Source organism: Phascolarctos cinereus, unplaced genomic scaffold (genome assembly GCF_003287225.1).
Source record: "Phascolarctos cinereus isolate Bilbo 61053 unplaced genomic scaffold, phaCin_HiC Scaffold_5;HRSCAF=322, whole genome shotgun sequence".
Lineage (NCBI taxonomy): Eukaryota > Metazoa > Chordata > Mammalia > Diprotodontia > Phascolarctidae > Phascolarctos > Phascolarctos cinereus.
In genome coordinates, this window is record NW_027555958.1 from 224,177,137 (window position 1) to 224,465,494 (window position 288,358).

General features: G+C 39.7%; 1 protein-coding gene and 2 long non-coding RNA genes across 3 annotated transcripts in view; all 3 read left to right on the forward strand.

Moving 5' to 3' along the window:
• The first annotated feature begins 33,045 nt into the window (after positions 1-33,045).
• Positions 33,046-142,738, forward strand: TNFRSF21 (TNF receptor superfamily member 21). The gene is given in 7 exon segments (XM_020993937.2): positions 33,046-33,604; positions 62,971-63,637; positions 66,281-66,468; positions 66,470-66,785; positions 102,864-103,129; positions 138,783-139,011; positions 141,352-142,738. Coding segments are annotated over 7 exon segments (2,016 nt in total). The 5' UTR covers positions 33,046-33,484; the 3' UTR covers positions 141,582-142,738.
• Positions 142,739-171,088: 28,350 nt separating this feature from the next.
• On the forward strand, positions 171,089-180,357 carry LOC144457922 (uncharacterized). The gene is made up of 2 exons (XR_013487528.1): positions 171,089-171,192; positions 179,955-180,357. It is a non-coding gene; the product is annotated as an uncharacterized LOC144457922 (long non-coding RNA).
• Positions 180,358-273,547: 93,190 nt separating this feature from the next.
• LOC110213600 (uncharacterized) overlaps positions 273,548-288,358 on the forward strand; it is a 23,632-nt gene continuing 8,821 nt past the window's right edge. The window contains exons 1-2 of the long non-coding RNA XR_002326046.2: positions 273,548-273,976; positions 286,245-286,366. This is a non-coding gene — a long non-coding RNA (uncharacterized LOC110213600). The remainder of the gene's footprint in view (positions 273,977-286,244; positions 286,367-288,358) is intronic.

The window sequence follows — 288,358 nt, forward strand, 5'->3', positions numbered from 1 at the left end:
TTGTTAAGTGCTTTGTTACCCTTAAAACAATCTAGAAATGCCAGCTGATTTGAACCAAGATTCAAAATTGGTCAAGATTTATACTCGGATCCCCTGATTCCAAGTCTGGTACACTCTTCACTACACCATGATGCCTTTACTGTAAGGTATGGGAAAAATGTCCTGAAAATATGTTTTATGGAGAGAAACTGGACCTGATGGGGGCGGGCCCCAAGCCAAGATCTTCGCCCTTTGCCCCAAAGGGAATCTGATTCACAGGCCCCAGACCCTCATCTCCCTTTGAAAGCCTTAGCCTTACCTTTTAATCTTATTCAGAAGCACTCTAAAAGAATCTGGCTCCCTTTTGTGTATAGGCCCCAGAAAGGCCTTCTCTGGTCTCAAACTGTTCCTTATCAACTCCCCTTATCTCCTTTTGATTTTGTGCAGATGCCTTTCAAACTTCTGCCTTCCTGTTCCCTCATTAGCTATTCCCATTGTCTATTCAATCTCTCAGACCTCCCCAATTAGAATTCTTACCTAGACCCTTTTCCCAACCCCCTTCTCTGGCCACCCAAAGTTACTTGAGTATTTAAGATCCACCTTGGTGCTGAGAATCTCAGGCCCACAAGGCTGAGAACCTCTTATGCCCCCTCGTCTTTACAGGTCTCACCTGGCTGAAAATCTCTCATGCCCGAAAGGCTGAGCCTTTCTCATGCCCACCTGTCCTTACAGATGTCACCTGGCCTCTGTGATTTATCACTAATAAACTTTTCCTCTAGCTGAAGAAGATTTGAGTTGAATTCATTCAGCAGGGCCCGGTACCGCGATTTTGGGTTTGCAGCACCCCAAAAGTCCTAGATCTCTTCAGACCTGTATAACCTTTAGACTCTGAGTCAATAATCTAGTGGGTGGGTATGTCCTCCCTTATGTTTTAATGATTATATTACCCTTGTAAAGTTGAAAGTTACCTAAGGACAAGTAAACATTTTCCATTTCTTGTATTTCCTTGCTCTGACCCATTTACAGTAGCACAAGGATAAACCCATTTGTTGTTATTATTGATTTTCAGTCATGTCCAACTCTTCATGACCTCATTTGGGGTTTTCTTGGGATACTGGAACGGTTTGCCATTTCCTTCTCCAGTTCATTTTATACATGAGGAAACGGAGGCCAACCAAGTGAAGTGACTTGTCCAGGGTCACATAGCTAGTTAGTGTCTGAAGCCAGATTTGAACTCAGAAAGATGAGTCTTCCTGACTCCAGGCCCAGCACTCTATCCACTGCACCACTTAGCTGCCTGAATAAACCCATATCCAGAACTAAATACATAGGATCATAGATTTAGAGATTGAAAGTTCCTTTGAGGTCACGTAGTCCAGCCTTCTCATTTTATAGATGAGGAAACTGAAGTCTCCAAATGGCTTGACTGAGGTCACATAGGCAGCAAATGATAGAGTTAGGATTTGAATTCAGATCCTCTGATTCCAAATGCAACACTCTTTTCCTCTTCATCACAGCCTCCAGATAGTGTTCATTGATTGATAACCAAATACCATCTTGTCTTACTCTTAACAAGGGACTTTCTCTGTTGTGCTCAGAGAGATGGTATAATATGGGAACCAGACCTTTTTTTTTCCTGAGTATTTTGCTTTCTAGCTTGGACCACTCATCTGACATTTTCAAGCTTCAGTTAAATGACCTTTAAAATGGAAACAATAATACTTGTCCTACCTAATTTTGCAGTATTGTTGTAATAAACAAGGCAAAGTAAGGCAGGAAGCCTTTATTAAGCACTTACTATATGCCAGGCACTAAGCTAAGTGTTTGGGGATACAAATGCAAGGAGAAAACAAAAAAGAGCTCCTGCCCTCAGGGAGCTGACATTCTGATGAAGGAGTGGTAAAGTAGTTCGTGGGAGTAGGGAAGGGAGGGTACCCCTTCCTCTCTCTAGAAATAGGATGAGGAAGTTCAGAGTCAGATGCATAGTCTGGAAGGGAATGAAATATAGTCAGCTTGGGCCTGTCCCCAAAATGGAGACCTTGGAATGAACTTGTCAAAGAGAAGAGGCTAGCATGGCAGAGGTGCTTTTCCAGGGTAAGAGAAAACCCCAAGCGCTGAAGAAAGTTCCAGGGCAAGAAACAAGATGAAGGTTTAAACACACTTTGAAGATGGTAAGCTTTTTCTTTTTTTCCTAGAATGAGGGAATGTGCTATTCCACATCCATTTAGTAACAACTGGCTCAGTGTGGAGCACTCTGCTAGGCGCTGGGGAAGATAAAAAAATTTGGTTAAAAACATAGTCCTTTGCCCTCCAGAAACTAACTATGGAGCAGTGAAACAGACACAGACAACTCTAACATCAAGTAAATGAGGGGCTACATTTGCTCTTATGTTTCTCTAGAAGAAAAAAAAAAGGAGGGTCAGTATTTTTGACTTTGAAACTTTGGTCAGAGGGAGAGAGAAAGAGAGAGGGTCATGATTTGTTTGAGAGAGAGAGAGAGAGAGAGAGAGAGAGAGAGAGAGAGAGAGAGACAGAGAGAGAGAGAGAGAGAGAGAGAGAGAGAGAGAGTGTGTGTGTGTGTGTGTGTGTGTGTGTGTGTGTGTGTGTGTGTGTGTGTGTGTGTGAAGGGCAGCTAGGTGACTCAGTGGATAGAACACCAGGCCTAACGTCAGGAAGGTTTCTCTTCCTGAGTTCAAAGCTGGCCTTAGACACTTACTAGTTGTGTGGCCCTGTGCAAGTCACTTAACCCTATTTGCCTCAGTTTCCTCACCAAGAAAACCCCAAATAGGGTCATGAAGAGTAGGACACGTCTGAACAACAAGAGTTGGCTTTGAATCCTGCCTTTGACACTTGTTAGCCATCTGTGACTCTGGACAAGTTCTCTATCATCTCTCTAAGCCTTAGTTTCCTGGTCTGAAAAATGAAGCTCATAATACCCATAACCTCACAGGGTACCCATAACCAGCTGTGTGACCCTGGGCAATCACTTAACCTCTTTTTTTGCCCCATTTTCCTAACTGTAAAATGGGGATAATAACAGCACCTAACTCTCAGGGTTGTTGGGAGGATCAAATGAGATATTTGTAAAAGCCCTTGGCACAGTGCCTGGCATGTAGTAGGCACCACACAAATGTTTATTCCCCTCCCTTTTTTTCCCCTTTTTTTGTTATGACGTTCAAATCAGATAATGTGCGTAAAGAACCTTGTCAACTTTAAAGATCTATAAAAAAGCTATAAATTCCACGTGAAGATTTACTGTCCTCGTTGCAATATTTGGATAGTGTCAAGGGTTTGGCTTTCAAAAAGTGAGAAACACATGCCTATTGAATAGTGTTGCTGTTATTTTTATGTAGACACACCCTGCTCCTGAAAACCCTTTTAAATCATGGAATAGAATCTCCAGTTTTTTGTTTTTTGTTTTTTCTTCAGCCAAAGAAAAGGTTTATTAGAACATCCATCATACTGGGCAAACTCTTAAGGAGTCTAAACATTAATAAGCTATTGGCTAGATTATAAGAATCTAAGCAGTGGCTAGATTTAGGAATCTAAGCAGTGGCTAGATTTTAGGAATCTGAGCCAGAATCTCTGGTTTTAATGAGGACTAGAGAATCTAGCATAGCACTTAAGTGTGAAAATGAAGCAGCTGATGGCCCAGTGGATAGAGCCATAGGCCTGGAGTCAAAAAGACCTAAGTTCAAAGTCCAAACACTAAATAGATGTATAACCCTTGGCAAGTCATTTAATCTCACTTTGCCTCAGTTTCCTCAGCATAAAATGGTGATAATAACACTTACCTCCCAGAACCGTTGTGAGGTTCAAATGAGATGTTTGTAAAGTGCTTTGCCTATAGTCTGGCAAGCATCTGGCTCATAGTAGATGCTTTCAGCATTTAGTAAGTTTCTTTCCTTCCTTTCTAAATGACTTTCTCTTCCTGGGCTGATTTCCTCATCTGGAAACCAAAGGTTCTAGCCTGAATGACCTCTAACATCTCTTCCAACCTAACATTCTAAGTTTGACTTTTTTTTTAAAACTAGACTCTGTGATTTCTATCAGTATAAGGAACTTCCAATGAAGATACTTTGCCAATGCAGGTAGGCACTTATTCTGCAACTTATGTTCTATAGGGAAAAGGAGAGGTTCAGTGACCTACCCAGGGTCTCACTGCTAGTGTCCAAGGCTGAATTTGAACCCTTATCTTCCTGATTTCAACTTCCATTCTGTGTTTTGTGATATTTAAGATCTCTTCTAATGATAAAATTTTAAGGTCTAGACATAAAAAAGAACTTCAATCAATCAGCAGTTACTTACTGAACAGCTACCATGTTTGGGATGCTGCGGGCACTCTAGGGAATGCCAAAAAGTGGGACAGGTAGAGTTTTTTCTCCTCATACAATCTACTTAATGAGCAGTTTTCCTGACTCAATCATGAATCATTTTTGAAGCAACCTCAGTCATGGAGACCTCGGGAGCAGTCAGCAAGAGTCCAGAGCATAAGCTCCCACAGAACCAACCAATCAATCATTAAACAATTTAATTAAACATCTATTGGGTACCAAAGCATGTGCTAAGCATTGTGGATACAAAAAAGAGACAAAAGGCAGTCCTGCTGTCCTCAAGGAGATTACAATCTAAATGGAGGAGTTTACCTAAGGGTCCAGAACTCTGCCTCTTGGGAAGGGATCTATCCTAAAAACAAAACAAAAAGGGGAAAAAAACCTTACCATCTGGTTGGGGAGATGACTGAGTAGTTGAACAACAACACAGAATAGTTTATACTCACTCAAGAGATAAAATCATAGATTGATCAGTGCCATTAGAGTTCATAGAAAAGAAGAAATCATTGAAGTCTGCTGTGGTCAGAAATCTTTAAAGAAAAGGAGGGGAAGGTACTTGAACTGGGTCCTGAAGAAAGAGTAGGATTTGGATGCCTAGAAGGATGGGTGAGAGCAAAGTGTTTAAAGGAAGTCAGATGCTTTAATAAAAAATGCAAAGAGTCAGAAATACTCATGACATACTGGAGTAAATATGAAATAAATTATAAACCTAAGATGGCAGCCAGATTGTGGAAGCTGTTGAGAATGGCAAAATTCTGAGTTTGAATTTTATGTTGTAGGCAATTGGGAGTCATTGAAAATCTTTTAATGAAGTATTTTTAGGGAAGTAACATGACAAAAGTATTGTTTTAGGAAAACTGAGTCTGGAGCAATGTGCAGGACAGGTTAGGGGTGAGATGTTCAAGGAGATTAGAGATCATGAGACAGATTTAGATGACCATAGATTCAGAACCATAAAGGATCTTAGAGATTTTCAGGTCTGAGAGTAAAAACAGTAGAGCCAGGACTTGAACCCAGATCTGACTTCAAATTCAAGGCTCTCTCCTTTGTACCACGATGCCTCCCTCCATTACTGCAATATCCCAGGCTTGAGATTAAGAGCCTAGATTACAGTAGTGGAGTAGGAATGGAAAGGAAGGCATGTAATTGAGAGGTATTTCATATGCATGTGAGACATGATGCTTCAGACACACTAAATTATTGGGGAGATCATGGAAAGGCTGGAAATTTAGGATTCAGAATGCTAGGCTTAAAAACAAAAGTTCCAGATATACTACCAGCATTTTCCTTAAGTATCAAATCCCTACTCCCTAGAAAGAAGAGATAGAATGTAGGATCCCTGAGGGCAGGGACTGTTTTATTTCCCAATGATTGGGAGTGATTTGGGGCTGGTGGAAAAGAGTCTTCTGGAGGGAAAATGTTAGGGTTTAAGGAAGCCATACTGGGTTTGGGCCTCCAATAGGCTTCAAACCTGGCAACAAGTTAGGGGGATGTCTTCCCTAAGCATGTGAAGACTTCCCCAGACAGAATGAGTAAATGAGAACATTTTGAAATATTCTAAGGTCATAGATATAATAGATGTTGGTCATTCCAGGCCTTTTCCATATCTAAACTGTTTGACTATGATCTGATAGAATTGAAAAGAAGTTTCAATTTTCTTTTCCATTGTTTAATATTGCTTAGATCTCATATTATTCCTTTGTTTCATTGATTGGCTCAGAGTTGTAGAGCTGTCAGGGTGCAATTTATAGTCTGAGAAAGTTACCTAGAATACAGAGAAGTTAAGTTGTTTGCCCGGTGTCATAGAACCAGTATAAAAGATGGGACTTGAATCAAGGTCTTATATTGTCTCTGAGGTTGGCTCTTTTTCCTGTTCATACCAGATGGGAAGAGCCAATTGTTAAATTTTCAATGTGAGCATTTACATGTTAAAAATTGACAAACACTACAAACCAGGGCTTGACTTATTGTTTTGTTTGTTGTCTAGTCTTAAGAAAGTAATGGAGAAAATGTTGATATTGCAGATTAATCTTAAAAATGTGTCTTAGGTATATTCTTTTGTCTGGTGAGCCAGTTGTTAAATATTTAACCCGCACATACCTGCTTTCTGTCCACTATATCATACCTCCTCTTATAATAATGATAACATATATTTGACTTTAGCCTTAGAGCATGGGTGGGGAGTTTATAATACTTTAATATTTCTATTAATTGTGATAATAATAATGATAGTTTTTGTATAGCACTTTAAGGCTTATGAAGCCCATTATAGATATCCAATTTTATCTTTACAATATCCTTGTGAGGTAGGTGTTATTATGATTCTCACTTTATGGTTCAGGAAACTGAGGCATACAGAGATTAAGTGACTTGCCCAGGGGTCACATAGCTAATAGGTGTTGGACGCCAGAATTAAACTCAGGTCTTCCTGACACCAGGCCCAGTGCTCTATCTGTTGTCAAGGTGGGTGAACACTCCAGCAGTGCAGATTATAAGCCATCTGTGCTTACCCGTCTTGTCCATGCTCTCCATCACTAAATCTACCAAAAGGGATCCACCCAACTTGCTGGGGTCCTTCCTCTCATTGTCTTGACATTGTATGGGTAACCAGTGGATCACATGGACCATTCATCAGATAGCCCTCGTTATTGCTATGTGACTGGCCTATCTCTTTTTTTTCTGGTCACACATTTCTCTGAATACCTCCTTTACACTGTATTTCTTGCATAATTCCTCATTTTGCAATGGGTTGCCACCTGTTCATACCCAGCCTGCTATTGTCCTTTCAATGATCCTCAACTTCAGTTCTTTGGAAACTTATATCACTGGGAGAATACTGTTGTTAAAAAGACGTACTTTGAGTATGTCTATATATGTTTATGATACTGGCGTGCAACTGAAACCCAAACTGCCTCTTCCCATCAACAGAAAAAGTCTTTGTAATCTTCACCTATTTTTTTTCCTCCAGGTTTTTAAAGGACAGAATGTCTTCCAAGTGTATCTTATGCCAACCATCTGTCTTCCAGAAAAAAGTCACTGTTTGCTCATTAAACTTTTTGAGGAAGTTTCTAATTGTTCCTTGTTCTCTTTGTTTGCTTAAAATTTCATATCTAAAGAGGGAGTGGTGGTGGTGGGTGGTGGCATGGGAGTGTGGTGGCAAGATAAAAAAATAGGAGGGGTGGTGTATCGAGAGTGGTTGGTTGGAGGCCTGTGACTGGTACAGGCAGCATATAGAGTGGATTTCAGTAACTGGGTTTAGTTACAATAAATTTTTTAAGTAGGAAAAAACCCAGTAGAAATGGAAGAAAAGGTTATTAAAAAGCATTGACGTGTTTTAAAACGTTTGCTAACGTGATATAAATTATTTTAGTATTAGAGAATACCTTTAAATTTACTCTTTCTTAATATAAAACTCCCTCTAAATGTTTTTCAGTATCAGGTATATTTAAAATGCCAAATGAGCGTGTGATCCTGTTATTTTGGACATTGTGCTTTCAGTCTGGCAAAAAAAAATGAACTCATTTCTTGGAAAAGCTAATAGCTCTTTAGTACCTTCCCCTCCCCACTCCATTTAGTCAGTTCTCCTTTTTAAGAAGTAATTACTCAGTAAGGTTTTGTACCTCTTTTACTATTTTGGCCAATTCTGTTTTTTAAGGTGTTATTTTCTTCAGTATTTTTTGTACCTATTTTACCAAGTTGTTAATTCTCTTTCTATGCTTTTCTTGCACTGCTCTCATTTCTTTCTATTTTCCTCTACCACTTTTATTTGATTCTTTTCACTTAATAGTATTTTTTCCAATTACACATAAAGGTAGTTTTCAACATTCATTTTTGTGAGATTTTGAGTTCCAAATTTTTCTCCCTCTTCTTCCTTTCCCCCTCCCCAAGATGGCAAGCAATCTGATATAGGTTATACATGTACAATCATATTAAACATATTTCCACATTAGTCATTTTGTGAAAGAAGAATCAGAACAAAAGGGAAAAACCACGAGGAAGAAAAAACAAAAAAAAGTAAAAATAATATGCTTCAATCTGCATTCAGACTCCATTGTTCTATCTCTGGATGTGGATATCATTTTCCATTACGAATCTTTTGGAATTGTCTTGGACTGTTATATTGCTGAAAATAGCTAAGTCATTCACAGTTCTTCATTGAACAATACTGCTGTTACTGTGTATAACATTCTTCTGGTTCTGTTCACTTCAGTATTCATCAGTTCACGTAAGTTTTTCCAGGTTTTTCTGAAATTCTACTGCTCATCATTTCCATTCCATTCCATTATATTCATATACCACAGCCTGTTCAGTCAATACCCAATTGGGCATCCCCTCAATTACCAATTCTTGGCCGCCACAAAGAGAGCTGCTATAAATATTTTTGTACAGGTGGGTCTTTTCCCCTTTTTTGTGATCTCTTCAGGACACAGGCCTAGTAGTGGTATTGCTGGATCAAAGAATATGCATAGTTTTACAGCCTTTGAGGCATAGTTCCAAGTTGCTCTCCAGAATGGTTGGATCAGTTCACAACTCCACCAACAATGTATTAGTGTTCCAATTTCCCACATCTCCAACATTTATCATTTTCCTTTTCTGTCATGTCACATTATCAATCTGATAGATTGAGATGGTATTTCAGAGCTGTTTTAATTTGCATTTCTCTAATCTGTAGTGATTCAGAGCGTTTTTCATATGAGTATAGATAGCTTTAATTTTTTCAGCTGAAAACTGCCTGTTCATGTCTTTGACCATTTATCAATTGGGGAATGACTTGTATTCTTATAAATTTGATTCAGTTATCTATATATTTGAGAAATGAGGCCTTCATCAAAGACACTTTCTGTGAAGATTGTTTCCCAGCTTTCTGCTTTCTTTCTAATCTTGGTTGCATTTGGTTTTGTTTGCGCAAAAGCCTTTTGATTTAATATAATCAAAATTATCCATTTTGCATTTCATGATCGTTCTCTATCACTTGTTTGGTCATAAATTCTTCCCTTCTCCATAGCTCTGACATGTAAACCATTCCTTGCTCTCATAATTTGCTTATGATATCATCCTTTATGTCTAAATCATGTAACCATTTTGACCTTATCTAATTATAGGGTGTGAGGTGTTGGTCTATGCCTAGTTTGTGCTACACTATTTTCCAGTTTTTCCAGCAGTTTTTGTCAAATAGTGAGTTCTTATCCCAGAAGCTGGAGTCTCTGGGTTTATCAAACCCTAGATTTCTATAGCCATTTACTACTGTTTCTTGAGTACCTAATCTATTCCACTGATCCACCAGTCTATTTCTTAGCCACTACCAAATAGTTTTGATTGCCACTTTATGATGTAGATTTAGATCTGGTAAGGCCTAGCCTTTGTTTGCATTTTTTTTATTAATTCCCTTGATATTGTTGACTTTTTGTTCTTCCAAATGAATTTTGTTATTATTTTGTCTATCTCTCAAATAATTTTATCTATCTCTCAAATAATTTTTGGTAGTTTGATTGGTATGGCACTGAATAAATAAATTAATTTAGGTAGAATTGTCATTTTTTTTTATATTAGCTCAGCCTCCATGAGCAACTGCTATTTTTCTAATTGTCTAGATCTGACTTCATTTTTGTGAAAAGTGTTTTGTAATTATGTTCCTATAGTTCCTGGGTTTGTCTTGGCAGATAGACTCCCAAATATTTTATATTGTCTACAGTTATTTAAAATGGAATTTCTCTTTCTGTCTCTTGCTGCTGGGCTTTGTTGGTAAAATGTGGAAATGCTGACGATTAAAGTGGGTTTATTTTATAGCCTGCAACTTTGCTCAAGTGGTTAATTGTTTCAAGTAGTTTTTTAATTGATTCTCTAGAATTCTCTAAGTATACTATCATATCATCTGCAAAAAGTGATAGTTTTGTTTTCTCATTGCCTATTCGAATTCCTTCAATTTTTTTTCTCTTATTGCTAAAGCTAACATTTTTAGTATAATGTTGAATAATAGTGGTGATAATGGGCATTTGTTTCACCCCTGATCTTATTGGGAATGCTTCTAGCTTATCCTCGTTACATATAATGCTTGCTGATGGTTTTAGACAGATTCATTTGACTTTTTAAATTGTTTTTGTTCTTTTTAAAAATCTATTTAGCTCATCTAGAGATTTTTGTTGGGCTTGTTTCTGATCTGCAGTTTTCTTTGAGGTTTTCCTAATAGATGTTTTCACATCATTTTCTTCTTTGAATCTCTCTTGAGCTTCCCTGTCATCATAGTAACTTTTTTATGGTCAGGTTCTTTTTTGTTGTTTATTGATTTTTCCAACCTATTTCTTGATTTTGAACTTATGTTAGAGTTGAGCTTTGCTCACCTCTGGGAGTTGGGTGTCACTGTCCCAAACTTCGGGCTTCTTCATCCTGCTGTTTTTGCAGCTATTGCTGTAAAATTACTATTATTATTATTACCACAATTAATCAAAATATTAAAGTATTATAAACTCTCTACCAATTGTCTAAGGCTAAAGTAAAAAAGTATGTTATCATCATTATAAGAGGAGGTATGATCAAGTGGATAGAAAGCAGGTATGTGCTAGCTAAATATTTAAGAACTGGCTCTCCAGAAAAAAGGAATAAAAGCAAGACACACTTTTAGGATTCATCTGCATTATCAACATTTTCTCCATTACTTTTTCAGTCTAGACAATAAACAAAACAATAAACCAAGCCCTAATTTGTAGTGTTTGCCAATTTTTGAGGTGTGAATGTTGACATTGGAAATTTAACAACTGGCTCTTCCCAGCTGGTATGAGAAGGCCCTGATACAGAGCCAACCTCAGAGACAGTTTAAGACCTTGGTTCAATTCCCACTTCTAATATACACTGGTCCTATATCCCTGGGCAAATAACGTCATAGATGGTCTGTAAATTCTTGGTGCTTCCAAGGTGGTATGATTCTGGGAGAAGTGTGGTTATTGCTCTCCTGGTCTGTGTCCTGGTCTTTACCCAGAAAGGGTTCCTGTTGGCTGACATCCACAAATGCTAGTGCTCCTCTCTGCCCTGAACTGTGACCCAGAACTAGGTAATGGGCAATGAAGGTGCCAGATGGCACTGTGCCCTTCCCCCAGTGCTTGCACAGGAGTCCTCTGTAATCACTTTCCGAACAGTTGTCCAATCCCCTTACCTTCTCTATGTGGTGAGAGCTCCTGAAACTGCTGCTGCCATAGCCAGTGCTCACAGATGGTGTTGCTACTGCTTGTGCTCCCAGCCAGCCCCCATCCCAGTGAGAGATCTCTTCTTCCAACCTTCTGAGTTGTCCTGGGCTGGAAAAATGTCTCACCTTTCCCTTTTGTTGGCTATGCTGCTACAGAATTTGATTTGACACATTATTTTGAAGTTGTTTGGTGGGTGATGTTGAGAGTTCACTTTGAATTTTTCTTCCATGCCACCATTTTGGTTTTCTTTAGTGAAAGTTAATCTCTGTTGAAATTTCACTGTGTGGGGAGAGAGGAGATTACTTTCCAACCATGTTTGATCCTAAGTCAACTTTGGGGAAAATGCTTGGATGACACAAGTACCCTCTGTATATAAAGCTTTTGAATTTAATAACCCTTATAATGAGACTCAAAGTCCATGGGATGAGAAATGGATTTGGAGTTAGAGAACCAGGATTGGAGTTCTGGACTTGGCACTTATTAGCTGTGTGACTTCAGTCAAGTCATCTGACCTCTCTTGGCTTCAGTTTTACCTTTTGTCATATAAAGAGATGAATCCAGATGTTCTTTAAGGTCCCTTCCAATGATCTATGTGTTCTATTCTAGACCATAGAAAATTCTGACCATAATATTTTTCAATGCGACAGTGTAATTAGCTACACTTGATTTAGAGTAATTCATTGAAATTTCCTTTTTAAGCATGGTTCTGGATCCCCAAGCCTCCTTGGAAGTTCTTGGGATAGGTCAACATAAGCAAATACTGCAGAAAATTCCCTCTCTGTAAGGTTTTTCTAATTCCCATGTAAAATATCTAGAGGTGTTCTACCATATTTAACCATTTGGAAAACATTTTAGCTGCCTAAACCTGGGGTCCAGACTTTAATGGAAAAGGATGCATTTGTCTCCCTTACCTATCTATTTTTTGAACGCTACTGCTCTATGCATTCCAATGATTCTCCTACAGTGGACATCTTATCCTTTTTCATATGTAGCTGAGAATATAAAATCATGTTTTTGTACTCCTTAATTGGCAAAGACTTAAAGAATGGTACCAATAGTGGAACTATGTCTACCTTTCTACCCAAACAAACCTTTATATCTTCAATTCAGTAAGCGTTTATTAAGTGCTTACTATATGCCAGGGTGAATACAGTATTAAGTGCTAGGAATACAAATACAAAATTAAACAATCCTTGCCTTCAAGGAGCCTACATTTCTACTTACACTTTTCAAAACAAAACAAAAATCCCTTTATTCTGACAGCCTTACTGTCCAAATGCTGTGTTTCTGCCTATTGTACATGTACAAAACTCATTATTGTCTGTACTCAGAGTAACTTACTCTGATATTCCAAGATCAGGAAACTCACCAAATTTGAGAATTGGGTTTTGTGCACTTTGTTAACACTAATAAAAGCTGAACAAACCTTAATATAATTTTTTTCTATAAGACATATCTATATATAGATAGAACTTATTATAATTAATCCAGTATCATAGGATGATAAATTTAGAGCTAGGAGGAAATTTAGAGGCCATCTAGTCCAATCTACTCAAGTCAGGTTAACAAGTATTTATTAAGCACCTACTACAGACCAGGCACTAGGCTAAGTGCTTAGGATACAAATACAAATTCCCTCATTTCAAAGATGAAGCCTAGAGAGGTTGAATGATTTGTCCAACATCACAAAGGCAGAAATAAGCAGAGCTAGGGTTTGAGCCTGGGTTCTTGGATTCTAAATCTGGCCTTCCAGAAAGGAAGGCCTCTATGGGAGAAGAAAATGCATACAGAGGAGTGGTCACCGATGATGAGTGGTTTAATCTAGGAAGTCACAAGGATGGTGATTGGAGTCAAAGGGCATCTGGAAGACTGGTTTCTTCCAGGAACGGCAGTGTTATTATTTTGATTACTCTAACCAGAGCTAGAGGTGGACATGCATACAGTGGCATAGCATGAGAATGTCATAGGAGCACTCTGGGTCTGGGTTGGGGAAGGTATGGCAAAATCTCACCATTTAGAAACTCTGGGTCTCAGATGAAGCCTGGAGTACAAGAACAGGATTTTGTAGCTTAATGTTGTATGGGCACTCAGAGAATATTCAAAGACATAGAGGAAGGCTCCAAAGTATAGATTCTTTATGTGTGGTTTATGGGAGAGCATGAGAAAAATCATGCAGGTTGATAAGGCAGGATCTGTACCTTGGAGGTAGTACATCAATGTGATTACAGATCCATCAACATTGATATGTTTGTATATGTGAAAGGTTTTCACTCAGTTATTCTTGTCTTTTTAGGAACACACTATATTCATCCCTGCCATTTCCTCATGGGCTTGGCTTCTCTTGCCAAATCCTATGGTCCAAAATGTTGCTAATTTCCTACCTCGTAGATGATTCCTTCCTTAATTACCCTAGCCCTTCTGACGCTTTTACACTGAGTTCCTAGACTGCTTGTGACCTGTTCCTTATAACTGACCACAACTGTAAATTGTTTTAGATGCAATAGCGTGTGGTTCACAGTGTTCAGCAATGAGTTTAACTCAGAAAACTAGATTAAAATCCTGCCAGTGTGACCCTAGACAAGTCAATCTCTAGTATCACAGACAGTTCCCTAGGATTTCTCTTCTAAGTCATAGTCAAGGATTGTAATCTATATTGATGGAAGGGACTTCCCACATTGGGATTTCTCAGGCTGATGAAACTATAGCTTCTTTGAATGTTTCCATAGAAGCTTTCTTGAATTGTTTTACCTGGATAAGTCTTGTGGCAACACAGTATAGTAGAAAGAGCCTTAATTCTGGAACCTGAGGACTTGGGCTCAAATTTGACTTCCAGTGTTTAATACCAATGTAAGCTTAGGTAAGTTACCTAAACTCCCTGGACCTCAGTTTCCTTATGTGTAAAATATGAGAGTTGGAATGGATGGCCTCTGAGGTCCCTACCAATTCTATTTGTGTGATCCTGTGATTCCTTAAGTCTGTTAACAATAGCTAATAGCACAGTTCTGGTCTTACAGTTTATTGACTATTTTGCTTCTATCAAAGTAGATGAAAGAGGGAAAAGATAAGAAGTGCTTAGATGACATACAAAGGGGATTGGAAAGAAGCCTTTGAGTAAGTTGATTACAATTTCTATGCTTCTTAATGCCTCCTTGTCCCTTCCCCATCTCAAAATATTTTTTTTTTGGTGAGTCAATTGGGGTTAAGTGACTTGCCCAGAGTCACACAGCTAGTGAGTGTTATGTGTCTGAGGTTAGATCTGAACTCAGGTCCTCCTGAATCCAGGGCCGGTGCTCTGTCCACTGCACCAGCTGGCTGCCCCTCAAAATATTTTTTATTCCTCAAATATACTAGTTTTCTCAACTCCAAAACTAATCAAACACTTACAACCATAGATTTAGCACTGGACTTTAAACTCTCTAGATTGTTTGGGAGACAGTGTAACCTAGTATAAAGAAGGCTGGACTTGGATGCAGGAAGACCTGGGGAGATGTCCACCTCCAATACTCGTTGTGGCTGTCGTTGGTGTTTGTCCTTTGTTCTCGAGGAGGCCTGTGACATCAGGAAGGTGATGCCATGACATAAAAGTAAGTTGGATTTGAGTGAGGGAGGGCTGTGCAGAGTCACCAGACTCACTATCACCTCTGGAGCCATCTGGATCCGGAGGCGAGATAGAGATCAGGATGACTGGAGGTGGTCCCACACCTTGAACACTTAGCAGTTAGCTGAGTAAGTGAATCATCTAACCTCTCAGTTTCTTCAACTGTGGATTGGAGAAGAACAGTATCTCACACAATGAGCTAATGTATATGGCGTGCTTTATAAACTTTAAAATGTCATGTAAAAGTCAATTATTATTACCATGTTTTAAACCACTTATTTTACAAGTGAAGAAATTGAGTTCAGGGTAGACCTAGGAACTTGCTCAAAGCCACATGGCCAGTTAGTGACAGAACTGGAACTACAATTCACTCCTCCCAATTTTTAATCTGGTATTCAAATTAATTTTTCTTCACTGAACAAAAATTTAATTTTCTTTTCCAGCCACCTCCCCCTGCCTATTGAGAAAAAAACAGGAGAAAAACAAAATCCTTTTAACAAGTATATATAGAATTGACCATGCCCAGCAAAATATGTGTCTTGTTTTGTACCTTGAATCCAACCCTTCTTTGTCAGGACAGAATCATCATTCCTCTGGAGGCATGATTGGTCATTATATTGATCAGAGTTTTTAAGCCTTTCCAAGTTGTGTTGTTGTTATTATATAAATTGTTATCTTTGTTCTGCTTACTTCCTGGTTTTTCTACTTCACTCTGCATCAGTTCATTTTCACTGAAACCACCTTTTTAATAATTTCTTGTGGAGCAATAACATCTAATTGCATTCATGTGCCATAATTTGTTCAGCCATTCCCCAACCAATGAGCACTCCCTTAGTTTCCGATTCTTTGCCACAAAAATATTTATAAATATTTTTATAAAATTCACAAGTATTATAATTATTTTGGTCTTTTTCTTCCTTTTTTTTTGGACATCATACATACTCTTTCTTAAACTCACACAAGTAATCCTCTTCCTAATATAATCTTTTCCCAGATCTCAAATTCAAATTGTAGTCTTTCAAATACAGCCTGATGACATAATTTCAAACCTTGTTGCTTTGACCATAAGCAAGAGCTTATGGTTTTAAGACTATATGAACACTGATTCAGGGAGGGAAAGAGAGGAGAGGGGAAATGTCTTTATCTTCCATGTTCCAGGAAGGATGGAAAAGGATGAAGAATACAATCCAGGTCTTATTTTGTCTTCCAACCTCCTCCCCTACCCTATGAGAAAAAAAATAAGAAAAAAGAAAAAAAAAGAAACCCCTTCTAACAAGTATGCATAGTCAATTAAACAAATTCACAAATTGGCCTTCCATTCTGGCCTTCACCTCCAAGTAAAATTAGCAATGATTTAGGGACTCAAATGGGCAAAGCTTATGACAACTTCTATAGAAACCCAGAAACTCTGAATTCTAGAATTAAAAGTGACCTTAAAGAGCATCTGGAAAAACTACCTCATTTTGGTTTTTTGTGGCTATCTTTTGTATTTATATCACCCTCATTTTTTTCCTAGACAATTGGGGTTAAGTGACTTGCCCAGGGTCACACAGCTAGTAGTGTTTGGTCTGAGGCCAGATTTGAACTCAGGTCCTCCTGACTTCAGGGCTGGTGTTCTATCCACTGCACCACCTAGCTGCCCTATCACCCTCGTTTTCCAAATGAATCTCACTCTCTTTACTTACTCAGAGGGTCATTCTTTGTTACAATGAATAAAAATGAGTAGAAAAAATACAGCTTTGCAAAACATCCATAAAAGGTACTAACTACAGTTTTGTAAAACTGACCGCCAAGTTTTACAGTATATACAATGTCCCACACCCATGGTCTCCTACATATGCAAAAAGGAAGGTGCTCATTTTTTCTTTAGGGCAAAACTTGGTCATTATAATTATAAAGTCTTTTGAGGGTTTTTTTGTTCTTTCTATTTATATTGCAATCATTGTGCTTGTAATTTTCCTGGTTCTACTTATTTCACTTTGCATCGGTTCATATAACAACTACAACATTTATTAAGCACCTACTATGTGTCTAGCACTGTGGTAGGCACTGAGGATATAAATAAAAAGCCACCCCCAAGGAGCTTACATACTAATAGGAGAGGCAACAAGTACGTATATAAGTACATGTAGAATAAATATATAGTGAAAAAATATGAATATATACAGAATGATTAAAAACAAAGTAGTTTGGGAAGGAAGGCACTAGCAGCTAGGGAGATCAGGAAAGGCTTCATGCAGAAGAAGGTGCTTGAGCTGCATCTTTTTTCATAGTCTTTTTTTTTTTTGGCTAGGCAATGGGGTTAAGTGACTTGCCCTGGGTCACACAGTTAGTAAGTGTTATGTGTCTGAGGCCAGACTTGAACTCAGGTCCTCCTGACTTCAGGGCCGGTGCTCTATCCACTGTGCCACCTGGCTGCCCCTTGAGCTGTATCTTAAAGGAAGAGAGGAACTCTGAGAGGTAGAAGTAAGGAGAGTATGTGTTCCACACTTGGGGTTCAACCAGTGCAAAGGCATAGAGATGCTTAATGGAGTGTCATGAGTGAAGAACAGAAAGAGTTCGGCTGGACTGAAGAATGTAGGAAGGGAAGTAATATCCAATGAGGCAGGAAATAAAGGTTGAGGCGAGGCTATGTAGGGCTTTAAAAGCTAAACAGAGAAGTTTATATTTTATCCTAGAGGCAATAGAAAGCCAATGAACTTAGTTGATGAGGGGAGTCAAATGGTAAGATAATAATAGCTAGCATATTTGTAGTGCTCTAAGGTTTACAAGATGCTTTGCAAATATTACAATCTATGCTTATGACAAATTACTTTGGTAGTAAAAATGTGGTATTTATCAGAGTGGTAAGATATTTGAGATAGGGGAACCAATTAGGAGCATGGCAATATTCTAGGTGGTGATAAGTACCTGAACTAAGGTGAGAGCTATTTGAATGGAGAGAATGGGTCCAATGTTAAAGATGTTATAAAAGTAGAAATGGCAAAATTGTGAATTGATTGCATATGTGGGGTGAGGAAGAATGAGGAAGGCAGGATAATGTAGAGATAATGAACCTGAGAATTAGAAAAAATGGTGATGTCTTTGACAGAAATAGGGAAATTTGGAAGAGAGGAGAATTTAGGGATCTAGATCATTATTTCATATATTTTCTCCAGGTATCCAGTTTGAAATATCCAATAAGCAATTGGTGATGCAGGACTGAAGCTCAGAGAAAAGCCTGGAATTAGATATATAGATATGGGAGTCATCTACATAGAGATGCTAAACCTGTATGAGTTAATATGAGAGAGAGAGAGAGAGAGAGAGAGAGAGAGAGAGAGAGAGAGGGAGAGAGAGAGAGAAAGAAAATGAACTCAAAACTACTGCAAGACTTTAGGACATCCTGTATAGTATGTAAGTCTTCCTGTGCTTCTTTTATTCATTTTTAGTTTATTTTTATTATCATATTTTTATTATTTTATTATATGTTAATATAATTATCATGTATTTTATTTGTTCAATAATATTCTTTTTTTAAACAAGGAAATAATATTCCTTGATATTAATGAACTACAACTGGTTTAAATATTTCCTAATCAGAGGTCATCTACCCCTAAATTCCCTCATTTTACAGACAAGCTGAGAATCAGAGAGGGGAAATAATTTGTTCAAATTCCCACAGCTAGTTAGTGAGAGATGGGAATAGACTAGTCAGCTTTGGCTTCTTGTCTAAAAAATGTTCCCATTATAATTGGACACTTTTAAGTACTTTCACTGCATCATTCCTTTATGGTGGCTTTTTTCTTTATGGGAAGGGAAGTGAATAAAATTGATCCTGCTCTTGAAAGTGGAAAAGTAAACTGTTGTATAGAAGCAGACTGTATGTGACATGAAAAGGGATTATGGGGTGTTTCATTTCTCACATCGCATGCCTCTCCCTCCCACCCCCAATCACCCAATAGAGGAGAAAACACCTGGCAATCCTATCCTCACTTTGATCCTATCTGATAGCACATCCCTGGGAGACAGTCACCATGGAAACTTGATTAGACTCATGTTCATGCACTTAATTTTGTGGTCTGTTTCTATGCTGATGATATTGCTACAGCAAGTTCTAAAACTTCTTTTCTTTATTTTAACTGCTTTTAAGGATCCAGAACCTTGGACAGATCCATTAGCCTCGCAAGGTAAGGTATGTTGATAGGTCACTTCACAATGCTGGTTCTCATTTGTGAGACTGAGATGAAATAGCCCTAAGCCATGGGGAATAACACTTGCTGCTGAACCTCTCTAAAGTGCATCACTCTCTCTAAGGCTTTTCTCCTATCTATAATAAGCAAATCCTGTTGTCACTGCTACTACTAGCCCACACTTGGTCTCCTGAAGTATTTCCTCTGACTCAGCTCTATGCCAGCTCTAGTTATAAATCCTTGGTATAGTGCAGAACAAGTTGCACTCAGAGTCAAGAAACAAGGTTCCTATCCTGGCTCTGATATTTGTTGTCTGTGTGATCTCAAAAAAGTTTCCTACCTTCTCTGAGCTTTAGTCTTCTTATCTAGAAAATGGAGTTAGTATAACTTGTCTACCTACCTCATAGGGTTGTTGTGAGAAAAGCCCTTTTTAAACATTAAAGTGGTGGTATAAATGGATTCTTATTATCCCTTCTCCTAAACCTCCAGGGAAAAATTTTTAAAGAATTTTTTTTGGCTTGGCTGTCATTTTATTTTTTTTTATTTTACTTTTTTTGTTTTTATAATCTTATTTAATATATCATTTTTCTTAATTACATGTAAAACTATTTTAACATTCTTTTTTTTTCAAATTTTGATCTCCAAATTCTCTCCCTCTCTTCCCTCCCCTCTCATTGAGAAGACAATCAATTTGATATAGGTTATACATGTGTAGTCATGCAAAATACATTTCCATATAAGTCATTCTGTGAAAGAAAACACAACCAAAAAAAACCCCAAGAAAAATAAAGTAAAGAAAAAGTATCTTTGATATGCATTCAGGCTCTACCAGTTCTTTTTCTGGAGATGGATAGCACCTTTCATCATAAGTCCTACAGAATGTCTTGGATCATTGTGTTGCTAAGAATAGCTAAGTTATTCATCATACAATATTACTGTTACTGTGTACAGTGTTCTCCTGGTTCTGCTCATTTTACTTCACATCAGTTCATATAAGTCTGTTTTTCTGAGAGCATCCTGCCCATCTTTTCTTTTTTTTTTTCTTTTTAAAACTAATCAATTAATTAATTAATTAATTCAACTTTCACTTCCATAAAAGTTTGGGTTCTAAATTTTCTTCCCCATCCCACCTTTTTCCCTATGATGGCATGCAATCTGATATAAGCTCTACAGATGCATTCGTATTAAACATATTTTCACATTAGCCTTGTTGTAAAGAAGAATTAGAACCAATGGGAGAAACCACAAGGAAGAAGAAACAAAAAAAAGAAGAAAAAAAGTGAGCAAAAAATATGCTTCAATCTGCATTCAGACTCCATAGTTCTTTTTCTGGATGTGGACAGCATTTTCTATCATGAGTGTTTTGGAATTGTCTTAGATCCTTGCATTATTAAGAAGAAATGTCTATCAAAGTTAGTCTTTGCACAATGCTGCTGTTACTGTGTACAATGTTCTCCTGGTTCTACTCACTTCACTCACCATCAGTTCATGAAGTAAGTCCAGATTTTTCTGAAGTCTTCCTGCTCATCATTTATTACAGAACAATAGTATTCCATTACATTCATATCCCACAGCTTGTTCAGTCATTCCCCAATTGATAGGCATCCCCTCAATCCCCTATTCTTGGCCACCCCAAAAAGAGCTGCTGTAAATATTTTTGTACACGTAAGTCCTTTTCTTTTTTGTTTTTTATCTCTTTGGGATACAGATCTAGCAGTGTATATTGCTTAGTCAAAGGGTATGCATTGTTTTATAGCCCTTTGGGTATAGTTCCAAACTGCTCTTCAGAATGGTTGAATCAGCATATAACTTCAGCAATAGTACATTAATGTTTTAATTTTCCCACATCCTCTCCAACATTCATCATTTTCCTTTTCTGCCATATTAGACCATACAACAGGTATGAGGTATTAGCTTAGAGCTGTTTTAATTTGCATTTCTCTCATCAATAGTGATTTAGAGCACTTTTTATATGACTATAGATAGCTTTGATTACTTTGTCTGAAAACTGCCTGTTTGTATCCTTTGACCATTTATCAATTGAGGAAAGGCTCTTATTTCTTTAAATTTGCCTCAGTTTTCTATACATTTGAGGAATGAAAAATTTATCAGAGAAGCTATAATTTTTTTCACAGTAATGATTACCAACTTTGTATTTCTCTCCATCCTATTTGCCTCCAGTTTATCCTCCTCTCTTTTTTACTGTCCATTCTCAAAAGTGTTTTGCTTCTGACTTTACCGCCCCCCCCATTGCCCTCCCTTCTATTAGCTTCCCTCCCCCCTTCTCTTAACTATCCTCTTCCCTTTCTACTTTCCTGTATGGTAAGATAGATTTCTACACCCAACTGAGTGTGCATATTATTCCCTCTTTGAGCCAATTCCAATTAGAGTAAAGTTTATGTGCTCCCCTCCCTACTTCCCCCATTTCCCCCTCCACTGTAAAATCTTTTTCAGGCCTCTTTTATGTCATATAATTTATACCATTCTATCTCTCCCTTTCCTCTTCTCCCAGTGCATTCTTCTTTCTCATCCCTTAATTTTACTTTTTTAGATAGTCATACCATCACATTTAGCTCACTTCTCTGCTTTCTGTTTATGTGTACTCTTTTCTAACTGCCCTAATACTAAGAGAGTTTTTAGGAGTTATAAATAAAATTTTACCAGGTAGTAATATGAACAGTTTAACCTTATTGAATCCCTTATGATTTCTTTTTCCTGTTTACCTTTTTAAGCTTCTTTTGCATCTTGCATTTGAAAGTCAAATTTTCTATTTGGCCCTGGTTTTTCATCAGGAATGCTTGAAAGTCCTCTATTTCATTGAATGTCCATTGTTCCCCCAAGGAATTATACTCTGTTTTGTTGGGTAGGTGATTCTTAGTTGTAATCCTAGCTCTTTTGCCCTCCAGAATATCATAGTCCAAGCCCTCCAATCCTTTAATGTAGAAGCTGCTAAATCTTGTGTTACTCTGACTCTGGCTCTACAATATTTGAATTGTTTCTTTTTGGCTGCTTGCAGTATTTTCTCCTTGATCTGGGAGGTCTGGAATTTCACTATAATATTCCTGGGAATTTTCATTTTAGGATCTCTTTCAGGAGGTTATGGTGAATTTTTTCAATTTCTATTTTACCCTCTAATTCTAGAATATCAGGGCAGTTTTTATTGATGATTTCTTGAAAGATGGTGTCTAGGCTCTTTTTTTTATCTTGACTTTCAAGTAGTTTAATAATTCTTAAATTATTTCTCCTGGATCTATTTTCCAGGTCTGTTATTTTTCCAATGAGATATTTCACATTTTCTTCTACTTTTTTCTTCTTTTGATTTTGTTTGATTGTTTTTTGATGTCTCATGAAGTCATTAGCTTTCACTTGCCCAATTATTTTCTTCAGTCTTTTTTTGAACCTCTTTCACCATTTGGCCAGTTCTGATTTTTAAGGAATTATTTTCTTCAGGCTTTTGGGAGGGGGGGAGAGTGTGAAGTGGTAGCTCTTCTGGCATTTGGCCAAATCTGAGTTTTAAGGAGTAATTTTCTTCAGTAATTTTTGTGCCTCTTTAACCAAGCTATTAATTCTCTTTCACAGTTTTTTAAAAATATAATTCTTACTCCTCCCCCCAATTTTCTTTTATTGCTCTTATTTGATTTAAAAAAAACCCCTTTTATTGCTCTTTTAAAACAATCTTCCCCAATTGATAAATGATCAAAGGATATGAACAGGCAGTTTTCAGATGAAAAAATCAAAGCTATCTATAGGCCTATGAAGAAGTGCTCTAAAGCGCTTTTGATTAGAGAAATGCAAATTAAAACAACTCTGAAATACCACCTCACACCAATCAGATTGGCTAATATGACAAAAAATGAAAATGATAAATATTGGAGAGGATGTGGAAAAATTGGGATACTAATGCACTGTTGCTGGAGTTGTGAACTGATCTAACCACTCTGGAGAGCAATTTGGAACTATGCCCAAAGGGCAACCAAACTGCATAACCTTTGATCCAGCAATACCACTGCTAGGTCTGTATCCCAAAGAGATAATAAAAAAGGGAAGAGGACCTAGAGGTGCAAAAATATTTATAGCAGCCTTTTTCATGGTGGCAAATCATTGGAAATTGAGGGGATACTCATCAATTGGGGAATGACTAAACAATCTGTGGAATATGAATGTAATGAGATACTATACTACTGTGCAATAAGAAATGATGAACAGGCAGCTCTCAGAAAAACCTGGAAAGACTTGTACAAAGTGATGCAAAGTGAAACGAGCAGAACCAGTAAAAACGTTGTACACAGTATCAGCAACATTGTGTGATGGTCAACTATGAATAACTCAGCTCTTCTCAGTAACACAGTGATCCAAGACAAATACAAAGGCCTTGTGAAGGAAAATGCTATCCATATCCAGATAGAGAACTGGTAGACTCAGAATGTAAATCAAAGCATATTTTTTCACTTATTTTATTCTTTCTCATAGTTTTATTTCCTTTTGATCTGGTTTTTCTTCCACAACTGTGATGAACATGGCAATATGTTTTACATGATAGCACATGTATAAACTATGTCAAACTGCTTACCACTTTGAGGAGCGGGGAGGGAAGGGAAAGAGAAAAGTTTGGACCTCAAAATCTTGTAAAAATGAAAGTTAAAAAATTTTCTTAATACACAATTGGGGAAAAAATAAAATACTATTTAAATAAAAATGAAATAAAATAAATCTTTAACCTCCTTCAGGAGTTCTTGGTGAGGTTGTGTCTAATCTGCAGTTTTCTTTGAGGCTCTGCTTATAGATGTTTTCAAGTCATTGTCTTTTTCTTTGCTTGCATCTTGAGCTTCCTTATAATCAGAAGTGGATTTTTTTGGCCAGGTTCTTTTTTGTTGTTGTTCACTCATTTTTCTAATCTGCTTCTTAACTTCAGACTTTGTGTTAGAGTTGGGCTTTCTTTACTTCTAGGGGTGGGACAGATATGACTTGTTTGAGCTTCTTTCTTTTATCTCCTTCTACTACTTTCATAGCTAAATCTGGAGGCCTTTAAGTTTTTAGTGATGTGATCTTGGAAGAGGTCTGTTTATTACCCTTCTGATCTGTGTTCTGCTCCCTCATGACACTCTTTGCTATGAAACTGTGACCTGGGTAATGGATGACAGACCTGCTAGGTGATACCTGTTCCTGCTCCCAGTACTAATATGATCATCCCCTGGGATCTCTTTCTGACTAGATGTTCAGTCTCCTTGCTATCCCTGGGTAATGGGCTGCTCCCTGCCAGTGCTACTGCTTCCACAGCAAACACTGCTTACACTGCTATTCTGTGGAAGCCTGGGCACACAAAGAAATCATTATGGTAAGCCCTTGTTCCTATATCCACAGCCCAGTCTATCTTTCTAAGCTGTCCTAATCTGGAAAAATGACTCCCTCTGATTTTTTTCTTGACTTTCTCACTTAGAATTTGTTTTGGTATGTTTTCTGTGGTCATTGTGGAAGAAGTTTTGGCAAAGTTGCTACTTTCACTTTACCATCTTGACTCTTTTTGTAAACACCATTGTCACTTCTCAGTGACTCCTTTCCCTCCCAACTTTACCTCAGAAAAAAGTGCAATAAAGTAAAAAAAAAATCAATACATTGGCCACAAAGTATGCCCCATTCCTTACCTGTAACCGACTACCTCCGTTATAGGAATACTTTATCATCAGTCCTTTGAAATCATGATTAGTCACTTCAAGTCCTTTCTCTGCATTGCCTGTTGTATTTAGAGGAATTAGTTATACTCTATGCTCAGCTATAGGCTTCTCAAACACTCAAAAATCCCTTTTCCAAATTAATAAAGCCCAAAATGTGATGAGGCTACTGTGACTAGCAAATTAGTATCAGTCTACAAATACTGAGACTACGAGAGTCCCTGTGCTAGATCCTGGGAGACAAAGAAATATAAGATATCGAAATAAAAGTCACCAAGCTTATATTCAGTCTAGGTGGGGAAGAAAAATTATTTATATGAAAATATAACTAGCAATTATCATCTGGTCAAGACCTATGATTACATTGGTATTGGGAATTCTGGCCAAGAACACTTCCTTTATCCCTGCAGCAATTTTAGATCAGACATTGTTCTGCAGCTTTTGGTTTTAGAAGGTTGTTTGAAGGCACTGAGAAGAGAAGTTCACTGATTTATTCTCAGCCCAATATGTATCAGAGACAGAATTTGAACCCAGATCTCCCTGATTCTGAGGCCAACACTCTATTCAGTACATTAAGCTGCCTCTCAACTAACAATGCCAAGGAGTATAAAATAAGTGCCAAATGAATGAAAGAGATAAAAGTGGTAGAAGATTTGAAAGTAGGGTAAAAATAAGGAAAAGGAAGGATTAAGTGAAGATGCAGGTCTTAAGTAGGTCCCTGAAACACAGGTAATTTTAGAGAAAAGCTAGGAAATCATTCCAGAGAGAGTGAATGGGGTAAGCAAGGGAAAGGAAGTAAAAATGCAAAATGTATTTGGGAGCTTGGGGAGAAAAAAGACAAGAGAAGATGCAGTTAATTTTGTCTTTGCTTTAGCTCCTTGAATTTTAGCTGTGCCATCAAATAACCAATATTCATATATTTTAATTTTCTCTCTACTTCAACAACAACAAAAAAGTCTCCGGTGGGCATCATTGCATCTTGATTGCTTCCCGCAGATACCAAGTTTAAGTATCTGGAAGGAAAGTAAGTTTGGGAAGATTAAGTGATTTTCTTAAACTGAGTTCTGATTCCTTGCAAGGTGAAATTATGTAGAGCCACGAGAACTGCTGGGTATTTTATTTTTAAATAACTTAAGTTTCTAAGCCCTTCTAGATTCAAGTTACCCTTCATGAGTGAAGAATAATGTACTGATCAATTCAGTGTGGAGACAAATTTATTGAAACCATGGGAGGAAATAGAATTGTGCATGCTTCTCTATCCTTCAAAATGGAGTTTTCATTTCTATAACATCTCCCTTGACCAAAATAATTGATGCAATTAGAAATTTAGAGAAGCCACAATTGCTGAATTAAATCTCTTTTGCTCATAGCTTCCTATTCTACTACAATAAATTAATGAATTATGAATGAACGTCTTCAAAATTTTACTGGATTGGTAAATTCTTTGATGTGGTTCCTCCAAATGTGCAATTCAATTCACCAAGTATTCATTTATTTTCTTTTTAACTCAACAAACACCGAATAAGACGAGCATTTCCATACACAAAGCACAGTAGAAAAAGAAGAATGAGTACTCAGATGTGAATCAGTTTCATGCACAGCTTTCATCACTGTCCAACTATGTACCGAATCAACATGTTATGTTCAAAGCTGTCCTGCTCATCTGTGTTTTCTACTGACCTTCCTATTTTGTATATTTTAAAGGTCTTACAATGACTCTCTTTTCCTATTTTTCCCTTTCTAAAAAATACTTTGGTAACCCTATTTCTACCCTCTTTCTCTCTCTCACTACTTTTTTTTTAAAGTTTTATGGTTTTTGTTTTTATATTACAAATATTTTTAGATTTCTCTCACTTCATGAGAGGTGAAAAGGAGTGGATGTGAGAGCGGTTATAGATGGACAGTCCACAAGACTCGACAACTGCTTGGATGTGGGGAATAAAAATGAAGAGTCAAGGATGGTTCTGAGGTTTTGAACAACTTGGCCATATGTTATTTTTGTGGATGTCTTCCACCAAGGATCCATTCCATGTCCTCAAGGTCTCTAAACATTTTATGGGTAACTGTAAGGAATAATAAAAATGAAAAATATGGGAAGACACATATGATGTGACGTAGAGCCAAGAAAGCACACCTGCCCCCTCAAAAAACAATATAACTGTTAACAGAGATATTGTTGAATTGAAAATGTTGAAGACTACAGCAACAAAACAGAGGCTAAACACAGGAGACAATTGTGGGTACTACCTTGTTAAAGTCAAAGCTCACAGCCTTTTTTTTTTAATATAAGCTCCTTTTGGGCTAGGACTATTTTACTTTTGTATTTATGTCCCCAGTGACTAGCACAGTGCCTGGCACAAAGGAGGCACTTAATAAAGGATTATTGATTGACCGATATATAGTACATTACAAAAAAGCATGACTACAAGTACTGTCAGTCTGAAACAATCTTTTGTCTTGTTTTCCTTAATTTTTTTTGGAGGGGTGAAGGGAGGAGATCATACTTGGTGATTTTTGCCAGCTGTGTTAAAATAATTTATCCATTTAAAAGGGCACCAGTGTAGCCCTCAAGCTAACCCTCACTTATGTCTCACACTCACTATGGGATCAGCCATCCTACTTTCTAGATTGTGTATTTCCTGAATATCTTTCAAGCTGTGGAGCAAGAGTTCTTGACCTCTCTGTGTCAGGAACCCCTTTGGCATCCTGGTAAGGCCAATGGACTCCTTTTCAGAATAATGTTTTTAAATGCATAAAATAAAACATACAGGGTTACAAAAGAAATAAATTATATTGGAATACAGCTTTTGGTAACTGTGAATGACTAAGCTATTCTGAGTAATATGACTATTCAAATCAGCTACAAAGGACCTATGAAAGAAGATGCTGTCCACTTCCAGAGAAAGAACCGATATATGGAAATATGTGTACTCTCACATGTGTATCTGTCAAATGTTGGCTTTCTCTAGTGCAGGGTTGGGAGAGAGGGAAATAGCTTAAAACTCAAAATGTAACAAAATATATATTTTTTACAAAAAGAATGTAATTATCAAAATATTAGTAATAGTTCCCAGGTTCAGTACCCTTGTTACAGAGACAATGTGATGTGCTCTAGTAGAGTCCTAGGCTTGGAGTCAGGAAGACCTATGTTCAAATCTTGTCTCTGTTCCTAGGTCTTTTCAATCTTAGGCAAATAATTTAACTTCTCTGCGCTTCATGTTGTTGTTCTCTAGGACTTGTTTACTTAGTTACAAAGGTGAAGTTGCCATTGGTGAAGGGAGTTCTTTCACTGGGAGTTCCCTACCTGATAAAATCACAGATTTTAAAATTCTACTTCTTGCATGCAAATGATTGTTGGCAGCATGTCATAGCAAACTTATATCTACCACATGTCTTTTTAAGCCACTCAAAACTTTGATTTGGAGATTGTGGTCTTTTATGATCCACAATAGTTTTCAAAATGTGGTATGGGGACCTCTCAGAGTCCCCAAAGCCAAAGCTATTTTTATAACAATACTAAGATATTTTAATTTCCATTACAGTAAACTTTGATAGATATTATTTGCATAAACAAAACCTCATTGAGGAGTCTTCAATAGTTTTTAAAAATGTAAAGGGACCCTGAAAACAAAAAGATTGAGAACCATTGACCTATAGAAATAATAATAGCATCACCAAAAGAGAATTGGTATTAAAAATATAGGGGGGGGGTGTGAATCTTGGGATTGAAAGTGTTGTATGGTTTCCTAAATATGATCCAGTTTTTACTCTTCTTCCCATTGAATTCTGGGTCCAATTCATTGTCCATCTGAAGACTCTATATGAGATATAGGTACTGATAATCTAATTCAATAGGCTTCTTGTCCAACTCCATGTCACAATCTAGACCAAGGGTTCCCAACCATTTTTTGGTTTCTGTATCTTTTGATTTTTTGCACATCTTTCCATGTTTCTTATTCAGTGTAGAAGGAAATAAATCCTAGAGTTTACCTATACATGAAAATAAAATAAAAAGAATAATTGATTTCATTAGGGTAGTATAGTTATATATCCAATATTACACCCTTGACAAGTTTCTTATACTCCATGGAAGTATGCGTACCCCAGGTTGGGAGCTCCTGATCTAGGCAATAGTTGTTTTTTATCTGTTGGATTTTTCCCTGTGTGGATTGTTGAATAAAATAAGTAAGCCAAACAGTCTAACTCCATAAGATAATTTTAGGAGGAGAGCAATTAAGAGTTAGAAATGATTGCCTTGCTCCCATTTCACACACAAGGCCAGATTGCCAAGAAACCTAGATGTGAAGCCTGATTCCCCAGTCTACTTTCAACCCTGTGTCTTTCCAGGGAAGCCTCAGAGTCCAGAATCACCAAATAGCAATTGTTGGAGCTCTCTTGCTTGATTGGGAGTGATTTTATTACCTTTTTAGTGTCAGATTTTGGCTCTTTGGATGGCTTCTGATTCTACCTACTTAATCTAAAGATTCATTTGTCATTTCTCCTTTTCACTTAGAGGGTGATCAGGAGCTTTGTGGAGGATTCCCTCCTCCACTGGAGTCTTGTTTGAGGGCAGAAAATTGCTTGGATCCTCCTCTGCATAACCTCTCAGAGCTGGAGTTGGAGGACAGCCCAACCTTAGTTTACCTCACTCTTCAAATAGTGAGCAGGTAATCCTTCCACGATTACAGACTGGATGGGATTTAATAGTGCTCCCTTTCTTTTATTTTTTAGCAGTTGGGGTTAAGTGACTTGCCCAAGGTCACACAGCTAGTGTCAAGTGTTTGGTCTGAGGCCAGATTTGAGCTCAGGTCCTCCTGACTTCAGGGCAGGTGCTCTATTCACTACACCACCTAACTGCCCCTACTTCTCCCTTTCTTCCAAGCGCTAAAGCAACTCATGGTCCGCATCATTGCCCAAACACTCCCAGCTGCAATTTTTCAGTGACCTCACCTAACTTTTTCTGGACCTTACATTTTAGATGATACTGGCCTAGCTCCCCTCGACAAAGCTTCAGATTAAATATGGAGGTGCAGTAAAGTCCTTTCTCAGTATCTAAAAGTTATCATCCAGAATTCAGTGCCTTTAGGAGTTGTTGGTATAGGCAGTCATGTATATTGGTAGTATTGGGGTTAGTCTCCTTAGATTTGGTGAAATTCTGTCTCTTGTATTGGTCTAGTGTTGTATGTCTAGGTTCTGAAAATCGAAGAGCCATAAAGTGAAATTCTCTGAGCTCATCTAGAGAAGAAGTCATAGTTTAAATTTATGTTTCAAATGTCATGGTTAGCTCTGCCTCTCATACCACCTGTGTGACCCTGGACAAGTCACTTCCTCTTCTTGGGACTCAGTTTCTTCCTTGGAATAGATAATTGCTAGCTCTAAAGCTGATGAAACAAGTGAATTATAGACCTCAGTTTGAGAAAAGATGTTTCTGACATGAAGTTGTATATTTTGACTAAACTGCTTAATCAGTTCAATCAGCCAGTCTATTCATTCTAAAAAACTGGAATGGGATGGGAGAGCTGACTAATTTGTTTTCACATTAACTGTATTTTTTTTTGATAGACTTGATCAGCCATTTCAATTTCAGTCAAAACTGTCAAATCAGCAGTGCATGTAGACATACTCTGAATCCTTTATTCATTACATTTTCTAGCTCACACTTAATGAGGCAAATTAAACTTGAAATCCCTTAACCTCTTCCCTCCTTCTTCACTAAAAAGACAATAAATACTATAGATTTTGACAATGTTTTTAGAAGCCTTTGTGACATTTGCTAGAGATTATGTTTGGGAGTCTTAAAGACACCAAATATGGCTCACTGACAAAACCAGTGACCTTCCCCCACCTCCATCTCAATATAAAGCCTTGATTTTTGAATCTTTGTGGATATTCCTGTCATGTATTGGTTGAGTCTTTTGAAAAAATGAGTTGGAGTTAATCTCTGAATTGAATTTCAGAATTTTCCAAAGGGAGCAACAGAGTGTAAGTCAGAACAGTATTTTAATTAACAAGTAAATTGAGCAGTTGGCTTCATGTGCCTTTATAGACAATCTCCAGGACTAGGATCCAGTCTGGTCTTCTGCCTTGAAGTTATATGAAAGACTACAGAAACCCAGGCCATCTGCAATCCTCCACATCAAAAGCTTTATCATAGCCTTGAGATATGAGCCCAAGTACACCGTCACAAGGTGACTAAGATGGATTCCAGAGTTATCTCTGACCAAGGTACAAAGAACTGGATTTAGAGTCTCAGAGGACCCTGTTCTGCCACTGTTCTACCTCTAATCTTGGACAAGTTCCTTCATCTCTCTCGGCCTCAATTTCGTCATTTATACAATGTAGGGATTGCAATAAATGGCCTCTAAGGTCCCTTTCACTTCTAAATCTATAGTACTATGAATAAGACTGTAGCATCAGAAACAGCTCTGTAGTATCAGAAAAGGCAGGGCATATTGCTCTATTTTGGGCTCCCATTAGAGATTACTTCCTGAAGTTGCCCCTATGTTTCTATGCCCTATACTCATTCCTGCGATGCCATTATTATAACATGTTTTGCATAGATATGGTCTCTAATGATCATAAGAATCTATGGAGACGTAAACAATATCCAAGATGATAGATTGTTTCCCATTCATTAGTCACAGAATATCTAAATGGTTGTGCTGCAAAGAATCTTGAGAGATCATTCAGTGCCATCTTCTCATTGAAGGAATATGGAAACTCAAGACCAGCAAAGAGAAGTGATCTGCTTAAGGTCACAAGGCTAGTCAGTTACTTCTCTTGCCATATTCCACATCCATTTAGTTTTACTAAGAACAGCTCCAAATTGAGCTCCACACACAGATACTGTTCTTTTCCCCAGAGCAAAGCTCTTTAAAGTATATGCATATGGAATATCTCTACTATGCTATAAGAAATGATGAGCTATTTGATTTTAAAAACACATGGAAAGACTTGCATGAAATAACGTAGAGTGAAATGAGCAGAACCAGGACAACATTGTATTATGGGTAACAGCGATATTGTTCTAAGAACAATTGTGAACGACTAAGTTATTCATCGTTTGAGAGTATTATAAATACTCAAGTGAACTGTTACTGTTTGCCCTTTCTCAAAGAAGACCATGACATCAGGGAAGTGATGCCATGACATGCAAGTGAATTGGATTTAAGTGAGAAAGGGCTGTGCCAAGTCACCAGCCCCACTTTCTCCTCTGGAGCCATCTGGGTCCAGTGGCAAGATATAGATCAGGATAACTGGAGATGGCCCTGGATGAAGTGGGAGACCCAAATGAACTACAAAGGACCTATGAAGGAAAATACTATCTCCAGAGAAAGAAGTAAATAAATATAAATATGCATAGTATGGTTTTACACACACATATGTATGCATATGTGTTAAATGGTGGCCTCAGGTTTCAGGGCAGGGAGGGAGAAAGAAAGTTTGGAACTTAAAATGTAACAAAGAAATTTAATCTAAAATTTAATTTTAAATTTAAAAAATAAAGTACATTCCTTTCAAAGCATAGTCCCTCCATTAAATACTTTGTATTAATAATAATAGCTAGCATTTATATAATGTTTTAAGGATTACAAAGCATTTTAGATGTGTTTCTTATTTAATCCTCAAAACAACTATGAGAGTTAGGTGATATTATTTTCCTCATTTTACAGATCAAACTGGTGCTCAGAAGGTGACTTCGCCCAGGTTCACACAGCTGGGACTTGTCTCTGGCAGGATTTGAATTGAGGTTTTCACGACTCCAGGTCTATCCTTTGGCCATTTCGCCACCTTGCTCCTCACTGCCATTGCATCCAGAATTCCAGTAGCCTGCACAAGACGTGTATTTTGTGAAATATTTACCGCCAAGTAACTGCAGGGGAAAACTACGAGGAAAATAGGGGCAGGAGTGGGTAGACACCATGAAATTAGCAAATCTATTCCACTAGTCAAGGAGAAAAGTCGGCTGTAATTCCCGAAGAGAACGCCAAGGGGCAACATTTCCCTCCCCCCTTTACACCTGGAACCCTCCTTCTTTCTAACTACACAAAGGGATTTATCTCCGCCTCTTTGTGACATCACAAAGGGCAGTACACCCGCCCCCTTCTCTTCCACCACGTGTGTATCTTTGCCCGGGCTGCCGCCCTAGCTCATTCCCTAGCCGGCTGGTTTGAGAGGAGGAGGAGGGGGTTGTTAGCCTTGGACTGAGGGTTCGCTATGGGAAGTTGTTCGTTCGTTCTCCTGCACCCAGCCCTTCTCCCTGGTTATTCGCAGCCGGTTTCGGAGGCGAGGAAAGGCAGGCAAGGGCTGCAGCGGCTGCCTCTCCTCCCCTTGGCTGCTGCGCCGCTGGGCAGGTGCTGAAAGCCACCCAACCCCAATTCTGCTGCTCTCTTTGCTCTTCTTCTTCTGCCGCAGTCTCTATGGAGCATCTGAGTTAGATGGGCTCCTGGCCCCAGAGGCAGCGGTGGATGTGGCGCTGGGCAGAGGCAGCTAGGGAGTGTAGCTGCCGCGGGGCAGCGGGCCACAGGCTCCTCTGCGAGCCCCCGGACCATCCATGGGGGCTTCTGCGAGCAGCACTGCCGCTGGCCGGCGCTGCTCCAACTTCGCCTCTTCCTCTTCCAGCTGGATCGCCAGCGGACCCAGAGCCGCAATGATCACCCGCTCCTTCTTCCTGGTGAGTGAAGCTCTTGGCGGGACTGGGGAGGCGGAGGCGGTAGAGGCATAGAACGCCTGGAGCTTGTGGGTGACCCGATGAGGGGTGGCTTCCTCCTTCATACGCCCCCTCCCAATCTCTCAGATCCCAAGCCCTGGCGCCTCTGGGCCAGCGGGGCGTGAGGCCCTAGGACACCTGCCCTGGAAGAGAGGATGCATTCATGAGGGTTGATGGAAGCCTGGAGTGGCGGGGGCTTGCAAAGGCGGAGAATAGGCTGGAGGGCCGCCCTTTGGGGAACTCTGCCAGGCCAGACTATAGGTACTAAGGCAAAAAAAAAAAAATCACGCAGTTTTAATGGGTGGAGGGGATGCTGAGCGGTGTAGGTTTAGGTAGCCATCGCCGGCTACCCATCCCTTGGGCGCCACTATTCCCTGCTGAGAAGCTTCAAGTCTGTCTCCTTCCGTTCCTGGTCCCCAGGTGTGCCCCGGGCCTTTGGGCCAGATTCTGCGGTACGGGAAGCCAGGGTTGGGAGCTAGCTCTTCTGTGGGCAGCGCGGCCGCCGCAGCTTTTGTTACAGCTGCAGTGTCATGTCGGGATGCTACCGCAGTAGGGGAAGAAGGAACGAGAGAGAGTGCCCATGTGCACAGGAGCCTTGCATTCCGGAGCAGGGCTCCAGTGTCAGCCGGTCTGCTTTCGAGTCCTGCCCTAGCCTTCTTCCCACTAGAGCACCCCCCCCCCAACCTCAGTCTGGTTCTCTGCTCCTGAAAACCTTAGACCCATCCCAAGGAACCGACAAAGTTCCAGCCACTGCATTAGAGCTCGGAATAGGGGGAGGGGGAAGGAGACACAAAAAGGAAGATGAGCTCTTCCTTCTCTCTCTCTCTACTCGGCTTTCCGCCCCTCCCCTCCTATTTACCGGCAACGGGCTGGGATTCTTTCAAGCTGGTGCAGTCCCTCGGTCTGCTGCACCTGCTTCTGGCGCGTGTCTAGATTTAGGATTTTAATTACCTTGGCCCTTTGCCCTCAGCCCCCCAAACTACCACCTACGAAAACGAATGCCTTTACCCTGTGAGTTCTGCATATTCCCCTCTCTCCGAGACCCTGGGGAAGGGGATGCTATGGGGGAGGATTAAGGGGGGTAGAACTGGAGGTCAAACCCATCAATCCCTTCTCTTTCTTAGTCATTAATCTCAACCTTTCTTAGTATTTCTTTATCTTTTGTTCCCTGCTGTACGGAAAGTGGGGAGCCCTGGGCAAGGGGCCAGGGTTTCTGAGAATTGTCGCTTTCCCCCCCACCTCCCCTCACTCCCCTTCCTCCACTGGCCTGGATTAGAAAACAAGAGTCAGGCTTCAAGGCAGTTTTTCCCTTGTGTATAACAGGGGCAGCCTTGCTGTCTCCTTTTCCTGAAAGGCTCAGAGCTGGGCCACCATGGGCTGCTTTGATCTCAGATCCTTGCAGTTGCTATGGCAGGATGCATTCGTGTGTGTGTGTGTGTGTGTGTGTGTGTGTGTGTGTGTGTGTGTGTGTGTGTGTTTGTGTAATTGGGGGTAGGGGAGAAGGAGAGAACTTTGTTTCAGTCAGTAGCCCTAATGAACCTTTTCTAATCCCATTCTGCATTGGGGTAGGTATACTCTAGATTCCCATTCTTGAAACCTGTATTGGTGCACAGGGTTAAAATTTGCATCAGAATTGTTTCAGAGTCAGTGAGGCTGGAAAAAATACTTGTCTATGGAAAGCAGCTGAATGACGGAGTTTAGTACTCTCAGACTTCTGCTTGACTTTTTCACAAGGTCTCTCATTCCATCTAATTATTCTGCTGGCCCTAGTTTATGCACCTGGTTGAATCTTTGTTTGCTAATGAAGAATCCAAGGAGGTGGTTTTGTGTTTCAGAACTAGGGAGGTGTTGATTTACCCAGAGCCTCATTTAACACTAGGGAGGTGTTAAATGAGGCTCTGGGTAAATCAAGTGAAAACCACTTGAAATACTTAAACTAAGAAAGAAAAGATAATGTAATTAATTCCCTTCCCCCATCCCATATTTCTCCTTTTCTTAAATTCTTATGGAATTTTTACTTGTCTTAACTGTACCATTTGTGAGCCTGGAGATTTTGAGAGTGAAAGATCAGCTGTATTTAAAATTCAAGGGAAGATGATGTGGAAAGAGCCATTGGATTGGGAGTCAAGAGACCTGGGTCTTAGTATCTGTTGCTCAATAGCTTCATGACCTTGGATGAGTCACTGGGCACCTCAGTTTCCTCCCCTGTAAATTAAAAGGTTTGGAATACAAGGTCCCCTAAGGTCTCTTCCAACTTTAACATTCTAAATTATAAAATAGTGTGGTGGGGGTGGGGAAGCAATCCCATGATTTGGGAATATTTGATTCTGAAATTGAGTATGATGGAAGAAGTTTCACATGTCACTGAAATGGTACTGGTGTGCCCTCTTAGACTTGAAATATCAGGAGGACTGAGCATGGGAGTTTTCAAGGAACTGCATTTAAATTCTCAGTGAAGTCTTTTCTGTTCCCCTCCTGACTTTCTTAGTTGTGGGCAAGACATTTCTGTCCTCCTAATTACCAGGACCTTGCTGGTCTGTAAAGAAATAACCTGCATCCTAAAATTTTTCTGTGGATAACTCACCACTTGAGGATACTTTGAAAATTTCAAAACATGCTGTGCATGAGACTTCTGAAACAAAAGCATTTTGAATTTCAGTTTTCCAGGCTCTAAGATGAGGATCATAAATCACATACTGCCTGTCTCCTCTGGATCATAGATTTAGAGTTGGAAGAGACCATAGCAGTCTAGTTCATACCCCTAAAGGGCACACAGATGGTAAGTGGCAGAGCTGGTGTTTGAACCCATATCTGTTGATTCTTAAATATCTTATGAATCATAAGACTATATAAATTTGAAGTAGGTAATATTCTTTTTTTCATTGTTATTGTTATATGACAGATCTATGAGTAAAATTATTGCACAGAGTAGCAGAGTAAGAATTTTGTAATTTAACATTGATTCATTGCAGTTTTAAGGAAATTTAAGCATTCACCAGCACAGTTTATATTTCATCAGTGGCGTAATAGAGGGGGAAAAAACCCAGCAAAGGACCAGGGTTTAGCAAATTTGGATTTTAATCTTAATTCTGCCACTCACTAGTTAAGCTACCATGGACAGATCATTTCCTCTGGCCTCGGTTGCTTTTTTTTTTTAATTTTAAAGATGAAAATTTTGAACTAGGTAGCCTTTAGGGTCACTTTATCTTGAGCATTCTAAAATTCATGTTGACCAGACTTTAATTAGATGCAGAGTTGGGAAGAATTTTGGCAATCTAGTTCAACCTCCTCATTTTACAGTTGAAGAAACTGAGGCCAGATAGGGGACATGACTGACCCAAGATCATTTGGTAGTAAGAAGTATCAGAGCTAGGTTAATTAGTTCAAAGTCAACTCTCTTAAGTCCAAATCCCATACTCTATTCACTATACCCTATTTTCAACTGCCTTTTTTTAAAATTAATTTTTGTTGTTGTTGTTGTTGTTGTTGTTTTGCTCAGTGTTGTTGTTCAGTTGTTTCAGTCATGTCTGATTCTTCCTGACCCCATTTGGGGTTTTCTTGGCAAATATACTGGAATGGTTTGTCATTTTATTCTCCAGCTCATTTTACAGATGAGGTAACTGAAGCAAACAGGGTTAAGTGACTTGTCCAGGGTCACTCAGCTAGTAAGTATCTGAGGCTGGATTTTCACTTGGGAAGATGAGTCGGCTTCTAGGTCTAGCACTCTACCCAGTGTGCCAACTAGCTGTTAAAAGGATGTTATTTTCATGTGTCTGACAAAGTGCCTTAACTTTTAAAAATGACAACATAAAAGCTAAAGGAGGAAGAGATTGCTTTAGACTATTTTTAAAAAGCAATTTTCTATTTACCAGGTGTTGAAGGTGGTAGAGACACCTTCTTAGGAGAGAAAGGGAGAGACCCTGGAGCACAAGTTAGCTTTTTGGATAACAAAAATGTGAATTTAACCAAGTATCTCAGTGGGAAGATCTGTCTGTCTTGCCACCTGTGTTTACATTGAATTGAAGTCTCTGTATGCTACTGAAGAAAAAAAATAAAACACCAACAAAGAGGCTGTGTGTTAAGTTTTGAGTAGGAGGAGTGACTGAGATCTTTCTATAATGCTTTCAATGCATAGAGTAATAACAGAAATGTAAATAGTTAATATGCAAGTTTATTTTTACAGTGATATTCAGTGCTAAGTTTCTGAGCTTATATTGCATTAAAAAAAGTTTTGAAGCTATAAGACATCCTTCTTAGAGCCTTCTGTCTCTTCCTTCTTCCTTCCCCTCCCCAAAGTGATGGTTCCATCCTCAACTGTCTTGTTTGTATGTACCTCTCTGCATTTATATGCTAGTATCTTATGATAAGCCAGAATATGGTAAATGCAGAAAGGACCCTAGCCTTTCATTATCTAGATGAGGAAACTGAGGCAGCTCAAGTGCCTTGCCCAGTATCACAAAAGTATTGGAACTCCCATCTCTTTGGGTCCAGAGTCTCATTTATTTCCATATATTTGCCTTTCCCATGAGCTACACTTCGATTGTAAGCTCCTGAGGGAAGAGGTTACATCACTGGACCTAGTATTGTGCCTTGCACACAGTAGTTGACTAATAACAACTGTTCAGATGAGTGAGTCTTTAATGCCTTTTCCACCATCATGCTTGTTTCTCCTGTAATTTGGGAGAAAAGTCAAACAAGACTTCTGAGTTTCTGTTGGTGTTAACATGTACAGTGTGACCTTTGTGCCAAGTATGACGCAACACAGACAGGACCTGTTTAGTGATCTCAGGAGCTTATCTAAAGCTAGAAGGGTGGCCATCCAGTCCCAGCTCCTTCACCTTAGAGATGAAGAAACTGGGGACAGCTAGGTGGCACAGGGGATAGAGCACTGGCCCTGAAGGCAGGAGGACCTGAGTTCAAATCCGGCCTCAGACCAAACACTTGACACTTATTAGCTGTGTGACCCTGGGCAAATCACTTAACCCCTATGGCCTAAAAATAAATAAATAAATAGATGAAGAAACTGAGGCCAAAGAACGTTAAGTGATTTGTTCAAAGTTATTCAGATAGTAAGCTTCAGAGGTGGAATTCAAACCCAAATGCTTTGACTCCAATATCTCTGTTCTTTCCCATATACCACACTGCTTCCAATAATGAAAAGGGTCAAGAAGTCTTAGAAACTTTTGTATGTGTGATCAATTTAAAATAGAGATGTTTTTACTTTACTATCAGTGGCTAACAAGCTTTGAACTTGGTAGAAAATAGCAAGTGTAATTATAAGATTGGATTAAAAGCATAAAACCTGAACTCCTCTTCCCCTCTCCCAGATGAGTTTGCTGTCTTTTATTGCGGTGATTACCTAGCATCTCCTTACCTAAGGAAGCCCATTTGTCAAGAGGGAGTACCTTCTTATACAGGGCTCAATGTCAGATTTGTCATAAGCTTGGAGGAGGGCATCATTAATGTCATGTCCAGGATCTGAATTATTAGAAGGCTAAGCATAGGTTGCCTCTTTTCTTTGTGTTCTAACCAGATAATCTTAGAATATCAGAGCTTAAAAGTCATCTAGGCCAGTTTGCTAAAGAAGTGATGTGATTACAAAACCTTTTTTTCTTTTATTATGGATTTAGCAATAACAAATTAACAAGCACTGAAATATGCAAAGCAAAAAAAATATGAAAAGGTGAACTTCTATCAAGTTTTTAAAAAGCCTATTAAATTTGACAGGATAGTAGCAGAATTGCCCTGTTTGTGTCTCTTTCTGAATTTTATTCTTAAATGTTTTATTGAAGTTTTTTCTTTATTTCTTGACATTTCTCTTTTTCATTTTCCTTTTCTTTGTCTTTTCTCTTCCTCTTTCTCTCCTTTCTCCTCTCCCTTCCCCCCTCTCTTTCTCTTCCTTTCCTGTTACTTCCCTCTCAATGGAAAGAATATTGGGGCTCTAAAGTAAGAAATCATTGTTTAGTTCTTTCAGTCATGTCTGACTCTTTGTGATTCCATTTGGGGTTTTCTTGGCAAAAATACTCAAGTGGCTTGCCATTTCCTTCTTCAACTCATTTTACAGATGAGGAAACTGAGGCAAAGTGGGTTAAGTGACTTGCCCAGGGTCACACAGCCAGTAAGTATCTGAGGCTGGATTTGAATTTAGGTTCTCCTGACTCCAAGCCTGATCCTCTATCTGCTGTGCCACACAGCTACTCAAAGTAAGAGGACTTGGATTCAAATCTCACCTGTTTTACTATTTATGACCTTAGGCAAGTCTTTGAACCTTCCTGGGCCTTAGTTTCCTTATCTGTAACATGAGGAGGTTGACCTAGAGGTTCTTTGAGGTCCTTTCCTTATATATAAACTTATGATCTCAGTAGAAGTTATTCTGTGAATCAAATAAATATAGTCTATCAAAGCACACTAACAGAATGTGTCTAAAAATGTATGTCTCATTCTGTATCTGTAGTCACCTGTCTTCCAGGAGGTGGGAGGCATGCTTCATCATCAGCCCTCTGAAGTCATAAATGACCACAATCTTTGGACTAGAGTTCCAGAATCTTTCAAAATTGTTTCTCTTTACATCATTGTGGTCACTTTGTAAATTGTTTCCCTAGTTCTTATTTCATACTGCATCAGTTCATACTGAACTTGTGAAGTGACTTCTTCAAGGTCGCATAGCTAGTGGTAGAGTCAAGACTCCAAACCGGGGTTCATTCCACCAACCCAACCAAAACATATGATAGCCTTGTGACTTCTCCAAGAAAACAATTATATAACAAAAAATTATAAAATAATACCACTCACACCTTAGGTGTGTGTAATATTTATTTCGTTTATGTAATAAGCATTTATTAAGCACCTACTGTGTGCCAAATACTGTTAGCCACTGGGGCTGTAAAGAAAAAAAAATGAAATGGACTTTGTCCTCACGGAAGTTAACATTCTGCTGGGGGCTAAAAGGGAAACAATTGGTGTTCAAGGAAATAAATATGAAATGTTTTATATTTTTCAAAGTACTTTAACTTCTCTGTCTTGTTCCTTGACAACTTGTGTCACCCAGAAATGACATGATATTCATACTGGAAAAAGTGCTGAACTTGGAAAACATATACCTGTCAGTCACTGGTGATCTTGGATAAGTCCCTGAACCTCTAAGCTTCAGTTTCCTCATCAGCAAAATGGCGATAATACTCATCCCACCTACTTCATAGTAGTATTATGAAGGTCATGTGAAAGAGAATATGTGAAAGCCCTTTATCAATTATAAAAATGTCATACAAAATAATTAGACAATGTAGTGCCTGGAAATGAATGCTGAACTTGGAATCACAGGTCCTAAGACTGAATCCCTTTTCTGTTACTTGTTACCTGTGTAACCTTGGGCAGGTTAAGTCATTTCACCTCTTAGGGACTCATTTTCCAAATATGAAACTGAGGGAGTTGGATTATTAAGGTCCCTTCTAGGTTTAGAATTATGAGCCTTTGCTTTATAATGTAAGATGGTTGGTTATCTATAAAACTTGGATAAGAAATGAGGTAACTTGGGGCTAGAGATGTGCATTGAGATAGCCAGGGTCACACTACTAAGCAGCAGTGCCTTGCCCTACATCATGCACTATGCAACAGATCTCATTATAATCAAGCAATTAACATATATGGCGCTTTAAAGTTTTCTAAGCATTTTACACATATCATTTCATTTGAGCCTCACAAAACTCTTGTGAGGGAAGTAATATAAGCATTATTATCCCCATTTTACTGATGAGGAAATTTAAGCAAAGAGATTAAGTCATGTGTATTATTCAGGTCTTACACATGAAAGATGGGATTTGAACCCAGGTCCCTGACTCCTAAGTCTTTCACTCTTTCCAATGTATGCCATGCTATCTTTTCAGTTGGGACAGCTAGATGGCACATTGGATAGAGCATTGGGCCTGTCTTGAGTTCAAATCTGACCTCAGATACTTACTGGCTTACAGACACTTAAGTGACGCTGGCTAAGTCACTTAACCCTGTGTGCCTCAGTTTCCTCATCTGTCAAATGCTCTGGAGAAGGAAATGGCAAGCTATCTTTGCCAAGTATCTTTGCCAAGAAAACCACAAATGGGGTCACGAAGAGTTGAACATAAATAAAAATGACTGAACAATCTTCTTAGTTGCATAAATAATTCACATTTATGTAGTGCTTTGCCATTTTCAAAGCCCTTTCTTACTTATGGACATACTTGTAAAGTTGGTAATGCAAATATTAATAACAATAACAATAATTCACATGTGCATATATACACATGTGTGCATGTGTGTAATCTCCTATGTGCCCATTTTTGATCCTTACAACAACCCTGGGATATAGGTGCTATTATTCTCATTTTGTAGATGAGGAATCTAAAACAAAGATTAAGTGACTTACCAAGAGTCGTACATCTTGTAAGTATCTGAGGCCAGATTTGAACTCAGAAAGATGAGCCTAGCACATTATCAACTGTGCCACCTAGCTGCCCATTAGTATTGGTGAGGAATTGATGAGGAAACTGGAGTTGAGAAAGTTGAAGTCTAAGCAAATGGCAGAACCAATATTCCAAGTCAGTGTCAGCTAGGTGGTGCGGTTGATAGAGCAATGGGCCTGGAAGTCAGGAAGAGCCAGACCCACGCATAAGTCTGGCTGCAGATGCTTGCTAGTTGTGTGACGCTGGGCAAGTCACTTAACCTCGGTTTCCTTATCTGGAAAATGTGAGTGATAACAGCACCCACCTCACAAGGTTGTTTTGAAGATCAAATGAGATATTTGTAAAGCACTTAGCACGGTGCCTAGCTCATGGGAAGCAAGATCTACATGCTTATTCCTTTCCCTTCCCCCCTCCCCAAGTATGATGCTATTTCCTCCACACCATCCTAGCTTCCCAGAAAGCACAGAAGGCATTAAGCTTAATAGCTTGGTAGCCAGTTCTTGTAAATCACTGTGCTAGAGGGCAGAGGTGGTAAATCCCTTTGACTTCTTAAGAAGTTTGGTGGTTTTGCATCCAAGTGGAACTTTGTAGGAACACATGCTATAATTGGCATAATCAAACTGATTTTTTTTAAGCCCATTAAACTAGATGACCAGATTCATCATCAGACTTTTCAACCACTATATGAAGTAAGTGAATTTTCTGAGTGATCACTGTAATGCTGATTCCTTTCCATTAGGCACTAATAAAGCTTTAGACTTTTACACAGGGAGACTGGGCAGGTTCCCAAGACGTTTATTCCCCATGCTGCTTTGTGGGCAAATAATGAAGCCCCCTCCCCCTTTTCTCTCTTCTTGACCCTTGGAAAGGGTCTCTTCTCTTGCCCTGGGAAAATGTCTGAATTTCTCAAGGCAAGTCTAACCTAAACTAATGGATGCAACATTTTACCCTGAGGGGAATGCAGGAACTAGAAGACTAGGAGGTCCTGGGTCCAAAGTGGGCTTGTATGGGGGCAGGGTTCTGTTGCTGCTGCTGCAGAACTTTTGGTTCTTTTTGGATAGAGGAATGAATCTCCTATTCATTTTTCACCCATGTGTAAGTACTGGCCTTGCGCTCAATGTTTGTGTTTGGCAAACACAGAAAAATAAACAGGGGTCTTAGGCTGCTCCAAAAGCTGTCACATGGTTCCCTTTACCTACTTCCTTCCCTTTCCCATCACGAGTCCATGACAACTGAGCTTGGGTAGAGTCTATGAAGGAAAGGAAACTCTGGCAAGAGACTTTAGTGCTGGCAGATACTAAATGATCTATCTTCTAGATCATTTATGACACCTTTTTACAGATGTAGAAACTATAGCTCGTGGAGGTCATATAAACTCCTTTTGTTGTTCAGTCATGTGTGATTCTTCATGACTCATTTTAGATTTCTCCTAGTTGTACAGTGGTTGGTATGTAGTGGGCCCTTAATAAACATCTGATCAGTTCAATCAAAAGGACTGACGAGCCTGGAAAGTGATGATTAGCTTTGGTACTAGAGAAAGGGAATTTGTGCTATAGTCTTGGGCAGTTTCTTTGAGAAGATTCATAGGCCCATAGAATGTTGGTGGTCTACTCAATACTTTTTACATATGAGTGAACTGAATCCAAGAGAGTCAAAATCAGTTGCCTGAAGTCACATACACAGTAAGTTTCCAAGCCTTGACTAGAACTACCAAGATCATGTGCTACCAAATCCAGTGTACTTTCCAATGTATCATGCTGCCTTAAAAACTAGAGTGCAGCATTCGGAATGGAAAAATGTGTGGTAGATGGACCGTTCTTGGAGTCTTTGTTTCTAGTCCTAGTATTACTTCTGACTATATGACCTTAGATTAGTCACTTTGTCTTTCTGAGCCTCAGTTTCCTCATGTTGGGGGAGAGGTGTTGGTGGGATTGATAGAGAAATAGGAACTCCTTTAGGTCCCTTTCTGCTCTAAGATTCTATGGATCTCTGAAATTATTTTATTCAGAAAGTGAAGGGAGTAGGGAACAGGAGTCTGGAGTAGTTATATCCTTTATCATACCTAGTTAGCTTTTGGGTTTTGTTTATGTTTCTCCTCCCTACCCTTGAAAGTAATTGTTGGGAGGAGCAACTAAGTGGCACAGTGGGTAGAGTACCAGCCCTGGATTAAGGAGGACCTGAGTTCAAATCCAGCCTCAGACACATAACACTTACTAGCTGTGTGACTCTGGGCAAGTCACTTAACCCTGATTGCCTAGCCAAAAAAAAAGAAAGCAATTGTTGGGCACCTAAGTGGCTACTGTACTTCTAGCCTGGGAAAGATAGGGTGATCCAGTCTCCAAAAAGAAAAAAGGAGGAAAAGAAAAGAATTGTTGGCACTAGGTGGGTATGAATGAATGGGTAGTTATTTATTGTTGGTAAGATGGAAATCTATAAGCAAATGCTCTCAGAATGAGGGAAATTATTTCACCTTGACATTCTTTTCAGTGCATTTAAAATTCTTAATTGAAAGATAATGAGGTTCTGCTTCTTGGAGCCAAGATGGTGGAGTAAGTCGCTCTCACCTTCCCTTATTGACCTCTGAAAGCCCAGAAAATATCACCCCAGGAAAAACAATGTAACAGCTGAGCCAGCAGAAAGATGGGGTGCAGCAGACTTGTGGCCCAAGAAGCTTGGGGGATTAATAAGAAAAGTCCCTCTCGCTCTGGGGGAGGGGGAGCAATATAAGACAGGAGACATCCCAGCAAGCCAGTGGCAAGCCCCACCTCAGCAAACCAGGGGGAGATCCTGAGCCCCAGGGTGGTAGAGTTGGCAAGCACCAACACCAGGACCCTTTGAGTGCCTCAGCACAGTAGGGGAAGTGGTAAACACCAGCTCAGAAAACCACTATGTGCACCAGCATTCTCCAGCAGCCAAATCTCCCAGTGCTTCAGCACAACTCCAGGAGGCAAAGCTCCAGACTGACAGACATCCTCTAGCAGTCAAACACAGGAGTGCAAGGCCTGGGTGAGCAGGAATCCCTCAAGGGCCAGACTCCCCACTCCCACCCCAAGAGCTCCAGTGCTGCTGACTCAAGCTCAGCACCAAGTAAGCTGCCAGAACCCTACAGCCTCTAGCTGCCAGCAACTGAGGCCCCGACACACAAAGCCAGTGGCTAGGTCCCAGGCACCCAGCACAATAAGCTTGGGTCAGTGCCCCCTGGACTACAACAGGAGAGCTCAACTTTTTTTAAAAAAGTCAGGAAATAGGCAAACACCATGAGCAAAAAGCAGAAATGGACAATGATCATAGATTCTTACGGGGACAGGGAAGATCAAGGCACAAATTCAGAAGAAGACAACATTGTCAATATACCCACGTCCAAAACCTCAAAGGGGAATATGAACTGGTCTCAAGCCCCAAAAGCCTTTTTGGAAGAGCTTCCAAAAGCTCTACCTTTTGGAAGAGGTAGAAGAAAAATAGGGAAAAGAAATGAGAGATATGCAAGACAGAGTCAATAGCTTGGAAAAAGAAGGACAAAAATTGACTGTAGAAAATAAGTCCTTGAAAAATACAATTGGCCAAATGGAAAAAAGTACACTGAAGAAAGCAACTCCCAAAGAATTAAAATTGGGCCAAATTGAAAAGGAGGCACAAAAGGGAAAGGGAAAAGAAAAGGGAGGGAGTGAATAGAAGAGAGGGAAGAAGTAGTAAGGGTATCTTACTACTCTACTCCACTCTAGCTTAGGACTCTGAGGACTTGGGATAAAATTCTGCTTGTCATTCATTACTTTTGTGGCCTTGGGCAAGTGACGGCCTCTCTAGCCTCATTTTCCTTATATGTAGATCCGAGCAGGTTGAATCAGAAGGACTAGCTGGACATGGTGGGACGTGCTTGTAGTCCCTGATACTGGGGAGGCTGAAGCTGGTGGATCACTTGATGTTGGAAGTTCTGAGCTGCAGTGTGGATAAAGCCAATCCCATAGTTTGGTCTAGAAAACCACTGCTGTGGTGAACCTCCAGGAAGGGAGAAGCCCCCAGGTAGCCTAAAACTCCAATCCACAAATGTTAAGTGGCTACTATGTGCCAGGCACTGTGCTAGGTGCTGAGAATACAAATATAAGCGGAAAGGCAGTCTCTCCCCTCAAAGAGCTTATATTCTAACAAGAGAACACTGCACATAAAAAAGCTAAAAAGGAGTAGAGTGGAGAATGAAGGGACCTGGCATAGGGCCATGATAGAGAAAGTCTGGAGTGTAGCCTGGAGAGGAGTGAGATATGCCTGATCTGCAATTAGGCTTTCTAAGGAGGTCCAGGTCAGAAAAATGAAGTAGTTTAAAGCTCTCATGCCATCCTACCCTGGAATTGGATCTGTGGTTGATGCACTTCTAATCTGGGTGAGACAGGGAACCGTAGTCTCACAAACAAATAAAGTCACTTCCAGCTTTATGATCTTGAACAGTGCTGTTGAAATGACTTGGTTGGGGATGGCTAGATGGTGCAGTGGATAGAATACTGGCCCTGGATTCAGGAGGACCTGAGTTCAAATCTGGCCTCAGACACATAACACTTACTAGCTGTGTGACCCTGGGCAAGTCACTTAACCACCATTGCCCAACCAAAAACAAACAAACAAAAAAAAAAAGAAATGACTTGGTTGACTGTCTTAAGACTCTGCCTTCAAACATGTGACAGAGGCTAAAGTATGAAATGGGGGTTGCGAAGAAGGTTGGGCATATATAAGAGGAATGAATGGCAATATCCTAGTGAAGGTAGATATGGAATCATCCTTCTTCACAACAGGCCCCCACAGTTGTGTCTCAAAAGTTAACATATTTTCCTTGCTGGTGGTCGTCCCCCCCCACTTTGGGGAATCATAGAGCCCTTGCAGAAGTAGAAAGATTATTTTCACAAGCCATATCCTCTTAAGATCATAATCTTAGAACCAGAAGAGGCCTGAGAGGCCATGTACTTCAGTCCCCTCATTTCACAAATGAGGAAACAGCTGCATTGCTTTGTGATATTAGTGGCAGGTTTTAGCCAAAACTCTTCTGTTCTAAACTAAAAAATGACCAGGGTATGTCCCTTTTGGGAGGGGAAAAGGCAGGAAAGATTTTGCATGTCAGCATTTTCCAATGGTATGTTTTCTGATGAGAGATGGGGCCACTGTAAGAAGTGGAAAGATACTCCTACAAATTAAAATGTTCTAAATGGGTATTAGATGGAGATGCTGTTTCCTGCATGTTGGGTCATTTTGAAAAATATTTGCTTAGTGAGTAATGGTGTGAATTGACTTCTGCTGAGCAATCTAGTTATAAAACACTTGTCTTTTGTCACTTAGCAGAGGAATTGGGGCCTTGGGAGGGATATGACGCTGGGTCATTTCTATCTATCTATCTCTCTGTTGCTTGTCTATCTCTTAACTATTTTTTTATTCCAGGCTCTATTGAAATGCTTAGAAACTGGTGTGACTCCAGCACTCACATGTGAGGTGTTTGTATGTGGTTTTAAGATGAGGCTAAGTTTAGCATCCACTTAACCAGTCTTAAAATGTAGCTCTTCCACCTGTCAACTACAAGACTAAAAGATCATAACAGGAGGTCTCTGAGCGTCTGGGGTGTGGGATGGAGGTTGGTGACAGGGATAGAAGAGGGTGAATATGTCAAGCATTATTGAAGTCACTGGCATTGGGGTATAGTAGCTTTGTGGTAGGATGACCTGGGTTGGAATTCTGGTTCTGCCACTGATTTCCTATGTGACTTTGTGCAAGTCAGGTTACCTCTCATAGCCTTAGTTTTCAGAGCTGTAAATAGAGGGGCTTGGGTTAGATGAATTCTTAAGATCCCTTTTAGCTCTAGTCCTGTGATGCTATGAATTATTTTCCCTGGGATATTGATAGACTTGACTTCTTACCCTAATAATGCTATATCCCCATATCCGTCATGTATGGTTTAGCTAGTGAATAGAAGGATGTAGGAGAGTTAGTAAAGTGAGTCAGGAGTTGAGGATAAGCCAGAGATCCAGTGATGACATGGGGGACAGATATAACAGGTGAATTAACAACAGGGCTGTACTGAATGGTACTCTCTAGCTTCAGCATGTAAAATCCTCATATATAAAATGATGGGGTTGGATTTGATGACCTTTGAAGGACCCTTCCACCTTGAAATCTATCAATCAACGTAAATAGAATTTCAGGTCCATGCTGAATGAATTTGTGCAAACTTTTATAATTTTTGATGGTATTTGCACTTTTAAAGTTGCCTGTGAAGTGATGGATGGGAAGATAAATTAAACTAACTTGGAAGAAATGGAAATGGGGTTTTGGTTATAGAGATAGAAGATCTTGCTAGTTATTAGGGGCTTGAAAAAACTTGGGAGTCAGGATACTGGGGTCCTGGTCCTGATCTTCCAACTAGGCCCTTTATGACTCATAGGCAAGTCACTTCTCTCTTGACCTCAGTTCCTGTATTTGTGAAATGCAGTATTTGGACTAGTAGGTGGTTTCTGAGATTTTTTCTTGTTTTAAAATCTTAAAGTTCTTTTCCATTTCTTTAGTTAAGGCAGGGCCAGCCTTACCACAGTGGTATCAATATATATTTAAAGTAAACATATATCCTAGAGACTAGGAATGGGGGAAGTGCCCATAAAATTTATGCACAGCTTATTCTCAGCTGGCATTGAATTAGGTTTGTGTTACTATGAGCAAATCACTTTCTCTCCCTGGGCCTCAGTTTCCACATCTGTAAAACAAAGGAGATCTCTAAGATCAGACCCTTAGCCCTCTATAATGCTCTGATTTTCAAGGCTTATAATACTTTGCCCTGTGGGTCTTGCTCAGCCACCACCTTCCCTCAGAATTCTACAACTTCTTTCTGTTGTACTTTGCACCACTTATGCTTGGACTCAGGGAAAAATTTTGAGATAGGCAAAGTATGTCCTAGGCTTCTTTCTCTTTCCTTCCCGTGTTTTTACTCTTCCCTCTTTTGACCTGCCCCTTCCCCTGCATGCTGTCTTTCCTGAAGGATGGGATTTTTTTGTTCATTCTCATCCAGTTAAGGTGATAGCTATCTTGAGGTGATAGCTCTATGTGCCACTAGCTCACCCCACTCCTAGCCCAATTTATTTGCATTTTAAGGGAGATCTCTTGGCCCTTAGAGACTGAAAGGAATGAGGTTGCGTATAATGGTAGAAAGATCCAGTCAGTAAGTCAGTAAGCATTCATTAAGCACCCACGATGTGCTTAAGTGCTGGGGGATAAAAAAAAGAGGCAAAAGGAGCTCACAACCTTATGAGAAAATTGTATCCACCCTGGTAGTAGTAGGACTCAAACCCAGTGCCTAAATCCAGTGCCATAGGGGCACTGAAATCCTCAGATTTCATCCATAATTCCTGCCTAGTCTGTAATCACCATCATCCTATCACCACCCCATCCCAGCTCTTGAACCCTCTGTGGGCCTCAGTTTCTTTATCTGTAAAATGACAGTGTTGCACTGGATTGGCCTTGAGGTCTATCTAGCTTTAAGTCTATATTTCTAATTTCACTGATACAGCCAAATTCTGATTAGTGCACGTGCACTGCATATTTCTATTGGGCCAGTTACCATATTTTATATAATTATAACTTCCAAATGGTGTGAATTCAAATAAATGAGACCACTTCTTGGGATTCATTATTAGGATCCTGTGAGATTGCATCTTCAACCACCAGTGCTAGAGAAACTTCCCTATTCATTCAGATGAGCAATTTTTTCACTTATTTTATAGTCTTAGAGAGTTGCTTGGGGCATTAAGAGTTGAGTGATTTGCTCAGGGTCATATATCAGAGGCACAACTTGAACCCAAGTCTTGCTGAGGCAGGCTTTCTATCCAGTATGCTGTGTACTCTAAATAGACTAGTCCAGTTTGAAAAAAGAATTATGATGATGAGGAAGGTAGGTGGCACAGTGGATAGAATGCTGACTCTGGAGTCTGAAAGAGCTGAGTTCAAATCCAGGTTCAGACACTTAATTAGTAACCCTGGGAAGGTCACTTAAACTCTGTTTACCTCAGTTTCCTCAACTGTAAAATGAGAATAATAACATCATCTACTTGGTAGGGTTCTTGTGAGGATGAAATGAGATCTGTAAAGTGCTTAGCACAGTGCATATAGTAGGTGCTATGTAAATTGCTCATTCTCTTTGTGTTATTGTCTAGTCATTTCAATCAGATCCAGCTCTTCATGACCCCATTTGAGGTTTTCTTGGCAAAGATACTGTAGTGGTTTGCCATTTCCTTCTCTAGCTTTTTTTTTTAACAGATGGGGAAACTGAGGCAAACAGGGTTAAGTGACTTGCTCAGGGTCACACAGCTAGTAAGTACTTAAGGCTGGTTTTGGACACTGGTCTTCCTGACTCCAGGCCTGGAGCTCTATTTAATATTTCTTTTATCTCCTTTCTTTTTATGTAGAAACAGAAGGTTTACAGAGAGTGCCTTCCCCAAAACTACCCTATGAAGTAGTGTGATTATGTAAGTAGAATGTAAAGTACTGTTTTCATTTAAGTGACCACTTATATACTACGGATTGAGAGAGATAGAAAAGATAACTGTGTGTCCTTGGCTTCTAGAAGTTTATTATCTAGGGAGAGATATGGAGAGCAAAAAGAACTATCTAGAAGAGAAAGTGGAATGTCATACACTGCCCCAGATGGTAGGGATCTTAAACGTTATGGAATCCAAGTACATCATTTCATAGCAAATAGGGGATCAGAGGGAGGAAATTACTTATCCAGGTTCACCAGGATGATTTGTGGTAGAGTTGGGGTTCAAACCCAGTTATTTTGATTCCTAGTGCAGTGTACTATGCTACCCCTTGCCTCCTCTTCCCCCAAAGGCATGGCACAATACTTTTCTCAAAGTAGACACTTCATAGATGTTTGTGGAATAAATAACCTACTCCTGAAATCAAGCAGGATTGGAGGATTTATTCTGAAACAACATCTTTTGCATATCACAGGTGCCCAGGTTTATGCTGAATTGACTCTCAATTCTCTGCAATTGCAGATTTAAGTGAGAGAAACAACAGCATACGCTTAAATTCCTTTGCTTTGCTCTCCCTCATGTTCTTCCCTCCCCCCCCCCCCACCACATTCCTTCAGGATTCTACAGTCAGCATGATCAAGCCTTGGCATCCTCTGCATCAGCCTTCACTAGACTAGGCACTGTTTTTTACCTAGCAACAGAAGGCATCTTCCTCCCCCTTTCTCCTTGTCTCCGCACCCCCAGCCTCCTGTCTCCTCCTGCCTCTCCCTCCTCACCCTCTCTCCCTTCTCTCCCTTCCTTTTCTCTCTCTCCCTTCTTCTGTCTCCTTCTTCCCCTTTCCAACTTCCCCCATCTCCCCTCCCCCATGTCCAATTCTCTGTCTTTCCACTCTCCTCTTCCCTCTCTTTCTCTCCCCTCTCTTTTTCTTCCCCTTCTCTCCTCACCTCCTCTCTTTTCCTCCCCTTCTCTCCTTACCCACTCTCCTTCCCCCTCTCTCTGTCTTCTCTCTCCTCCCTCCTCCCCCTCTTCTCCCTCTTCCTCCACTCATTCCGAGCCTCTCCCTTTCTCTATCCCTCCTTCTCTCCTCTTTTCCTTTCCTCTTTTTTCCTATCTCTTCCCCCTCTCTACCTCTTTTTTCATTTATCTCTCCCCTTTTCTTTTCCTCCTTCCATTATATCCTCCAGGATATGGCAGGAAATAGAAGAGGCAGAGTTGTCTGGGTTTATATAATATAGCTGCTAATCAACATGTGATCTGGAGCAACTTTTGTCATTGAACATTTTTTTCTCCATCTCTTCCAATTTTCCCAGTTTAAGGAAAGAAGCAAACAAAAAATATGTAACAAAAAATAAAACTCCAAACAGGCTACCCACATTTTTATCTTGGTTGAATTTGTCTTAGTAGAAAAAACAACTCATGGAAGCTCTAGAGATGCATAATTATGACACTGGCTTTATCCTTTAATGAAGGGTGATAGTAGGAGGGTCATGTAACAATTAAATGAACATTTTATTAAGCTGTTTATTTTTATTTATATTAATGTAAGCTATAATAATAGCTGACATTTGTAAAGCACTTTAAAGTGTGAAAAGCACTTTGCAAGTTAAATGCTGTCATTATCCCCACTGAATTGATGTAGAAACTGTGACTCATAGAACTTAAATGACATTTCAGAGAGTCACACAGCTAGTAAGTAACTCAGCTGCGATTTGAGCTCACATCTTTCTGACAAGTCCTGTACACTATGCTCACTCTACACCATGCTACTTCATGCAAAGCATTCACTGAATACTGAAGTACAAAGTATGTACTGAACTACAAAGATGACTTCACTCTAGTAGCTCACAGTTTAGTAGGAGATAGTATAGGAGATGACTGGAATATCTATATCTGTATGTATATCTATAGTCTAAGATAGAATGTGATAAATGCATAGAACCAATATAGCCGATGTATAATTTGAGATTCAAAGAGAGAGCTCACTTTTGACTGGAGATGGGGGATCTGGGAAGTCTTCATGGAGGAGCTGGCATTAGTCCTAGACCTGCTATATAATTTCAATAGCTAGAGAAAGGGTGGTGAGAGTAGGTTATTCTAGACCTTAGAAATAATGTAAGCAAAGATACTCTGTGTGTGTGTGTGTGTGTGTGTGTGTGTGTGTGTGTGTGTGTGAAGAGGTGATGAATTTGGAGAATGAAGAATAAGGAATTTGGCCAAAGCATAATAGTACCTGAAAGTGAAAAAATCTTGAAAGGAAAGTTGACACCTGATTGTAGAGGGATTTAAATGCCAGACTGAAAAATTGACTAAATAATGTGACTAGGGAGCCACTGAAGGTTGTTGGGGAAGAGAGTAACATGACATTTGTGTTTTGTGAAGACATGTTGGCAGTGGTCCATGGTTAAGATGATTGATGTAGGGAGAAGATGGGTTAGACTGTAGACTGACAGTAGTCTAGGCAGGAGGTAATTGGGTCCTGTTCTACTTTGGGAGAGCTAGATAGCAATGGGGGAATAGACTAGGCCAGATGATGATTTCTATTTGACATCCTTGCATTAACTTATTTTTGTTGCAATCTCAAAAGTAAACTCATCTTCTACGAGGAAGAATAAGTTAATATATCCTTTCTACTTTAAGTCTCAATGGTCAACTCCCAGATAATCTTTCCTTCTTGTATTAAAAAAAAATTACTTGCTGCAAATGGGTAAAATCACATCTTTAAAAAAAAACTTCTGTTCTTCCTTTTAAAAATTAGTTTATTCAACAGATGTTTATTAATCACTTGCTCTATGCTCAGCACTATGCTAGGGGATACAAGAGGGACCCTTATATAGTAGCTCCATAAATATCTAAAGTTGTTAGAGAAATGAATTTTCCAGTTAATTGGAGCTGATTCCTTTAGATTCCTCACCCTTTTTAAAGAAAGATTTGATGGGAATCTCTAAAGGACAAATTATGATTTCTTAATCAGAGTATCCCAATTAGGTTTTGCCCTTATCTTGAGGGATCAGTTGTAATTAGGGCCATCTATTGCTTTAGAATACCATGATGCCCTCACAGTCCATGCAAGTAGGTATGTGTCTGGGCTTAAAAGCCACCCTCCACGGTTTCAGGCTGCTTGGCTTTTTTGAGTTCGTGTGCTTGCTTTTTATAGCTTTTTCTGTTTCCTCTGCATCAGGCTCTCTATTGTCACTTCCTACTGTTGGAGTCTGTCTCTAGAAGCTCCCACCTGCTCACTTCCCTTCTCATTTGCTGCTTCCAGTTTTCTGTGTGCTGGGAAATCAGAGACCAAGCCTAGAGTCGTGGGTAAAATATGTGAACATACAGTGATCTCATCAGTTATCGTGGATTGAATTATCCCATTAAATTGATTCCCAAATGAAGTGTCTAGCCCTAAACCTTCTTCTGAGCTCCATTCCTGTTTTGCTAACCAACTGCCTGATGGACAGCTCAACCTGGATTCTCCAATAGCATTAACAATTTTTTTGCCTTTTTAAAAAAAATGTATTTAGTATTTCATTTTTCCCCAGTTGCATGTAAAAACAATTTTTAACATTCATTTTTAAAACTTTGAGTTCCAAATTCTCTCTCTTCCTCCCTCCCAACTCCTCTCCCCCATTGGGAAGGTAAACAATTCGATATAGGTTATACATGTGTAGTCACGCAAAACACTTCCATAATAGTCATGCTGTGAAAGAAAACATTAAAATTCTACATCTAAAAGAAAACATCTAAAATTCTTCTAAACCTACCTATTTTCCACACTTCCCTATTTCTTTTGAGGGTACCACTATCCTTTTAGTCCTCCAGTTTCACAACAATCATCCTTGACTCTGCCCTCTCCTTCATCCTCTATCTTACTTACCTTATTCTTTTTTTAAATTTTATTTTATTTTTAGGCAGTTGGGGTTAAGTGACTTGCCCAGGGTCACACAGCTAATAAGTATGAAGTGTTTGGTCTGAGGCCGGATTTGAACTCAGGTCCTCCTGACAGGGCCAGTGCTCTGTCCACTGCAACACCTACCTGCTCCACTTACCTTATTCTATATCCATTCAGTTGTCAAGTCTTGTAGTTTTCTATTGCCTCAATTATAGTAGCTTCCAAATCCATCTTATATTTGTAAGGCACTTAGCACAGTGCCTGATACATAGTAGGTGCTATTTAAATGCTTATTACTTCCCTCTGTTCTTCTGCTTCTTTTTTCTTTCCTCTTCAAGTTATCCTCCATATACCTAGCAAGTTAACATTCCTAAAATGCAGGTCTGACTGTGTCACATTCCTTGCTCAAAAATTTGCAGTGACTCCTTATTACCACCAGGATAAAATACACGCTTGTCAGCTTTTTGTTTAAATCCCTACACAGTCTGGTTCCCTGAACACTTTTCTGGACTTCTTTCATAGTGTTCTCCTTCACAGGGTCATAGATTTAGAACTAGAAGGAAATTTAAGAGAATATCAGAGGTTATTAACTTTTTTTGTGTCACGGACCCCTTTGGCAGTCTGGTGGAATTTGTGGACCCCTTCTCAGAATAATGTTTTTAAATGCACAAAATAAAATGCATAGAATTATCAAGGAAACAAGTTGCATTGAAGTATAGTTATCAAAATATCCCTTCAAAAAAATTCATGTAACCCAGGTTAAGAACCCCTCCTTCTGATTTGTTCACCTGCTTTTATAGATAAGGAAACTTGAGGCCCAGAGAGGTAGGTCAGGACTTGCCCAAGGCCATACAAATAGTGACAGAAGTGAAATTTGAACCCAGGTTCTCTGGCTCCAAATTCGGTGTTTATTCCACTCTACCCTAGCTACCAGACAGACCTACTAGGTATTCATCTTCCATCCCCATGCTATGCCTGGAAAGCATTCCCTCCTCCTTGCCTCAGAATCCTTATATGCTTTAGCTTGTATGCCAACTTTGACACAAAGCCTTTTCCAGACCCCTCCCCTTCCAGCTTATAATTGATTTCTCCATCTTCAAATTGCCTTTTATTCATTTTTTAAATGTTATATTTTTACATTAACAAGTATTTATTTTCTCTCCCCCTTGCTTCCCCGCCATGGAAAGAAAAAAGAAAATCAAATCCTTTGTAACAAATACGTGTAGCTATAAAGAGCAAATTCCTATGTTGACTGAGTCTTTAAGAATTGTTGTATTCTACATCGAGTCCATCATTTCTCTCATGAAACAGGTATCATGTTTCACCGTTGGTCCTCTGAAATCATGGTTGGCTGTTGAGTCGATCCAAGTTCCTAAGTCTTTCAAAGTTGTATGTCTTGACAATGTTGTCATTATTGGACATATCGTTCTCCTGGTTTTGCTAACTTTGCTTTTGCATCATTTTGTGCAAATCTACTAGGTTTTTCTCTCGTATTCCAGCCATCCTTGAGGGAAAGGGTTTGTTGCATTTTTGTATCCTCTTTGCCTAGGATAGTAGAGGCTCCATAAATATTTGCAGAGTTTAATTTAAGTAAGAGCAACTTAGCTCAAAAACTTGGAGTCACTTCTACACTATGATGAGAAATCAAAGAACTTAGGTGATTGTTTAACCAGTGGACTTTACTGATGAATTTCTCCATTTCTTCAATGATCCCTCTCAACATTTTTTAAAACTGCTCTCCTTGGCCACAGGAAGCTATAGGAAAGGGAGAAAACAAGGAGGTAGAGATCCTTTCTTATCCCATGGTGGGGACAATTCATTTTTAGGTTCCAGGAAGACTCCAGTCCCCTGATATTTCCTCTGCAGGACCTAAATTTGCTGCCTTGAATTCCACTGTTACAGCTCGATTCCTTTTGGGTTTCAATGTGGTTACCTATTAAATATTTTATAGAAGGGATAAGGTTTAATGTGTATCAACCATTGACCCATTGTGAAAATGAGTTTGTGGCTTTCCAGGTTTACCATTAGCTGAGAACAAAATCCTCTGTAAAGAGAGGCTCAGGAGGCAAGTTTTGATGGAGAGAAGGATGGAGAGAGGCAGTCCTGAGCTTGGGTGAGGTATTGGATTTGAGGTTTTTCCACAGCTGAGCAGTAACACAACAATACTCGGCACTGGTACAGGAGGTTGGCAAGAAAGGGGCACCAAGAATCACAACATCTAAAAGTTGGCAGAGACTTTTAGAGATTATTTAGTTCAGTGCGCTCGTATGGAAGAGGAAATTGAGGCCCAGAGAATGGAAGGGGCTTGCTTAAGATCACAAGGCTAATGAGTGGCACAGCTGAAGCTTGAATCCAAGGCTGAAGAGCCCTGAAAGAAGAGAGATTAGAAAATCATTTCTCTTATTTCATGATTACCCTTGGCCCTCATCACCATCTTTTTTTTTTTTTGAAGAATGTGGTTTATGGTATTTTGGACTTAGGGACTTAACACAACTATTCTTCCTCCTCTCTGTACCTCTCTGCTGCCACTCCCCACCCCATCTTAATCCACCAAAAGTCTTGTTTAAAGCTTAGTCGCTATTGGGGAAGGCCTTGATCCCTAGAGGAGTGTCTTTGCCTATTTCTTTCAAGATAAATGAAGTATCAGTGTGTGGTGTGTTGGAGAGACTGTGGGTCTGGGTGTTTGGATTCTAATCTAGGCTATGTCATAACTGTCTGTATGACTTTGCATAAGTCGATTAGTCAGTCTGTGTCATTGTTTCCTCTTTCCTCCCTCTCCCCTGGCCCCAGCCCTCTATGATAAAGGAGCCCATAATTCCAGTGATTTTTCCTTCTAAAATATTAAGTGTAAAATAGGTATGTATCAAAACTGCTTATTAGACAGGGCAGTTATTTAGTATGAAAATAGTCCAAAATGCAAATAAATCTAGGAGTTCATCATTCTGGATATGCCCTCCAATAATGCATTGTGCAGACCAGCCATGCCTGCCTGTCCTCTAGGACAGCACTTCTTAAACTGTGAGTTTAATACCCCCAAATAGGGTCACAGCCCACACTTTAAGAAGTGCTGAAAAGGTCACAAATGAAAAAAGTTTAAGAAGCCCTGCTCTAGGACATCCATTCCTGTCCTCCGATAGAATGTTGCAGTTTGAAAATAGACTGCACAATTTCCCCAACTTCTTTTTATTCCATGGATATTGCGGATTCATTGGATCACCATTTATAAGTTCTGGCCACATAGTTGGAAATGTTAGATGAATCCCAGCTCTAAACATTCTATGATCCTAGTTTCTGTCTCTGTGTCTGCAAAACTGCCATGTAACCAAAAACAGCCCCTCATATTTTCCCCACTAAGGATCTTGTGAGAAGGTGTGTATGTGTGTATGTCTATATGCCTGTATGTGTAGGAGTATGTGTATATCCATACATGTGTATACATACAACATGCACATACCTATGCATATGAATCTGCATATATGTAGCCTCAGGGCGTAGTGAAGTAGCGTGTTTCCTGGATTTGATGTCAAAGTACCTTAGCTCAAATCCAGGTTCTAATGCTTATTCCTTTGCGTGACCTTGGGCAACCTTCCCAGGCCTCAGTTTTCTCATTGGTAAAGTGAGAGGTTTGGCCCACATGACATCTAAGGTCCCTTTCATCCCTAAATTTACCATCCTGCTTTAGTTTTGTTGTTGTTTTTGAGTAAATGGGCTCTGCAAGATGAAGACATGTAAAGAAGTCCCCTATAGAAGCCCATTGTTCTCTGCTGTGCTTGGGCTTCCTTGTATCAGGCAACTTGAATAGCATTAGACTTATTTTAATTAGAAATGTGATCAGTTATCCCAAATGACTGAGAAGGGAGGACTCCACTTGATAGATGAGGAGGTGGAGTGGGGGTTGGAGGGTGGTTTGCTTACTGCCAGGACAGCCTTCTGAGATACAATAATCAGTGAGGCTCTGAAGCATCTGTCATCTCTGATGATTTCAATAATTGCTTCCTTACTCAGTATCTGGAAATGCTGGGCAGCCTCTTGTACCAAACAGATTACTTAGGGAAAATGCAAATCAGCTGGAGAAAGCCTTTTCCAGGGAACCAAAAGCACAGCACCCCCTAAACCTAGCACAGAACAATTTGTCAGTCTGTGCTTCTTCTGCAGAGTCATGTTGGGGGGAGGGTGTGTGTGTGTGTGTGTGTGTGTGTGTGTGTGTTTTATGTATTCAGTCTGGTATGGTCTGGCTGTTCTCCCAGATCAGGTAGTGAGCCAGGCTTGTAACATACTGTCCATCAGAATGATATATGTGTGCCCAGACTCCAGACTGAAGTGCCCAGGGCCAGCTCCCAGTACTCTCTTCTCTTCTTAATATAGTCTTAACTGATTTAATAACCTGTTTGAGATAAGGTTTTTTTATTTTTGGTAGGGGAGGAGAAGAGGAGAGTGTCATTTTGAGTATTCACGCCTCCTTTCAACTTTAATGCTGCAGCTTTTCTGACCCAGCCTTTTCATTTAGAAATGAGGTGCTAAATTACACCCAGTGGAACAAGGTGCCCTCCCTGCTCAGGTCCTTCAGCATTAGGCCCTTTGGATCTAATTTTCCCATTGGGGCACTCGGCAAGGGGAACTGCCATCCTGCACAATGGAGGCTTGGGGGCTTTCATCCTCAGTGTTACGTGGTGGTGGTGGTCAATGCAGAGAGACTAGGCATGAGCTTATGGGGAAAAGAAATGAGCAAGGAAAGGAAATTTGGCCATAAGTAGAAACTGGAAGATTTGTAGGACGATGTAATGAAAAGTAAGACTTTTTTCTTTTCTTAACATAAGGTGATGCTGAGCTTGTTAATTACAAAATCAGTAAGCCCCCCTCCTTCCCCTCACCCCACAAACCTTTAAAGAAAAGATGAATGAGGGAATTACACATCTCAGAAAAGTTCGTCTGCCTTTCAGCCCCTTTCAGTCTTTAGACAGGCTGAAGTACCTTTCCCTCCAAAGGGGAGAGGATTTGAAAGATGTGACTTGTTAGCAAGTTGGAGCTTCTGTTTTTGCTTTTGGAATCCTACCTCAGGCAAACCTCCAGGTATTTATTGGAATTTTAGGATCTGTAGATAAAAATGACCAGATATGGCAAAACTTTTAAAAAGATGATGAGGATGGTGATTACAATAACCAGTAAACATTTATTAAGTGCCTGTGGTGTGACAAGAGCTATGCTTTGTTCAGTCCTTTCAGTCCTGTCTAATTCTTTGTGACCCTGTTTGGGCTTTTCTTGGCAAAGATACTGGAGCAGTTTGCCATTTCCTTCTCCAGCTCATTTTACAAATGAGAAAACTGAGGCCACCAGGGCTAAATGAGCTGCCCAGGGTCACACAGCTAGTAAGTGTCTGAGGCCAGATTTGAACTCAAGTCTTCCTGACTCCAGGCCCAGCACTCTATCTACCATGCCACCTAGCTGCCTCGGGACTGTGCAAGGCCAAGACAAAAACCAGAGTCCCTGCTCTTATGGAGTTTTCATTCTATGATGCTGACAGCATATGTACATATAAACCTGTATAAAGTGTATAAAAAATAAATGCTAGATAACCTTGGGAGGGAGGTTACTAACACCTTGGGGAAGGGGGTCAGGAAAAGTTTCATGTAAAAGATGGTATTTGAACTGAGATGTTAAATAACTAGGTATTCTCAGTAAGGTAGAGGTAAAGAAGGAATATATTCTAGGCATGGGGAACAGCTACCCCAAAGGGACAGAGACCAGGTAAAGATCATTTACCAGAGAGGTCCATAGATATTTGTCTTGATACAGGGATGCCTTTTGTTAGCTAGCTACCATGTATCCAACCCAACCCCTTTATTAGATAGAAGAGGAAACTAAGGCTAAGAAGAGAGAAGAGACTTACCTAAGCTCACATAGCTAATTAGCAGCAGAACAAAACATGAATCAAGTGAGGAAGTAGTGCTGGTGGTTTCTTGTAGTCATTTTTTTTTCTAGATCCCAAATAATATTCCATTTTAGGGAGAACAGCTGGGCTTTGTTCTTTTAACTTTCACACTACCCTATTCAGAAAGTCATCTCTTCAGTTGACAATTTCGATGCTTAACTCTTTCTAGGCTTTTCCATGTCAGGGGGTTTCTGTCTGTAAAGTGGCATGAAATCTCACCCAGTCGTGAGACATGATATCTTTCCTCTCATAACTTCTAAGTAGCTGAGACCTTGGAAACTGGCTTCTAAGACTCTTAAATCAAGGCTGCTATAGGCAACGTGAACGTTCTGTGGACCTAATACTGTCACTTTAGTTGGCTAGAGGATAGGGTGGGTTACTAAGCAAGTTCATGAGCCTGATTCTGTGACACAAACAGCACATTATTTACCCAAGGGGCACTGCTGAGAAGTTCCCTTCCATGACCAGAGGGTAAGCACAGACTGAGAAAGCAGCACTTTTAAGGTCTCTGTAGAACTGACAAGAGAGAACAGGCTTAGAGAGTAACTTGCCCTAAGCCATTATGATCCATCTAGTAAATGGTAAAATTGGAATTTAGACCCTGGTTGCCTGGTTCAGATGTCTCTGGAATTTTGAGAAGACCATAGTTGGGGGTGAGGGGAGGTAGGTGGTATATCCATTTAAAGCTGCATGGTAGTAAGTGGGTTGTCCTCTGCAAGAATATTATAACACCATAACTAGACTTGGGATTGGCAATAAATAGTGATAGTGTTAATGTAGTTTTGAAGTCAAGGAGCTTTGTAATAATAATCATGGTCAAAGTATACAGCTCTTTAATGTTTGCAAAGCACTTTAACATGTATGTCATCGGATCCTCACAATGTGGGTATGTGATGTTGTTATCCCCATTTTACAGATGAGGAAACTGAGGCTCAGGGAGATTAAGTGACTTGCCCAGGGTCACACAGCCAAGTAAATGTCAGAAGAAGGATTTGAACTTAAGTCTTCTTGATTCCAAGCCTAGCACTGTTTTGCCTGCTAGCTGCCATAATCTTGATGGTAACACTCTGAAATGGAGAAAAAATCAATTGAGAGTAATAAAAATAGTAGTAGGGAACCAAAGACAATAGTGACAATCTATTAAAGTTATCCATAATAAGGGTTAGAAAGGTTGGGAAATTCCCAGGAGGCTCTGAATGTCTGAGAAATTGGTGGTGGTGATGGCATATAGAAGAGGATCCATGCCCTAGAAGCCCTGTTTTTCTGGGCAGTGCTCTCCAAAGCCTCATATATATCCCAAATGGCTCATACAGAATCTGGCACTTGGTTATTGTTTAGTCATGTCCAACTCTTTGTGACCCTGTTTGGGGTTTTCTTGGCTAAGATACTAGAGTCGTTTGTCATTTACTTCTCCAATTTATTTTACAGATGAAAAAACCAAGGTAGACAGGGCTAAGTGACTTGCCCAGGGTCACACAGCTAATAAATTTCTGAGGCCAGATTAACAAATACTTATTCACTGATTGATTTCTATTGTAGAGATGGTAGGTAACATGGATCTGGTCATGATCTTGTTGTATATAACTGCAAATCTCACTACTGCAAATCACTCCTTGTCCTGGGACTCAATTACTCCATATGTTAAAGTGGGATTGGATTACATGCTATCTAAGATCCCTTCTTAACTCCAAAGTGCTGAGGTACTTTGTTGACTGATAGACTGACCCTATATTGACTCAATACAAATAATGATAATAGACATAGATAGCAGATAATATCAGTATGATTAGTGATAGTAACTATATACAAATAAGTACACAAATTTTCGATGTTAGACTTCAAGATTTGGAGAAAGTGGGAAAGTTTATTCAGTAGGATGTTCTCTATACATGTCTATAAAAGAATTAACTAAAGGGCAGAAAGCTCTCTCCTCCCTGCCCCCTCCCCCAACTGGTTTCCTGTTTCTTCCATTTAGCATTTAAGGCCCTCCATGATCTGACCCCATCCTACCTCTTTCCAGCTGTATCTGCCACTGTTCAACTCCATGTGCTCATCCCTGAGCATGCCCCTCACTTTTCTGCACCGTCCCCCCTGCCTTTATTCATGCTGTTCCTTCCACCTTGAATACCCTCTTCCTCTGTTGCTGCCTTTTGAAATCCTCTCCAGACCAACCACTACCTTGTCCCTGAAGCCTTCCCTGGTTTTCTCCCACTCCCCGCCCCAAGTCACCTTTCTTTTCTTTGTGATCACAAAGTACTTTGTTCATCTCCCATAGTGATAGTATGTCCTTCCATGTATATAGTCATTTGTCATATGTCTGGCCTCCTCTCCTATATGATAAGCTTCTTGAGGACAGAGACCATGTCTTACTCATCTCTGTGTCTTCCCCACGGTGCCCTATATGTAGTGAGTGCTCAATAAATGTTTGACTGCCTCTTTACTGATTCATTTCAACCCTGTCTGTTGTAGATCTTTGGTCCTTTAAAAACTCAGAGGTGGTGGGAGTCAGTCCTCTATTCTGGTCTTTTCTGTTACTATCTAACACCTTCTTGGGTTTTTGTTCCTTCTTTCCCCACCTTTTCTTTCAGCTTATATTCCTTACCACCACTCCTGCTCAGCCCAAGCAGCTGACTTCTGAACAGGATGCCATGAATCTCTTTGGCACGTATCTCCATTTTGACTCTGCCACTGGCCACTGGCTTACCTGTGACAAGTGTCCAGCTGGAACCTTTGTGTCTGAGCACTGTACCAACACTACCCTGCGGGTATGCAGCCGCTGTCCCCCTGGAACTTTTACCAGGCATGAGAATGGCATCCAGAAATGCCATAACTGTAGTCAACCTTGCCAACAGCCAATGGTTGAGAAATTACCCTGTACTGCCTTGACTGACCGGGAATGCGCTTGCCCACCTGGCACATTTCAGTCTAATGGTACCTGTGTCCCCCACACGGTTTGTCCCGTGGGTTGGGGTGTACGGAAGAAAGGGACGGAGACTGAAGACGTGCGGTGCAAGCAGTGCCCTTCGGGTACCTTTTCTGATGTGCCTTCTAGTGTGAGGAAATGCAAAACTTACACCAACTGCCTGAGCCAGAACCTGATGGTGGTAAAGCTGGGGACAAAGGAGACAGACAACGTCTGTGGCCCGCTCCCGACTTACCCAGGCACGCTTCCGTCTTTCCCTGACACAGCCATCTTTGCCAGCCCTGAGCAGGTGGAATACCATGAAGTTCCTTCTCCCACTTACATTCCCAAAGGTAACTGCACCGTGACCTTGCTAAATGTGGGTTAGCAGGATGGGTCTGAGCATCAGGGATTTCTGGATAAAGTTGGACTGGCCCCCAAAGTGGTTTCTGTCTAATTCACTAGCCCTCCTGGTGAGGGTACTTGGTATGTACCCCAAACTCTTAACTTCCTTGTAAAGGTAGAGAACTATTCTTCACAATTATAAAAGTTGGCTTCTCTTGAGCCATCCATATAAAAGAGTGAGCCAGATTTTAAAAAGTATGTCCACAGATCTCATTTCAGTCATAACATTCAGGGTTACCTTCTAATAAACCTTTCATTGTGGCTGTTTATGGGAGCAAATTGAACTTAGGATCATAGTCTCATCAATTTAGAACTGAAGGGGATCTTGAAGGCCATTCTATTTCAGTCCCTTCATTTTACAGATATAGAAACTGAGGGGCATACAAGTAAAATGACTTTCCCAGGGCTATACAGCTAGTATGTGTCAGAGGCAGGATTTGAACACAGGTCTTCCTGGCTTCAAGTCCAGCCTTCTGTCCATCTCTTTTTTTTCCTGTACCTCAGTCATGCTCAACTATACACCTAATCATGGGAACTTTACCCCTTTCTGTTAAGTGCTAATAGACTTCAAAATTTCTCCCATAAGGGTATTATCTTGAAGTAGCTTCCACTCTAGTTTTATAAATCCTGACAATATAGCAAAGGTTAAGGCACTAAGAAATGTGGGGACTATGGGAGAGAGAGGAAAAGGGAACACAGGGGCTGAAGTACATCTGTGACCTCCGGTTAGAAATGAGAGAGGCAAGTAAGTCATGCAAGTGATGGGAAAGTCAGAAATCTTGGCAGTAAAGCAAACTGATGTGTCCTATTTGATTAACATAGAGTAACTTAACATGTCGTATGTGAAACGTATTATGTCTTCTGCTCAGGATTTTAATTTTTTTTTTTAAACTTAATCCTCAAGCATCTATCCTACAACAAGTGACTACATTGGAGTTGTGCCTTGATGTCTTTCAAAATTCTAGTAGGTAAAATAGGTATCATGGAGCTCTTTAGAACTATCCAAAATTGAGCAAACATTTTCAAATATGCTCTACAGATAGTTTTTTTTTAAAATTCCAATCAATTCAACTCAACAAATATTTATTAAAGCTGCTAGGAGAGGTTGTGCCCCAAATATCTTAACCCTACTCTCGGGTGCTGCCAAGCAGCGATGATGGTAGAGTCCAAAAGAAGAGAAGCAATACCCAACAGAACGAATAAGCCCCGACTTTGGACAATTCCATAAATAGCCAAGAGTTGATTGTAGAAAAAAAAATCTTAAGCAAAGGTTTGAAGAGTGGAAGAGAGTCAGAGGAGAAGTTTTCTGTGTTTAATATCACCTGTGGCATAACTACCCTCATTGTCTTGGTTAGGAAATTGGTTTGGCTCTGCTTTTCATCTCAGAGCTGAGATGCTGTGGTGATTGTCCTCCTCCAGCTCATTTTACAGATGAGGAAACTGAGGCAAAAAGGGTTAAGTGATTTGCCCAGGGTCTCACAGCTAGTTAATGTCTGAGGTCAGATTTGAACTCAGGAAGGCTGAGTTTTCCTGATTTCCACAGGCAGTACTCTATCCACCATACCACCTAGCCACCTAGCTGGCCAGCAAATTGTTTATGAAACTACAGAACATACCTACATAGAATCAGTGCTGAAAGGGAGCTCAGGTCCTATATATTAATCCTGATTTGAAGCCTGAATCCCTTCTTTAATGCCCTTAAGAAGTAGTCATCTAGTTTCTATTTGAAGATCTCTGGCAATGGGCAATTCACTAGTTTTCAGGGTTGCCCATTCCAGTTCCTTGTTGCTGGAGATAGAGCTGTTACTCATTTAGCCTTTTTGAAATATTTCATCCAATTAATCTGAGAGGTGACGTAGAGTAGAAAGAGCTCTAGGAGGTGGAGTCAGAGAGCTCAGGTTCCAATCCCAGCTCTTCTATTTAACTATCTGTGTGACCTTGGGAAAGTCATTTCATTTCTCTGGGCCACCTTATCTTTAAAGTGAGGTGTTTGGACTAAGTGGCTTCTGAGGTCCTTTTGGGCTCTAATGCTATGATCTTCTTCTGCCACATTAAGTCATGGCCAGACCTTCCTGCTTCTCCTTTTCAACTTAGTTTAAATACAACGTGTGACTGCATGGGGGTGCAACCAGACTGTGTTTCCTTATTTATTCGTACTCACTCCCCTCCCCAATCCCCCCAGTCTCTGTGGCAGTGATAGTTTAATTGTAAAGTCTTTTCTTGCCTCTCCCCAAAGCCCAGCTAATGAGGCATTTGGTTCAAATTCAATCATCTTTCCTTCTATCTGGGCCAAGCTGGGTGGGGGGCAGGAGAGAGGAGAGCAGAAAAGTCTTTCTGTCCTCCTCTCTCTCTCCCATGCCTTCTCACCCCTTCTCTATCTTCCTTTCTTTCTGTTTCTCTCCATCTCTCTCTTCCTGTTTCTCTTCCTCTCTGTCTCTCTCTTCTTCTTGGCTGTCTGCCTGTCTATTTCTCGATCTCCCTTTGTTTCCCTTCCCTTCTCTTCCATCCTTCTCTCTTTTGACATCTATGTGAACACATCCATATGCGTTTGTATAAATATGTATATGCCAGATTGCTTTCCTTTATTGCAGGTATGAACTCGACGGGATCCAACTCTTCTGCTTCTGCCAGACCAAAGGTACATAGCAGCAGCCAGGAATTGGCAGCCCCCAAAAATGCCACCTCGGTCAAGGAGAGGGGAGGTGTGAATAAGACCTTCCCAAACCTCCAGGTTGTGAACCACCAGCAAAGTCACCACCATCGGCATATCCAGTCGGTCCCAAAGCCGCTGCCCCCCCATGGAGGCCGCGGGAGGGGAGCGGTCCAGTACGCCCATCAAGGCCCCCAAAAGGGGGTCCCCCAGGCAGAACCTGCACAAACATTTTGATATCAATGAGCACTTGCCTTGGATGATCGTCCTCTTCCTCCTGCTGGTGCTCGTGGTGATTGTGGTGTGCAGCATTCGGAAGAGCTCGAGGACTCTAAAGAAAGGCCCCCGGCAGGATCCCAGTGCCATTGTGGAGAAGGCTGGCCTGAAGAAATCCTTAACCCCCACGCAGACCAGGGAGAAGTGGGTGTACTACTGCAATGGGCATGGTGAGTCCTCTCCATCTCTTTCTGGGTCCTTCCAAGGTTCTAGAGGGCTTTGAAGAAAGGGAAATGGGGGCGCTTGGGGTTATGTTCTTCAGGTATGTCTTTGGACATGCTGTCAGGGCCAGTTGTACTTTGTGAAAATGGTAAACACACCGCCTTAGCTGTATTAAAACAGAGGCTGTCTCATCTCACCCAAACTTCACTTCTTACAATTGATGATACTGAGTCCAAAGAAGTTACTTTAGAATAAATACAAAGCAGAGTAGGAGAACTCTCAGAGAGCATTTCCCGAGCAGGAATCCCCTCTAAAATACATGCTCATCCAGGCACTACTTGAAGACCTTGAGTGACGAGGAACTCAGTACCTTATAAGACAGTCCATTCCACTTTTGATTATATTCAATTTTAGAGAGTTATGTATCCTTTGGATCAGTCACATAATTAGTGACAGACTGGTCTTCTGATTCCTATTCCAGTGTCCTTTCTGAATTGAGTAAGGGGATGGGGAACCCCACTTCTACAACTCTTTAGTTCTATCAGAAACTGGGACATTAGTAGTTGGTCTAGTAGCCAATCCTGGTATATGTGGAACTGATTGAAGTTGGGTCTTTTGGATCTGAATTTCTAAGCCTAAGATTTGGATTATTTACTATAGGTACCCATTACCTTCTTCTCTACCTTCTAAAAATGCATGAACAGAAGTGAAAGTTCCCTTGCCTAGTTGGACTTTTTTGTTTGTTTGTTTGTTTTGCTTTGTTTTAGGCAATTGGGGTTAAGTGACTTGCCCAAGGTCACATAGCTAGTAAGTGTCAAGTGTTTGGTCTGAGGCCGCATTTGAACTCAAGTCCTCCTGACTTCAGGGCCAGTGCTCTGTCCACTGCACCATTTAGCTGCCCCTTAGTTGGACTTTTAAATACACAAAGCCTATCTACTTTGTGTTTATCTGATTGAGTATTGAAAGTCCAGAGAGGGGTTCAAATCCTTGATGTGCTATGTATTATTTTTATGACCTTGGGCAAGTCACTTATGGGATGGCATTAAGTGAGCTCTAAGGTCCCTTCCTGTTCTACCAGTCGTTCTGCAGAATGTTCTCCTACAACAGAATCCTAGAATGTTAAAACTTGAAGGTCTTTAGAAGTTGTAGGATTACAGATCTAGAGCTGAAGGGGCATTTGAAGTCATTTGGCCCAACCCCTTTATTTTATCAATGAGAAATCTGAAGCCCAAGGAGAGAGGGTAAGAGTCATTAGGGGGCACAGTGGATAGAGTGTTGGGCTTGCAATCAGGTAAGACTTCAGTTTAATTCCTGGCTCATATGCTTTGTTGTGTAACCCTGGGCAGGTCACCCAATCTCTCAGCTTCAGTTTCCTTATCTATAACATAGGGATAATGGGAGCACCTACCTCAGAATTATCGGGAGACTCAAATGAGATAACATATGAAAAGTGCTCTGCAAACTTTAAAGTGTATATAAATGGTGTAAGATATTGGTCTATGCCCAATTTCTGACATATTGCTTTCTAGTTTTCCAAACAATTTTTACCAAATAGCAGATTCTTATTCCAAAATCTTAAGTGTTTACACTTGTCAAATACAAGATTATTATATTTATTTGCTGCTGTAAATTGTATCTCTACTCTGTTCCATTGATCTACCTTTCTATTTTTCAGCCAGCACCAGATAGTTTTGATAATTACTGCCTTATAGTTTAATAAGAGCAATTGTTTTAAGAATAACTTTGAGCAAAGAAGTCATTCTGGCTATTATAAATACCCACACTAACTATAAAAGACATATGAAGAAAGACACTATCTGCATCCAGGGAAAGAACTAATAAATAAATATACATAACAAATTACATATAAAATAATTTTTCACATATATACACACACACATATATATATATGTACACACACAGGTATATATATATATATATATATATATATATATATACATATACATATATATATTTATATTTATATCATACATACACACACCTATTTGTGTCTAATGGTAGCCATCTCTAGGGTGGTGGGGAGAAAGAAGAAAAAAAAGGGGGGGGAAGTAATTTACATGATAACTTTATTATATATTTAAAAGGAAAACAAGTTATACATAATAGATTTACAGTTTCATGTGCAAAAATATTAATCAAGTGTATATAAATGTAAGCTAGCATTAAGAGACCTGTCTGAGGTTGCTTACTGCTTTAGTGACAAGGTCAGAACAAAGCTTTGGATCTCTTGACCTACTCCAGCCCAGTGTTAGCACCAGGTAACCTAGAAACCTTTGGTCTCATCTGAGAGAAATCACACCCAAGAGTCTGGAATAAGATGTCACAACCAGTGAGTAATCAGCTTTCTAGGACCTTGCTCATTTCTTTAGCTTCCTGGTATCTAGAACTGGAAAGGTTCTTAGAGGTCACCTAGTCCAGATCTCTCATTTTACAGCTGAGGAAACTGAGGTCCAAAGAGGTTGAGTGATTTGCCTTAGGTCACATAGGTATAAGTAGCTTAGCAGGGAGTCAAACTCGCTTGCTGAGGCTCAAAGATCAGCCCTTTTCCCACTGTACCACATTACCTTCTACGTGAAGATTTCAGTTTTCTCGTCCGAGAAACAACTGAACTACCCGTCTGGATCCCAGGACCCCTTTAAGAGGAAAGGTTAGCTTGTCCAGAGGTAGGGTAGGTCTCAATAGTGTTTCCTTTTGCTTGTTTCTTTTCTAAGCTGGGCTGAGAGGCAGATGAAAGTCTGGCCCAGGCACATTGGCTCCTGGCCCACTGCAGACCAGATGACTGTATACCTGAGTCAGGGAATCTCTCACCTGGAAATCTGGCCTGGCTGGATGGTTTTGATTGTCCTCCAATAGCCCCAGTTGCACACATTGTATCCTGCCCTGACTCATTGGTCTAAAGTCCTTGTCCACCCCCTCAGTGTTTCGATGGGGAAGTAAATTTTGAAGGTGCTTTTAGAATCTGCCAGTATTATCATCTTGAGTTACTTGAGTTACTCTAGAACCACTATTACCTCTTAGAAGTTGTGTTTACCCGAGTTCAAATCTGTCTTCAGATCTGACACTTACTAGCTGTGTGACCCTGGGCAAGTCACTTAACCCCAATTGCCTTAAAAAAAAATGGGGCAGCTAGGTGGTGCAGTGGATAGAGCACTGGCCCTGGATTCAGGAGGACCTGAGTTCAAATGCGGCCTCAGACACATAGCACTTACTAGCTGTGTGACCTTGGGCAAGTCACTTAATCCCATTGCCCAACCAAAAAACAAAAACAAAAACAAAAAAAGTTGTGTTTAACAGATCTGATACTATTAATGTTCTTTTGGTCTCTCTCCCTTTCAAGGTTCTCTCAAACAGTTGTCAGATCCCTGAAGAATACAGTAAGTTTTATAGCTAAAACTTAGTTCAGCACCAAGAAAATAATTTAATCTAATAATGATCCCACACATTGTTATCATACTTTATGCAGTAAGTGTACAAAACCTTTTGATGTTCACTGCCTCATTTGTTCCTCTGTTGAGGTAATCAGTTAATAAATCAATAAACATTTGTTAGGGACTTACTATGTGCCAGTCATTGTGCTAAGCACTGGTGATACAAAAAGAAGCAAATAGTTCCAACCCCCAAGCAGCTTACGATCTAATGGTATATTAGTAGTTGGCTTAGTGGAGTACATTAGTTACAATATACTAATGGAACTGTACTATGTAACGATACATATTTCTGGAGAAGGAAATGGCAAAGCACTCTAGTATCTTTGCCAAGAAAATATTATAGATAGTACTGGCATCCTATGGTCCACAGAGTCATAAAGAGTCAGACGTAACTGAATGTACAACAGCAACAATGTAACTGTGAAGTAGGTATGGCAAATAGTAGTATTCCCATTTTGCAGATGTGGAGACTAAGACTCAGAAATTAAGGGACTTGCTTGTAATTACGCAGCTAAATAAGAAACAGAACCCAAATCCTTTGATTTGAAGTCCACTTTTAGAAACCCACATAACTCAAGCAATTGGAAACAACTGCCTCTGTGCTTTTAAAATGATATTCATTGCTGGGCAGGTGGGAATCTTAGCTGCTGGGGAGGCTGAGGCTGGCTGGCATATCTCTTGAGTTTCAAAAGTTCTGAACTGAAGTGACCTACACTAATGATGTGTTTGCACTGAGTATAACATCCCTGGGATTAGGGAATGGATCAGGGATGCCTCGCCTAGGAAGTGATGAACTAGCCCAGGTCAGAAATGGAGCAAGTCAAAGCTCCCTTGCTGTTCTGTGGTGGGATCAAGCATGTGAATAGCCCCTCTGTTTGCAGCCTGTGAGAGACAGAGAGACCAAGTCTTTACAAACAAAAAACAACCAACCAGCCACAAAAACCCAACCCCAACCCTAAAAAACAAAACAAAACACCCCACTATCCCCAACAGTAATATGTATTGTTTGGAATTTGAAGGGGAAGGACCAAATTAGCCAAAGCACGATTCAGAATTGTGTGAATCTAGCTTTTTAGCAATCTTCTCTATGTGCTAATAATTAAGTCACATTGGCTTATTTGATGCCATCATTTCTTCAAATAGTTTATTAACGTCTTCCTTCCAGTATCCAATATTAGTTCTTTTGTACTTGTAGATTCTTCTAAAGATGTTTGTTTGTTTTCCAACTTCCCAATTTCCAGGGAGAAACAGAGAAAATCCTGTTGCAGAGATCTCTTCTCTGTGATGGCACTTTCACGTCAGAGACTGGCTGAAGTGACAAGAGCTAATTGATCTGATTGTAACATAACAATCCTGTTTAATAAGAGCCTTTTTCTTTCTAGCCCTCTGACAAAGGAACCCCGTTGTGAGGCAGCAATGATACAATAGAAAGAATCCATGATAAGTTGTTGGGACATAACTATTCTAGTCCAGGCTCTATCATTAAGTAGGTGGGAGAACTTGGGCAAATTATTGTTCCAGACTGGACTTCATTTTCTTCCTTTGTTAAAAAAAAAAAAGACAGTTGAGTTGTACCTTGAAGTTCTCTTCTAGCTCCCAAACATTTTTATTTGGCGAGGAGGTCTTTTTTTGCTGAGCTGTTCTTTTGGTATTTCAAAGATCGGTTAAACTTGAATCCATCTCACCCCTTCCTTTCCATCTTAAACATGCCAATTACCTAACCCTAGTTTAATCCTAATGATGAACTACTTAGTCACTCATCATCAATAAAGATCCTGGAAAAAAGAAGGAGTCAGGGGTATTTGGTGTGACACTGATTTCCTTCCCCTACACAGGTCAAAGTATTCTGTCTACTTCTTCATAATTAAGAAGCAAGACTAGTCCTGAACACTAGGAAAGTAGCAAACACGTTCAATGTAATGAAATTCCATTTCAAGAAAACAGTTTGAAGGTTCTCCTCAGATTTGTTGAAATTCAACAAATGGGTTCCAGAGACTACAGGGTAAATATTCCTGCCCTCAGGGAGCTTGTAGTCTATAGTAGGGATAAGCACCTTGCAGAAATCAATATAAAAGAAATAAAGGCATGTAAAAGATACAAATATGGCATTTTCAACACAATTATCTGTAGTAGTAAGAATAATAATAGCAATAATAATAACTTGCTAACATTTATATAGCATTTTCTATGTGCCAGGCATGATGCTAAGTGTTTTACAATTATTATCTCATTTGATCCTCAAAATAATCCTGGGAGGTGAGTATTATTATTATCCCTATTTTACAGAGGAAAAAAAAACTGAGACAGACAGTGGTTAAGTGACTTAACCAAGGTCACACAGCTAGTAGGTATCTTAGGCCGGATTGAATTCAGGTCTTCTTGACTTCAGGCCTACTGATATTATAGATGTATACATATAGAATACATGCATTACATATATACACACACACATACATATATGTACATGCATATATACATGTGTATGTTGTATTTGGATGTGGAACAGAGCCTCTGACCCCTGCTGGCTATGTGGCTTTGGACAAGTCTCTATCTTCATTCTGGGAGGAAGAAGCAAGGGAAAAAAGGACTCATGGCATCTTGGCCATTTGATAGGAACATGTAAGCAGATGGTATAAATAATAACTTGCATTTTATAGGACATTTAACTTTACAATAAGCGACCCTTAACAGTCTGCTTAGTAAGTAGCTCAAGTGATGTTATTCTGATTTCATAGACAAGAAAGCTGAACCTCTTCAGAAAAGTTTAGTAACTTCCCCAAAGCTGTGTGGCTGTTAGGTGTCAGAGAGTAGGATTTGAACCCAGGTCTTGTGATCCCAAATAAATCCAAGCCTCTTACCACTGTCTTCATGTGTAAAGAGAGAAACAGCTCAGCAGTTTTTAGGGAAACCATACACTCTCAATTTGGAAAGAGGCACAAATTCAACCCAGTGGTAAGGAGGAAGTTATTTTACGACCTATCTTGGCACTATTTCCTCTTTCTTATTTATTGGCTTCTGTCTTGCTCTGTTGGTCATTCAGAAATCATTCCCTAGTAACTGGGCTGAGGATATGAAGGTAAGGAGCGGGAAGTTTTCAGGCTTAGCACCCTTATCCCCCACTCTACTTTGACTTCAAAAAGTGTCTGAATTTAGCTACGTATTTTATGGAGGGAAGCACTTGGTTATCTCTGCTAGGCACATGGTAAGCGTGCAATATAGGCTTTTTCATTCATTCATTCATTTAATTCATTCATTCATTCATTCATTTAATTCATACATTCATTCGTGTACCTAAGAAGGCTTCTTCTGGAAAGCAAAGCTTCTAACTTTCCTGGACATTTCCCAATCAATTTATATGTGGTGTTTCTTTTCTTTTTTTTTTTTTTGGCTGGGCAATGGGGTTAAGTGACTTGCCCAGGGTCACACAGCTAGTAAGTGTTATGTGTCTGAGGGCCGGATTTGAACTCAGAATCTCCTGAATCCAGGGCTGGTGCTCTATCCACTGATCCACCTCGCTGCCCCCATAAGTGGCGTTTCAAAAAGGGTTGTTGAATTTCTTGTGTTGGGAGCCACCTTGGGGGAGACTTAGGAGAGAAATGAAGAAAAGAGAGAATGAGAAATGGGGAAAGGACTGAGACTTATTTTGCTAAATCTGTATAGAGCTGCAGATTGTCATTTTATTTAGTCTCTGGAGTTTCTGGTCAAGAATCAGGGTCAGATGACAGGGATAGTGAAAGATATCTTTTCCTATGTCCCCCCCTCCAAATGTTTAGGTTTTTAAGGGCAGCAAATTATGCTCTTCATGGTACGCAGGTATTTATGTTGTGATAAATCAAATTACATGTACTAAAGAGAGCCCAGAAAGTCTGTTGGGCAGTAACATATCTGGGGTACCTGGCGATTCCAAATGTTTCCCATGTTGCACCTTTCCATTGTCCCAGTTCTGGATTTAAGTGCCTCAAGACTCAGGGACCACTGGATGATAGATACAGAGCTAGAAGGGACCCCAGAGACCATCAATCCAACTGTCATTTTACAGATGAGTAAACTGAGGCCCAAGGTCATTTAGTGGCAGAAATCACCTTTGAACCTAGATCTTCAGATTGCAGACCTAAAATGATTCCTATGAATTGGTTGCCATGCAATGTCATTTTACTAATTCTCATTGTGAATTTGCCATGAAATAAATTCATTTCAATAAGACTCCAATTTTAGAAAAATTAAGGTAAATAGGAATCTCATTTCCAAGGATGTCTCAAATGGGAATCTCATTCCCTTTTTTTTTTTCTTTTATACTATATAACTCCCTGGGTTAAAATATTGTCTGGGTATACTGATACAGTTGCTATGCAGGCCATGTAGAGAATTGTATTCAATTGGCCTGGGTTTGTGAAGACATCTGTTGGAGAGTTGGTACCTCCCTGTGCAAGCTGGAAATAGGGCAGGAAAAGCGTTACCTTTTATAGAATCATGTGTTGTAATGACATTCGCTTGAATGGCAAGCCCAGAATGCCTGATAACCACTTTGATTGTCTAATTCACTTTGTTTTGGGGCATTTGATTATATATTGCTGCACAGTGACTTTCATTATACAATGAACTGCAGTAAATTCCATTGCAGGCACTGAACTGCAGTGATAGAGAAGAGTTTTCCCAACCAATAAAATCGTAGATCTAGTCTCCCAAAAAGTGCTTGTTAGATTAGGTTGGTTTAAATCAGTGGTGTCAAACTCAAGGAATAATGGGTACATAAAGGATTCCAGGAGCTGCACATTGACTTTGTTTTAAAATGCTATGTTAACTATTTTATTGTATTTTATTTGTCAAATATTTCCCAATTATATTTTAAACTGGCTTTGGTGGTACTCAATTGTTTGAAATGTTATCTAAATCCTGGCTTAAAAGAAAGAGCCAGTGTTTTCTACCACAGCCCTAGCACAGTACTATACAAATCATAGGTGTTTAATCAGTACTTAGAATTATAGGATTTAAGGCTCAAGGGGACCTTAACAATCATCTAATCAAGACACTTTTATTTTGCAAGTGAACAAAACTGACTCAGTTTAATGACTTACCTGAGGTCAAACTAGTACCAGGTAGAATAAATTAATTTATTTAAATGATCCCCGAGAGAGATTTCCTTCCCCCCTCCCCTCCCATGCAAATTTGCTTTATTAATCCAAAATAGGAGAAGAGGAAAGATTTTTATGTCAGCTTCCTAAAGCAAACTCATGATAACATTGCTGTTAATGATGATCCAAAGCAGGCTAGCTTATAAACTACTGATCTCTCTTTTGGGGCCCTGCAAATTATAAAAGATGGTCAAGGGTAGATCTCTGTTAGTAAAAGGTGCTAATGAGATCAACAGAGATTGTAAGAAGGTGAATAGACTGGCCTACAGTCTCCAGAGGTAGCTATCTGTTGTCGATGTTGAGTTGTTTTTCAGTCATGTTAGACTCTGTTTGGCCCCATTTGGGGTTTTCTTGGCAAAGACCCTGGAGTGGTTTGCCATTTCCTTCTCCAGTTCATCTTACAGATGAGGAAACTGAGGCAAATGGGCTTATGAGATTTACCCAAGGTCACACAGCTAATAAGTGTCTGAGGTCAAATTTGAACTCAGGTCTTCCTGAATCCAGGCCCTGTGCTCTGTCCACTGCACCACTTAGCTGCCCTCTACATATATTCAACTGTCTGCATTTCTTATACCTCTATGAACATTTCTTAAACCTATAACACCTATCATCAAAATTAATCTGCTTCACATTACTGAAAGGCCTCTAACCAGCAGACCTGATAAATCTCAAAACTTTCCTTGATAGATCTTGAAAACAGCTGCCTCTACTATATCTCTTCTCTGTTCCTTCTCTGGAGGAAGCAAGCATCTCCATTGGGAAGCACGAGTGTAATCACAGGAATGCTTTCCTGCTATTGGGATGTATTCAGATACCTCTAACTCCTGAGAGGTTAAAAAAAAATGAGATAAGAGACATTTCTCCTTTTTGTTAAAGTCAAGCTGTTTTTTTCTTCAGCACCACTCCCTGCCATTCTCATAGAGATATCATGAGGATAGAGCTAAATTATTCTGAGCTCAGCTCAAAAAATCAAGTAATTATTGATTGTCTAATGCCATTTTGGAGAATGGAAGTGGTGGTAGAGATAGAGGAGAGGTGTATTGGTTTCAAGTGAAAATCTTGATCCAGATTTGAGATCCATGTTTGGGACTCAAAAGTTAAGTCATATCTTTATTTCACCAGTCTGATATGTGTACTCAAGAGTTCAGAACATGGCTAAATCTCTAACATGGGTCAGCCATCTTGCAAAATCTGGACCTTGGAACCCTCTATATGGGACTAAATCCCACATTGCCATTAGGATAAATCACTGAGTGCTTGTTCTGCTGATGGAGAATGGGGACTACTAACCTTGTATCTCTGTATGGATTGCACGCTGAGCTAGCTGCCTATTCCTCCTAATCTAGTAAAGTAAATAGATTTAGCCTTTACTTTTGCTGAAATACTCTTTAACCTTAATGCATTCTGATTATTGCTCATTAGGGTGAACGTTACCCTCCTGGGATAAAGGGCCTTTTCAGTTTTATGCTTATTACTGGTCACTGGCACCTAAATAAGGCCCAATAAGTGTATGTGTTTTGGTAACAGTGTTAAATGCTCCCCTAGGATGGTTTCATTCAAAAGAAATCTGCATATAAGGTTGAGAAGGTTAGGCCAACAGGAATACTTTTCTTTAGGTGTATTAACTTAATGGGCAATTCTGATTTAGCTTACAGACACGTGTATGGCTAAGCAGCTTCTAAATTTAAAGGACTGAGGTAAGGTTGCCAGCTATAAAAGGGTTATCATTAACATCAAAAGCAGAAATTTTTCTTCTAGCAAGAAAAAAAAATCGCCTCTGATTTCTAAAGTCTTATTATGGAAGCTCTTATGATGGATCAGAGAGCACACTGGCTTGAAGGTCAGGAGGAAGGAAGATAATAAGTAAACAAGCATTTATCAAGTGCTTACTCTGTATTTTGCCAGCCCCTATGCTAACTGCTGGGGTTACAAATAGAAGCAAAAAGGAAGACTTTCCCTGCCCCCAAGGAGGTTACATTTTAATGGGGAAGACAGCACCACAAAGAGAAGTGAAAAGGAAGGAGAGGAGCAAAGATGAAGTTATCCAGTGCAGTGAATATGGTTTTGAAGTCAGGACAGTCAGAAATAGGGCTGGGATGGGCCTGAAGGCTGACCAGCTTGAGCCTCTTCACAAAATGGAAGCCCTTAGGAGAAACTCTCAAATGGGAGAAGGCAGGGTGGGGTGGTAGCTTGGTTGGGGGATATTCTAGGGGATATTCTAGATCTGGCAGAGTTTAATAGATGTTTCTAGTTGAAGAGGTGCCAAGTACTATAACTGAAGCATGATCTTGAAATCCAGAAATTAAGGATGTTTATTCTAGTTGTTCAAATTCTTCTAGTCTTGTCCCTACCAAACACAGTGGAGAAATTGAGTTTTTCTGGTCCAGGGGTGGGGAACCTGTGTCCTCGAGACCACATGTGGCCTTCTAGGTCCTTGAGTGCGGCCTGTTGACTGAGTCCAAGTTTTACAGACCAAATCTTTTTATTAAGGGAATTTGTTCTGTGAAGTTTGGATTCAGTCAAAGGGCTGCACTTGAGGACCTAGAGGGCCACATGTGGCCTCAAGGCTTCAGGTTTCCCATCTCTGCTCTGGGCCTTGGCCTCCCCACCTATGTAAAAGGATAGTGTTTGACTGGTAGCTAGTACCTGAATGGGATATTCCATGTGCCATCTCCATGCCCCTTTGCCTGGAATGTAAGCCCTTTTCCAGCCCTAGCCTTTAGAATAGCTCTAGTGCCACCTCCTCCATATGCCCCCTTTTAAAAGAAAAATTAATTAATTAATTTATATTTAGTTTTCAACATTCACTTCCATAAGATTTTGAGTTCCAAATTTTCTCCTCCCCAAGACAGCATGCAATCTGATATAGGCTCCACATATACATTCATATTAAAAATATTTTCACATTAGTCATGTTATACAGAAGAAGTAGAACCAACGGGAGAAACCATAAGAAAGGCGAAATGGGAAAAAAAGAGAAAGAGTGAGCAGATAGTATGCTTCCATCTGCATTCAGATTCCATAGTTTTTTCTCTGAATGTGGATAGTATTTTCCATCATGAGTCTTTTGGAGTCATCTTAGATCCTTGCATTGCTAAGAAGAGGTAAGTCTATCCAAGTCAGTCATCTCACAATGTTGCTGTTAACTGTACAATGTTCTCTTGGTTCTGCTCACTTCACTCAGTATCAGTTCACGTAAGCCTTTCCAGGTTTTTCTGAAGTCTGCCTGCTCATCATTTCTTTCCATAAGCCCTTCTTTACTAACTCCCTCCCTCCCCTTTGAAAGTGCTTTGTACATACCGTGTTTACTTATTAAGCTCCATGACGTCAGGAGCTGTTTTGTTTTGTCTTTGTATTCACAGCACCTACGGCAATACTAAGTAATTTTTTTTAAGAAATGAATTCAATCCCTAAAGTCCTTTATAGCTCTGCCATTTGATGGTTCTTTGGTTTATATGGACATGATGATGATAGCTGACATTTATTATAATTTCTTGAGGTTTGCAAAATGCTTTGCATGTGTCATAGAATTTGATCCTACATAACATGTAAGGTAGGTGCTATTATTATCCCCATTTTCTTGATGTGGAAACTGAGGCTGAGAGAGATTTATTGATTTGTCCCAGAGTCACACCGCTAGTATCTGAGGCAGCATTTGAACTCGCCCCATACCACTTAGCTGACACCTCAGTCTTGGTTTCTGTCTTGCTTAATTAATGCCCTGCTTAGTTCCATAGTATGTGTATATACATATGAAACATATATGTGTAATGTGAAATGTGAAGATGTGTGTGATCCCTGTCTTTAAAGCTGCAGATGGCCAAATACTGATCTTCTTCTAAAATGAAATCACAACATTACGGCTGACTCCTGGATTCCTGAGAAACTGGACATGTTATCTATCTTAGCCCAGAAGTCATAATCTAATCTGTGAAGCAAACATTTCCCTTGCACATGATAACACTTTAACCTGAAGCCCTGGAGGAAGTTTTGGGTTTGAAGTTAATAACCAAACATCCTCCTCCCACTTTCCGCCCCTCTTCCCCCTAAGGAATGAGCAGTCTCAGCCTGGGGCCTTTCTAAAAGTGTGTGACAGTTTTCTGTCTGTGCTTAGAATCTGGTTATTGTTTGTGCTGCTTCCTTGTTTTGAGATGGCTTACTGGAAAAATAGTGATAAGAGTTGATTTAAAGCTCGGAAGGCACCACAGAGGCATTCCAGGCTAAGGCCTTCTTTATCCAGATGAGGCATAGGTGTCAATGTCAGAGTCAGGATTTGAACCTGGGTTCTCTGAGTTTAAATCCAGCCCCTTTGTCACTGTACTGCACTGTACATTTGGTAATAGTTTACATTTAGAGATCATTTTACATTTACTCACCACATTTACATGACTCACTACAATCCTGTGGAGAAGGTCATCTAAGTATTATGACCTCTATCTTACAGACGAGCAAACAAACTCAGAGGAGTTCTGCCACTCAACAGCATTGGACTTGGCATTGGGAGACTTCAATTCTTTGACACTTCGCTAGATGGGTGACTGGGGGGATGTTAATTCCCTTTTTTTGGGAACTGACTTAGTTTCCTTATCTGTAAATTTAGGGGGGAGGAAAGGTTGGATTAAGTGATCTAAGATCTTTTCTAGCCTCTGATTGTCCTAACAAAAGGCATAGTCCTGTCTGACAGGGAAAATGGACTTCAATGTGACTTATGCTGTAGGGATGGTGGGAAGAGTCTGACTAACTGAGGGGTTTCTGTAGCCTTCAGCAGCTTTTGTTCATCACCCCAATTCCCACCCCATATCTCACATCACAAACTAATGTCCTTCTACCACTGCTTGGTTCTTTCTTTCTTTCTTTCTTTCTTTCTTTCTTTCTTTCTTTCTTTCTTTCTTTCTTTCTTTCTTTCTTTCTTTCCTTCCTTCCTTCCTTCCTTCCTTTCTTGCAAGGCATTTGGCGTTAAGTGACTTGCCCAAGGTCACATAGCTAGTAAGTGTCAAGTGTCTGAGGCCAGATTTGAACTCAGGTCCTCCTGAGTCCAGGGCCAGTGCTCTATCCAGTGTGCCACCTAGCTGCCCCACACTGCTTGATTCTCTTAAAAAATGTGATAAGCACACAACATGAGATGAGATGTGAGGGGGGAATATTGGCTGATTCAGAGGGCAGTTTAATCCCTAGGTTGTTTCAGGTCGGGAGCAAGCTTAACCCAAATTTCTTGAGAATAAAAATGGAGTGGGGCAACTAAGTGGCGGAGTGGATAGCTCACTGGCCCTGAAGACAGGAGGACCTGAGTTCAAATCCAGCCTCAGACCAAACACTTGACACTTACTAGCTGTGTGACCCTGGGCAAGTCACTTAACTCCAATTTCCTTAAAAAAAAGAGAGAGAGAGAGAGAGAGAATAAAAATGGAGAGGATGTTTGCTTGTTGACCTGTGCGGGGTTTTATCTTTTTCTTATTTATCTTCTTGAGGAGGCAGGGGAGTTGAGGGGGTTGGGAGGTTTTCTGATCGTTTCTGCAAGATCTTTTACTCAGCCAGCCCACTACTGATGATAGCTGTCCATGAGAGCTCTAGAGGGGTGGGAGACACCAGGGCCCCTAATTGGCAGGATGCCTTCACAGGGAGGGAGGGAAGGAGCGGCTTTGGGGAATTTGGGGGTAGTGGTGCTCAAGAGATCTGAAGCACATAGATATATATTCATTCATGCATTCATTCCTTCATTTGTTCATTTATTCGTTCAGTAAACATTTGGTAAATATGTACTATATTCCAGTCACTGTAGCACTGGAGATACAAAGAAATAAGCTTTGCTCTCAAACTCAAAATCTAATGGGCAGGGGTGGGGTGAGACTACATGCAAACAGCTATATAAAAACAAGATATAGACAGCATAAGTTGGAAATAATCAAAAGGAAGGCACTAGGATTAAGGGAAATCAGGAAAAGCTTCTTGTGGAAGGTGGGATTTTAGCTGAGACTTGAAGGAAGCCAGGGAATCCGTGAAGTAGAGATGAGGAAGAGAGCATTTCAGGCAATGGTGGGCAGCCAGAGAAAACATCACCGGAGGCAGCTAGGTGATGCAGTGGATAGAGCTCCAGCCTTAGAGTCAGGAGGACTTGAGTTCGAAACTGGCCTCAGACACTTACACTTACTAGCTGTGTGACCTTGGGCAAGTCACTTAACCCTGATTGCCTCACCAAAAAGAAAAAAAAGGAAAGAAAAGAAAAGAAAAAGAAAACATCACCAGCAGCACTGAGGCACAAGGGTAGGAATGCTACTCCCTCTCTTCCACTCCCTCCAATCCTACTTACCTTCTGGCTTCCCTCCTGCTCTTGCCTATGATTTCTCCCTCATAATAATGCTGGGAAGACTTGTATGTGTGTGATTTGCCCTGTCTATATCGGCAGCTAGATAGCACAGTGGATAAAGCACCAGACCTGCAGTCAGGAAAACCTGAGTTCAAATCCAACCTCAGATACTTACTAGCAGTATGTTACCCTAGACAAGTCACTTAACCCTGTTTGCCTTAGCTCTGTCATCTAAAATGAGCTAGAGAAGGAAATGACAAACCATTCCAATATCTTTGTGAAGAAAGCCCCAAATGGGGTCATGAAGAGTAGGACTTACCTAGGGGGAAAAAACAAAATAAAACACTAAACAACAACAGACAGAAAATGACCCAGACCCAGGATCATAACTTTAGATCTCGAAGAGACCTTGGAGGTCATCTTTTCTAAGCCTCTCATTTTACAGAAGAGGATACTGAGGCCCACAGAGGTTGTGTTGACTGCAAAGATAGTTTAGAAGCACAGCTGAATTTGAACTCAGAAATCCTTTGATTCTAAATCCAGTATTTCTAATATGCCCATTCTACTGCTGAAGCAGGCAATATCTGTACATTGAGATGATAAATGTAATAAGGATGAAGATGATGATGATGATGGTGATACTAGCACTTTCATAGCTCTTGAAATTTTTTGCAAAGCACTTCACAAATATTATTTCCATTCTATGTTCACAACCACCTTTGGGAGGTAGGTGCTATTATTATCCCTACTGTATAGATGAGGCTATGGAGGCAGGTGGAGGTTAAGTGACTGACCTAGGATCACACAGCTAGTGACCGAGGAAAGATTTGTATTCAAGTCTCTAAGGTCCAGTAAGGTAGGGGGAAGTAGCTGGAGGTGGGAACGATTAGGGAATGGATTGGTAAACTGTAAACTTTATTAATGCCCGGTTGGTGAAAAAGGAGACAAATACAGAGGGTTCAGTTTAAGGCATAATCACATTCAAATCCTTGTCAGGGAATGAATTTAAGATGTCCTGGCAAAGAATTTGCCTCATGGTACATGTTCAAGTGATATCAGGGACATCTGGTTCAGAGACAAAAAGGCATCCTTGGGGAAGAAGGTAGGGGGAAACAGCCCTTCGATTTTCTATATGGAAACATTTGGTGCAAGACAGAATGGTATTGTCTGCACGGTGCCAACTGTGAGTGGAACACTGGGGACTGTGGCAAACCGAATACTATGTAGAAGGGATTGAGAGAAGACACCAGGGTGCTCTAGTTTCACCTACATTGCCAACTAGCTGTGTGACTGGGGCCATAATGTGATCATGATAATAGCTAGCATTTATATAGGGATTTAGGGGCAGCTAGGTGGTGCGGTGGATGGAGTATCATGCCTCGAGTCAAGAAGACCTGAGGTCAAATGTGGCCTCAGATATTTTACTGGCTGTGTGGCCCTGGGCAAGTCATTTAACCCTGTTTGCCTCAGTTTCCTTATCCATAAAGTGAGCTAGAGAAGGAAATGGCAAGCCACTCAAACATCTTGCCAAGAAAAACCCCAAATGGGGTCACGAAGAGTCAGATATGACTGAAATGACCGAACAACAACATAGGGATATAAAGCTTGCAAAGCAAGCCTTACAAGTATTCCTCATTCAATCTTCACAATGATCCTATGAGGTCATTGCTTATTATCTCTACTTTAAAGCTGAGCAAACTCAACTTTAGAGATGTTGAGAATTTAAGTGACTTGTCCAGGGTTGCACAGCTAGTGTTTAAAGAAGGATTCGAATTCAGTTCTTCTTGATTTCAAAGTCCAGCACTCTAATCCTCTGAAACTTCTAGTTGGGACATATCACTCCCCCTCTCTGGGCCTTATTTTCCTCATTTGTAAAATGGGAGGATTGCTTGAAAAGATCTTTGAAGCTCTTTTTCTGGTTCTAAGATACTAAGGACCCTATGCTGTCATGTTAACTTGAGGAAGAATGGTCTGCCAGCTGCTACGTTAATTAAACTCTTGTGTGATGGGCTTGGAAGACAGACATCTAAGACTGCCTCACGGATGGCATGACTCACTAAATCAGCATTCTGAGAGTCTTGAGGGTGGCAATATTGCAGCTACCGTTGAATACTGTGTCTTATGGGTCCTCAGAAGTGAATTAGGAAAATGGATTTGGGACCTATAGGAATCACTGTCAGCTTTTCTAACTCTGAAAGCAGAGCTCTTCCCATCATACCATGCTAAAGATTAAGTCACCTAGTCAGAACCTTGGTTTCCCCATCTATTTTGTTGTTAAGTTTTTGGGTTTTTTCAGTCATGTCTGACTCTCTGTAGTCTATTTGGGATTTTCTTGGCAAAGATAGTGGAGTAGTTTGTTATTTCCTTCTATAACTCATTTTATAGATGAGGAAACTGAAACAAACAGTTAAATGACTTGCCCAGGGTCACATAGCTAGTAAGTGTCTGAGGCTGGATTTGAATTCACAAAGCTGAGTCTTCTTTATTCTAGGCCTGATGCTCTATCCACTGCACCACCACCTATAAAATGGCTAATGGCTTTAGTACCTGTTTGACACAGGTATTTTGAGGAAAGCACTTGTATGGCCCCCGGGTGCTATAGAAATGAGTGTTTGCTGATAAGGCTTAAATCATGTTATCATAAAAATTGCTGCTATTATTACTAGGCTCAGAACAAACTGAAACTTTTGATTGACTAGTCTCAGGACCTCAAATTTTGTAGGGATGGCTTGGGCTTTCAGTTGGCCAATGCCATGTTTTATGGAGTTGCAACATTCACAGGGAGTAGTTTCTGAAGATAGAGGCTTATTGCTCTGCCTATACAGATAGAAAATTGCTCTGGGAGTCTGGAGATCTGGGTTGGAGTCTTGACCATTCATTTTTCCCTTATCTTGATGTTGGACAAGGTACCTTTATCCTTCTGGGCCTCCGTTTTCTCATTTGTAAAAAGGAAGGGGCTGGATTCGATTATTTCTCTGATCTTTTATGAGCCCCATCATTCTATGATTTTATCAGTTAAATGGCAAGGCTTGTGAATAGCTCTGAGAGTACTCCTGCAGCTTTTGTACCTAAATATTAAGTTAAAGATGAAAACATCAGCTGGTATGAATAAAGATTTTCCATCAGCTCTTATTTGGAATAATAATTACGTCTTTTCATTTGAATGGTTGCAGTTCCCAAGGCTGCATGTAAATGACTGTCCTTGGCATGAAAATATTGTTTAAGGAACAGCGGTTAGTTTGAATAAGGCACTTTAAAAAAAGTCCAGACATTAATCTGGCTTGATGTGACCACTAATTTTAAATTTTAATTTAATTTAAAAATCTATTTTCTCTCTTCCCACCTCCCCAACTGTTGGAGAAAAAAAAACCCAGAAAACTACATATGCATAGTTAAGCAAAACAATTTCTCACATTGGTCATGCCCAAAAAAATCATATTATTCACTGAATCTATTACCTGTCTGTTAGGAGGTAGGAAGTATGCTTTGTTACCAGTGCATTCATTGAAATAATGGTTGGTCTTTGCATTGATCAGAGTTCTTAAGTTTTTTGAGGTTGTTTATTTGTCATTACAATGCTATTGTTGCTCTCTGTGCCTCAATAAACATTTATTATGCACCTACTACATGCTGATCACTATGCTAATCACTGGAGATACCAATGCAAAAAAATATATGATACCTGTCCTCTAGGAGCTTACAATCGAATGAGGGAATATAATATACTAAAGGAAGCTGGAAAGAGGGGAGGAGGAAAAGGACCCTGCAACTGGACGGGTGTGTGACAGAAGTCCAAAGGAGTGCAGTTGAATGGAAAATGAAGTCTTTATATTATTTGCTGTTGTTGTTATATAAATTATTATTTTTGTATCAGTTATGCAAATCTTCTCAGGTTTGTCTGAAAATAGCCTTTTCATCATTTCTTTTGTACAATAGAATTTCACTACATTCATAGACCATAATCTGTTCAACCGTTCTCCAACTGAACGGTCCTAGGGTTTTGATGAGTGACCTGCTAGTGGATTTCTCTACCACTAACCCCACCCCCCACCTCCCAACAAAAAAAAGAAAAAAAGAAAAGAGAAAGAAAGAAAATCCCTCATTTTTTCTGAGTTGTTAATTTGGCTTAAGAGTCTACTTTCAGAGAACAGAGGGCCTTTTTATCATTTCTTGGTCCCTACTAACCTTCATATGACAGGCTTTGCAAAAATGTTTCCTACGCCTGTGTGCTGTGGTTTCTGTTCAGGGTTGGTAAGCCAACCTGAATTAGTCTTTAGTCTCCTTTGAGGGCTGTGGAATGTTCAGGCATTTCCCCAATTCACTAACGGGTCAGTCTGATTCCTCTTTCCAGGTTAATAAGTGAGACACCTTGGATTTATGGGAGTAGATTTGGAACTGAAAGTATCACTTGTTTAAATATTTCCTTTGGTTGGTTTGCAGTTATTAGCAGCTGACAGATGTTAAACACAACCAGAGCTTGCATGCATACTATATTTTTATATGCCCTCCCCCACTCCACTTTTTCAGTAAGTTTCTCCACCTAGTAGTTAGTATAGGGTCATGCTCAGAGAATGAGCTCCACAAATGTTACTTGAATTGAATACCTTTTCTTAATTAAAAAAAAAAGTCTCTTCCATGAATTTTACATAGTGTTAAGAAATAGAAGAACATGGTTCTTTTAAGTGTTTGTTAGGAGAGAGTTCAATCTATATTTTTCTCCAGCTTTATTTAATGGTATGATAGGAGAGTCACTGTAAAAGAGATGACTTAGAATATGGTGCAAAGAAATCAAAAGTTGTGAACATTTTATAAGTCTTTATCTTTTCTAGGCATTTCCATTAAAATTAGAATGGTACGGAGAAGAGAGGGATGGATTTAGAGTCCGAGGACCTAGGTTCAAATCCAGTACTTATGGGCAGGTTGGTGGCGCAGTGGATAGAGCACCGGCCCTGGATTCAGGAGAACCTGAGTTCAAATCTGGCCTCAGACACATAATACTAGCTGTGTGACCCTGGGCAAGTCACTTAACCCCACTGCCTAGCCAAAACAAAAGCAAAAACAAATCCAGCACTTAGTGCAGCGCCTGGCACGTAGTAGGCACTCAATAAATGCTGGCTGACAGACTGGCTGATTTTTTTCTGCCATCAACTTATTATCTGTGTGATTTGGAGCAAGTCATTTAACCTCGCTGGGCCTCGGCGTCCTTACCTGTAAAATGAGAAGATTGGACTAGCTGACCTGTGGGAGGTCCCTTTAGTTACAGATCTGTAATTGTATGTGATTGTGTAATGTGAAGAGAGATGCTCAATCTTTGATTCCCCAGCCTGAATTTCCCAATTATATCCTTCGGTGGTAATACCTTTGCTTCTGTGGTTTATTCATCATGACCAACAAGGAAAAATGCTTCATTTTAGGGGAAAAAAACCCATTTTGTTGTTATATTAACAGTTACAAGATTATCACCATTATGGAAATTTGCCTATATCATAATTAATAACTAGCATTGCTATTAGGCTTTTTATTTTTATTTTTTTAATTTTTAGGCAACTGGGGTTAAGTGACTTGCCCAGGGTGACACAGCTAGTAAGTGTCAAGTGTGTGGTCTGAGACCGGATTTGAACTCAGGTCCTCTTGACTTCAGGGCAGGTGCTCTACCCACTGCGCCACCTAGCTGCCCGGATACCAACATTCTTTAAAAGTACTTGCCCTCTGGGGCAGCTAGGTGGCACAGTGGATAGAGCATGGGCCCTGAAGTCAAGAGGACCTGAGTTCAAATCCGGTCTCAGACCACACACTTGACACTTACTAGCTGTGTCACCCTGGGCAAGTCACTTAACCCCAGTTGCCTAAAAAAAAAAACAAATAAAGAATGTTGGCATCCTTGGTTTCTAGCACAGTGCCCAAAGTGTAGTAGGTAATTAATTATTGGGCAGCTAAGTGGTGAAACAGATGGAGTAGCCGGGCCTGGGGTCAGAAGATCTGAGTTCAAATATAACCTTAGACACTCACTAGCTGTGTGACCCTGGGCAAGTCACTTCACCCTGTTTACCTCAGTTTCCTCCTCTGTAAAATGAAGTGAGAAGGAAATGCCAAACCGCTCCAGTATCTTTGCCAAGAAAACTACAAATGGGTCACAAAGAGTTGGATATAACTGAACAACAAAAACAAAATTTTATTATTGCTTGTGAAATTAATTGAGGCTCAGAGGTAGGATTTGAACCTAGGTTCATCATTATCCACCATACCATACTGCCTCTCGATAGATAGCTATGCCTATGCTCAATTTCTGGTTTCTGATCTGAATTCAATAGTCACTGTGTGCTTACACACAGACCAGAGATCTTGGAGGACCTGCTATGAGGTCAAGGTGGGTGTCAAGTAAAGCAGAGAAAACTTGGTAACATTTTTTGAAATTTCTGATTTGCCACAGTGGAAAGGGGCTTTCATTTGCTGGGATGTACTCTTTGAACAAAAATCCCATGAAACAGTCCTCCTTTCTGTCAGCTCAGACTTCCTATGGGAGATAGACTCTAAGCGTAAACAGAAGTAAGCAGAGCTAAGGGGAAGCCAGACGATTTGATGGCAGAAGCTGCCTTGGCCCAGGCAACCGGCACCGATGTGCACTCTGCATTCCAGGCTCAGAGCCTACCCTCTGCCCTGGAGTCTGGAGTCTGTATTTTTGTCAAGGGCATATGGAAGAACTGTGTTTCCACTTTCATTTTTTAGCAGAGTGGAAGACCTCTTTTGGATGTCTTGAAGATTTGAAAAACTCAGCAGAAAAGCAGGGTATCTGAGGAGCATCTAATGTAAAACATAAAAGGGAAGTACCTTTGTGAGAACCCCAAATTACTCAGTCTGTTAACACTATGGGACAAGATGTTTAACCTCTCTGGGCTTCTGTGTCTTCAACTGTAAAGTGAGGAGGTTGCAGTGGTACCAGACAGAATCAGAACACCTGAGTTTGAATCTTGTCTCAGCCACTTCTGCCTAGGTGACCTTGAGTAATTAATTTACCAGAATATGTTTGCTTAGCTCCCACCAGATGGAGAACATTCAATCAAATAACAGGAAATTTATTATGTGTCCAGTACATGCCAGTGTTAGACCCTGGGGACATAATGTAATGAAATAATCCTTTCCTTTAAGAAGTTTAAATTCTGCCAGGGGAAACAATATTTACATATTTATATACAATACAGTATATACAATATTTCTGGTGCTGAGGCATTAGTACCTGGAAGCAGGGTGGGAATGAGGAAATGCTTCACTTGAGGATGGTGCTTAAATGGAAATGTGAAGAGATAGGGATTCTAAGAGGCAGAGATGAAGAGAGAATATATTCTAGGCACAGGGGGACAGCCAGTGCAAAGGATGTCATGTGTTAGGAGAGGCAAGAACAGTTTGGCTGGACTGTGAAAGGGAGTAAAGCATAAGAAGGCTGGAAAGGGAGATCAGAGAGAGGTTATAGATGGTTAAGACAGGAGAGGGGAACCTGAGGCCTCGAGGCTACATGTGGCCCTCTAGGTCCTCAAGTATGGCCCTTTGACTGAATCCAAACCTCACAGAATAAATCCCCTTAATGAGAGATTTGTTCTGTAAAACGTGGACTTGGTTAAAAGGCTAAGAGGCAACAGAATTCCTGAAGTGGAAAGAGATCAGTTCTTGGTCCGGCAGCTGGGTGGCACAGTGGATAGAGCACTGGGCCTGGGTTCAGGAAAACTCATCTTCCTAAGTTCAAATCTGGTTTTATATACTTATTAGCTGTGTGACCCTGGGCAAGTCACTTTTCCTTTACTAGATTTTGGGCAAGTTCTCTCACCATTCTGAGCCTTAGATTCCTTGCCTATAAAATGGGAATAATAATGGTTAGATTTCCAAAAAATTAATAAATAAAAGGGGCGGTTAGGTGGCATGTTAGATAAAGCACCGGCCCTCGAGTCAGGAGGACCTGAGTTCAAATGTGACCTCAGACACATAACACTCACTAACTGTGTGACTCTGGGCAAGTCACTTAACCCCAATTGCCTCCCCCTTCCCCCAAAAAAATAACGGTTACAATATGTATCTAGAGTTATTTTATGAATTATAAAGCAATGTAAATGTGCTACTTATATATGTGGGCATCTTAGAGACAAATAGTCTTTAAAAATACTATCACTTCTTTAGACTACCAAGTTTTGACCATTAGCTGCATCTTTAAATGTTATTTTATGATGTTATTTTATGGAGTATAGGTATAGGAAATTGTCTTTAAAAGTTTCTATTCTTGAATTCTTGTCTTGTCATATTTTTATTAGGCAAGTAATTAGTGGCAGTATTTAAGCTGTGGCTCACTGCTACTTTTGATCCTACCCTTGGAGAAGATTCAAACATTTGTCCAGGAGTGAGACTGGGTGTTAAGCTCCTTTGAGGAGGGTGAGGTCAGACATCAGGTCTGTTGCATTTGCTTATCCTCTCAATCTCCTCAGCAGCATGACGTAGTGGGAAGAAGAAGAAGAACCCTGGGCCTTAGAATCAGAAGATCTGGGTTTGAATTCCAGCTCTGCTGTTGGCTAGGCTTTGAGCCTAGCCAAATCCTCCCTTAGCCTCAATTTTCTCATCTGTAAAATGAGGCAATTGGATTAAATGACCTTTGCTCTACATCTCTAACCCTATGATAGTTTCATAAGGAGGCAGAAGATGTCACTGTTTAGCCTCTGTGGGCCTCAGTTTCCTCACCTGTAAAGACTTTGGAGTGGTACAGCAGGCAGAATCAGAACATCTGGGTTTGAATCTTATCTCAGCCATTTTTACCTAAGTGGCCTTGAGTAATGAATTTAATCCTGATGGGCTTTGGTTTCCTTTTTCTGAAAAATGAGGAAAATGAACCAGATAAACTTTAAGGTTTCTTCTATCCCTGACATTCTATGATGTCTGCTGATTTGCTTTTTTCTTGAAATTTTGCATGCCTCTTGGAGAGAATTTGTTATCTAAAAACATTCCACAAACTTCCGCAAGTTGGCAATGAATTTCTGCCTCAATTAACAGCTCACACTTCTATAGGTCTATCTATTGACAAAGCACTCTCACCAGTATGGGGTTTTTTGATCTTCATAAGAACTTTGTGGGATAGATTTGTTTATCCCCATTTTATAGATGAGGAGGCTTAGAATAATGTTTCCCAATATCACCTGGAAAAGTGATAGAGCCAGGTTCGACCCACATCTCATAATCACAGAACTTCAGAGTTTGAAGGAACTCAGAGATCATGGATCCCAAACTATATTGGACAAGAATCCTTTCTTCAGCATACTTGACATATAGTTGTCCACCCTTGGCTTAGAAACCCCCTAAGGAATTTTTCTTTTCTAAGTGCTTAATAAATGCTTGTTTCCTTCCCACCCCCCTCCTACAAATTGCCCTGTTTTTACTATATATACATTTTACAGAAAGGTCATGTGGGATAGTGGTTAGAGATCAGAGTAGGAAGATCTGGCTTTAAAGTTCAAAACAGGCAGCCTATCATATTGACTAGAGCACTGGCCTCATACATAGTCAATAAACATTAATTTTATTAACCTGTTTATCTTATCAAGTTATTTATTAATGTCTATATTGACAGTTAATACTTAAAAATATTCCAGAGGCTGTGCTAAGCACTGGATAAAAAAGGCAAACAACAGTTCTAAAACCCAGATTCAAGTCCTTTTTCTGGCACATACTGGCTATGTGACCCTGGGCCAATCATTTAACGTTTCAGTGCCCAAAGCAACTTTCTAAGACTTATTAAGTTGCAGATCGGGTGCTGATCTGCATTTTCCTCACCTGGAGCTCCCTGCTCAATGAAATCATAAATCTGCCCTACCCCCCTACTGTGCACACACACAGACACACACATATACATATATATATGTGTGTGTATATATGTATGTGATGTGTGTATGTATGAGTATATGTATATATATGTTTCTCTCTCTTAATAGAATGTAAGCTCCTTGAGGATAAGGACTTTTGTTGTCTTTGTATTTTACCTTCTAGTAAAGTTGTTACTGTTCAGTTGATTCAGTTGTATCTGACTCTTCATGACCCCATTTGGGGTTTTCTTGTCAAAGATACTGGAGTGGTTTGCCATTTCCTTCTCCAGCTCATTTTACAGATAAGGAAACTGAGGCAAAAAGAGTTAAGTGACTTGCCTAGGGTCATACATCTAGTAACTGTCTGAGGCCAGATTTGAACTCAGTTCTTCCTGACTCCAGGCCTGGTACTTTATCCACTGTGTTACCTAGCTGCCCTGGCCACATTTTTTTTTTCTTTTTAAAAATTTTTTATTCATTTTGAACTTAAAGACAAAAAAGAGAATATTTCCATGTATATAGTACAACATAAAAGGAGGACTCAATATGAAACCATAAATCTCCATTTCACACTGTTTTTTTAACTGTGTAATAAGCTACTCTGCTTTTCTGTGCTTTCTTCACGTAATAGGCATTTAATAAATTCTGCTTGATTGATTTATTTTAGAGACAGGCAGTAGACAGAGAACTAACATTACAATCCAGCAACTTGACTTCAGATCCTCTCTCTCACGCTGTAAAGTGAAGGGCTTGGATTAGATGGCCTTTGAGGTCCTTTCCAGTGCTAAGTGGATGGCAAAACCCCATGGAAAGAAGGATGATGGGACTAGTATGGGTTAGAACTGGAGCATATTAGAGCCAGGAAGGTCCTTAGAATCCTCTCAGTCAACTCCTTCTCTTCGCAGGGAAGGGAAATGCTTTGCTCAATTCCACACAGAGATGGTGGAACTGGAACCAGAACTTGCCTTCTATAGGACCCCTTTAACGCTATGTACTAGAGGATAAGTGGTTAGGGGAGAAATGGAGAAGAATCAATGAGTGACATCTGAAGGGGCTTTCATTTGCTGGGGTGTACTTTAATATACATTAATAACATACTTTAATATTATCAAGAGGCAGCATGGCCTTTTAACTAGAGAGATGGTCCGTAACTAGAGAGATAGTCTCAGAGTTAAGACCTGTGTTCAGATTCTTTCTCTAGCATACTGACTGTGTGAAGCTGGGCAAGTCACTTAACCCAGACAATTCTCTAAGTCCTCAAATTACAAAATAACTGTAGATCTACATCAGTAAAGGGAGTTTCTTTACTGAAAGCTCCTTACATGTGTGAAATTATAGGTCAGGACCAAACTGAATATTTTTAAAGTATATTCTTCATAACCCTCTGATGTAATACTATTTTAATGATAACCATAACTAACATTTATATGATACCTACTGTGTACCTGGAAGTGTGCTAAGCACTTTTAGCAAATATCTCATTTGATCCTTGCAATAACACTCCTAGGTATAGGTGCTGTTTTTATCCCCATTTTACAGTTGAGGAAAATGAGGCAGGCAGAGAGCTTAAGTCCCAGGATCATGTACTAAATGTTTGAAGCCAGATTTCAACTCTGACTCCACTATATCACGTAACTGCCCCTAATATGAGCATTGTTATCTCCATTTTGTAGATGAGGAATCTAAAAAAAAAGGAGACTACAGTGGCTTGTCCCATTTCACACAGCTTTATGAATCTGAAATAGGATTGTAACCTAGGTGTAGGTATCCTGGCTGTAGCTCAAGGGTTCTTTGCTCTAGGGCATACCACCTCTCCACAGATAGGCAGTCTCCAGACTTTGTTTCTCCCATCCAGGCTTAATCACTGGGTCATCAGTTCAGACTAGTCAGGTCATTAAAAGGTATATGTCTTCAATGTTTCTCTCTTCTATCTCCCAACCCTCAACTGCAGGAACTATTCAATTGCAAGGAATTCCCTACTGTCTAGCTTCAGGGTAGGGCTCTGATTAAGAGCTTGATTTTTTTTGAAAGGGGAAGAAATATCATCTTGGAAAAATGAAGTATTAAATTTTGTCATTTTTACTCTACATATTGCTTGGAGGCCCTTAATGCCTCACAAGAAATTAGTGCATAGAGAAAGAGGCAAAGTGGGGAGGAGACTTCTCTCTTTGTGGAGTTTCCCTAGGGGGAAGTCTTTGCATTAATTGACTCCATGGGACTTTTTAGCAGCCATTAATCCCTCTATCTCTCCTTTTCCAGAGAAGAAAAACAAAATCTTGCATCATATTTTACAAGTGTGATAGATATAAAAAAAACATTTATTTTAGTTGGATATTACTGAAGAAATCATCTAGAAAAAATCAATAGAATGTAAGTTCCTTGAGGATAGGGTCTGTTGCCTTTTTTCTTTTTATCCCCCAGAGTCTTGTACAGTTGGCACTTGTTATATTCATCAGGTTGAATTGGTTGTAAAACCATTCCAGAATTTCAGCTATTGGATGTAAAATCATTCTAGGATTTCGTCCATGTTCCCATAATTCATTCTCATGCGTTTCTTCAGTGCTTACTCCTTAGTGCAAGAGGCTTTTTTTTTCTCTGCTGGACACTCTGCATAACATAAAGGAAATCCGAAGCATGTGAAGTTTACCTCAGTACTTCCCTTCTTACCTCCAGCACCAGCCATTTCCCAAACATATCCTGTTCTTTTGCACTTTGGTTTTCACCATGCCCTCCTCCTTGGCATGTTGAAATCTTGTTCATACCTCAAGGCTCTACTCCAAGAATTCTAAGCCTATCCTAACCAGCCCCCACAAGCCCAGGTCAGAGCTGAGCTCTCTCCCCTCTAAATTACTATAGCCTTCTTTGCACCTCTTGTATACCTCTCAACACATTCTATCTTGTGTGAGAATCATTTAAATCTTGTCTTATCCATATCAACTAGACAGTGGCTCCTTAAACACGGTGATCGTGTTTTTCTTATGTAGATATCCTCTACAGAATTAATATAGTGTCCTGCACATAGTAGGAACTCAGTAAAGGGGGTGAAGGGGTAAGGGAGGAGGAGAAAGCGGCTGTGGTTTGTATGTACATATGGTCATAGAATCATAAATTTATGCAAGAGACTTCAGAGTCCATCTAGTACAGAGCTTCTTAACATTTTATGTTTCATAGACCCTTTTACAGTCTGGTGAAGCCTAAGGCCTCTTTTTCTGAATATTTTTAATGCATAATTAACATGCATATGATTTCAAAGGAAATAAATTACACTGAAATAGTGAACTATTAGAAAAATCAAGTCCATGGTCCCTGCATAAGGTAGTCCTAGTTTAGCCCAGCCTATCATGTTACAGTAGAGGAAACAGGCCCAGGGAGGGAGGATGAGTTGCCCAAGGTGACTACACAGGTAGTAAGTTAAGTTGTGAGTGAAATTTAACAAAAAGTGAAGTGAGGCACATTATCTGAGCAAGCTAATATTTTACTCACAGGATGTGGACCTGAGAACAAGATGGTTCAATGGCTGCCTCAGTTTCTAGCCAAAGATTTTGAGAAAAGGGTAGCTCTGCATTTGTAGGTTTTGGGGAGCACAGAACACAGGGTAGGTGATATCATGGGTTTAAGGATAACATGATTTGGATATATAACTGAGGCCCAGAGCGGATATTTGTGTCTCTGCTATAACTTGCTGAATCTTACATAGGCTTTTTGCAATTTCTATTGCCTAGTTAATGTAAAACTAACAAGATTGATTAATCATAGCATAAGCCATACTAAATATATCTAAAATCACAGACTGATTTTAGAGGGGAGATTTACATGTCTCAAAATAACTAAGAAAACTCAGCAAACATAGATAACATGAAGCAAAAAAGCCAAAACAATATAATAATTATTAACATTAATTAACATCAAGTCTCCTTATACCCTAGTAACCTTATCCTCATGTCCATTTGATTAACATATTTCATGTGGAATGTCTTGTGTCTTTTATCTGTCAGGTCCTTGGAAGCATCTTCTCTTGGACCTTCTGTAATACGTCTCATTCTCAAGGCAGCTCTGAAATGGGCTCCTTTTCAGCAGATTTCCATCTCTGGTTCCATATCAGTTACAGATTCTTAGATGTCCCTGCTAAAATCTTTTGCCAAACAGATTTCAATACAATTTAGTATAGCTTCTTAAATTTTACTTGCAATAGTCAGTTAAGCCATCTCAAACCTTGTGGTTTTAACCTTATTAATAGAGCTTTCAGAAGAATATCAAATTAGGAACTAATAATTTACTTGAAACTTCAGAGAATTTCAGTTCTTAAATACCCCTTGCGGTTTCTATCTTTATCTAAATCCTGTATCTTTTTTTTTATTAATTTATTCTGATTTACCAGCAATCACTTCCACATGCTTTTGAGTTTAAAATTTTTCTCCCCTTTCCTCCCCACCACCCTCCCCAAGACAGTGCACAATCTGGTATAGGCTATACATATACATTCCTATTAAACTAAATCCTGTATCTGACATAGACACTGCCAACAACTGGCTGAAGAATATAAAAAAAAATCTACGAGGATCTGACTTAAAATGAGCCTTTCTGGCAATGGCCTTTTTTGTCTCTCTGCCTCAAATCTCTCCTCACTCCAAGTTAGCCTCAGCATAGCTGCCAAATTGATTCCCCAAAAGTGTAAGTCTGACCATGTCACTCCCTTTACTCAGTAAGCTCCAGGGTCTCCCTATTAACTTCATCGTTGTCTCATCCTTTTAAAATATCTTTTTTTGGTTAAATGTCATAATGTACACCATTATTAATACAGCAATGCATGTATGATGTTTGGAAATAGTAAAATAAGCAATTTACTTCCAGTTAGAGTCAGGATTTGAACCCAGATCCTCTGACTCCAAATATAGAATATATATATGTGGTTTATGCTCAACTGGAGATAATGCCATTGAAAACATTTGGAGTTCCATAGGTAAGAAAGAAGTAATGATAGCCTGAGTTAAGGTGATGGTGGTAGGAATGAAAAGGAAAGGAAGACGATGGTAGAAAGAGTGACACTGAGGTAGGGCCAAGAAGATTTGGTAACTGGAAATGGAGGAAGTTGGAGTCAAAATGATCGGGAGATTTTGAGCATGGATACCTGGGAAGGAAGATTGTAAACTGAGCCAATCAACAAGTATTTGTCCTTGTTTTCAGTCTTGTCCAACTCTTTGTGGCTCTGTTTGGGGTTTCCTTGGCAGAGATACTGGAGTGGTTTGTCATTTCCTTCTGCAACTCATTTTACTGATGAGGAAACTGAGGCAAACAGGGTTAAGTGACTTGCCCAGGATCACACAGTTGGAAAGTGTCTGAGGCCAGATTTAAACTCAGGAAGATGAGTCTTCCTGACTCCAGGCCCAGTGCTCTATCCACTGTGCCACCTAACTCTCCTGAACAAGCATTTATCGAGGGCTTATTATGTATTAGGCATTGGACTATGGTCAGTATGCTAAGTTTGAGTTGCTGATAGGATATCTAGCTGACAATATGTAGTAGGCAGTTGGAAATGCAGATCTAGAGATAGATTTAGAAATCATCTGCACTGAGGTGATAGCTGCAGCTGTGAGGATGCATGAGATCATGGACAAGATTGCCAAAGTAATTACTGAGTGATATGAGGGAGAGGAAAGAGAAAAGAGCTGGAGGCAGAAGATAGAATTGTGAAGACACATACCTTTAGTGGACAAGAGGAGGAAGATGGACCAGCAAAGAAATAGAATTCATTTTGGGAAGATTTTATGAAATATTAAAAATTTTAAAACAAAAGCAAATTTTGGTGCTTAAAGAATTTAGGTTCAAAAAAATTTTTATGTGCAAGATTTTCACTGCATTTCTTTATGCATGCAATTTCTATATTTTGTTTCTTAAGTAAGTATTTCTCAGCTGCATGGTTATATCTAGTTTTTAAATAAATTTTCCTTGCTTTTCTCATTTCACCTGTTTTTGTGATATCAACAGTACAAGAATTTCCAGTGAGAAAATACCTCTTACCAAGGGGTACCTGTGGCAGATCAGGTGCCCATTCGTAGAGAGAGTTTCCTAGGCCTCAACCCAGGCCTTAAAGAGTTGTCTGAGGCACTGGGAAGTTAGTGGCTTGTCCTGGGTCACAGGTAGTATATATCTGAGGCAGAATTTGAACCCATGTCTTCCTGACTGTGAGTCTATCTGCCACATCACAACATCTTTGCAACTCCTCCTTATAGCTTTTATATGGCAGCAATCTCATCTTATGTTGAGTACCATAACAATATACATTTTAGCTATAGATGAGAAAATAATTTTGTGGAATACATGAGAGGACTGTAACTAAGCAGAGGTTGAGGATGGGGTAGATATTGACTCAAAGACATTCTAATGGGACCTATCTAAAAGAACTGTAAGACTAATAAATATATCATTGGCTTTCAAGCTAGAAGGGCCTTAGAGATCAATTTCCTTGTAAGACAGATCTTTGTCTTTGAAGAGTCCCTAGTCCAAGCTCCTCATTTTGCATATGAAGAAATGGAAGGCTAGAGAAAGTGAATTAATTTGCTTATGGTTACACAGGTCATAGATTTGAAACTGGAAGGGACTTTTGACATCATTTTGTCCTTCCTCATTTTAGAGAATGAGGATAGAGAGCCCCAAAGAGATTAAGTCAGTTGGCTAAGGTCCAAGTTAATCAGTTGCAGAGTCAGCATTTGAACCCAGATCTTCTTACTCCAAATCCAGGACACTTTTCATTGTACTATGCTGGTAAGACTAGTCTTTCTACTCTCTTTCTACTCTTTCTCAAGTCTTCCTGCTTTCTCCATTGAACCACACTGTTACAGAAATATCTAACTTCCCTATTCCCTATAAGGGCAAAGCAATCCTTATTGCCACTGATGGTAGCAACTTTGGGTTTAATGCAATGAATGTGGGATCTGGAGTTGGCATACTTCTGCTACTTATTATCTTTGTGACCTTGAGCAAATGACTTGACTTCTCTAGTCCTCAGTTTCTTCATTTTGAAGATGAGAATGTATTAAGGGATTTTATTATCTTGGAAGTTTCTTCCAGTTCTAGATCTGTGATCCTGATTCAGTTATGTCAGAAGTGACCACCAATGAAATGACATATAAACCATAACTTAAGTCTTTGTTGGTGCTGGAGTGGGCCAAGGCTTTGGTCAGAGATGATGTCCTTTCATTTACTGGTCTCGTGCCAACAATGGTCCCTCAGGTGCTGCTGGAGACTATGCTGAGCTACTGCTTTTTGTTATTGTATGGAAGACAGAGGAAATTAGATTTTTTCCAGTGGAAGTCAAGTCCCTTTACAGGAAATACCTTTACAATATAATCCCCAAGTTGTAGTCAATGGCTTTTGAATGAGCTCTTGATTCTGGCTGCTCTGGTTGGAGAAAAACAGCCCCTTAGAGTTTGCTGGTAATAGGATTTTTTTTTTAAACAAATAACTAATCACTTTGACTAAACCGTTCTCAGTGAATGTCAGAGACTATAGAGACCTTATGACTTCAAATCCCAGGTCTGCCAATTTCTACCTGCAAATCATTTAACTTCTGGGACTGTCTCCTCATTAGTAAAAATGAGGGGACTGATTGACTTCTAAGGTGTCTTACAGTAGGGGGCTTGGTGGCACAATGGATACATTGGGCCTGGAGTCATAAGGATTGGGGTTCAAATATAGCCTAAGATACTAACTAGCAATGTGACTGTGGAAAGTCATTTAACCTCTTGTATGCTTAGCTTCCTCTTCTACAAAATGGGCATAACAATAGCACTTACCACCCATGATAGTGTGTGGATCAAATAAGGTATTTGTAAATCACTTTGAAAACTTTATACACTATAAATACTAACTAATATTATTACTGTTGTTATTTTACAGGCTGAGAAACTCAGGTTTCAATAATTTAAGTGACTTGCCCAAGATCACTCAGCTACTAAGTTTGAAGCAGGATTTGAATTTCCTAACTCTAAAGCCCCTATGGTACCTACTTTGTTGATAAATCTGTGATATTACAGAATGATTGCTCTCTCTCTCCATTTTGCAAATGAAGAAACTATAAAAGGAAAGCAGTGTGTACAGTGTGGTGTGTGTGTGTGTGTGTGTGTGTGTGTGTGTGTGTGTGTGTGTGTGTAACTTGAAGCCCAACCAGATAGATTCAGTTGTGGTCATCTTACTTTTTATGTGCTAATCTTACTCTATCTTAAATTCATTCAACATCTATTCGATAAATATTAAGAGCTAGGAAGTACCTGGTCTAGGCAGTAGGTAATGAGGGTTTGAGTTAAGGTACAACAGAAATGGGAGAGAGATTAATATAGAAGTAGAAGCAACATAATTTAACAACTGGATATGGAGGAATCCGTCTTTTGCCTTTTTTTTGCATCCCCAGGGCTTAGCACAGTGCCTGGCACATAGTAGGTGCTTAAGAAATGTTTATTGAGTAACTAAATACTGTGGTATCATGAACAGAAGGAAGAGCTGGGTTTAGAAGGAAAGTAAATTGAGAAGTGGACGTGTTGAGTTTGAGATATGAGATGTAGGTGGTAGAGATACATAACAAACAAAAGGGAAATAGTCTATGCCCTCCTAGAGGGCATTTAGAATATAGATATTATAGAACATCCATATAGCATATCCATCCAGAATATTCCATAATAGAATAGCCAACATTCTATTATAAAAAATAAGCAAATGCAAATTATATGCAAAGTAATATGGTGGCACTATCCATGATGGAGGGGAGGGAACATGGAACAGGGATCAGGAAAGACATCATGTTAAGAGGCAGCACTTAAAAAAACATCAAATGCTTATCAAGCTAATTCTTAGTTAGCTTTGTGTGGTGAACTACATTAAGGTCAGGGTAGCTTCACTCCTGGTTTGTGCTAGTTCTGGTTTGTTGCCCCCTTTTTTTCTGTTCAAGGGATACTGTATACTCAGTTGAGAGCCCAGCATCCAGAAAGCTGACTGCCTTTGGCTGGGTGTCTATGGAATTTTTGGATTCAGCATCTTAGTGATGTGAGTCGGCACCCCATAAATAACATTGTTGAACCCAAACCAGCCAGTTCAGAGATGCTGAACATGAATGCTCCATAGTGGGACAAAACAAGTTGGCGTCGATTTTCCTGATGAAGCATGACTTCTATCTAGATCTTTAAATCGATATCGGGTGCAATTTCTGACTCAGGGAACTCTCCTTGTATTTCACTCATATGTTTTGCTCTGTTGTTTTTTTCGGGGGGGTGCTCATAAAAATAAATGCTGGGTTTTGAAAGAAGAGAATGTTGCTGAACTCTTTAGCCTTTTAAACTCTATAATTATCCTGTAAGGGCTGTGTCTTGGCATCGGGAACATCCTACTACTTTGAGCTTCAGTGTAGTCTCTTTGTAAGGACATCCACAATGAGCATGCTTTCTTCCAAAAAGAAAGACAGGATGCAAAGAATGTGAATTAATCAGCTTATCCATCCCCTGGGGAAAACCCTATAGTATCTTCATAGTACACATGTGGAAATGGTCACTGAATAGTTGGTTAGTGGTTTGTCCAAAGCCACACTGTCATTGATAGAATGCAGATCTGAGTTAAATTCCTGTGCTTTTGAAGGAGCAAACTCACTCATGCTTTCACATCAGATGTTTGGGGCCTCAGTCAAATGGAGCAAAATTAAGATTTAATCTTACTTAAAGACAGTTTTGAAATGCCAACCCCTAATAGCATCCTAAGTTCCTATAGTTACCTGCAAGCTTTAGGTAGGACATTCAGGTAATTCAGGAAGTTGATTTTCTTGAAACTAGAGGAATTTTTGCTTGGCTCAAAATTTGTGAAAGTGTTGAAATCAAAACTAAAAAAACAGTTTGAGTTTTAGGGACCTTAGGGAATATGAGGAAACTGGCCCAGAGGTTGAGTGATGATGATGATGATGATGATGATTAATAATAATAATAATAATAATAATAATAGCTAGAATTTAGTGCTTTATGGTTTTGCAAAACACCTTACAAATATCTTATTTGATTTTCACAACAACCCTCTGAAGTAGGGTCTGTTACCCCCATTTTTCAGATGAGAAAGCTGAGGCAGGAGGAGATGAAGTAATTTGTCCATAATTGCACAGCTAGTGTCTGAGGCTGGATTTGAACTGAGATCTTCCTGACTTTAGGTCCAGGGCTCTATCTGCTGCACCACCCAGCTGCCCATGGTCACACAGGTAGCAAATAACAGCACTACGATTTGGATCCAGGATTTTTGCTTCCAAATCTAATGTTCCTGTAGTTTATATAGTCAGATAATTGAGTTGGACAGGGAAGTATTTTAAAACCTTATTTAATTGGATTATTTTGGGCTTCTATTTTATCAGAAAAGCAAATAACATAATTAGCTCTTAAACAGCTCACTTTCAGGGGATGATCTGTGGTCAGTTTACATTCTGTTCAATCTCCTATCCTACTTACATCTGTATTACTGTACAGTGGAAATTTATGAGAAACACTGAAGCACTGAGATACTCTTTCACCAAATACTCAGTTACCTTTCATATGTTCTGTTCACTTGTCCCTACTTCAGAGTATAAAATATAGAAAGTTGGATATTTCAGGCTGGAGGTCTAAAGGAGTTTTTAGATTTATATCCAACACCCAATTTCAGGGGTATTTTTTTTCCACTGTCTACTCAGTAATAGCCCTAAAATCTTAGCTGTGCATCTCATACAAGCTTGTATTTAGGAATGAAAATAATTTAATTTTTGAAGTATATCTTCATTTTTGGGGGGTTATCATCTCCCATTGGTTCAGGTGCAGTCACTATTCAGACAACTCCCAGATCTATACATCCAGCACCAGTCTCTCTCCTGAGTTCCAGTCCTGAGTCACCAACTGTCTATAGAGCATCTCTACTTGGCTTGCCTGTAGACACCTCAAACCCAGAATGTTTAACCCATAGCTTACTATATTTTCCCCTAAACCATCCTCCTTCCCTAACTAACTTTCTGTTGAGGGCTCTGCTCTTTTGCATATATTTATATAGGTATGTGTCCTCTTTCAACGGAACAAAAATTCCTTGAGGAAGAGGGTTATTTTCAATTTTTTTGCCTTTGTAAATCCAAGCACTTAGCACAGTGCTTGGCACATAGTGGCTGCTTAATAAGTACAAGCTGAATGAGTTGAATGAAGACAGGCCATAGGATGATAAATTTAGAGCTGGAAGGGTTAGCGGTAATCTAGTCCAACTCTCTCATTTCCAGATACCAGAAACATTTTGTCCATAGATGCTGTGTGCAGTTTTTGGTTCAATCAGAGGAGCTTTATCCAGAGAACTTCCATTAAGTTCCCATTTTTATCCCCCCCTGGTCCAGGTATTGACATTTTGAAGCTGGTGGCAGCCCAAGTGGGAAGCCAGTGGAAGGACATCTATCAGTTTCTGTGCAATGCCAGTGAGCGGGAGGTGGCTGCATTTTCCAATGGATACACAGCAGATCATGAAAGGGCCTATGCAGCCCTGCAGCATTGGACCATACGGGGCCCAGAAGCCAGCCTTGCGCAGTTAATCAGTGCTCTGCGTCAGCACCGGCGGAATGACGTTGTGGAGAAAATTCGAGGTCTCATGGAAGACACAGCTCAGGTAACTTGACCTTGATCTGCCTTCTGTGATGATGTTATCAGTCTCTGCTTTCCTAAAGTTTGGTCCCTCAGTCCAGTTCATGGATAAGTTGGTTACAAAAGGAAGTCCTCACCATCCGAAAGTGGAAATTTTTCATGTGCTAGATTTATAAAAATGAATAAAACTGTGGAATGTAAGCATCCTAATTCCCTTTCCATAAAAATTTTGAAATGCATAGCCAGTTTTGCCTAATAACATTAATGTTGCCATTAATATTAAGTTTGCTAACTCTTAATTAGCCAGTTTTTTCCCCTGTAGCTTGCTATTATTGGACAATGGGGAAAAAAAGAAATTATTATTAGAGATTATGTAAAAATAGTATGTCCTGGGATCAGTATCTATATAGTGCAATCTCCATCCCTGACACTGGTTGGAATGTTGACTGTGAGAAACCTTATGATCCTTAAATATTAAAAGAATAATTGTGATTTTTACTAATAATAACTAATAGTTGTATCGTACTTTATGGTTTGCAAAGTATTTTTAGCTATATTATCTCAGTTGGTTTTCACAGTAATCCTAGCCAGTAGGAACTGTTATTATCCCCATTTTACACATGAGAAAACTGAAGCAGAGATAAGTGACTTGCCCATGATCACAGAGCTAATAAGTTTCAAAGGCAGGATTTAAATTCAGGTTTTTATGAGGCTGTTCTTGGAACATTTTTTTTTAATAAGTGCTACTTCAGTATGTGTACTATGTACTTCTTTAGTTATATGTATTATTTCTTGTCTTATTTCTTTAATGTATGCTACTAACTGAAACGAAAGATGGGTATTTTGAAAGGAAGTACTTTAATAGTGATACGCTGACATAGTGATAATAGACTGATGCCACTAAGTTAAATTACTTAGTGGCTGCTTACATTTAAATGAATTAATTTCAATACATAAAGCACCATAGTAACTTTTCAGCTATTCTCTCTAAGTCCCCATCAGGATTCTTTGTTCATTGTCAGTCCCTTTTCCTAGCAAGTGGTCATGATGAGCGTGTCTCCGTGTTTCTGGTTCTTCATTTTTTGCTTTGCATTATTTCACCAAAGTCTTTCCAGATTTCTTCATGCTTATCAGTTGTAATTATATTATTACCAAAATCATGTCAGTCAAAATTGCATTACGTTGATGGATGATTTGTTTGACCATACTGTTGGACATTTTGGTTGTTTTTTTTTATTTTTAAAATAATTCTATGTAATGCATCTATAAAAATCCCTGAACAGAAAGCCCTTTTTTAGTTTTGCTTTTGATGATACTTTCTGGATATAATCTGAACATTGGAATTAGATCAAAGGATATGATTTTTCAGTAATTTTTACTGGATACTGCCAGATGGCCCTCCAAGAAGATTTTTACAAGTTTGCAATCCCACTCTACATGGATGAGTATACCTGGTTCTCCACAATCCTACCAGCATTGCATTTTGCCATTTTTCATTATCTTTGCCAGTTTGATGAGTTGGAGGTGGCACCTCAAAGGTACCTTAATTTCCGTCTCTATGTGATGGACTAATACATTTTTGGAAGGTGGGGGCAGAAACCAAAAGGATTTCTAACTGAAACTCAGTTACCTAGAAAATTTATCCAATCTGAAAAACCCACTGTATTCTAGATTTGCTTGAACATTCTGCCCTTTTGCATGCACATATTATTTAAACAGGCTTTGCCACCAATGTTGAGAAAAGTTGGTCTCACCAATCATTCCTCAGCTTTTTACAAATTAATTAAAAGTATACTTTCCAAATGCATAACACAGTTTAGACTTCATTAGGAGCTCCAGTTAATTCCATGGCATTAAAATGTGTTAAGAGTCCTACTTGACTATACACTTATTCCAGGTATATCTGGTAGAACTTATTAGTAGCTGGAAGAACCAGACACATTTTTTTCCCCTTAGTGACAATTGTGTTTTTTATGCAAGGTATGTCTTTCCTACTTAGTAGATCTTTTATTTTTTTCCCCTATTTGGGAATCCTTACCTTCATCAGCTCTCAGAATTTAAGTGAGCATTATGTTGAATCACCATTGAACTAAGGAGCTTAGTTGATGAGGTTCTTTTAGATTTGAAATCAGAGGATTTAGGTTTGAATCCAAGATCTACTGTATGGCCTTTGGGCAAATTTCCTACTCTCTTTCTATGCCTCAGCTACTTTGCCTGTAAAAGAAATAGGTTGAATTAGGTAATAGTCTGTGGTCCTGGGAAACTCCCTCCTCTAAGTAGCTCCTTACTTTCATTGCTGTTTTGAAGTTGTTTAGGTTTTTAGGGAGAAAAGGCTTTCTTCAGAACATATTAAGTGATAAACAGAGGAAATATTGAAAGGGTGCTGATGTTACCAGCACTTCTTAACTTTAATTACATATGACTGTAAGACAAAAACTTTCGGGGCTTTTCAGAAGAGCAATGATTTTACTCTGCAGTTAAACTGTCATGTGGCCATCTCCAGTCATCCTGATCTATATCTTGCCACTAGACCCAGATGGCTGTGGAGGAGAAAGTGAGGCTGGTGACTTTGCACAGCCTTCCCTTACTTAAATCCAATTCACTTGCAAGTCATGGCATCACCTTCCTGAAATCATGGTCCTCTTTGAGAATGAAGGATAAATAACAAATTATCATACTCATACAAAAATTAAACTCACAGTTTTAGAGTGGAAAGGTGATAGGGAGGGAGAGAAAAAAATATTTTGCTTCTATGGAAAGCAACATTGGATTTTAGGAAAGAATTAGAGGGAGCAGTGCTAGGGTTTAAATTGGATTTTGATCATAGGGATCTTAGGTCACTGTAATGAAGCCTCTATGTGCTGATATAATATATTATATGATGTCATTCATAATATACAAGGGATAATAAGTAGCAACTCTAACAATAAGAGAGTAGAATGAGCCACTTCAGGAAATGTAAGCTCTGAATTCCTGGAGGTCTTCAGACAGAAGTTTATCAAAGGCATCGTTACCAGAATTCATGGGTCAGGTAATGGTTGGACTAGAAGAGCTGGCTTCTAGCAGGTAGGAGAGCTTAAGAGGAAAGATCGGTCTTTGTTTTATCAAAGTTGGATATGACTGTCAGCTGAATCTTCATCTTCTTCTAGAGGGCTAATCAGTCGGGGGAGGAGGAGAGAGTGATACCTCTCCTTAGTTGCTGACTTCTTTCCACAGGGTGACCAGGTGAAGTTCATTCAGGACAATGAAAGATGTGTGTTCACTAATGGTAGCTTTGTCCTCACATTTCTTCAATTATTTCCTTTTTTCTTTCTCTCTGTGAACCCATCTCAGAAATTAGCCTTGGACCCTATTAACTAAATACTAATTTGGGCTTACAAAACATTGTAGTGCATTACTTAATTTGCCCTTCTTAATAACCATGGGAAGTTGGCAGAGTGAGGAGTAGTTATCCCCATTTTACAGATGAGGAAACTGACCCTAAGAGGTGAAGGGACTGCTTGGATTCAATATTAGACTGTTTTGAAACTAAGTCCACTGTTCTTTCCATTGGATCATACTGTTGCACTGGTGTTGAGAGGCACCATGATGAATAGAGTGGTGTCAGGAAGACCTGAATTCGAATCTTGCCTCAAATCCGGTTCCCATCTGACACTTAATTAGCTTTGTGACCCAGGAAGTCATTTAACTTTCCAGAACTTCAGTTTCCTCATATGCACAATGGGAATGATATTACCTAATGGTACCTACACAATGGGGCCGTGGTGAGACTCCAGTGAGGTAACACACATAAGGCACTTCGCATACTTGTTATTTTACCATTGGAGCTGTGATTTATTGGTAGATTGTAAGATTTGGGGGAGGAACTTCCTTTGCTAGAGCATGTCTATCGGGTTTCCTGAGGCCCATGAGAGGTTAAGTGACTGGCCATGGATCACATAGCAAATATGTGATAAAGTACAGGCTCAGGGACTGTCTCTTGCTTTCCTTTGTATTCTCAGCACTTAGTTCATAGTGTCTTATACATTGTAGGCAATTAGGCTAATACTATGCACTATGCCAGGCTCTTTCTATTTCCGACTTTTAAATCCCTATAGTTTATTTTGTTTAGGCTTTTGTTATCTCCTTTCTCTTGTGGCACCAGCTGTGAAGGATCCCTTGGCCATACCTGGGTTATATCCATCTTATGGAAAGGGGAAAGAAGAGGATAAACCCCAGAAGGGCAAAGAAAGGGATTGTGTCAAGGGGAACGATTCATAGAATAAAGCCAGTGGAAAGGTCATATACTAGGAAGACAAAAAAAAACACCCCACATTCTGGACATGTTGAATGTTCTTTCCCCCATTCTTTTACTGCCCCCTCTTCATATTTTAAAAAAGAAATTAATAAAAGGAAAAAAGAAAATGGTGGGCAAAAGGGTGCACCATGGAGCTTTATACCCTCTTGTTCTGACTTCAAGCTACATCCATTATGATGTGAATAGTGTTAATCTTTCTGTTCCTTGTTTAAATAATGAACAATATTCTCTGGCAGCATAATCTGCAAAATGGTTCTTCCTCTCATTTAAATAGACAAGTTGCATGGACTTGTTTTTCAGCTGCCAGTTCTCATTAATGACACAGTATGTAACTGTCTGTCTGCAAACTAATCTCTGAGGCTTGGAGTCAAAGAAGAGAATACAGGAGCATGAGGTCTAATTGAGACTCATTCTCTTAACTGATCCTTTCCCTGAATACTAGGTGATAGTAGAGGTTTGTGTCTTTCCACTTCCCACCCCCTGTGGGTGAATAGCCTCCTTTTTGTGTTGAAAGAATGAGTAGAGACAAAGGGAAATCTCAGGATTTTTAGAAAATGGCCAATTTTTTTTCTTTTTTTTCTCTTTGAGATTTAGATGGCCAATCATGGGCCTGAAAGTTCCCATCTGATGTTCCTTCTCAAGGGATTAGTCATGGCAGGGCTCTAGTAACCTGTGTCAGGGAACAAAGCTAAGCCATTTTTTAGAACATTAAGTTGGAACACTGGTCATTAAGGAAAAAAAAGAAGCCTATGGTGTAGCTATGTAGAGTGGCACCTGGCCTACCAATGGGGACACCTGGATCCTGGCTTGACCACTGCCTGGCTGTGTGAGGATCTTGAGCTAATCCTTTAACTTCTGGCCTTCAGTTTCCTAATCAGAAATGAGGACGGAAGGAGATGCAGCTTAGAGTCATGGATAGAGATCTGGCCTTGGTATCAGGAAGAGCTGGGTTCATTTTCTGTCAGAGGCACTGACTGTGTGACTCTGGGCAAAGTCACTTAAGCTCTTCATGCTCTAGGCAATTTTCTTTTTTTTTCTTTTTTTTCTTTTATTAATTTGTTTTGATTTATCAACAATCACTTCCATATGCTTTTGAGTTTAAAATTTTTCTCCCCCTTCCTCCCCACCACCCTCCCCAAGATGGCGCACAATCTGATATAGGCTATACATTTGCATTCCTATTGAACATATTTTCACATTAGTGAAGTTATAAGTAAAAATTAAAACCATTAGGAGGAACCATCAGAAAGAGGAAACAAAACTCAACAGAAGAGAATTAAAAAAAAGCGCTTCAACTTTCACAGTTATTACTATCTGTGTCTTTTTCTCCATCCTTTCCCCCCCATTTATACTTTTCTTTCTCCTTCCCCCCCCACTAATTTTTTGCTTTTGACCACCACCTCCTTCAGTCTCTCCTCCCTTCTATTATCCTTTCCCTTTTCTTCCCCTTTGCCCTTACTGCTTCTTCCCTCCCTTCTATCCCCCTCCCTTTTCTTTCCCCTTTTCCCTCCTACTGCCTATAGGACAAGTTAGATTTCTATACCTAACTGATTATGTTATTCCCTTCTTGAGCCAAATCTGATGAGAGTAAGGTTCAAACAATGCTCACCCCCCCTTCTTTCCCTCTGCTGTAATAGGATTTTCTGTCTTTTCCTGTAATGTAATTTACCCTTGTCTGCCTCCTCCTTTCTCAGTACATTTTCTAAGATCAGATTAATCCACCACTTGGATCCATTTAACCCACTTGATTAGATTTTTTTTTATCATTACATCAAAGTCAACTAATATCCACCCCTTTATGTATACTCCTTTAACATGGTGTAATAACAATACAGTTCTCAAGAGTTGCAAGTGTCATCTTCCCTTGTAGGGATGTAAACAGTCCCCCTTATTCAACATTTTATATCTTTCTGTCCCATTTACCTTTTTATGTCTTTCTTGAATCTTGTACTTGAAGATCAAATTTTTTTTGAGCTCTGGTCTTTTTAGGAAGGTTTGGAAGTCCCTATTTCATTGAATATCCATCTCCTCCCTTGAAAAATCATGCTCATTTTTGCAGGGTAGTTGATCCTTGGCTGCAATCCAAGCTCCTTTGCCTTATGAATATCATGTTCCATGCCCTGCGTCTTTTAATGTAGAAGCTGCAAGTTCCTGTGTAATCCTGACTGTGGTTCCATGATATTTAAATTGTTTCTTTCTGGCTGCTTGCAGCACCTTCTCTTTCATCTGGTAATTTTGGAATTTTGCTATTATATTCCTTGGCATTGTCAATTTGGGATCTCTTTCAGGTGGTGAGTGGTGTATTCTTTCTATGGTTATTTTCCCTTCTGGTTCTAGGACTTCAGGGCAGTTTTCCTTTATGATTTCCTGAAAGATACTGTCCAGGCTCTTTTTTTCATCATGATTTTCAGGTAGTCCAATATTTTTAAATTGTCTCTCCTGGATTGATTTTCCAGGTCGGTTGTTTTACCGATGAGGTATTTTATGTTTTCATCTATTTTTTTATTTTTTTGTTTCTGTTTGATTCTTGCTCTCTCATAGAGTCATTAGTTTCCATTTGTCCAATTCTAGTTTTTAACAGATTGTTTTCTTCTGTTAGTTTTTGTACTTCCTTCTTCAATTGGCCAATTGTATTTTTTAAGGACTCTTCTACCTCTCTCATTAGACTTTTAAAATCCTTCTTGAGCTCTTCTAAGAAGGCTTTTTGGGCTTCAGACCAGTTCATATTCCCTTTTGATGTTGCAGATGTGGGTTTGTTGACAATGTTGTCCTCTTCAGAATTTCTGTCTTGATCTTCACTCTTCTCATAATATGAATCTATGGAGCATTTCTTTTTACTTGTGGTTTCTTTATTCCCTGGCCTTTAAAGAGATTGAGCTCTCCTGCTGGGGAACAGAGGGCACTGACCCAAGCTTCTTGTGTTGGGAGCCTAGGTCTTGGTCACTGGCTTTGTGTGCTGGGGCCTCTTATGTTGGCAATTGGAGGCTGTAGGGTTCTGGCAGCTTACCTGTGTTGGGCTGGAATCAGCAAGGCTGGAACTTTCAGGCAATTCTAGGTTGCCTGCTTTTCCTTTCCTTTAGCTTTCTTCAGCTCCTTTTAGATGGGTGCTGCAGGGTGTTTATCTGCCTGGGGCCCCTTGCAATGCTGCCTCTCTTGTTTCTGCTAATGCACTGGGAGATTCCTTTTCAGTAGAGTGCTGAGGCACCTGGTGGTTTTCTGAGCTGGTTTCCACCGTTCCCCCCTCACTGAGGCACTCAGAGGTCCAGGTGTTGGTGTTTGCCTGCTCTACCACCTGGGCTTCAGGATCTCCTCCTGGTTGACAGTTGGAGGCTGTAGGGTTCTGACAGCTTACCTGGTGTTGGGTTGGAATCAGCAAGGCTGGGACTTTAGGAAGGTTCTAGGTTGCTTTCTTTCAGATGAATGCTGCAGGGTGCTTATCTGCCTGGGGCCCTTTGTAGTGCTGCTTCCCTTATTTTTGCTGAGGCACTGGGAGACCTGTTTGCTGGGCTGCTGCACTGCTGTTCCCCGTCTTTCTTCTAGTTCAGCTGTTCCAGGTTTTTTTTTTTTTCTGGGGTGATATTTTCTGGGTTTTCAGAGGTTGATAGGGGAGGGTAAGAGCAACTACCTTTTTACTCTGACGTCTTGGCTCCCCTGTAGGCAATTTCCTAAGGCTACAAGATGCAAATCAAGTGATTGTGTGCTTTAGTGGAGGGAAGTTCCTTATTAGGAGTCTGCCAATGAAATCACAAGTTTGGTTTTAAAAAAGAATAAGAATAGGGGATGAGATAAGACCTGTGATTGTGTTGGTAGAGGGAACTCCCAAGTGAGATAATTTGCTATCAATGCAGGTTGGCACCTTCTTTGTCTTAGAGTGTCTTAGAGAGTTGCACTAAGAGGTTAAATGACTTGTCCAGAATCACATGGCCAGTATGTGGGAGAGGCAGGACTTATCAGGGGATCTAGGTGACATAGTGGAAAGAACACTGGGCTTGAAATCAGGAAGACTCTTGTTGGTGAGTTCAAATCTGGCCTCAGACACTTATTAGCATTGTGACCCTGGACAAGTCACTTAACCCAGTTTGCCTCAGTTTCCTTATCTGTAAAATGAGCTGGAGAAGGAGTTGGCAAACCACTCCAGTATCTCTGCCAAGGAAACCCCAAATAGGATCAAGAAGAGTCATACACAACTGAACAACAATAACTGGCTTCAAGGCCAGCTTTTTATCTTCTCTGCTAAGCTGCCTTAATTTTTGTTAAAGTGTCAAGGGTGTGATAATAATAACAACAACAACAGTACCTAGCATTTGTATATATTTGTGTTATGGTTTGCAAAGCACTTGACCTATTTTATCTCATTTGATCCTCCCAACAACTCTGTGAGTAGCTGCTATTATTATTCCCATTTTACAGATGAGGAAACTGAGGTAAAAGCAGGGAAGTGTCTCTTACTCAAGGTCACAGAGGTACTAAGAAGCAGAGCCAGGAATCTGATTTATTTCCTGGGATCATGAAATTTAGAGCTTGAAAGACGGACCTTAGAGGTCCTCTCATCAATCTGGTGATCTTACGATGAGGAAAATGAGGCCCAGAGGCATTCAGTGACCTGCCTGGGGCCATGCAGGTGTCAGAGTTGGGATTTGAATCCCTGGTGCTTTGACTCTAAATCCAACAGAGTTTCTGCTGTGTCATGCTGACTGACCTCAGGAAATCTTGACTTTAATCAGATATTAATTCTACTACAACATATAGACCCTAAGAATTAAGGGAGATATCAAATACTCTGTAACTAGAAAGTCCTGCAGCAATGAAAGGGATAGTTATGAAGGGGGATGGTGACTTTAGCCTAAGCTGTAAGAGATTTTTCAGTGCTTTTTTTATTCACGTTTAGCATCTAAAACTCCCTGAATTTCCCTTCTTGCTTCCCTTCTGTGGCCTGGGGATCTTGATAGAAGGAGGACTGTCACGTTATTTAGGAGGTCCAAGCCGTGGCACCAGGCTCCAGTTCCTGGTGGTGTGCTTTGGGCAATTTACCAGCACTGTTCCTTATTTTCATCAGAGGAATAAAACCTTTCCTGCTGGTTTTTATTGAATGAGGCTTATTGTTCTGGAGTCAATTTAGAATAATTGACAATTTCCCTATGCAAAAAGTAAGCCCATGCTTTATTTTCTTAATAAGAAGGCTGTTCTTGGCAGAGAGAAAAGAGCACTGGAGTTTTTAAAGTCATAAGACCAGAAATTTAATCCCAGTTCTGGTACTTATTACTTGTGTGACCTTGGCCAAGTCGCTTCCACCCTTGGGGCTTTGTTTCCTCATCTGTAAAATGAAGGGATTAGACTAGATGGTCCCTAAGGTCATCCCTTTTAGGTCTAAATCCTATGATTTTATGAAAGAGTTCTTGACATGGGATTAGGAGATCTGGGTTTGTATTCTTTTTGGTCGTGAGATCCTGGGCAAACTGTTTAACTTCTCGGGTCTCAGTTTCCTCCTTTGTGAAATGGAGATGATACTGGAGATAAAGTAATACAGCCTTGATTCTATTACCTACTTCAAAAAAAGTTCCTGGGGAGCAGTTAAGTGGTGAAGTGTATAGAACACCTGCCCTGGAATCAGGAGGACCTGAGTTCAAATTTGGCCTCTGATACTTACTAGCTGTGTGACCCTGGGCAAGTCACTTAACACCAATTGCCCCCCCCCCACACACAGAGGTTCCTGCAAGGATCTACAAACTTTTCCCACTGGTAGGGATAGGAAATTATTCTATAATTTAAAGTCTTAAAAAGTTGCTTGAAAAAAAAAAGTTGCTTGGAGCTGCTGTAAAGTTAAGTGACTTCCATAGCTAGTGTGTGTCAGAGGTGAGACTGAAGTCTGGCCTTCTATCCACTGCCTCTCATGTACCCTCTCGTTGTTTCTACTAATGTCTGTAATTCCCATAACCTCTAATATCTCAAGGTCATAGATTTAGTGCTGGGAAGCACCTTAGAGTTCATCTAATCCAACCTCCTTGTTTGATGAGGAGACTGAGTGATTTGCCCAAGGTTATACAAGTAGTAAGGGCTAGGGCTGGGATTGAACCTAGGTTCTCTTATTATAGATCTAGTGCCTATCCCACTGGACCAGTAGATGATATTCTAGACCAGTCCTGACCTAGGCCAGTCTGGAAGTTCAGACAGGGGATTCTAATGATGTTGTTGTTATTTGTCCTTCATCATCATCATCTTCTTCTTCTCCTTCCTTCCTTCTTGTTTTTCGGGATTTTCTTAGCAAAGATACTGGAGTGGTTTGCCATTTTCTTCTCCAGCTCATTTTACAGGTGAAGAAACTGAGGCAAATAGGGTTAAGTGACTTGCCCAGGGTCACACAGCTAGCAAGTGTCTGAGGCTGGAGTTGAACTTAGGTCTTCCTCACTCCAAGGCCCGTGCTCTATCCCCTTCACCCCCTAGCTGGCCCTTGTCCTTACTTTTTGAAGAGGACAAGTGACATCATGGGTAATGTCTTGACTTGTGCATGAATTGGATTTAAGTGAAGCAAAGAAGCACAAAGTCAACATTTGTAGGATATCCAACATTTTAAAAATATACTTAACAATACTGGTTCAGGTAGATAGCTCCTCTCATTTTAATATGGAAATATCTATGTTCAGAAGGCTACATTGACTGCTACCATAGTTCAATATCTATTAATTCTGAGCAGCACTGACACCTCCTGTCTTGCTCTTTTTATACCTTAGGCAACTGAAAAGCTGCCTTAATGGCTGGAGTCCTTGTCCCCTGGACTAATTAAGTCTCAAGGATCAGCTTCCTTTTCTTTTAGGGGGAAAAAAATAACCAAAAACTAGCTCAATCTATGTGGCAAAGTTCCTAATAAATATTGTTCCTACCACAAATGAGCATGTTCTTCCAAAACTTCGTAAACTAAATTGGGTTGGGGCAAATAACTGACTTTTAAACTAATTTTGAAAAGTCATTATCAAGGCAAAGAATTCACACATATTATGAATATATAGATAATATACCTTTTTATGGTCTCGTGAACGGGTTGGTCTAGTCCCTTAGAACATGCGTCAGCAAACTGGAGCCTAAGGGCCACATCTGGCTGCCTGTTTTCATACTGTTAGCCAGCTAAGAAGAAATAGTTTTGTTGTATGTACAATACAAAAGCCATTCTTAGCTCACCTGCCTTATAAAAACTGGCTGAGGGCTGGGTTTGGTTGACAGGCAAAGCTTTGGAGACCCCTGCCTTAGAGCAGGGGGATAACAAAGCTGACACCTTGAGTTGAATGCCTATGAACTAATCAACACGTGTTTATTAAGTGCATACTATGTGTTATACTGTGCACTGGGAGATAGAACAATAAAATAATCCCTGCCCTCCCTGAGTTTGTATTCTATCAGAATATATGACTTACTGACCGGGTGATTTTGTGCCAGGAGGCATTAGTAGCTGGTAGAGTCAGCAAAGGTCTCACCCAAATTATCTTTGCTATTCTGTAGTCACATAGACAAGAAAATGGTAGCTCCAAGCATAGTCCTCAGTTCTTGACCTCAACAGCTTTCTTATACTGTATGGTCTCAGTTGTGAAAATGATTTGGTGACAGTCTGGCTGGGTCAATTCAAAACCATTTCCACTACTAGAAACAGCGCTGGTGGACTAAAAGGGCTCTGAGATCCTTTTCAGCCCTAATTCTATAAACAGAATCCATATATTTTGTGAAAGTGTAAGGTTAAAGCTTGAGAGCTCTGAGCTGAACCAAAAAGACATTGTGCTCAAACTGTGATTCTCTGTATTCACTACCATCCCTATCATCATGTGTCTCCTCCTCCTAGTCCAAGAAATAATCTTTTGCGGAAATCTGACAAGAGAGAAGGACTATACCTATCTTTATCGCCTGGTTCGTAGCCTTGGGTTCGCAATGGCCGCAACAAGCGAGCCATTTTATTTTTGTCCTTGTATCTCCAGTGCCTTGCACATAGGCACTTATTAAGTACCTTCAGTAACTTTTCAGTTATATATGACTCTTTATGACCCCATTTGGGGTTTTCTTGGCAAAGATACTGGAGCGGTTTGCCATGTCCTTCTGCAGCTCATTTTATAGATGAGGAAACTTGAGGCAAATAAAGTTAAGTGACTTACCCATGGTCACACAGCTAGGAAGTGTCTGAGGCCAGATTTAAACTCAGGAAGATGAATCTTCCTGCCTCCAGGCCTGGTACTCTATCCACTAACCCACCTACCTACCCATTATTAAGTACCTACTGAATTGAACTGAAGAAGCCCTTACTTGCTGGGTGTCTTATAAACTGTGTGGTCAGTATACATATTGTAACTGGTATTCATGAGCTCATAACCCTTGTAAGTAGCTACTCATTATTAGAGTGATCTTAGGGAAGCCTCCTCTTTTTTCTGGGCCTCTGTTTCCCCATCTGTAAAACAAGGAGATTGGGCTCTAGTGGGTCTCTGAGAAACCTTCCCACTGTGATATTCTGTGACTTGAGGATTCTATGAAGTCACTAACATTATGGTTCACCCATTTAGCAGGGGAAGGGGAGAGGGCAGACTTGGCCCCAGAATTATGGGGAATAGAAAGGTCTCTATCTGGGTTAAATACCCAAGAACTGGAAATACCGGCTGGTTAAAAGAAATTTCTTCTGCCGTGGGCTATGTGTGTATGTGTGTTTCTGGGCTAGCAAGTTTCTGCAGCTGTAATTCTAAAGTGCTATTATGCTAACAACTTATGAAAAGGCCTACTTTGAAATGTTATCTTTGAGGAGGAATAATAAATTGAATTGATCTAGCACTTTCTAGCTTACAAAAGACGTTCTTTTACTTGATGGTGAGGCGGTAGGACAGGTGTTACAAATCTCATCTTATAGATGAGGCTAAAATGATGTTTAGGAAGCTTGCCATTTCCAAGTCAGTGGGGAAACTGGAACTTGAACCCTTGTCTTCAGGTACCGTATAAGGCCCCCTTGTCACACTGCTCACAGCATGTGTTCGGAGTAGAAAGGCACTGTTTCTATAAGTCATGCAATAATTGTTTCATCTTTTTATAGGATCACCTCATAGGTCTTGTGCTGCAAAGGACCTCAGAGGCCATCTGGTACAAAACCATCAGTTGACAGATAGATGAGGAAGCTGAACCACAGAGAAGCTAAGGGACATATCCAAGGTCCTCTGACTTTAGGCACAGCTAGGTGACGCAGTGGATAGAGAGCCAAACCTAGAGTCAGGAAACTTGAGTTCAAATCTGGCCTCAGATATTTACTAGTTGTATGATGCTGGGCAAGTCACTGAACCTTGTTTGCCTCAGTTTCCTCATCTATAAAATGAGCTGCAGAAGGACATGGCAAACCGCTCCAGTATCTTTGCCAAGAAAATCCCTACTGGGGGTCACGAAGAGTCAGACATGAGTAAACAACAACATCTGGCTTCAGAGTCTTTCTCTTTCTTTCCACTGTACCATACTGTTTCCCTGCCTTCCTTCTAGAGGGTTAAATTTAGAAATTCCTTTAATCTGGGCTTCTCAGTGACTATTTCATTTCTGATAGCACAGTGGAAAGGGCTCTGGGTCAGGAGGCAGGAAGATTTGAGTTCAAATATGGCTTCAGACATTTACTAGCTGTCTGACCCTTGAGAAAGTCACTTAACCTCTGTTTGCCTCAGTTTCCTCTTCTGTTAAGTGGGGCTAGTAACCTCTCAGGCTGGAATGATGAAATGAAATAATAATTATGAAGTGTTTAGCAGTGTCTGGCACATAATAAATGCTACATAAATGCTGTCATTATTATTATTATTCCTGTTTCTACAATAAAAATAGGTAGCTAGATGTGCTTCAGATTGTATGGAATTTACACTTACGATCACTTATTTCTCAACTGGATTGTAGTAGCTAGGATTTTGCATAGCAAAGAATAACACTGTGCTGGGGCAAAGAGAATTTGAGAACTATGGAACTCTTTGAGCTCCAACAGCCCTATGAACTATGGCCGTCACACAGGCAGAATATAGAAGAAAGGGAATTCGAAATAGGTTGTCCATTGCATTCATTTTCATTAAAAGGAAATTAACTTTCAAAGGGGAGAGAGGAGAAGGAAGGAAGAATAGATAAATAATTGCCACTCTGGACCCAAAGTTTTACAACTTTTCGCTGGTTGCCTGCCCCGACCTGTCTCATCTTTCATAGGGCTAAGCATGCTAACCCTATACAACTTCACCTAAGTCAGTTGATATAGTTGAATAGTGTTCTAGGTCATGGAATGTTTCCTGGTAGTAAGTAGCAAGAATCAATGGCAGAAGCAGTGATGAGGTCATGAAGAGAGATCTTTGTACATGGAGTCAGGAGATCTTGCATTCGTGTGCCAGTTCAGATACTTCCTTGATGCTTGGTTACAGGGTAGCCACCTAATCTATCTTGTTTTCAGTTGTTTTTCAGTTGCACCTGACTTCTTTCATGACCTGTTTGGGGTTTTCTTGGCAAAGATACTGGAGTGATTTTTCATTCCTTCTCCAGCTCATTTTACAGATGAGGAAACTGAGGCAAATAGGGTTAAGTGAATTGCCCAGGATCACACAGCTAGTAAGTGCCTGAGGCCAGATTTGAACTCAGGAAGATGAGTCTTCCAATCTCCAGGCCCAGCACTCATTCCACTGTGCCACCTAGCTGCCCAGTCTCCGTAAACCTTAGTTCCTTCTGTTCCTTCTGTAAATTCGGGGGACAGTAGAGAGACAGAGTGGTACACTGGAAATGTCACAATTCCTGGAGTCAGAGGACCTGCCTCTAGTTCTTACCTTTGTGACCCTGGGCAAGTCACTTAGCCTATCTTGGCCTCAGTTTCCTTATCTGTAAGAATAAGATAGAGTTGGACTAGATGGCCTCTGAAATTCCTTCCAGCTCAACTCTAGGTCTCTATGAGCTGTTAAAAAAAAAAAAAGACTTGCATTTTTAAAGAGCTGACTATGTGCTCCTGAGCTGGAGCTATAAGTGGGAGTGGTGACTTGTAGCTCTGCAGAGTGGTACTACTGAGTGAATTGACATTCTCCATCCATTAACAATGACAGTTGATTAAATGGTACAGATTTTAGTGGCTGGTTCTTTCCTGAAATACTGGTCTTTGAGAAGCAACCAACCTCCAAGTCTGAGAAGTGAGGTAAATATGGTGGATAGGGTGTAGCCCAGTACTTAGCAAAGTGGAGATGGCTGGAGGGTAAGAAGGACAGGCAGCTCCTGAGGCTGCTGTGAAGCTGAAAGCTCCGTATAAACATATGCATAACAGTCCATGAAGGTCCTCTCTTCAGGCCAGTAGAGGCTGTGATCTGCCTAGGTGAATGGGAGTAACTACACTGAGGAAAATTAGCTCTCTGTGTACTGCACCGCCTAGCTGCCTCTATCTATCATCTAACATCTATCCATTTCTTTGCTATCACCTAATAGAAGGAATTTCTTCCTTCCACTTACGCAGAATAACATTTTCTCAGCAATTCAGAGTCTTTGAGAGTTATCTAGGGAATTAAGAGAGATTCCGTGTCTTGCCAGATGGTATCATCGGTAACCCTTGAACCCAAGCCCTCCTGACTCTAAGGCTAGTTCCAGTTCTCTATCCTTATTTGTAAGGGCATCTTGATCCTTTCCAAAATCAGACTGGAATCTCTGTGACCAAGGTGCAAGAGTTTTTTTTTTTTTTGTGATGACAGTAGTTTCCCAGTCTTGTATCCCAGCTGACTCAGTGTCCCAAACTGAATGGTCCTAAGCAGTGTGAATTCTCATGTCTGCTATTTTGGTGAGTGTAGGGCTCCTAGGGCCACTGCCTAGCAGACTACAGTTCCTTATTTTTGCTTTACCAGCTGCATGATGCAGCTGTCTGGATCCACCAGTCTTACTGAGACTGGCTAGTTTCAGAAATTTAATATGGTAAGGATGAGTTGAAGCAAATTCCAGCTGCACTTTTAACTGTTTGTAGCTTTTTAGAGATAGAAATTAGTCTTGGTCTTTGAATTACCTGCTTAACTCTTTGCTAGGTCTGTAAGCGATGGTTTTAGGTAGAGCACACAACTAGGGTGCATTCTATTGTGAATTATCGCATAGTTTGGGGTCATTTAAGTTTAAAGTTATTTAATTTTCCAGATGTCTCTGTCTTTTGTGAGGGAACTTAAAGGATTGAAGAAAGGAGGAAATTATAGAGGAAGTTACAATAGTTTCCCTTTAAATCCTAGCTCTGTCACCTAAGGCATGTTTTAATTGGGTTACCCTATGACATCTATGGGGAAGCTAGGTGGCACAGTGGGTAGAGCATTGGGCCAGGAGTCAGGAAGACTCATCTTCTTGAGTTCAAATCCAGCCTCAGACACTTACTGTGTGACCTTGGGCAAGTCACTTAACCCTGCTTTCCTCAGTTTCCTCATCTATAAAATGAGCTGGAGAAGGAAATGGCAAACCACTTTAGTGTCTTTGCCAAGAAAACCCCAGATAGGGGTCACAAAGAGTCAGACATAACTGAAACAAATGAACAACTACAAAAATGACATCTATGAAGTGATGGGTATTCCAGTTAAATCCAACTAATACTGAAGCAATTACTCTGCATGGGACAATAACATAGGTGTTTGAGATATAGAGATTAAAAAAAAATTATCCCTTCCAGCAAGGGACTTACTTTCTACTGGGAGAGGTGGGTTGATATAAGGGACACATAGAAACATATAGTAGAAGACAAGGAGAGAGAGAGACAGCACCAAAAATTTGGGGGCTAGGGAAGGCTTTACAGTATTAGTGTCATCAGAACTACCCTGGAGGCAGATGAGGATTCCCAAGGATAGTGGTATTCCAGGCAGGGGGACAGCCAGTTCAAATGCATGTAGGTGGGAGGTAAAAACTCAAGGAGATGGAAAGTTGAGTCAATAGAGAATAATCTAACTTGGCTGTAGAGGACATTAATGGGAATGCTGTCAAACAAGGCTAGAAATTTAAACTAGAGCTAGATTCTGGAGGGCCTATTGTGAACCAGGGACCAGTTAGGGTGGCATTGCTATAGAGAAATTGGCCCATGAACAACAGTAGGATTCATTAACCTCTATTTAAAGTCTTACTCTCATGTATATTATCATTGCAAAGAGGTGCCCTGGGGTCTTGAAAACTATTTCAGATGGAAGTGCAAACTCTAGTGGGTCCTACAAAACTAGAAGACTTTGAGTATGGATACATTGTTGAGTTTATATACCTATCCTCCAAGGACCAGTCTGTCTAAGGGGAAAGAGGCTCATTGCCAGAGTACTCACAGATTTCAGTTAGAGGGTATCTCAAGCTATCTAATCCAACCCATACTTCTCTCTCCAATGTATTGAACAAATAATCACTCAGTCTTTGCATAAAGAAGATTAGCCATCAATTAGTAAGATTTTTTTATTGTGAAGCACCCATTGTGTTTAACTATGTTCTGGGCACTGAGCAAGGCACTGGGGATACAAATATAAAAGTGAGATCCTCCCTACCCTCAAGCTGTTTATATTCTTCAGGAGAAATACATTTTCAAATATAAGTAGATATATACAAAATAAAATGTATAGTAATGGGTGAGGTGGGACATAGCATTAACAGCTACGGAAATCAGGAACAGCCCCTTAAAAAGATGTGTGTAAGTCACATTCCACCACAGAGTTTGAGTTGAAAGAGACTTTATAAACCAGTTAGTGCAACCCTTATGTGAAAAGTATCCCCATTATAACATACCTAAGAAGTGATTTTCACAGTGATTTCACCTCTGTGGAAGATCCCTTATCTCCTGTTGGGGAAGCCCATTTTTCTTTTGGATAGCTCCAAGTTTTAAGAAGTTTTCCCTGACATTGAGCCCAAATATGACACTTGGCAACTTCAGCATTTAGCACAATGTCTAGTACAAAGTTAGTGCTTAATAAATGTTTCTTGACTTGATATTCACTCACTGCTCCTGGTTCTGACCTTTTGGGCCAAACAGAACACATCAGGTTTTTTGGGTTTGGTTTGGTTTTGGTTTGGGTCATGGCAAATGACCAAAATCTGTGTTGGTAGAGGAAATACCCACAATAGTGTTGTTATTGTTGTCGGAATGATTAAGGGACAGGAAAACCTGGATGCTTTATGGACTTGTAATAACTTGGTACTCTATCTCTGAGAGAGATGTGTTGCTTTCACCTCTGTTTTTCCATGTGGCAGAACTATGGCACAGAAAGATGGTTTGATTTATCCATATTTGTCCAGTGAGTCAGGAGCCAGACTGAAAGTTGTTAGAGACTTAATGACTTCCCAAGGAGTGATGGTACCAGAGCTCCCTAGGCCAGCTTCCTCTTCAATTCCCTGCCCCACCTGATTCTAAAACCCAATAATTTTGAGTTTTGCATAATGTCTTCCTTTGGATCAACTGAGTATTGATGCTTCTTTGGGAGGTGAAATCTTCACAAGTTTTGAATGCAAAAGGTGAAAGAGTTCTTTTGTGTAAAAAAAAAAAAGGTAAACTGAAGTCCAGTAGTCTTGAAAGTCATAGAAATTGAGAACTGGAAGGGCCATTAGAGATTGTAGAGGTCAGTTTTATCTTTAGAACAATGAGAAGACCGACTGAGAGGAAATGACTTGACCAAGTCCATGCAGTAGCTAACTGTGACTAAAAACCCAATTTCCTGACTCCAAATCCAGTATTCTTTCTACTATAAATAACAATACTGTTGTTTCTATTTGAAGATGTGTTGTACAGAGGAAAGATACCTCATTTGGAGTCCTCTGGACTTGGGTTTGAATATACTTTTTTTTTTTGTCAAACAAAAACAATTTTGTTAACAACTGCATTCTTCCAATGATGCTATATGGATATGAATATCGGAACAGGACAGTGTCTAAAGAATTAAAACTTCAGGTAAATTTAAACCCAGATTTTCTAATTCCACATCAAAAAAGTAACACTCAGAAGCCTGTATTCCAAATTTTGTACCTTAAGAATAAATAGGCTCACTTTTAGCTATGGCTTAGGTTAGAAGTCCTCAACCTCATTTCTTTAAGTCCCAACTAAAATTCTATCTTGAATACACTTCTTACCTTTGTGACCTTTATTGTAAGTAAATCTTTTAACCTCTCTGGCCTTCATTTCTTCATCTATAAAATAAAGGGGATCAGGTGGTCTCCAAGGCACCTTCCAGGAAGGAAGGAAAGAAAGAAGGGAGGGTATAGACTATTGCTTGTTTGTTAAAATTTTGTTTTTTAAATTTCAGTTTAGGTAAGAGATTGGGGGTGGCAGTGATAATGATACTGTGTGGGACAGTGACCCCAACCCAAATTAAACTCAAGAGACTTCTCAAAGTGGAAAGCAAATGTTACCTTTATTACAGTCTCGCGAGATGGCTGTCTGCTCCTCCGATACACGTGGGGAGAGGAGAGAGAGGAGAGAGAGAGAGAGAGAGAGAGAGAGAGAGAGAGAGAGAGAGAGAGAGAGAGAGAGAGAGAGAGAGAGAGAGAGAGAGAGAGAGAGACCGCCTAACAGGGGCTGCCTTATAAAAGCAAATCTCTGCCCACCATGAAAACAAGTCTCCACCCACCACTATCCCTTACCTCCTTAACCGGGAGGTGAGGCTTACATTCTAGGCACGAAATTCAAAGCCAAGGCCAAGGACAAACGGCTCAGGTTGGGGGTAGGGCAGGGCTTATTCTTTCTGTTAAGTGCTTAAAAACAGGGTCTGAGTGGGGGAGGATTTTGAAAGTAATAATCAAGAATTATTTGACCCCTTGAGGAGCCTTCACTTCTGAGAGTTCATTTCTCATACTACCTTCTGAACTCATTACCTTAATTACACTGAGAAGTCTTCACTGGGACATCCTATTCAATACCAAAAAATTTTTTTCAAGGGAGGAAGGAACAGACTCTTGTATCACATAAACACAGTCAAGCAAAACATAAATTTAAAGTTCTCATGTTATGGTATAAAACATTCCTCTGGTTCTGCTCAATTCACTCAGCATCAGTTCATACAAGTCTTTCCGTGGCTCTTTGAAACTGTATTTTCCCTCATTTCTTCTTCTTTGAGACTGTCAGGGTTAAGTGACTTGCCTAGGGTCACCAAGCTAGTAAGTGTCTTGAGGTCAAATTTGAACTCAGGCCTTCCTGCCTCCAGGGCTGGTTCTGTATTCACTGTGCCACCTACCTGCCCCTCATTTCTTACAGTTAAATAATACTACTTTGCATTCATATTCAGTTTGTTCAGCCATTTGTTATCTCATGTGGAAAATGAGGGGGCATGAGAGCAGGAGCCCTTCTAGCCCTAAGAGTCTGTGAGACTATGAGATGGGACTTAGATCGATCATAGATTTAAAACTAGAAGGGACCTTAGAAGGCATCTATTCAGCCCCTTTCCTTTTTGGGGAGTCATAGGAAATCAGGGTTAAATGACTTGCCCAGCGTTACACAGGTAGTGAGTGTTTGAGGTCACATTTGAACTCCTGGGTCTTCTTGACTCCAGGCCCTTGACTCTGGGCTCTCTGCTACACCACCTAGCTGCTTCCAGCCCATTTCCTTTTACATGAGGAACATGGGGTCAGTATAATTTGTGACCTGTCCCTGGATTAGTAAATGCCTGAGATAAGATTTGAACCCAGAAGCTCTGGACTCCAAATCCATTTGGAGCTTCATCCATTATTCCATACTGCCTCAAGAATGTGCCATCTGGTTATAGAACTCCCAAGTAATTTGTAATTGAGCAAATCCCGTGAATTTATCTTGGGTGCTCGGCAGTGCAGATAAATGGGCTTGTGTTCAGAGGCATCCTTCTATGATCAGGCTTAATCCTTGAAATAAGAGAGCGGACTTCCTCTCTGCAGTGGAGACTTCCCCATTTTCACCAGCTCTTCCGTGTGAGTCAGCTTGGCTGTAATAGCTTTACTGTTGATCTAAGCTGTCTGAACAGCCGGCTGACACACCAGCAGCTGGGAGGTATGCTCTGCTCTGGCCTGCCTCGGCTGGTTTGTACCGGATTCGGTGGCTTTGTCCAGGGCTATTTATGGTTGGTTCCCTAGTGAATCCTCTATCTGGAACTCCCCTCCTCAAGGCTGGAAAATTGGTCTACATCGTTTAGTCAGACAAATAGATTTGTAGCTGGAGGGTTGGGGAGGTATTGTTTTGGAAATACTGTTTGGCATTTTCCTTTTCTTTCTAGTAAGAGGATTATCAGCCCTCGAAGGCATTGACTACCTCTAGCTTAGTATAGATAAGAATTGGAGAAAATGTGCTAGGCCACTTGTTACTGTCTCCTGATAAAGCTGTAGGTTGTTTTGTCTTGAGTATAATTACTGTGGCTAGGAAATTCTTTTGAATAACCAGCTGACCAAAGGTGGGTTTAGGATTGGAGGGGGAAGAGGGTCTGTCTTTTCTCCAATCATTTTGCAAATTAGAGATCATTTCTCAGATTCTGTCTCCCTTCTGGTGGTCTTCTTGAACACAAGAGAAACAATGAATGCTGTATTGGTTTTTACTTGGGAAAAAGCCTGGTATTCACTTCAATAACATTATTTTGTTGAACTTGACACATTACTAGCAATCACAAAGACTTCCATATACTAGGAAGAATGGACAAGATTGTATTAAAAACATGTTTATTACATATGGTTTGTGTTTTTAAAAATACGTAGTAAATTCAACATTATAGGCAGCTGTATGGCTAAGTGGATAGTATTGGACTTGGGAGTCTGGAATTTCAAGCCTTGCCTTAGATGCTTACTAGTTGTGTGATCTTGGGCAAATCATTTACCCTCAGGCTGTTTTTTCATAATAAAAGCACCTACCTCAATGAGTTGTGAGAATTAATGAAATGTTGTAAGTAAAGTGTTTGCCAGACAAAGTTATATTAAATAGTCTTATTGTTATTTACTACTACTATGTTACTTTCAAAGCTGTTCTACTCTTCTGTGACTTCCTTTGAACTATTTTCTTTCCTTCTCTGCATTTAAACATTTAAAAATTTTTGTTATTTTGAATCTGACGCATTACCAACAAATGAGCTTTTCTGTATTCAAGGAAGAACAGAAATTTTTATAAGAAACCATGAACCTATTACATATAGCTGTTATTTTTAAAGGTATATAACATTCAAAATGTTAGTTTCAATGCTGTTCTGCTTCTCTGTGCTTCTTTTTAAACTTCTTTTTCTCTTCCCTGTATTTAAAAAATATTTTGATGACATTGTTTTCATTTTTGATATTACTACCGCTGCCATACCCAATCCTTTCCCCAAATTAAAAAAAAAAACCCTTCTGTTTTAAGAAACATGTACTAGTGTATCCAAATAAATTTACACATTGGCCATTATTAAAAATATATGTCGTGGGCGGCTAGGTGGCGCAGTGCATACAGCACTGGCCCCGGATTCAGGAGGACCTGAGTTCAAATCTGACCTCAGACACATAACACTCACTAGCTGTGTGACCCTGGGCAAGTCACTTAACCCCATTGCCCCAAAAAATAAATGAATAAATAAATGAATATATATATATATATATATATATATATATGTATACACACACACACACACACACACACACGTGTATGTCACACTAAAGTCAGGAGGACCTGAGTTCAAATCCAGCCTCAGATACTTGACACTAGCTGTGTGACCCTAGGCAAGTTACTTAACCCCAATTGCCTCACCAAAAAAAAAAATGTATGTCACATTCAGCACCTCTAGCTTATTATTCATCAGGAGATATGGGTAGTAGTATGCTTCATCCTTAGTCTTGAATTGAGTTGATTGATCAGAGTTCTTAAGTCTTTCAAAGTTGTTTTTCTTTATAGTGTTTTAGTAATTGCAAGAATTTTTTTCTTGGGTTCTGCTCACTTCAGTCTTCACCAGTTCATTGTTAGTCTTTCTGTTTCTCTGAATCCAAGCTTTTAGTGATTTCTTTTGGCACAATAATATTCCATTACATTTATATGCCACAATTTATTCAATCACTCCCCAGTTGATAGGCACCCACTTTGTTTCCACTTCTTTTCTACAACAAAAAGTGTTGCAACAAATATTTTTATAAATGTGGGTCTTTTTCAGCTTTTTTTAATCTCTTTGGGGGCATAGTGGTGCCCATCTAGCTCAGTCAGTAGAACATCAGACTCATACTCTCAGGCTTGTAGGTTTGAAGCCCATTTGGGTGCAGCTGTCTTTTAGAGGCAGTGTGGGATAGTTGATAGATTAGTTGATAGACTGTTGAATTTGAAGACTCCAGTTCAAATCCTGCCTCAAGACACTAGATGGTGATCATGGGAAATTCACGTAACCTCTCTGAATCTCAGTTGCCTCTTCTGTAAAATAAGGGAGTTTGACTATATAACTTCTATGATCTTTTCTTTTAAGCCTATCTACGTATACTATATAGAAGAAGCATTTGTTTTTACCTAGAAAAAAAACAGCAACTTTCACTCTGGCATTCTACATGTTGCAGGATTTGGTCCTCCAATAAGGTCAATTATATCATACTAGCCATTTCATTCTGTGAAGCAGGCGGTAGAATGAGCACTGTTGTTCGTGTTAGGAGACTGGGCTCAAATGAGGTTTCTGTGACTTCCTAGCCGAGTGGAACTGGGCAAGTCTGAGCTGCATCTCCCCATCTGAAAAATGTGGATACTGCAGTAGATGATCACCATAGTTCCTTGTAGTTCTAATGTTCTCTGAGTATATGAAGATCCTTCTCCTGTTCTCAGGACCCCACTGGGAAAAGGACAAAAGGCAGACTCTTTGTTAAATAAATAGAACACTAGGGAAAGTTTGGAAAGTTGCTGTCTTGGGAGAACTGCTTTTGAAAGTTTGAGGAACTGGCCTTTCTTCTACCACCCACTCCCCTTTCTGTTGTGTCTGTCTGTTTTATTTACTAAGTGAAGTAAGATTGCTCCTGCCAAGATCCTTAACCTTGGGTTGGTCTTGGAAAATAAGTGCCTAAGCCAAAGGTCAGAAAGAGACCCTAGTTTCCTGCAAATTTTATATGCAGTTGTGGGCATAGAGAATTTCAAAGAAATTGAATAGATTTTTTATTTTAAACTGGTGCATTTATGCTTGATTTTTTTTTTTTTACAGTCAAAGATAAAAAGAAAGTTATGTATCATGCCCTAGAACCCACACTGGCTGAAAGTATAACCTTGTCCTTAAAAAAAAAATCAAGGTCGACTGGCTTTTTTTCCCTAATGACTCTTAATTCACTGGCCTTTGAAGTTAGAAAAATGAATTTCTAGGTCATGATTAAAATATATGGAGCAGTCCAACTAAGTAGCTTTCAAGCATTGTATCCTCTGCTCAAGGGCTGTCCTCTACCCACTCTACAATTTGCCCACTGGGGAGAAGTGGCCAATGAGGCAGCTTCTATTGCGGGTGTGTGTCCTTTCTCCCATTCTGTTTACAAAATGTTCTAATTGTCAAACTGCTGAAGTTGCAAGAAGTTCGGTTGGCTAAGTCAACAAGTATTTATTAAGAGCTTGTTATGTGCCCAGCATGTCAGAAGTTGTGGAGTTCACAAAAGTTTATATCTTCTCTGAACTGCTCTTGGGTGAATGAGAGGCCAGGGCATGTGCCTTGATGCCATCAAGGTTACTGAGTGATGGACCTAAAATCATTGTACACTGATTTTATTGTTTGTTTGACTCAACCTATGATTTCATAAGTAGAAGGGAGCTCTTGGTGAGGAACTCCCACCACCAAAGAAGGCCAGAACCTCCTCTTCAATTGGGAGTCCCAAGAGAATCATCTCTTGATGCAGATGTTTTACTCAAGGTCACACCAGTATCATGCAGCAGAACTGGGGTTCAAACCTGGTTCCTCTATCACCAAATCCAATGAATGCTCTTTCTATTTGATAGCACCCTGTATACATCCAAGCCCCATTTTTATAGATTAGGAGACTGTGATCCAGTGAGTTTGTGATTTGCTCAAGGCCACACAGTAACAAGTGACAGAGGGGTAATTCAAACCCAGATTTCCAGATTTCTCCAATTCCAAACCCAGCTCTATTTCCTCTGTGCCTCAGGTACCTCAAGGGAAAGACCTAGTGAGTTTTAGTTGGGCAATGCCAGGGGCCATGGCTTTAAGTTGAAACTGTTGAGGCAAACTGACAAAGAACAGGTGATTCATGCTTCACTTCAAGGGGTCACCCAATGATGCATCAAAACCATTAATTGGTTTGTGGGAAAACAGATTGTGTATCCACAGGGAGATGGTAATTGTGTAGTAATTGAAAAATAACTATAGTAAACTTTAGTTGAATAGACCAGTTGGGGGTAGCTGGAGGAGAAGGGAGTGGGAAAGAAAGAAAAAGGGAGATAAAGTGAGGTAGGGGCAACGAGATGAGATTTTTGTATTTCTTGGAGTTGGACTCAGCAAGTAATGAAATGGATGGCTAGCCTCTGACCTATTCTTATTTTCATAATAAAGAGGGGTTGGGGGGGACCTTGATGATTAGAGAAAGAAAAACTGAAACACCATCCAGACCTTCCTTATCTACCAGAGCTGTAAGGAAAAATCAATGTTCACAGGACAGAATTTTCCTTTGCTCTTTGTTGTAGGATGGTTTGGGAAATGCTTAAACCAGCATTAAAACCAAAGTACCGTCACAGCAACTGATTTTTGCGTATGAGAAGGAGATGATCTGTGAAATCACTTTATAATCATATTATGTAACTCTAGGTTACTGCTAATATCATCCTCAATAAGAAATTGGAGAGTAACAATAGTTAGCAATTAATGTATAGCATTATAGGGTTTGCAAAGCGCTTTACATGTTATCTCACTTTATGCTTACAACTACCCTGGGAGGGGTGCCTTATTCCCCAAAGCAAACAGCAGATAAGATTTGCTCAAGGTTAAAGTCAATAAATGTCTGAGACTAACTCCAGGCCCAGTGCTGTATGGTATTACCTTGTTTTAGTAGTTTTCAGTCATGTCCAACTTTTTGTGACCCCTTTTTGATATATTCTTGGAAAGATATGGAAATAGTTTGCCATTTTCCTTCTCCAGCTCATTTTACAGATGAGAAAACTGAGGCAAACAGGGTTAAGTGACTTTCCCAAGTCACATAGCTAGTGTCTGAAGCCAGATTGGAACTCAGGTATTCCTGACTCCAAGCCCAGAACTCTATCCATCATACCACCTAGTTGCTATCATCCTGCACCTTACAAAATCATCCTGCAAATCAGTTCTGGAACTCACATCTCCTCAGATCATTTCGTACTCCAGCTATAGGATTTTCTCATGTTCCTACCTGGGTAACCTCCCCTCCTCCTGCCTTTTCAACTTCTATTTGTATATTGTCTCCTCCATTAGATGGTCAGCTTCTTGAGAGCAGGGACTGTCTTATACCTTTCTTTGTTTCCCTAGTCCTTTGCACAGTGCCTGGTACATGTTAGACTCGCAATAAATGTTTATTGACTGAATATGACTCTGAACTGAAGAATTGTATTTCCTTTTCCATTTCAAAATTTAATCAAATGGAATTTCAAAGAATTGTGGCACAGTGGCATAGTTCTAAACTTTGGAATTTTGAGACAAGAAGATTGAGTTCCATTCCTACGTTAGATATTTGCTAGCTCTATGATATTGGGCTAATTTCTTATTAGAATTCTTGAGTTTACCAGCCTCAGCTCTCCACCCGCTAGTAGTGGGGATTACAGGTAGGTGACATCATTCCAAGCTGAATCCTCATTTATAACAAAGAAAACAGTTAAGCAAAACTGACCAAGAAATTTTTGTGCTTTAACAATATATATGCATTCCATTCCCATAAGTACCCACTACTTCACCATAAAGAGTCAGGAAATATTTTTCATCTGTCATCTCTTCTCTGGGATCAAGTTTCAGTGCACATGGAATGGATAGAGTTGGGAAATATTACTGCACATTATTTAATGTATCACCCATAAGGTGGGTGGTAGTGCCTCAGAGTTTGTAGAGGCATTGACCTGTAGAAATCTAAAGGGAAAAGAAACTGGTCAACAGCTGTGCCTCTTGTGTGTGAATTTCCTGTCCAGTGACAGGAAGAATTTATCTTTCTTCCTGTATCAGTCTGGACTAGTATAATATCCTCAAGACACTAAATGTGCTTGCATTGAATCTAATCATGGAGGAAGGCTCTGGTTGGGTGGATGAGAAGGAAATGCAGAGTCTCGATCCTTGAGAGAACAAGGCATGATGGAAAGAGCATTGGCCTGGGATTCTGAGTTCCTGGCCTTTGACAAGTCTTTTCCCTTCTTTGGCCTTCAGTTTTCTCATTTGTAAAATGAGAAGATAGGACTACACTTTCTGAGGGCCTTCTAGCCCTAACAATCACCTTTCCCCTTTCTTCTTTTTTTAAATAAAAATTTTATTTTTTTCATCACCTACATTTCTCCCCTCCCTGAGAACCATCACTTTAAAAAATAGTATTAACAAAAAAGAGGAAAACACAAACAGTTTAGCAAAACTAATAGATTGGGATATGTGGAGAGAAAATATTATATGTGTAGCATTTCGTACCCATGGTCCCTCATCTCTGAAAAGTGGAAGTGAAGGTGCCTTCTTAAAGCTCTTCTTTGGGGCCGTTTGGTTGTTCTAATTTCATGGCATTCAGTTTTGCCTTTTTTGATTTTTTGGTAGTTCTTTCCACTTGCATTGTCATCCTCATTGTGTATATGGTCTTCCTGGTTCAGCTTGCTTTATTTGGTGTCAGTTCCTATAAGTCTTGCTGTACTTTTCTGTATCCATCACATACATTATTTCTTAAAGTACATAAATATTCTGTTCATACACCACCCAGCTTGTTTAGCCACTCCTCAGCTGATGTAGCCTAACGTTCTATTCTTTCTACTTCATGGATATACTACAGGCTTTATTCTTCTTAAATACAGTCTTATGGATACTCGAGGTAATGCCTTATTATCCTCTCCCTTGCTTTAATTCTTCTTTTCTTATTTATAACATCATTTCCCAAATGAACCTTGTAGATTAAGGCACTAAAACGTCAGAGACTGAATTTTTACTCCCCTCGCCAAAGTACCTTCAAATATCCAATGAGCACATCGCAGTAAGAGGCCAGATTTGATGTCAGTCTCTGCAGTTTGATCTGTCTCTTGCCTCTTGGCAGTAACCTTTTGAATCAGAGAGGAGGCAAGATAAATTCTGGTACAAACTGGCACTACTCTGAGACCTAACTTGCCAAAGCCATGGGCACATCTTTGAACCTCCTTGTTTCTTGGATACCAGTTTAAATAAACGCTGCAGCAGCTGCAACATTTTTAAGAGAACAGTAGTACGTATGCCATTACCGCCTAGCTCTTGGGAAGAGAGGAGCCTGTTGAGAATTAATCTGATTGCTTGCATAGTACGTCTGTATATTATCCTATCGTACCTAAATAATTCCCATATCTCATTTAAAACAATTTTTTGTTGAATATGTTGAATCTTAATATATAGCATTAATGGAATAGAGAGCTGTGAGGTGTGGGTATGTGGGTGTGTTGTGGCTGTGTGTCCAGACAGTGATTTCATAGGTGTAGGAAAATCCCAGTGTGTAACCTCCCTCCACTGTTACAGATCAGGCAAATTACTGCAACGACAGCCTTTTAAAAGTAGCCTAAAAGATTGAGAGGTTGAGTGATTTGGCTGCAATCACACAGCTAGTATGTCTCAAAGGCAGGATTCAAAGCCAGGTTTTTCTGTCTCTAAGACTGCCCTATTTACTAAATAATAGATAGCATTTTTATTGTACTTTAAAATTTTGCAAAGTGCTGTACATGTTATCCCATTTAATCTTCATAACAATCCTGACAAGTAGGTGCTCTTGTTACCCTTATTACCCTCATTTTGCAGAGGAGGAAACTGAGGCAGAGAGAGGTTAAGTAACTTTCCCAGGGTCACACAGTTAGTAGGTATCTAAGGTGGGATTTGAACTCATCTTCCTGACTCTAAGTCCAGTGCTCCTACTCACTCTACTATCTTGGATGCTCAAATGGCATTCTCCTGTTCTTACTCTCAGAAAGCTTAGGTATAAGATATAAGGTGATGGTGTCTCACACCTAATTATCTGCTTTCAATTTGTCTTAGTAGTTATGTTCACCACTAAGTAATTTCCTTCTCTGAGTACACCAGGAATTGGGCAGCAATACCTGTTAGGAAAGTATGGCATTGTAGCCCTGATTTTATCACATGTGAGAAATGCTCAGGAAGCTATGAACATGAACTGGAGTTTTGTTACTGCCATATATAATTTTAATATGCACTTTAAAATGAGCATAAGTTTGTGGTTTCATATTCAGTCCTCTCCTTTTCTGTGTATTGAAATGTTCATGTTTGTCAATGATTAAGTTTGTTAACTTTTTTTAGAAAAGGAGATATAGGGAATTCCCTTAGTATAAATGCAAGCAAACCCAGGCAAAAGGAATAAAAAAGATTTCTGGGAGCTGAGAAGGCTGCTGTGAGAATCCTGGTGATGGGAAAAATTTCTCACAAAGCTTAATCTAATGACTTTCTTTCCTCCACATGGGAAAAATAGTGGAAATCTAGCAGCAAATGTAATTTTCAGAAATTTGGTTTGCTACTAACTACTGGACCCAGGGCAGAAAGGGATCTTTGCCACCTAAGTCAGATTCTTGGAGGGCAGTCATTGTCAGGCCTCTCCTCACAAAAAACAAGGACCTTAACTTAAAATGTTGAGTATGTTGAAAGAATTCTTAGGGGGCCTTTTATAACTGCTTAGAGTTCTTTCAGTGACAAGGAGAAAGGGCAGCTGTGTATCCTGCTATGCATTCACCATCCTGGAGCATGTGGAAATTCAGCCAGTGCTCTGCTGTTGAAAGGGACTCATTGGCAAAAATGAAATAGAATGAAAAATGTAAGCTTGTGAATTAGCATGGGGCAGGGAGGGGGAGAATGAGGTGGGTGGATTCCACCCCCCTCACACATACACATACAATCTCTTGGTCTATGGGCATGTGAATTGTGGGTGGCAAATTCTTTGGTTTTGTGTTTTAAAAAGTCAAGAACAGTGCTCAATGTTGACTGTCTGAACCACATCTTCTAATGAGATAGATGTTCCTGAAAAACTAGTATGTGGACAAATATGGCTTTGTCCTATTGGATGAATAAGAAATGTGTCTTGTCATGAATGACCATGTACTTTTTCATGATAGGAGGGGAATGTGCCAGGGTCTGTTACAAAATAGCACATGCACAAAAGCAAGTGAAAAAGCCCAACTCTTCAGTGGATTGGGAGGGTGGCAGCTGGGAAGGATTCTGATCCAACCCTTTCAGATCAAGCTGGAAGAAAAGCAAGGTGTGGGTGGTGGAGAAAAGGCATTGCTGCAACAGAACTCATGGGCAACTGAGGCCATTTCAGAATCCGGAATCTGCAGCAGGGAAATTTTTTTTCACCCTCAGGCCTTAAAATGCTGTTAAAGCAGCAGCTGTGTTTGCTTTGTTCCTTCTACTACTGGCCGGCTATCAAGTGTAAATCAGCCTGGTGCCCAATGCCTCCAGCCCTAACTAGGGAGGAGAAAGCAGGTGCCATTTCAGACAGGGCTGGGCTTTCCAACATAATTAGGGATGGAAGAAGCTTTGAGGAAGCCAGCTTTCACATTGCTGGGGCACTGTCAATGTGAAAAGAAAGAAGAAAGTGTGGCTGTCATTTGCATCTTCTAAGCCTTTCCCTTTCTGCTGTTCCTCTGCCCCACATCTCTCATTGTAGTTAGCTGTGGAACCTGGGGTAAAATACATGTGTTAACTTTAGGTGTCCAGGGTAATTACCCTGATTGTTCACGGGAATGCCCAGGTGTCTGTGTCTATGCAACAGTGTTTCTGAGCTTGGAGCAAGGAAATTGCATTATCACAGCTTTTCTGCGTGGCTATGCATTTGTCACTTAAAACAGGGAGAGAAACTTGAACAGATGTCAGCCATGAGGTTGGTGAATCAATCAATCAACAGACATTTACTAAATGCCTACTATGTTTCAGGCAGTGTCTCAGACAAAAGTGAAATAATGCCTGTCCTCAAGGAGTTTGCATTCTTCTGAATAAAAGGACAAAGTTGGTTTAGGATTCAGAGAGCCGTGACTTTGGACATTAAGAAAAAAGAACCAGAATCATATAGGATGCAAAGTAAGGGAGAAGTTGAGGCAGCGACCTAAGTTGTATGTGTTGGGGGTGGGGGAGTTGTACTGAATCTGGAGTCACAAGCCCCGAGTTCAAATATGATTGTGTTACCTTACCTGTATGACCTTGAGCAAGTGACCTCATCTCTCACCCTCTGCTTCTATATCCATAAAATGGCGAGGGGTGAGGTTATACTAGGTTACCTCTAAATCCCTTCTAATCCTAAATCTATTATCCTGTGACTAGGTGACTAAGAAGAAAAGGAGGATTCTTTTTTTTTCTTTTGTGTAGTAGGAGAGATCCAAGTTCCCAAATAGAAAGAAAATGAAATAAGCCAATTCAACTATGTGACTAAACCATTTAGGAGTCAAGATTCCATATCTTACAGGTAGCAACTCACTCTGGATATGTAAAAAATTGTCATTAAAATAATAGGGGCTATAAGGGGAATTTGAGAACCAATTCTTGGGAGAATTTCAGGTCATACCCATGCCCTACACTGTGGAATCTGGACCTCCTGGGTCCCCAGCTTTTAGCAATTACGTGGGACTCTAAGAAAGCAAATAAATGGACCAAAGGATTAAACAGGTGTCATGCTGAGCTCTCTTTCCCACACATGGGTAAATTTCCTCAGAATTGTGTTACCTCAGGGTGTCCATGATCACCCAAAGGGGTGGGCAAGCTAGTAATGTTTGGGGTCCTGTTAGCTTCTGACAGCATGCCTTAGGTACTTTTAAGAGTTCTGACTGGAGGTATGAGTGTTCTGAAATATCATTTTCATCTTAAAAACAAACAAGCAATTCATATCCTTATTTACTTTTTTCTGAGACTGGTAGCAAAGGTGTAACCAACAAGCAGCACCTTCTATTTGTTTCCTTACTTGGAACAATGAGAGTATCGGATCATTGGTAAGGTCCATTCTAGCTCTTAACATTCTGTGATTCCTTCTACCCCACACACCTCCAATTCCTTGCTGTCTCTTGTCATGGTACAACTCTCCAATATGTTTCCTTTGCTCCACTCACACTGTTACTGTCCCAGTTCAGTCTTTACCACAACACCTGACTGGATTATTGTTAACAACCTCCTACTTGGTCTCCCTGCCTTGCTCTCCTCACTCCAATCCATGTGCTCTACCACTGCTATAGTGATTTTCCTAAAGTCCAGGTCTGACTGTGTCACTTTTGTACTTAGTAAACTTCAGTGGTGCCCTGTTACCTCTGTAATTAAAAATAAAGTCCTCTGTTTGGCATTCAAAGCCCTTCTTAACTTGTTCCCAACTTGCCCTTTCAGCATTATTACACTTTACTCCCCTTTATGAACTTTGTGGTCTAGCCAAACTGGCCTTATTACTATGTATCTCCAATTTACCCTGTATATGTCTTGTATGTAAGTAATTCTTTGCATGTTTTTTCCATGAGTTCCTTGAAGGTAGGGAGAGTGTTTTTGTATTCTTAGTGCTTAGCACAGTATCTGGCTCATATTAAGTACTTAACAAATGCTTGTTCCATCTCTACTCTCCATGCCTGGAAATGACCTCCCTCCTCCCTTGCACCTCCTAGAATACTTAGTTTAAGGATTCTTTACAATTTAGCCCAAGGGCCACCTTTACTGACCCCTGTAGCTTCCAGTACTTTCTACACTGAATTATCTGAGATTTGGGGGTTTTTTGTGTATTTTATAAATATCTGTCTCTATCCATAAAACATACAACACTGTCTCTACCCATAGGAGGTAAGCCTTCCAGTATATGGGAAGCAGAGTTAGAAAGAATGTTGGATTCTAAATTCAAAATCTGGCTCTGCCACTTACCACCTAGATGACTTAGGGCAATTTATGTAATCTCTCTGGGCATCAGTTTCCTCATCTGTAAAATGAAAGGTGTTGGATTAGATGGCCACTAACATTTTTTCCATCTCTAAATCTGTGATCTTACAGTCCTTAAGGACAAGGACTGTTTCCACTTTGGCTTTTTCTATAGTGAGCAAGGAAAACAATGTTTGACACGTGGCAGATGATAAATGAATGCTTTTTGATTGATTAATTGCTTTTCCACTTACTTCTTCTATCCCTGCAACTTGACTTCTAACCCCCACCACTTGTGGGGGTTAAACAGCTATCTTCAAGGTTACCAATGATCTCCTAATTGCCCAATCTTGATGGCATTTTCTTTTTAGCTTTTGACACTGGACCATCCCCATCTTCTGAATACTCTTTCTTCCATTGTCTTTCATGACACTGCCCTCTACTGGTTCTCCTATCTTTCTGCCCTCTTCTTCACCAGCTTCTTTGCAGACTATGTCACTATTCAAGTCCCACCCCCAACCATGGGTGACACTCGAGACATCAGCTTTGGCCCCCTTGTCTTCACTCTTTATGTTCTTTGGGATATCTCATCAGCTCCCATAGGTACTAATCTATGCTTAAATTCTCAAATCTGTTATTTCCAGAACTGATTTCTTTCCTAGCACTTAGCATGGTTCCTGGCACATCCTAGGCACTTGGTAAATGTTAATTGATTGATTCCTGAACATCATCTGCATTATCATTGCCTGCTAGCCATTTTTATCTGGATGTCTAGTCATCACTTCAGGTTCAATGTGTACAAAGTAGACCTCATTACTTTCCTACCAAAACCCATTCTTCCTCTCAATTTCCCTATTTCTCTTCACAGCCTCAGCATCCTTCCAGTCACCCAGGTTTGCAGTCTTAGAAGTCATACTTTTGAGGCAGCTAGGTGGTTCATTGGATGGAATACCAGGCATGGAATCAGGAAGTCCTGAGATCAAATGTGACCTCAGATACTCCCTTCTTGTGTGACCTTTGTTCAAGGCTTAGCTCATGTTCTACCTCTTATGGGAACCTTTTCCTGGTACCTCTCCCACTGTTATCTTGTTCCTCGGATCATTTTGCATTTACTTTTCTGTTTGCATGTTGTGTATGTCCAAGTAGTAGACTTGATACTTCTTGAGAGCAAGGGACCATTTGCCATTCTGTCTTTTTTTTCCCCTCTGGATTTAGCCCTATGCCTAGCACAGACACATGGTAAGTGCTTTTAAAAAAAATACTTGTTGAATTAGATAGTTCATGGGGATTGCACAGTGTGACAGCGTGGTCTTGATTATTCTCTCATTTCTAGCTTTGCCTTGGTAGTATATTCTCATATTCTCTCTCTCTCTCTCTCTCTCTCTCTCTCTCTCTCTCTCTCTCTCTCTCTCTCTCTCTCTCTCTTTCTCTGTCTCTCTCTCTCATTATTATTATTATTATTGTTGTTGTTGTTGTTGTTGTTTTGTTTCAAATACAATTCTAGTGTAGTTGAAAGAGAGCAGATCTGGAATCATAGGATGATATATTTATAACTGGAACTGACTTTGGAGGCAACTGAGTGACACAGTGGATAGAATGCTTAGCCTGGAGTCAGGAAGACCAGAGTTCAATCTGGCTTCAGATACTTACTAGCTGTGTAAACAAGGGCAAGTCACTTAACCTTCTGTCTGCCTCAGTTTCCTCAACTGTAAAATGGGGTAAATGATAGTCTCTACTTCACAGGGCTATTGTGAGAATTAAATGATGTAATATTTGTAAAAGTACTTAGCACAGTTCCTGGCACATAGTAGGCACATAATAAATGCTTATTTCCTTCCCCCACATCCATTTAGAGATTATCTAATCCAATCCCTTCATTTTAAACATTTCCGACTCCAAGTCCAGAACCCTTTCCAAAGTGCCTCTCCTAGGTTGAAATCTAGACTCTACTACTCACTATCTTTTGTGAACTTCAAAGTGATTTTCCCTTTGTGGGTTTACATTAGCTCATTTGTAAAAATGAGATAGAATGTAACATTTGTTTGCATAACTTCTACTGCAGAGACTATAGTTACTGTTATTGAAGCATTAAAAGGCTAGGCAACCTCATATAACTTTACTACAGGAGCAGCAGACTGGATCTTTTCAAGGTGTGCTGCTGCTTTAAATCCAATGTGAATACTGAATTATGTGGTACAGTGGAAAAAACACTCAAGAACCGGAGTCCCAGCATTACCACTAGCTAGCAAGTCTTTTTTTCACCTCTATGGGCCTTGATTTCATTATCTCTAAAGTGGAGGGATTGTTTTGCTCAAGTCTTTTCTAGGTTTAACTGTTTATGACCTAATTTTCTTATACAAAACAAGACATTGAAGGGGAAGGTGGGGAGAAGAGTTGAACGGTATGAAAAGTACAAGAAAAGGAAAATGAAGGTTATTTGCTGAAGAAAATGCTTTTTTTTTTCTTATTTGCAGCTGGAAGCTGACAAGCTTGCCCTTCCATCAAGTCCCACACCACTCAGTCCCAGCCCTATCCCTAGCCCCAACCCGAAGTCTGAGAATGCCACTGTCCTGACTGTGGAACCATCCCCCATGGATAAGAACAAGGGCTTCTTCGTGGATGAGTCAGAACCCCTTCTCCGTTGTGATTCTACATCCAGTGGCTCCTCTGCTCTGAGCAGGAATGGCTCCTTCATTACCAAAGGTATGGAGGTCAACAAGCCCAGGGTCAAAAACACATTCCCATTTCCATCTAAAACTAGTTGGAAGGAACGTAGGAAGAAAGACTAGGCAGCTAGGTGGTGCAGTGGATAGAATGCTGGGCCTGGAATCAAGAAACCCCTCTTCCTAACTAACCTCAGACACTTTCTAACTGTGTCACCTTGGGCACGTCACTTAGCCCTGTTTGCCTCAGTTTCCTCATCTGTAAAATGAGCTGGAGAAGGAAATGGCGAACCACTCCAGTATCTTTGTCAAAGAAAAAAAAACCAAATGGGCTCGCAAAGAGTCAGACATGACTGAAATGACTTAACAAAAAATGATCATACCCAGCATTCCCCTGATAGGCTCCTGAATCTGAAGTAGTCAGTAAGTAAAGTCAACAAAGTAGATCTTGAAAATACTTAGAAACACACACACACACACACACACACACACACACACACACACACACACACACACACACACGATGCCAAACTTCATATTGTAGAAATGAATATTTAATTCTAAGATTGCCTCTTCAATGATGTGTACATTATTGGTGATGCCTATATGAAAAATGATCACTTGTTTGACTCTCTGTTGTAGAAATTTCCTATGCTGCTTTAAATTATCCTATCATGTTGAAGGAGATTTGAAGCATGTCATAGTAGAATGAATGCTGGGTTTGGAGTTAGAGGTTCTGAGTTCGAATTCCTGGGACTTGTACTTACTACTTGTGTGACCTTGGGCAAACCCTTAAACCTCATCTATAAAATGAGGGTTGGACTAGATGGCCTCAGTTTCCTCTTTTATAAAATGAGGGGAGAGGCAGAATGGAGTAGTGGATAAAGAGCTGGTTTTTGAGTTGGGAAGATCTAGGTCCCATATAACTCTAGACAAATTGCTTACCTTCTCAGTACCCCAAGCCAACTATCTGAGACCACAAGTTATCATCTGAATTGGTAGAAATTCCTTAGCAGGAGCACGGATATATCACTGAAATCACAGATCTGGTCCATAAACAAACAAAGCCAGTCAGTGGACAAGATGACTTAGTTACCTCATCTAAATGGGGTGCTCAGAGTAGATAATCCCTGAGATCCCTTTCTGCCCTAAACCTATCATCCTAAGTTTGTTTGTATTAATAATAATGAATGTAACCTGGAAATCCAATGGCAAAGGCCATTGAATCCTTGAGATTGCTTCCTCAAATGTAAAGTGTGGCTGTGAAGCAAAAGAAATTCGTCACAGATTTCTGCTCACTTCACCTGGCCTGAAGTCTTGCCATCAGAGGAAAAGGTGAATGATCAGACTTCAAGAGTTTGGGATTTTTGATTATTTGGACAGGAACTCAGTCACCGCTCCCTCAATTTAGCCAAAAAATTGTCCGAGCATTTTAATCATCTTCTGTTAAGTCACTTTAGAGTATTTCAGAAGAACTTGTTTGTAGCAAACCAGTTTGTATATGTTAAATACAAACCATTTTTAGCTGTTCATTAAAAGAAGGGCTTGAGTAGCTTCCGTTAACATAGCTTTCTTTGGGCTAGTTTGAATTGCCTTCTGTACAACTGAAAGTGATCATTGGTTTTCTTTGAAGACATTCTATTTCCCCAGTCAAGACAGACCTTCCCCCTGTCTTCATTAATGATGTCTTACTGAGACTTTTCAAAACCAGAAGATGAGGAAACAGGGAAAGAGGGAAAGGTGAAAGAAAGACAGCCTCAGTCATCTCTACCTGCTGCCTTGGCCATTTCTGTCTGCTTTCCCAGCCACAGTGCTCTTTGTGTTGACTGTCTCCCATGCCTGGAATGCTGTCCTTCCTCACCTCTACCATGTAGTCTCAAATTCCAGCTTTTTCCAGAAGCCTTTCATGGTCTCCCCATCTGCTGGTACTACCCCTTTATTGATACCACCAGTAACACCACCACCAACAAACATTTATATAGAACTTTAAATTTTGCAAAGCACTTTATAAATAACACCTCATTTTATCTTCACAACAACTCTGGGAGGCAGGTGCTATTATTATCCTTATTTTACACATGAGGAAACTGAGGCAGACAGTGGTTAAGATGACAACCAAAATGTCTGAGGTGGGTTTTGAACGGATCTTTGTTACTTCAGGTCCAATACAGTGCCACTTATCTTATGTGTACTTAGTTATTTTTCTGTTTGTCTTCTCCAGTAAGATATAAAGTCCTTGAGATTGGGGTCTATTTTTTTTTCCATTGTTTGTTTTCACCTGTGTATGCCAAAGATACGGTATCCAGCACATAATAAATGCTTAATTAATTGCTTGTTGACTGATTCATTGATTACAGATGTGTTTTTCTTTCCCTTACAGAAAAGAAAGACACAGTGTTGCGGCAGGTACGCTTGGACCCTTGTGACTTGCAGCCAATCTTTGATGACATGCTTCATATCCTAAATCCAGAGGAACTGCATGTGATTGAGGAAATCCCTCAAGCTGAGGACAAGCTGGACAGGCTGTTTGAGATTATTGGAGTCAAGAGCCAGGAAGCCAGCCAGACACTCCTGGACTCTGTTTATAGCCATCTTCCTGATCTACTGTAGGACACTGGGGACACTGCACTCTGGATTATTGCTTAGGGCGCTTGGTAAAGATGATGGACAGCTAGGAGACAGGATCTTTTTTTTTTTCAACTGCAATACAGGGCCAGTGTTTTGAGTTTTTCTTTTTATTTCCCTTCTTGAGAAAGGACAGGTTCATACACCCTTTCCAGTTGTAACTGCCAGTGCAGTTTTTTTTTAAGTTTCATCTTTTCTCTATTCAACATTTTTATATTCCTTCCAATCATTCTGTGCACTTTAAATTCACTTAACTGACCATAAATATGGTGTGACCTTTCTCCTCTGCCCCTGCACACTGAATTTGGGATGTTGCTAAAGCCATTTGTTTGTTTGTTTGTTTGTTTTAAATTTAACGTCAAGTCTCTTGTTCTCAATTGGAAGTCTCATTGCCTCTCCTACTTCCCTTAAAGTTTTTCTTTTATAGCGATAATATTTTTCTCTGGGGTAAAGGAAATTAGAGGCTCAATACCGAGTCACACTCATGTGACCTGTTTTTACTTGAGTTAACTTTTTAATGTGTCCTGTTATATCATTTGTATACATGGCTGATATTTGACTAGCACTCTCATTGATTTACGGTATTTGCCTGGACAGTACATAGAATGTTCGGTTTACTTATACTCCTCTTAAGTGGAAGCTCTCACGGGAGGAGAGTCCTTCCTTTGGCCTTTAGGACTTGCAAATACAGTTGTGTGGCATTCCAGCCAAAAAGGGGAGAATTTTAACCTTGCCTGTTCTGGACTGAGCAGTCATGCAGTGTTGATGCTGCACTCCGGGAAGCAGCACTCCGGGAAGCAGGAACTGGAGCCCCATCAGGACCCTGCCCCTTTTCCATAGTCTGGGTTTGCCCAGTTATGCTTTACAAGATATCTTGGGTTTTGATACATGCATAGCCAATAGTTCCAGTTGGGCCTCACAACTTTGCTTGGTCCTGGTGGTATCTGCCATCATGCAATCACTTTTCTTAAAATGGCTGCAACTGTAAGAACTCTTGTCTGATATATTGCAACTCTTATGCTCCCATTATGAACACCCACACATGCACACATGCATACACACGCACACACAGAATCTGTTAATGCTCAGTTGCAAGAATTGAATGTGAAGGTGGCCTAGGCCACTTTGATGTGGAAGGAGTGGTGGTGTGGTGGTGTGGTGGTGGTGGTGGTGGTGGTGGTGGTGGTGGTGGTGGTGGTAAGGGTCTGATGTGGAAAATAAAATGCCTTCAAGTGTACTAATTTATTAATAAATATTAGGTGTTTGTTACTTAACTTGTTTGGGTGTGTTAATCCTTAATCCTAACAATTAGAGCTTTCTAGCCTTGGGAGGTAGTAGTGGTGTCTTCATTCTGGCAGCTAGGTGACACAGTGGAGAGAGCCCTGAGCCTGGAGTCAGAAGGACCTGAGTTCAAATGCAGCCTCATATGCTTAATAGTTGTATAACCCTGGGAAAGTCACTTAACCTCTGACTGCCTCAGTTTCCTTAATTTTAAAATGGAGATCATAATAATACCTACCTCTCAGGGCTATGGTGAGAGTCCAGTGATATAATATTTGTGAAGTGCTTAGCACAGCGCCTGGCACATGGTATGCTCTTAATAAATGCTTATTCCATTCTTCCTAGAGGTCTAAAAGCAAAGGCTGAATAGACATTGTGTTTGGGGATTGTCACATAAGAATAGTTGCTGAGTGTTTTCAAAGCTCCCAGTGCCCCTGAAGTTACTTCAGAGGATTACGCTTGGGAACAAAGGGAGATCGGATCTTGAGAAATATTGGCAAAATGAAGTACTTGTGCTTGAGTTATCATATCTGCTGATCCTTCTCTTGGAGAAAAATTGGCTTTTTATGTATCATTAGACACAGTGTGGTGCATTGAAATTGGCACTGGATTTGAAGTCAGAGGGCTCATTCGTGGCACATAGTAGGCACTTTATAGAAGCTTGTTAAATGATAGACCTGGGTTCAACCCCAGCTTTCCCACATATTGTTTCTTAACTTTGGGCAAGTTACTTAAACTCACTGGGCCTCAGTTTTCTCACCTGTAAATCGAGGGGGTTGGACTAAATGATCCCTAAGATCCTTTCTAGCAGTAGACTGATGATCTATATTGATGAACTTAGACTATACCACTCATGTGCATTTTTGGAAACCCATATGTACATGACCAGCAGTGAAAAAGCTCACAGTGCCTGTTGTAGAAACATTCACAAGCTCCCTAGGACTAATCTGGTTAGTTCCTTAAGTACCTGATTTGGAAGTCTTCAGGGCAACCAGATATTCATCCTTTAGCCCTTCTGTCTCTGAGAGATGTCATAAAAGCTAAAGAAAGGCCTGGGAAAGGTTGAAGGGAGAGAAAGGAGTATTTTGGTCTGTCTGATCTGTTTCTTACACAATCTCACTTGGTGACCTCATCACTTCCCACAGGTTTAGTCATTTTTATATTGATAACTATCAGATCTATATATCCAGCCAAAGAATCCTATAATCCAGTCCAACATTACCTATTGGATATTGTGAATTGTATACTGGAGACATCTCCAACTTGGCCTCCAAAACTGAACTCATTGTCTTTTATGCCCAAACACATCCTTTTTCTAAATCACCCTATAACTATCAAAGACACCACCAGATTTCCCAGACATCCAGAATACTAGCATCTTAACTATGATGTCATCTTTGACTCCTCACTCACCCTATATATGTAATAAGTTGCCAAATCTTGTTGATTTTCCCTCACAGTGTATTTTGTGTCCATCACCTTATTTTCACTTACATGTCTGGTTCAGGTATATATGACCTCTTACCTGGCCTGTTACAATGGCTCAAGTCTTTCCCTTTTCCAGTTGAAACTCTGCATAGTTGGCAAAGTGATTTTCCTAAAGCACAGGTGTGACCAAGTCTCTCCCTCACCCCTCACTCAATTCCAGTGACTCCCTCTAACCTTTAGGATTAAGTATGAACTTTGGCTCTTAAAGCTCTTCACAACCTGCTCCCAAACTACCTTTCCAGGCTTATTACGTATTACTCACCTCTACATATTTTACAGCCTGGTCAAACTGGACTCCTTGACCCATGACCTCTGTCTCCCATGTCTGTGCCTTTGCATTGGTTGCTTCCCATGCCTGAAATGTACTCCCTCTCCACCCTTAACTCTTGGAATTTCTGATTTCCTTCAAAACCCAGACCAAACCCCACCTTCTGCATGAAGCCTTTCCTGATTCTCCCAGCTGTGAGTGCCTTCCCCATCAAGGTTACCTTGTACCTGTTTTGTGCGTACTTATATATGTGCATGCTGTTTTCCTCCATTAGAATGTAAGCTTCTTTGAAGGCAGGCACTTCTATTTTTGTCATTGTATCTTCAGTGCCTAGCACAGTAGCTGGCATACACTGGGCACTTAATAAATGCTTGTGGATTGATTCATTGATTGAAATTAGTGGGGTGCTTCTACCACTCATGGGAGATTCTGTGATTGGAGGGCTCTATGCAGAAATGGTTTGAAAGCTTTTGTTGTAGGAGATATTCCTGGAGTTGATTTATCAGGGCTTTTCTCAGGAATGAAGAAGATGGGTGGTACAGCAAGTGAAATAGTCTGTCATGTGCTCCCTTGTACCAAAAGAACTGACCTCAGAACTCTACCCTCTAACGTCTCAGCACTTCTGAATTCCTCTTTCAGTGGGGGTGGGGGGAAGGGAAATGGAATGCCCCTGTCTGAACACTTCAGAGGTTCAACATGTGATTGAAGGACAGGTTCAAGACTCTTGACATTCTCATTCTTTCTATATTTGTATTCCTGATCCCTAAAATTAAATTACTTTTTGTTTTAGTGGTTATTGTATGAGGTTCAGGTCAGTAAAGTGAAACACCTTTTTCACAGAAGAAAGGCAAGACTTAAACATGGAGAAAAATTTCTCAGAGGGCCTTAACTTTGACACGTGATTTATGTGGGAATAGGAAGATGAGGTGTTGGTACAAGTAAGTAGCATGGGAAGCAAAGGGAAGGAGGCATAAGTTTATTTATGCCTTAATGTTTATGTTTTATGACTTGAAAACAATCAATGATTTAGATTAAGTCAAAGGTAGCATGCTTATCAAATTTGCAGGTTAAACAAAGCTGGGAGGGAGAGCTGAAGGGGGGGGAGCATCCTGATAGACTAGAAGATTGGCTCCAAATATAGTAAGGTTAAATTTAATGGGGACAAATGTAAAATCTTTCTCATGGGCTAAAAAAAAATCATCTTCATAAATGCAAAATAGAGAAAGGGACGTTGTAGCAGTTCATCAGAAAAAGACCTGAGGCATTTGGTGGATTACAAACTCAATACAATTCAATGGTGTAATATGACTGCCAAAAAAAAAAAAAACCAAAACCTGATGCAAACTTAAATCGCATTAAGAGAGGAATAGTATCCAGAGATGATAGTCCCACTGTATTCCACCTTGTCAGGCTACATCTGGAGTAGGGTTCAGATCTATATTCTACATTCTAGGAAGGATATTGATAAATTGGAGCATGGCCAGGATAGTGACATGCCTTGAGATGATGTCAAATGAGGTTACTTGAAAAAACTGGGGTGAATAGAAAATGTTTTTTGTGGGGGGAGAGTAGGGAGAGACATCTATCTTAAAGCATCTGAGAAGCTGTCATGTAGAAGATAGATTTGATTTGATCTGTTTGGGCTCAGGGGACATGACTAAGATCAGTATTTGATTACAGTTAGGCATATTTCAGGCCCAGAAAAAAACCAAACTTACTAATAATTAGACCTATCCAAAAATGTCACATCCAAATTGGCTACATGACCTCAGAAATCCCTTCAAACCCTGATTCAATAATATTATGTCCAATTTGGCAAATCTAGGACCTAGAAGAGACAGCTAAAACACTGGAAAAATAGAGTCAAGACAAAAAAAAATGATACAGTCAAACAATTGACTATGAGAAGTAATGGAAATTTAAGTATGTGATCAACATGAATGTAGAATAGTTTTCTGCAAACCTCTTCAACCAAAAACCTCAAAAGAAGGAAATACGAGCCAAATATAGAGAAATTAAAGCTGACTCAGTGTGATTCCTCTTGAGTTCAAGAAAAAAAAAGGTAGAAAATATTGATTCTTCTGAGCCCTCTGAAGGAAAGAGTGCAAGTGTGGGAAACGGGGGTGGAAGGCATGGCAGTGCAGTTAGCTGCAGGGGAAGGGGCTTACACGCCTGCAAGGAAGGGGACTACAAAACTAGTTTATTCCGTACAGGAAACTGGCTGTCCACCCATATCTCTCAGTCTCAAACCTCTGTGCTGTGGGGAGGGAATGGGGGATGGTGATGCAAACCACTTCACTAAAAGAGAAAAGAGGTGATAAAAAGAATCAATTTAAATAATGAGAATAAAATAAAAGGGCTAAAGTATGAAATGTGCAAGAGGGTTTAGATAGAAGATTAGCTAACAAGCAGATAAACAGAATGAGACTCATTTCAAAAGCAAAGAAAATGAAATAAAAATTTCTGATGACAAAGATAATTCCATGTACTCCTAAATGATCTAGAAAGATCATGGAACAATAGCAAGAAAGTGTAGGAATTGTTCAAAATAGAAATAAAACTTTTGCAAGAAGATATTATGATAGAAGTTATTTTGGAAATCAGAGCTCTTAAAGCAGAATTGACAAATTTAGAACATGAAGTGGAGAATCTCCCCAAAGGATAGGCTCTGAAAAAAATGATTTATAATTTGGAATTCAAAAATATAGAAGTGGAAGAAAATTTGGCAGAAAAAAAACAAAATAACTTTGAAAGATGTGAATTCAATAGAAGCCAAAGTAACTGATCTTGAAGATAAAATGCACAATGGTAACATGAGAATGACAAGTTTCCCATAAGGTCCCAGAAAAGCACAATAAATGCAAAACAAAAACAAAACCTAAATACCATATTTTAGGAAAGCATACAAGAAACCCTCCAAACCCTTTTGAATACAAACAATAGTACTAAATGATTGAATGCTCAGATTGCTACCAGAATAAAACCCCATGCATGAAAGCAGTGGTTAAGTCTCATAATTTAAATATTAAGCAAAATTTTCAGGTGATAAATATTCATCATTCATCATTACTGTTTGCAAAAGTTTTCAACTAAGAATGAACATCGATTTAAATCACCCAAGAGGCAGCATTGGGTAATGGAAAGAGCACTGGATTTGGATTTAGGGAACCTGCATTTGAATTACAGCTGTAATATTTACTCTGTGTGTGACCTTGGGAATGTTCCCTAACCTCTGTGTTCATCATCTTTTAAATGAAGGGATTGGGTTAATTGGAGTCTGCAATCCCCTTTGGCTCTAAATCTATGATCCCATGGATTACTTCTAAAACACAAAAAAATCTGAGAAAAGAATGGAATATAATCTTTCAAAAAAGCAAAGAAATTCAAATTGCAACCCCAAATAACATATCCTGTAAGGTCAAGGTTAACCATCAATTACAAAAAAAAAAAAGAAAAAGAAATGTACTTTAAATATCGGAGACGTTTCTGTAAAAACAATCACACACACACACACACACACACACACACACACACACACACACACACACAGAGTTGAGCATCACATTCAATTTACCATCACTCAAAACAAGAAAAATACAAGAAAGGTAAATAAATACAATAATCAAGAAATGACCAAGCAATGAAACTGATCCTCTTGTGTTGACATAGGCTATTGCTTAAAAAAAAAAAATTGGATTAAACGGTAAAAGAAAGAATAAAGAAAGATCATCAGTGGACAAAGAAAGATTTAAGGGGATCTTGAAGAATCAGAAGCAAAGAAGTAGAAAGAGCTAAATTAATATTTCTCAAAGTAAATCTTATCCTTCCTTGTAAATGAATTAATACATTTTATAAGGGGGATAACATAAAGGAAATTTGATTAAGTGGGTAAAGGAAAGGCAATATAAAGAGGGAACTAGAAATGTACCTTTACCTAATCCAGATATGAGCAGAGAAGAGATAGTAATTTTTTAGTTTCTAAATGAGAGGTGGGAGGATGAGGGACTGTGAAAGAACAGAGTGAAAAATAAATGGAAGATCAGGGACTGGGATGTGGGAATTAGAAGGTATGAGACTCATCCTACAAGGAAAATGAAAAGGGATTGTAAATAAAGAGTAATCTCATCAGGGAGATTGTTGTATATTTGTGATGAGAGATAGAGGCTTTATTTCTTCTCCTACCCCCAGGTGGAATGGACATAATAGAAGACCGACCACTTTGAGCAAGGGCTATGCTTCCTAAGAATTCTGCTTTGTCTAGGAGAGATGATATATGGGGCTTCAAGGTGATAGCGGGAACATAGATGCAGAGATTGAATAAGCTTACCTTAAGAGAAATAAGTGATCACGGTAAGGGCAGGGAGCAGGATTGGGCCGCATAACTCTGTGGAGACCAGGCTAACCTCAACTAGGTTTCTATTCCCTTTTCCCTCAAGCATGAAAAGCTTCAACAAAGCTTCTTCCTCCGCAGTGAGCTCTGTACCACCATTTCTTCCAACCCTTTCCCATAGTTACACTTCCTTTTTTTCATGTGGCTTGGCAAAATAAATGTTTTTGAACTTTTATGGATTCAGGGGAACTCAAATTGAGTCACTGCTATGGGGCTATCAGGAATGAGCCTCCACATAGAGACCCTGAGACACAACCTTTTGAGGTTCTTTGTACTGACTGTAGCTGGTATTTGGGATGGCCTAGGGATGGAACCACTGAGTGGAAACTCCAAGTATTTCAGTTGTATATGAAGTGATCCTCTCTACAGGATTGTAAACTTTATAAATGTCTTTTTCTAAAAGAGGTATAGCAGAAGGCCCCACCAAAAGCAAAACAAAGAATAAAATAAGTACACAAGGAAGAAGAGAGCATGGGATGGGATCTACAAATGCAATAACAGAAATGGGATAGATCAGGGAGCTCAAATTTAATACTCTAGAAGTTCTATTTTTTTTAAAGGCAATTGGGGTTAAGTGACTTGTCCAGGGTCACACAGCTAGTAAGTGTCAAGTGTTTGGTCTGAGACCGGATTTGAACTCAGGTCCTCCTGATGTCAGGGCTGGTGCTCTATCCACTGCACCACCTAGCTGCCACCTAGCTGCTCTCTAGAAGTTCTATTTTTCATGAGGGACATAGAGAAAATAAAGTAGGAACAAGTAAGGTTACAGGACCTGAATGGGGAGAATAGCATTTGGGAAAATACTAGAATGTATACAAATAAAGAAGAATACAAAGTAAACTTCTTGGGAAAAAAATGACATAAAATACCGAAACTTAAACTGAGAGGTTTTGATGGTGGGGGAGGGCAAAAGAAGGGAAGATTTTGAACCACATGCTTCTCTGGGTGAATAAAAGGAAGGATCAAAAGCGGGTAAAACAATTACAAAATGAGCATGTAAATCCCAGGAAACCGGGATGGCCAGGTAAATAGGAAAGGGGGGGGGGAACTGACCAACATCAAAGAAGAATAAGTAATGGAACAAAACATGTTTGTAATGGGTGTTGTTGGAGGTGGAAGGAAAAGAATGAAGACCTGAAAATGAAATTAAATTGAATTAAAACAAAAAGAAATATAAGGTACACTAAATGCAGGCACAAAGTGCTTTAAAATAAATAAATAATGATAAATGGAGAAAAATATGAACTTATTAATTTTAGCCTCAAATGGTGATTGGATTAAGCAATCCAATAAAGTGAAAGAATGGCAAACGATAGAAAACAAAGACCAATATTTTGGTGCATATAAGAAACATGGAGAGAGAGAGAGAGAGAGAGAGAGAGAGAGAGAGAGAGAGAGAGAGAGAGAGAGATTGAGAGAAAGTTTATTAAGCACTTATGTACCAAACACTAGAGACATAAATATAAGCATGTGTCAAAAGCACAAGGACAACTTGGATGCAGAGTTGGATGCATGTGTGGCTCAGATAGACCCTGAGACTAATGACTGAGGCTATTCCTTCTGTTGGAGATGCTTTTTGAAATTCACAGTATCTTTATATACTTCCAGCTATCAAATGAGACAACTACTGCTGGATGTACATACAAGGTTGTAGGTTTCATTCAACACCAGTTTATTGGTCCTTTGGTCCTTCCCAGATTGGACCTTAGCAAAAAGTTCTTTGGCTTTTTGCTACCGTGTTGGAAGAAATATTTGTTGCCTTAAAGAGCTTACATTATGATGAGGGAAGACCACACATAAAAGGGAGGCCAAAAGTTGGGGGTGAAGGCAAAGGAAGGGAAAAGATACCCTCATGAGGGCAAGGATGCTGGGGAAAAGGTAAAAAAGTTCAGATAATGAGGAGCAGAGCTGAGAGTGAAGTGAGCATGAAAGGAGAATGAATGGCAATGAGAGATTGGAATAGAATTTAGTATATATCAAATGATTCCACAGTAGGAGTTATAGTCATTTTAATAGACAAAGCTAAAATTAAAAAATCCCAATGTCAAGAAAGATAAACAAGAAACTACGTTATGTTTAAAAGGTGAAATAGACAATGAAACAATCTCCATATTAAATGTATATATATATTGAGTGGCATAGTATCTGTATTTTTTTAAAAAAAGGTAACTGAGTAGCAAAAAGAATTACATAATAGTAATAATAATTACAGAATATTTTAATGTTTCTCTTTCAGAGTTGAAAAAATAAAGAAAGAGAAACATATGGAACAGAACATGTGCATGTGCATGTATCTATATTCTTTATGTGTATGTATATATGTATATCTCTACATGTGTCTACATGCATGTATATATGTGTGTTTGTATCCACCAGGACCTTTACCGAAATAAACCAAGTGCCAGTACAAGGCAAGGGAAGAGAAATTACAAGGCAAGAGAAATTATAAATAAATGCAAAGAGCAGAAATATTAAACACATCCTGTACAGACTATAATGCAATAAGATATCAATTAAGACTGTGAAGAAAAGCAAAATAAATGGATCTAGAGACTTAATAATGACATCCTGAGCAATGAGTCAAAAAAAAAAATCCTAAAAGCAATGAACAACTAGGAGAAAAGAACAATAACTATGAATAAACATGCCAAAAGAAAAAAAATAGATGCAATTAAAGCAGTTTGTTAAAGGAAAAATTATGCCTCTGAAGATATACATTAACAAAATTGGAAAAAGATTATGAACAGAATATGTATGCAGTTAAAGTGGAGAATAAACACATTAACAAACCCAAACTAAGCATAAAATAGGAAATGTAAAAGGTGAGGTCTATGGATCTCTTCAAGCTTAAACATTCCAAAAAGCTATGAACTATTTCAAGGGCTATCACTTGCAAGAGAAATTTGACTAGTTTGTTGCTTCTCCAAAGGAAAAAACTAAAACCAACGACAATGGGTGGAAATAGAGGGGAGGCATTTTTTGGCTCCATATGAAGAAAAGTAACAGGTCAAATACTCTCATCATTCTGAACAAAAAGGTGAGAGGCATGAGTGAAAAAGAAAAAGGCTGCTCTTTAGTCAGGAGCATGCTGACAATAAATTATGTATGATATATTTCAATGACCAGGAGAACCCTAAGCCAGATTCTTTGGCAGTTTTTTCTATTCACCAAATTATGTCATTCTCTCTTCTTCTATAAAAATTGATGATTTAAAAAAAATCATAGCCATTTTTCTATAAACTCCCCTATTCGTTGGACCCTCCTTTTTAATAAAGAAAACTATTTAAGCATAATAGAATGACAAAACAACATCTTACATCTTAGTTTCTACTTCTCTACTGAGAAGAGATTCTGTTCTACAGAATCAATATTGTTCGTTGTAATTGTTCTGAGTTCAGCCCCCTTTCGATGCTGTTTTTATTTTTAGCTATCACAGTCATTGTGTATATTGTTCTCTTGGTCCTGTCTTTTTTTCCCCGCTCTATTATCTGTTTTTCCAGCACACAATGCAATGACCTTCGCTGCATTCATAGAACCACAAAGAAGAAAGGGGAGCAGTTCTTTCCCCTCAGGGTTTCAAGAGGGGTGAATGAAATCAACAGCAGCCTAGTTTTGTTATCACTTACTTATCTACTCCTTTGTCCCAGCAGTGAAAACTGCCAAGGAGAAGACCGAAAAGGGGCCAATTTCTTATCAGTTTGAGAAGGTAAGACTGTGCTCTTTGATGAGGACAAGGTTCTGAGTAGTCAACTTCATATCATTTTCTGTTACCTTGTATCTAAAAAAATAAAACAAACAGCAACAGAAACCTAAACTCAAAAGATAAGGCGTAGGTCAGATATCCAGGTGCAAAAATCATGGATTCACACAGAGATTCTCAGAGTTAGAAGGGACCTCTAGTCCTACCTATGCCTGAAAAAGAATGCCCTTCACCTCATCCTTAGTAGTTATTTATACCCTCAGTAGTGGTCCTCTTTGAGAATGAAGGACAAATAGCCATCTGTGAGTAGTAGTAGCTGCCTCACTGGGATCCCAACTGGCCAGTTCCAGATGAACAACACAGCTCCCTCCCTCCCTCCCTCCCTCCCTCCCTTCCTCCCTTCCTCCCTTCCTTCCTTCCTCTTTCCTCCCTCCCTTCCTCCTCTCCCTCTCTCTTCTTCCTCTGTTTACATAGAGAATCATACTGTTACCCGTGGGTACTCTGCCCAAAGGAATATAAATTTTGACCTCTGATGCACTCTGCCTTAAATCCAAATCACTCTGGCTCTCATTGATTGGCCAATGATAGGTCCCAGCCCAAGCCTCACTTGGTCATTGTTTAGGCTCCGATGGCTCAGAGTGAGTGTAAGTAGCACTTGTTCCTGTTTGGGCCAGAAACTCTGAGGGTCTTCCCCTCCTAGATTAATTTTTTTTTTTTTACTAGATAAGAGGCCTCATTTCCTACCTAGCCTTAAGCACTGATTGTGCATTGCCTCAGACAAACTAAGACCTGGGAAAGCCCTTATCTTAAAAAGGCCAAGGTCTCACACTGCATTGGGGCCATCTCCAGTTATCTTGATCTATATCTTGCTACTGGATCCAGATGGCTCTGGATGATAGAGTGAGGCTGATGACTTTGTATAGCCCTTCCTCACTTAAATCCAATTCACTTGAAAGTCATGACATCACCTTCCTGCTGTCGTGGTCCTCTTCCAGAATGAAGGATAAACAGCAAAGGGAAAGCCACTATCTCCTGAAGCAGCCCATACCATTCTTGGACAATTCCAATTTTTTAGGAAGTTTTTCCTTCCTTGAGGTTTTCCTTTTCAGGGGTTAATAACTTAAGGTCTTTAAATTGAAGAGTTTTTTCTTCATAATTTCAATATAACTGGCTTCTTTTGTAATCTGAAGTATTTTATTTTAGGCATTTAAAAATGTAATTCTGAGAAGGGCCAAACTCTGAAATGGCCGAAGGGCTCAGATAATAATAATAGCAATTATTATTATTGTTGACACAGAACATGATGCAAAAAAATTGAAGAACTTTTTTTTTAATAATCTTTTTTTCCTCCCAAAATCTGCTTCCCTCAAACCCAGGGGCTCTTAACCTTTTTCTGAACCTTAACCTTTTCTTAATCTTTTTTTTTTCATGGACCCTTGGGCAATTTCTTAAAGTCTATGACCTCTCCTCAGAATAATGGTTTGAAATAATTTGAAAAAAATGCTAAATTTTCAGTTAGAGCCTAATGAAAATAAACATGTAGCTATTTCCCCATCTGAAATCTAACTATAGACTCCAGGTTCAACTTCCCTGGTATAAACTCCCTCTTGCTCATAGTTCTGGCCTCCAAAGTCAAGCAAAACAAATTCAATTCCTCTTTCATGTGATGACTCTTCAGGTATTTGAAGATGACAATCACGTGTCTCCTCTCCTTTTCCCTCCTCTTACCTAAGTCTTTTTTTCAACTGAAATATCCCCAGGTTCCTTCAGTAGATTCTCCCTAACTTATCATTTTTGATCTCCCCATAAGCCAAGTGGCTTTCCCATATAGGTGTTCTACCTTGTCAATTTCCTTTATAAAAATGTGGCACCCGTAACTAGATATAACAGCATTTCACATGTGGTCTGACTGAGGCAGATTGAGATGGCTCAGACAATGCCTTTCTTCCTGGGCACTATACAAAGTGTTCCCAAAGTTTTATTGAACTTTTCATCCATTAAAACTTAAAACTGGACAGACTTTGGGTACTCCATGTATTTCTACTAATGTAGCCTAATATCATTGGGGTTTTTTTTGGCTGCCATCTCATATAGGCTTATAATGTGACCTCATTATTGACTTGTATTGAGTTTGTCATTCTCTAAAATACCTGGTTCTTGTCCCCCACGAATTGTTGTCTAGACATCTCCCTCATCCCTGACTTCAGCAATTAAATTTTTGAACCCAAGTGGAAAACTACCTTTATTCCTATTAAATTAATCTTATCACCATTCCATCATGGCCAACCAGGAAAAATGATTGAAAAAAATTAGTAGTAGATTATTTCAGACAATGACAGTGCAGGTAGTACATATAAAAATGAGTGGGATTCAGCCAACAGTTGGAAGCAAATTTATATTGTAAAAGTGCTATTCTAATAATAAAGAGAAACTTAGCAAGATAAGTCTGCACTTAGAAATTTTTGAGAAATATCAAAATGATACGCAAAGAGAAACCAGGGAAATAACCCAAATGAGAGCTGAGATCAATATGATTGAAAATAATAAGTTTAATATGCCCCTTCTTTTCTTTTTTTCTTAGAATATGCTACCACTAGGAAAAGTCTCCTAGCTTCTAGTAAGAGACACACAGACAACAGTGAAATTGTATCTTTCCTCCAGCAGCTTACTTTTTTAAAAAATAAGTTTTTATTAATGTCTTTTGTTATTTACATCACCAAAATTTTTCCTAGTTCTTCTCCCTCCCTCTCCCAGAGTCAACTCATACAACAAATAGTACTTTAAAGACAAAAAGAGAGTAAAAGTGAGGAAAAAGAGGGGGGAAATAAGCATAAGCAATCAATATATTTTTAAAAATCCATAAATACTCAGACACATAATACTTACTAGCTCTGTGATCCTGGGCAAGTCATTTAATTCCATTGCCTAGACAAAAAATAATCCATAAATATGTACAATGTACATACCTGGGGACCTCTCACTTCCATGATGGAGTGGATTGAGAATGAAAGGGCTTACATCCAAAAACATTCCATGCTCATTTGGAACTTTTAACATGGACAGCCTAAAAGGAAAGAAAAAGGAAGGAAATAATATGAGGCAGCCTGACACATTGGAAACACTGGACTCAGAATTTTTGTTGTTTGCTCTTACACTTATTAGCTGAGTGAACTTGGGCAAGTCCTTCCCTTCTCTGGACTCTAGGTTCCTAACTGAAGCCATGCAAAGTATCTGATTACATATCCTTATTGAAACTGGTCACGTTGAAAGTGAAAGTTTCCCTGGAAGAGATTGGATAGCATTCTTTGGGCTTCTGGCCGCCAAAACTGTCACTTTCCTCTTTGCTGTTGGAACAGCCCCCTTTCCCTTCTATTTGAAAGAAGAGTCCACACTTAGATGCCAGCTGTTAGTGCTGCCAACTTCGATCCACTTGCCTGGCTTATTAACATGTTAAATATAGATCGAGAGCATGGACAAAAGAAGCTAAGAGAAAGTCATCAACAGGAATAAGCCTCATTTTCCTCACTAAATAATCTTAAAGGAATGCTTTGACCACTTAATTGCTTCTCAAAAAGTACAGTGTCAGGCAAAACAACATCACAGGAAACCATGAGTTCTATAGTACCAATATTTTCCATGCATGTATTAAACAATATGGTGGCAGTTATCAATTACAGCTAACACTCAAAGAGCTGTCTTAGATTATGACGGACCATTTGATTGGGTAACTCAGCCCAAAAATGTTAAAGTGGGGTTTGGTTATAATATAGTAAAATAAAAGCTAGCATTTATGTAGTGTTTTAAGGTGTGCAAAGTGATTTATGTATTTATCTCATTTTGATCTCATGATATACCTCTGAGGTAGGTGGTATTATCCTCATTTTACAGATGAGGAAACTGAGGCACAGGGAAGTTGAGTGATCCCCCAGCTAGTAAGTGTCTGAGGCAGGATATGGACTCAGGTCTTCCTGACTCCAAATCTGATATACTATTAATTTCCCACCTACCTGCCACTTATCAATGATGTTACAGCAGAATAAAATTCATCATCATTCATTATATGACTAGATAGTATTCTTTGTACCAACACTGACTTTGGATAATAAGAGAAACTTGAATTTATATAGTGACTTCCTTGCAATATACCCTATTGCTTAGGTATGGTAAATATTATACTCCTCATTTTCAGATGAAGAAACTGAGGCTCAGAGAGGTTATATGATTCACCCTTCAAGTCCCAGTTAGTTGCATTTTTTACAAGAAGTCTTTTCTAGCCCTCCTTAATCTTAGTGCCAGCAAATTTGGAAAACCAGTGACTTCTGGGTTGGAAAAGATCAGTTTGTGATCCAATCCTAAAGAAAGACAGAGCCAAAGAATGTTCAAATTATCCAACAATTGTACTCATTTCACATGCCAGGAATATTATGGAAGGTTCTTCAAGCAAGTCTTCAGCAATATGTGAACCAAGAATTACCAGAAGAGCAGGCTGGTTTTCAAAGAGACAGAAGACCAAATTGCTAACATTGACTGAATTATGGAGAATGCAAAGGAGTGCCAGAAAAAAAAATACCTAACAATGCTGCTTCATTGACTACAATAAAGATTAACTGTGTGGATGACAACAAAATATGACAATTCTTCAAAGAGATGGTGGTACCAGGTTATCTTACCGTCTCCTGAGGACCTTATATGCTGGCCAAGAAGCATATAAGGTTTGGTTAGAACCAAACATGGAACAACTGATTAGTTTAAGATTGGGAAAGGAGTATGACAAGGCTGTATATCATCACCTTCTTTATATAAAGAATACATACATTATGTGAAATGCCAGGCTGGAAAAATCAAAATCTGGAAATACGGTTGCTGGGAGAAAAATCAATAATCTCAGATACACAGAAAATGAAGAACAGTGAAGAAGCCTCTTGAAGGGGGTAAAAGAGGACCAATGCAAGAAGTGGCTTAAAGCTTAACATAAGAACAATCAAACAAACCAAAACCTAAGATCTGGTCCCAGAAAGGAAAAACCCTGGACTTTCCCACAGTTCTTCTGAGGCTATAATCCCATCAACTGGCCTTTCATTGTGGCTACACCCAATCTCCTCTCCATTGTCTTACCTCCCTATGGCCCCTGGCCATTTCCCATACTTAATCCTAGCTAGGCTCCATTGTCCAGGTCCCAGGAGTCCTGTTCACCCCAGTTTACTGGCCACTCCCATCCAGATCTCCTTAGACCCCTCCTCCAGTCACTCCAAACTACTTGACCACTCCTAGATCCCTCCCACAGTCTTTCTGTATATAAGGTCCTTCTAGTCTCCATTAAGATGCTGGGATTCTTATAATCTAGCCAATAGCTTACTAATGTTCAGACTCCTTAAGAGTCTGCCCAATATGATAGATGTCCTAACAAACCTTGTCTTTGGCTGAGAGAAGACTTGGATTGAATTCTTTCACACAGGACCCGAGTGTTGTAATTTTGGAGTCCCAGGACCCTTGAACCCCTAAACCGCATTAGTCCCATCACTTCCTGGCATTAGAGGGAGAAGAAATGGAAGCAGTGTTGGATTTTATATTTTAGGGCTCAAAGATCACTGCAGATAGCAATTGAAGCCATGAAATTAAAAGACACTTGCTCCTTGGAGGGAAAGCCATGACAAATCTGGATAGCATACTGAAAACAAGAGACATGACCTTGCCAACAAAGGTCTGTATAGTCAAAGTTATGGTTTTTCCGGTAGCAATGTGTGGTTGTGACAGTAGGTAGAGCACCACAAAATCAATGCTTTTGAATCATAGTGCTGGAGAGGACTTTTGAGAGTCCCTTGGACAGCAAGGATATTAAATCAGTTAATACTTAAAAATTTTAATTCAGACTATTCACTGTAAGGTCAAATACTGAAGTTGAAGCTTACATACTTTGGCCACATAATGAGAAGACAGGACTCATTGGAGAAGCCCCTGATGGTGGGGAAAAACTGAAGGCAAAAGGAAAATAGGATGGCAGAGGATGAGATGGATAGATATTATTGTGGAAGCAATGAACATGTGCTTGGACAGACTTTGGGAGATAGTGGAGGATAGAAGGGTCTGGTGTCTTGAAGAGTCAGATGACTGAACAATTGAACAACCACAACATAGCTCATTTGTACATAGTTGTTTGCATGCTGTCTCCTCTGTTAGACTGTGACTTCCTTAAGAACAGGGACCAATTTTTGCCTTTCTTTGTATCTGTACTTAGCACAGTGCTTTGCACATAGTGGTGTTTTTGTAAATGATTGCTGATTGACCACAGTCAACCAATTATTAAAGACCACAAAGTCATTAAGTTCCAGAGCCAGGAATTGGATCAAAGTCTTCTGACCCCAGACCTGGTGTTTTTTCCAGTGTATTATGTTGTCCCTTATAGATGCTATACAAATCTAAGTATTTTCCAACATAATGTCTCCTTACATAGTTTCTAAACTGTGTTTGGAATGGAGAATTTGGTTTATAATCTGCCTCTCAGTCTAGGTAGCTGTGTGACTTTGAATTGTTTCTACCTCTCTGGGCCTCAGCCTCCTCATCTAATAAGGGAATTCAGCTAAATGATCACTAAGGTTCCTTCCAGCTCTAGATCCTGTGAAAAGTGGAGAGCAAATTTGATTTATTCTAGAACCTCCATTTTAAAGGAGGAGGCACTGGCTAGCTATTTCTTTATTCCTCTCCAGGAAATACTCTTGACATTCCACAGGATTTTGTTTACCTTCTTCACTGCTTCTTCCTTTCAGCTCCTTTTTGCTGTGTTTTCTTCTCATCAGAAGTCCCTTGAGGGCAGGGATGGTCTTTTCAGTTTGTATTTATATTCATAGCACTTAGCACAGTGCCTAACACATGATAAGTTCTTATTGACTTGACTTATTTGACTAGTGTCTTCCCTGGGTGAGGAAAAATGATATATAGAGTAGAAAGCGGATTTAGATTCTGGAGAGACCTACTGCTCACACTTCCTAGTTATTTAACTTCGAACAAGTCACACCCTGCATCTTAATCATGTGATATTTCTAAAAGAGGAGCAATAAAATGTTACATACTTTGTTGTGAAGAAACTGTGTCTATAATAATAATAGCTAGTATTTATATGGTGCTTTATTGTTTGCAAAGTGCTTAGGAAATATCTCATTTTAACCTCGCAGTCACCCCGGGAAATAGGCCCTATTATTATCACCATTTTACAGATCAGGAAACTGAGGCTGAGAGAGGTTAAATTGTATGTCCAAGATCACACAGCTAGTGACTGTCTGAGGTCAGATCTGAACTCAGGGATTGTCCTCACTACCTACCTAGCTGCCCCACTTCTCTATCTTTCTTACTCAATGTACAGCCACCCTAGTTCTTTGAAAACCTTAAAATGCTAGGTAAATGCTGACATCATCATCATCATCATTATCATCACCACCATCATCAAGAGGCTCTTGTCTCTGGGATAAAATAGACTCCTCTGTTTGACATTTAAAACACTTTACAATCTGGCTCAAATATATCTTTCCAGGCCAATTACACATTATTTTTCCTTATGGATTCTATGTTTCAGTCAGACTGGCCCACTTGTGGCTCCCCATTACATTGGGGTCACTTAATATAGCAATTTGACTCAGGGATCTTTCTGTGAGTTCCAAAGTGAAAGAGACTTGATCAGTCTCTCCTACTCATCTCAGTTTCTACATTTGGTGACAACCCCCACCTGTCTGTGGTTCTATTGTTTGGGAATTTAGCATCGTTCCTTAACTGTAGTCTTACCCAGTAGCTTTCAGAATCTTCTAACTCTGGAAATTCTATAGGCCGTGCTAGCTCCCTTCTCTCTTTGATGAGTTCCTCTCAAGCCTTCTTTTTAGGAGAGAATCTCAGGTTGGTCAACCTTTATATTCCTCTTGCCTGTGCTTCTGACTTTCTGGGATTTCAACATTAACCCCCCTTTCCACTTATTTTTAGGGGTTGTCTCCCCGAATCAGAATGTAAATAGTAACTGTTTCTCTTTTGGCCAACAGCCCTGAGGGTCCTCCCCTCCCAGTTTGACAACATAAAAAGGGGCCATCCCTTGACTCACTTCTTAAAGAGGCCTATTCACTGAATGGGTGTTGCCCTACTCTAAGTGAGAACTGGAAAAGGCCTTAGTTTAAAAAGGCCCAGGTCTCCTACTGCATCCTGGGCCATCTCCATCATCCTGATGATATCTGGCCACTGGACTCAGATGGCTCTGGAGGAGAAATTGAGGCTGGTGACTTTGCACAGCCCTCCCTCACTGAAATCAAATTCAATTGCGAGTCATGTCATCATCTCCTTGAGGTCATGGTCTTCTTCAAGAACACTGGGAACCCAGCTGGCCTGTTCTCCCTCCCCTCCCCTATACTCCTTGGGTATCATGCCCTTACCTGAGGGTGTTCTGCCCAAAGGAAGGCAAATTTTGATGGCCAAAACCTACCTAGTTAATTTGGGGTTTACTGGCTAGATTTCTTTCTCAAAGACCAAGCCTTAAACCCAATTCACTCTGGATCTCATTGATTGGACAACAATAGGTCCCTGCCCCACCCAAGCACCACTTAAGGTTATTTTTTGGGCCCTCCTGGCTCAGAGTGAATGTAAATAGTAGATATTTCTCTTTTGGCCATCAACACTAAGGGTCCTTACTTCCCAGTTTGATTTTTTTTTAAATTAAAAGAATCATCCCTTGACTTACTTCTTAAAGAAGCCTATTCACTGAATGGGTGTTGCCTCACTCACAGTGAGAACTTGAAAAGACCTTAGTTTAAAAAGGTCAAGGTCTCCCGCTGCATTCTGGGCTGTCTCCGTCCTGGTCTTGATCAATATCTGGCCAAATGACTCTGGAGGAGAAAGTGAGGCTGGTGACTTTGCACAGCCCTCCCTCACTCAAATCAAATTCAGTTGTAAGTCTTATCATCATCTCCCTGAGGTCATGGTCCTCTTCCAGAATGAAGGACAAATCACAAGCTCTTTGAAGGTAGGGAATGTCTTTCTTTTTGCTATTCGCATCTCTTATGCATAGCATTGTACCTTGCACTTAGGAAGCACTTAACAAATTCTTGATTCCTTCTTTCCTTCTTCCTTCCAAAGGTCTTTCCAAATATGTCATTATGTGGTAAATCAGTATCCACACTTGAGAGAAGAAAAGGAGATGACCCATGCAACAAGATCTATCTGTCAAAAGGAGATTTATTAAAGGATATTCTTTATAGCTAAGGAGAGATGGGAGGGATGCTGCAGTCTTACAAGTCTGCATCCTGATTGCAACTGTTAGGAGGGGTGACTCACTGAATAGCTTCTCTTTTGTAAAGGCAAAGTTCCACTTTGACACATGTTAGAGATGCCCTTGCTTTTCAGAGAGAGGAAGGTAGCACAGAGGATAAAGCATGGGCCCCAGAGTCAGGAAAAGCTGAGTTCAAATACAGCCTTTGACATTGATTTTGTTAGGTGACCCAGGGCAAATCACTTAACCTCCATTTACCTCAGTTTTTTTTATGTGTAAAATGGAGATAATAATAGCAGTTACCTCATCGAGTTGTGGTGTGGATCAAATGAGACAATATTTGTAAAGCCCTTTATAAACCTTAAAGTTTCATGTAAATGTTAGCTATTATTCAGGGATGAAAGTATAGTGACCAGTGGAGAAATAATTATGTCCTCCCCAATGTATGTTTTGGGACTTTTGATTATTTTTATTGTTTGAAGGTACAAAGAAGGGAAAAGGGAAAGTGGAGACAGAATCTGATTCATCTTATGCCTGGCTTGGGGCCTGTTCTTATGGAGATATGTGTCTTCTTTTCATGGCCTTAGCTGGCTTCTGAGAAACTTTCACCTGAAAAGCTAATCATGAGATTAGTCAAAGGTCAAAGTTTGTTCATGGCCTAAGTTTTTGGAGATCAGAGTTTTAAAGGTGGAAGGGTCCTTGGAGCTCATTCAATCTACCATCACCATCCCCTCATTTTACAAATGAGGAAACTGAGGTCTAGAGAGGTTTAGGGACTTGCCCAAGGTCACACAGGTAATAAGAGGCAGTTCTTCCAGAATAAAAATCCAGCATCTCTTCCACCGTACAAATTGATTCAACTCTATTGTGCCATGTTCCAGCTTCAAAACAGGGCAGAGGCTGCAGGGCACAGGTTAACATTTTCTCAGGACCTTTTGTTCAGAACTTTATATATTAAGATGTTTCACATGTAAGACATGAGCCAGCAGCCAGTTGCCCAGGGCTACAATAGGTCCTAAAACACCCATATATGACATTTTGTCTCCCATCTCTGTGCTTTTGCATGGACTGGCCTTCATGCTTGGAGCACTTTTCCCTCCACTCTTCTTCCTCATCTTCTTCCCAGGTTCAGCTCAAGGCACCACCTCCTACAAAAGGCCTTTGCTGATTTCTCCAGTTTTAGCACTCTCCCCCAAAATTACTTTGCATTTGTATGGTGCATATTTCTATTTACTTGTCTGTTTCTCCCTAATAGAATGCAAGATCTTTGGAAGCAGGGAGTGCTTGAATTTTGTTTTTGTATTTGTGCCTAGTGCAGTGCCTGGAATAGGATAAGCCTTTAGGTAATGCATATTGAATGGAATTATTGAATTAAAAGGGCATTATCAGCTTTAAGGCACTGTAGGAGTATGAGTTTTCTTTATCATGTATGCTAAAGAGAACAAATAGGACTTTAAAAATGCTTAGAACAAGAGCAGGTTCAAAGATAGGAGAAAAATTCTGCTTGGAGTAGATGGAAAGATGACAACAGAGTGAAAGCAGAATCACTTAAACTCTTTGTTTCTGTTTTCTCTGCCAAGAAAAGGATAGACAGTGTACATATGTACATGTATGCATATGCATGTGTGTGTGTGTGTGTGTGTGTGTGTGTGTGTGTGTGTAGGTGTTCGCACGTGGAGGTTAGGAGGGAGGAGGAATGTGGATTTGGGGGCAGGGCTTAAACATACAATCCAGTCCAATATCCAAACCAATCCAATAAACATTTATTAAGTGCCTATTATGTACCAGGCTAAGTACTTAAGACACAATTAATAAATACTAAGTACTTAAGATACAATTAATAAAAAGAAACAGCCCCTGCTCTCAAGAAGTTTATAACCTAATGGGGAAGACTACAAACAAAAAAGTTAGGAAAATGGGAGTGAAGACGCTAGGGGACATTGAGTGAAGGGGTATCTTGTTCCATGGAGTTGAAACCAGGAAGAGCAGCAGATGCAAAGTGAAAGGAGTCCAAAAGTCCAGGTCTTCCCTTCTGTAAAGGAAGGCATTGGGAGGAGTTTGGTGCTCCATTTTTCAGAGAGGAGAAGAGGCTGAGGGGGGTGGTATCAGTCCAAGCTTGAGTTAGCAACACAGAGACGAAATTAGAGGTGTTAAGCTATCTCTGCTCAATTTGATAAGTTCCTTGATCACCTTGATGTGATTACAAGTTATGGGACTTTTTTTGCAGGCATCTGAAAGGTACCTTTGGAGTTGAGCATGTACCCTTGTACCTTGCTGATAGGTGAACTTCTTGACCTCCAGGCAATTGGTTGAACTGAGTTTCCACTTTATACCCATCAGACTGTCAAAGATCTAAAAAGAGGAAAACGATAAATTTGGAAGAGCTATGGGAAAACAGGCATTGCAATGCATTGTTGGTAGAGTTGTGAACCAGTCAAGCCATCCTGGAAAGCAATTTGGAATTCTGCCTCCAAAATAGAGGAGTACTGGTATTTGTTTAATAACTGGCTTTTAAGGGGCAGGGAAATGTACCCACGACACATTTTTAAGTTCAATATGCATTATTTACAACTTATGTTACTTTCTGAAGTCATACAATAAACAAAACAATAAATCATACCTTGATTTGTAGGGTTTGCCAATTTCCAAAGAGTAAATGCTCACATTGAAAATTCAACAACTGAGCTGGCTCCAGCACATGCACGTCTTTGACTCAACTATACCACTACTAGGCTTACGCCCCAAAGAAATCAAAGAGAGGAGAAAAACACTGAAAAGACAGAAAAATCGGTAAAAAAAATCTATTCTGGCTCTTTTTGTAGTAGTCAAAGACTGAAAACTATGGGAGTGCTCATCTATAGGAGAGTGGTTAACAAATTATGGTATATTAATGTAACAGAATGTTATCATGCTGTGAGAAATGAAGAAAAGGACAGTTTCAGAGGAACTTGGGAAGACCTTTATGATCTGATACAGAATGCAGTAATCAGAACTAGTATAAAATGACAACATGATAGAGAAAAGACAATTTTGAAAAATGTTAGACCACTGTTTAAGATGAATCATGCCATTTACCTCCTGCCAGTGTAATGGACTTAAAATCCAGAATGAGGCATACATATGCATGGATATGGCCAGCATGTGAATTTTTTTTTTTGGACTACAGGTGTTTATTGCAAGGTTTAAAAAAAAAGTTTTGGGAAGGGAAGGAAGCATGAGGGAGAAATAATAAATGCTAATAAAAATAAAGAGACTAAAAAATATTAGATATTACAAAAAGATGATTGATTAACTGATACTAAAAGGCACAGGGCAGCTAGGTGGCACATTAGATAGAGTGCTGGACCTGAAGTCAGAAAGGCTCATCTTCCTGAATTCAAATCCAGCTTCAGACATTTTACTACCTGTGTGACCCTGGGCAAGTCACTTAACTTTGTTTGCCTCAGTTTCCTCATCTGTAAAATGAGCTAGAGAAGGAAATGGCAAACCACTCCAGTATCTTTGCCAAGAAAACTCCAAATGGCGTCATGAAGAATCAGACATGACTGAACAACAACTTCCCAATCCCTCTTTTTAAGGATTTCTTTTCCCTTTGTACCTTCTTCTGGAGTGCATCAAGTGTGGAGATTTCTGGAAAAGTCCATTCAAGCCAGTTTGCTTTTATAAATCGTAGAAGGGGTGTGACTCTTCTGACAACAGTCTACCTCCTGTGTTTTAGTCAACCAATCATCTTGTATTCCCTGTGTTCTAGCAGTAGGGTGCCATGGGCCTGCCCAAGTCTTCGGGAAGGTGTCCTTCAGATACTTACCTCCAAACAGAGGTCCACATCCTATAATCTCTTCAAGGTGATTAGTAAACTAATTAAAATGATCAGAGATTACCCCATTTACCCTCCCCACTCCTGATAAATGCTTAACAGGGAATTGGGACCAGAGCACCTATCTATTCCTAATAGAATAAGTCACCAGGGCTAGATGAACTAGATAAAGGTCCTAAAAGAACCCATAGATATGATTGAAGTCCCACTGCCTCAGATATTTGAAAACTTGTGGAGAATGGAAGAAATGTTACAGAACTGGAGATGGAGAAATGCTTTTATTTTTGAGAAAAAAGAAAGACAGTAGAGACTTTGTCTGGCAAGCTTTACATTGATTCCTGGTGAAATCCTAGAAGTCATTATTAAAAGTATGGTTTATGAGTATATAGAAAGGGAAGTGGTCATTACCAAGAGTGAGCATGGCTTCATCCAGAATAGTACTTTCCAGACTGATCCCATTTCCTTTTGTTTTTCCTCAGAGAGCAAATAAATTGGTAGATCAATGGCATGCCATAAGCATAATAAACTTGAACTTCAGCAAAATATTTGATACCTACAGCTAGTAGTCCAGTGGATAAAGCTCAGGACCTAGAGTTATGAAGACCTGAGTTCAAATCCCAGCTCAAAAACTTATCAACTGTGTGACCCTTTGCAAGTCATTAACCTCTCACCTATAAAATGGGGATAATAATAGTACCTATCTTTCAAGGTTCTTATGAAGACAAAATAAGATAATATTTGTAAAGCACTGCAAATCTTAAAACATCATACAAATGTTAGGTATTATTATTACTTATGGGAAGGAGGGAGAGATATAGGCTACATATCAATTAGGTGTATTCAGATTTGGTTAAATGACCAGATTCAAAATTGATGTCAACCTGCAGAGAGGTATCTGGTCCCTTATGTTCTAAATGTTTATCAGCAATTTAGATAAAGGCCTAAATAGAAATTGTGGTGGACAATGGAATCAGGAACAAAAATATATAGACAGGGTAGAATAGTGGCCCAAATTTTAAAAGACAGAACTTAACCGGAATAAATGCCACATCCCCCAAACTTTGCAAATACACCATGATAGAGGTGTGACCAGACAAATGTTCAAATGAAAACAATCTGATATTTTAGTGGACTACAAGATGAATGAGTCAACAATCCGCCGAGGAGCATTTATTAAACACTATATGCCAGCCACTTTGCTAAATACTAGAGATTAAAAAATAACAATGACAAATCGGCCCCTGCTGTCGATGAGCTCACAGTCTAATGGACTGACTGTGCGTGAAATACTTAGCCAAAAAAAGCTCACTCTAGAATGAGTCCAGAATGAGAGAAGACAGAGTGCTATTGTGCCTTGCTCTGACCAGGTCACATTTGCGATATTGTGGTCAGTTCTGAACACCATGTTTTAGTGAGGACATTGACTAAAGCTTTGAGATGAGGCTAGTGAGGTAATTGGAGGCCTCACTTGCATAACGATTTGTTGAAAGGACTGAGAATGTTTTGCCTAGAGAGATTTTGATGGGACATATTTGTCTTCAAGTATATGAAGGGCCATCATAGAGAGGAAGCATTAGGCTTGTTTTTCTTGATGCCAGAAGGGAGAACTATGAGAAACTAGTTGAAATAGAGAAGCAAATTTTAGTTTAATGTCAAGAAAAATTTCCTAACAATAAGAACTGTCCAAAAATAGAGTGGGGCTTCCTTAGGAGAAAGGGAGATTGGGGTGTGCTGGAGTCAGCTCATACGGGTTAAAGAGAGCCAATTGTTAAATTTTCAGCCATGAGTATTTACACCTCTGGAAGCAGCAAACACTACAAATCAGGGCTTCATTCCTTGTTTGTTGTTTATCTAGAGCCAAGAGTCAGCAAGCTATGGCCAACAGGCCAAACGGTTCTCCATCTTTTTTCGTATGACCCTTCAGCTAAGAATGGTTTTTTATATTTTTAAATACAATGAAATCTTGTTTAAAAATGAAAAAAAACCAAACAAACAAAATACAAAAAACAGCAAAACCTATTGGTTTATGGGCTTTACAAAAACAGGTGGAAGGACAAATTTGGTCTGTAGGCTGCAATAGTTTTCAGAACCCTGCTAGATTTAACAGAAAAAAAAACCAAAACTGGTTAATATTGCATATTAAACCCGAAAGTGTGTTGTTCATTCCTTTTCACCTCCTAGAGCCCTAGTTGTTAAACATTGACCAGCACGTGGGGTGGTCCCTGTTCTTAGAGGTTTTCAAGTAGTAACTAATTGATTTCAGTTTAGCTACAGTTGGTTTGTTTAGAAGACTTCTGTAGTTTCCTTTGGGTTTGAGATTCTGTAACTCCATTCTACAAGTATTTAGTACATACTACAGTTACAGCACAGTGGTAGGAACTGGGGATAAAAAGACAACTATGAAATTGTCTCTGCTTGCAAGAAGTTTACATTGTGTTGGGGAGATAGTACTAAAAACTAGGTGCATAAGGAAAGTCCTCATGCAAAGAGGTGGCATTTAAGCTCTGCTTGAAAGAAGTTGTGTATTCTTTGAGGCAGAGGTGGAGGGACAGTGCATCTTGGGACCACAGCTGATTTTATGTGTTCATGAGTGAGAGTGACGAGTCAAGTGACTCCAAGGTTATGAATCTGTCTGATTAGAAAGATGGTTGTGTCATCAACAGAAATAGGGCAGTTTGGAGAAGGAATGTCTTTTTTTCTGGAGACAGAAAATGAAGTTCATGTTGGATATCTTGCACCTGAGTTACCTATAGCACATCCAGTTTGGGTTGTCCAATAAGTGGTTGATAATGCTAGCCTAGAGTTCAGGAGATAAATTAAGGTTAACTATAGAGATTTCGAAGTCAACTGCTTAGAGATGGTAATTTGAACTACGAACACTGATGAGTTCACCAAGGAAAGGAGTATAGAGAGAAGGGTGTCCAGGAGAGCTCCAGTAGGGATGCCCACACCTAGTTGATGATGTAACAGAGAAGCCCCAAAAGAAAAGTAGGAGAGAACCAAGAGAAAGCAGTGTCATGGAAGCCAGGGGAGAAAAGTCTAGAAGGCAGGGAACAATCAACCATTCTGAAAGCTTCAGAAATATTAAATAGGGTGAAGACTGGGAAAAGCCTATCACATTTAGCATTTAAAAGATCATTATACACATGAAGAGATCATAGAGTAAAGAATTAGACTATGTTGGGATTACAGGATCAGAGATTTAGAGCTGGAAGAGACTTTACAGATCATCTTATTGATCAGGAAATTGAGAGCCAGAGAGGTTAAATGATTTGTCTAGAGCCTTACAGGCTAGATTTTTACCCACAGCTTCCTGATTTTAAGGCCAGCAACTATCCACTACACCATATAAGGTTTTTTAGAGGATGTTTCAAACAACTTTTCTACCCCCCTTTTGGGTGGGTAACAGTTGGTCACTAGCAGGTTCATTTTTCTTCTTTCAAGAATTCTTGCTCTCTTACCCTCTGTCTTTGGTGGAAAAGAAACATCATTATCCCTCTTTCTTTATCTTTCAAATTGAAAATCATCTACACTAAGAGACAAAGTTGGGTAAAAATGGGTGGGCAAAAGGTGGTGAGGCTGATGTATGGCACCAAAAGTGATGTGATAGCAACTCACCAGAGGCTAAATTTATTTATTTAAAAAAAACCAGATTGTATTTTACTAATCTCAACAGCCTATATTTGAAAATCTCTGTGTGTGTGATATTTGTTGTCTACACAAGACATATTTCCTTACTTAAAGTTTTATAGACCACTGCTGTCCATGGGTTGGAAACTACTGCCCTATGCCATGTTTCCTTTTGAAAAGTTCATTCTGTTACTCATGGGTCCATAGTCCAGGGCCCAGATGCAGTATAAACTCTGGGGCATGAAGAGGCTAAATTTACAGAAAACAACATGTGCAACTGAGACAGGCAGGGTGGAAAGAGTGCTGGACTAGGCATAAAATGAAACCGGATTTTTTTTCTGTCTCTGACTCCTAATCTTTCTGTGTCTCAGTTTCCTTATTTATAAAGTGGGAGAGTAATAATGCCTGTATTACCTACTTCATAGGATTGTTGGAAAGGTAAATGAGATAACTAGTGAGCTAGGTGAATAGGTATGATAGATGATAATGAAGATAGAGATAGATAGATAGATGATAGGTGATAGAATTAGATGATAGGATGATAAATAGATGAATAGAGAAATGATAAATGATAGACAGGTAGATGGATAGACAGATAGGCAGACAGACAGACAAATAGAGATAGATAATCAGTAGAATCAAAAAGGAAGGAAGGAAAAAAGAAAGGAAGGAAGGAAGGGAGAAAGGAAGGGAAGGAAGAAGAGGAAAGAAGGGAGAAAGGAAGGAAGAAAAGGAAAAAGAAGAAGGAAGGAAGGAAGGAAGGAAGGAAGGAAGGAAGGAAGGAAGGAAGGAAGAGCATTTATTAAGCACTTGCTATGTGCCAGGAATTGTACTAAGCTCTAGGGATACAATTAGAAGCAGCAAACAAGTCCCTGCCCTAAAGAAGTTTGCATTCTAATAGAGAAGACATTATGAACTGCCCCTCAAGTGACACAGTTTCTCAGGGTGAAATAAAATGGCTTAGGTTCTATGATATCTGGAAAAATACTTTTTCAAGAGCTTGCCAAAGCCAGCCCTGGCCAAAGGCTCTCTAATATGAAAGAAGGAAAGGAAACCTGCTCTTGGAAGCTGTCCTGTATGATTGTTCCCCCTTCAAGCCCTAGGCCATGTCTAGGTCCAGCAATAGGGTTTGGGGGTCTGTGATGTTTAGAAGCACCCCATGGAGCCTGGCTTTCCTCCCCTTTAATACCAGTACTTCAAAATCTTTATACTAATTATTGATTATATTCAGGTATACAGATGGCAGCCCCCTATGCCTCAGGAGAGAGATTCATAGGTTGCCATGAGGTTCATTACCTGATGGCCAACCTTCTGGTTCTCTGATGCTAGGCCAACACCAGGCTCATACCTGGGGCCTTCTCAGCTTGGTGTGTTCTGACAGAACTTAGGCTCTGCTGGCATAGTCTTAAAGAACTAAGAATCACCCCCATACCACAATGAGGCATCAGAAAGGGATTTCAGCAGCCCTCTGTAAGGGGAAGGAAATTTGCCAGCCTGGCAGATCTGCCCTTTACAGAAGGGGAAAATAAGTTGCTCAATTTGGCCAGAGGCCTTTGGAGTCATATGTCCAATGTGGACTGAGACTCCTTTGCCCCGGCTCACCTTGTAAGCTCCTCTTGTACATTGTACTTGTTTAATATCCTCCTCCACTCCCCTCACCCCCCCAAATAGAACAAAACAAAAAACCAAGCCCTCCAATTTCCCATGGCTATGTTAGGATTAAAAATCACCACTCCTACCTACAAGGTTTGGAAAGACATGGTGTTCTGCCAAGGCAGAGATAGGTAAGTTAATGGTAGGCTTGGGCTAGTGAGAGCTTTTTTCTCTCTCTTTTTTTTAATTGGCTACGGTTTTTATGACTAAAAAAGTAAGTCACCCCCAAAGGGGGCATTTGTATATCATGGCGGGAGGGATGTAGGCCTGGCTGGACTTGGTTTCTAACCTTGACACTACTATAAGAGTTTGGAAAAAATCACTTTTCTTCTTTAACCTTTGGCTGCTTCTCTCTATAAAATGTGGTCCTTAGATGGATGCTTTCTGAGGTCCCTTCCAGCCCTCTGAATTTAATGACAATTCCTCCTGCCCCAGTACCCTGGCCTGGATTCTCTGTCTTACAGTTGTTGGTCAGTGGTGCTACCAGGGAATGCTGCTGGGTCTTGGCCAGAGCTGTCTAATGCTTCTGGGGCTGTTCTCAAAGGAGAAGCAAGAACAGCAGCTCTTTAGCGACTTGTTCAGGAAACGATAAACAGCCACACTCAGAGCAAACAAGCTAAAGGCTTTTTCAAAGGTGGTGTTGATCTGTTGATCCTTTCCTTAGCAGGAGGCTTGGGAGAGGTCAGGAGGGGACAGGAGATGAGGAGGAGGGGTTAAATCTCCCAAGGGTGCTTGACTGACAATGTTACCTGTGCTGGGGTAAAGAAGAAACCGCATGCACCTTGCTAAGGCACTTGGTTGAGCTGATGCCAAGAGTAATTCAATCTTTCTTTATGTGGTCACCCTATCCCATGGTCATCCTATCTCCGAGTCACTGTGCCCTGCTCTGAGACTGTAGGACTAAACTACTCATAGCCTTGAATTTTCATGGATTATTTTCCTTCATCTCAGTGCCTCTTCCAACCATAATTGACCCAGAAATTTATTGACCATCTTTTAAGCTAAGCCTTGGGTCATATGCCATTTGTGCTTGCAAGGAGCTAAGAATTTTGCTAGGAAAACAAGATGTGGGAGCATGAAAAATCAAGGAACAGTAGCAGGCAAAAAGTATAGAATACCAAATGAATGAGTGATGTAGGCATTAAGGATTGTGAAAGTACAGAGGAGAAAGAGATCCTAGGGTTGGTGTGATCAGAGAACACTTCCTGGAGGAGGTGAGCCCGGTGCTGAGTCGGGAAGAATGAGGTAGCTTTGGATAAACAGAAAGGACAGAGAACAAAAATGTAGAGGTGTGAATTTTCATAATGCCTTTTAGGAGGCAGGATGTAGACTAGTCTGGCTGATGGGTACAGTTTAAATAGTGAGAGATGAGACTAGAGAAAGTATGGGCATGAGCAAGAGTTTGAGGTTAAGTGATTAGCCAGGTGGCTGTGGGGATTTAGTGAAAGGTCAACCAATTATTGGTTGTTTTTGAGTCATTTCAGTTGAGTCTGACTCTTTGGGACCCTATCTAAGGTTTTCCTGGTAAAGACACTGGTGAGGTTTGCCATTTCCTGCTCTAGCTCATTTTACAGATGAGGAAACTGAGGCAAACAGGGTTAAGTAACTTGCCCAGGTTCACATGCTAGTAAGTGTCTGAGGCCAGATTTGAACTCATGTCTTCCTGACTCCATGCCCCATACTCTATCCACTGTGCCATCTAGCTGTCCCTCTTATCCTTGACTTCTCTGCATTTGATTTTGTTGAACACATTTTCATCCTGTGTGTTCTCTCACCTCTGGGTTTTCATGACCCTCATTGTCTCTGTGCTCCTTCCATCCATTTGACTGCCCTTCCCTGTCTCCCTTGCTAGAACATCATCCATGACCCACTCCTTAACTGTGGACATGTCTTATAGCTTCTCTTTCAGCAGTCTTATTAACTCCCACAGATTCAATCACCATCTCCACGCAGATGACTCCCCAAAATATGTATGTGTATGTATATGTAGATATATATGTATATGTATGTGTATGTGTGTGTGTATATATATGTATATGTATGTGTATGTGTATGTGTGTGTATGTATATGTGTATGTGTATGTGTATGTGTGTGTATGTGTATGTGTATGTGTGTGTGTATGTGTATGTGTATGTGTATGTGTGTGTGTATGTGTATGTGTATGTGTGTGTGTATGTGTATGTGTATGTGTATGTGTATGTGTGTGTATGTGTATGTGTATGTGTATATATATATATATATGTGTGTGTGTATGTATGTATGTATACATGCATACAAATATTCAGCCCTATTTTCTCTCCTGAACTCCACCATTTTCCATTTTCCACTACATGCTCCATAGGCATTGAAAATCTAACATATATGAAACAGAACACTATCTTTCCTCTTACTTTCTCCACCCCCCCCCACCTTCACCCTCTCTGTAACCTTCTTTATTTCTATGCCGCCATCCTTGTTACCACACAGGCTTTTAAATCTTAGAATCATCCTCAACTCCTCAGTAAATCTTGACAACTTAATCTCCACCACATTTCACTCCTTCTATTTGGCCACCATCCCAGGTTAGAAACTTATCGTTTCTTGCATAGAATATTGCAATAGCCTCTTAATTGGTCTTCCTAGTCTTTCCCCTTTCCAATTCATCCTCTCCACTGCCAAACTGATATTCCTAAAGCTTAGGTTTGACCTGTGAGTTAAGTGTAGAATAATGGGAAAAGTGGTTGATGTGAAGTCAGAGGATGTAGCTTCAAATTCTGGTTCTGGTGCTTATCCTCATATGTCTTTGAACAAGTCACTTAATCATTCTAGGTCTCAGTTTCCTTATCATTAAAAAGAGGAGGTTGGAATATATGACTACATAGGTATGAATGCATGTATATGTCAATATATATGTATACATACATCCATGCATATGCACATACAATTCCAGGAGAAATGCCAGGAGAAGAACAGAGGTCTGTACACAATGTTTGTTGATCTAACCAAGGCCTTTGACATTGTCAGTCTTGTGGGCCTGTGGAATATCATTTCCAGGCAAAATTTTGTTTCCCGGAGAAGTTCATCAGTATTGTATGCCACTTGCATGACGGCACGCTTGCATGGGTTCTGGACTTGAATACTCGCTCCCATGCTTTTTAGCATGAAGTTTTCAGCTTTGTTGTCAGATGCCTTCAATGAGGACAAAAAGACATTAAGGTCAACTACTGCATTAACGGTAAATTACTTAACTTGAAAAGGTTAAAAGCTAAGACGAAAATGGAGGGAAAGCTGGTGCATAGGTTTTTGTTCATAGATGATTGTGCACTTATTGTAGACTTTGAGGCTGAGAAGCAACAAAGTATGGATTGATTCTCTGCAGCTTGTGTTAATTTTGATCCAACAAATAACACCAAGAAAACACAAGTTCTCTAACGCTATCACCACACCATCCACCCATGGAACCATGAGTTATGGCAAAGGAAGAAATATTGAATGCTGTGGATAAGTTCACTTACCTTGAAAGTATACTTTCCAGGGATGTATTTTCATCGTAAGTCCTGCAGAGTTGTCTTGGATCATCAGATTGCTGAGAATAGTTGTCATTCACAGATGATCATTAGACAATATTGTTGTTACTGTGTACAATTCTCCTCGTTCTGCTCATTTCACTTTGCAACAGTTCATATAAATCTTTCCCGCTTTTTCTGAGGACATTCTGCCCATCATTTCTCACAATACATTTGTGTTCCATAAAAATCATATACTGTAATTTTTTTCAGCCATTCCCCAAATGGTGGGCATACTCTCAGTTTCTAATTCTTTGCCACCACTAGAAGAGCTGCTATAAATATTTTTGTACATATTGGTCATTTTCCTTGGTTTTTTTTTTAATCTATTTGGGACACGGACCTAGTAGCAGTATTGCTGGGTCAAAGGGGATTCATGGTATTATAGCCCTTTAAGCACAGTTCCAAATTGCTCTCCAGAATGGTTGAATCAGTTTACAACTGTGCATTAGTGTCTCAATTTTCCCACATCCCCTCCAACATTCATCATTTTCCTTTTCTGTCATATTAGCCATTCTGATGAGTGTGGGGTGGTACCTCACAGTTGTTTTCATTTGCATTTTTCTAATCAATAGTAATTTAGAGCATTTTTTTCATATGACTATAGATAGCTTTGATTACTTTGTCTGAAAACTGTTTGTACATATCCTTTGACCATTTATCAATTGGAGAATGACTCAGTTTTGTAGATTTGACTCAGTTCTCTATATATTTGAAAAATGAAGCCTTTATTAAGGAAACTTATTGTATATTTTTTCAGTTATGATTACTGTGTATTTCCCTCCATCCTATTTCCCCCACCTTGTGCATCCTATTCTCTCTTTCCTATAACCCTGTCCATCTTCAAAAGTATTTTCCTTCTGACTACCACCTCCCCTAATCTGCCCTCTCTTTTATCAGCACCCTCACACACTTGTCTTATCTCTTTCTTCTCCTACTTTTCTATAAGGTAAGATAAATTTCTATATCCAACTGAGTGTGTATGATATTCCCACTTTGAGCCAATTCTGACAAGAATAAGGTTCAAGTGCTCTCCCCAACTTCCACTATGTTCCCCTCCACTGTAGAAGCTTTTACGTGTCCTTTTACGTAAGATAATTTGTGTCATTCTACCTCTTTCTTCCCCTTTCCCAGTGCATACCTCTTTCTCACTCCTTAATTTCCCTTAATTTTGTATTTTTATATATCATCCCATCATATTCAAGTGACACCCATGCCCTCTATCTATGCATCCTCCTTCTAACTGTCCTGATGATGAGAAAGTTCTTAGGACTTACAAGCGTCATCTTCCCATGTGGAAATGCAAACAGTGTGACCTTATTGAATCTCTTGTGATTTCTCTTTTCTGTTTGCCTTTTTAGGCTTCTCTTGAATCTTGTATTTGAAAGTCATTATTTCTATTCAGCTCTGGTCTTTTCACCAGGAATGCTTAAACATCTTCTATTTCATTGAATATTCATTTTTCTTTTAAGGGATTATACTCAGTTTTGCTAGGCAGGTGATTCTTGGTTGCAATCCTAGTTCCTTTGCTTTCCAGAATATCGTATTCCAAGCACTTTGATTCTTTAATGTAGAAGCTGCTAAATCTTGTTTATCCTAACTGTGGCTCTATGATATTTGAATGGTTTATTCCTGGCTTCTTACAATATTTTCTTCTTCACCTGGGAGCTCTGAAATTTGGCTACAATATTCCGGGGAGTTTTCATTTTGGGATCTCTTTCAGGAGATGATTGGTGGATTCTTTCAATTTCTATTTTCCCCTCTGGTTCTAGAATATCAGGACAGTTTTCCTTAATAATTTCTTGAAAAATGATGTCCAGGCTCTTTTTCTCTTATTATGGCTTTTAGGCAATTCAATTATTCTTAAATTATCTCTCCTTGGTCTACTTTCCAGATCAGTTATGTTTCCAATGAGATAGTTCACACTGTCTGTTATTTTTTCATTCTTTTGATTTTGTTTTAGTATTTCTTGATGTCTCATGGAATCATTAGCTTCTACTTGCCTAATTCTAATTTTTAAGGACTTATTTTGTTCAGTGAATTTTTGTTCCTCCTTTTCCATTTGGCTATTTCTACTTTTTAAGGAATTCTATTCTTTAGCGAATTTTTGTATGTCTTTTTCCATGTGGCCAATTCTTATTTTGAAGGATTCCTTTTCTTCAGTAGATTTCTGTGTTTCTTTTGCCATTCGGCCTATTCTGGTTTTTAAGGTACTATTTTCTTCAGAATTTTTTTCTGCCTCCTTTATCAAGTTGTTGATTCTTTTTTTTTTTTGGTGAGACAATCGAGGTTAAGTGACTTGTCCAGAGTCACACAGCTAGTAAGTGTCAAGTGTCTGAGGCCAGATTTGAACTCAGGTCTTTCTGATTCCAAGGCAGAGTTCTATCCACTGAGCTACCTAGCTGCCCCTTGTTGACTCTTTTATCAAGATTTTCTTGCATTGTTTTAATTTCCTCCCCCTGCAATTTTCCTTTACCTTTCTTTCTAATTTTAAAAATTCTTTTTGATCTCTTCTAGAAATTATTTTTGGGCCTGAGACCAATTCATATTTTTCTTTGAAATTTTGATGTAGCATTTTTGACTTTGCTGTCTTCTTCTGAGTTTGTGTTTTGATCTTCTCTGTCACCATAGCAACTTTCTATGGTCATCTTCTTTTTGTTGCTGCTTGCTCATTTTTCCAGACTTTTGCTCTTGACTTTTAATTTTATGTTTAAAAAAAAGCTCTTAGGACTTACATGTATCATTTGGCCTCTGTTTCTGGGGTGGAGAGGGCCGTGTCTCAAGCTTCAGGGTTTTTTGGTGCAGCTGTTTTCAGAGCTAATTCTGAGGGTTTGCAAGTTTTTATTTCTTCCAAGGTGATATGATCCAAGGAGAGCTTATTACTTTGTTTACTACTCTCATGGCCTGTGCTCTGGTCTGTGAGCAATCAGAAGCACTCCTTTCTGCCCTAGAACTGTGACCAGAGCCCCTGTTTCCCTGTGACTGCAAGTTCTGGTGTGCTAGTGCTCCTCCTTACTCTGGAACTACAACTCAGGACTATGATCTTGATCTGAGGACGGGCAATGCAACAGAGCACCGCACTTGGTGCCAGCAAAGAGACTCCTATAATTTCCTTCCGACCAGTTGTCTAATCCTCCTACCATCACCGACCACTGATTCAGTTGCCACCAAGGACTACTTCTGGTTTGCTGGGGCTGTGGTCTACGCCCACCCCAGTGTGACATTCCTTTCCTGTGGAGCTTCTAAGTTGTCTCGGGCTGGAAAATTGTTTCATACTGCCTTTTTGTGTGGTTCTGCCACTACAAAATTAAAGTTGTTTTGGGGGGTAATTTGGGAGAGTGCTTGCCTAGTGTGAATTCTCTGAGTCTTTTGGTAGGGGGATAGAGACAAGATGGTAGGAAAAAAAGGCAAGGACTCACATGGTGGTAAGAAGAAGCAATACAAGGGAACTTTCAAGGTCTCTCTGAAGAACTCTGATTGATTGTGAGACATGGGAGATGCTGGCACAGGATTATTAGCATGGTGTGCCTGCACCAAATAAAGTGCTGTGCTCCATGAGCAAAGTAGAATTTGGTTGCTCAAAAGAAATGTAAGATGTGCAAATTTAGAGACATCTTCCTCCCACATGGTCATATGACCTGGGGTAGAGCATTCTGAGCTTATATGGGTCTAATCAGCCACAGCCAGACACACTATACCATGACAATAACATCATGATGTCATTTTGGTATTCTTTGAGCACAAAGAACAAACAACAAATACACACACACACACACACACACACACACAGAGTGTAAATATGTGTGCATGTATATGTATGCATGTATGTATGCATGAAAGTATGTTATATAATTATATGTATGTATGTTTCTTTCTATCTATCTGTCTGTCTGTCTATCTGTCTGTCTATCTATTTCCCCATTAGATTGCAAGTTCCTTCAGAGCAGGGGCTATCTTCTACCTTTCTTTGTATCCCCAGCTAGTGGCACAGTGGACAGAGCTGTGGCCCTGGAGTCAGTATAATCTGAATTTGAATGTGACCTCAGACACTTCCTAGCTGTGGGATCCTGGACAAGTCCCTTAACCTTGTTTTCCTTAGTTTTTTTTTTCATATATAAAATGAGCTAGGGAAGGAAATGGAAAACCACTCCAGTATCTTTGCCAGGAAAAACCCAAATGAGGTCACAAAGAGTCAGACATGACTGAAACAACTCAACAACAACAAATTACATATATTATCTCATTTTATCCTTACAACAACCCTGAAAGGTAGGTGCTATTATCCAATTTTACAGATTAGGAAACTGAGGGGCAGCTAGGTGGTGCAATGGATAGAGCACCGGCCCTGGATTCAGAAGGACCTGAGTTCAAATCCAGCCTCAGACACATAGCACTTACTAGCTGTGTGACCCTGGGCAAGTCACTTAACCCCATTGCCTAGCCAAAACAACAACAACAACAAAAACAGATTAGGAAACTGAGGCAGGCAGAATTTAGAGACTTACCATGGTCACATAGTGAATAAAAGGTCTGAGGGGGAATTTGAACCCAGGTGTTCCTGTCCTGTCTCCAAGTTCAACAGTATGTCCATTGCTTAGTAAGGTCCAGAGTTGCTTGGTCCCTCAGTTGGAACTGACTGCCCCCAGAAGTATTCTGCAATTACCTCCTTCTTGGAGAAGTAGATCGTGGTCAGGAAGAGGGACCTTAAATTCTGTCTTCATTTATCAGAAGACATGAACTCTGTGATAATTGATTTTTTCCCCCCCATATGTAATTGTGGTTAAGTGACTTGCCCAGGGTCACACAGCTAGTAAGTGTCAAGTGTTTGGTTTGGGATCAGATTTTGAACTCAGGTCCTTTGACTTCAGGGCCGGTGCTCTATCCACTGGGGCCACCTAGCTGCCCCATGGGAATTGTTTAGAAATGATGTAGAGCTGAAGTGAAGGTAAAATTTTCAAAAGTCCTGTAAAATGTTTCATGTTCTGATGTTTAAATTTTCATCTTCTAAACGAATTTGAAGAGTTATGTTACTTCTACCTTTTAAAAGTTTTTTTTTAGGTTAATGTGGCTTGTGAATCTTTTTTTGTCAACCATTTCTCTTATGAGAAAGAAAGAAATAGCAATCCTTTGCATGACTTTCATCCTATATTGAATACTTCTCTACTTTCTACCATTGGAGAGATCCTATATATGAGTAAAACCTACCTTAAGTGACTTTCCCTGGGGCTATGGTGGGGTGGAGAGGGTATAAAGAACCAGAGAGTTCAAGAAAAGATCTTCACCCTGTTCTCAGGATCCCCATGCCAAGATCACTCCTCCCTTTTCACTCCTCTCTTTTTGCTATTAGGAGACACTGTATTTTCCAGAGCTAAGGCCCAGGAAGCATGCTGTACCCTGAACTTGACATAGCAACAAAATCCTTTGCACTCACCCTTTGGATGAACTCTGCTGCAGCAAAATCACAGAATTGTTTCACACCAGCCCCAGGCGGTCCTTGAGCTCAGACTAGCACTGGCAGGAACCACCTTATGGTCATGAAGCCCTGCTCTAAATGAAACTTCTCTCATTGTCGCTGTTACGCCTTCACTGCTATGGCTATACCTCACTTCCTAGCTCTCTGTCTAGCCACAACCATATGTATCAAGACTTAGCCTCGCTGCTTTGAGGGTCTTCTTGGTCTTAAAGGAGACCTCATCATGTGTGTCTAGTTTCCCTCTTCTAATGGAATAAAGAAAGCTTTTTGTCTATGACTTCTGGGACCTCTTTGGTTTTATTTTATTTTTCAGAGTTAACAGTTGGTGTAATAACCTCTGTGGCTCTTTTATCTTCAGAGTTTGACAGAGGTCAGACTCCACTAGGACTAAACCTGGTTGCATATACCTGAGCTTAGGCTAGGATCCCCTTAGGGAAGAATGAGTGAAAAAAACATTTATTAAGCAACTACTATGTGCTAGGTACAGTTCTAAGTGCTGGGAATACAAAGGCAAAATATAGTACATGCCTTTAAGGAGCTCGTGGTCTGATGGGAGAGATGATATGCAAAATATTATGTACAAACAAAATATGTATAGGGTAAATTGGAGAAAATCTTAGAGGGAAGACACTTAGATTAAGGAAGACTGGAAAAGTTCACATGGTTCACAGAGTAAGAGAGTAAGGTATAGAAAGAAGGCTAGAAAGGTAGGAAGGGGTCAGATTATAAAAGGCTTCAAAAGCCAAACAGAGGATTTTATATTTGATTGTGAAGGCAACAAGGTGCCAGTGGAGTTGATTGAATAGAGAGGAGACATGATCACACTTAAGCTTTAGGGAGATCAATTTGCAGCTGAATGGTGGATGGGCTGGATTTGGGAGAGACTTGAGTCAGGGAGACCAACAATAGTCTTTTTTTTTCTTTAAATAATTTATTAATAGTATTTTATTTTTTACAATGAAATTTAAAAATAATTTTCAACATTCATTTTTTGAAAGATTTTGAGTTCCAGATTATTCTCCCTCCTTCCTTCCCCTCTCCCCTCCCCAAGATGGCACACAATCTGATATAGGTTATCTAATAGCCTTTTTCAATAGCAAAAGTGTGAGTTGAAAAGGGCTTTAACCAGGGTGGTGGCAGTGTCAGAGGAGAGATCTGACATATATGAAAAATTTCATAAAAGTAGAACTATAGGATTTGACAAATAATTAAATATGGGGGGGGATGAGAGAGAGTGAAGAGTTAAGGATGACATCTAGATTGAAAGCCTGAGTGATTGGCAGGGCGGTAGTACCCTCCACAGTAACTGGGGAAGTTAGAAAGAAAGTAGGGTTTGAGAGGGAAAGATAATGAGTTTGTTTCTGGACTTATTAAATTTAAGATACCCAGTAGCCAATTTGAGGTGCAAGATTTCTGTATGCTGCTGTGCAGATATAGGTAGAAAGGCTATACAGGTCTCAGTTCTCAAGGATCTCACATTCTGACAAGAATAAGACATACAGGAGAAGAGGGCAAACAAACCAGCAGAAGTGTTGTGTATATTGTCACACCAGAATTATTGTATATTCTTCCTCTTCATGCATTCTGTGGTCCAGACAAATAGATCTACTAGTGGTATTCCCTGTTTATACCACTCAATCTCATGACTCCCTGTACTTGTACAGTGTGTCTTCTATGTCTGGAATGCTTTCCCTCATCATTTTCACTTTGAATACATAGTTTCCTTCAAAGCACAGCCCAAAGGCAACTTTTTTTTTTTCCGGTGAGGAAAATTAGGTTAAGTGACTTGCCCAGAGTCCCACAGCTAGTAAGCGTTATGTGTCTGAGGCTGGATTTGAACTCAGGTCCTCCTGAATCCAGGGCCGGTGCTCTATCCACTGCACCACCTAGCTGCCCCTCAAAGGCCACTTTGTACATGAGCCTTTTCCTAAGTCCAGGGCAGCTAGGTAGTACGGTGATTACGGCACTGGGCTTGGAATCAGGAAGACTCATCTTCCTGAGTTCAAATCCAATCTTAGCTACTTACTAGCTGTGTGACCCGGGCAAATGACTTAACCCTGTTTGCCTTAGTTTCCTCATCTGTAAAATGAGCTAGAGAAGGAAATGGCAAACCACTCCAGTATCCTTGCCAAGGAAACCCTAAATGGGGTCATGAAGAGTTCGGGCATGACTGAACTGACTCAACGATTTCCCAATTCCTGTAGCTAAAATAAGTCTTATGTATTTTTGGATTGTTTAAATAGGATGAAAGAGCATAAATCTAGAGGTGGGAGATGGCCCTCAGTAGCCATTTTGTTTAAGTGCCCATTTTACGGATGAAGAAACTGGGTCAAGGGAGGTTGTGTGGCTTACTTAAGTCATATAGTTAGTGAGTGGCAGAGCTGGGAGTCCAAGCTAGGTCCTCTGACAGTTAGCATTTTATTCCACTGTTTCATGTGTGTGTGTTGTTTTCCCCTAATAGAATGTGAGTTCCTTCATTTTTTAATTTACCTTTATATTCTCGGTGCCTGGCACTGAGCAGGGCATTGGATCACAGGCTCGTAGATTTAGATCTGGAAGGAACCTTAGACATCATTTAGTTCTATCCCCTCAAATGAAAACAAAGGGAGGCTTAGGGAGTGAGTTATAAAACTGACACAGCTAAGTGTCAGAGGCGAGATTTCAATCCAGCTCATTCTGACTCCATGTCTGCTATATTGCTTCTGATAGGTGCTTAATAAATGCTTGTTGATTCAATGATTATCTCTGCTCCCAACTTTCCATGTGAGAGTCCCTCCTCTTGGTCTCAGTTTCTCTATAACCAAAATTAGGGGGTTGGAGTAAATAGACAGACCCAACATAGAAAACATTGAGGTTCAAAGTGATTAAGACCTAATGAAGGGAAGGGAAGGGAATAAGCATTTGTTAAGTACCTACCATATGCCAAACACTGTGCTCAGCACTTTACAAACACCACATTATTTGATCTAGTGAACAGACCAAGGTCATTCAGCTAGTAAGAAACAGACTAGATAGTTGACCCCAGGCTCTCTGCCTCCAGAGTCAATGTTCTTTCTTCTACACCACACTATTTGTCTCTAAGGTCCTTAGAAAAGAAAGTCCAGTGTCACCTTTGAAGATTGCCAAATAATTGCATCATTGCTGTTGGTCTTCACTGCTCCCCGCCCACCCAAGATAAGGGATGTTCAGTCCATGACCTATTAAAAAAAAAAGGGATCAGAGCAAGCACTTAAACCCTTTCTGGTCCCATATAAATTCTACCATGCTCCATCTCCAAAGTCAGCATTACTGAGGCATAGGATCAAAGGATCATAACTCTAGAACTGGCAAGGAGCTCAGAAACTGTCTAGTCAAGTACAGCTTTTTCATTTTACAGGTAAGGAAACTAAAGCCCAAGGAGGCTAAGTGACTTGTCCAATGTCAGACAGGTAGCCAGAGATATAGGTGGAATCTGCACCCAGGACCTCCTCAGAGGCAATGGCTTTTTTGATATACCATATACTATTAGGAAGAGGTGTTCTGTGGTATTGGGCTCACTGGCTGAAGGACATATTTTAGAATGTTAAACAGTTTTCAGTGATTGAGTCTAAGCTTATCCATTACAGTGGACACAAGCCATTGCTTCTGAGCACTGACACAATACCCCACAGTGTTAGGACTATACTTGACTACGGAATGCCGGATGGCACTAAAGCATCACTTGCTTATTGCCCAAGAACAATTCCATCATCTACAAAATGGAAAATATGCATGACTTGCCAAAAAAAAAAAGCCTTTGCTACTGATGCAGGAGTCAGCAAGTTCCACAGTTAACAAAACAACAATACCTCTCTAATTTGGACTAATCACCAACTTCTTGTAGAACTTATTGCTAAATGTAATAATAAACATATTCTGGATACTACTCTGTCTTCACCTGTCCTTTATTCACTTTTTTTTCCACAAAATTAGCTTTATTAGGAACAATGGAGTTAGTCTGAACCAGACTCCTACCATTGTAATTGAAGCCGCATGGATTGTATCATACAGAATCCAATGGACAGATGAACTAATATATGTTCAATAAGACCAGGGGTTCTTAGTGTTAGGTATGTGAATATTTTAGTTCAATATTTTGATAACTCTTTTAAAATAATTGATTTCCTTTGTAACCCTATATAATTTTGTTTTATGCATTTAACAACAGAGGTTCACAGGCTTACTAGACTATCAAAAGTGCATACGATGCAAAAAGCTTAAGAACTCTTGAGTTAAACATTTATCAAGTGTCTACTATGTACAAAGCACTGTGCTATGCACCAGGGACACAAAGAAAAATATTTTTCTAAATGAATGTTAAAATTTTTGATCAAGTTCTATAGTATGTTCTTTGGGAAGCTAGGTGGCACACTGGGCTTCGAATCAGGAAGACTCATTCTCGTGAGTGCATATCCAGTCTCAGACACTTACTAACTGTGTGACCTTAACCTTGTTTGCCTCACCTGTTTCCTCATCTATAAAATGAGCTGGAGAAGGAAATGGTAAACCACTCCAGTGTCTTTGCCAAGAAAATCCCAAATGACTCACAAAGAGTCAGATACACCTGAAATGACTCAACAATAGTATGTCCTTTAGGTAATTTTCTTAGCATAGCATTAAAAGTTTAAATAAACTTTAGTAGTCCTATCATTTTTATTATATTGTCATAGACAGTATCCGTGATCATTGACTCTTCCTTCAGCTATATCAGTTGTTCTTTGTTTCTGTAAAATGGACTTTGTAATTGAATTTATACAAGTCTTTTGTGTATTTTATAAATTAATCCACAAGTATTTTATTTATTTTGTAGTTATTTGGAATAAGATTACCATTTCTATTATTGCAATATAGAGTTGGTTGGTTGATTTTTTTTTCTTGGAGAACAGTTTCTTTCTGTGTTGCAAAGTTCTGGGCTTTTTTTTTTTCTCATATTATTTCTTGCATCATGGTATCCAAGTTATTTTTTTACATGTTAGTTTTGTTTGGGAGCCCTATAATCCCTAAGCTGTCTCTAAGTATCTTGTCAACAAGATCAACATGTATTGCTTGTATGGAGATCGTGCTTTATTTTATTGTCATTGCTTTTTGCTTCTCTTCTTTTAAATTGTCCTTTACTTCCACATATTTGCATTCCCAATCCCTTATCTTTTGTTTCTTTGGTGAGACTTGCCGCCATGGGTTCAAGTTTTTCTATTTTTCCAATTATTTTCGCTGAGTGGGCCATACATTCTGCCTTCATAACTATTATTTCTCTCTTAAGCCATTCAAGAACATCTTGCTGTGGTTTCTCTGGTCTCTTGGGAATCTAAAGGATCCTCTGCCTCGTTAGATATTAATTCATTTTCCATGCAATACTTATTCATAGAGGCCTGGACTTTCTTACTTGATCTGGAGACCATACCACTTTCTGGTAGTAATACATTTATTAATTAATCAATGCATTAATACAAACCTGTTGGTTTGTCTGCTTATGCACAAGGTCTTTCATTGGTTTTTCTTCCTTCTGAGATCTTTTGTAATTTGGGTCTTTTTTTTCCCCTCCTATTACTTACTTTCTGACTCCCTTCCCTTTGATGGTGGTTTTTCTGGGGGTTAGATTTCAAAGTGTTTCAATCTCCTTCTATGCTAGGCAATTCACAATTCATTAGCCTTAGTCTCTGTCCCAAATGCCTTTTCGAGGGACAGAACTGGCTCGAGCAGGATGTTAGACTCTTTTGCCCAGACTTAACAGAACATCACACAGCCACACATGTGATCTGTTCCTCCAGTCTCTAAATGAGCTCTGTTGTACTGCAACATTGCTATCAGAATCTGAGCAAATTTCTGCCGTTTGGATCTCCATGGCTCTGGGAAGGGAGAAGAAATGACTTTTCCAGTGTCACACAGCTAAGGAGTAGCAAAGTTAGGACTTGAACCCTGGTCATTTGGTCCAGTGTTTCATCTATTCTAGTAGAAGTCTTTTTTTTCCCCTTCAGGATGAAGAAGAGAAGTACATAGTCTAGAAAGGTGATGGCCTTGACACAATCTGTAGAGGAATAACAAGTCAGTTCAGATTCATTTCTTATGAAGTATTTGGGTTTTTAAGGGCTATTTATTACTCAGAGACAAATGAGATTTTAGAAATACTTCCCCAAACTTGTTTCAGTTTCTTACACTGTACAGAATGAAGAATCTCTTCTGACTGAAACCTCAATGTTTCCCTTCACAGTGATACCATTTTTCACACTTTTCTTTCAGTTAAAGGCTAGACATAGAAGAAATGGCTGTATAGATAAAGGATTTAATGATGTTATTAAAATACTGTACGATTCATATACATTGTATGAATGATATTCCTAAATCAGGTACAAGGTATGATTTGAAGAGAAGACTTTTTAAAAATAAATACAAATATGCTGGAATTATAAATATACTAGAAATTACACATCTAAATGAGCATTGTACCCTTCAAAACAGTCACCTCAGGGGACCATACATGCCTAGTGCAACAATGCTGTCATCACTTAACTCACTTTTGAGTTTTACTTGGGAACTGTCATTAGAACCACAGAATATTCTTTTGAGTACTCTGAGGAATAGCCAATTTTCATGCTTTGGGGATGGTGTCAATTTTTGGAAACTTTATTAAGTTGCATGGAGCCAAATTGGGTGAATAAGGAAGGTAATCCAGTGATTAAGCTAGATGACATCATTCATGGTCAAAAACAAGATGGGACCACAGAGTAATAATAAAACTGTCTTCTTTCTTTCTTCCTTCCTTCCTTGTTTGTTTGTTTGTTTGTTTGTTTGTTTCTTTCTTTCTTTCTTTCTTTCTTTCAGCATAACACATAAACTGGTACTGAAGACCATTTCTGATGAGAAGTTTCTAAAATAACTTAAATAATTGGAAATAGGTAATAATAATGGAAATAATGAAAAAGGTATGTGTTTGTGAATACGTTGAAGAAAAGCATTCATTTGAATGGATAAATTTTAGTATACTTAGATATTACAGAGGCAACTGGTGTTGCAGTGAAGAGAGTGCTGGGCTGGAATCTAGAAGACCAGAGTTCAAATGAGATCTCACATGTTTACTACATGTAATCTTTGTTTGCCTCAGTCTTCTCAACTGTAGCCATACCTACTCACCATGATAGTGGTGAGGATAAAATGAGACAATATTTATAAAAAAACCCATCAGGAATATCATTTTACGTATAGATATGTACCCAGCACTATGCTAAGTGCTTTTAAAACACATACATACACGTGTGTGTGTGTATATATATACATATATATATGTATATATATACACATATGTGTGTGTATGTATATATATGTGGGGGGAGGGGTGGATGTGTATACACATATATACACAATATACTTTTTTGGAATATTGTTGTCATTGAGTTATTTCAGTCACATCTGACTTTTCAATGACCCCATTTTGGATTTTCTTGGCAGAGATGTTAGAGTGGTCTGCTATTTCCTTCTCCAGCTCATTTTACAGATGAGGAACTGAGGCAAACAGGGTTAGGTGACTTGCCCAGGATCACACAGCTAGTAGGTATCTGAGGCCAGATTTGAAGTCAGGTTCTCTTGACTCCAGGGCCAGAGCTCTATCCACTGCACCACCTAGCTGCCCTACTTGGCATACAGTAGGCCCTTAGAAAATGTTTATTGATTGGTGACCTCTGCCCTTCTCCAGTCCTGAAGCACTTTTCTTGTTCTGCATGATCATTAACAGTGGCTCAGTAAGCATATTTGCTGTTCCTGAGTAGCCTGAGATTCAGTTCAGGTGGAGCAGATAAACTAAATTCATCAAGGACCAACAGGTGCTTTCTTTTGTTCAATTATGTCTGACCTCTGTGACTGTGATTTGAACGCAGGAAGATAAGTCTTCCTGACTCCAGACTCTGCACTCTATATGCAGAGTCACGTAGCTGCTCCAGGTGCTTCTTCTTACTCAATCTGGATTTCTTCTCCCTATTTACCATGTTTTATTTCATTCTTTGCAGGCTAAACGTTTACTGACTAGCTTTAGTGTATTGAGTCATTATGCAGATACAAAATTTGTAAAAAGCATCCCATTGATGAGATAACAATTTAAAACAATTCATCCAACAGGACTGGAAAGTTGGAAGACATGCTTAGAAACTTCCTTAACCTTATACTACATTGTCATCTACATTTCACATGATCTTTTATGTGATCTCTAAAGTGTGATCAGCTTAGTCAGAATGTCCCTACAAATACTCTTTCTGATTTAAGTGAAAAGAATTCACTCAGCCTTTAAACCCAAACTACTGATTAATGAGGTCCGGTTAATTATTTACATACAATTCTTTTCTCAGAGAACAGCCTGGGGTCCAATTGTTCAACCAAACCAGAAAAGTCACATTGAACTTTGGGTTTTGTATTCACTGAATTCAAAGGGGAAAAATTCTATCTTCAAATCTGGACAGCCTAGTTATCAGATATAAGTGAGGTGAAGGAAACTAATGATCTCACTAGAGAAACAGTGGAATAGTGGATTAGAAGCTATCTTCAGAATTGGGAGGACCTGGGTTATTTGGGAAACTTGGAAGCTGAAAAGAGCTAATGGGGGGGAACTGTTAAATTTTCAGCATGTAAGGTTACCACCTTGAAAGTTGACAAACATTACAAACTATAGTTTGATTAGTCATTTTGTTAATTGTCTAGACTTAAGACAGTGAGGGAGAAATTGTCAATATTACAGATTAAACGCTGAAGTCTGACATATGTGTGTGTATGTATTTGTGTGTGTGTGTCTGTGTGCATGTGTATTACCAGCACGTCCCAGTATAGCTTCAAGTGCTGTTTTTAATACATACTAGCTAAGTGACCCTGACAAGTTACTTAACCTTTCAATGCTTCCAGACAACTCACTGAGACAACAAATTGAAAAGCAAGTGTTGATGGTATTGGCGCTGGGAATTTTCTCATCTGAAGTTCCCTGCACCAATGAAATCACAGGTTTGGTCCGGGTAGGGGAAAAAATATCTAGAGATATTTTCTCAGTTTCTGAGAAATTTAAAACAAACAAAAAACAAGTCAAGTGATATTGACTTTGAATCTTGGGGGAATTCTAGGATAGATAATTAAAAACATGGTTGGCTAACATCTAGACAGAGGACCAGGGATTATTTCCAAGTGATTGTATGGCTTCATCAAGAACAGGTCATAGGGGCAGCTAGGTGGCACAATGGATAGAGAACCCTGGAGTCAGGAGGATCTGAGTTCAAATATGACCTCAGATACTAACTGTGTGATCTTGGCCAAGTCACTTAATCCCAATTGCTTCCAAAAAAAAAAAAAGAACAGATCAAGGCAGGTTAACTTCTGTTCCTTTTTTGGACATGATTATTAATATAGTAGGTAAGCAGAATACTGTGCATATAGTTTGCATAGATTTTGGCAAAGTTTTTGATAAAGTTTATGATACTGTCTTGGAGAAGATGGAAAGACCTGTATTAGACAATCATATGGAATAGTACAATCAGATGGATTCAGAAATGGTTGGACAGTAGGATTCAAAAAACAGTTGCAAAATGTCAATATGGCAGGAGGTCTCCAGAGTTCTGTACTAGTTAACACTTTGTAGTCAATGACTTGGACAAAGACATGGATACCATGCTCATCCTGTGCAGATGACACAAATTTGGAAGGAATAAATATTGTAAATGTAGTCAGGACTCAAAAAGTTCTTGACAGACTAGAGCAGTGGTATTAAATTCAAATAGAAAGGTGGTGGGGAGGGACTAAAATGTAAATAAGGACTCCTGCCATGGCATATTGGCTTAGAAAACTACATATTAATATATTTTTATTTATTTTGTTAAATGTTTCCAGTTACATTTTAATATGGCTCTGCAGGCTCTGAATTAGAACATTAGTGGAATTAAGGAAGATAAATTTCAATAAGGATAAATGTAAAGTCATGTGTTTAGGTGCAAAAAATCAGTTTCATAACTATGAGGAGGAGACATGCTTAAAAGCAGTTGTTCTGAAAAAGATCTTTTAGGACCTTTAAGGTCTTCTAAGCCACTGTAAGCTCAGTATGAGTCTCTCTCTCTCTCTCTCTCTCTCTCTCTCTCTCTCTCTCTCTCTCTCTCTCTATATATATATATATATATATATACACATATATATATGATATACACATATATACACACACATATATGTGCATCTATGCATAGATATGTATATATACATATAAACAGAGATATAGTTATAGCAGTCAAATAAATTAATGAGATCTAGGGCTTTAGCAATAGGGTCATAGTTTTGAGAAACAGAGAAGTGATGATTCCATTGTGCTCTGCCATCATAAGACCTTATCTGGAAAATAGTGTTCAGTCCTAATTACCCTAGTTTAAGAACGGCATTGATAAGATGGCGAGTATCCTTGAATCCATGTCCTGTGAAAATCAATTGAAGGAACTGGGGATGTTTATCTTGGAAGAGAGAAAACATGGGGGGAGGGGGTTCTCATGTTTAAATAATAGAAAAGCTAACTGTCATATGGAAGGAAGGATTTAGTTTGTTCCACTTGGCTCCAGTGCACAAAACAGGAGTAATGGTGGGAAGCTGAAGAGGCAAATTAGTTTTCATATCAGAAAATGCTTCATAACAATTAGAGCTATCCAAGAGTAAAATGAGCTGCCTCAAGAGGTGGTAGACTTCCCTGGAGGGTCTTCAAGTAGAGGCTGGATGGCCTTTTGTTGGGTCTATTATAATGGGAATTCCTTTCCTGTGTGATTTGGGCTAGGTGGCTGCTGGGACCTCTTCCAACTGACAAGTTCTGGGATGAAGTGGTTCATAGGGTTAGAATTTTAGAATTATACAATGTATAACCTTTTAATGGGATGGATGAGGAAGTCAATCTTGTGTGACTGAAGCAATGTTTAGGCTCTTTTAGCTAATAGCGGCCTTAAGCTCAGTTTAAGCCTTGAGTATTAAGCTTTTCATATCTGTCCCCTTGGCTAAGGGTGGAGCCAGTGACACTTTGTTAAAAACATTACCTTTAAGGGAGGGCACTTACCTTTAAGGTAGGGATCTGCAAAGCTATTCAGGTCTACTCTTGATGTATTTTTTCCCCTGTCAAGCCATAGAGGGCAGTAAAGGGCAATGGAGGTAAACCTCTAAGGAGTTTCCCTTCTCTAAAGCTGTGGATCGTCCTAGCCAGCTCTTTACACAGCACAGGATGCTGCGCTCTTCATCCAGCTCCCAGAATCAAAGCTTTCTTCCCATCACATCAGCTCTCCATATCAACTGTAGAGCCTGCCTATTTGTAATCAGCTATTCTGAGTTGTTGTCAGCTCCTGTCAGCTTCTCAGCTCCATTGGCCTTCTGAGTTCTGTATTCTATAAGACACTTAATTTTTTTCTTTTTATTTCTCATCTTGTTTCTAATATTTCTAATGAGGGCTTTATCATATGTAATGACCCATCTCTATCTTATATTGAGAAATGCTAAATCCATATTTCTGTTAGATATGACATGACTCTTTGGGATACAATATTTCTATAGCCTCAAAACAGTTCTTTCACTCAAAATTTCTTTAGTAATAAACTTGTAAGTCTTAAAAACAGTCTTTTTGTGAAATGAATAACCCCTCTTTAATTCATCTTTTCCTAATAATAATGAAAATGTTTGGGACAGATAGTTGGCACAGGGGATAGAGAGCAGAGCCTGGAGTTAGGAAGACATTAGTTCAATTCTGGCCTCAGAAATTTACCAGCTTTGTGACCCTAGGCAAATCACTTAACATTTGTTTGCCTCAGTTTCTCCAACTGTTATGTTGGGATAATAATCGTTCCTACCTCCTAGGGTTGTTGTGATGGTTAAATAAGGATAATTGTAAAGCACAATGCCTAGCATATAGTAAGAGCGACATAAACGTTAGCTATCATCAACATCATCATCATCATTATCCATCATCATCATCCGCATCATCATTGTTATTATGGTTACAGTTATTGTTGTTTCTATATATAAAGTCCCTTCTGGGAAAAGATGTTGGGGAAATGTGTGGATCCATAAATAGTAATTGTTAGAAATTAATAGTTTAGTTAATTTTGTTAATGTAGCTTTCCAAGAAGGAAAATTTCAGTGTTGGGAAAGCTTTCCCTTTCATCTTATTCACCTATCATTTCTAGAGTATTTCAAGAGAAGGACAATCTGTTTAATGAGGAGACAGACCTAAGCAAGGGATTCCTGCTGATGCAAAGTGATCTGAGGAACAGGATGTGAGTATGACAGTGATATGTAGGGAATATTCAAGATGGTGCTTAGACAGCTGGTACGGGTATCCACTTTGCAGTTATAATTGTCCTTGTGGTCTTGAGCCTATGTGGCCTGTGCTTGAAGCAGAAGGAGAGAAATAGGTGGGAGAAGACAGACAGAGTGAGGGAGTATTAGTCAATATTGGGTGAAGATGGGGAGTGGGATTATATTTGAGACATACCCCATGAGTAGGCAGAATGTGACCCATTTTCCAACTGGTTGGTCCTGCAACCATATGTTTTACCTCATGTACTCCTTGGGGTCTAAGCATTTCACTTTGAAGTCTAGTAGACTAGAAGGTTGCTCTTAAGGTCTCTTTTAGCCTTAAACCTATGATCCGTAAGAAGTGATTAAATGCATTTTCCTAGCTATACATAAGATTTGGTAGGTAAAGATTATTCTATCCTGGAGACGTTTCCTTAGCAACTGAGGAAGTGCTTTATCATAGTTTTTATGATTTTATTTCTCAATCACAGCTTGGCTTAGTGAATAGGGTGTTGGCTTTGGAGTAAAAAAGACCCGAGTTCAAATCCTGCCTCTGATACTTACTAGCTGTGTGGCCCTGGGCAAGTCACTTAATCCCTCTAGATTCAGTTTCCTCATCATTAAAATGAGGAGGGTTGAACTGTATGGCTTCTAAATCTATGATCCTACAATTCTCAAGGCCTGGAGCTGGAACAAAATTAAACAAACAAACGAAAACATCCCAAATAACCCCCCAAACAAAACAACAAAAAACAACCTTCTAACCTCTGCTCAGGAGGAAAATCTTTGATTTTAGGAATTAAGTCAATGTTACCATTACCTCTGTGACCAGAAAGTTCCACTGTATGATGGTCGATCAAGGTCTTTGATCAAGATAGATTTTCTCCAGGTAAGACCCAGGCTGGTTTGGAAACAATGAAGAGCATGTGTAAGCACTGAGAAATGACAGCAACAATTTTCAAACTGTTGCTTCCTCCTCAGATAAAATCTTTAGAGATACAATCAAAGGAAATGTTTCAAAGGTGATTAAAGAATTTGTTTTTATGGCAAGCAGCCTAGTAGCTGTGTCTTAAGGTTTGGGTCTGGACTTCTGTGACTTACCTTTAAGGCGCTGGAGTACCCACTGATGAACTCTAGTACTGTGGACTAGAATTAAGAGAGAGTGAAGCTGGAGGACATCTTATATACAGTTTGTCTAAGTGGTTTTTGTCCGTATTGGTGTCATTGCATTTCCTTTATTCGGTATGTTAGGAATGTGCCACCAAAAGTCAGACCGTTAAGGGGTGGGGGGGGGTGCCTCCTCTATTGTCAAATTAAGCTACTCCTGAGCAAGTACGGAAAATGGTCAAGTGATATTAGTGTATGCTTCTTATAAATTCATTCAGATGTTGTATGAGAGGGTCAATGATGTGTTGAGTTTAATTAACTTCCAAATGAATAATAGCAAACAATTTTATGATGTTTTAAAGTTTGCAAAGCATTTCCCTTATATTATCTTATTTGATCCTAACATCACACCCCTGTGAAATAGGCACTATTATTACCCACATTTTACAGAAAAAACGATTAAGACCAAGAGAGCCAAAGAAATTGCCCATGGTCACATAGCTAGTAAGTGTGTGAAGTCAGATTTTTAACTTAGATCTTCCTGATTCCAGGTCCAGAAATTTACCCACTATGCCATCTAGTGCATCATATGTTTGCTTTTTCACAAAATCATAGTTTTTAAGAGCTAGAAGTTATCATAGAAGCTGTCTAGTCCAATCTTTTTATAGATAAGGAAACTGAAGACCGTTCCACGTACTAGATATTCCATCACTTGGCTCCAGGCATTTTCCCTGTCTGTCCCCCATGCTGGAATGTTCTCTTTTCTCAACTCTGCTTATTGACTTCCCTGGCTTCCTTTAAGTGCTAACTAAAATTCCATCTTTTACCAGAAGTCTTTCTTAATGCTTCTTAATTCTAGTGTCTTCCTTCCATTAATTACTAACTATTTATCTTGTATATAGCTTGTCTGTATATACTTATTTGCATGTTATCTCTTCTATTAGATTGTAAGCTCCTTAAGGGGAAGGAATTGTCTTTTGCCTCTTTTTGTATCCCCAGCACTTAGCTCAATGCCTGACGCAAAGTAAGTACTTAATAAACATTGATAGATTGATTGAAGCTGGAAAGTGGTGAAGCTTCATTTCTCCAGGGTGATACAGCTAGAAAATGGCAGAGCTAGGATTTGATTTTGGGTCCTGGGACTCCAAGTCCAGAATTCTTCCCACTGTGTCACGTTGCCATCTCACTGAACCCTCTAGGCAACTTTGTCGCAGAATAGTGAAATGATGGCTTTCCCAGGGTCACCGAGTTAGTTAATAAGAGGGTCCAAAGTAAAATCCAAGCTTCCTGATCCAGGTCTGATTCACAGTTTAGTCTCATCTTTCATGTTCATCAGTCTTTCTCTCTGCATTGTTTTCTTATCATCTGCCTGGGAGCATTCATAGGTTTCCTCAATCCTGAAAAACTTCTTGGACTGTTTTATGTCACCCAGCTGTCATTCCAGCTTGCCCAACACTTGTCATGTGGTTTCTTTTCCTGCCACACTATCCCAAATACTTTCTCAAATCACTACCAATGACCTCATTCCCAAATTTTATGGCTGTTTCTGTCTTCATCCTCTTGGTCCTGTATGTATGGACCCTGTTGACTCCTCCTCGCTGCCTCCTTCGACGTAGGAGTGACTAATTCTCCTGGGTCTCTTTCTACTTTTCCAACTATTCTACTATCTTCATGATTTCCTCTACCTCCCCCTGACCTCCTCCTGTTGGTGTTCCTCAAGAATCTCGCCTTGTATCTCTTGCTTCCTCTTTCTATAGTCTAGCTTTTAGGGTTCATTCATAGCAACTGTTCTCTTCAGCTATCAGTGTGAAAGGGTGGATGGAGCCCCAGGCTTGAAATCAGAAAGGGGTACAAATCCTGCCTCAGGCATTCACTACTGTGTTACCCTGGGCAAGTCACTCAACATCCTTGGGCTTCAAATTCCTCATCGGTATATTGAAAGGGCTAGGGCTAGACCAGATGACTTGGTAGGTCTCTTCCAGCTCTATATTTTTGATCCTATGAACTCCATAAAAATGATTTACAAAAGTCAAGTCTAGTCAAGTCAACAAGGATTTATTAAGCTCCTACCTATATGCCAACCACTGTGCTAAGCTGTCAGGATACAAAGAAAGGCAAAAGACTAAACATGCTTTCAAAGGAACATGCAAGCAATTATATATAAACTAGAAATATACAAGATAAATTGGGGACGGTCTTAGAGAGAATACACTAAGACTAAGGAGGACTGGCAAAGGTTTCTGCAAAAGATGGGAATTTATACAGGAGTGAAGGAAGTCAGGGAAGCCAGGAGGTAGAGGCAAAGGAGGAGAGAATTCCTGAAAAGGGAACAGCAGATGAAAATGCAGTCATGGGAGATGGAGTGTCTTGTGTGAGGAAGAGCAAACAGGTGAGTGTCACTGGATCACAGGGTTCATGGTAGAGAGTAAGATCCCATCCTTCCTGCCTTCACCTTTCTCAAGAGCTCCAGACCTATATCTTTATCTGTACCTAGTTGTCCCGCCAACACCCACAAGTGAGCATGATTGTTGACAAATTTATTATCTTTCAAGACAAGTGTGCTCCCCTTTCTAACTACTCTATTTCTGTCAGAAACTACTCAGTCATCAGTGTTTGAAACCTTGATGTCACCTTTGAATCTCCCTTGTTCTTTCACCTACCCTTTCTGCAAGTCAGATGTTAGATGCTTTTGATTCTACCTTTGATATCTCTCCCATCTGTCCCATCCTCACTATTCCTTAGAGTCACTGTTCCTATCCTCATTACCACCTATCCACTTGGACTATAACAATAGTCTCCTCACCTATTTTCTTTCCTCTTTTCTCCGTCCCTTCCAATTCACCCTTAATGCCAGCGACAGATTAATCTTTCTAGTGTCTAGGCTAAGAGGAACAGAGGCAACCAAGCATAGTGGATAGAGCTCTGGGCCTGGAGTCAGGAAGACCTGAGTTCAAATTCAGCTTCAGACACCAGCTGTGTAACTCTGGGTAAGTCACTTTACCTCTGTCTGCCTCAGATTCCTCAACCATAAAACAGGTATAGTAGTAGCTTTACATCTCATGATTGTTGTGAGGCTCAGATGAGATAATATTTGTAAAACATTTAGCCTGACACACAATAAGTACTTACTCAATGCCTTATTCTTTCCTTCTTTTCTAGGCTTGAGAGGCAGTATGGTGCAGTGGACAGATAGCTGACCTCAGAGATGGCAAGACTTGGATTCAAGCCCTCTGACTTATGTTGGCTGCACGATCCTGGGCAAGCCACTTAAATCTCAATGTTCTAGGTAATTCTAAAACTCTAAATTTCAGAGATGATGCCTAGCTGCACTGGTAAAAGGAGTTTCTTTGTCAGATAGTCCTCTAAACCAATGAAATCCCAGGTCTAGATACTCTCTCTATGCACAGATTGGGTCATGCCACTCCTCTGCTCAACACCATTAAATGGCTTCCAATTGCCTGATGATTTAAGTTCTAATTCCTTAGCCTGGCATTCAAGAACCTTTAAAACCTGGTTCTACACTCCTTTTCTAGGCTTATTTCAGATCATTTGCTTTATGAGCACTATGCTGAAGTCAAACCAAATGATACCCTGTGGTATCCTATGCTAACCCATCTCCATGCTTTTGGCCATGTAATTCTTTGTTGTTCATTTGTTCCAGTCGTGTCTGAATCTCTGTGATTCCATTTGAGGTTTTCTTGGTAAAGATACTGGAGTGTTTTGCCATTTCCTTCTCCAGCTCATTTTATACATGAGGAACTGAGACAAGCAGGGTGAAGTGACTTGCCCAGGGTCACACAGCTAGTAAGTGTCTGAGGTTAGAATTGAACTCAGGATGATGAGTCTTCCTGACTCCAGGCCTGGCACTTTATCCGCTGTGCCATCTAGTTGCCCCAATGTCCTTGGATCTATCTTTTCCCATTTCTTCCTATTGAAGGCTTACTGATCTTTTAAGACCCAACTCAAATGTCACCTTCTTCATAAAACCATTCTTAACTGCTACCCTTTCTCTCTCTCTTGTACATTTTTCATTTATCATTTTATATTATGTTTATTTTCTTTGAGCATTTTTATGCCACTTTTACTTCCTAATCACTTTCCCCTCCTTCAATAGAACCTTCCTTTATAACAAAGTAGTATAGTCAAGAAAAACAAGTCTTTTTGGTTGTGTCTGAAAATATATGTCTCATTAAGTACCTATAATCTGCCTCCTCTTTTCTAAAAAGCAGGAGCAATGCTTCCCTGTCAATATTCTGAAGTGACCATTAGACATTGTTTCAATTAGAGTTCTAAAGTCTTTCAATGCTATCTTCTTTTACATTACGGTGGCTATTGTATAAATTGTTCTCTTGGTTCTGTTCTCTTTACTCTATATGATGTCTTCTTCTACGCATTGCTCTGGACATAACCTTGCTTACTGTGTATGAAAAGCAAATGATATCTCAGCAATTTCATTGAGAACAAAACAAGAAGAAAAATAAGTCTTGTATTGCTGCCAGACATTGTCATATAGAGGACACATTCCTTTTCCTACAATGGAGTTTAACTTACCCACATTTCCCATGTCATTACAAATGTGGTCTACAAACACTTTCTGTGTTTCACATTCAGGATCTGGTAAGAAAGTTCTATTCATTTAAACTGCTGTGAAGCAAGTTTAAATGCCTTGCGGCTTAGAAGTATGGACACATTGTAATGACCAGCCGTAATTAGCAATGGCCAACTCCTGGATGGTCTCAAAGTAGATTCAATGTCTCTCTTCCATGCACTCCATGTCCCAACCAAACTAAAGTACTTTCCTTGAGTATGCCTTGTGTTATCCAGCCTTTACTCAAGCTATTTCTTATACCTGGAAAGTCTTCTCTCCCCCCATTGCGTTTTGTATTTCTAACCATTTAAGAAATCTCAACTGTCCTGTCCCCTCCCCACAACCTTAGTAACAACATCCCATGTCAGATTTTATGCAACCCAGTTTTGTTTATTTCTAACTATCTATTACAGTTGTCATGTAATAGTATGTATCATAACTTTTTAGTGTCTACTAGACTACAAGTTCCATGAAGACAGAGACGATTTCTTATCTGTGTCTCTCTCAGGGTTTTAGACCAGGACTCTCCATTCTGCAAATAACTATAGAATGAATATATGACTCACAAGAAACTTCCACTGTGAATGGTGACATTTTTTTTTCTTTTTCCAAGATAGCTTTAAAATGTTATCCTATGTGTCTTTTTATGTTTTAGTGGTTGACTTTTCAAAGTCTTTGCTGTTGTTGTTCAGTCATTTTCAATTGTATCTGACTCTGTGACCCCCATTTAGGGTTTTCTTGGCACGGATACTAGAATGGTCTGCCATTTCCTTCTTCAGCTCATCTTACAGGTGAGGAAACTGAGGGAAACAGGGTTAAGTGACTTGCCCAAGGTCACACAGCTAATAAGTGTCTGAGGTCAAATTTGAACACAGGAAGATGAATCTTTCTGATTCCACGTCCAGCACTCTATTTACTACCATGCAGCTGCCTATTTCAAAGTCAACATACGAATTAAGTTAAAGTACACTTTTAAAGTGGACAATTGAAACACAAGAAGACATAGAAGAAACTACTTTATATATTTATATTTATGTAAACAAACATATTACATATATTTTTATATATCTATAATACATATAACTTAAGTATGATATATAATTTATCTTATTAGGAACCTAACATTGTACTTAAGTATAAAGACACTTATTTAGTAACTGTATTAAAAAAAAACTTAACTAGATCTTTGATCTCATCTATTTGAAAATTCCCTCCAAATTCACCATAGGGTATATGCTCAAATGTACTGCTAGAAAATTTCCTGACCTTCTTGCAAAGGTACCAGATGAACATTTTACTGTTTACCCGTCATTCTTCACTCTTACCAGTCCATCTTCTTTTCTTATCATGGAATTACTTAGTGGCATCTTTTACTTCTAATCTTTGATTATGTAATTCTAATCTCAAAGCCCATTGTTGTGAGACTCTTTCCTTATTGGTGGCTTGACCTTCATGAAGGGCAGGGTAGTGTTGATGACAGGCAGAGTGGGGTTATAATCATATGTGGCAGCCTGCTTATATCTACCATTTGCCTCTCCATTGCCCTCTGTGTGATATTATTTATTTATTTTTTGGAAAGAAAATTTAATTTTTTTCCCAAAAACATGTGAAGATAGTCTTCAACATTCATTTTTTAAATAAAATTCTGATTTCCAATCTTTTTCTCCCTCCCTCCCATCCCCCCACAAGAAGGAAAGCCATCCAACATAGGTTATACAGGTACAATCATGTAAATATATTTCCACATCAGTCGTGTTATAAAAGAAGAAACAGAACAAAAGGGAAAAGCCATGAAAGTTAAAAAACAAACAAAAAAGTGAATATAGCATGCATTGGTCTGCATTTAGACTGCATAGTTCTTTCTCTGGATGGGTGTAGCATTTCCTATCTTGAGTCTTTCAGAATTGTCTTGAATCATTGTATTACTGAGAAGATTTAAGTCAATCATAGTTGATAATTGTACAGTGTTGCTTTTACTGTGTACAATGTTCTCCTGGTTCTGCTCAATTTGCTCAGTGTCAGTTCATATAAGTCTTTCCAAGTTTTTTTTAATCCTCCTGCTTATCATTTCTTATAGAATAGTATTCCTTTGCATTCATGCTCTACAACTTGTTCAGCCATTCTACAACTGATGGGCATTTCCAATTCTTTGCCAACACATAAAGTGCTACCATAAATATTTTTGTGCACAGAGGTCCTTTTGCCCTTTTTATGATATATTTGGGATACAGACCTAGCAGTGGTATTGCTGGATCAAAGGGTATGCACAGTTTTATAGCCACTTCGGCATAGTTCCAAATTGGTCTCTAGAATGGTTGGATCACTTCATAACTCCATCAACAATTCATTAGTGTCTAATGCAATGTAGGGGGAGTTATGAACTAATCCAACCATCCTGGAGAGCATTTTGGAGCTATGCCCAAAGGGCACCCAAACTGTGTATACCCTTTGATCTAGCAATACCACTACTATGTCTGTATCCAAAAGAGATCATAAAAAATTGAAAAAGACCTATGTGGGCAAAAATATTTATAGCAGCTCTTTATGTGGTGGCAAAGTAGTTGAAACCTTGAGGGGATGCCCATCAACTGGGGAATGGCTGAACAAGCAGTGGTATACGAATGTAACGGAATACTACTGTGCAATAAGAAATGATGAATAGGCAGATTTCAGAAAAACGTGGAAAAATTTGTACAAACTGATGCAAAGTGAAATGAGCAGAAGCAGGAAAACATTGTACCTGGTATTAGCGACATTGTGTGATGATCAACTATGAATGACTCAGCTTTTCTCAGCAACACAACAATCCAAGACAAGTACAAAGAATTCATGAAGGAAAATGCTATCCCTATCCAGATAAAGAACTGATGGATTCAGAATGTAGATCAAAGTATATTTTTTACTTACTTTATTCTTTCTAATGGTTTTATTTTCTTTTGATCTGTTTCTTCTTCCACAACAGTGACAAATATGGAAATATGTTTTACATGATAGCACATGTATAGACTATATCAAACTGCCTATCATTTTCAGAAGAGAAGAGGGGAGCAAAGGAGGGGAAAAAATTTAGAACTCAAAATCTTGTAAAACTGAATGCTAAAATTTTTTTCTTGATATGTAATTGGGGAAAAATAAAATACTATTTAAATTTTAAAAATGCATTAGTGTCCCCATTTCCTCACATCTTTTCCCAACATTTACCATTTTCCTTTTCTGTCATGTTAGCCAATCTGATAGGTGTGAGGCGGTACCTGAGAGTTTGTTTTAATTTGCATTTCTCTAATCAGTAATGATTTAGAGCATTTTTTTCATATGACAATAGATAGATTTAATTTCTTCATCTGAAAACTGCCTGTTCGTGTCCCTTGACCATTTATCAGTTAAGGAATGACTTGTATTCTTGTAGATTTGAATGATATTTATTTTTAATCCCTTGGAGACTATTGTTTTTCATATTTCAATGCCATATTACAACACTGGTAGAACGCTGACAGTTTTAAAATGGGCCTTTGCTTTTATGGGAAGTTTGGAGTTGTTAAAGGAACTTTGAGATTTCGTGAAGACAATCCAGCCCATATCCCTCCTCTGTTTCAATTCTGGTCCCAACTAATTATTCGTATGTAATGTCTGTCCCAGATATACATACTAATAGACAAGCTCTATAATTTGTTCATTCAAATGCATGCTGTAATCTGAGCAATTTTTCATCTACTTAGTCTTTCTTGAGTGGATGATCAGGCCATAGTCCTTTGACTTTTTACAAATTTCCTTTAAGGACCTTTGTGATATTTGATATTTGATGCAGTCAACTCAATGTCTTCTGCAAGCAATAGCATCTAGAGGACTTCACTATTTACAGGAAATCTTTCACCATCTTGGGCTTTATACTATATCTCCTCCCACAATGTCAAATGAGTTTGTAGGCACACATCTCCCTATTTTATGACTTGCCTAATTTTTTTATGATGAGAAGATCATTGAACAGGATTGTTTCTGTTATATCTTTCAAGGAATCTTGAATGATTTTGATGTATGGATGGGAGATACCTTATTGTAAAAGGTTGTAGGGCAACATTTTGTTCTACTGAATGAAATGCTTTTTTGATAATCAACAAACAGTTAAACATAGTGAGGACTTATATTCTTTTTAGCTAATTGTGAAATGGAAAAGATGTGACCCATTGTTGAGGGTCTCATGTGAAAGCCTGCTTGTTCCCTATTAGTATACCCTAATCAAGGATGTCCTTAATGCATTTATTGATGAAACTTAAAAGAGATTTACATAAATGGAGAGTAGGTATAAAACTCAGTCATTATCAATCCTATTTTATTAATAATAAAGTCATAGTTTTTTTCACCCATGGCTTTGGTATCTTCCCCTCCTTAAAGTAACTTGCATATTTATCCTTCAATGCCCTCATAATTGCGTCATCTTCTCTATATATGCCTGGTCAAATTAGATGACTTTTCTTATTCATTGTTTTTTAGTGCCATCTCTACAACTATCCTGGACTATAATATTCTAATTATAGTGAATCAGTGATTTTTCTACTGTTCTTGATGGAGAGAAAAAATATTATTACACTTTTTAAAAAATCTTTTCACTTTTTTTGTTGTCTTCTTTACATATTTGTCTTTAAATTGCCCTTGGGTAACTTTGCTTAGTTGCGAAGTTTCTAAGCTTTCCTTAAACTGTTTTTAACCTCTACTTATTTCTGTATGGGAAAGTATGGCAAAGGAAGAAGGCATGAGAGAAGCCAAAGACTTGCAGATTAGATAGATGCCTCATGTCTACATCATCAACACTTTCAGGAAAAGAATTGGCAAGCTCTAGATATGACAAGAATCAAATAAAATCATAAAAATGGAAATTGATTATATTTTAACAGACATGTAATGGGGGACTAGCCAATGAAGACTCAGTCCTTAGGGCCAATGAGTTCTGCCTCTTGCCAACTTTTTGGAGACTTGGCAAGCTGGCTTCTAGGGATATGTAATGGAGAGCCTTGCCTTCTGCTTCAGATCATGCATTGATATTCTGTGACTGTTTTCTGTACTGTATATTTACTGCATAATGAGGAGAAGCCTTTTGATTGGCTTCTGTGCTAGAATCGAAAGCCCATACAAAAGCCTCTAATGGTGGGACTTGCCCCTCTCTTTCTCCTCGGTGGTGTTCACATAAGGACAAAGAAATGCTATATGTTTCTGGATGGGGAGAAAGAGAGTGATATTAGCAATTGTCTACTATCACCAGGTACCTCTCTCTGGGCCACCATGTGTCATAAACACATGGTACCAATGCTTCTGTCTTTGCTGTTTTTTTCTTTCCTGATCTTAGTTGCCTGTCAGAGGTGGAACAGTCCAGGTCATGACTTTTTGAGCTTTGAAAAATCAGAAAAGTGACAAGAGTTTCAGCAGTTGGAGTCTGTGGCACAGTCTAAAGATAGACATAGCGCTAATCCCAGTGAGGAGATAACTCTGAGTATCAATTTGTGTGAGTCAACCCAGCAACCACAAAAATCAGTCCTAAAATCAAGGGAACAACATGTTCATTGACTAAGACTTGGTGGGGAAAATATTCTTAGTAACCACTCTAAGAATGAGTCCATTCTTCACAGTGACTTAGGTAGACTAGGTGATAGAAGGGAGTAGGCTCTAAGTTTTAGAGGAATTTTTGTAGTCCAGTCCTTGCTATATTTTCTTATATCCCTTTGTAGAAGGTAGTTTGTGTTAATTCTTTAATTATATTGGAGATTACCTGATAACGATAATGGGGGGTTATCTGATATTGGGAAGATCTTAACTGTTGACTGATATTAAGGAGATGATAACTGGTGATTAATACTGATGAAGGAGGAATAGTCACCAACCTTTTGGGGTTTCCCTAAGTTTTGAGGGTACCACCATCCTTTTAGTGCCCAGGCTCACAACCTAGGTATCATCCTCAAACCCTCACCATTCTTACCTCCCCATACCCTTAATCTGTTGCCATGATCTGTTGATTTCACCATTGCAAAATCTGTCCACTATGTCCCTTTTTCTCTTCTGATGCTGCCACTGTTCTAGTACTGGCTCTCATCACATCATGCCTGGATCATTCCAATCACCTGCTGGTGAGTCTGCCTGCTTTATGTCTCTTCCAATGCAGGCAATCCTCTATTTAGTCACTAAAGTGATTTTCCTAAAGCACAGGTATGATTGTATAACCCCCCGCCAACTCAATAAACTCCAATCGTTCCCTATTGCCACCAGGATCAACTATGAAATCCTCTATCTGGGATGCAAAGCCCTTCATAACCTACCTGCCTGCCCCCCCCATTTATGTCTTCTTATACCTTATATCTCATCATGTACTCTTTGATTCAGTAACGCTGGCATTTGAACACTCCATTTCTTAACCCCAAGCATTTTCTCTTACTGTCTCCCATGCTTGGAATACTCTCCCTCCTCATTTCTGCCTCCTGGCTTCACTGGCTTCCTTCAAGTTCCAACTAAAATCTCATCCTCCACATGAAATGTTTCCCAGTTCCCCCTTAATTCTAGTGCCTTCCCTCTATTGATTATTTCCTATTTATTCTTTTATATGAGTTTTTTGTACATAGCTGTTTGCATGTTGTATTCCCCATTAGATTGTGAGCTATTTGGGGTCAGGAACTGTCTTTTGCCTTTCTTTGTATCCTGAAAGCTTAGCATAGTGCCTGACACATAGCGAGCACTGAATAAATGCTTATTGACTGAATAAGAGAGATCTGCTCTGGGGATCCAACCCATTAGTGGAAGTGAGAATAGTGTCTATATGTGCTACAGACAGGAAAAAAAGAACTCACTATAAATGTTGTGGGTTTTGCTGAACTAGCTGCACATATTCAGTCAGACCATCAACTCATCCCACCTAAAATCAGGATTAATTAAAAGGAAAAGAAGAAAGAGTAATATTGAAACATTAAATTATTTTAACAAGTGATTAATTGACAATCAAAAATGTCAAATGGATAACAGGAATGACTTTAACATGTACCACAATAATTTTATCCAAAAGTTTAATCATTGTAAATTAAATGCCACAACAATGAGAACAAAAGAGCTCAGAAAGTACCTTAGTCAACAAACTGGACTTAATAACAGTGGCTGGTAAAAAGGTAGCATTGGATTAGTTTTGTAAAATTTTAAATTTTATAAGAAAGGATGATAGATGAATGTGAGCAGTAACTATATTTTCATTATTTCAGTACGTAAAATATTATACAGCCTCAGTTTCTCTCCTGAGCTTCAGTTTTGCATCAGCAATTGCCTACTGGATATTTCGAAGCAGAAGTTTCAGAGACATCTCAGACTTAATGTATCTAATACTAAATTCATTATCTTCCCCCCTAACTACCTCACTCCTCCAAGCTTCCCTCTTTCTGTGAAATTCACTGTGATCCTTCCAATCTCCTAGATTTATAACCTTGTCATTATCCTGGACTCATTCTCCCTCATCCTACAGATCTACGTGCCAAATCTTGCCATTTCTATCTTCACAACATCTTTCACATCCGACCCTTCTCTCCAATCACACAGCTACCCCCTTAGTTTAGGGCAACTACCTCTTGCCCAGATTATTATAACGGCTTCATAATTAATCTCTCTGTCTCAAAACTGTCCCCACAGAGTATCTGTCTTATATTTCACTGCCAAAGTAATTTTCCTTAATCATGGATCTGACCACATGATACTCCTACTTAACTGATGCCAATGGCTTCCTATTGCCAGTCTCTGTTGCCTAAGATAAAATATACACTCCTCAGTTTTTAAAGCTCCTCACAGTCTGGCCTTAACCTACTCTATCAGCCTCATTGAACATTACTCCCTATCCCTTACTCTGTGATCCAACCAAACTGGTCTTCTCTCTGTTCCATACACAGTTCATATCCCTTCTCTGTCTTCATACTGGCCATAATACATGCCAGGAATGCACTGTTTTCTTACCTCTCCCTCTCTTCCTTTATGACACAGTTCAAGCATCATCTGAATGAAGCCTTTCCTGATCTCTCCAACTGCCAATGCCTCTTCTCCCAAACCATGTTGTAACTAACTACTTGGAATACCTTTGTATTTGTCAGCTTCATATTTATGCTGCATATTTTTTATATTCTTGTTGTCTTCCCTACCAGAATGTAAACTCATTGCCAGCAAGGGTTGTACTTGCACCTGCAGTACTTAACACAGTACCTAGTACATAATTCTTCCTCCTTTTTTTTTTTTGGCTATGCAATGGGGTTAAGTGACTTGCCCAGGGTCATGCAGCTAGTAAGTGTTGTGTCTGAGGCCGGATTTGAACTCAAGTCCTCCTGAATCCAGGGTCAATACTCTATCCACAGCGCCATGTAGCTGCCCCATAATTCTTCCTTCTAAACCTCCATCAGGATTCTTTATTAATTCATTCTCATTCAATTTTTTTTTTATTGATTATGGCTTATGCATACTTGATTCCCATGTTATTTCAAAAGGATCCTCCCATTTCTCTGAATCCCTCCTACATATCAGTCTTAATTTCATTACAATATTCCACTACATTAATGTACCACAATTTATTTCACCATTCCCTTATAGTTGAACATTTAGGTTCTATTTTTTTGGGGGGGGCAATTTCATATAATTTGGCTCTGAAAACTTTGATCGTTCTTATTTGCTCTACCTCCTCAGATTACTTCTTCAGGTCAGATCTTAGACCAGTGGTTTCTAATTATTGTTTCATTAGCTCCACTGAGTCTGTCTCTCTTTCTTTTTTGGTTATCATTTTGGGTTAAAATTTTTCACCTGGAAAAATGGACTTATGGGTCCATAGATAAAGGTTCATGTAGGTTTAGTCCTCGGGGAGCCTCTTCTCTAAAGAAAGGAGTCAGGCTCTTTCTCATATTCTTGGGCTTTAAACATTTTTTTATTGTTATTTTCTTCAAACTTATCGAACATTCATTTTTTTTGCCCTCTTCCCTGCCCATGCTTACTGAAAAGGAAGCAAGAAAGGAAGAGAGAAAAGAAGAAAGAAAGGAATGCAGAATCCTTAAGCACAGTGAAGCAAAACTATTCCCATATTGGTAAAGTCCAAAAATTAATTTTTTTATTCTGCATAGTAATCCATTATGTCTTTGTCATGAGAGGGTGGGGTGTAATATTTTTCTTTTTTAATTGGTCTTCTAGAATCATAGTGAATCATTTAGTTGATCAGAGTTCTTAAGTCTTTTAAATTACTCATTTTTATAGTATTGATGTTACAGTATAAATTATTCTGTTTAATTCTCTCAGTAGTGGTTTATAAAGTCTTTCTATGTCTCTGAACTCTTTGCACTTGTACCCTTTTCCTCATTTCTTACAGTACAATAGTATTCTATTACATTCATATACCGCAGTTTGTTAAGCCATTCTCCAATTGGTGGACATCCCTTTAGTTTCCAGTTGTTGGGGTTTTTTTGCCACCAAAAAAAAAGCTACTATAAATATTTTATGCATATATAGTATCCTCTCCTCTTTTTTTTGATCTTTTTGAAACATACACTTTCAGCAATATAGCTAGGTCAAAGGTTAATGTTGAGTAACTTTTGATGTACAGTTCTCTATTGCTTTCCAAGAATGGTTAATCCTTTCATAGCTCCACCAACAGAGCATTGGTGTTCCTGTTTTCCTGCAATCTCTCCAACACTTGTCATTTTCTTTTATTTTTTGTCATCTTTTCCAATCTGATGGATGTGAGGTGGAACCTCATAATTGCTTTCATTTTCATTTCTCTAATTACAAGTCATTTGGAGCATATAAAATATGGTTATAGATAGCCTGGGTTTCTTTCCTTAAGAACTGCCAGTTCATGTCCTTAGACCATTTATCATTTGTGGAATAGCCTTTATTCTTATTCATTTGAATTATATATGACTTTTATCAAAGAAATTTTCTGCAAAGTTTTTTTTTTCCCTCAGTTAATTGTTTCCCCTTTAGTCTTAAATTATATTGGATGAGTTTCTGTAAAACTTTTTTTTTAATTCAGTACAATCAAAGCCTCTGGCTCTTTATGCTTCCTTTAAGTGCCCTTAAATAAACTTTTTTACCTCACCTAAAGCGTCTCCTCCAAAAGTGAAAAGAAAGATGCTTAATGTACAATGTAGATCAAGTGTAGAACAGTTATTTGTTTCCTCCAAAAAAAAAAAAAGAAATGCTTAAAACACAAAGGACTTATATGCAGGCATTGATAATGACTTACATGTTACAGCAACCTCTAACTCTTATTCTATTTAAAATATTTGTAGTAGATACACTCCAACTCACTCTTACATAACCAGCCCAGTTATATAACCCTTCCAGATGCTAAGGTTACCCTCATAGTTTTGGGGAATCTCTCTTTAATACTATCAGCTCAAGTCCCCATGTACTATTTCCCTACTGTTAGGTGCAAATGACTAGGGACTCAGTTCCATTTAACTACTTAACATCAATTAGCTTTTACAAAAGAATATTTGCCTTGAAGCTTCCACAAGAACAAGAGAACAAACATTTCCCCTCAGTGTCCAGGTGGCACACTCTCCTTTATTCCACCTTGGACTCTGGGGAGAGTGGAGTTCACCATCAGTTTCTATATAATATTGTCCCATAAAGCTCATATCCAGAAATGGCATGACTAGGCTGAATCCTTGAATCAGCTACTATTGGGCTGGATCTTAAAGGTCACTTCCTAAGGTTACACCTTGCTCTTTGGTGCATCAATACTAAGATGGCTGCAAGACCTATATGCTGGGATAGCAAGACACAGTTATCCTGAAATTACATTTTGACATTACATGTAATCTACTACATATCATCATGATTCTCCTGGAAGCAGCATCTCCGGCCTTTCCCATGTGGGAATTTACATCGGCCAAGCACACCAACCTCTGAGTATGTACCAGTCCCTTATATGTAAAAACATGGGACATTTAATGGGATTAACAAACAATCTAATTAGTGGTGTAGTGGTTAAAGTGCTGTACTAGGAAGATGAGATCAAATCTTGCCTCAAACACTTAGTAGGTTTGTGATGCTGAGGCAAGCCAGGTAGCCTCTTCTGGCTCAGTTTCCTTATCTATAAAAATGGGAATAATAATAGCACCCACCTCCCAGGGTTGTTATGAGGATTACATGAGATAGTATTTATAAAGCACTTTGTACACCTTAAAGCGCTATATAAATGCTAGCTATTATTTTCATCATCATCATTGTCACTTGACTAGAATGAGGACAGCTGAGGTTAAGAACCTAGGTTCAAATGTGGACTCTACTTTTCCCTCTTTATATATTTTCTAAGACTCCAAGGCAAATCAATACCTTGTAGTATCATAGGATGTATGGAGCAAGAGCCCTTAGAGATGATCCTGTCTCCTCTTTTTATTATATTAGATAAGGAAACTGAATCTCATGGTTGTACAGCTAGTAAGTATTGACTTCAGGCTAGGAAATGCTCTATAAAGTCAATGTCACAAATACATGGTAGCTAAGCTTGTAATAAAAAACTTTTGCGATCCAAGTTTTAGTGCAGTTTTTAACTTTAGTATCTTAAAGTCTAAGACTCTTGGGACATCTCATATTATTTTCTATAACCATTCAGTCCAATCTCTCACCCTACCAGGAATTCCAGCTTCTCCACTTCACTGGGAGCTTGCTAGAGCTCTGGTCTATAGCACAGACATAGAGTGCCAGAAACACTAAACAAAAGGGATTGAGAATGAAAAACAGAACACATTAAATTCCTTTTAGGCCACCTGCCTGATTGCCTTTAGAAACAAAGAATTATTTTTTTTAGTCAGTGTTTATATCTCCTGGAGCATGGACTTAGGGAGCCTGTGCCTTGACATTCAACAACCATTTTTTATTGTGTTGTTCAGTTGTTTCAGTCATGTCTGACTCTCCATGACACCATTTGAGGTTTTATTGGCAAAGATACTGGACTGGTTTGCCGTTTCCTTTTCCAGCTCATTTTACAGATGAGGAAATTGAGGCAAGCAGGGTTAAGTGACTTGCCCAAGGTCAGATGGCTAATAAGTGAGGCCAGATTTGAACTCAGATCTTCCTGACTCCAGGGTCAGTGCTCTCTCCACTGCACCACCTAGCTGCCCAACCATTTACTGTCTATCATGTATTAGGCATTGTGCTGACACAATGATTCGAGTATCATTGAATTCAGAGTCAGCAGACTCTAAATCAGGGGTGGAGAAACTTCGGCCTTGAGGCCATATGTGACCCTCTAGGTCCTCAAGTGCAGCCTTTTGACTGAATCCAAACTTCACAGAACAAATGTTCTCACACATGTGAGGCTGCAGATTCCCCACCTCTGCAAGTTTAAATCCTAACAGAAGATAGATCGGTTTGCCCAGTCCTCTCATTTGCACCTATGCACAAGGTTGTCCATGTATCTGGAACTTGAACTGAGTCCTACAACTCCAAGTCCCACATTTATGATACTATATGCCATGCTGCAGAGACAAGAAAGAATAACTTACATCTATTTATATATTGATTTAAGGTTTACAAAATGCTTTCTTCATCACAAACACGTTATTGGGATTCAGACTTCTCACCCTACAAAAGGGACAGAAGAATATCTATTTGTAGCTTTTATATGAGAGGTTCTAGAAAGAACCCACTAATAAGAGAAGCTGATCATGAGATCGGAGTCAGGAGGCAGCTGAGACATGGCAGCTCTCCAAACTGGTCAGCAGGTATTCATTTCTTAAAAGTTATGTGAGGCCTAAAAGCTACAGATGGGAGATTCAATAGGGACTATCTTTTTGCTTGTATTTGTATTCCTAAAACATTTTGCTGTTGTTCAGTCATTTTAGCCATGTCCAACTTGTCGTGATCCCCTTAGTGGTTTTCTTGGCAAAGATACTGGAGGGGTTTGCCATTTCCTTCTCCAGCTCATTTACAGATGAGGAAACTGAGGCAAACAAGGTTAAATGATTTGCCCAGGGTCACACAGCTAGTAAGTGTCTGAGACCAGATTTGCACTCAGGAAGATGAATCTTCCTGACTCCAGGCTTGGCATTCTATCCGCTGCGCCATCTAACTGCCCCAGCACATAACAGGTGCTATTGTATGTTTGTTGACTGATTTTTGTTGTTTGAATGATTAGAAGATTGTGGCTAAGGGTGGATGTGCCCTGTGAAGAGTTAGTTATAGTCCTAATTCTATTTTTGTTTACATGGATTCTTTGGTTTGTTTGTTTGTTTGTTTGTTTGTTTTAATGTGTAAGGTTTAGATTTTTGAGGAGACTGAATAATAAGCAAGAATTTTTACAATTCCAAAGACTTCTTTCCTCATGTTACAAGTTAGAATGGTTGGAAATTCCAGTGCTGACCAGAGACAGGATACAGGAAGTATCTTCTGCCAGAAGGGGGAGGGGGATAATGAGTGAAAATTGTACACCTGGGATCCAACATCTGGAAAGAAGAGCCATCCTATCAGCATTAGCTCATGCAAGCAGCAGTTACAAAAACCATCACAGAACATTCCCAGTCTATATGCACAAAAGGTACACCCTGTAGATATGGTGGATGTCAACATTGTGAACTGGTTTAACCAGGAAACTTTGGGCATTGAAGTAGAGGGAAAAGTTCCAATGAACAAGAAGAGAGGAAGGTGTTTGGAAAAACAAAAAGCTCTGGCCCATGGAAGGTGCCAGCACTGGTTCACCAAGAGGGTAAGGCCAGGTGTGTGCTGGAATCAGTTCATTTGCTTTATCTTTCCAGGGCTCAGAATATTCATGACATTTCTCGGCCATCTTCATTTATGTTGCCAGACATCTTACCCAACTCCCACTCTCCATACACCACACGAGTGAAAGCTCACCCAACTGACCAAAAAGCAGAATCCAGGATTCTGGTGGTATGGAGATGAATGTAATAGCCAATGAGTAGACAGTAAAGTGTGGTGATTTGTATTATTATGCCACTGGATAACAAAGGAGCATCTTAACTTGGGCCTTCTGGAACAGTTATCTTAAGGAGTGATTCAAACATCTGGAATTTTAGGCAGAGTTGTTGGGTAGATATTCTGGGAGAAGGCAGGGCTCTTACATCATACAATAGGGTTGACTCCTTTAGAGACTATTCACTATTCGGAATTGGTAAGTGACCACCTCCATGCAGCTAATGACTAATCTCTGGTAAAGGTTATGAAGGGAATGAGCCCAAGAAGGCAGGAGAAGGGATTGGACATCAGGACTAGGGTAAGAGAGAGTGGGAAAAGCATGAGTCAGGAGTCACAGATCTGGGAATTAGACGATTCAGGCTCTAGTCCCAGCTCTGCCAGTAACTTCCTGTGTGACATTGGGTTATTTAAGATTTATTAACTTTGGTTTCTTCATCTATCAGATGAAGAGGTTGGACCAGGTCATCTCGAAGGTCACTTCCTGTAATAGGCTCATAGAACTAGGGTTGGAAGGGACCTTAAAAATAATCTCCTACCCTAAGTGCAATTTACAGATGAAATTGAGACATAGAGGGGCAGCTAGGTGGCACAGTGGATAGAGAACTGGTTATGGAATCAGGAGGACCTGAACTCTAATCCAGCCTTAGGCACTTACTAGGTGTATGACCCTGGGCAAGTCACTTAACCCTGATTACCTCCAGAAAGGAGAGAAAGAAAGAAAGAAAGAAAGAAAGAAAGAAAGAAAGAAAGAAAGAAAGAAAGAAAGAAAGAAAGAAAGAAAGAAAGAAAGGAAGGAAGGAAGAAAAAGGAAGGAAGGAAGAAGGAAGGAAGAAGAAAGGTAAGATGACTGACAGTCACACAGAAATTAAATGGCAAAGCCTGGGTTTCTCTGACTTCAAATATTATGCATTTTCCATTGAACTTTGATACCTTTCCCTATAATTCATAACAAAGCGTGGAGGTTGGAGTGTCCAATGTGTGGAACAGCAAGTGGGCATCAGACTGATCAAGTGAAATCAGCAACCTTGGTATTATCCTTAGTGCCTCAATGCACTCACCTCACATATCCAATCAATTATTAATTCTCATGTTTCCATCTCTACAATACCTCTCCTAAACATCTGCTCTTCTGCATTCGCACGGCCACCAGCCTACTTCAGTCCCTCATCCCCTCTCACTTGTGTGAATATGAGAACCTATTTGGTTGGCTTGCCTCCGTTCTCTTCTCACCCTAATCCATCCTCCATATAGTCGCCAAAGGTGGTTTTCCTAAAGCTCGGGTCTGATAGTGTCATTCAAGTGGCTGCTTATTGCTTCTAGGTTCAAACAGAACTTTTTCTGACATTTAAATCTCTTCACAACCTAGCACTGTACTGTCTTTCTCATCCCCTGCAGTCTAGCAACATGCGCCTCCCTGTGGTTCCACGGTTCATTCTCTGCGCCTTGGAAACAACTGCTCCCCATTCCTGGAAGCACTTCCTCCTTACCTTTGCTCTCTTAGGAACCTTGTTTTCCTTTAAGTCTTAGCTCAAATACCACTACATGAAGTTTTTTCCTGCTCACACAACTGCTAGTGACCTGCTCCTCACCACCCTACCCCATAGATTTTCTACTTATTTTGTATATTATGAAAATACTTATAAGTATATGAACATATACCTAGAAACAGCTAAGTGGAACAGCACATAGAGTGCTGGGCCCAGAGTCAGGAAGATCTGAGTTTAAATCTGGCCTCAGATACTTAATAGCTGTGTAGCCCTAGGCAAGTAATTTAACTTTTGTCTGCCTCAGTTTCCTCAACTGCAAAATAGGAATGATAATAATAGCACCTATCTCCCAGGGTGGTTGTAAGTAACAAATAAGATAAATTTGTAAAGCACTTTGTACAATGCCTGGTATATAGTAGGTTCTTAACAAATCCTTCCTTCCTTCCTTCCTTCCTTCCTTCCTTCCTTCCTTCCTTCCTTCCTTCCCTCCTTCCTTCCTTCCCTTCTTCCTTCTTTCTTTCCTTCCTTCCTTCTTCCCTCCTTCCCTATCTTCCTCCTCCTTTTCTTCCTCCCTCCCTTCCTTCCTTCCTCCCTTCCTCTCTCCCTTCCTCTCTCCCTTCCTTCCTCCCTTCCTTCCTTCTTCTCCTTCCTCCTTCCTTCCTTCCTTCCTCCCCCTCCTTCCTCCTTCCTCTCTTCTTTCTTCCTTCCTCCTTCTCCTCTTCCTATCTTCCTCCTCCTTCTTCCTCCTCCCTTCCTTCCTCCTCCCTTCCTTCCTTCCTCCCTCCTTCCTCTCTCCCTTCCTTCCTCCCTTCCTTCCTTCCTTCCTTCCTTCCTTCCTTCCTTCCTTCTTTCTTTCCTTCCTTCCTTCCTTCCTTCCTTCCTTCCTTCCTTCCTTCCTTCCTTCCTTCCTTCCTTCCTTCCTTCCTTCCTTCCTTCCTTCCTTCCTCCTTCCTTCTTCCTTTCCTTCCATGTATATATGTGTTTTCTTCCTAATTAGAACATAAACTTCTTGAGGGCAGGGTTATTTTGCTCTTGTCTTTGTGTCTTCAGCACTTAGCACACAGCCTGGCACATAGCATCCACTTAATATATGATTGTTGATTGTTTAGCTGATTAATTCCAAGCCCATATATGTATCCCTGGATGGACTACTTTGTACCTGAGGGAACAGTAGATGGAAAAGGAGCTCTAAAAATGCTCAGAGTAGCACTGAAAAGATACTTGAGGTCAGATAGAGGCAAGTGATGACTGAGGATGGAAGACTGGAAAGTCCAAACTCGTGAATCTGTGAAGAAGAGATTAATGGGAAGAAGACAACTATGATGTAATGAAAAGAGCCTTGGCTGTGGATTCAGAGGACCTGGCTTCAAATACCAGCTCTGTCATTTACTGCATGGGTGATATATGATAAGTCATTTTATTTCTCTGGGTCTCAGTCCTTCATCTGTAAAATGAAGTTTAGACTAACATGATTTCTAAGGTCCCTTTTAACTCTAAATCCTAAAATCCTGGATGTATACTGGCTGTTTAGAGCACAAGGGTTCAAGATACATGAAACACTGGGAGCTAGAAGGTCAGGAAGTGTAGGCTGGACAGTGAAAAAGAAAGCTCTTTTGGTGAAATGAATTAGATGAATTTGAGCCTGGAAAGGACAACCAGATAAAAGACTGTAGAACAGATCAGGTAAGACACTAAATCAGGGCACAAGTTATGTGCCTAAAAAAGAGACCAGTTCTTATGGCCACACTTGGTCTAGTAGAGGCAATCAGGCTTGTGCATACTTCAGCACAGTACTAGATAACTATGAACTTGTTCTAAAAAAAAAGATTCTAAATTCTATATTAATTCAAAAGAGAGATGGATCCCTTCTTTCTAGAAAAGAAGGTGGGGTCAAGATCATAAAATCATAGATCTGAGCAAGACCTTAGAATCCATCTGGTGCAATCCTTCCATTTTACAGATGAGGAAACTGAGGCCTGGGGAGATTAAGTGACTTGTCCAAGTGTCAGAGGTAGGATTTCATCTCAGGAGTGTGCCAGAGCTAACTCAAACTGATTCTGGGAGTTGAGTATTAAATTTCCAGTGTGAGCATTTACACCTTGGTATAGAGCAAACACTACAAGTCAAGACCTGATTTATTGTTCTGTTGATTGTCAAGACTTAAGAAAGTGATGGATAAAATGTTAATACAGATTAAACTTAAAAGCTTGTCATGTATACATTTTTGAAAGCTGGTTGTTAAACATTTATCAGCATTGTCACTGTTTGATGCTAAGGTACTCATTCCAGACTTGGGATATATGGGGTATTCAGGGAAAATTGGACCTCTGGTGTGAGGGCTTGCTGAGCTCTTTTCAGGGCTACTCTTCAACCTTTGGTGTCCTGCCACCCAACTCTCACCTGTGGCTCCAAGAAGCTATAGCATGCACAGCTGCCACAAACCAGTAAAACCATCTTGGCAGATGGGCTAAGCCGGGTTGAGGGTAACTGACAGGCTTCAAACCCCTTAGTGAGTAAAGGGATGTCTACCCTGAGTATGTGAAGACTTTCCCAGTGGAATGGGTGGATTAGAACAATTTATTCCAATAGCCTCAAAGGCAGCTAGAGCACTTAGAGCTGATGTCATCCATTGCGTCCCAGGCCATCACCACTAGTCCTAACTTTTGACCTGCCGTTGGACTTAGATGACTCTGCAAGAGAGAGTGAGGCTGATGACTTTGTGCAACTCTGCCTCACTTAAAGCCAACTCACAAGCAAGTTAAGTCATCACCTCATGATGTCATTGGTCCTCTTTGAAAATAGAGGATGAACAACTTACTCCACAGCTAGCACAGTATCAGTATAATAGCTAGGTATAATAGTTGACTGTACCACTGTGACATGACACCTCCCAATCAGGGAAGGCTTCATGAAGGAGGAGTAATACTATGCAGTGATACTGTATTGTTGCAAAGGCTGCTGTTTAAGATCTAATACCTTATAGAATGATAAGATTAGTTTTACACAGTGGCAGGATTGTAGGAAATGGGGTTTTTCCCTGGACTGATTACTGCTCATTGACAGCTAGAATCATAGGATGTAGAGCTGCAAACAACCTCAGAAATCATCTAGTCCAATTTCTCCACTTTACAGATGAAATAATTAAAGCCCATGCTATTCTCTGGGGATCAGGGAAAATATAGAGAAACAGATCTTTGATGATCCTTTGCCTAACCTTTGGTCCCAGCACATTGTCTCCATGGCTTCCTTCCTACATTAGACCAGGGCTTGTGTTGGGTGGATTGACCTTTCAAGAAAATAGACCATCAAAAGGGGAAGCAGTTAGGAAGGGGACACTCACTTTAAATAACATCTCTGGATAAACTGGAAGTCTATGGAATAGAGGTATACATAGCAATAGGCTTGAAATACTTGTTTAGCCCTTAAAGAGGGAAAGGGAGGATGCTGCCGGACATTATTTGATCTTGTTCAGAATAAGAACCAGCCCCTGACCAGTCTCACACCTCACTCAACATTAAGTGGTGCCCAGGGAAAGGCCACAAAGGCTCTCAGGGGACTAAACCTCTCTCCTCATGTCCTACATCTCAGAAGATGGCAGCTACTTCCTTCATTACCTAGAAGGTGTTATTAGTGCTAATTAATCCAATCAGAATCTTGGCTCTTGCTTCGACCTGCAGGATCAACTCCAGCTCAGTGAGTCTGGACCCATGAAAACTGCCAAAATAGAGTCAATCACAGAAGTGTTGAGTTTGAGTATGTGCTGTTGCTTAACTCATTACAAAATACATCTGACAAAAAGAAATAAAATCATTATCTAACAGAACTACCCCATGAGGCTGTGTACCTAAGGCATCCTCCTAACTCAGACTGCCCACAACTAGCCTGTAAGCATTAGACAGACAAACTTTATCGTACCTTTATAGGTCTGTAGATGGAAGGAACCATAGAAGTAACTGAGTCCAGCTCCTTTGTTTTACAGATGAGAAAACTGAGGCTCAGGTTAAATGACTTGACCATAGTCACGTAGCTGGTAAGTGTCAAAGCTGGGATTTGAACCCAAGCTATACACACACACACATACACACACACAAATATATGTATATAGGTCCTTGGGGCCGAGACAATTTTGTTTATTTGTTTATTTGTTTTTTTTTTCCTTTCTTCATATCCACAGCACATAGCACAGTCTCTGGAACATGATCAATGCTGAATAAATATTTGTAGACCAAACGGAAGCCAGCAAATTTCCTCAAATGCTGTTCTACTCACAGCCTAGCCATTCCCTATAGGCTTTTCCAGGCACAGCCTTTAAGGAAGTCAAATGGATCAGGGAAGACGAATGTAGGAATTGGCTCCCAGGTCCGCTGCTTTTCCTCTCACTGTTTTAGTACAGGCAGTAACCTCTGACCTCACTCTCCTGCTATGTCCTAGAATGATCAGCTGGCTGGCATAGGTTTCCTATATCTCCTCAGAGTTTGCTTATTTGTTTTTTTCCCCATAGATAGTGAAGTGGTTGAGTATAGTCAAGAGCAGACGAGGCAGGGAGAGATACTTTTCTGACCACTATTCTTCCCTTTACCTCTCCTCTGTTACTGCCCAAACCAATCTATATCCTTTACTGCCTTCAATCAGCAACTTCTAATACAGGCCTGCACAACATATGGCCCATAGTCTGTTTCTAGTGGAACAACAGTGCTACAGACGCTAAGTGCAGAGTGGAAGTACCTGGGTGATTTTAACCAAGTCCCTTCCCTTCCCTTTTCTGTCTCAGTTTCCCCATGGGTCACAAGAGTTAAAAGGTAGCCCTTTCTCCCTTTCAACATTCCTGAGGAGGGAGACATCTCGGGGGTAAAAGAGAACAATTAGAGTAAATAAACATAAGGCAATAGCTTATTTTTCTATGACAATTTGCAAAGTGCACTTCTCTCACCAATCCTGTGATGAAAGTGTCATCTTTACCAGACCCTCTTCAAAGAAAAAGAAACTGAGATCCAAGGCAGGATGAAGTGACTTACCCAAGATCACAAGTCTAAGTAAGCAATGCAGGGTCCTTCTATAAAAGACTACTGCAAAAACTGACATATTTTATGATTTAAAAAAATGACCAAATAGACACTATCTCTACTTCTTTATCTCTTCAACAGTGGGGGAAGTGGGAAGAAATAGGAGGGCAGAGGGTGTGGGCAGGGAAGAGAAATGGTCTTTGGGGACTATAGCAGAAGATGTGGGGCAGAAGTTAAATCCTTGAGGGCATCCTAGTCCGAAGCAGAACAGTATATGCAGTTATTAGGCTATTATGATAATTACTAGACAGGATTCCATGACCTTCCACTCCATATTTTGCAATCTGAACCATTGAAGAGGAAAGGGGAACAAAGACATTTTTCCCCCTTCTGAATTACTCATCTCTGCTACCACATCCCTAGCTCATCAGATCGAGGCTAACTCTTTTTTTTTTCCAGACCAGTATCTGTGCCAGAGGGTGCCTCAGAACTTACTTTTGAGCACCAAGTGCTGGCATGTTTGTACCAGGAGGGGTAGGGGAAGCAGCTGGGGATGCCATCAGGGAGCTTAGGACTGGCTCCCAGGTGGTACAACCTGCAAGATGAAGGTGGGAGTGTGAGTCAGGAATTGATGGGCAAGAGGCCCAGAGATTGGTCTCTTTTGGCAATGAAGGCCAAACCCAGTCTGCCTATAGCTTCTTGAGAAGTGGAGAATAGCCTGACAGGAAGGGACAGTCCTAACAGCCATTACCCTTCTCAGTAGAACTGGTCAGCAGGAACTGGGAAAGGGAGCTCCCCTTGAGGAAGGAAGACTAGAAACACCTGAATATTAGGGGGTGGAAGCATTAGCTCTATCTTTCTCTCTTACACAGGATCAAATATTTAGATCTAAAAAGGACCTGAGAAATCTATTTTATGGGTGAGGAAACAAAAGATCAGATAGGTGGACTTGTCCAAGGTCACACCTCAAGCTTTAGACCATACTGCTTCCTACCCATTGAAAACTTAGACTCTACTCTTAGAATCATCCTGGATTTTTAGAGATAAGTTCTTGCCCTGTTGTTTTTATTGTTGTTGTTGTTTGTGGTGGTGGTGGTGGTGGTGGTGGTGGTAGTACTTTGTTCTCTAAGAGGACCAATGACAACACAAGGGTGATGTCTTGACTTGAGTAAATTGGATTTAAGTGAGACAGAGCTATGCAGTCACCAGCCTCATTCCTCCAGAATCATCAAAGTCCGGTGGCAAGACAAAAGTCAAGACAGCTGGTGAAGGCCTGGGATGCAGTGGATGACCTTGGCCTTTCTAAATGAAGGTCTTTCCCAGACCTCAGTTTATGTTTCCAGAAACCACACCTTCACCTCACTTCCTGACCACCAGCTCCAAACCACACCATAATTCACCCTCCTCCCCCACCTTTCAATTCTTCTTTATGCATTGTCTTCCCTTATTAGAACATAAGCTCCTTGAGGATAGGGACTGTCTTACTTGACTAGTAATTAGATCTGCAGTGCTTAACACTGTGACTGGCACATAGTAAAACACTTAGTAATTGTTTATCTATCTGTGAATTTAAGAGTAATGGGATCCCCTGGGGTGGGTAGTGTCTCTCCACGTGGAGAACCTCAGAATCCTGCTCCTGAAAGAATCATGATGGTGTGTGAGGGAAGTGCCTTGGACAGATAGACTGTGGAGCAGTGGACACTCCATAACTAGCATCTGTTGGCTAACCATGTGTTGAAGAGGAAGCTCTTTGGCTGCATAGGCATTCTAAAAAGGCCATCAGCTTTAGCTACTGTTTCTTTGCCTTGTTTGTTTCTGGGGGAATCTCAATGACTCCTTTGCTCATAGTGTCACATGAAGTGACTGAAGGATAGGGAGTGAAAGGAGTGAAGATCTCTGACTTTGGTGGTTTTGAAAAGCTGGGAGAGGGGCAGCTAGGTGGTGCAGTGGATAGAGCACTGGCCCTGGAGTTAGGAGGACCTGAGTTCAAATCCAGCCTCAGACACATAATACTCACTAGCTGTGTGACTCTGGGCAAGTCACTTAACCCCAATTGCCTCACAAAAAAAAAAAAGCTGGGAGAGCAATCCACAGAAATCTGAGAGTCAGAGCCCAGGCTGAGATTTACAGCTAGCCCAGCACTGATGCCATAAAAAAAAAGGAGCAAACTTCATTAAGAGCTGTAGAAGAAGCTGATGTGAGGACTTATCTGGCAGAGCTGCTGAACTCAGTCAATACTATATAGGAACTGAGCAAGTGGAGCTTACACTCTCACAGAGAATGACAAGGTAAGGGAGTATATGCCCTAGAGATGTAACGAAAAATGTTTTTGTTTGTTTCTGGCTGTATCTTTGAAGTAAATACCTTTGTGTAAAAACTAATTGGTGTTAAATGATTAAATGGAACTGGGTGCTAATCAATGGCTCCCTAACAAAAGGGGTGGAGGAGAAGATAGTTGATGGGGACTTGACCTGATGGCAGTAGGAAAAGAGGTACCTTAAGTCTCTCAGGGTACCCTGGAACTTTGAGGAGAAATGTAGCCTATCTTGCCTTGAGGCAATGAGCCTACAAATACTTGTAATATTATCTATTTATCATCTATCTGTCTATCCAACTATCCATCCATCCATCCATCCACCTATCTATCTATCTAGCAGAGATAGAATTTTGAATTGAGTTGAATTGAATCTATTTCAGATTTCAGATTCAGCACCCTGTCCATTTCACCCTACTGTACTGTGGTCATCACAAAGTACATCATGGTCACGTCAGGAAAGGGAAAGAAAACAATCACCTGCACTAGTCAAAACAAGTTAGGCTCCTCAAATATTTTCCTACTGGGGCCAGCCCTATCAGCAAATAGAGAAGAGATGCTCCAGGCATGACCTTCCTTTGCCATCTATGGTGCAGGGTCAGTGTCACTGACTTACGTAGAGATAAAAACCTTTTAACTATAATCTTAAGACATTTTATTGGTCACATAAGCCCCCACAATTAGGGAAAGCAGATGGCCCAGTACTATCTCACCAAACCAGCCTGACAAAACCCCGCTGGTCCTCCCAGTAGGGACATTGTTTTTCCAGATCTTCCCCTCCTAAGTAACCCTTCTCCTCCTCCCCCATGACCACCAGCCCATCAGAGTTGCTTTTAACTTTTGAGCCTTTTCTCGTAGGTGCAAACGATCTCACGAATTCTCCTAAGTAGGGAGATCATGAGTCTGCTCAGTGCAGCGTCTGCCAAAATCTTTGCACTGGCCTGTGGTATCTTGTGGTTGAAAAATCCCCTTTTTAGCTTCTTGTGCCTGAGGTGATCCATCTTCTGACCTCTTGATTGACTCCAGACATTGGCACAATAGCAGGTGCTTCCTGTTAGCTTGGTGCTTTATCATGCTTTCACAAGTAAGAACAAGCCTTATCTTGACACAATACAGCCAGGCCCCTTGAGGAAAGGGAAGGGACAAGTGTTTGTATAGTACACACTTACTGTGTGCCAGGAGCTTTACAAATATTATCTCATTTGAGACTCAGGACAACCCTGCAATAATAATCATAGTTAACATTTGTGTAATACTTACTATGTGCCAGGCACTGTGTGCTAAGTGCTTTAAAAATATTCTCTCATGATCCTTACAACAACCCTGGGAGGTAAGTGCTATTATCTCCATTTTACAGATAAGGAAAGTGAGGCAAACAGAGGTTAAGTGACTTACCCAAGATCACATGGCTAAGAAGGTCTCAGGGTGTATTTGAACTCAAGTTTCTCTGACTCTGGGTCCAGCATTCTATCCTCTGCTCCACTTTGCTACAATGGTGATAATAAGTCCCCTAAAATCTTAAAGCAAACTGCTTTAGACCTAGTCATTTGCTATAAGACCTTGTTTGCTCCTACATATCTTATCATAGCCTACCAAGAGAGCAACTTCTCTTAATATCTGACCTAAAATTTTCATTTTTAGAGCTATCGATGATAAAGAAGGAATATTATCCTCAGAAGGCTCATATGAAAATACATATCTGCTCTGTGGAAGAGGAAACATTCGAGATATTTGTTTTTTTTTTCCTTGTTGAGTTTTTAAATATTTTTTCCTTCATAAGGCCATGCTGCTCATAATCTTTCACCATTTTCCTCTATAAGCTAAGTTTTTTCACTTTGCGTGGGTGAATCACCCAGGTTCAGAGCTCTCTCTGGATGTTCATCCATTCTAAACCATAGCCCATGAATCCCTATGTGACGTACTAACTTTTTTCTCTAATTGGCCAGAAGACACAATTAGCTCAAAGAGGAGGCGTTTAATGAAGTAACAGTAAGCAAAGTAACAACAAAATGTTTCCCCCATGAACTTGGGATATACTTTCCCTTAAGTATAAGGTCTTTTAGGACTTTATGGAACTGTTTTTTTTACCTGTTCCTTTGAATCCTGGAAATGCCAGCTTATATTCTATAAGGGAGAGGGGATAAATATTTATTATACAAATATGCTAAGACATTAAAAAAAACCAACATGCTTATGTATATATAATAATAATAGTTCGTATTTATGTAGTTTTTAAAGTTTGCAAAATGCTTTACATGTTTTATTTTATTTCATCCTCACAACAATTCTGCAAGGTAGGTGCTATTATTATGCTCTTTTTACAGATATGGATACTGAGGCTAAGAAACTTTCTCAGGAATCATACAGCTAATAAATGTTTGAGGCGAGATCTGAATTCAGATCTGCCCAATTCCAACTCTATCCATGGGCTGTCTATATTTGTATGCATATATATAAAATCTATAACAAACAAGATTGATTCATTTATGCTCCTTGGAGTGAGGTAAGATAGCACTTTCAGTTATAAAATTCTAAGAAGCAAAACCATGTGAATGAATAAATGAAAAGGCATTATTGAACACTTACTATATATAAACTCTGTATTAAGTTCTGGGGATAGAAATAGAAAAGTAAGACATTCCTTAGTCTCAAGGAGTTCACATGTTAACGGGGGAGAGATAACACATAGATGTTTTGATTATATGTCAAATAGAAAGGTACCATGGTTCTTAGGGTATAGTGGGCAAAGCAGATGGCAATGCATCTTTGTTAATGTAATTTTCACTAATAAAAGCATATCAGTGTCTGGTGCTGAACCATTTGACAGCATTGAGAACTTTTAGTCACTTTCTATTCTGGGTTTTCAGTAGCTGTAGCTACCGAACCCACAATTGTCAGGCTGCATCTCTCCTGAAGCTGCTTCCTGGGATCATGACTGTCGGGGTTGAGAGAGAAGCAGGACTGGTAGTTTGGAGGATGCTGCCATTCACAGGATTCTTGGACTTACCTGCCTTGTTGGTCGTAGTCGATAGTTGGTCTTGACAGGGATAAAAAAAATGTTGCCCCTTCTCCAAAAATGATTATTTCCCTAGTTGCTGTCTATAAGGCCTAGGTTGGAAGGAGGGTTGGTGATCTTGGGGGCACTATTCCCAAGGCTCTTGGATTCGGGGTCTTGGGTCGTCTCCACTGGGGACTGGAGAGAGTGGTGGTTGAGGTCATGTGACTTGCTTGTTGCTTATATGCAAAAAGAAAGGATTTAGAATTGTGAATACCAGACATGGAAAGCATAGCAACAGTTGCTAGATAATTGGCATGTATCCCTTAAGTGTTAATTTTCCTTTGCTTTTTGCTTTTACCCTGAAAATTAGCCAAGAGGGTCTTTTGCTCTTTTCTTAATAATAATCTCATAGATAAAATTTCCATCGGGTACCAGGCAACCCCATATCACCTGGTACTATAGAAATGATTCTCCATATGCTCCTCATTCCTAATCTTGCTGGCCCCATTCCCAACTTTCTCTGCATTTCAACACCACGCCTCCTCTACTGCTAGCTTATTCTGGAACTTCTTTCAGCAGCTGGGGTCTGCTTGCCCTGGAAAAGCCAGCCATCTCTGTGGCCTACTCATTCTGCTATATCCCTCCACAAGGTCTGCTTCCATTTTGCCACTGGCGAGTTCCTCATGGAGCCTCCCTTTTGTGTAAGGACCCAGGCAGGCCTTTCTTTTTCTTTCCCTCCTGTTTCTGACTTTCTCTGGACTGCAAAACCATTCCTTGCTCCAGGTACCTTCTCTGGCCACCCCCTGCTTTTCAGCTCCCTTTTGTGTGTGCCTTCCTCCATTACAGGGCAGGAACTTTTCTGGCTTCTTTAAAGACTCAACTAAGATTTCATTTTCTATAAAAAGCCTCTCCTGATTCCCCATAAGGCTAGGGCCTTCTTTTTGTTGGTTTCTTCTAAAGTATCCTGTATAAAGCTTGTTTATACATAATTGTTTTCATGTTGTTTCTCTCATGAGACTGTGAATTTCTTGATGGCAAGGAATATCTTTTACCATTCTTTATTTCTCCAAAACATACATAGCACATGGTAGATGTTTAATAAATGCTTGTTGACCGACTACTCAATTTCATTAATTAGTTTTCATTGTTATAAGGAAGGGTTCAATGTGTGTGTGTGTATGGTGGTGGGGGGCATGTCAGGACATGAATGTTAAAGAAAAAATAAAGATATCAATTAAAAATTTAAAAGTGTAACGTATCCATTAGAATATGCTTTTCTCCTTTTCTAGTTTTTTTCTTTTATTTTCAATCTGCCCCACCAACTCAATTGCTTTGCTGTAGGCTGCGGGTCCCAGATCTTTTTCTGAAGAACTAATTTTTATTTCGCTAATGTCTTATGATCCTATGGTAGGGAGTAGGAGGAGAGAGAAAGAGTAATGAGCATTACAATTTAAGTTTTGCTGACACTTTTCAACTTGAAAATACTCAGAGGTAGGAATGGGGGAGCCCCTGAAGGCAACTTGAATGTTGGTCTATATGTTAGGCAGGTAAGGTTAATATTAACCATGTTTCTATCAACCTTCTGGGAAACCATATTGTTGGTTAAGTCAATTAAGTTTGGGAAATTAAAAAAAAATAATTCTTCGTTTCATGCACAGAGGAAAATTTCCATATAGAAGGCAGAATGAAAAAAAGAGATTACATATGAAAAGGAGACTTCATTACATGTAGTTTGTTTTTTAAACATCTATATTAAATCCAACATGTTACTTTAAAAGTTTCCTCTTTTTCTATCTTTCCTTTCGAACTTCTTTTGTTCTCTTCTGTGCATTGAAAAATGTTTAAATGATTCTCTTAGCATGGTATGGTGGTGCATGCCTGTCATCCCAGCTACTAGGGAGGCTGCAGTGGGCAGATTTCCTGCAGTGGGAACTGCAGTGGGCTATATTGATCAGGTGTCCACACTGAATATAACATTCATATGGTGAGTGCCCAGGAGAGAGGAGATAGACACCAGATTGCCTAAGGAGTAGAGAAGCAGCCCAGGTCAGAAAGAGAGTGGGACAAAGCTCCTGTGCCAATAGTCAGATCAGGCCCATCAGTAACCCTTGGACTTCCAGCTTGTGCAAGATAGGGAAGGGTTAAATCATTTTCAGTCATGTCTGACTCTTTGTGAGTCCATTTGGAGTTTTCTTGGCAAAGACATTGGTGTAATTTTCCATTTCCTTTTCCAGCCCATTTTACTGATGAGGACCCTGAAGCAAACAGGGTTAAATGACTTGCCCACGGTCATACAGCAAGGAAGTGGCTGAGGCTGGATTGTCTGAGGCTGAATTTCTATTCAGGAAGATGAATCTTCCTGACTCTAGGCTGGCACTTTATATACTGTGCAATCTAGTGCACCAAGTCTTTAAAAATATCTCTCTTCATTCTCCTTCTCCTCCTCCTCCCATTTTTTTTTTGATCATCGTTGTTGTAATCTCTCCTCTCCCTAAAAGTCCTATTCCCTGGATGGAAACAACAGCAACAAACCAATCTGTGTAACAAACAAGACTAATCAAGCAGAATAAATCCATGCATTTGTTGCATCCAAAAATGCACATCCCATTCTGCACCTTGAGTCCATTCCTTCTCTTTCTGGAAATTCATAGCATACTTTCCTCATTAGTACTCTGAAATGATGGTTGGTCACTGCACTTATCAGAGATCTGAAGTCCTTCAAAGTTGTTTGATGCATTTCTACACTAAAACTCTCTGTCTGTCTGTCTGTATGTGTATATTCAACTATCCTTTGAGAGTTCAGATGAAGTGAAATTTACACATAACTAGCTCTCCCCACCCCTCCCTCCAAGTTTGCACAGTCTTCTCTCTTACCCTGGTTATGTGAGACAGTAAATTCCATCTCTTTCCTCCCTCCTTCTTCCCTAGAGTATTCCTTTTTTCCTTCCCTTTTATTTTTTCTCCCAAGATCAATGAAATATAACCAAAGATTCCAGGCCATTCATCTCATTCATTCCCTCTATGACCACACTGAAGATATTGGGCTTCTGAGGAGAAATGTATTTCTTCTCTCCCTATTAGAATGTAAACACTTTGCCCCTTTGAAATTTGTCAGATGTAATTACCTTTCTATGTTTCTCTTGACCTTTGGACTTGCATTTCAAAGTATCTACTTAACTATGATCTCTTCATGAGTAGTGCTTGGAAATCCTTTTTTCCATTCAAGGTCCATTCCTTCCCTGTCCCGCTGTAAGATTATTCTCAATTTTGCCAAGTAAATAATTTTTATTGCATTCTTGATTTTGTATTTTGCTTTCTTGATTTATGTATTCTAAGAACTCCTCTCTTTTATAATGGTGTCACAGGACTGTTTACATCCTTACTGCACTTTCTACCTGAAATCTTTTTTTTCTGCTTTCTTATAATATTTTTTAATTTTATGTGGAAACTATGAGTTTTGGCTATGACATTGCTGTGATTTTTTATTTTGGAGGTTTCTTTTAGGATGTGACTTACGAATTCTTTCTATTTTCACTCTGCCTTCTGGTTTGAATAGGTCCGAATGGTTTTCATTCAAGCTGTTTTTGGAAAATGGTAAATAGGTATTTTTATGGTCAAGGTTTTCATGTAGTCCAATGATTCTTAGATTTTCTTTCCTTGACCAGTTTTCCAGATCAAATATTTTTGATAAAAGATACCTTATATTTTCTTCTCTGTTTTCTTTTTCTTTTGTTCTAGTATTACTTATTGTTTCATGGAGTCATTGATCTCTGTCTGGTCTAATCTAATTTTCTAGGAGTCAGTTAACTAAGTAAGGTTTTGTACCTTCTATACTTAGCTGTTTATTCTCCATCTAATTCTTTCCCATAGAACTCCAATTTCCTTTCCCATTCTTTTCTTTAGAGCTCTCATTACTTTTATGGTATCATTTTAAACTATTGTGCCATAGCATCCAGGAGAGTTTGTGGCATATTGATGATTTTCTTGGAGGTTTTACTGTTAGGTGATGTAGAATTATTATTTTCTCTGGCTCCATAATATTTCATTACAGTTATCCCTACCACATCAAGGGGGTTAGGGGCGTGGTGCTCCTGTGAGCTAGAAAATCTGCATAAATTTTTTTGACCCTCCCTTCATACCAGAGAAGAGATCTAAATTATTATGGTGTTAAAAGTTAAAATATGTTGATGTTATACAATGCTATTCATATATTTAATGCATTCCTGAGTTCCTAAACTTTTTCTGTGTTGTCTACTAGCCTTCCTGTGTCATCTGCAGCTTCTATAAAATGCCCTCAAAATTCTGGTTTAATTTTTTGTGCCACGATATAGGAATGAGGAAAGTCACGATGTGGAGGGGATAACTGTACTATTGTCATTGTTCTTTTTTTTTTCTGCTTACTCCTTTTCCAGCCAAACCTTCTGAATTGGGACTTTGTGTTGGGGCCAGGCTCTGTGCACTTCCAAAAGCAATGATGAGGCCTTCTTTTGTCCTGATTTGTAGTATCTGGGACTGAGTAATGAGCACTGTGCTTTTCAAGGTCCTCAGGAGTAGCTACAGACAATTTGCTGCATCAGGGTAGTCTGGTCCAGAGAATGCCCTGATCATGGCATTCCCAATCTGAGCTCCACGGTCTCCTGTGACCTAGTTTAGAGTCAGAATGACACAGCTGCAGGCCACAGAAGTCCTTGGCTAGACCTTGGTCTAGACTCCCATCCGTCTTCCTCGGATTCAAAGCTCTAAGTGATACAAGTGTGGAAAGATCCAGGCTTCCGCAGCTTGTTCCTGGTTCCTGTGTTTTTTAATGTAGGCTTTGGGGAGCTGAACTCCTCCTGTGGACTTTTTTGTTTGGCTCTTTCCCCAGAGCCTCCATGCTTCCATCAGTTTCTTGGTGTAAACCTGGACTGAGAAAAAGCACTAACTGTAGCAACTCCTTGGATTTTCTTGATTATTTCTCGACCAGTGCTCTTTTCTTTTCACCCTTGCTGGAATATTTATGACAAGGCTAGAAGATTCTGCTTCTGTTCACTCCACTATCTTGAGGCAATTCCCTAAGAATTTTATTCTAAGGCACTAGATTTTGGATCACTTAATTTTTTTTCTTTTAGAAATTCCAGCCTTACCCATTTCTTAAACTTCTTTGTCATTTCTAGTTTTGTTCTTAACTGCTGCTTCTTTCCTCTTTAGAGGCAGCTGATGGCACAGTGGATAGCATTCTGGGCCTAAAGTCAGGAAGACCTGAGTTCATAATTCAGTCTCAGACACTTCCTAGATGCATGACTCTGTTTGCCACAGTTTCCACAGCTGAAAAATAGGAATAATAACAGCACCTACCTTCTAGGATTGTTGTGAGGATCAAATGGGAACACATTTGTTAAAAAAAGAAAAGAAAAGAAAAAACAACTTAGCACAGTGCCTGGCACATAGTAGGGGGCTATATAAATGTTTATTTCTGTATTTTCTTTAATAATCCTCATTCTCTGTTCCTTCTCTTCCTATACTCTCCTTTTCTACTCGCTTACCCCAAAACTCCTGTCACTTCCTCTCAAATAAATGTCAAATACATGTCTCAAATAGGATGTACCAAAAGTCTTAGTTCAACTTAAGACTTCAATAGCTTGAAGAATTTTAGGACACCATGTAATTCTCAGCCTCTGTCTATTCAAACCCACATATTCAAAAAGGACCATTTTATTCTAGGCGGGTACTGAGTTTTTTAGTTGTGCCTAGGCAACCCTTTTGTACTTTTGTTTTGCTGAAGGGCTTTTCAAAATGATGAAACTCCTGGGGCAGCTAGGTGGCACAGTAGAAAGAGCTCTGGCCCTGGAGTCAGGAGGACCTGAGTTCAAAATCCAGTTTCAGACCAGACACTTGACACTCACTAGCTGTGTGACCCTGGGCAAGTCACTTAACCCCATTGCCTAGCCTCCGCCACCCCCCTCCCCAAATGATGAAACTCCAGAGGCCAAAAAAAACCCCAACCTAATTTAGCATTTAATGCCAAAGAAGGTACAATGTATAAACAATAACCAAGTAAATAAAATTTTCATCAGTACCTAAAATGTAGATAGAAAAGTTTGCTTTTTGGGATCCTATAAACCTCAACAGGCCTGCTAGGTAGTACAGTGGATAGAGTGCTGGTTGTCCAGTCAGAAAAACTCATCTTTGTGAGTTCAAATCTAGCTTCAGACACTTACCAGCTGTGTGACCCTAAGCAAGTCATTTTACCCCATTTACTTCAGTTTCCTCATCAGCAAAACGAGTTGGAGAAGGAAATGGCAAACCAGTCCAGTCATCTTTGCCAAGAAAACCCCAAATGGGGTCATGAAGAGTCAGACAAATCTGAAACGATTGAACAACAAGCCTTAATAGACTCTGTGAACCATCTCAAAGCTCTCTTCTGCATTCTTCCCTGGAGACCTAATTGACAGCACCAGGCCTTTTAATGGAGAAGAAACATGATGCAGTGGAAAAAGTCCTGGAGCCAGGGGACACTGTATTGTTGTCTTAGCTCTGCCACTAACTAGGTACTAGACCTCGGGCATGTTGCTGCTACACCTTCCTCTTATGAAATGGAGAGGTGGGACTCAGGTCACTGCCGGCTCTGACACTCTGTGATTCTGGTGCGTTCTGTGTCTGAATCTGGGGCCCACGATTTGATTGGTTTCCCCCAATTGCTCTTCTCCATCTGTCCCGCTTCTCTCCATTACTACTGCCAGTGCTAACCATAGTTACTGAGCCAAGAGAACAGTCTCCACTGCCTTTTGCTGTTGCTCAGTGTGATGACTGACGTCAATAAGCAGAGCTCCTGAAGAGGCTTTGCTACCCAAAGGGACTCCATTCCTGCCTGATGCTTTGCTCTTATGAGCTCTGGCTAATGGGGATCAGGGTGAGAGAGCATAGACTACAGCCTAGGACATTAATACTCTGACCACATTATTTTTAAAAATATTCTTTTGTATAAACTTAAAAATATGAATATTCAGTGCACAAATAATAACAAAAAGGATTGTACATGAAACCATGCATTTTTTATATAGTTTGTTCTTTTGAAAAATGCATACTGTTTACCATGGTAAAATACTGTGGCAGCCAGGTGATGCACTGGATAGAGTGCTGCAGTCAGGAAGAACTAAGTTCAAATCTGGCCTCAGACAACTTACTACCTGTGTAGTCCTGGGCATGCCACTTAACCTCTGTTTATATGTTTCCTTACCCATAAAATGGGCATGGTTATAGTACCTACCCTCCAGGGGTATTGTGAAGATGACAGGAGGTAATATTTGAAAGGTCTTTGAAAAACTTAAAACCCTAGAGAAGTGCTGCTGCTGCTGATTATTATTATTATTAAACATTTTTTTATTTTACTTTCTTTCAATTACATGTAAACAAAAATTTTAACATTAAAAATTTTTTGAGTTCCATATTCTTTCCTTCCCTCCCCTACCTCTTCCCTGAGAAGGCAAGCACTTTGATATAGATTATACATGCGCAGTCAAATAAAACATTTCCATATTAACCATGTTGCAAAAGAAAATGTAGACCAAAAACTCCAAGAATAATAAAGAAAGTTTAAAAAAGTATGCTTCCATATGCATTCAGACTCCATCAGTTCTTTCTTTGGAAATGGATAGCATTTTCATTGTATGTCCTTCAGAATTGTCTTGGATCATTGTATTGCTGAGAATAGCTAAATCATTCACAGCTGACCATTGTACACTATTGTTGTTACTGCGTACAATGTTCTCCTGGTTTTGCTCACTTCATTTTGCAGCAGTTCATGTAAGTCTTCCTAGGTTTTTCTGAAAGCATCCTGCATCACTTCTTATAGCACAATAATATTCTTTCACAATCATATACCATGACTTATTTGGTCATTCCCCAATTGATTGGCATCCATTCAATTTCCAATTCTTTGCCAACCAGTTATCATTAAAAACAAAATTACCTTGTTTGATCTTGCTACTTCTCAATTTCTTTTTGTTTTCTTCTGTGTATTCTTTCAAAATCTTCTTGATGCTTTCTCTTTTTCTTTCTTTCTCTCTTTCTTTCTTTCTTTCTCTCTTTTTTCTTTCTTTCTTTCTTTCTTTCTTTCTTTCTTTCTCTTTCCTTCTCTCTCTCTGTCCCTTCCTTCCTTCCTTCCTTCCTTCCTTTCTCTCTCTCTCTCTCTCTCTCTCTCTCTCTCTCTCTCCCTCTTTCTTTTTTTCTTGCCACTACCTATTAACCCAATCCCCTTCCCCAAACCCTTCAATGGAAACAAGTAAATATAATTTAATAAAATAAAAACAACAACAACAACAAAAAACAATGCATTGGCCAGGCAGGGAATAAATATTTATTAAGTGCCTACTTAGTAGGTAGTGCATAGCTCTAAGTACTAACCAAGCTCTAAGTACTATGTATTTAGTACATAGTAGGCACTATATACCTGGCACTACACTAAGTATTTTATAAATGTTATCTCTTTTGAGACTAACAACAACCCTGGGAGATAGGGGCTATTCTTGTTGTTTCCATTTTACAAATGAGGAAACCAAAGCAGAGAGAGGTTAAGTGACTTGTCCAGGGTCACACATCTACTAAGTGTCTGCAGTTTGATTTAAGCTCAGGTCTTCTTGACTCTAGGCCCAGGGTTCTATATCCTGAGCTACCTAGGCTGCCCATGACTGAAACTATATGTCTGATACATGCACCTCTAGTCCATTATCTCCCTGCTAAGAAGTAGGTGGCATATTTCATTTTCTAAGTTATAAATCATGACTGATCACTGCAGTAGATCTTTTTCTTTTGAGACTGGGTCTGGACCAAACTGTAGATGTAGCAGCCAATCACTGGCCCTATCCCACCGTTGATCAGCACAGAAACTTAGACTTTGACTCTGCTTGCATCCTGGGCCAATTCAAACCTCCTTAGGCAGCCTGGTGGTCCTCACCCTTAGAGGCCCACTATCTTGGTATCATACTAGTCCTACTACAGCTCAGGATTCCCAAACCCAAGCAGTCCACCAGTCTCATCCTCCCTAGTAGCAGGGACTATAAGTACATCATTATGAACATCATGTAAATAATCCTCTGATTCTGCTCCAGTCCATACACATCCTTCTAGGTTTCTCTGAATTTGTTATATTTATCATATCCTGTGGTGCTACTTTGTTTTTCTAAAGACAGTAGACAAAGCATTTGTCTGACCAAAAGACAAGACATCTATCTTCTAATCCTCAGCAGAACTAGGAATTCTTGCCACCTAGAATAAATTCGAATTGTTGTCTGTTTTTGGGGGGAAGGCAGGGCATTACAAACTAAAAACCATCCAGTCCTGTTTTACAGCAGAGGGCATCGTGATGGGAATCCAAACAGTGTACTGTTTAATTATTTAAATGTTGGGGATAGGGCTAATGGCAGTTACAGGGCTATATACAGAATCTCCACCTGATGAGAAGCTGTTGTTCAAGCAGGGCCAGTCCAGGATCCATTATAGCTTTCCCAGGCCTGCAAGTACCTATCATGCAAGCATAGGAAATGCCCTTGTTTAAACTTGGGGTATTGAAGGACCCCAAGTTGTTAAGTTGTTCCTCCTTGTTTCTGGAAAGGACCAATGACATTATGGGGTGATGCCTTGATTTGTATAGGAATTGGATTTAAGTGAGTCATCGAAGTCCAGTGGCAAAATAAAAGTCAAGAGGACTAGCAATGGCTCAGGATGCAGTGGATGACCTTGGTGTCTTCAATGTCTAACCAAGCTCGAAGTGCTCCTCAGTGCCTGCTTCAGAGCTTTAGCTGCCTTCGTGGCTGTTGGAACAGATTGTTCTCATCTGCCCAACAGGGGAAGTCTTCATGTAGTTGGGGTAAACATCCCCCTAACTCATTGATGGGTTTGAGGCCTGTCAGTTACACTCAGCCTGGGTTAGCCAGTCTGCCCAGACTGTTTTATCAGGGTGTGGCTGCTTCTTGGAGCCACAGGTGAGTTGGATGAAAGGTGGACCCCAAAGGTGGATGAGCATCCCTGAAAAGGGCTCAGCAAGCCCTCACCATCAGAGGTGCTAGTCCTTTCTGAATACCCCATATACCTCAAGTTGTTAAGTACAATTTGGCCTATAAGTAAGCATCCAAAAATGGTTGAGGAGGGGCCCTGTAGAGGATCTCAAGTCAAGTCTCCCTTTCTTAGAGTCCTTGGCTTTAAATGAGATGAAGAGCCTATCACAGTGGCTGGAACATAGTAGGTGCTTTATAAATGCCTTGTTCCTATCCATTTCCTTGGTTTGGTATTTAAGTCACAAGCTCTCCACAATGGGGATAGGGGTGAGAGTAAGGAGCAGACTCCAAGGGCAGGACTGCTGCAACTATGGGCTTCAGGACATCCCTGGGTGGGGGATCAGTTGGAAGCAGCTGATGTTTCTTGGTGCCATCTAGAGGCTTCTATCTTTCTAGCTCTGTGTATCTTTCAATAAAACTTCTACTGTACCCCAAAAAAGCCAACCATGAGAAAATTCAGTGTTGACCTTTAGGCATCTTCTGAACCTAGTAGTTTGTACTAAGACAGAATCTTATACACCATGGTTTCTTAACCTTTTTTGGTGTCACAGACCTCTCTGGCAGTCTGGTGAAGCATGGGGACTTCTTCTCTGAATAATGTTTTTAAAGACATAAAATACATAGGATTGCAAAAGAGAGAAATTATATTTAAATACAATTACCAATTTTTTTTTAAAGTTCACAGTTCCCAAGTTAAGAACTCATATTATATCTTAAATCTCCCAAATAGGTGAGATATGTACTCTTACCTTAACCTTCTTCTTTTTAAGTTGTATTGACCTGTTTGGTTTTTTTTACATTACAAACTTTGACAGATTACCCCCACTCTGTGAGAGGCCTCTTGTAACAAAGTAAAACAATTAAGGAAAATTAACTATACAGTGAGTTCAACTGAAAGTACAAATAGAAAATTGAAAGCAAAACGTGAAAATTCCACATCCATAGTACACCTCTCACTTCTCTGTTTTGAACATTGCTTTTAATGAACAGAAATGTATTTTTTCCCTTCCTTGCCATTCGGAAAAAAAGAGAAAAGAAAAAGGAAATTCCTTGAAACAAATAGGTACAGTCAAGTACATCAAATTCATTGGCTATATATAACAATATAGATGTCTCATGTTATACCCTAAATCCATCACTTCTCTGTCAGGAAATGGATAATATGCTATATCATTAGTCCTCTGGAATCATGGATGGTCCCCATATTGATCTCACAGCTTTCCAAGTTATTTGTCTCTAGAATATTGTTGTTATTTTACCATTTTTTTCCTCCTGGTTCTGTTCATTTCATCTTTTTGTCAGCTTATAGAAGTTATCAAAATTGTTTGTTTTAAAACGTGGTGCTATGAAGTGAATTGTCTTTCTGGTTCTACTTATTTTATTCTATATCAGTTCATATAAATCTCTCCATGGCTCTTTGAAACCATCTTTTCCCTCATTTCTTTTTTTCTTTTTCCTTTTTTCGGCGATGCAGTTGGGGTTAAGGGACTTACCCAGAGTCACACAGCTAGTAAAGGTTATGTGTTTGGGGTCAGATTTGAACTCAGGTCCCCTGACTTCAGGGCCAGTGCTCTATCCACTGTGCCACCTAGCTGCCTCTCCCTCATTTCTTACAGCTGAACAAATTGTGGTAAATGAATGTGAGGGAGTATGATCACATTCATTTACCACAATTTGTTCAGACATTCCTTAATTGATGGAGATTACTTTAGTTTCCAGTTTGTTGTTGTTGTTGTTTTTTGCCACTATAGAAAAAAAGCTGCTGTAAACATCTTTCTACATCTGGGACCTGTGCCACTATTCACTCAACTGAATTAGTTCAATGTCAGGTGGCAGAGGGGAGAGGGAAGTTGCCACAGGACCCTGAAGATGGCAGGATTGATGCCCTAGGGTCAGGTACTGGTCAGAGTAGGCTTACAGGTGCCATGGAGGCAAAGCTTCCACCTAGATTTTGGTGTTCCGAGGCAAGGTCAAGTCATTCTGCCCTAGTTATGGCTCTTAGTTCCAACTCTTTCACTAGCCATCTCTGTGACTTTAGGCAAGTCAGTTCCTTTCTCTGAGCCCTTAGTTTCCTTATCTGTAAAATAGTGGGGTTAGACTTAGTATTCAAGATCTCATCTGGCTCCAGTATTGCATGAATCTAAACATAGCTAGCATAAGTACTACTAATGGTGGAAAGTCAAGCAGAGAAACAACATTACAGAGACTAGAAAAGGGGTGAGGAACCTGGGCCTCAAGGCTACGTGTGGCCCTTTAGGTCCTCAAGTGTGGGCCTTTGACTGAATCCAGACTTCACCGAAAAAATCTGTAAAATTTGGACTCAGTTGAAAGGCCACATCCAAGGACCTAGAAGGCCACATGTGGCCTCAAGGCCACAGGTTCCCCACCCCTGGACTAGAACTTTAAAAAACAAAACAAAACAAAACAAGACAAAACAAAACAAAACAAAACCATCATACCCAAAACTAGTAAGTTTCTAGAAGTATTGTTGAGGCCTTTCTATTGTCTTTTCAGATCTAGAGGTAGTTTACTTTTTTCTGGAAATCAATATATCATCATCAATATCATCATTTTCATCAACAACAGTAATATTTTTTTATTTGTAAGATACTACCATTCGGGTAATTTATTTTTCACATCTATTCTGTGCAATAATAATCACACACGTATTCATGTCCCTTTCACTGTTAAATCTATGGCAGATCTTGTGTGAGGGTTTATTGAGGCCTTTTCAGGACTGCTCATTAACCTTTGGTGTCCAGTTTTCACTTAGCTTTCACCTGTGGCTCCAAGAAGCCATAGCACTCTCAATGGCCACACTCCAGTAAAACTGTCTCTGTAGACAGGCTAAACCAGGTAGAGGGTAACTAATAGGCCTCAAACTCATTCGTGAGTTAGGGGATTGTCTTGAATTTTGTCTTGTCATTAGACTTTGATGGCTCTGGAAAAGAGAGGCTGACAACTTTGTGAAACTCTGCCTTACTTAAAGCCAATTTACTAACAAGTCAAGATATCATCCTGTGATGTCATTGGTCTTCCGTAACAATGAAGGACAGACAACAACAACAATGTGATTCTGGGAAAGTGACTTGATTTTACAGTAATAATAACTAGCTTTTACATCAAGCTTTAATTTTTTTTCTTCTAAAAATTTATTTATTTATCTGTTCATTCATTCATTCACTTTTAAATGAATTAATAAATGAATGAATGAACAGATAAATATAAAAAAGAAAAAAAATCACTTTTAGTTTTCAACATTCACTTCCATAAGATTTTGAGTTCTAAATTTTCTCCCTCTCCCTTCCCTCCCCCCTCCCCAAGATGTCATGCAATCTGATATGGGCTATACATACACATTCATGGTAAACACATTTTCACATTAATCATGTTATAAAGAAGAAGTAGAACCAATGGGAGAAACTGCCAGAAAGAAGAAATAACAAAAAAAAAAAAGAGAGCAAATAGTATGCTTCAATTTGCATTCTGACTCTGTAGTTCTTTTTCTGGAGGTGGATAGCATTTTCCATCATGAGTCTTTTGGAGTTGTCTTAGATCCTTGCATTGCTAGGAAGGGGTAAGTCTATCAAAGTTAGTCGTTACACAATGTTGCTGTAATTTGTACAATGTTCTCCTGGTTCTGCTCACTTCACTCAGCATCAGTTCATGTCTAAGTCTTTCCAGGTTTTTCTGAAGTCTGCCTGCTCACTATTTTTAATGGAACAATAGTATTCCATCACATTCATATACCACAAGTTGTTCAGCCATTCCCCAATTGATGGGCATCACCTCAACTTCCAATTCTTGGCCAACACAGAAAGAGCTATTATAAATATTTTTGTACATGTGGGTCATTTCCCCATATTTTGGGTGAGGTAGGCAATGGGGTTAAGTGACTTGCCCAGGGTCACACAGGTAGTGTAAAGTGTCTGAGTCTGGATTTGAACTTAGGTCCTCCTGACTCCAGGGCTGGTACTCTATTCACTGCACCACCTAGCTGCCTCTCTTTCCCCATTTTTAAGATCTCTTTGGGCTATAGACCTAGAAGTGGTATTGCTGGGCCAAAGGGTATGCACAGTTTTATGGCCCTTTGGGTATAGTTGCAAATTGCTCTCCGGAATGGTTGGATCAGTTCACAACTCCACCAACAATGCATTAGTGTTCCAATTTTCCCATATCTTCTACATTTATCATTTTCCTATTTTGTCACGTTAGCCAATCTGATAGATGTGATGTGGTACCTCAGAGTTACTTTGATTTATATTTCTCTAATTAATAGTGATTTAGAGAATTTTTTCACATGATTATAGATAGCTTTAACTTCTTCATCTGAAAACTGCCTGTTCATATCCTTTGACCATTTATCAATTGGGGAATGACTTATGTTCTTACAGATTTGACTCAGTTCTCCATATATTTTAGAAATGAGGCCTTTATCAGAGACACTGGTTGTAAAAATTGTTTCTCAGCCTTCTGCTTCCCTTCTAATCTTGGTTCTATTGGCTTTGTTCATGCAAAAACTTTTCAACTTAATGTAATCAAAATTATCCATTTTGCATTTTATAATGTTCTCTATCTCTTGTTTGGTCATAAATTCTTCTATTCTCCATAAATCTAACAGATAAATTATTATTTGCTCTCCTAATTTGCTTATAGTATCAGCCTTTTTATCTAAATAATGTACCCATTTTGACTTTATCTTGGTATACAGTGTAAAATATTGCTCTATGCCTAGTTTCTACCATATTATTTTCCAGTTTTCCCAGCAGTTTTTGTTAAATAATGAGTTCTTAGCCAGTACGAAGTAGTTTTGATGATTGCTCTTTTATAATACATTTTAAGATCTGGTATGGCTAGGCCACCTTTCCTTGCATTTCTTTTCATTAATTCCCTTGATATTCTGGACCTTTTGTTCTTCTGGATGAATTTTGTTATTATTTTTTCTAGCTATGTCAAATAATTTTTTTTGGTAGTTTGATTGGTATGGCACTGAATAAGTAAATTAGCTTAGGTAGAATTGTCATTTTTATTATATTATCTCAGCCTACCCATGAGCAACTGACGTTTTTCCAATTATTTAGATCTGACTTTATTTGTGTGAAAAGTATTTTGTGATTGTGTTCACAGTTCCTGGGTTTTTCTTGGCAGGTAGACTCCCAAATACTTTATATTGTCTACAGCAACTTTAAATGGAATTTCTCATTTTATCACTTGTTGGGCTTTGTTAGCAATGTGTTGAAATGCCAATGATTTATGTGGTTTTATTTTATATCCTGCACCTTTGCCAAAGTTGTTTATTATTTCAAGTAGTTTTTTAGTTGATTCTCTAGGATTCTCTAAGTTTACCATCATATCATCTGCAAAGACTGTTTCAACTTTACATATTATAATTCCTTCAATTTCTTTTGCTTCTCTTATTGCTAAAGCTAACATTTCTAGTACAATATTGAATGACAATGGTGATAATGGACATTCTTGTTTCACCCCTGATCTTATTTGGAAGGCTTCTAGCTTATCCCCATTATATATAATGCTTGCTGATGGTTTTAGATAGACACCACTTATCGTTTTGAGGAAGACACCATTTATTCTTATGCTCTCTAATGTTTTTAATAGGAATAGGCGTTGTATTTTGTCAAAAGCTTTCTCTGCATTTATTGGTATAATCATATGATTTCTGTTAGTTTGTTGTTGATATGATCTATTATACTGATAGTTTTCTTAATATTGAACCAGCTTTGCATTCCTGGTATAAAATACTTTAAAGTTTTTCAAAGTGATTTACAAATATTACCCTCATTTGATTCTCACAACAACTCTATAAGGTAAGTGCTATTATTATCCCCACTTGACATATGAGGAAATGAAGGCAGGCAGAGATTAAGTAATTTTCCCAAGGTCACACAACTAGTAAATATCTAAGGCAAGATTTGAACTCAGTTCTTCTTGACTCCAGGTTCAAAGAGCTATCCACTGCATTACCTAGTTGCCTCTAGATTATAAATTACAGAGAAGATGCTAATCTACATTAGTCAAGTTTATTTATCTGGGAGTTCCCTCTACTCACAAAATCACAGGTTCAGTTCCCGTTCTTCTTTCTTATGCCAAAGATATCAAACGTATGGCTTATGGGCTGCATGTGACCTTCAACATTGTACTATGTAGCCTGAACCAGATTAGAGTGTATTTTAATATTTAACAAAATAAATAAGAATATAATAAAACATAGATGATAGTAGTATATGGTATTACAAGGCAGTATATGGCCCACAGAGATCCTTACATATAGTTTAGTGACCCTTGTTTCTATATGAGTTTGACACCACTGCTTTATACCAATCTCTTGAAAGTCAGTATGGACCAAAGGGGGGCAGCTAAGGGGTACAGTAGATAGAGTGCCAGGCCTGGAGTCAGGAAGACTCATCTTCCTGATTTCAATCTGGCCTCAAACACTTATTAGTGGTTTGATGCTAAATAAGTCACTTTACCCTGGTTGCCTTAGTTTCCTCATCTGTAAAATGAGCTGGAGAAGGATATGGCAAACCACTCGATTATCTTTGTCAAGAAAAGCCCAATAGGGTCACAAAGAGTTGGACACAACTGAAATGACACTGAAGTGACCACATGGACCAAAGACTGAGGAAGAAGGCAATCTGGTGAATCAGCCCAGTATAGTATTCAAGAGTTCTGAATATGGAATCTGAAGATCTGAATTCAAGTCCCAGCCTTGCCACTTAGTTGCTATACCACCCAGGACAAAGAATGATCTCTTCCCTTTCTGCTTTTATGTGTTACAGGAAGGTGAAGATTATTTTTGTTTAGTTGTGAAGGTCCCTTGATCTATGCCAAACACAAAGGAGTCAGACAAGTTTGAAGCTAGAAGGGACCTTTAGCCATCCTTTTAGTGTGCATCTTTATTTTAAAATTAAGGAATCTGTGAAACCCAGAGAATTAAAATGATTTGGCCGAGACTATATAGCTAGTGCCAGAGTCAAGATAAGTTTGTTGCTTATGGTCTTTGGAAGGGGAAGATAGGTGGCTCTAGAGTCAGGAAGACTCATCCTTCTGAGCTCAGATCTAGTCCTACTAGCCATGTGACCTTGGGCAAGTCAGTGTTTGCCCCAGTTTCCTCATCTGTAAATTGAGCCAGAGAAAGGAAATGGCAAACCACTTTGCCAAGAAAACCCCAAATAGGGATTTATAAAGAGTCATATATGACTGAAAAAAGGCTGAACAACAACATGGTCTATGGAAGCATTCAGCAGAGAGAATAAAATGTAGATTGCTCTGTTTTCGGACTAGGGTAAGGAGAGAAGGAAAATAGGGCATTGAGAGCTCTGGGAGTGAGGAGGGTAGTGGGAGAGAGTTTCAGCCACAGTCAAATCTTAAAGCTGGAAGGGACCTTAGAAGTCATTTTATTCAGCTGCCTCCCTTTTCAGAAGAGGACACTGGGTCTCAGAGATGTGAAATGATTTATTTGTTGAGTCAAAAATTAAATCGAACCACCCACAGTCAAAAAAGACAGTTAATGGAAGACTCACAGTTTCAGTCTCCCAGTCCAATGCTCTCTGTACTAACACAGGCAGCCTCAAAGCATAGCTTACAGCATAGTTTGTTTCTGCAGGTGTAATACCCAAACTGAACTTAAACAATTCCAGTCATGCATCGCAGTATTTCACCATCCCCTTTGAAAGGGGAGGAATGTGTGTGTGTATGTGTGTGCGCACGTGTGTATATTTGTGCAAATGTATGTGTTTTTCCCTCTTCTACATGGTATAAGAGGCAACATGACCTAATGAATAGCGCTGTCCTCAGAATCAGGAAGACCTGGGTTCAGATCCTAACTTCGCTATATACTAGTTCTGTGCTGTTTGTCCTTCATTCTCAAAGAGGACCATAACATCAGGGGGTGATGCCATGACATACAAGTGAATTGGATTTAAGTTACCAGCATCACTGTCTCCTCTGGAGCCATCTGGGTTCAGTGGCAAGATATAGATGAGGACAACTGGAGACAGCCCAGGATGCGTTGGGGACCTTGGCCTTTTCAAGCTAAGGTCTTTAACAAGTCTCAGTTTGACTGAGGCAGCAGTCATTCAGTGATTAAGGCATAATAAAAAAAAAGATGAGGCAAAGAATGGCCTGTATAAAAGAAAAAATAGATCTGGGAGAGGAAGACCCTCAGAGTTTCTGTTTAAAATAGGAACAAATGTTATTTAAATTCGTTCTGAACCAATCAGGGCCTAAACAATGACCAAAGTAGGGCTTGGTCTGGGACCAGAGAGGTTTGGGGTTAAGATGGGTCTTTAAGAGGGAAAAACAAAACAAAACTTCTTTTCTTTCTTCTCTGTCCATTGGCTCTATGACCCTGGACATCAGTTAACCTCTTAAAACTCTAGGCAATTCTCCAAGACTGTTAAGTTTCCCACAAGGTACTGACCAGCTCAGGTAGAGGGAGTTCCTTATTGCAGGGAAATCACAGGTGTGGCTCCTATCTATGGTATATTCTTTTTCTAGGAGACCAATGCTCTGGGGTTTTTTAGGCTTCATGAACATTTCACTGGGGAAATTCAAACATGCTTTTTATTGTCATCATCCAGCTTGAGGCCCTGTACTAATGTGTGTTAGTCACCATATGTGGAGTCCAAGGACCCATGTGTGACTCCTCTCTTTGACCCTGGAAAAGGAACTTCACCTCTGAATGTTGATTTCCTTTTCTATAAAATAAAGGGGTTAAATTTTATTCCCTTTAAGGTCTCTTTCAATGCTAAATTTATAAACCTACAGCTGTTACATACACACATACATACATACATATACATGCCTGTTACCTGCTAGCACGCCTATTTAGAGTACGCAGCTAGGTTGGATGGAGCGCTTGGCCGGCCCTGGAGTCAGGAGGACCTGAGTTCAAATCCAGCCTCAGATTACTAGCTGTGTGACTTACTAGGTTTGTGACCCTGGGTAAGTCACTTAACCCTGTTTGCCTCAGTTTCCTCATCTGTAAAATGAATTGGAGAAGGAAATGGCAAATCACTCCAGTATGTTTGCCAAGAAAACCCCAAATGGGGTCACAAAGAATGGGACACAATTAAAAGACTGAACAACAACAACAACAAGGAACTTAGACTTAATCCTATCATAAATGTGGTCAGATCCTTGATTTGATCATTCCAGGAGGTGGACACAAATGCAAATGAGTAATTTGTCTTCAGTTTATGGTCTTAGAGAATGGCCTGGGTTCACTTGCTCAGGGTCATGTAGCCATGCTATGACAGCAGACATCTCTCACTGTCTCTCTGTTTCTCTGTCTCCCCCTCTATACACACACACACACACACACACACACACACACATAAATATAGGCACATATTTATATGTACATATACATATGCATACATATATGTATATATGCATATATACATGTAAGAAGAAGAGTTGGACACAACTGAAACTACTGAACACTAACAACATGATGTGATGGATAATTCAACAAACATTTATTGTGTCCGTGGAATACTACATGAGGTATGGGGGCGGGGGGAGAGGGGAGAGATGAAGCTTATACAAATCAAAATCTCTGCTCTTAAGGGACTTAAAGTCTAGTTTACTAGGTTACAAAGTCACAAGGCTGCAACACAAAATGATACATGATTAATAAATTAGAAGCATGAAAAACAGAATGGCTCTAGGCTTGTCAGATAGTGAAAACATTGCTACTAACTCAATCACGGAAGACTTCATGGAGAAGGTGGCATCTGAGAGAAGTTTTAAGGGATCTGACAAAGTGAGGAAGAGGACATTGAAGGCACAGAATCTAACAGGAGAAAAATTCATGGAGGTGGGAAAATGTAGGGAACAGATCAGTCCAGGGTGTGAAGAGTAGCCAGGGGAAGGTAGCATAAAGCAGGTGGCACCTGATTGTGGAAGGGAACTGAAGGATGTTTTCTACCCTTCCCCCATTATTTTCCCTTTTCCAGGTTAGGTAACAAAAACAGGGGCAACTGTTAAAATGCAAATAAGTCACTTGTCCCTCTAGGTCTCTCCCTTTATGACTGTCAGCATGCATCAACACCTGGGGGTCCTGAGGTGAAGTGATATTTGTAGGGTAATTCTGAAGGAAAGGATGAGGAGATAGCATGTTAGCAAGAAGACCTTAGTGTGGAGAGGGGTAACATGAGGGCTCAGGGAGGCAGGCTTAAAGCATGGGAAGTGCTTGGCTGGGGATTAGGGTAGAGAGGGGATGCACCTAGATGGAGTACAGAAAGAGGGATGTATGAACCCAGGTACTGACTCCAATAGGATCATAGAACTAAGGCAGGGCTAGACTTAATGAGTGCAAAATCCTGTGATGAACAGTTGGGGGAATACATAGTTTAGATGAGACTTAGTTGTGGCCCTCAAAGAGGTTCTAGTCCAGTAGAGCGACAAAAGAAACTAAAAACAAAACAAAAAGCACCGGCACAGATAATATTACAGAGTATCTTGTACTTAGAGTGGAAAGGGCTTTTCAAGAGTTACAAACTACAGCCCAAAGACATGCAGTGACTTACCCAAGGTCATACAAGTAATTCATAGCAAATCTGGGATTTGAACTCAGGTCCTCCAAATCTAGAATTTATACCATTCCTTCACCGCACTTCTCTAATTAGTTATAAAGCAGCTAGAGCTGAAATTAGAGGCAGCTAGGTGGAGCAGTGGATAGAGTGCTGGACCTGGCCAATCACATAACATCTGTGTGCCTCAGTTTCCTCAACTGGAAAATGGAAGTAATAATAGCACCTACCTCCCAGAGTTGCTGTGAAGATCATTATCTAAGATAATATTTGTAAAGCACTTGTCACAGTGCCTGGCATATAGTAGACACTTAATAAATGCTTGTTCCCATCCTCTTCCCAAAGCAAAGTGTTGCATGCAATTTAAGTGTGGAATAGGATTTCTCGAAGAGATGGCAACTGCATTATGTTCGAGAGGATGTGCCTTACTCCCCTTACCCCCATTTCCCCTTTCCATCTTTTTCAAAGCACCCCGCTGCTCTGGTGGAATCTCATCATCTACGTAAGGAAGTCTAGAATCACCTAACCAAAGCACCTAGATAGAAGAGGATGTTAGAGCTCCCAGGACTTAATTTAGAGATATGTTTGAAGATGAGGGGGTGGACTTTCTTGGGAGACAGTTACTAAATTAGCTGGCACATTGCTCTTTTTCTCTCTTGCCTGCATAGGTTCCTCAGTTACTGCAGGAAGAGCAGAGGTCCATCCATTCCTTTCACACCCCAAAGGCAATGTCTCAGGAAGGGTCCCTTGATAGAATGTCAATGTTCCTCCATGCTGTGCAATCCACCAAATAGTTCCAGTCGAGTGTGCAATCTGTCTTTATGACTTCTCTCATATTTTCTTCTTTTAAAAAATATCCATTAACATCACTGGAACAAAAATTTAGAGCTAGAAGAGGCTTCAGTTACCAGCTAGTTCAATTCCCACATTTTATAGATTCGACTGAAGTCCAGAGAGGGGAAGTAACTTGCCTAAGGTCACACAGCTGATAATTGTGGGGGGGTAGGATTTGAACTCAGGTCTTCCTGAGGCTGCTTTGAGGATGCTCTCCTCTATCCTACCTAGCTGGCTATAATCTTTTGATCCTCTCTTCAGGGATAAAGGATCAAATAGGACAAATTATGTGAAAATACTTTCTAAACTGTGCCAAGTTAATATTTTAAAAGAGCAGACCTGCAGTGAGGACTGCCTCCAGCAGAACAAGTAAAATAAACAACTGATTATGGAAGTAGGAGGTTGAAAGCAATGCACTAGAAAGTAGCTCCTGCAGGGACAGGCATGTTAATGATTTGGAGAGATCTTGTTTAGGAGGGAGGAACTGTGTGTTGGACTTGATAGAGCCATACTGGTGAAACTGATTGGGAAAAAGCTCTGCTGGTAGCTGCTAAAAGGTCCTTGTTTCCTGGGTGGGTGAGTTTACATATAACCAGATAACAGAGCTGCTGCTGCTGTGACCCAGGGCAGAAAACTCTCTGGATTTTTCACTGCCCCGTTCGCACCTGTCCCCTAGGGGATCTGATGCTATTCCCTAGGAAATTAGAGATTTCTATTTGATAGATTCTGCTCTTAGGACATCAGCCCTGCCCTCACACACTGCAGTAACTATTCACTCCCTGCCACCTAATAGGAGTCTCTTTTGGGAACACTTAGCCTGTTTAAGGGCCACAAACAATGGGAGGGAAATTCAGGACAGGAACAGGTTGGGTAAGTCACCTGCTCAGATACTCAGTCTTCCCCACTCATTTCCAGCTCACCCTTGCCTCCAGTCCAAGACCAAAGCTATTTCTCTCTGTTTCCTGGGCCATGGAAGAATCAATCGACAAAACACTTTGCTTAAGCACTCATTATGTACAAAATACCATGTTAAAAACTGTGTAGAATACAGAAATTTAGGTTGGTTTGAAGAGAAAGGCAGTGTGGCGAAGTGAATAGAGCATTGTTGGAAGAGTCAGGAAGACCTGGGTTTTCATCCCCCCCTTACATATTGATAATAGCTAATATAATTCACATAGTACTTAAAGGTTTGCAAAGTGCTTTCTGTATTGACACTGGATCATATGTACAAGCTGTGTGAGTATGGGCAAGTCCCAACTTCACTGGGCTCCAGTTTCTTCATCTGTAATATATCTTAAACTGAGACAGAAGGATGGCTCTGGGCAAGTCACTTGACCCCTCTGGGTCTCAGTTTCCCCATCTGTAAGTTGAGGTTGGACTGAATGACTTCTAAGGTCCTTTCTAGCTTTAAATCTATGATCTTATGACATGGTTGAGTCTCATATTTCATTATAGAATGATAAATTTGGAGCTAGAAGAGACTGTAGAGGCCATCTAACCCAAACTAATTTTATAGATGATGCCCAAAGAGGTCAAGTGACTTGCCTATCCCTCTGTCTCAATTCAAGATTGCCATCTTGTGCAAAGAGAATTCATTTAATAAGGATTTATTAAGCACCTTGTTGTCCTTCATCCATTTAGCACCTAACTTTGTGTCTAATACTCTACTAGGCACCAGAGAGACAAAGACAAAATGAAAAAGTCCCTGCCTTCAAGTAGCTTACATTCTAGTGGAGGTTACAGCCTTTAAACAGTTTGATTAAAGGCAAGAAGAGGGAGGGAGCCCTGAGTACCCACTAGGGATTCAGGAACGTTTTCTCATAGCAGATGGGATCTGAGTTCCACTTGCAAGAAGCTAAAGATTACAAGAAGCAGGAGGAAATATTCCTAACATAGACAATAGACTGCGTAAAGACATAGATGTGGAACGCCAAGTTTAGGGAAACACAAGTAGGCCTCAGTTTCCTTATTTGTAAAATGAGAGGGTTGGACTATTTGATCTCAAATGTCCTTTCCAGTATTATAATCTGCGATTTTACAATCCTGTTTTCCTTATACTGTAACTTGTTGCCTGTACTGTATATTTCTCATGGAATTTCCCTGATCTAAACACTCCCTTCTTTGGGTGGTCCTCTACCCCCAAGCCCATTTCTCTAAGTCTTTACCTGCTGTAATAATTCCAAACTGGCTGCACCACACAACCTGTTTTGATGATCCAGTCTCTTCCTTCTTTTTAGAAACTAATGTTATTCTAAAAGCCCCAGATTTCTGTCTGCCCCATTCTCCTGCCACCTTCTCCCATTCCCCAGTGTCACCAATCCACCAGTGCAATGTAGGCCCATGAAACTATCTATCCCCCAAGTCGTTGTGGGTGGATGGGAGATTCTAGACTGCTGATGGTGCTGGGGTGAGACTACAGTAAAACATATACATGGGCTTTTCTGCATCATGCAGATGCCCTGAGGGAAGGAATGATGCTAAGACAACCAGGGAAGTTTGTATAAATTTAATGTAGGCTTAATAGGCTCATCCACCCATCCAAATGGCCTAGTCATGTAGAAACTGGAGCTCTATAGAATATGAGGATTTTTAGCTGAGTCTAGTGGCCTGGGTTTATAATCTCTGCTACTGGGTAGGAAAAGACTGGTGAATCTCTTAAGCTGGGGAGTTCTGAGCTGCAGTGGGAATGAATTGTAGATCAGGCCTATAAGTAGCCACTGTATTTCTAGCTTTGGGAGATAAGGACATTTGGTCTTTAAAAAAATAATAAGAGGATTTTCAGAGGTTTACTGAATTCCAAAAGAGAACTAGCTGTGTTTCCATGGACAAATCATTTTGTTTCTCTGGGCCTCATTTTTCAAGATGAAGGAATTCTAAGATGATCTCTAAATTACCTAACTGTGATTCCCAGAAGAAAGAGAATGAGATGGAGGGAACCCAGAAGGATCTGTCCAGAATGCAGGGTCTGGGCTCACCACTCCAATAGCAAAATAGCAAAAACAAGGATGGGAGGGAAAAGGGGAAAAAAAACAAACAATAAAATGGTAAGAACCCAGAAACTGATCAAGACTTCTCTCAGAGACATTTAGAAAAGGTGCTGACTATCCGGAACCCAGGGAAAAGGGTAGTAAAAGACCTATACATCGAGCCAATGGTTTAAGTAACTGTGAAGAGAGTAGTTTTGAAGTTAGGCCAAAGGGTATGGATCTGGGGTCCAAATAATAAAGGACCCCAGATCTCCAGACAAATGTCTCCAGGTGGGCTGGAGGTGGAATTAAGATAATTAGCAAAAAAAAAAAAGCTATGGATCAAGGGTCAGGGAGCCATTAACACAGTTTAAGCTTTATGCCAGTGCCAAGCCAAGGGAATCTGCATATTTGTTATTCAACTAAACTATATAGATTTTTTAAAAATTTATTTTATTTTTGATTTATGGAATAAAAAAAGCATTTCCATAACATAGTATAATAAAAAGATGATTACACATGAAACTGCAGATCTGTTATATACAACTTGCTATTCCTTTTAAATATATAATAAAGTTATCATATAAATTTCTTTTTTTATCCTTTTTTCTTCCTTTTTCTCTGTCCAGCCTCACCCTAGAGACACAAATATCTGTGTATATGTATATATATGTATGTATATGTATGTGTAAAATTATTCTATACCTACTTCTATTTATCAATTCTTTCTCTGGATTCAGATGGTATCTTTCTTGATATGTCCTTTATTTTCAATTTGTGTATTTGTAATAGTCAAAATGACTTAGTTGCTCAAAATCATTCTTAAAACAATATGGCTATTATTGTATACAATGTTCTCTTGGTTCTGCTCACTTCGCTCTTCATTTTTATGCAAGTCTTTCTGTGCCTTTCTAAGATCCTTGAACTTATCATTTTCTTATAACACAGTAGTATTTTTTCAATTTTTTTTTTTAGGCAATTGGGGTTAAGTGACTTGCCCAGGGTCACACAGCTAATGTCAAGTGTTTGATCTGAGGCCAGATTTGAACTCAGGTCCTCCTGACTTCAGGGCTGGTGCTCTATCCACTGTGCCACCTAGCTGCCCTAACACCGTAGTATTCCATCACAATTTAAAATTTCCTCCTAAAGAAGATTAACATTTGTTGTTCTCTTTGAATGCATTTGCTTTGCTGACATGGGAAAATCAGTTAATTCATTAATCAACAAACATTATCACATTTATTAATGGAGATGAAAAAGTAAAACAGTGTCTGCCCTCAAGGTTCTGCTATTCTGTGGGGTTTGGAGGAAGAGAGGAGGCAATATGTATATACATCCATACACACACATGTGTGTATGAATGTATGCGTGAAGAGAGAGAGAGAGAGAAAGAGAATGAATATATATCAAACTGAGTGCCAGACGGTTTTGGTAGGGCTTCTAAGGAATTCTAAGAGGTGATAGTAGAGAAGGAGCGCATTTCAGGCATGTTTATAATCCAGTGGAAAGGCTCAGAGGTGGGAGATCAAGTGTTCTGTGTGAGGACCTATAAGAAAACCAGTTATGCTGGACCCAAGAGGGGAGTAATATATAATAAGGCTAGAAAGGTTGTTTAGAGTCAGGGTGTGAAGAGCTTTAAATATCAAAAAGAAGAATTTATATTTTAACTTAGGGGTAATAGGGAACTTCTGAAAGTTTTTTTTTTTGTGGGGGTTAACTTGGTTAGATCTGCATTTTAATTACTAAATAAAGAAATATGGAAAGGTCATAAATCCCAGAGGAGCAGCATCCAGATGAGAAAATTCTCTTCCTTTGGATCTCTTAGATCTGAAAAAAGAAAATTAACCAACCCCTGAAAGTCCTGGTAGTGCCCTCATCACTTGGGTCGAAGGTTCCAATACTCATTTTCCTATCAGAACAAAAATCGACATTTCTTCACCTTAATTTCATTTTCCTTGTCATAGCTACTATGATCAGACTAACTCATCTCCAATTCAGTGTGTTGGTTGTGGCCATAAAGTGAAGAAATGACTATGTCATACAAATACAGACTTTCTGCTGTTGTTGTGGTTGATTTTTCCTTCTCAAAGAAGGGTGATGTCTTGACTTGCAAGTGAATTGGGTTTAAGTGAGGCAGAGCCGTGCAGAGTCATCAGCCTCACTCTCTCCTCCAGAGTCGCTGGAGTCCAGTGGCGAGACAGGTCAGGGCGACTGGCGACATTCCAGGATTCGGTGGGAGGCCTTGGCCTTTTTACGTTCAGGTCTTTCCCAGGTCTCGGTCTGTCTGAGGCAACACCCATTCAATGGTTACAGGCCGGGTAAGAATTGAGGCAAAAGATGGCCTAGTTTGTCTTCACAAAAGAATAAGTCTGGGAGGGGAAAAATGTAGACTTAGCACTAGAAGGGACCTGAGAGAGAAGAGACCTTGCAGAAAGGAATTGTCTTTTTAATATTCTAAGGACTGCAAGTTTTGGGGAGCAATGGGGTCTAATTAACAACAACAAAAAGCTTCCTCTTCACTTGTTTCCTTGTTCCTTGGATTTGATTCAATTTATTTAAAGTTCCTAACCGATGGGTAGTAGCAGGGAATCTTCCATGCAAGGATCTGGAATTCTTTGTACTCTTTGATGCTGGACTTTCCTAGATTGTTCATTTTGGGGGGGCCACAAGGTAATGCATGCTTTGAAAAAAAATTTGCCTCTCCTAGTAGAGCTGACAGGGTAAGAATAGTGTTTCTTCTTTTTTGTTTCCAATTTGAAACTGAATGTTGTTTTCTTGGTGTATAATACTAGTGCTGTCACTTGTTTCCACTACACAAATTAATGAGGTTTAAGCTGTGTCCACACCCTCTGGTTCTTTAGCTAATGGGTATGGCATTTATTTTTTCTTCTTTTTTTGTTTTTCAGTAAGTAAGTAGAATGGAATAAAATACTTTAAGAAAGACAGAGAAGTAACGTTTAAGTTTTAAAAATACCTACCCTAAAGTTAAACAACCTCCTTGAGGAAAAAGAAAATATATGAAAAGGAGAAAATTTGTGTTCTTATATCTTTGTAGATTAACTTGAAGAATAGCGGAAAGAATTATAGGGAAGGCAGTGTTGCTATGGAATGGGTCCAGGGTTTGGAATCAGAGGGCTGGGTTCAAATTGGAAGAATCATTTAACGCTCTGGGCCTCGGTTTTCTCAGCTAGCAAAAAGTATAGAGTTGAACTTGAAGACTCTAAAAGTCCCTTCCCGCTCAAAAGCAATGATTTGATGCTATGAATGTTGGCTTTAGAAACAGAAGATTGGGGTAGGGGCTCAAATCCTGTCCTGCTGACTCCCTGTGGAATTTTGACCAGACCATAATTATCTGTGGGCAGTACTTTATCTAGGGGCAGCTAGGTGGTAAAAATAGATGGAGTGCTAGGCCTGGAATCAGGAAGACTCATTTTCATGAGTTCAAATCTGGCCTCAGATGCTTACTAGCTGAGTGACCCTGGGCAAGTCACTTAACCCTGTTTGCCTCAGTTTTCTCATCTATAAAAAATGAGCTGGAGAAGGAAACGGCAAATCACTTCAGTATCTTTGCCAAGAAAACCCCAAATGGGGTCACAAAGAACTGGACATGACTGAAAAGGACTGAATAGCAGCAACAATAAAGTGTTATGTAGGTAAAACAGGGAAGAGGAAAGATGTCCACTCTTGAAGAATTTGTGGGATTTAGAATTGCTCTTCTGTGCCATAGCAGTTATCTAGCTATCTAGCCCAACCTCTTGATTTAACCAATGAGGAAACAGGCCCTCAGGCAACTAAATGTCTTGAAGAAAGTAAGTAGTAGTTAGGATTTTAAGCCAGATGCCAAAAGCAGTCTGGTAGAGTGGGGGAGGTGTGGGAGGCGGGAAGGGCAGCTAGGGGGTGCAGTGGATAGAGCACAGGCCTTAGAGTCTGTAAGTTCAAATCTTGTCCCAGACATCTACTACCCTGGTCAAATCACTTAACCCCCGTTTACCTCAGTTCCTCTTCTCTAAAATGGGCACACACTGGAGAAAAAAAAGGCAAACCACTCCCCTGGATCTTTGCCAAGAAGACCCCCATGGACCAACGTCCACATAGTCCCTTAGATTCAGACAGGACTGAACAGCTGAACATCAACAACATAGTAGAAAATACACTAGCTTTGGAACCAGAGGACCGGATTCATACCCTGTCTCTGTCACTTCCTACCTGTTGTTACTTAACTTTTCTGTGCTTCTGGCTTCTCATTTTTAAAATGATACTGGACTAGACAAAGGTGTTCTTATTTTGTTTTATCTAGGCAATGGGGTTAAGTGACTTGCCCAGGGTCATACACCTAGTAAGTGTATGAGGCTGGATTTGAACTCAGGTCCTCCTGAATCCAGGGCCGGTACTCTATCCACTGCACCACCTAGCTGCCCCTAGATCAAGGTTCTTAACCTATTGTCCATGATTTTTTTAAAAGTGTTTTATAACTGAATATCAACATAATTGGTTTCCTTCGCAGTACTATGCATTTTATTCTATTTTACTTATTTAAAAGCATTATTTGGAGAAGAGACCCACAGGCTTCACCAGTCAGCCGAAGAAACCTTTGACATAAAAATAGTGAAGACGTCCTGGACCATCTGATCTGTAACATCCATTCCAGCTCAAAATCTGTAATCCTATAACTCTAAGTCTCATGTTCTTCCTCTCTCTCTTCTGTTTCTGACTCTCTGGCCTTTTCCTACCGTGTCTCAGCTGCTTTCTCACCCTGGAAGTTCCTCCAGTCTTTGTGACCTTCTTGCCCAGAAATACTTCTTGCTACTCTTGCGTCCCCTTTCTCCCACTGGTGAGCTCCTTCTGCAATTTCCATTTCGAGGAAGCGTCTATGACAGTCATCCTTCATTCCCCTACTGGCTCTGCTTTTGACTCTCTGGACTTTGCCACCATGCCTCCATGTAAATACTTTCTCTCCCTACCGCACTGCTTTTCAGATTTCTTTTTATATATTGTCTTCTGTTAGCATGTAAGCTTGTTGTGGGCAAGGATTATCTTTTTCTTTGCTTGTATTTGTATCCCCAGAGCTTAACACAGTGCCTACACATAGTAATCACTAAACAAATGATTTCTGACTTGACTTTAAGACTACCATGTTTTACTTGTCTTCGCCAGTTTAAAAATGTTGGGATCTGGAAGGGTAGTCCCAAAATGTTATTTATCCCTGCTGTAATACCCTGACTCAGTCCCTGGGGTAGGTTGGTGTGATTAAACATATTCATATGAAACACTTAGTACGTGACAAGTGTAGAGGGGCAGCTAGGTGGCACAGTGTATACAGCACCGGCCCTGAAGTCAGGAGGACCTGAGTTCAAATCTGGCCTCGGACTAAACACTTGACACTAGCTGTGTGACCCTGGGCAAGTCACTAACCCCAATTGCCTAAAAATAAAAAAAGAGAAAGAGAAAAAAAAGAACATGACAAGTGTAAAAACATTCTGTTGGCAAAGGTCAGAAAGTGCTATTGTGCAGCAGGAGGTGGGGGGAGGGAGAGAGACAGAGAAACAGAGATGGAGAGACAGAGACAGAGAGACAGAGAAATTGAGACAGAGAGAAACAGAAACAGAGACAGAGAGAGAGAGAGAGAGAGACCAAAAAACGGAGATATAGACAGAGAGAGAAGTAGGAAGAGAGGGAGAGACAGGGAGGGGAAGAGACAGACATACAGAGAGACAGATAGGAAAGGTGGGAGAGAGGGAGAGACAGAGAGAGAGAGGGAAAGAGAGACACACATAACACAAAGAGTCAGAGAGAGAAGAGATGGATGAAGAGACAAAGACAAAGAGAGAGAGGGAGCGCTGTCTGCAAGTTCTCTCATGAGCAAAGAGGGGACAGAACCTGCCAAGCTGGCAACAAAGAGAACTCTGGACCATGGAGAAGGGGGAAGCACTTCCTGGGCAGTGACAGAGAGCTGCTGGTCAGCCACACAGGACTCCACCCTTGGACACAAAGGCCATATTGATTTTCATTAATGTTGATGTGACAAATTTAACCTCAAAGTTAATATTATGCTTCTTTGAGGGAAGAGCTGTGGTGAGCTGGCTGGCTCTTGAGGTTGGGTGGAGGCAGCCAGTTGGCTGCTTTCATGAAACAATTCAGTTTCAGTTGAGGGGAGCTCCAGCCTGTTCTCCACTTTCTGTACCTACATAAAGATTTACAATATGCTTTGCAAAAAGATTCTGAGCTTCAGATGCCCTGTTACTTAAGCCTTGTTGCAGAATAGCTGCATACTTAGGATCAAACCTCTTCCATATAACTTGCACCAAGGGAAAAGTTATGTTCCCCCAAAAAAGGGAGAGAGAACATCCTACACCCCATTTTGTGATGTCTATTTAGTGAAAAGCAAATATATTTTGCTTCTCCCTCTTTCTTTGGTAACCATATAAATAAAGAGGCTGCTAAGATTATACAACCAGAACTCACTTTGCTGTGAGAAGAAAAACAAGGACAAATTCTCTCAGGGCTAAATGTGTGAGTTTTTTTTTTTCCCACAGTGAAGTCAGCTAGCATTACTGATTAAAGTCACCGTTGGCATTTCTTTTCCCTAACAAGAGTGCATTTATAGGAAGAGTACTAAATGGGACAAGAATCCAAGCTTGAGCTTCCACCGCTTCTCTGTGACTGTGGGCAAGTCACGTACCCTCTCTGAACCTCAGTTTCCATATACACAAACTGAGGAAATGGCGTAGATTGCCTTGACATTACCATTACCTTATGTCTACACTATTCTATGATTCCTCCTCTACCTCCAATTCTCTATCCATCTGACACAGCTCACCAATCCCTGAATCTCTAATAATATACATATGAAAAGTAAGTATAATTTTGTTTGGGGATTTAGTCCCAAAGTTAAGAGCAGTGTATAGGGTGGGTACTGTCACTGCGTCCACAGTTGTGGACTTTGTCTGGTACCATGTTGTCACTTAAAGAAAATGATGAATAGGTATTATGCCCTTGCCCTTCTGCTCGATAATCCTATGACTTAAGGATTCCTTAGGCTACATACCCTCTTCAGATCCCAATTTTCTAATTTGTAAAATGGGAATAATCACTACCTTACCCACATCACAAACTTATTGTGAGATTCAAATGCAATAATGGATTTCATTACAAATGTAGAGGAGCAGTGAGTCTCTTTCTAGCTATAACTTAAATTTTTGAAATCACTAAAGAATGCACAAAGTATCCCTTGCAGGTTCTGAGGAGAAGGGCTTTATTTTGCTACTTTAGTAGATAGGAAGAAAGACCTGAAATCCTGTCTTTGACATGTACTAGTTGCAGGACCACAATCAAATCATTTAAACTTTTTCTCTAAATTCCCTTTTCCTCATCTGTTAAATGGCAAAAGAAATATTAGCTTCAGTGATTTCTAAGGTCCATTCCACCTTTAAATTTATGATCCTATAAACTCAGTGCATGAAAAAAAAACTATTAAGCAACTGCCTATATCCTATTATAGTGCTTTAGATCAGGTTATCTAGTCCAATCAGTTAATTTTACAGTTAATTTTACAGCTGAGGCAAGTGGCTATCCTGAGTTCACACAAGTAATAAACAAATGCACATATCCTGAATCCAAATTTGGTGCTCTATACCATATCCAGTTCCCTCTGAGGCACTTAGGTGATGTAATGAGCCATGGTCAAGAAATCTGACATCAGACAACCTACTAGCTGGGTAGCATCTAACTCCCAGGGTGGTGAGGATAAAATGAGATAATATATGTATAACACTTTGCAAATCTTAAAGCACTATATAAATGCTATTATTGTTTCTATGAGACCCATTGCAAAATACCCCTCCGTGTTGATAATAGAGAACCTCAGAAGTTCTCTAAAGATTATCTTTAATGTCCTTCTTTTCTAAAATCCTAGACCTTTGTATTCTCATCTTGACAACGAAAGGGTTGGACGGGGTGAATTCTAAGGTGATCACCATCTCTAAATTTATGTGCTTATGACTAATGTGATGCTTTAGCATTAACTTTAAACTATGAAAGGGCCAAGGAATAAGCCATATTAATAGTTAGGATTGGTCATGAGTGTTTGAGATGGAGACATGTTTGTATTGTATTGATGGGTATTATATATTAATAAATAATACAGGATTACAGCCAAAAGAGAATTTCAGAAATAGTCGTGCTAGTTCCCTCAACCCAACACTTCCCCATCTTCTATCTCCTGTCTTGTTATTTAGCACACTGGTTTATCCCTGAATGGGTTTAATGTCTCCCTCATTTCCTGACCCTTCGTTCTGTTATATAGTCATATAACTAGATGACTCTGGCCTCAGAGAAAGGAGGATAGATCCAGGTAAAAAGTTATGTAGTCTGAAGTTAGCATTTATGTTCACCATAGCACTCTGAAATGCAGAAACTTTGAAATTCAATCCATGTCAGGCTTTGTATGATGGTTGAACATCTAGAGGTCAACAAAAGACTCAGTAGTGCTAAGGATGGTTAACGGATTTCACTGATTTGTCAAAAACCTTAGGCTTCAGTTAATAGTTATAGAATCTTGTGTAGTTATAGGATTCTTGTATAGCACTAGATTTTAGGCCATTCCTCTTCGGTGGGGAGGGACCACATTTTAGTGGTGATTAGAAGAGACCAGGAGGGAAGTGATATAATTCTTGGTTACTGGGGAACTTAGACTTGAGATCACAGACAAGTGGACAAAATGGTAGCAGTTCCTTTTGACTTGACTAAGTCCACACTTCCCTGTTCCGTGACTTGTGAGATTTACATGATTAGAAGCAGTCAGTTTGGTCAACGGCAGGGCACTAAAGAGAAAGTCACCAACATTAGGAGCTGTTGCTGTTGTTCAGCCGTGTCCAACTCTTAATGACCCCATTTGAGGTTTTCTTGGCAAAGATACTTACAGTGGTTTGCCACTTCCTTCTCTAGCTAATTTTATAGATGAGGAAACTGAGGCAAATAAGGTTAAGTGACTTGCCCAGGGTCACACAGCTAGTAAGTGTCTGAGGGCAGATTTGAACTCAGGAAGATGAGTCTTCCTGAATTCAGGCCTGGTACTTCATCCTTTGAGCTACCTAGAATCCAGACAGTACCCAGACAGTCTGAAATGCAGTTGCAGAGGAGCTGATGGATGAGTCTAGAGTGACATTTGCTATGTTGTCAAGGTTTGCTAATTCCTATATTAGAAAGGTTTCATTGACTCATATATTGAAAGCACTTGTCACTCTGGGTTGCTGGCTTAGCCTAATGACTTTGAACTGTGCCCTAGAATTCTCCTGGTCTGGAAGAACAAGTAGAGTTAGATACCTAGAACTGTATTCTAAAATTCCATGTTTTGTAGCATACCTATAGCTTGTCAGGAAGATACAGAGTTGAAACTAGGCAATAGATGTCCTGCTATATCTTGTTTTATTTTTATTATTGATTCTATGCAAAGAGTAACAATATTGTATAGAAGTAAGCATGTTTGTTTGCATGAATGACCGATCATTACGCCAAAGTCTCTTGATTGGAATTCAATCAAACAAATCAGATTCAGGGAGAAGGTAAAGTTTTTCTGGTATATGAGGGCTCAGAGCTATCATTGGGTAAATTCACTTTTCAGGGCATTGGTCTTCAAAAGCTTAGGAGCTAATCATATAAAAGGGGACTAACAGTATCAGAAGAATGAGTATTCTAGACACATGTTCCCTAGCTGGATGCCTCACTCCCATGGTACTCTAATTTCATATTTACTCTTCCCACAAATGCTGTGTGCATTTGTGAGAGGGTATACCCTAGGTTTATAGCAGGGCAGGGGGCTGTTTTGTAGCTATTGTTTTAAATATGTCATATTAGTAAATGCCTTGTTTTGAGCTAATAAATTATTATTAAGGGAAAGTACACTGATAGGGGCTCATTAGTTAGAATTTTAGATGTACAATCCACAGGACTGGGAGCAGCCACTCTCCAGGGACCCATTTGGGAGTGTAGATGGGAAAATAACAAAGAGGAGTACTATACATATTAACCACATATCTTAGGCTAATGAGATAAACACAACCACCTAAGGAGATGGAGTTGTGGGATAGAAGGTGTCCCAATGTCTGAGAACTTAGAATTTTGCTAATACTCCTTCTAGAGAGTAATGGAGAACATAATTGTCAGGGTGAGATTTCCCAGGCTCTGCTCCTTTTGGTGAGTAGGATTAGGTGTCTGGCTAATAATACCACGTGGTGGTTTAATTTATTAAAAAAAAAAGCCAAGGTCTCCTATTGCAAGGGCCATCATCAGTCACCTTGACCTGTGTCTTGCCACTGGACTCAGAAAACTCTGGGGGAGAGAGAGGCTGATGACTTTGCACAGCTCTGCCTCACTTAAATCCAGTTCTCTTGCAAGTCAAGACATTGCACTCCTGATATCATTGGTCCTCTTGGAGAATGAAGGATGAACAACAACAACATAGTTTTGTGACCATGGGCATTTCACTTAACTTTTCTATGCTTTAGTTTCCTTAGGTGCTGTTTGTACCACTGCGCTACTTACAGAAAAAAATCCTAATACTCTAGAGGCTCTGTGAATTTGTGAAGACGGGTTTCTCAGAAATGATGTACATCACAAGGAAACTGCTTTGAAAACCTTAAAGGGTTATGTAAAAATGAATTATTATTTTTAAGACAATTACCAGGGCCTGAGGGAGAGAATTATACTAGGAGTAAAAGAGAATAATCTAAATGGAGATCTGATAGTAAACTGGGCTAAGCTAGGTCAAACTGAAGTACAACAGGGTAAATAAATGGAGAGGCCTGAATAAGAGTCATAAATGAGGTCTTGAGGTTTACCCAAAGCCAAAGGTGGGAGGGTAGGGCATAGTCATCATAACATAGGTCAGGGAAAAAAAGACAAGGGGAGCAGTGTGAAAAACTGGCAAAATGAAAGTTTGGTTCAAGTACGTTAGCTAGTCCCTTGTCACTCTACTCCCTCAGTGTCACTAAAGGTCTGGGCACCATCAAGCTAGAATACATCTGTCACCTGAGAATCAGTAGACGGAAGTATAGAAAGACTAATTACTAGAAAGCTGGCTAGCAGGGGATGAATTTTGGTGGGACAGGGAAGAAAGTTATAATGATAATAATGTATTTATTAAAATCACTAACACCATCCTTTAACTTTATTGACCAAATGCCCCACCCTGATCACCATTTTTTTTTATGTGTGTGATTTCCCCCTCCCCCCTAATTAGAATGTAAGTTCTTTAAGGGCAGAGACTATCTTTTGTATTTTTGTCTCAGAGCTTAGTAGAATGCTTGGCACATAACAAATATTTAAAAAATGCTTTTCCATTAATTCTTTATTTCTATTAAGGATCTGATCTGTTGAAATGTGTGGAATCTTTGAAGAACAAAATGTTGCATTGTATCCTACCCCAGATATCATCTGTCATAGTATTTTCAACATGGAAGGAAGCCCCTCTCTGCTTTGGGGTTTTCATCTCCACTTTAGACTCTCAGAATTATATGATCTGCATAGCAATACTTACCTTTATTGGTGTAAAAAAAGTCAAAGAATCATTGAATGTTAGAGACGGAAGGGATCTTAGGCATCATCTTATTCTACCCTGCCTTGTGAGAGCTGATTGTTAAATTTTCATTGTGAACATTTATACCTCAGAAATTAGCAAATGCTACAATGCTATAAGTCATACCTACATTTATTATTTTGTTGATTGTTTAGACTTGAGAAGGTGATGGAAAATATTAAAGGTGTAGATCTATTAATATATCAATTGTATACTAATATGTACTCCCAACTTATAGAGGAAGAAGCTGAGGCCCAGATAGGAGAGGTTTCTTGCCCAATGTCTTGCCACTGGACTTCGATGACTCCATAGGAGAGAGTGAGACTGATGACTTTGCACAGCTCTGCCTCACTTAAATCTAATTCATGAGAATGAGAAGGCATCACCCTCATAATGTCATTGGTCTTCTTTGAAAACGAAGGAAAAACAACAATAACACACAATTAATGCAGTGTTCTAATCCTGAGTAACCAAGTTTACAGCTCTCTTTCTCACTATTTTTCTGATATGAACATAAGCAAATCATTTAATTTTACTGAGCCTCAGTATCCTCATCTGCAAAATAGAAATATTTTAGGTTCAAGATAAGTTAGAAAATTGTGGTTTGCTCCAGCCAGGGAGAAGACAAAGGTGAGAAGAAGTAGTAATCAAGAACATTCAAAAGATGGGAAGTGAGCTAAGTAACTGTGGAAATGTTTGAGAAGGTTTATTATTAGTGCAGATTCCTTTCATGTATTGTTTGGACTAAAAGACTGCTGAGCTCCCTTCCAACTATTCTGTGATTCTATATTTAAACCTTGAATTATATGATGGATAGCCATTTTACTTAAAGTGCTTAGTAATCGGTTATTTTTTAGGCATTTACACATATAATCTCTCCATTATCTTTTTCTGTCTCTGTCTGTCTCCCTCGTAGCTGTGCCAATTAAACAAACTCTGCAACGTTTAAACAGATGGCATTAAACAACCCTATCCAACATGTTATTTCATTCAGACCTTGAGAATGCCTTTCACAGCTGAGACCTGGAGCAGTAAAAACAAATGTTTCATGTGACTCTAATGAGGGTTGGGGTTTTTTTTTTTTGTGATCCAAGGTATTGATAACACCTCCCTTTAAGTTTTTTTAGGCTCATATTATCTCTTCTATATTCTGTTATATAGAATTGTGAGAGCTAATCTGAGTACTCGTCCACGTGCTTAAGAGAATTCAGAAATTAAGGAAAGCATATCCCTTACCTATACTCTTGTTACTCATGAGAAAGGAAATGACCCTCTACTCAGCTGAGATACAAGTTAGATTCTGTAATTTCTTAATAATTAATAGCTATTGGCTTTGCTGCTTTAACAAAGAGTTGTATTTATATCATAAAAACATAATTTGGAGAAAAAAAAGTTCTAGATTCTTTTTGACTCATTTAAGTACACATGTGGGAAACAACTATTCTGTTCATTAGACCAAAAACTGGTATCATTGTACAACAGATAACAGTTTACCAAAATTTTAGGCAAAGTACCTTCTGGAGTACTTCTGAATTGAATATATAGCAATAACAACAACAACAACATTTATGTAGCACTTTAAAGTTTACAAAATGCTTTCTTCTACATGCTGTCTAATTTGATCCTCACAACAACCTTGGGAGTTAGATACAATTACTATTCCCACATTACAACTGAAGAAACTGAGGCAAGCAAGAAGTTAAGTGACATGCTTAGAGTCACATAGCTAGTAAGATGGGATTTGAACTCAGGCCTTCCTAACTAACTCCAAGTCCAGCATTCTATATACCACATCACCCAGCTGCATGGCTGCCAATAATATGACCAAAATGTCACAAGAAGGAATATTGATTATCTAATGGGTTGGATAAAGGCACAAATGGCATGATTTAAAAAAATATAGAAGACCCAAAACGCTGAGCAAGCTCACTGGATAATGATAAGGATTCAGAAGAACTCACGACAGACTAGATCAGTTGTCCAAGTCAAATAAGATGACATTTGATAAGGTTAAATATAAAAAGTCTGACAGGTTCAAGAAATCAACTTCACAGTATAAGATGGGGAGGCATGGTTAGATGGCAGTTTGTCTGAAAATGATTAAGGTGGTGGTGTGGTGTTAGTGGATTATAAAGTCAACCCGAAAGGGCACAATAGTTAGAAAGCCAGCCTCAAAGCCAGGAAGAACTGGCTGACCTCTGATACATACTGTCTGTGTGACCTTTGGCAAGTTACTAAGCCTTTCATTGATCAGGCAGTTTTGTAGGGCTATAATAGTAGTAGAATAGTTCTTGATCTGCTTTGGCAGAGGGAAGCTCCTTTGGAGGTGGGGGTATGGGGTTACCTGGATGAAGGAATTGCAGGTGTGAATGACAACAGCAAAGGGTTACCTGGGTTCTTTGGCAGCCAAGGGAGATAATGTGGTCTTAGGCTACAGTGAGGAAGGCAGAGCTTCCAGGAATAAGGACAGGATAATTTCATTGGACTCTGCTCTGGCTATGCTCAGTTCTGGACATGACATTGATTGTATAGAGGCAGGCAAACAAAATAGGGAAGAGCTTTGAATTCCTTCTACATCATCAAGATAATTTGGAGGAATTGTAGGTATTTAGACTAAAGAATAGAAGACTCTTGAGTTATACTATAACTGTCTCCAAGTATCTAACGGGCTATTTTGGGAAGAGGGATTAGATTTATTCACCTTGGCCCCAGAGGGCATAAGAAGGACTATTGGGTTGAAGCTACAGAGAGGCAAGTTTTGGCTTGATATCAGGAAAAATGTTCCTAAAAATTATAGTTTTCCAAAAGTGGAATGGGATGTCTTGAGATTGTTATTTATTGGAAAAAGGCTATATGACCCCTATGTTGTAGACAAAGATGTACTGGAGCCAGTTCAAACTGCCTTGTGAGAGCTGATTGTTAAGTTTTCATTGTGAACATTTATACCTCAGAAATTAGCAAATGCTACAATGCTGTAAGTCACACCTACATTTATTATTTTGTTGATTGTTTAGACTTGAGAAGGTGATGGAAAATATTAAAGGTGTAGATATTAATATATCAATTGTATACTAATATGTATTCCCTATTAATATATAAATATATTAATGTATAAAGTGAAAGGGGAGCTCTGGAATGTAGTCTGATGGCAACAGAATTCCTTGAAAAAAATGAATTACATTTGTTAAAGAGGAGGAGACACTATCCTTTAGTAAAGAGCTGAGTGAAACTGTCATGAATGTTAATTCTAGCCCATCAGGGAGAAAACATGAAGCTAACTAAATAGGATAAAATAGTTATTTCATTGAACCAGGGTGGCTAAATCCTCTGGGTTTTTGTAAAAATATATCTGGATGCACGAATCTTCCCTATTACTCATATTTATGCATATGTTTGCATACACATGTGTATGTAAGTATACACACATATGTATATATTTGTAATATGGAAGATCAAGTGCATCCATAAATATGTAAATACACACATATATGGCATAGATAGACAGATAGATAGATGGATGGACAGACAGAAAGATGGATACTCCTTTAACTTTTTAATGTCAGGACCCTTTTGGCAATCTAGTGAAGGCTATTGACTATATTGCAGAAAAATATTTTAAAATATATTAAAAAATCCATATGATTATAATGGGAAGCAATTATAATGAAATACAATTATGAAAAGTAAATAAAAACATAAATTTATGCATCTTAGGTTAAGAACACCTGTGAAGGAATTATTATTACTACTATTTTTGAGGGCATATGAATTGTACTAGGTTGTTGCTGAGGTCGCTTTAAATTCTGAGATTTTGCAATTCTCAGATTATTATTTATATTCATTGCAGATTATAGTATGTCTACATGGGAGCATCAAATCAAACATTTGGTTTCAAGGTTTGTAAATGAATGGCCTTGTGGGTGGAACCAAATCTATGTTGAAATATAGCAGAGTGATACTGCTTCCACAGAAGCTGAATAAATAATGGGAGTCAAGAGAAATGTGGGGGCCATTTAACAAGCACTTAATCTTAAGTACATAAGGCCCAAGTACAGTGTTCAGTGTTCTAGCTCTATTTACCATGCCAGGTGTTAGGTACACACTATAGAGTATGCACAGTGTTTGCACTATCCTACCTATGAACCTACAGCCACTACTAGCCAATCAGGGAGAAAGCAGAAAGCTGATTAGATTAGATAGGATAAAATAATTGTTTCACTGACCTAAGGCAGCTAAATCCTCTGAGTTTAGTGAAATAAATGTCAGTTTTTGTAAATACATCTGGATGTTTTTGATCTTCCCTATAAACATATAAAATTTTGTAAAAAATGTCTAGATATTAAATAAAATATAAAAATAAAATAAAAATGTCTGGATATACTCACTGATAATTTCACTCAACTCTCTACCTAAAGAATAGTGTTACCTCCTCATTAATAAATGCCATTCATTATTTTTTTCTGTTGCCATCTGATTATATTCCAAAGCTCCCTTTTCATTTTTCAGTCTTCACATTTTCCTCTCATATTATTTCAAAGGCTTACTTCTTTTCCATTTTCCCTAACAAATACTCCCTATTTGTTCTTCTTCTCCATTTGCCTTTCTTCAACCAAAATCTTATTCCACCATCTTTCCATTTCCTTCCATGCTATCTGACCATCAGAATCCTTTAATGGAGACCAATAGTAAAGTGGGAAAGAATCCCAAGACTCTAAGACCAACTTTCCACCCAATATCATTCTGTTTCTTTTATATGTGTCCTATGTCCCCAGTAATAAGGTCATGAAGAGCATGGGTTACCATGCCTTATATTTCTTCATATCTTTTCTGCCTCAGTGCCAAACACAGTACCTTGCACTTACTAGGAGCTCAATTTTTTAAATAATTTAGAATAAATTAAGTCGAATAAGAAAGCCTTTTCTGGTCTTCCATCATATCCTGTCTCCCCAGCAAAGAGCACACCTAAGGGTAACTTTGTGAAGACTCCTCAAACTTGTTGCTCTCTCCCCACTTCATCTTTGTTTATATAGATGTTTATTTGTTCACCCAAATTATGTGAGATAATTCCCTTTATTCTTCCTTCCCCTGCCGTAAGTGTACAATTTCCCCCCTTTTCCCATTATTCTTTTAAGGTCATCAAAACATAATAGAAACACATCCATTCTCTCCCTTCATGACCCCTGATGATGAGAGAGTTCTGGAGAAACATGTACCATCTCCCCATATTAGAATTTAAGCCATTTATCCTTGTTTAGTCTCTTGTGATTGCTTGCTGATGTTTACCTTTTTGTGCTTCTCTTGAGTCCTGGGTTTGTATTTCAAAGTTTCTATGCAGCTCTGGTCTTTTCATCAGGAATACCTAGAAGTCATCTATTCATTAAAGATCCACTTTTTTTTTCAACCTATAGAATTATGCTGTTTTTCTGGGTAAGTCATTTTTGGTTACAATCCTAGATAGTTTGCCTTCTGGAATATCATATTCCAATTTCTCCTTTTCTTTATAGAAGTGGCTGCTAAATCATGTGTGATCCTAATTCTGGTTTCTTGACATTTGAATCTTTTCTTTCTAGCTGCTTAAAATATTTTTTTCTTTTATCTGGAAGTTCTGAATTTTGGATATAATATTATTAGATTTTCTGTTTTGAGGTTTCTTTCATAAGGTGAGCAGTGTCTCCCTTCTAATTTTTACCTTGCCCTCTGGTTGTAAGAGGTCTGGGAAGTTTTCTTTTTTGGTTTCCTTAAATATTTCATCTAGGCTCTTTTTTGTGGTCATGGTTTTCAGGTGGTCCATTGGTTCTTAAACTACCTCTACTTGATTTGTTTTCCAGGTCAGTTATTCTTATGAAATACCATACATTTTCCTCCATTTTTCCACTTTTTTTTTTACTTTTAAAAATATTTCTTGATATCTCATGGAACCATTAGCTTCTATTTATTCAATTCTAATTTTCAGGGAGTTTTTTTATTGAGTAAGGTTTTGTACCTTTTATTCCAGATTAGTAATTTTCTTTACATAGCTTTCTCCTGTAGCTCTTATTCCCCCCCCCCAATTTTTCTTCTAGCACTCTCATTTGATTTTTAAAAATCACTTCAAACTCTTTAAAATGCTTGCTTCATCTCTTCTAGGAATTTTGGTTGGACTTATATCTAAGCTGTATTTTTGAGGCTTTGCTTAAAGATGTTTTGGAGTCATTTTCTTTTGGGTTTATATCCTGAGCATCTCTGTCACCATAATAGCTCTTTACTGTGGGATTCTTTTTTTTTTTTTGCTCATTTTTCAAGGCTACTTCCTGACTTTATATTTTAAGTTAGGAACAGGCTCTGTATACTTCTTCTTCTTCTTCTTCTTCTTCTTCTTCTTCTTCTTCTTCTTCTTTTCTTCTTCTTCTTCTTCTTCTTCTTTTTTTAAAGGCAATTGGGATTAAGTGACTTGCCCAGGGTCACACAGCTAGTAAGTGTCAAGTGTTTGGTCTGAGGCCAGATTTGAACTCAAGTCCTCCTGATGTCAGGGCTGGTGCTCTATCCACTGCGCCACCTAGCTGCCCCCCCCCAATTCTGTATACTTCTAAGGGTAATATCGGAGGTAAGTTACTGTTCTCTTGGGTGCTTTTAATTCTTTCCTGGAGGTATTGAGTATAGTTATTCTCAGAATATCCCAGAATCTCAGGGATAGTTCCGACTGGGGACATACAAGCTTTCAGTACTCCCAAAGTGGTTTTGAGACAAAATCTGTTCACTGACCTTCTGAGCTGAGTTCTTTGAGTTCCTGGCTCAGGTTAGGATCTGAGCAACATGGCTGTGGGCTTGTCCCTGGTTGGAAGTTCCAGTAAACTTCTGCTAGACTCAATCACCGTCATCCAGGTGGAAAGCTCTGCAGGTTCAGAGTGACATAACTTCAGACTTTCCTTTGTCTGAGATACCTACTCTGGTTATTCCACGTAGGCTTCAGGCTGGTCTGGAAGATAGAACCAAGTCCTTGATTCCCCTTCTGGGGTCAAATCTACACTTGCACCTAGCTCATTGCATAGTCTGAGACCCATGATAACTCCTCACTTTCTAAGAGCAGGTCTTCTCCTTAGTCTGCCGTGGATCTGTGACCTTGAATTGGATTGTGAGCTATAGAGTTGCCATTTATTCCATTTTCACATGCTCAAGTTCTAGGTCCCCCTGGGATTTTTCTTGCCCAATGCTTAGCCTTGATCTACTTTCTTTTTCAAAAAAAAATCATATATTTATTTTATTTCCCCCCAGTTACATGTAAAAAACAATGTTTAACATTCATTTTTAACATCCACTTTTAAAACTTTGAGTTCCAAATTCTCTTCCTTCCTCCCTTCCCACCCAACCCCCTATTGAGAAAGTAAGAAATTGGATATAGGTTATACATGTGTGGTCATGCAAAACATTTCCATAATAGTCATGTTGTGAAAGAAAACATAGACAAGAAAAAAATTCAAGAAAAATAAAGAAAGTAAAATAAAGTATGCTTCAGTCTGAATTTAGATAGCATCAGTTCTTTGGGGATGGATAGCATTTTTCATCATAAGTCCTTCAGAGTTGTCTTGGATCATTGTATTGCTGAAATTAGTTAAGTCATTCACAGTGGACTCAATCCACTTTCAATCCTTGGGTGAGGAAATGTTCTCCACAATGTGCCCCTAGCCAAACCCCATCCCCTGTGTTCACAGACTTTTCTCTCTGTTTTCCTGTGCTGACATGGGCTAGAAAAATGATTCACTGTGATTTTTTTCTTGGATTTACTGATCAGGACTCAGTCTGGCATGTTTTCTAGATCTTTCTAGAAGATGTGTGGAGGAACTGATATCCTCCTGTTTCTTTCCACTATTCCATCATCTTGACTCCCAGAACTCTACAAATGGAAAAAAGAGAGAGAGAGAGAGAGCGAGAGAGAGAGAGAGAGAGAGAGAGAGAGAGAGAGAGAGAGAGAGAGTTCCATATAGCCAAGAGTTGTGAGTTACCCTTTTGGAACATGTAATCTGTGAGCTTGAGCCCACTTTCTCACAGGCTCTATATAAAATTGTGGGAGAGTTTATCCAAGATTTTTGGGAAGATTGGGATTATATGAAATGTTCTTACTTTAAAACCTTAGTAAATACCTTTTACTGAAAACTAATTAATTCTTACTGGCTGGTAATTAACAGGGAATACACTGTTTAGGGGCTCCTGGGCAAGTGTTTTAGAAATCCTCAAAATCACTCTTAGAACACTAAGGGGAGAAGTTGTAAATTGCCCTCTAAGGATCTAACCATTGTGTGAGTAGGGGCTGATAGAGTGAGCCCAGGGAGTACCAGACTCAACTCTTCACTGAGGCCAATATTAATCTAGTAGTGTAGTTGATCCGTGGCACACAACTTGAGCAGTAGGTGGTAGAAATGGATAGAGAGCTGGGTCTGGAGTAAGGAAGACCTAAATTCTAATCTAGCCTCGGATACTTACCAGCTGTGTGACCCTGGGCAATTACTTAACTTGTTTGCTTCAGTTTCCTCATCTGTAAAAATGGGTTTAATAAATAGCAACTACCTCCCAGGGATGTTGTAACGAATGACTGGGATAATAATTGTAAAGGTCTTAGTATGGTGACAGGCACATAGTAAGGGCTATATAAATGTCAGCTGTGATGGTGATGATGATGATGTTATTATTATTATTATTATTATTATTATTATTATTATTATTATTGTCTAGATTTGCTTTTTCTAGCTTGAGTTTCCTGCCTGAGTTAGTTGCAAATGAACACTTTTGCTCGTGACCCTGTGTTATTTCCCAGAGAAAAATATATCACCAGGCCAAGAACATCAAACATCAAAGGCCTTGTCCCTTCTAACCGGGATGATCCACCTCATTTACTTTAATGTCCATAATAAATTTCTTCCCCAAATATGGTGACTAGACATACAGCTGTGTGTTGGCTACTTTGTTACTTAGTTCCAGGAATTAGAATTTCCCCTTCAGGAGCTGTTGCTTAACTTGTTTGTAGCATTCAGAATGGGACTTCCTCAACATGACCTCCAAGATTTAAGTGGCCCAGCTCTCTATTTTCTTTGTGAGATACCTGCATGAGGAAAATGTCAGATTTTCTTTGCCCCCACGCTGGGAAAATTAACTAATGAACTTATGGCTCCCTCCTCCTTCACACTCATATCCTACTGCTTCTGTCTTTCTAAATTAGGCACAGTCATTTGCATTTTTACAGTGTTATGCCATTCATGGAAGCATCCTCTCATTGCCTTTTTAAAAGACAAATAATCACATTAGAGGAATTTGGCAGTGAAATGATAATTGGCTTGATGTTTTCTGTAAGAGAAAGCAATCGGGTCTCCTACCCACATTTAACACCCACACTCACACATACACCTCCACACCCACACTTAAGATATGCAGACAGGAGATTAGTAGATAGAATTATTCCATTTAAAAACTGTGCAAGCATGTTCTTGTCACCTCATGCATAACATCAATTATCCATTTCTTTCTTTCTTTTTTTTTTTTTTTGCTTTCATTCCTTTTTGTGCTGCCCTCAAAATCCCCCCTAGCCGAAATTCTCACTTTAATCTTCTGCTTTGTTTCAGGCCTGTATTAGATTAACCTCCTTCCTTTCACTTGGGAGTGACTAATTAGGAGGCAGAAATTAAATTTGGAAATTAAACATCTAGGCACAGAGGCTTTTTCCCAAGACCTCTTAGACCTTGGGGCAAAATAATAGTTCTCATGTAAAAGATTAGCTTCATTTACTGTGGTAGTTGCCAGTAAGATCAACTGTAGTTCAGAACAAGACGGAAACGGCAGGAAGTAATCCTACCTCTCTGTAGCTGGCTTTAAGAGGCTGCAAATATAATAAGGATGGATCCAGACCGTGCTAACCTCTGAGTAAAATGACTAGACTTTCTAAATGACACAGGGCAGGCCTGGATTTTGAATTTTGGGCCCTCCTGACTTTAATAGCAACTTTCTTTTTGGTTACATGAAGCTCCATAGTCTCCAAAGAATTGAAATTGATGATAATTCAAAGGAAAAAGAACATGATGGGCAAGATCAAACAGTGATATATTATGATGGAGTAACTATGCAATACAGGTGGGGTAAAGAAAGTCACTGAAAAAAAATGTGTAGCCAAAAAATAAAAAATAAAACAAAAAAAAAAGAAAAGAAACAAAAATCATGGTGTAGTAGATTCCTTGTGAAGGATTTATGGGAGGACATGGATGATAATTTCACATGAGTAGGCATGTATGAGTCTCCATCTGGATAACTGGATAACTTCAAAAATTGCCATATTCCATCAGGGGCTGTTCTCCCAGAATGACCTCTTCCTGCTAATAAAGGAATCAGAGAGAGGCCATTCCTTTATAGGTGGATCCCTAATCTGGCTTCTTCCTGCCTGCAGGGGACAAAGAAATTCCATTCTTTTCAGCTCACTCTGCCTAACTCCTAACCTAGCCTGCCTGAAGCGATAGAAAAGAAAGACCATTCCTTCAGATCTCTTCCCTGGTCCCCCCTCACTTGTCTGGCCTAACACCGTGAAAGGACTCCACCCTTAGGGTGAGCCCCTAGTGATATTAATAACCCTCCTGAAATCATTCATCAATGAATAAGAAACCCCCACTCCCACTTGGTCATACCTGTTCCATCCCAGTGATTCTGAACCTCTGGCTGTCATTATTCAAACTCTGTTCTCCATCCCTCATTGCTCCTTCCTGAAAATATAGAAGCCAGTGCTAACTATGAGTAACAAAAAGCCCTTTCTGACACTGATTGTGCCTTCCCTCATTCTCCCTGATTTACTGTTCAAAGTAGGGGAGTTAGAACCCTCCTTACTTCCCACTGCTACTTCCAAGTTCGTCCTCTCCCACACGACTCAGTAACTTTTCCTCTTTTGAGTAGCTTGAACCTTCTACCACCTCTTCAAAATTCTGCTAACTGTTGTCTACTAACCATCAGGACGCTCCTTTTCTTACCTCACTGAGTTCAGTGTCTGTCTTACAGTCTTTCTCTTTCCTCCTTAACTTCTACCTTCATATAAGGTGACTCTAGCACACTTCTTGATACTCCCTCAAACATCTTTACTTCCCAGTTACTCAGCTTACTAATTTCCCATTTCATCCACCCCACCCCAGGTACACACAGAGATGGTCATAACCCAGACATTGCCACCACCCATCATCCTACTCTTGCTTATCTTCAATGTCTCCCTGTCTACTGGCTACTTCCCTACTTCCTACAAATTTACTCCTGTCTCCCCTAACTTAGACCCTCCTTTGACTCATCCATCTAGCCCCATTAGCTATCATGCCCCATATCCCCTCCCTTTTGTGGCTAAACTTTTTGAGAAGACCTTCTACAATTGGTGCCTCCATTTCCTTTCCTCTTTCCCTTTCTTAACTCTCTACATACATGAGTGACCCCATTCCATCCTTTCTTCTTCAGCACATTGCTCCCTCTATCATCCCTGATCTCACTTATCTTTAATCTCTCCCTGGTGACAGGCTGCTTCCCTACAGCCTACAAATTTTCCCAGTATCTTCTCCATCTTCAAAAAATATCCTTCCTTGATCTATCCATCCATCCTTACTAGCTATCTTCCCATATATCTACTCCCTTTTGTGGCAACACTCCTTGAGAAGGCCATCTACAGTAATTACTTCTACTTCCTTTCCTTTCAAACTCTTCTTAACTCTCTAGACTCTGGCTCCAAACCTCATCATTTAATCAAAATGACTGTCTTCAAAGTCACTGCTAATCTCTTAATTGACAAACATAGTGGCTATTTCTTGATGTTTTTTGTTTGTTTGTTTGTTTTTTGGTAAGGCAATTAGGGGTAAGTGACTGGCCTAGGGTCACACAGCTAGTGTCAAATGTCTGAGGTCAGATTTGAACTTTTTTTTTTTTACTCCAGGGCCAGTGCTCTATCCTCTGTGCCACCTAGCTGCCCCAATTTCTTAGTCTTTATTCTTTTTATTTCTGCAGTCTTTGGCACTATAAAGATCATCCTATTCTCTTTGATACTCCCCTTTCCTGATTCTCCTCCCATATATTTCATTCTCATTTACTCGATCTTCTACCTGTTATCCAGGTCACGTCTTCTAACCATGGATGTCTCACAGCACTCTATCCTGGGCTCTTTTCTTTTCTCCCTCTATCCTGTTTCACTTGGTGATCTCATCAGTTCCAGTGGATTCAGATATCACCTCTAGGCAGATGATTCTTAGCTCTCTTTATCCAGCCTATATCCTCTCCTGACTGCCAGCTTCACATCACCACCTGGATGTCCCACAAACATCTTAAACTCACTTTGTCCAAAACTGAACTCATCACTTTTCTCCCCAAACTCCCTCCTCTTCCCTATTTTCCTATTACTGTTGAAGGTACCACCATATTCTGAAGCCCTAAGCCTCAAAACCTAGGTATCATCCTCAGCTCCTCACTCTCCCTCACCTCCAATAACCAATCTGTTGTCAATGCCTGTCAATCTCACCTTTGCTACATTGTTCCTCTTTGCCCTCTCCTCTCCTCCGACTTTGCTACCACCCTGGTTTAGGCCCTTATCACTGGACATTTAGACTATTACAATACATTGCTGTCCCAAAGCTCTTCACTTTCCAGTCCATCCTCCTCTCAACTGTCAGTGATCTTCCTAAAGCTCAGGTCTGACCATGTCTCCCCTATTCAATAAACTCCAGTGGCTCTCTGTCACTTTCTTTTTATTATTATTATTATTTTTTAAGGCAGTTGGGGTTAAGTGACTTGCCCAGGGTCACACAGCTAGTAAGTGTCAAGTGTTCGGTCTGAGACCGGATTTGAACTCAGGTTCTCCTGACTTCAGGGCCGGTGCTCTACCCACTGTGCCACCTAGCTGCCCCTCTCTGTCACTTTCAGGATCAAATATAATATCCTCTCTTTCATTTTCAAAGCCTTCTTAACCTGCCTCCCACCCCACAACATTTTCCGATCATTTTACTCATTTCATCATCCCCCCACCTACTCTGAAATATAGTGATCTTGGCCTCCTTGGTGTTCCTCCTGCCAGATACTCCATCTCCCTACTATGTGCATTTTCACAGGTTTTCCCTCACATCTGGAATACTTTCTTCTTATCTCTACTGTGTGGCACCCCTGGCTTTCTTCAACCTCCAGCTAAAATCACACCTTTTACAAGAAGTCTTTCCTTTAATGTGGTGCCTTTCCCTTTGTTGGTTATCCCTAATTTATCATATATATATATATATATATACATATATACACACACACACACACAACATATATATGTACCTATACATCTTTTTTGTACATAATCATTTATATGTCATCACTCCCATTAGAATGGTAGTACCTTGAGTGCAGGGACTATCTTTTGCCTTTCTTTGTATCCCTAAGCACTTAGTATAGTGCCTGGTACATAGTAGATGCTTAATGCTTATTGACCCAGGTCATTGAGGAGATTACAGATCCATTGGCAGTACTGAAATATTGGACTCATACTTGACAGTCTACTTCCCTCAAATAATCCCCATTCTCACCGTTTGTTCCTTATTCTTGTGTTGGAGGAAAAACGATCAATTGACTAACTCTCAACCGGCTTTCCCAGAGGATAAAAATCATAGCATGTAAGAAACACATAAAGTAGACAACATGATGTTAAATACTAAAGTATAAAAAGTTACGAGTTTGATGGAATTAGAGGGTGGCTTATATGAGGTTTGAAGAAGTCTTCAATAATACTTAATTGATTTAGAAGGCAGAAGAATCTGTCCTTTAAAAAATAGTGTTCTGTAGGGAGCCAGGAACCAGCCACCTGTGTTAATAATAAAACGGTATGATTGCAAAAGTAGATTTCCCCACCCCTCTTTGAAAACAATATGTTCTGATAACCTTATCACCCCTTCCTTGATCTTTGGAAAGCCCTTACTTCCTTTTCTTGGAGTATAATTACTGCTAGTATTGCCCTCAATAAACGAGACTTGATCAGAAAGCCTGTCTTGTCTCCATTCTTCGCGTCTCTTGTCCCCATCCCCTTTTTTCTCCCTTCAGGCCCTCGTGGTGTCCCGCAGGCCGGGACAGATGGCGCCCAACGTGGGGCTCGAAGGTTTGTGGATTTTGGGAATGGTCTTTTGTCAGATGTACCTCTGAGAATTAAGCTGCAGCCTAAACAATAGTGACAGTGGTCGCCGCGGGAGTGCCCGCCCCGAGGAATTGAGACCTGAGGTAAGTGAGGCATCTGTACAATGGGACAAGACATTAGTAGTCATGAGAAGTTTGTGACGGGTGTTAAAGACTCTTTAAAGGCGCGAGGAGTAAGGGTTAAAAAGAAAGATTTGATTCAGTTTTGTTGTTTCCTCAAGGACGTTTGTCCCTGGTTCCCACAGGAAGGAACAATTGATGAGAAACGATGGAAAAGGGTTGGAGATTGTCTTAATGACTATTATAAGACATTTGGCCCAGAAAAGGTCCCCGTTACTGCCTTCAGTTATTGGAATTGTATTAATGATTTACTGAGTATCTATCATCAGGACAGAGATGTTTCAAAAATTATTAAGGAGGGCAGTGTTATCTTTAAAAGAGAAAATAGTGAGAGGGTCCTAAGCCCTCCCATAGACCCCAGTAACCATGGAGCCGTAAATATAGAGTCTCAAACGAAACTTGAACCTAAAGGAAAAAATGATGACTCAGTTTCTATCGATATGCCCTTAAAAGAAGATCCCTCTTTGCGTTCTCCCCTTAACCCCAGCCTTCTGCACGTGCGAATCTCTCTACCCCTGCCTTGCTAATCTCTCCATAGGTGACAGCCCCCTCGACCCCACTGGTACTGCCACGCTTGAGGAAAAGACCGCACGTTATAGCAATGATCTTTCCCTTTTTCCTGTGTCTTCTGCCCCGAGCTCTGCCCCTCCTTTGTCTGGTGCCCCTCCGCCTTACCGCTCCTTGCCCCCTTTTCCTAAGAGGAAAAGAAAAGGAGAAAAAAAAAAGAGAGAGAAACCTCAGAACCTATTCAAAGGGGACCCTAGGTCAAAATGAGTTTGTTTTGACCGGTCAAGGTTAGAAATAGGATTGCGCGCACCCTGTGTGTCTGTCTGTCTATGGATGTTTTGTGTCTACCAGAAAAATTTGGGGTAACTTTTGAGGTCTGAGATTGGAAAAGGAACAGTGGGAAAGACCTCCTGCCTCAGGCTTTCTGGGGGAGATTGAGATTAGAATAAAAAAGGAGAGAATCTCTCAGAAGTTAGTGGAAGGCCAGCAAGCAGCCTTTAACTGATAAGGAGCTTGCAGCCCAAGATGGCTAGGGCCAAGAGAAGAAAAAGGGCCCAGGATTAGAATTCAGGTTTAATGGGATCCCAAGGCTAAAGTTTGAATGGCTGTCTTTATCCCTCCCACCAATGTGTCTGGTGTAGGGGTAATGTGTTTAACATTACAAAAATAAGGGTTTTTAACATTATAAAAGCTATTTGGGGAAAGGCTGGGAGAGTGTTTTTCTCTGGGTTTGCAATTCTTATGTCCCTTCTGAGTCCAAAGCTGTCCCAGCCTTGATGAGTGGGTATTTGTTTTGAGGTAAGCCACCCTTGGATATTGATTCTGGCTGCCTTCAAGGTGTTTTAAAAATGTGAGGAAGTTTGACTCTGCTTTGGGTAGAATTGAAGTGAAATTTTGCAGATCATTGTGATTGGAGATTGTTACATAAACTGGGCTGTTCAATTACTTATTGGAACTCTGGAAGCTTTCTGCCTAAGGGGAGAAAATTGATTAGACCTAGTTAACATTGAAGTAGGAAAGAAAAAAAGGAAGATAATTGTTTAAAGCAGGACTTATTTACACGTGTCTGTTTAAGGGAATATACAAACATGTGGAGAATATTTCCTTTTAAAGGGCCAAGAGTATTGGATTTAAAACAAAAATGTTTTTAAATGGTTATCATATATAGCCATTATAAATTAGGATCTGATTGGATTTAAGTTTACTGTTCTATGAAGGAAAACCTAGTGGTTATTATGGAAAAGAAAATGAATGATGATAGAGTGCTTAATACAATGGCATATGTTGGAAGTGGCACTATTTATTATTTATTGTAATTGTTAAAAGTACTAAGAGTAATAAGAGTGATAATTTTATATGTGATAATCTAGAAATTCAATTGATGTTATCTGAAGTTTATTGTTTAGGTTATTACTGTATTTCTAAAACTCTTAGACTGTAAAATTTGAGGGACCATTGTGAGGTAGAAATGGTGTTAAAGTAACTCTTGGCCTAGAATGGGTCTTCAGTGATAAAGAGTGGAGATGTCTCTTTATCTTTAGTGATGAAATTGAGATAATTTGAAACTGTTAAATACCTAGTGAGGTATATTGGGTTTTAAGACTATGATAGTAAATTTTCATTTAAAATCTTGACTATTATAAAAATATATGGTGGTTTAAAGTTATAGTCTCAACATATCAATGATGAGATGAATGATTTTCTGTACAAAGTGACTTAGAAGAACATCCATCTAAACTGATGATGGGTCGTTTCAAAGTTTATTACAATTGTGGAAATAATTTTATAATGTATGCCCTGTGGTACAAACATATTTTATTGTGGAAAAGCTTATTGATATGTATTTGGAATTAATGAGGTATTCTCTCATATCAGGGCCTGAATTAGAAATTAGAAAAATAGGAAAATATATATGCACATATATGTTTTTCAAACCAGTCCTTCTTTAGGATAATTATTGGGTTTGTTGGGGGATGGGCCATTGAAGTTGAATCTGGTTGTGGCCCGAGGCTATCAGACCCCTAGATGATAAAGAAAAGCCAGTCTAGTGGGATGGGAGTGGCCCCAGGAGACTGTTGAACCTGGTGAAGGGGTTCAGAAAGAGAGAAAAGGTTTTTATAATAATTAATTGGGTCTGGTCCAAGTTTTTAATATACTGCTTACATATTTCTGAATTTTCTTATGTGATGTAATCTGGTAAGCAATTGTATTAGTTATGTTGTTGGAAGAGCAATTCATTTTATAACTTAGAATGCTAAATTAAGAATTGTGCCTTCAGAAAAAAAAAAAAAAGGAATGGGTAAAGGCTGTTGGGGTATTCAATATGACCCGTTCTGTAACATTTCCTTTTTAAGTACTATAATTTGAGAAATGAGAACTTAAAAGTTTTCTCTGTTTAAAGGAAAGTTTTAGCTGGGATTATTTGGCTCTCACTTATGAAGTTTAAAATTGTTAACTAAGCTATTTGGAGTTACTGTTTAAGTGAATTACTGGTAGAAGTATTTTTGTGTGTGTGTGTAAAGAAACTATGCAATTATGCAAAGAAAGATTTTGTAAAATCTCGTAATTCTTATCAATCCTGTGCAGGAGTTTTGTGAGGTGGAACTCTTACTGATTAAGTGGCCCATTGCAGACACCTTTGGACTAAGAAATTAGGTAACTAGGAATTTTATGGTGATAATTATTTAAGATCGAGCCCCAATAAGGGCCAAAATAACCTGAACTGATCTTTTCTTCCTGAGTGAGCTAAGAATGCTGATCAAGAGCATTCTTATGTTTATGACCACTGAGGCGCCTTTAACCCAGACACTACCTTGATGGTGGTAAAGGACACCCAGATGTCCTGGATCTGACATTTGCCTATCTTATTTAAATTTCCTTTCTCATGCTTAGGTTAAACATTTGGAGACCATGAAACTGAGTAACCCAGACATCCTGAGTCTGGGTGGAATATCACTTATCACTAGCTTGTGGTCTCTTTAACCAATGTTCAGGTTGACAATGGTAATTAGGAAATTGTAAGCTGTTTTTAAGAAAAGGAGATACTTTTATGAAGAAGATGTTTTGATGAAGTCTTTGATATTCTTTTAGAGGGTACACTAAATTTCTATTTGCAAGCTAATTTGTTGCAGTAATAATTTATTGTTGATGAAAATTATGTTCAAATCTCTTACAACTTAAGAGTTTCATTTCTGGGTTTGTTGTGTCCTTGGATTGGACTTAACTGGGTGCTTTTAGAGAAACAGTCTCAATGGGAGCAGTGTCAGAGATCTAAGGCTAGTGATTAATACTAAAGCATATAAGCTGTAAGTAGGAAAGATCTTACTGTTTTGATCTGAATTCATTCCATGGCCTAGAAAGAGCTAAAATTACTATTTAAACTTATATGTATAAGATTCGAGTCCTGAAAGTGTCTCATTCTTTCAGATTAAGGATGGTTAGGGATAGATAAGCTTGAGAAACAGAAAGGCAAATCTATTTGGAGTAGCAACTTATGATCTTAATGGAAATTTGATTTTACTTAGGATGTTATTAGGAACCACAACATGTGTAGGAAGTTATGCAAGCTACTCACTTTGGAGATGTTCCCTAATTAATGTGACACTATAGTCACACCTGAAACTCTGATGAGGGGAATTTGCTATCTAAGACCTTGGAATCTGTTAATGAAATATTATTTTGAGTCTAAATCCAGGTATGGTTAACAACAAACTGATTGAGCTACTGACCCAACGTCAGCAACCTGCAAAGAGGTTTGTGAGCTGCACCTATGAGCTGCAAGAAGGTGTTCTCATGGGAAGTCGGGAGAACGACTTTTCTGCATGGCTGAGGTAGGATTCTCCTGACTCAATTTCCCCACTGACACCTGGCAGACTTTAAACCTGGCTCAATGCAGTTGGTCATTATATAACTAGAGTTGACATGAATCTGGGGAAGCGTTGTTCCCTTACTTTAGTTATGTTCTTTCACGGCAAATTCCTATATTCATAAGTTTGTAAGCATAAATATTGAATCTATTAAGCAATAGATTGATGCGGGAGCATCTGAGGTTATTATAGTAAGATGAAAAAGATTGAGTTATTTGGCCTAGAATTTCACAATTAAGTATTCCTGTATAAGTCAGGATCCTTTAATTTCTCATAATGGTTATGATGAAGTCTGGAGGTTTGGGGTGCTGGGACTCTAAGGTCACAGCACAACGGTACCTCCTGAAGAACTTCAGCCCAGGTCTTTCAGCCAGGGGAGAAGTTTGTTGGAGGTAAACCATATGGGCCAGATGACCCCCATAAGGAGGAGCAGCCATGAGAAAGTCTGCATTTTATATAGGGATCAGGGTGGATCTTACATTCACTAAAGTAACTTTGAGTGACCAGAGGAAGGGCTGGGAAAAGGGTCCAGGAGAAAATTCTGATTGGAATGTCTGAGAGATTGAATAGACAATAGGAACAGATAATGAAGGGAACTGGAGGGAGGAGGTTAGAAAGGCATCTGAATAAGATCAAAAAGTGGGGCCGGGCTTTCAAAGGAAGATGGGGAGCTGGGGCCCTTAGACAAATAAGAGCCACATTCTTTCTGGGGTAAGAGGCAGGGGTCGACTTGGACCCTTACCCCATCATTAGGGGATAATTAGGCCAGGAGATTGTGGAACAAGGATATTATTCTGTTATTTAGTTAATACTTAGTTAATGTTAAAGGTATCTCAGTTTGTTACAATTAATGTTAAAAGAGGAATAGCTTATGGCTTATCTTGTAAATGCCTTGAAAGAAGCATCTACTTTAATTAAGGATTATTTATTTGTACATGACTAGAAGTTGGGATTGTTTTGTTATTTGATATGTACTGGTTTTAAATTAACTACTTTGTATTGGAGTGTGTTATTAATTCCTTAGTGGAATATCATCCTCCTGATGAGGAATATGAATAGGAATGAATAATGAACTAATGCAAGGTATAAAACTAGAAGTAATGCAGAATGTAAGGCTAGGTTCTAATTTTGTTTTAATTTGAATGTCTTGGAACATGACAACTGGACAAAGTTCCAATTTTGATCTTGTAATGGTGAAGACATAGGGGTTGAGTTAATTTTCATTATTTGCCCTGGTTATTGGCAAGGTAATTTAAAATTGTGCTGAGATCAATCTTGTAGGAGAGTGGATACAAGAAGAAGGATCTCTGCAGGAGGAGTCTGCTGGACACTGTTTGAACAGCACTTAGACAAGAAGACTTCACCGGATGATGTTGAGAGTGTCAGACAGCGGTATGAGAAGAGACTTCTGAAGCTTTAAATGGACAATTTATCATTACTTTTGGGTCTCTGTATCTGTACTTAATAAGGGGACTGCCCCCTTTTTAATTTGTCAATGCGTCGGTCAACTCTTTCCTTCCTTCTCTCATATTGTTTTAAGTCCCCAAAATCCCTTGATGAAATGTTGCCCAGCGGCACAGTCCCAGGTAGAACCATCACTAAGGCATTGCAAGGTTTAACCACTTCAGCTGAGGAGTTGGCAGAGAATTCTGGGATAGATAACTGATTAAAGTGATGGTTAGAATCCTGGTCTGGCATCCATCATCACCTCTCTAACCATAGCTGCGGGAGTTTTAACTGCAGTAAGGTGCTGCATCAACCCTTGTATCAGAGGACTAGTGCAAAAATTAATAGAAACAGCACTAACTAAAAGTATCCCAATAGGACCAGCTATGAGAATTCAGGTAACAGGATCAGGTGGAGGTAGGATGATGATTGAGAGAGTTAATGATCTGATGAAGAATGCGAACTAATGCTAGAATGCTTTGAGGAAAGACAACAGGAACAAAAAGTGTAGAAACATAATTCTTATTGAGAAGAGGAGGGAATTGTGAGAGTCAGGTAAAGGTTAAATTTCCACAGAGAAAGAGATTTAAAGAACAAAGGTCCCAGGAAGTGGTCCTACAAAACCTGGGGGGGCTAGACCTCCTGACTGCCGAACAGGGAGGCATTTGCCTTGCCTTACAAGAGAAATGTTGCTTTTATGCTAATAAGTCTGGATTGGTTCGAGATAAGATAAAAAAATTGCAGGAGGATTTGGTCAAAAGACGCCGTGAGCTCTTTGAAAATCCCCTCTGGAGTGGTATGAATGGTTTCCTGCCCTACATTCTCCCCTTACTAGGACCAATATTTGGTTTCCTGCTCCTTATATCATTCGGACCATGGATAACACGGAAAGTGATCGCATTTATAAAAACACAGATAGATGACATCTTGGCTAAACCCATTCAGGTTCACTACCATCGCCTCGAAACCGGCGATCCTGATTTGTTCTCTGATTTGTATTTACAAATTTCTCCCCCTGGCAGACCTGGCTAGCCAATGACGGGTAAGATCCCTCGGGGAACAATCAACCTAAGCCAGGGATGACAGGTGTGACTGTCTCCTCCCTATGACGGGTAAGATTGTATTCCTGCGAGGACAACCTAAGACAGGCACAGGTCCAAGGAGATACTTTTCCTCCTCCTAAAAGAATAGAAAAGGGTGACCTGTAGGAGCCAGGAACCAGCCACCTGTGTTAATAATAAAACGGTATGATTGCAAAAGTAGATTTCCCCACCCCTCTTTGAAAACAATATGTTCTGATAACCTTATCACCCCTTCCTTGATCTTTGGAAAGCCCTTACTTCCTTTTCTTGGAGTATAATTACTGCTAGTATTGCCCTCAATAAACGAGACTTGATCAGAAAGCCTGTCTTGTCTCCATTCTTCGAGTCTCTTGTCCCCATCCCCTTTGGTGTCCCGCAGGCTGGGACAGTGGTCAAGGCAGAAGAGCTCTGAGGAGTGTGACCCTTGGCAGCAGAGATGAGAGTGAACTATGGAGGAAAAACCCAGCTCTTGAGAGATTACCCTTTGCCCTTCAGACTTTCCTACTCCTTCAGTTCTCTCCTATTCCCTTCACCTCTACCAGAGGGGCAGCTTTTTCTTTTTTCACCTCTGCCACTCAACCCTGGAATCTCTTAGTGCAGATAATTGGGCAGTATAAAGAAAGTCAGCTATGGAGTCAAGAGCAGCAGTTCTGGTCATCCGTAACTGTGGAGAAGTGAAGACTCAGGGAACCCAGCTGAACTAATTATATCTGCTAGCTGACTGTTAATGGGAAAAGTAGGATTAGGAGCTTTTGAGCTACGATTTTTGGAGCAGAGCCACAGAGTACCTTAAACTTATGTGTCATTTTCTTTTCTGAGACCAAATTTGCAGATACAAGCTTGGGGGATACAACCTCGTGCTTCCTTCCCATCTCCACCCACCAGCCCTTGATTAGTAACTATTGGTGCAAGAATGCTTCTTGAGTCAGGACTCAGGGATACAGGCATCATTGTAATTGAAATGTGGTCATTTTACCTATGAGGAGATATTGACAAGAATGGGTTTCAGGAAGGCATGAGTTCAAATCCTGTCTCAGACATTTACCAGTTGTGTGACCCTGGGCAGGTCATTTAACTTCTCTCAGTCTCAATTTCCTTATCTGTAAAACAGGGATGATAATAACACCTACTTCACAGGGTTGTTGTGAAGATCAAATGAGATAACATATGTATAGCACTTTGCAAGCCTTAAAGAGTTTTATAAATACTAATTTTTGAAATTGCCGTCATCGACATTCTCTTAATCATTGAGCAAAGGTCTGGGCAAGCAGGGAGGACTGTATCTGACTTCATTCTCCAAGTGGGTTAAAGACTATTATGCAGATGGTAATAATGGTCTGTTTGCCTGGCAGCCAGAGAAGGACAAGGGGAATGGTTTTAAACCACAACAAATAATAGTAATAGTTCACATGCATGTGCTAATAATAACTCACTTTTCGAGGCTTTAAGGTTTACAAAACATTTTTTTGACAACCACCTGATGACTAAGCCAGTACAAGTGGCATTAGTCTTATTTTATGGATTAGGAGACCAAGTCTTAGAGAAATGAAATGACTCCCCCCAAGTGACAGCTATGAAGTGATGCAGCTGGCACTCCAACTGAAGTCTTATCATTCTAAATATTGTGCTTTTCCCTGTAGTTATACACGAAGGGAAAAGACTATTGAAAGATCCATGCAATGTGGAGACAGGTGACCCAAAGGGGTGGTCAGTAAACCAATCAGTCAACATGTATGAAGCACCTACTATGTGCCAGGCACTGTGCTAAGTGTTAAGGATAAAAAAACAAATACAAGGAAGATAGTCCCTGCTCTCAAGAAGCTTACAATCTAATCAAGGAAGAAAACACACAAAAGGAAGACAAAAAGAAAAGGAGACAGAAGGTACCAGTCTTAGGGGCATGTCAGAGCTGAGCTCTCTCCTTAAATGAAGGTTTGGAGTCCATGACCCCACTCTATAATCAGAAAGGCAGAAGGTAGTAATGAGAAGGAGGAGGAGTAAAAGGTGGTGTGGTTATGCTCACTGGAGGGTAAAAATAAAAGCCTCCTAAAAAGGCAGGCATGTGAGCTGCTACAATTCCTACTGCTAATCATGCTTGTTAAAAACATTCCCCCCCCAAAAAAAAATTAAAAAATTAAAAAAACCTCATCCCCAAATTTCTTATCCATTTGGCTTAAACCTATCTACAGAGAGGCAGATATGGTGGACTGGCTAGAGAGCCAGCCTCAAAGCCAGGAAGATTTGCCTCAGATACATAAAGGTTTTGTGTCCCTGGGCAAGTCACTTAACCTTTAAATGTTCTAGACAACTCTTTAATTGCAGAGAAGGTCCTGATCTGTGTCATTAAAGGGAGTTTTCCCACCTGAAAATTTCCTATGCCAATGATATCATAGGTCTGGTCTCTACTCTTTTGGGAGCAGATATGGACCCAGGCACAAAGGGAACTGATATCTACAAGTTCTTTTCCTGCCATCCTAGTTTCCTTCCTCCAAATTACTTTGTATATATTCTTTTTTTTTTTAAACTTACTAGTGTACATATTTCTTCCCAGTAGAATGTAAGCTCTTTGAGGCCAGAAACAGTTTCATTTTAGACTTTATATCTTCATCACTTCACATAGTGCCTGGCACATTGTAGCATAAGACTTATTTAATTGAATTGGCTTACAGAGGGTTCTGGACAGATTACAGTTGGCTTTATCAGTAATTGGAGCAGGCAGCTGCCTACTCTGGTTATTATTTTAGTAGTATAAGAAAGGCTTCCCTATCCCTCACAGATAGGTGAATGAAAGAAGGTCCGATGGCCACGTCATCAGGGATGGACTACTTTACTGAAGCCGAGAGATTGTGAGGATGTTTCTCTGACGAGGTGGTTATGGCTAGATGTTAGAGAGGGAGGGGAGAGAGGATAATATAATAGCTCATGTTTGTACAGATATTTAAGGTTTGTGAAACATTTTACATTCACTCTCTTGAGCCTCATAATAAGTAGCTCCCTCTACAACTCCCTACTTGAAGTTCTATGCTCTTTTTTTTTTTTACTTCTTGTCTCCCCTTAAAATGCAAAAATTCCTCAGAGGTGTCATTTCTAGTCAATCAGTCACTTACCTAGCATTTATTAAACCCTTACCACGTACTAGACATTGTGTACAGTACAGTGTACAGCTGGGGATGCAATGAAAGGACACAGTCACTGTGCTCAGGGAGCTCCCATACTAACTGGGGAACCAACATGCAAATAATTATGTGACACATAAAGTATATTAAGGGCAGTTAGGTGGTGGTGGCTAGTGGTGCTGGACTTAGAGTCAGGAAGACTCATCTTCCTGAGTTTAAATATAGCTTCAGATACTTACTAGCTGTAGGACCCTAAGCAAGTCATTTAACCCTGTTTGCCTCAGTTTCCTCACCTGTAAAATGAACTGGAGAAGGAAATAGCAAACCACTTCAGTGTTTTTTTTTTTGCCAAGAAAACCCCAAATTGGGTCATGAGGAGTTGGATACAAGTGAAAAATAACTGAACAACTCTCAGAGGGAAGGTACTAGCAGTGGGGAGACCAGAAAGGCTTCTTACAGAATGTGTGATTTGAGCTGTTTTGAATGAGACCAGGGGAATCAGAAAATGGAGATTACGAGGGAGAGTTTACCAGGCATGAGGAGCAGCCAGTACAAAGGGAAAGAGATGAGAGATGGAGTGTTATGGTCAAGAAACAGCAAGAAAGACTAGTTGTCTCATGGAGGATGTGGAAGGGTAGTAAATTTTAAGAAGAAAAGTTTAAGTAGTAAGGGTCGAATATGATCCTATAACTAACAGAGTTTATAATAAACTAGAGTTTATTGAGTCAGGGTTGGGGTGGGGTGGGGAGTCAGGCAGACAGACCCTTGATTTGGGAAAGCCTCTTATGAGTTATTTGCATCTTAGTGTGAAGAAAGAATCAGAAGCTTTCTCCAGAGCAGGATCTGATGGTGAGGAGGTTGGGGAAAATACATTGGAGGCCTAGGATAGAGTATTACTGATGAAGGGGGAAGTGCTAGTGAGGAGAGTTTGACCCAGACTTCACCTACCTCATGCTGTTGCCCAGAAAACCTCCTTGAGTCTGAAGACTTGACAGAGAGAAAAGGAAAGAAGAAAGTGTGGGATTAACAGAACTCAGTTGTTCACTAGCTAGTCGGCTGCCATGACAACAGACAGGTGAATCTGAGAGCACTTGAGAAAAGATGAAATCTCTAAATAGGAATATTTGAAGAGCCAAGCAGGGAACCCGGAGAGAGAGGTGTGTGAAGTGATTGAGGAAGGTCACCGTGGCCATGTCATCAGGGATAGATTAATTTACTGAAGCCAAGAGGTTGTAAGGATGTTTCTCTGAAGATGTGGTTATGGGGAGATGTTACGGAGGGAGGAGCAAACTGCAGGGAAGAAAGGATAATAACTCATTTATACAGACTTTAAGGTTTGTGAAACATTTTTACATTCACTCTCTTGAAACTTAGTAACCTTCTGAGGGAATTTGAATGATGACCAAGTATCTTATAGCAGCCTTGAAGCAGGTACCATTATTATCCCCATTTGACAGATGAAGAAACTGAGGCTCAGAGAGGTTTAAATGACTTACCTAGAGTGACACAATCTGGTAAGTGTCTGAAGGAGGATTCAGACACTGATTTTGCTGACTCCTAATCCAATGTTCTATCCATCATATTATGCTAACTTTTAGATGACTAACATTGTGGAGAAATTCCTAAGGGCCAAATCAAGTATTTATTTATAACCCAGAGCATTTCGTTATTTTCAGCTTCCTTTTGGATTCTAAGCTCCCCTCCCCTCCTTTTAAAATAGTGGACTGGTTTGGATCCTTGCAGCCCATATTTATATTGTGCAACATGGCTTTGTCCATGCCCAGATCACCTAAAATGGAGGAACCCATGTGAGAGATGTCAGGGATTTGCTTTGTGAGAGAAGACAACCTGCGCTCCCCTGCCATATAGGTGGGAGCAGCCTTTTTTCCATTGGTTATGTGGCTGGAATGAACTGCATATTTAAAACTGGCAGATTAGTAACTCTCTGCCTTTCCCCCTCCCCTACCCCTCTCTTACTCCCTCTTCTCTCCTTCTCCCTCTCTCTTTCTCCTTCTTTCCCTCTAACCTGTTCCCTCCCTTTCTGTATCCTACCCCCCCTTCTCTCTGTGTGTTTTTCTTTGTCTTGCTGTCTCTGCCTTTCTGTCTCTGTCTCTGCCTTTCTGTCTCTGTCTCTCTCCATACCTTCTCCCTGTGGCCTAGAGAGACCTCAGGGCTTGGGAGTTTGGTCTGTTTCATTTGTCATTTTCCATTCCAGGTGTAGCTGGTTAAGTCTCCAGACCCATGAGTTCAAGCCAGAATTCCAGGCCAGATATTGTTGCCAGCCTAGCAAGGAACCCCTGAGAAACCAGAGTATAGAGAAAAAATGGATGGAGATGGGTGAGTGGGGTGATCTTTGAACTTGGTGGTGCAGTGTTATATTAGAATTGAATTTAATTGTGATCCTAAGGGAGAGTTATGTCCCCAAGTACTGGGAGAAGAGGATGTTTGTATGGTTGCTTTTGCTATACCTTTGATGTAAATATTCTTTTGTAAAAGCAAATCTGACCATTAAGTGTTAAATGGATCTGAGCTGCTCAGGCCTCCTATAATTGGGAGAACACAGTTGTTGGGGTTTGAGCTAAAGGCAGAGCCTTTAGCTTCCTAACCACTTTAAGAGTACTTGTGAGTACCTAGGAGGGTAGCTGAAATGTAATGTATCTCGCTTTCAGGTCGTGGGGGCCAGAGTTATCACTCTTACAATTAGATGGTTTAGGAATAGCAGAATAAGAACTATGAATTCCCTTTGTGCATTTCCTCTCTCTTCTCACCGCCAGGATCAATTGCAAATGGTGTGGGGATGCTGCTAACTTCCCACTCTCATCCCTCCCTTTTTCTGTGCCATATTTTATTATGTCCCTAGCAACTGAGCTGCAAGGAGAGACTATAAAAGGATCCCCCATAAACAAAATGAATTACAGACCCAAGAGTCTGGCAGAGACAGAATCCAATGGTGGAGGTGGGCAGGGTTACCATCACGCTGCATTTTTAGTCTCTCATTTCTTTCCTCACCATCTTACAGTGCTTTGGAAAGGAGGAAGCTTAGGGTGTCTGAAAGAATGGGTCCAGAAAATTCAGTTCTAGTTCTCACTCTATCACACAAATAGCTAGGGTCACATAGCATATCTTAACCACTTTCCACATACGATTTTTGAGCTGCAGGGAGGTGATGCCATGACATGCAAGTGAATTGGATTTAAGTGAGGGAGTACAGTGCAAAGCACCAGTCTCACTTTCACCTCTGGAGCCATCTGAATCCAGTGTTCAGATATAGATCAGGACAACTGGAGATGGCCCAGAATGTGGTGAACCTTGGCCTTTTCAAGCTAAGGTCTTTAACAGGTCTTAGTTTGACGATACAACACCTATTCACTGATTAAGGCTTAATAAGAAATGAGGCAAAGAATGGCCTTATTAAAAAATTAGATCTTGGGGGGAAAGACCCTCTGAGCCATCAGAGTCCAAATAAATGGAATAGGCATTTGACTCCAAATCTAAGACTCTTTCCACTGCAGATGTAAATTTTGGGAAGGTAAATTTGTAAATCCAAATGTGTATAGATAGATAGATAGATAGATAGATAGATAGATAGATAGATATAGATAGATATAGATATAGATATATGTAACATGTGTGTATAATATGTGTGACAGTGAACTATAGGAGCTATAATAACAATAACAATAACGAATAGCATTTATGCAGCAATTTATATATATATATATATATATATATATTATATATTTATAGTACTTTAGGGTTTTACAAAGTAATTTGTGAATATTATTTCATTTTATCTTTACAACCATCCTTAAAGGTAGGTGCTTTTATGATCTCCATTTTACACATAAGGAAATTAAGTGTCTTGTCCAAGGTCACACTGATAGTATCTGAGGCCAAATTTGAACTGAGTTCTTCTCAACTCCAGCTCTCTAGCTAGCTACCACTTAGCTTCATTAATAAAAGGCTTGTTAATTGATTGACCATCTTGTCCAAACTCTTAATTTTACAAATTAGGAAAGAGATGTCCAGAAGGGCAAAATAACTTGCCCCAAATTATCCAGAAAATTAGTGGTAGAACCAGAACTAGAAACCAACCCAATATTCCATTCATTACATCGTTACAATGAATTTGCATTCTGAGAACACTTCAAATTCTGCAGTTTCCAAATGCTCACATCTCATACACCTGGACCGTATTGTACCAGACCAGCAGGTGCTAAGCACTGTTCTTGGTCTTCAGAAGGAAAAGTTGAGTAAAGCAGAGAGTTTTATATAACTCTTCCAATATTATGCAGTGGTTCTGTAGGACAATCCAATACAATTCAGATT